Source organism: Hemitrygon akajei, unplaced genomic scaffold, assembly GCF_048418815.1.
Source record: "Hemitrygon akajei unplaced genomic scaffold, sHemAka1.3 Scf000038, whole genome shotgun sequence".
In the NCBI taxonomy this organism is placed as follows: domain Eukaryota; kingdom Metazoa; phylum Chordata; class Chondrichthyes; order Myliobatiformes; family Dasyatidae; genus Hemitrygon; species Hemitrygon akajei.
The window spans coordinates 8327292-8615649 of NW_027331924.1; the positions used below are offsets into that span (position 1 = coordinate 8327292).

The 288358-nt window shown below is 44.5% G+C and overlaps 2 protein-coding genes across 3 annotated transcripts; both read left to right on the plus strand.

The window, feature by feature from the left end:
• The first annotated feature begins 16835 nt into the window (after positions 1–16835).
• Positions 16836–18368, plus strand: LOC140720214 (zinc finger protein RFP-like). Its single transcript, XM_073035101.1, has 2 exons — positions 16836–17547; positions 18246–18368. The coding sequence occupies exons 1-2, from the start codon at positions 17137–17139 to the stop codon at positions 18366–18368; spliced, it is 534 nt and encodes a 177-aa protein (XP_072891202.1). The 5' UTR covers positions 16836–17136.
• Positions 18369–18842: 474 nt separating this feature from the next.
• LOC140720224 (E3 ubiquitin-protein ligase TRIM39-like) lies at positions 18843–32631 on the plus strand. Of its 2 annotated transcripts, XM_073035109.1 has the most exons (4): positions 18843–18973; positions 23026–23048; positions 23123–23241; positions 31895–32631. In XM_073035109.1, exons 1-4 carry the CDS (start codon positions 18866–18868, stop codon positions 32446–32448), a joined length of 804 nt encoding a protein of 267 aa, XP_072891210.1. In that variant the 5' UTR covers positions 18843–18865; the 3' UTR covers positions 32449–32631. The 2 variants fall into 2 exon arrangements, with proteins under 2 accessions (XP_072891210.1, XP_072891211.1); XM_073035110.1 differs by lacking the exons at positions 18843–18973; positions 23026–23048; positions 23123–23241 and adding an exon at positions 30952–31338.
• The last annotated feature ends 255727 nt before the right edge of the window (positions 32632–288358 follow it).

Sequence of the window (288358 nt, forward strand, 5' to 3'; positions counted from 1 at the left end):
TGTCAATGTGGTCAGAATTTAAATGAGAACTGATTTCTGTGTCACAGATCCAAACCATTAAACTCCAGTCCCATTAAACGGGAACATTAGCTGAGGATACCTCCCACGCCCAGTGACCAGAGTGCAGAACTGGGTTTGATAAACAGCAGCAATAATTACCGAGTTCAGCACCAACAGTCACTTTTGAACTTGAATCAGTAACTGTGATGGTGAAATATCCAGCCTGTAGCCTGTCGCCTGTTTAAACAGTTTCCCCAGTGTGAACTCGGTAGTGTGTCACAAGGTGGGATGACTGAGAGAATCTCTTCCCACATTGGGAGCAGGAGAATGGCCTGTCCCCAGTGTGGACTCGTTGGTGTGTCTGTAAGTCGGATGACTGACTGAATCTCTTTCCACATTCAGAGCAGGTGTACGGCCTCTCCCCAGTGTGAATACGCTGATGTATCATCAGTTGAGATGACTGTGTAAATCCCCTTCCACAGTCTGAGCAGGGGAACGGTCTCTCCCCAGTGTGAACTCGTTGATGCACCTTCAGTTGATATGGCCGAATAAACCCTTTCCCACAGTCTGAGCAAGTGAACGGCCTCTCTCCAGTGTGAATTCGCTGATGTGTCTTCAGTTCAACTGACCGAGTAAAGGACTTCCCACAGTCTGAGCAGGTGAATGGCCTCTCTCCAGTGTGGACTCGCTGGTGCACCTGTAGGTCAGATAAATGAATGAATCTCTTCCCACATTCAGAGCAGATGAACAGCCTCTCCCCAGTGTGAATTCGCTGATGTACCATCAGTTGAGATGACCGAGTAAATGCCTTCCCACAGTCTGAACAGGTGAACGGCCTCTCTCCAGTATGAACTCGTCGGTGGGCCTGTAGCCTGGATGAGTCAGTGAATTTCTTCCCACAGTCTGAGCAGATGAACGGCTTCTCCCCAGTGTGAATTTGCTGATGCTCCTTCAGTACAGAAGACTGAGTGAATCCTTTCCCACAGACTGAGCAGGTGAACGGCCTCTCCCCAGTGTGCAGTCGCTGATATACTTTCAGCTGAGATGACCGAATAAACCCTTTCCCACAGTCTGAACAGGTGAACGGTCTCTCCCCAGTGTGAGTTCGCTGATGTATCTTCAGTTCAGAGGACCAAGTGAATCCCTTTCCACAGTCTGTGCAGGTGAATGGCTTCTCCCCAGTGTGAACTGACTGGTGTCTCTGCAGTTGCGATGACTGAGTGAATCCCTTCCCACAGTCTGAGCAGGTGAACGGCTTCTCACCAGTATGAAATCGCTGGTGTGTCAGTAGGCTGGATGACTGAGTGAATCCCTTCCCACAATCAGCGCAGGAGAATGACATCTTATCAGTGTGAACTCGCTGGTGTACATGCAGGTCAGATGAGTGAGTGAAGATTCGCACACTTCCCACACTTCTTTGTCAATTCATAAGTCAAATGTCAGATGTAGTAAACCCCTTGCACAATCAATGCAGTTGAAGAACTGATCTCCAGTGAACAAATGCTGGTGTGTTCTCAGCTCCCCGGTTCCAGTGGATTTCAGTGAGTTACAACAGAAAATTTCATTTCAGACACAAAGCACTTATCCAGCTGTGATGAAATAATTCTTCATCTCCAAGGATCAACAGTGATACATGGTTAAATATCTAGTAACTCCTCAAATATCTGGGCAGAGACAGCAAACTGACATGTTGTTCTGTTCAAAATTCCCGTACACAATTTTTGCCATTTATAACCTGTAAAAAAGATTTACAAAAGACATCAATGAATGAAAGCCATCATTCAGAGAAGCGTATGGTCATCCACTTTGTTAAAAGCAATGAGAGTGCAGACTATTTTCTCAATGGAGAGGAAATAATGTTGAAGAGTATGAGAATATAAAAGCAAGCATGTGTTGTTGAATATTTATAAAGTGTGGCCTCACTTGGACTGTTGAGAGCAGATTCAGGCCCCTTAAGCAGAACTCATGTACTTACATTGCTGAGCGTTCAAAGGAAGTTTACAAAAATATTTCTGTAATTATAAGGTTTGTCAGATGAAGAACATTTGATGGCTCGGGGCCTCTACTCACTGGAGTTCAGAATAATGAAGGGGCCCTCATTGAAATCTATCGAACATTGAAAAGTCTCGATAGAGTGGATGTGGAGAGTATGTTTACTAGAGTGGGGGAGTCTAAGACCAGAGGACACCGCCTCAAAATCGAGCTTTGTTCTTTCAGAATGGAGATGAGGAGGAATTTCTTTAACTGGAGTGCGGTGAATCTGTGGAATTTGTTGTTATGAGTTGCTCTGGAGGCCAAGTAATTGGGTATATTTTAGGGAAGAGGGTGATGGATTCTTGATTAGTCAAGGCAGGAAGGGATATGGGGAGAAGGCAGGAGAGTGGGGCTGAGAGGGAAATGGATCAGCTGTAATGAAATGGTGGAGCAGACTCGATGGGCCAAACGACCTCAATCTGCTCCTGTATCTGATTAATTTTCACAGCCGATATATTATGAGATAATTTTAGTCTCCTTTCTGAGCTCTGACATCACACTGTTACAGCGAGGATCAACCCAAGTTGGGGGAAAATCTCACCTTCTAACTGTTCATGGTGCCGGCAACTGGTCTGTCCATCTAATTCCCCGACAGTCTTCCTGTCTGTGTGAGAATGGGACATTCAATCTGTGACTTGGCCCAGTCTGATTCCTTCCATTAGTATTATTCTCTGTCCCATATCATTCTGAGCTGCGCAGTAACTGAAATGCTCCCACACAGAGAGCCTTTGTTGCTGCACAGCTGGTATTTTGTTTGTGCCGTGCTGTTTTCAGGCTGTTTAAACATTTAACTTTCAGACAAATAGTTGGTCCATACGATGTGAGAAAAATAAATTAGAGAACACATTGGTATTATTTCAAGTTCTGGTCATGTACGACAGCACTACAAAGAGCATGTGATGTTACACGGCAAACCCTGGAGAGTTTCAAATTACTCTGCCCCTCCGCACAGGTGATTGACTGTGGAGAGCCCATCAGAGGCAATGCCAATGAACATGATGGGGAGAGCAGTCCTCGTTCTCATTGTTGTGGGGCATATTTGTGATGAGAACGCTACAGGTCACTTGTTACCCAGGCCAAAGGTAATTGGTATCATTATGTACCGAAAGCGAATGGTACTAAACATGTTCTCACAGGTAGAAAGGTCCAGATTCAGATGGAACAAAGTTGATTTCCACAAGGACTAAAACTGATGTAAGGATTTTGTTTCCTTCTTTTCATACAGTAAAAATTGACATTTTCATGGACTGGAAGGTAAGCTCCTCAGTGTCCGGTGGTGCCTGAGTGATCCATCTACTCCCCTTCCCTTCCCTTGCGATTCCAAATACGGCCTACGGACTAACGGGGAAAACGCAGGTCCAGTCATCTATGGCTGCTTCTTTACCCAGAAACCACCACGAAAAAGAGACCCATCTATCCGCCGCGGCTCCAGCTCCCTCGTTCCTCAGCAGAAAGTTCCCTGGAGCCCTCGTAGAGAGAGAGGGAAAGGACTTCGACTGTCCCGGGGTGCGGACGAAAAGTGTGGCCGGTCGCGGTTCGGACGCCGGTACTGATAATAATCCGCCCAAATCCCCGCTCCTACCTTCCGGCGAATCTCCGAGCCTTTTGTCCACCGTGCGCACGCGCGAAAATCCCCGCGACCCTTACGCATGCGCATGTGATCACCTGGTCACGGACGGCGATTTCTGGAACTAACAGGAGAAAGTCTGCAAATGCTGGAAATCCAAAGCGACTCACACAAAACGCTGCAGGAACTCACCACCTCAGGCAGCATCCATAGAAAATTATAAACAGTCGGCGCTTTTTGGCCGAGAGCCTTCTGCAGGGCTGAGAAGCACGGGGGAAGATGCCAGAATAAATTGTGGTGGGGGAGGGGTAGAGGCCAGCTGGAAGCTGATTCCGGGTGGGTGGGAAAGGGTGGGCTGGAGAATAAAGAATCTGATAGGAGAGGAGAGTGGACCAGAGAGGGCAGCAGGAGGGTCCCGGGAGGAGTGTAGGCAGGTGAGAAGAAGTACAAGGTCAGAGTGGGGCATAGAGGAGGGTGACGGTAATTTGTTCTCCTGAGTGGAAATCGATGTTCATGTCATCAGATTGGAGGGTATATAATGTGACGGAATATAATGTGTTGCTCCTCCATCCTGGGGGGGGGGGGGTGGAGCTCATCTTGGCACAAGAGGAGTCCATGGATCGACACGGCGGAACAGGACTGGGAATGAAGAATTAAAATGCTTGCTGACTGGTAAGTCACACTTGTGGAGGATGGTGCGAAGTTGCTCCTAATTGATGACTGCACCCTCAGGGTGGCGGAGCAACAACTTATATTCTGCCGTGGTGCCTTCAAACGAGATGAACGAGTGCACCAGTCTTGTCTGTTTGAATCCAGAGCCCAAGAAAAGCTCTCTTTCGTGTCTCAGTCGTCTTTGACCCCCTGAAGAACTGTTTCTGAGTGACAGCTAAGATCCACCTGCAATTCCTCGGCCCACTTTCCCAACTGGTCTCGATCCCACTGTAACCTTAGACAACCCTCACTTTCTCCACACACCGGTTTTGGTGACATCCACAACCTCACTAATTGTTTGATCTGCATTCTCCAAATAATTAACACACATCATTGTCCAGTTGTAAGCGGGTGAATTTACTTTCTCTTTCATCTCCCCGGGGGACGAGACTGGCTGGAACCGGGGGGGGGGGGGCAGGTAAACACGGGCTTTCAGTGTCTGAGTCGGTGCGGAAGCCGTGAGTGGCCAGTCCACAAGACAAGACAGCAGATCCCTTCGGCAATCAAACCGATCCTCATCAGGCCTGTCCCTCTGTGTCCAATTCCCCTCTCAGTGCGAACTCAATCGCCACTGCCACTCCTTCAATGGGGCGACTGAGTCGTGCAGACGGTGTGAAACCACCTCATTTGCCTCGGGACCATTTCCATTCCACCCATCCTGATGTTTTTACATCGTGGTTTATTTCTGATTTTAAAAATTGTCATTTCTGTGTACTGATGTCTGTTTGTTATCCTGACCAGTTCTGCCTGAAGTTGTTTGGCCTGATTGTTTCTTGGTGAAATTTGATAATGGCTTCTCCCTGGGTTTGGATCTGAACAGGAACCGTCCATGCTCCCAGTCCAGGCTCACCTGAGAATGACTGTACTGGCACTGACAGGGCCCAGTCCCTGACCTCCCAGACTGCACAGTCGGGTAAACCCCGTTACAACTGGTACCAGGACCTCCCTGAATAAAGGACGAGCCCTTGTCTGACATCTACTGGCTCTGAGATATCTCTGCCCACCCGTACAAGGACAACACTGCCCCCCCCCAAGTGCCGACACCTACCGTCAGTGTGTCCATCACCAGGGGCACACATCATGTTCTCTGGTGGCACCAAACCAGCCCGAAGACCCCGGTCTCCAGTTGGCAGCAGCTCATTTGAGGGACCCGCCATTTGGGCTCCACCCCATTCGCGGGCAGAAGTTTTGTGGGTGGGTGAAGCTCATTTCACACTCCAGTGACCCTCTGAGTGAAGAGGTATCCCCTCATGTGCCCCATAAGCTCCCCACCTTTCACCCGTAACCCCCTGTCAAGTATCTCTCTGCTGAGACTCTCAGAACACAATCCCAACACTGAGTGTTTCTTCATCAAGCAGCTTTATTCTTTATTACCTGCAGGGGGTAAGTTCACCTCCATTCTCACCAGGGATGGGGGGGGGGGAGGTACTTCAAACACAGCGTTTACAAAATATTCCTTCTGTACATAAGAACGAGACGAGGTTACTGTTTCCAGCGAGCTCCATGTTCCCGATACATTAGTTGTTGCTGCCATCTCTGGTTGAGTCGTCTCCCCTACTTCCTCATTTCTGCACAACGTTCAGTGTTTGCAGTCACGAGTTCCTTTAGTAAGCACATTTCTTGTCGTTTCCTCCGGCGACTTTAGTCACCTACATATATTGCATTTACTAGCTCAGCACTCCGGGGTTTGTACAGCTCCATTTTGTCTCATCAGATACTCACAATAAAATGCAAAGTTCAGTACATATTTCCCATTCCCTCCTCTCTTCTCTCCTCATTTCTCCATGACAACAGACATCCAATATCATCAGGACTTACGAAGTGAATGATGTGTTTAAGGCGATAATGCTTCAGATCTCAGGGCTTTCTTTCCCCTTTTACCCCGTCCATTCCCCATGAGGACCCGGAATCCTGATATCCCCTCCTTTTCTGGAACACGACTGAGCACAAAAATCGTAATCATATTGTTGGTATTATTATTGCTCCAATGGTTATTCCATCATGTAAACCAGTATCCCACCATCCTCCCAGAGTCCCAAATGGCCACCAGCTTCCTGAGGGGTTATCATTGTGGAACTGTACAATGTAAACCAGTATCCCACCATCCTCCCAGAGTCCCAAATGGCCACGGAATTCCTGAGGGGTTATCATTGTGGAACTGTACAATGTAAACCAGTATCCCACCATCCTCCCAGAGTCTCAAATGGCCACCGGCTTCCTGACGGGTTATCATTGTGGAAATGTACAATGTAAACCAGTATCCCACCATCCTCCCAGAGTTCCAAATGGCCACCGGCTTCCTGAGGGGTTATCATTGTGGAACTGTACAATGTAAACCAGTATCCCACCACCCTCCCAGAGTCCCAAATGGCCACCGGCTTCCTGAGGGGTTATCATTGTGGAAATGTACAATGTAAACCAGTATCCCACCATCCTCCCAGAGTTCCAAATGGCCACCTGTTTCCTGAGGTGTTATCATTGTGGAACTGTACAATGTAAACCACTATCCCACCATCCTCCCAGAGTCCCAAATGGCCACGGGATTCCTGAGGGGGTTATCATTGTGGAACTGTACAATGTAAACCAGTATCCCACCATCCTCCCAGAGTCCCAAATGGCCACGGAATTCCTGAGGGGTTATCATTGTGGAACTGTACAATGTAAACCAGTATCCCACCATCCTCCTAGAGTCCCAAATGGCCACGGGATTCCTGAGGGGTTATCATTGTGGAACTGTACAATGTCAACCAGTATCCCACCATCCTCCCAGAGTCCCAAATGGCCACCGGCTTCCTGAGGGGTTATCACTGTGGAACTGTACAATGTAAACCAGTATCCCACCATCCTCCCAGAGTCCCAAATGGCCACGGGATTCCTGAGGGGTTTTCATTGTGGAACTGTACAATGTAAACCAGTATCCCACCATCCTCCCAGAGTCCCAAATGGCCACGGGATTCCTGAGGGGTTATCATTGTGGAACTGTTCAATGTAAACCAGTATCCCACCATCCTCCCAGAGACCCAAATGGCCACCAGCTTCTTAAGGGATAATAATGGTGGAACTGCTCCCCCCCCTTTTCTGATTCTATCTGCTGCCTCTCAAATATTATCCATCAGGTGAGTTATATTTTCAGATTTGTCTGGTACGTTGCTGCAACATTCTTGTCCAATTAAAGCATGCGTACCCCACTTTTTAGGTGATCTAAAGTCTAGGGCCATTTGGATCTGCAGAGGTACATTTTGAACTGCCAGTAACTCTGCCAATATTTCAGAAGTTGCCTGTTGTGCCTCATCAAGGAAGTCAGCCTTGCTGTTTGGCAGTTTCCCAAGGGCGAAGTCATGTTACTCAATTCCGAGTCACTTTTCCCATCCCATATTGGTGTGGATCTTTCAGATACATAAAGTGTACAAGAGAGGTGAGAGTGGATATCGGACAGCTGGAAAAAGATGCTGGAGAGGCAGTGACGGGAGACAAAGAAATGGCAGACAAACTGAATAAGTATGTTGTGTCTGTCTTCACTGAGGAAGACACCAGCATAATGGTGGAACTTCCAGGTGTCAGGAGTCAGAAGTTTGCAAAGTTACCAGAACCAGAGTGAAGGTTCTTGAGAACCTGAAAGTTCAAGTTAGATAAGTCACGTGACCCAGATGGTGTACACCCCAGCGTTCTGAAAGAGGTGGCTAAAAAGATTGTGGACCCATTAGTAAGGAACATTCACGAATCACAAGATTCTGGAATGGTTCAGCAAGAATGGAAAATTGCAAATGTCACTCCACTCTTCAAGAAGGGAGAGAGGCAGAAGAAAGGAAACTATAGGCCAGTTAATCTGTCCTCAGTGATTGGAAAGATGTTACAGATGATTATTAATGATGAGGTCTGCGAGTACCGTGTCACAAGATAAAATAGGCCATAGTCAGCATGGTTTCCTGAAGGGAAAATCTTGCCTGACAAACCTGTTGAAATTATTTTAAGAAATAATAAGCAGGACAGACAAAGTAGAATCGATTGATGTTGTTCCCCTGGATTTTGAGAGGGCTTCTGACATGATGCCACACATGAAGCTGCTTCAACAACCCACGAGCCCATGGTATTACCGGAAAGATTCCAGTATGGACAAAGCCGTGGCTGATTGAGAGGAAGCAAAGAGTGGGTATAAAGGGAGCCTCTTGACGAGTGGGTTCCACAGTCGTCTGTGTTGGGACTGATACTCTTTATGTTAAATGTCAGTGATGTGCATGATGAAATTGATTACCTTGCTGCAATGTTTTCAGACAATTTGAAGATGGTTGACGGTCAGGTCGTTTGAGGAAATAGAGAGGCTATGGAAGGTCTTCAACAGATGTGGAGAATTGACAAAGAAGTAGGAGATCGAATATAGTGCCAGCAGAGGGTATCAGCATGCACTTTGGCAGAAGAAATGAAAGGGCTGACTATTTTCTAAATAGTCCCTAAAGGTCAATTTGCAGATTGAGTCTGTGGTGAAGAAGGCAAATGTAATGTCAGCAATCATTTCAAGAGGAATAGAATATAAACGCAGGGATGTAATGTTGAAAATTTTGTAAGCACTGGTGAGGCCTCACTGGGAGTACTGTGAGTAGTTTTGGAGCCCTTATCTTAGAAAAAGATGTGCTGAAACTGGAGAGTATCCAAAAGAGGTTCATGTAAATGATTCCCAAATTCAATATGTTGTCATATGAAGAGTATTTGATGGCTCTGGGTCTGTATTGAGTGGAATTCAAAAGAATGAGAGGAGACCTAATTGAAATATATCAAATGGTGAAAGGATTAATAGAGTGGATACGGAGAGGATGTTTCCTATTTTGGGAGAGTCTAAGACCAAAGGACACAGCCTCAGAATAGAGAGGTGTCTTTAGAATGGAGATGAGGAGGGATTTCTTTAGCCAGAGAGTAATGAATCTATGGACTCTATGGACAGTGAATCATTGGCAGCTGTGGAGGCCAAATCTTCATGTACATTTAAGGCAAAGGTTGATAGTTTCTTGATTGGTCAGGGCATGATGGGCTACCAGGAGAATGCAGGGGATTGGGGCCAAGAGGAAAATTGGATCAGCTAAAATGAAATGGCGGAGCAGACTCGATGGGCCAAATGGCCTAATTCTGCTCCTATATCTTATGGTCTTATGGCAACCTCTCATTTAACGTCAGCAAGAGCCAGGAGCTGATTATTGACTTCAGGAGGAGGAAACAGGAGATCTGTGAGCCAGTCCTCATCAGAGATCAAAGGCGGAGAGGGTCAGCAACCTTAAATTCCTCAATGTCATCACTTTCCAGGATCTGTCTTGAGCCCAGCATGGAAGCGCAATTACGAAGAAAGCACAGCAACATCTCCATTTCCTTAGAAGCCTGCAAAGATTCAGCATGACATCTAAAACCTTGACAAACTTCTATAGATGTGTGTGGAGAATATGTTCAGTGGTTACATCATGGCCTGGTATGGAAACACCAAAGCCCTTGAAAGGAAAATCCTACAGAAAGTAGTGGATATGGCCCAGTACATCACGGGTAAAACCCTCCCCACCACTGCGCACATTTCTCTGGTGCGCTGTCATAGGAAAGCTACATCTATCATCAAGGAGCCCACCAAGTGGCACATGATCTCTTCTCACTGATGCCATCAGGAAGAAAGAGCAGGAGTCTCAGGACCCACACCACCAGGTTCAGGAACTGTTATCACCCTTCAAACATCAAGTTCTTCAAACAGAGGGGATAATCTTACTCAAATTCAATTGCCCCATCACTGAGCTGTTCCGATAACCCATGGACACATTCACGGATTCTTCATCTCCTGTTCATGATAATTATCTCTTACTTATTGTTTTCTATTTAATACTTGCACATATTTACAAAGTCTGTTGTCTTTTGCTCATTGTATTTTATCTACGATGTTGGGTTCGGGCTTTCATTGATTCAATCATGATTCTTGGATTTACAGAGTTTGTCCAAAAAAAACAATCTCAGGATTGAACATGATGACATGCGTGTACTTCGAGAATAAATTTACTTGGTATATTTTGAATTCTACAATTAAATCTGTAGATACTCTCTCAAACACACATGCGATTTGTAATTTCTAAAGGTTCAGCATTTACTGGCTAAGTTATTTGGCTCTGATCAGAATGACCGTCCCATCACTATGACCCCTCTTCTGAGGTACCCCAGCTACAGGAAAGATTCCTGAATCAAACTGGGATCACTGTTTCAAGCGTGCACGCACACACACAGACACACAGCTGTGATAAAGTGCTTTGAGGGTTTGGTCATGTATAGAATCAACTGCCTGTGCATGGACCTGGACCCACTGCAATTTGCCGATTGCTGCAATATGCCTACAGCAGATGCAATCTCACTGGCTCTCCACTCAGCATTAGATCACCTGGACAATAGCAATATACAAGTCAGGCTGCTGATTACAGCTCAGCATTCAACACAATCAGACCCTCAATTGTAATCAACAAGCTCCAAAACCTGGGCCTCTGTACCTCCTTCTGCAACTGGATCCTCACCAGGAGACCACAGTCTGTGTGGATCAGAAATAACATCTCCTCCTTGCTGACAATTAACACTGGCACACCTCAACGATGGGTGCTCAGCTCACTGCTCTACTCTCTCTACACCACGTCTGTGTGTCTAGGCTCATCTATAAACTTGCCGATGACACAACTACTGTTGGTGGAATTTCAGACGGTGACGAGGAGGAGTACAGGAGTGAGATAGATCAGCAAGTTGAGTGGTGTCACAGCAACAACCTTGCCCTCAACTTCATTAAGACAAAGGAATTGATTGTGGATTCAGGAAGGGGAAGTCGAGGGAACACACACCAGTCCTCACCGTGGGATCAGAAGTGAAAAGGGTGAGCAGTTTCCATTTCCTGCCTGTCAACATCTCTGAGGATCTACCCTGGGCCCAACATATTGATGCAGTTGCAGTGAAGGCACAACATCGGCTACATTTCATTCGGAGATTGAGGGGAATCGGTCTGTCACTGAAGACACTTGCAAATTTCTACAGATGTACTGTGGAGAGCATTCTAACTGGTTGCATCACTGCCTGGTGTGGAGAGGCCACTGCACAGGATCGGAAAATGCTGCAGAAAGTTGTAAACTCAGCCAGCTCCTTCATGGGCACTGGACACCACAGCATCCAGGACACATTCAAAAGATGATGCCACAAAAAGGTGGCATCCATCATTAAGGACCCCCATCACCCAGGGCATGCCTTCGTCTCATTGCTACCATCAAGGAGGATGTACAGGACCCTGGAGTTCACTGGTTCAGGAACAGCTTCTTCCCCACCATCAGATTTCTGAATGGACAATGAACCCATGAACACCCCCTCAGGATTTTCCCTCTCGTTTTGCACTATATTTCAAATTTAATTTTATAAATACTTATTGTAATTTATACTATGCATTACCGTCACAAAACAACAAATTTCACCACATATGCCGGTGATATTAAACCTGATTTTGATACACAAACACACACAGCTGGGCTCAGACATACAACACTCCCACATTCCTCCCTTTGTGACACCCTGCTTGCTCCGTGGCCCCCGGTATGAAGCTCAAACTGTTGCAACACCCGTCCTTTAAATTCATGGCTGAGGCTGTGTTGTGTCTGTGCACTGTTTGAGTTCTATACTAAATGAAGAGCATTGAATGGGAAGGAAGGTTTGAATACAAGAATAAAGATCTCCTCTGAAGGTATATGGGGTCCTGGTGAGAGCGTACATGGAACACTGTGCACAGGTCTGGTCTCCCTCCCAGAGTCAGCCTGCGGGATGAAGGGATGAAGAGAGGTGATTTGGTGTCCTCAGAGAGATTATACTGACTGGGCCTGTCTCAAAATTAGAGAAATAACAAGTGGTCTGACTGAGACAGACACAGTCTCACAGGGTATTGACAGGGTGGGGGCAGCAATGACGTGTTTCCTCACTGGGTGTTGAATAAGGGGTCACAGACTCAGAATCCGATGTCAGCTGACAGGCCTCAGATGAGGAGTGCGGAGAACCTTTGGATTTGTTCCCCACAAGTTTTCTAAATTCACAAGGAATATTGAAGGGCTGAGCGAAGATGGGAACGTTGCAGGAAAGTGACGCTGAGGTCAAAGATCAGCCATGTTCTGAGTGAGGGGCAGAACAGCGCAACGGTCCGAATGGCAGCGCCCGCTCCTGTTTCCTATTTTCCAAAGCACGAACTTACCTTTGCGCCTTGTTCTCCCTTGGCCTTCAGCCTGTCCGATTGCACCGGAGATCCATCAGCAGCGGCTGCGGGTCAGATCCGGGCTCCCAGCATCAGGAGACAGGTCTGGGAGGTAACTCCAGACAACAGGCCCCGATCCTCGGCGGGGAAAGGCCGGGCACCCTCCGTGCTGCTGAAACATCTCACGGAATCTCTGCCACGGAAAGGATTCACCCGGCCGGTGTTGCAACCTTTACCCGAAGTGTAGCTCCCAATCTCCGGCCTCTCCCCCGGTCCACTCGCTCTCAGCTCCAAACCTCGGACCGCGCCGAACATTCAGCATCCCGCCCACTGGCACTCCTCAGCCAATAGGAGAAAGATTCTCCCAACGGTACCGCTGATTGGCTGTGAGTGTGTCCGAGGGCGGGCTGCTAACGGGAGCTGGAGATGTCAGTCACAGTTTGTTCTCGGAATCGAAGGAATTTCCCGAAACTCAAACTTCAAAGTAAATTTTATTATCAGAGTACGGATAACTCACCACATACATACAACACCGAGAAGCATTTTGCTGCAGACACAGAGAAGATCTACAGAACAGTAACTTTAACTGGATCAATGAAAGATCAGCCAGAGTGCGGACGACAACAAATTGTGCAAATGCAAACATAAATAAATAGCAACAAATAACAGGAACATGAAATAACCGCAGGGGCTGCCGACGGATCTCCGGAGCTCTCACCGCTCCCCTGTGCATTCTGACAGGCTGAAGACCAGGGCAGAACAAGGCGCAAAGGTAAACTCGTGGTTTAGAAAATAATAAACAGGAGGTGGTATGGCTATTCGGCCCCTTGAGCCTGCTCTGCCCTTCACTCGGAAAATAAGACTATAAGACCATAAGACATAGGGGCAGAATTAGGCCATCTGGCCCATCGAGTCTGCTCCGCCGTTCAATCATGGCTGATCCTTTTTTTCCCTCCTCACTCGCAGTTCCTGGCCTTCTCCCCGTAACCTTTGATGTCATGTCCACTCAAGAACCTATCAATCTCTGCCTTAAATACACCCAACGACCCGGCTTCCATAGCTGCATATGGCAACGAATTCCACAAATTCACCACGCTTTATCTAAAGACATTTCTCCGATTCTCTGTTTTGAAAGGGCGCCCCTTTATCCTGAGGCTGTGCCCTCTTGTCCTAGACTCTCGCACCATGGGAGACATCCTTGCCACATCTTCTCTGTCTACCTGTTAATATTCAAAATTTTTCAGTCAGATTCCCCTCACCCTTTTGAATACAATCGAATACAGACCCAGAGCCATCAAACGTCCCTTTCATTCCTGGAATCATCCTTGTGAAATTCATCCGAACCCTCTCTATGTCTGACCTATGACCTCAACACCACTTCCCTGCAATGTCCCCTTCAGAGCTGAGCCCCAGAATATGTCTATTGAATGTAGAAACCCTGTGGAGGAAATTCCAAAGATTCGCTGCACTGGTGAGGAAATTTCTCCTCATCTCAGTCCATAAGACAAGACATAAGACAAAGGAGCTGAAGTCGGCCATTCGGCCCATCGAGTCTGCTCCGCCATTTTATCATGAACTGATCCAATCTCCCCTTTGGTCCCATTCCCCAGCCCTCTCACCATAACCTTTGATGTCCTGGCTACTCAGATGCCCATCAATCTCTGCCTCAAATACACCCAATGACTTGGCCTCCACTGCCGCCCGTGGCAACAAATTCCACAAAGATTCACCAACCTCTGGCTACAAAGAAAAATTCTTTGCATCTCTGATCTGAATGGGTGCCCTTCAATCTTCAAGTCATGTCCTCTCGTACTAGACTCCCCCACCATGGGAAACAACTTTGCCACATCCACTCTGTCCATGCTTTCAACATTCGAAATGATTCCGTGAGGTCCCCCCTCATTCTTCTAATCTCCAAGGAGTACAGTCCAAGAGCGGTCAAATTCTCATTCCCGGAATCATTCTAGTGAATCTTCTCTGAACCCTCTCCAATGTCAGAACATACTTTCTTAAATAAGGAGCCCAAAACAACACAGTATTCCAAGTGAGGTCTTACCAGTGTCTTACAGAGCCTCAACATCACATCCCTGCTCCTATACTCTATTCCTCTAGAAATGAATGCCAACATTGCATTCACCTTCTTCACCACCGACTCAACCTGGAGGTTAACCTTAAGGATATCCTGCAGGAGCACTCCCAAATCCCGTTGCATTTCAGAACTTTGAATTCTCTCTCCATTTAAATAATAGTCAGCCCGTTTATTTCTTCAACCAAAGTGCATTATTTTATACTTTCCGACATTGTAATTCATTTGCAACTTCTTTCCCCTTTCTCCCAATCTATCCAAGTCTCTCTGCGGACTCTCTGTTTCCTCAGCACTACCGTTCCCTCCACTTATGTTTGTATCATCAGCAAACTTTGCCACATAGCCATCTATTCCATAATCTAAATCGTTGATATACAACGTAAAAAGATGTGGCTCCAACACGGACCACTGTGGAACACCACAGCCAACCAGAATGGAATCCCTTTATTCCCACTCTCTGTTTCCTGCCAATCAACCACTGCTCTATCCACATATGTAACTTTCCCGTAATTCCATGGGCTCTTATCTTGTTAAGCAGCCTCATATGCGGCACCTTGTCAAAGGCCTTCTGAAAATCCAAATACACAACATCCACTGCATCTCCCTTGTCTCGCCTACTTGTAATTTCCTCAAATGATTGCACTAGGTTTGTCAGGCAGGATTTTCCTTTAAGGAAACCATGCTGAGTTTTGCCTATCTTGTCATATGCCTCCAGATACTCCGTAACCTCATCCTTGACAATCGACTCCAACAACTTCCCAAACACCGATGTCAACCTAACAAGTCTATGATTTTCTTTTTGCTTCCTTGCCCCCTTCTTAAATAGCAGAGTGACATTTGCAATCTTCCAGACCTCCGGAACCATACCAGAATCTATCGACTTTTGAAAGATCATTGCTAATGCCTCCGCGATCTCCACAGCTACTTCCATCAAAACACAAGGGTGCATTCCATCTGGTCCTGGAGATTTATCTACCTTTAGACTATTCAGCTTCCTGAGTACTTTTTCTGTCGTACTTGTGACTGCGCACACTTCTCTTCCCTGACACCCTTGAGTGTCCGGTATACTGCTGATATCTTCCTCAGTGAGAACTGATGCAAATACTCGTTCAGCTCCACAGCCATCTCCTTATCTCCCATTACAATTTCTCCAGCATCATCTTCTATCAGTAGATGTCCCTTTTACTTCTCTAATTCTGAGACAGGCCCAATGCGATCAGTCTCAGTCAAACCGCCTCCGATTTCACTCATTTTGTTACGATGATTGGTTCTGGGAGCATCTCAATGGACGGTAAGTGAGTGTAGTCATCCTGTGTTGTTCCCGAGCCTGATGGTTGAGGGGTAGTAACTGTTCCTGAACCTGGTGCTGCGAGTCCAGAGGCTCTTGTACCTTCTACCTGATTGCAGCAGCGAGAAAAGAGCCTGGCCTGGGTGGTGAGCATCTCTAATGATGGATGCTGCTCTACTCCGACAGCGTTTCATGTCGATGTGCTCAGTGGTTGGGAGGGATCCACCCGGGATGTACCGGGCCGAATCCAACACCTTGTGTCGGTTCATCAGGAGGGCGATGAAATACTTTGATCATCGTGCCAAACCTTACCTGGGGAGAGGGAAATTGCTAATGCCTCCGCAATCTCCACAGCTACTTCCTTCAGAACACGAGGGTGCATTCCATCTGGTCCGGGAGAATTATCTACCCTTAGACTGAGGGAAATGGCAATCGAGATTTCGAGTTGAGACAGTCCAGCTGAAGGATCTCGACCTGAAAGTCGATTTTACATTTCTCTCCACAGATGCTGCCTGATTCGCTCCGTCCCTCGAGTTTGTTACTCGAGATTCCAGCATGTGCAGTCACTTGTGCCTCTCTTTTCAGAACTTGTCCCCTTCAGTCCTGCCTCAGACTGAACCAGGCTCTTCTCTCCGGCTTCATTTCTGTTCTGCTTCTTCTTTAGCCCATCACGCCTACCGGGACACAGGCTGCCAACAGCAGCTCGTCAGTGTCCCCTGTCCAGGGCGAAGGTTACCGGCCCTGTGGCTTCTCCTTTCACCACACGACTTCAATCGTGTTCCAGGGGAAGGTCCTTCCGATCCCAGGGATGAGGCCTTTGGAGGTTCATTTGACATTTCTGTGCACTGCCACTTTTCGGGACGAGGTTGCAAACCCCAGGCCCAACGCCGCTCCTTTCGGAGCCGGGCTCAGACAGTCCACGGCCGAATTTTCATTTCTGTTCTGATCTGTTTAATGTGTTGCTGATCCCACCCTGCGATGGAAATTACCACTATTACTTCCCATTGAACACATCCAGCAGCAGAATGTTCATTCCCTGAGACTGTTCCGACATGCTTAATCTGTTTCTGATCCCTCCCTGATATAGATACAATTCCTTCCCTCAGACAGCAACATAATGTTCACTCCCTGACACTGCAGCGCGCGTAGTGGACAATCGCGGTACTGCAGGGGATCAGCAGCTCCCCGAAAGTGAAAGCATTCTGAATCAGGAAGTGCTGGGAGTTAACATGGCTTCGAAAGGACAGGCCGAGAGCTTAACCGAGGAGGTAATTTGTTCCATCTGCCTGGATTTCTTCACCGATCCGGTATACCTGGAGTGTGGACACAACTTCTGTCGCTCTTGTATCACACGGTGTTGGGAAAGGGAGGAGAGAAACTCCTGCCCGGAATGTAGAGAGGTGTTTGCCGACCGCACCCTCAGGGCCAGTCGGGCCTTAGCAAATCTAACACAAAAAGTTCGGAATCTAAACCTGAATCGGGAAGGGAAGGAAAGTAAACGTCACTGCGAGGAACATGAGGAAGAACTGAAGCTGTTTTGCGAAACGGACAAGACACTGATCTGTGTGGTCTGTGCAGTGGCGGAGGAACACAGAGAGCACCGTTTCAGGCCGATTGAAGAAGCTGTTAACAACTACAAGGTAAAACTAACCCGAATTTGATACTCACCCCATCGTCCACTGTCCACGACACGGACCTCCATAAACAACACATCATCCCCCCACCGTTCGCCATCTCCAATGGGATTCTGCCACGAAGCACATCTTTCCCTCCAGAAGCCCACTCCCACGCTCCACCACTACAACTCTCCGCTCTCTATAGGGATAGCTCTCTACTTAACTCCCTTTTATCCACTCGCTCCTCCCCACTGATCTCCCTCCTGACACCGATACCTGCAAACGGGACAAGTGCTACACCTGACTCCTACCAACCCCGCCCTCGTCACGATTCATGGCCCCAAACAGCCCCAAATCACTCCGTTTCCTCCATGGCCGATTGTCCTCTCGTATTAGATTCCATTTTCTCCAGCTCTTTACCTTTTCCACCTGTCTCCTCTCAGCTTCTCACTTTATCACCCTCCCCCACGTTCCCCCTCACGTTGTCTCACCCGTCACTTGTCAGCTGGTTCTCGTCCCCAACCTTTTTATTCTGGTTTCTGTTCCATTCCTTCACAGTCCTAATGAAGGGTCTCATCCCGAAACACCGACTGTTTATTTCCCCTGAATAGATGCTGCCTGACTCACTGAGTTCCTCCGGCATTTTGTGTGATAATCGGGTTTGATCACCTGTTTCTTTTGATGCATCTTTGTTTCTATTTCCTTCACTCTCTGACTTCCAGGATCAGACAAAATCTTCCTTAGACTCTCTCACAAAAAAGAAATCAGACTTCCAGGAAAAGGAGCAGCAACAGAAAGAGAAGATTTCCGGAGTTCGGGTGAGGCTTCCTGAGCAGAATTTCTGATATTACTGTTGAGTTTTGCTCCTTTTAATGCAGAATAGTCGAGTATCCCAGCTCCAGTGACCTGGGTTCGATCCTGACCTCTGCTGCTGTCTCTGTGGAGTTTTCATGCTCTCCCTGTGCCCATGACAGTTTCATACACATTCCAAGAACCTGATGGATGAATGGTTAATTACAATTAACCCTGTGAATGTGGAGGAGGATGTATGTGAATCAGGTGGGACTTAAAGGGGAGAATAGGTTTCAGGAAAACGTGATTGAATGGGAATGTTTCAGAGCTAGCATGGACATTAATGGACCAAATGGTCTCCTTAATGTCATCAGGAAATACAACACAGCAATACAGTATCTAATCTTCACCTTTCATTCGACAGGAACAGTCACACAGCCTTCAGTCCCACGTCACATCCCAGTTTGCTGAACTGCGCCAGATTATCACTGAGAAAGAGCAGAGCTTACTCTGGGATCTCAGGGAAGAAGAGAAGAGGATTCTCGAGACAATGGAGAAAAATCTTCAGGAGATTCAAGAGAATATAAGGATTATTCAGGTGGAAATCTCTAAGTTAAAGGAACAGATGGATCAAAAAGACAGTGTGATGTTTCTCAAGGTGAGGGATTACATTTGAATTCGTTTCTGTCAAAGGGCACTAAATGAACAGCGGTATATTTGAAATAAACACAGCAAAGCAGCCAAATCTAACAAATCAATTGCCGCTGCTTGTGACCTCACACAGAGTGTTAGACTTGTATGACGAGCCTCCAATCACACGAATAATGACCTTCCAAAATGTCAAAGATTTGTATTCGATCCTTTATCTGCAACAGACAATCAGGAAGCAATTAAACTTCAGCGTAATTAATTGTAAATTAATCAGCAACAAAGTGGTTAACAAACAATATGATATCCGTCCGTCCTCCGCACAAAACTGCCCAGAACAAAGCACGAATATGTAACTTATTCCCTTCACTATTACCACACTCCCACATACGTGACTAGTTACCATAACAATCACGTGACACAGAATACAATGCAGACAGGACTATCAAAGACAGAAAACAGATGCGTTGCTCCTGGACACAGCATTTACAAAATGGCAGTAAACTGTTTTTCACCTGACCATTGACACAACTATTCAGGGTTGTTGTTGTCCTAAAATTGGACTTAAAACAACTCCTGTACATCCCAGGACAGAATGCAATCTTTTCTGAAATGATTTACTCTGATTATAATACAGGGCTGCTGATTGTGCCCATAATTATCTCATTCAATATCCTCTAAAACTGCCATTAACACCCAGTTCCAGTCACAGACTGTGAGTGTGTCTGGTGCGGTGGGTGTGAGGGTCTCTCTGTCAATTAGTGAGAACAAAGAATATGACCCACACATCAGACTTATCCTCTTTGTCCGGTTTCAGTCAGATTAGGGAAACTTTCACTGTTTCTTTAATTTTTCAGGTAAATTTCACATTAGAAACGTAGAAATATAAAAATTGTAAACAATACTGGCCCTTCAGACCACAATGCTGTGCTGAAGATGTCCTTAATTTAGAAATTACCTGGGGTTACCCATAGCCTCTATCTCTCTGGGCTCCATGTACCTCTCCAGGAGTCTCGTAAAAGTCCCCATTGTATCCACATCCACTGCCGTTTCCGGCAGCCCATTCCACGCACTCAGCACTCTCTGCGTAAAAATATTACCCTGACATCTTCTCTGTACATTCTTCCAAGCACATTAAAACTGTGTCCTCTCGTGTTAGCCGTTTCAGCCCTGGGAAAAAGCCTCTGACTCTGATCAATGCCTCTCACCATCTTATACATCCCAATCAGGTCACCTCTCATCCTCCGTCGTTCCAAGGAGGAAAGGCCAAGTTCACTCAACTTACTCTCATAAGGAACTCTCCCCAATCCAGGAAACATTCTTGTAAATCTCCTCTGCACCCTTTCTATTGCTTCCACATCCTTCCTGTAGTGAGGTGACCAGAACTGACCACAGTACTCCAAGTGGAGTCTGACCAGGGTCCGATATAGCTGTAACATTACCTCTCGGCTACATAACTCAGTACCATGGTTGATGAAGGCCAATGCCTTCTTAACCACAGATTCAATTTGTGTAGCAGATTTGAGTGTCCTATTGACTCGGACCTCAAGATCCCTCTGATCCACCACACTGCCAAGAGTCTTACTATTAATACCATAGTCTGCTATCATATTTGACCTACCAGAGTGAACCACCTCACACTTATCTGGGTTAAACTCCATCTGCCACTTCTCAGCCCAGTTTTGCATCTTATCAATGTCCTGCTGTAAACTCTGACAGCCCTCCACACTATCCACAACACCACCAACATTTATGTCATCGGCAAATTTACTAACGTATTCCTCCATTTCCTCATCCAGGTCATTTATAAAAATCACCAAGAGAAGGGGTCCCAGAACAGAGCCCTGAGGCACACCAGTGGTCACCAACCTCCATGCAGAATATGACTCGTCTACAACCACACTTTGTCTTCTGTGGGCAAGCCAGTTAGAACCATAGAACACTACAGCACAGTACAGGCCCTTCAACCCTCCATGTTGTGCCGACCCATATAATCCTTTACAAAAAGTTCTAAACCCACACTACCCCATAACCCTCCATTTTCTTTCATCCATGTGCCTGTCCAAGAGGCTCTCAAATACCCGTGTTTTAGCCTCCACCACTATCCCTTAAAAGTCATTCCAGGCACTCACAACCCTCTGTGTAAAAAACTTACCCCTGATGTCTCCCCTAAACATTCCTCCCTTAATTTTGTACCTATGCCCTCTGGTGTTTGCTATTCGTTCCCTGTGAAATAGGTACTGACTATACACCCCATCTATGCCTCTCATAAACTTGTAGACCTCTATCAAGTCCCCTCTCATTCTTTACGCTCCAAAGTGAAAACTCCCAGCTCTGCTAACCTTGCTTCATATGACTTGTTCTCCAAACCAGGCAACATTTTGATAAATCTCCTCTGCACCCTCTCCATAGCTTCCACATCTTTGCTATAATGAGGTGACCAGAATTGAACACAATACTCTAAGTGCAGTCTCACCAGAGATTTGTAGAGTTGCAACATGACCTCTCTACTCTTGAACTTAATCGCCCTGTTAATGAAGCCTAGCAACCCATAGGCCTCCTTAACTACCCTATCAACCTGTGCAGTGACCTTGAGGGATGTATGGATTTGAACCCCAAGGTCCCTTTATTCATCCACACTCTTAAGTAACTGACCATTAATCCTGTACTCAGTCTTCTGGTTTGTCCTTCCAAAATGCATCACCTCACACTTGTCCAGATTGAACTTCATCAGCCATTTTTCTGCCCAACTCTGCAGCCTGTCTATATCCTCTTGTAACCTTTCAGCACCTACAGCTCCATCAACAACTCCTCCAATCTTTGCGTCATCCGTAAACTCATTCACCCATCCTTCCGCCTGTACACCCAAGTCATTTATAAAAATCACAAATAGCAGGGGTCCCAGGACAGATCCCTGTGACAGGTGTGGTTGAACAAATCAATGTTCCCTTGGATCCCTTGCTGAAATCCATATACACTACATCTACTGCTCTACCTTCATCAATGTGTTTTCTCACGTCCTGAAAAATTCAATCAGGGTCAAAGCATTACTGACTATTTCTAATCATGTTATGCCTCTCCAAATGTTCATAACTCCTGCCTCTCAGGATCTTCTCCATCAACTTACCAACGACTGAAGTAACACACACTGGTCTATAATATCCTGGGTTATCTCGACTCCCTTTCTTGAATAAGGGAATGACATTTGCATCCCTCCAATCCTCTGGAAGCTCTCCTGTCCCCATTGATGATGCAAAGATCAGAGCCAGAGGCTCAGCAATCTCCTGCCTCACGTCCCACAGTGGCCTGGGGTACATCTCGTCCGGTCTCCATCAGAAACAATCTCCTCCCACAGTGGCCTGGGGTACATCTCGTCCGGTCTCCATCAGAAACAATGTCCTCCCACAGTGGCCTCGGGTACATCTCGTCCGGTCTCCATCAAAACAATCTCCTCCCACAGTGGCCTGGGGTACATCGCGTCCGGTCTCCATCAGAAGCAGGCCATTCGGTCCATCATCTTCTATCAATTTCCCTGCTTCAGAATTCTCCTCCCAACTACTCACCACACCCAGCAACAGAGCCCCGAATTCGAACGTTCCTCGCGTGTTTATCCAGTTTTCCCATTACATTCAATCTCTGTTGTTCCGCTTTAACCACTCCTGTGGCAGCGAGTTCCTCTTCACTAAATTTCTTAATGGGATTTATTAGTATCCATCTGGAATTTCATCTCCCACAATTCTTCCCGTAAAGAGAGGTACATCCCCTTCCCACCCGCTCACAAATAAAGCCATCACTGATCTTAAATTCCTACATCTTATCACCCTGATATCGTATCCAGATAAAAATGCACAACCTGTCCTGTCTTCCCTGTAAGTTTCATCCTCTCAGTAATGGTCTGACATTCAGAAACTTTCCCTGTAATTTAACCCGTGGTTCTGTATTGTCCGTGTGTGCGAGTGACTGTGGGATTGGGAATTTTCAACACCTTGTAATGATTTGGATGAAATTCAGGATGTGTACAATAAGTCAATTCTAATCAGATTTTTTTTAAATTTATTTCAGGAGGAAGCTCATTGGAACAGGAGGTAGGACATGCTCTTTATTCAAAACCTGTATAGTTCAAAGTTTCAGTTTATAACCAGCAGTTTAATATTTACAGGATTAATGATGATGTCCAGGAATTGTCAGTGACAGATGAGGCCCTACAGTTTGAAAAATTCGATCACCCGTATTTGTTGAACACAGTGCTGAGAGAAACAGTTGATGCCATTAATCAAGGTAAAACTTACAAAGGCTCATTTCTCCTTGTTCAATTAAGTTCCAACTTGAAGCAAGGATTGTCTGTGATAATGGACTGAAGGGGAACTGAAGTTTATTCCACATCAACACCACTGACTGGGAGGCATCGCTGTCACATGGTCAGCTGGAGATCTCAGACCTCTGGACACACCAGCACAGGGTCACAATACAACCAATACACGGGACTGTCAAATGAACCACAGTGTTCCAATCCCAGGCAAATGCACTAACACACCAGGACATGAGTTTGGATCTACCAGAGGAACTGGGAATTTAATACTGATGATAATATTGTAGGGAATAAAAGCAGGTATCAGTGTGGTGACAGGGATTGTCAGGAAAATACACAAGTCCTTCATGTGCCCTGTGAGTGCAGACTCTGACTGACACAGGTCTTCACCCCACCCCCACCTGAACCCGCAACTCTCACTGATGTTAGATGGAGAATTGGGGAGCTGTAGTGACAGGGGCTCAATCGTCAGGGGAGCAGACAGGAGAATATGTGGACATGAACGGGACACGCGAATGGTATGTTGCCTCCCAGGTGTCAGGGTCAGGGATGCCTCGGATCGTGTCCGTAGCATTTCAGAGAGGAAGAGAAAACAGCCAGATATCTTGGTACGTATCAGAATCAGAATCAGACTTTAATCGCCAAGTACCTGTGCACATACAAGGAATTTACTTCCGGCAGATGTTGTCTCTCTGCTCATAACAATAATAATGATAAATATAAATGAAAATATAAATTGTACATACAGGTAGTGCAATCCAAGTAATAGTTAGCCGACAGTTAACCGGCAGTTAACTGTTCAGCAAAGTGACCGCAGTAGGGAAAAAACTTCTCCAGTGCCTATTAGTCTTAGTCTGGAGGGATCTGAAGCGCCTACCAGACGGAAGCAGATCGAACAGTCCGTGCGCAGGATGGGAGGAGTCCTTTATGATGTTCCCCGCCCTCTTCTTCAACCTGGAAGAGTACAGGTCCACAATAGAGGGCAGGGAGGCTCCAATAATGCGCTCGGCAGTCCTCACTGTGCGCTGTAGTCTGGTTCTATCCTGCTTGGTGGCGGCTCCAAACCACACAATGATGGAGGTGCACAGGACAGACTCAATGACTGCAGTGTAGAATTGTAGTAGCAATTCCTGAGGCAGACCGTATTTCCTCAAGAGCCGCAGGAAATACATCCGCTGCTGGGCCTTCTTCAGGATGGAGCTGATGTTCTGCTCCCACTTCAGATCCTGAGAGATGGTGGTACCCAGGAACCTGAAGTTCTCCACGGTGGACACAGGGCTGCTGAGGACTGTGAGGGGAGACATAGCGGGGGGATGCCTCCTGAAATCCATTATCATCTCCTTTGTCTTGAGCGTGTTCAGCTCCAGATTGTTCCGACTACACCAGAGCGCCAGTTGGTCCACCTGCTGTCGATATGCAGACTCATCACTATTCTGGATGAGTCCGATGACGGTAGTCTCGTCACAGGTACCAATGACACAGGAAGTAAAAGCAAATTGGTCCTGAAGATAGAATTTAGAGAGCTCAGTAGAAAGCTGAGAAGCAGTACCTCCAGGGTTGTAATTTCTGGAATGTTGTCTGCCCCACGTGCCGGTGTGGGTAGGAACAGGACGTTTCGGCAGATAAATGTGTGGCTGAGAAGCTGGTGCAGGGGGCAAGCTTCAGCTTCTTGGATCATTGGGATCTCTTCTGGGGGAAGTATGACCTGTTCAAAAGTGACGGGTTGCACCTGAACCCGGGGGGGGGGGGGGGGGGAGAACAATATTCTCTCAGAGAGGTTCGATAGAGCTGTTAGGGAGGGTTTCAACTAATTTGGCAGTGGGGGGGGAACGAGAGTGAAGGGAATCTGGATAGGACTGATGGTAAGAATACAAAGATAGCGTGCAGTTAGACTGTCAGATAGGGCGGACTGATGCGAGTACAGAATTGCAGCCAGCCGGGTGAGTATCAGTGCATTAGGGTCACAGAATCAAAAAGGATGGCAAATACAGGACTCAAAGTGTTAGATCTCAATGCATGGAGTATAAAAAATAAGGTTACAGATTGTCGGGTGTGATGTTGTAGCCATCGCTGAATCGTGACTGAAGGATGGTTGCAGTTGGGAGCTGAATGACCAAGGTTACACAATGTATCGGTGGTATAGGAAAGTAGGCAGAGGGGGGTGACATGGCTCTGCTGGTAAATCAGTAGAAAGTTGTGACATAAGATACGAAGATGTTGAATCCTTGTGGGTTGAGGTATGAAACTACAGATGTAAAAGGACCCTGATGGCAGTTATATACAGTCACCCCAACAGTAGCTGGGCTGTGCACCACAGGATACAACTGGAAGTAGAAAAGGCATGTCAAAGAGACAAATGTTATGTTAGTCATGGGAGATTTGAACATGCAGGTGAATTGGGAAAATCAGGTTGGTAATGGATCTCAGGAGAGTGAATTTGTTCAATGACTAAGAGATGGCTTTTTAGAGCAGTTTGTCCCTGAGCCGACTAGGAAATCAGCTATGCTGGATTGGGTGTTATGTATTGAACCGGAGGTGATTAGGAAACTTAAGGTAAAATAACCATTAGGAGGCAGTGCTCACAACATGACAGAGTTCAATTTGAAATTTGATAAGGAGAAAGTAAAGTCTATGACGTTGTAGTATTTCACTGGAGTAAAGGAAATTACAGTGGTCTGAGTGAGGAGTAAGCTAAAGTAAATTGGAAGGAGAAGCTGGTAGTGATGAGAGCAGAGCAGAAATGGTGTCAGTTTCTAGGAAACTGGGTGAAGGATAGGTGTATTCCAAAAATAAATAAAGACTCAAATGGCAAAATAGTACAACCGTGGCTGACAAGGGAAGACAAGCTGATGTAAAAGCAAAAGAGAGGGTATTCAACAAAGGAAAAATTAGTAGGAAGACAGAGGATTGGGAAGCTTTTAAATATATACAGAGAGGAACTAAACAAAATATTGGAAGGGAAAAAATGAAACATGAAAGTGAATTGAATTGAATTGACTTTATTACATTCATCCTTCATATACATGGAGTAAAAATCTTTAGGTTACGTCTCTAATTGTGCAAAGTGCAAATTATAGTAATTTATGATAAATAATATGTATAACATACTAGACAATATAACATAGGAATACAGTTGTGTCAGCATGAGTTAATCAGTCTGATGGCCTGGTTGAAGAAGCTGTCCTGGAGCCTGTTGCTCCTGGGTTTTACACTGCGGTACCGTATCCCGGATGGCGGTAAATGGTACAGTTTGTGGTTGGGGTGACGCAGGTCTCCAATGATCCTTCAGGCCCTTTTTACACATCTGCCTTTGTAAAACAAGCTAGCAAACCGAATCAAATTGTGTTTCGTATTGTAAAAAATAGAGAAGAGAATGGATATAGGATCTCTTGGAAATGAGGCTGGATATATACTAACGGGGGACAAAGAGATGGCAGATAAACTAAATGAGTACTTTGCATCAGTCTTCACTGTGGAAGACACTAACACTGTGCCAAGTGTTGAAGGGTGTGAGGGAAGAGAAGTGAGTGCAGTTCCTGTTACAAGGGAGAAGGTGCTCAAAAAGCTGAAAGACCTAAAGGTACATCAGTCACCCAGACCACATGAACTGCACCCTAGTGTTCTGAAAGAAGTAGCGGTGGACATTGTGGAAACATTTGAAATGATCTTTCAAAAATCATTGTTGCCAGAGGACTGGAAAATTGCAAATGTCACTCTACTCTTTAGGAAGGAGGAAGGCAGCAGAAAGGAAGTTATAGACCAGTTAGCCTCACCTCTGTGGTTGGGAAGAAGTTAGCGTCAATTGTTAAGTATGAGGTTATGGAATACTTGGTGACACTGGACATGATAGGACAAGTCAGCCTGGATTTCTTAAGGGAACATCTTGCCTGACAAACCTGTTGGAATTCTTTGAGGAGATTACAAGTAGGATAGATAAAGGGGATGCAGTTGTATATTCGGAATCGCAGAAGGACGTTGACAAGGTGCCACACATGAAGCTGCTTACCAAGATAAGAGCTCATGGTGTTATAGGAAGTTATTGGGTTAGTTAGAGTACTGGCTGACTGGTAGGAATCAGCAAATGAGAGTAAAGCGATCCTTTTCAGGTTGGCTGCCAGTGACTAATGGCATTCTACAGGGGTCATCATTTTATGCTGTATATCCGTATACCCACCTCTCTCTCTGTGGGAATGTTACCCCATAGATCCCTCATAAAAAAATTCTGTCTCACTTTCAATCTGAGCTCTCTGGTTATGTACTCCCATTTCTCGGAAAAAGGCTCACTTTATCTAAGGCCTTTATGAATGTGTTCAGGGGTCATCGCTCAATATCCTACACTCCAACTAAATAGCCCGAGCTTATACACGCTCTGCTTTTAACCCAAGTCCCTAGTCCTGGTAACATCCTCCTGAAGCCTCCTGTCCAGTGTAATGACATCCTTCCCATATTTGGGGAACCAGAAATGCAGACAATACTCCAAGTGTGGTCTATCATCGACATCAAAGACCTTACTTCAGTTCATGTGGACAGTGTGGAATAGGCTGATGAATACAGGACTGAAGGTGTTGTATTTGAATGCACCAGTATACGGAATAAGGTAGATGATGTTGTAGCACAGGTCGAGATTGGCAGGTACAACGTTGTTGGCATCACTGAGTTGTGGTGGAAAGGAGATCCTGGCTTGAAGCTCAACATTCAAGGATACACCTTGTATTCAAAGGACAGGCAGGTAGGCAGAGAGGCTGGGGAGGCTCGGTTGGTAAAATATGAAATGAAATCCTTAGAGAGAGGTGACATAGGATTGGATGATGCAGAATCATTATGGGTAAAGTTAAAAAACTGCAAAGGTAAAAAGACCCTGATGAGAGTGATGTACAGGCCTCCAAACAGTAGCCATGAATAGAAATGGGATACAAATTACACCAGGAGATAGAGAAAAGGACAAGGAGTTTAATTGGGAAAATCATGAAGATGCTGCATTCCAAGAGAAAGAATTTGTACAATGCCTCCATGATGGCTTTTTAGAACTGCTTGTGGTTGAGCCCAATGGGAGAAAGGCAATTCCAGAGTGGGATTTGTATAATGAATCAGATATGATTTGGGATATTATGGTAAAAGAACCTTTAGGAAGCAGTGATCATAAAATGATAGAATTCACCCCAGAGTTTGAGAGGGAGATAACGTCAGATGTATCAGTATCAGAGTGGAGTAAAGTTAGTTATGGAGGCATGAGGGAGGAGCTGACCGAAGTATATTGGAAGGGGACACGAGCAGGGATGATTGCAGAACAACAAAGACTGGAGCTCCAGGGGCAATTTGGATAGATAAAACCCAAAGATGAAGAAGTATTATACAGGGAGGATGAGGTAACCGTGTTTGACAAGGGAAGTCAAAGACAGCATAAAAGCAGAAGAGAGAGCATACAATAGAACAAGAATCAGCCGGATGTTGGAGTATCAAGAAGATTCTGTTCATTAACAGAAAGGAATTACAAAGCCATAAGGAGTGAAAATGAGATATGAGGGAAAGCTCGCCAACAATACTCAAGAGGACAGAAAATGTAAAGAGTAAAAGAGAGGTGAGAGTGGATATTGGATCCCTAGAAAATGACACTGGAGAGGAGAAATGTGAGATAAAGACATGGCAGAGGTACCTATTTAGTATTATGTGTCACTTTTGAAGATACCAACTATATGTCAGAAATGTGAGAGTGTCAGGGGACAGAAATGAGTATTGCTGCAGTTACTGAGGAGGAAGTACGTGGGACGATTGAAGATCTGAAGGTACCTGGACCAGGTGGACTACACCCCAGTGTTTTGAAAGAGTTAGCTGAAGAGAATATGGGGACATTAGTAATGATCTTTCAAGAATCACTAGATATTTGGTCATTCAAGATGACTGGAAATTGCAAAGGTCACTTCACTCTTTAAGAAGGGAGAGCAGTTGGGGAAAGAAAATTATAGGTGGGTTATCTGGATGTGGTGTGCTTGGGAAGACGTTGGAGTCCAGTATTAAGGACAAGCTTTTGGGTACATGGAGGCACATGATAAAATAGGGCAAAGACAGCATGCCTTCCCTTAAGGGGAAATCTTGCCTGACAAATCTGTTGGAATTCTTCGAGGAACACAAAGCCAAGATAGACAAAGAATGATTTGGATGACAGAATTGCTGCCTTTGTGGCCAAGCTTGCAGATGATATGAAGATAGGTGAAGGGGCAGTAGTGCTGCAGAAGCTCGGAATCTGGGGAAGGACAGAGACCTCAGGAAATGGGCAAATAAGTGATAGATGGATTATTGTTTAGGGAAATCGTGCATGCACTTTGATAGAAGGAATAAAGGCATAGACAATTCTGTAAACAGGGCGAAATTCAAAAATCTGAGTGCAAAGGGACTTGGGTGTCCTTGTGTAGGATTTCCGTAAGGTTAATTTGCAATTTGTGTCAGTGATCGGCAAACTCAATGTTTGCTTTCATTTCGAGAGGATTAGAATACAAGTAGAAGGATTTAATTCTGAGGTTTTATAAGGCATTGGTCAGACAACACGGAGTATTGTGAGCAGTTTCTGGTCGCGTGTATCGGAAAAGATGTGCTGGCATTGGAGAGGGTCCGGGAGGTTCACAAGAATGATTCCGGGAATGAAAAAGTTAACATATGATGAGTTAATATGATGTTTCTGATGGTAATATGATGGTTCTGGGCCTGTACTCATGGGAGTTTAGAAGAATGGTTGATTTATTAACCCCCTCAACCCATTCTCCCGCCTCCTCCCCATAAATTTTGAGACTCTGACTGATCAAGAAGTTTACTTACCAACTTCTGCTTTAAAAATCAAACAGGAGAAAATCTGCAGATGCTGGTAATCCAAGCTACACAGGTCCTGATGAAGGGTCTCGCCAGATCTCTCTGACACCTGTCTGGAGAGAGTTGATGTTGGGATGTGGGTGGGTCCAGAACGGTAAACACAGACTATAGGGATGTCCATTTTGGACAGAGATGAAGAGGAATTCCTTTATCCACAGGATAGTGAATCTGCCACAGGCAGCTGTGGAGGCCAAATAACTGAGTATATTTAAAGCAGAGTAACACACACAAATTGTTGGAACAGCAGGCCGGGAAGTTTCTATGGAAAAGAGTAAACAGTCCACGGTTCAGACTGAAACACTTTATCAGGACCTGTGTTGCTTAAGGGTTCTGCAAATTCATCCCCTGTCCTAATGAGGGGCTGCGGGGCATGGGGTTGTGGGAAAGGGGACAAAGTCATCCTCATCTGCCATCTTTGCCCCCTCTATTTTCTCATTACGTCTACACACACAGTTCCCCCACAGGCTTTCCACCCCTCCCCCATCTGGTTCTGGTTCAATCTGCCATTCATCTCTCCCCTACTGGTTCCCATTATCACCTCCTTTACTGTCTCAAACCATCACACTCCCCCACTTCACACTCACAAATGAATGTTAACATTGAATGAAGGGCCTGTCCCTGTGCTGTACTGTTCTATGTTCTCTGTTCCCTGTTTAGAAGGAGAGGAGATCTCAGGGAAACACAAAATTCTTTCAGGGGTCAACAGGCAGGAGTGAGGGAGGATGTTTCCCCTATCTGAGGAGTCAAGGGTCAGGGGTCACTGTGTTTGGAATTCACAGCACCCGTGGGGGTGGAGGGCGGTTCTTAGTCATTCAGTTCACAGAGCCATCTCCGTACAGCATAGAAATGTGCCGTTCGACCCATCACCTCTGTGCTGACCTATTTCCCATCCACATTCATCCCATTGGCCGGCATTAGGTCAGTCTCCATCTGTGCCTTGCCTATTGAAGTGTCTGTCCAAGTGTCTCTTAAACAGCGAGGACTGGAGGCCTGTGACCTGCAGAGGTCGGTGCTGGGGCCGGGTTGTTTGTCATTCATATTAATGAATTGTATGAGAATGTAAGTGACAAAGTTTGTGGGTTTGTGAGAGACACTAAAATTCATGGTATACTGGACAGGGAAGAGGATTATCTCTGTTTACACGATGCCGTTGATCAACTGTAGAAATGGGCACAGGGAGAATGTTTTAAAAGACATCTTGCCAGGTACGAGGAATAAGAAAGGTCGAGTCAAAGGTTCGTGTCGGCCACCCGACTGCGCCTGAGGCCCAGCGGCCTTTCCCTCGGTCCCGGGGTCGCGCTGCCCGACTCTTTCCCCCCCCCCCCCCCGATCCCCGGGGCCGCGCTGCCCGAGTCTCCCCCCCGATCCCCGGGGCCGCGCTGCCCGAGTCACACCCCCCCCCCCCCGATCCCCGGGGCCGCGCTGTCCGAGTCTCCCCCCGATCCCCGGGGCCGCGCTGTCCGACTCTCCCCCCGATCCCCGGGGCCGCGCTGTCCGAGTCTCCCCCCGATCCCCGGGGCCGCGCTGTCCGACTCTCCCCCCGATCCCCGGGGCCGCGCTGTCCGACTCTCCCCCCGATCCCCGGGGCCGCGCTGTCCGAGTCTCCCCCCGATCCCCGGGGCCGCGCTGCCCGAGTCTCACCCCCCCCCCCCCGATCCCCGGGGCCGCGCTGTCCGAGTCTCCCCCCGATCCCCGGGGCCGCGCTGCCCGAGTCTCCCCCCGATCCCCGGGGTCTCTCTAATTCTCTGCTTCTCCCCGCAGTCTCTGTCACCCTGGATGTGAAAACGGCGTATCCGTATCTCGAGGTGTCTGAGGATCGGAAGAGTGTGAGATGGACCTGGATCCAGAGGAATCTCCCTGACACCGGGAAGAGATTCACAGACTGGGCTTGTGTGCTGGGATCGGAGGGATTCACATCGGGGAGACATTACTGGGAAGTGGAGGTGACGGGGAATCGGCTCTGGTGTCTGGGAGTTGCCGCAGAGTCTGTGAAGAGGAAGGGACGGGTCAGTCTGAGTCCGGAGACCGGATTCTGGGTCATCGGGCGGCGTGGTGGCGTGTTATATCGGGATTATGACGTGTTCGGTGGTCTCCCCTCCCCCAAGTCCCGTCTCGCTGCCGGTCCCATCCCCGGGAGGGTGGGAGTTTATCTCAGTTACGAGTCCGGGACAGTTTCATTTTACAACGCGGAGACCAAGTCCCATTTCCACACCTTCACTGGGAATAAATTCACGGGGAAACTTTATCCTTTCTTCGCGACCTGGGATGAAAACCAGTGGCTGAGAATCTGCTCTGGTTCCGCTCCGGGTCTGTAAACGGGTCGGGTCCCGGGACCGGCATCAGGAGTAAAGTCCCTGTAAATATAAATGTGCGGAGAGTGCAGCTAAATACGTGGCTAAGGAGATGGTGCAGGAGGGAGGGCTTCATGTTTCTGGACAATTGGGCTTTGTTCCCGGGAAGGTGGGGCCTATTCCGACGGGACGGTTTGCCCCTGAACTGGAGGGGGACTAACATCCTTGCGGGTAGATTTGCCAGTGCTGCTCGGGGGGTGGGGGGGGGTGTTAAAAAGATTTGCAGAGGGAGGGGAACCAGAGTGTTAGAGCAGATAGTGAGGTGGAGGAGGATAAAGGTCATGTAAGGACTGCATGTATAGACAGAAATCAAAGGTTTGTACATTAAGTTGTAAATTAATTTTCAGAGCTTTAGAAATTGTAGAAAATAAATATTTCCAAAAAGATTTTGATGAAGAACATATGTGAAAAAGTGGCTACTTCAGTTTTACACCTATCGCAATAATTGTCTATGTTAGGAAATATTTTGGATAGTCTCTCCTTTGTTAAATAGTAACAGTGAACAATTTTAAATTGAATTAAACACTGATTGGCACACATCTAAGAGGAATTGACCATCTTCATTAACAAAGGTCACATTAAGTTCTCTCTCCCAAACTTGTTTAATCTTTGGTGATTAAGGGGATCTGTTTTTTTTTGCAGATTTATTTATTTTTATTATCATTTATTTTGTGATGGTCGATTTATGACTTTTGAAGAGTTAATTAGCAAATAATCTTTCTCTCATACACACGTATAATTATCTAAGTTTCCAGATATGAATACATTAATACAAAAAGATAACCTCTCACCTAAGGTTTATACATGATAGAAATATTTGTTGTTTCAGACATGATAGAGGGGGAGTTATGAAAGGGGGAGGAGTGGCATTACTAGTCAGGGAAAATATCACAGCTGTGCGTAGACAGGACAGACCGGAAGGCTTGTCTACAGAGGCCATATGAGTGGAGCTGAGGAACGGGAAAGGTGTGACCACACTAATAGGGGTGTATTATAGACCGCCCAATAGTCAGAGAGAATTGGAGGAGTAAATCTGTATAAAGATAGTAGACCGATGTAAGAAACAGGAAGTTGAAATAGTAGGAGATTTTAACTTTCCACATATTGACTGGGACTCCCTAACTGTAATAGGACTAGATGGCTTGGAGTTTGTGAAATGTTTTCAGGAAAGTTTTCTAAATCAATAGAGGTACCTACGAGAGAAGATGCAATGCTTGATCTCCTATTAAGAAACCAGACAGTCAGGTGACAGAAGTATGTGTCGGCGAACATTTTGGGTCCAGTGACCATAATGTCATCAGTTTCAAGTTAATTACGGATAAGGATGGGTCTGGTCCTCGAATTGAGGTTCTAAATAGCAGAAGGGCTAATTTTGTGGAAATGAAAAAAGATCTAGGAAGAGTGGATTGGGATAAGTTTTTTTTTCCTGACAAGGATGTGTTCAGTTAGTGGAATGCCTCCAAATGTGAACTTCTGAGAGTGCAGAGTTTGCATGTTCATGCCAGGATTAAAGGCAAAGTTAACAGGCAAAGGGAACCTTGGTTTTCAAGGGATATTGGCAATCTGGTTAAGAAAAAGAGTGAAGTGTATAGCAGGTAGAGGCAACAAAGAGCAAATGAGTTACTTAAAGAGTATAGAAAACATAAGAAAATACTAAAGAAGGAAATCAGGAAGGAAAAAAAGACATGAGGTGGCTTTGGCAGATGATCTGAAGGAAAACCTGAAGGGTTTCTACAAGTATATTAAGAGTAAAAGGATAGTAAGGGACAAAATTGGTCCCCTAGAAGATCAGAGTGGTCGTCTATGTGTGGAGCCTCACGAGATAGGGGAGATCTTAAACAGTTTTTTGCATCAGTATTTACTCAGGAAACTGGCATAGTGTATATGGAAGGAAGGGAAACAAGCAGTAGTGTCATGGAACATTTGTAGATTAAAGAGGAGGAGGTGCTTGCTGCCTTACAGAGCATAAAGGTAGATAAATCCCCCGGGCCTAACTTGATATTTCCTCGGACCTTGAGAGAGACTAGAGTAGAAATTGCAGGGGCCCTGACAGAAATATTTAAAATGTCCTCAGCCACGGGTGCAGTGCCGGAGGATTGGAGGATTGGAGGGCAGCTCTTGTTATTCCAGGTAATTGTTTAAACCAGGTAATTACAGGCCAGTGAGCCTGACATCAGTAGTATGTAAATAATTGTAAGATGTTAAGAGAGATCGGATTAACAAATATTTGGACAGCCGAGTGCTGATTAAGGATAGTCAGTATGACTTTGTGCATGGTAGATCGTGTTTAATGAATCTTAAAGAATTTTTCGAGGAGCTTACCAGCAAAGTAGGTGAAGGTAAGGCTGTAGATGTTGTCTACATGAACTTTAGTAAGGCCTTTGACAAGGTCCCACATGGGAGGTTAGTTCAGAAAGTTCAGACATGGTGAGGTTGGAGAGATTGAAAGAGTGCAGAGATTTACTAGGATGTTGCCAGGTCTTCAGGAGTTGAGTTACAGGGAAAGATTGAACAGGTTAGGACTTTATTCCTTGAAGCGTAGAAGAATGAGGGGAGATTTGATAGAGGTTTACAAAATTATGTGGGATATAGACAGTAAATGCGAGTAGGTTCTTTCCACTTAGATAAGGAAAGATAAAAACGGGAGGACATGGTTTTAGGGTGAAAGGGGAAAGGTTCAGGGGGAAAATGAGGAGGAACTTCTTCACTCAGAGAGTGGTGGGAGTGTGGAACGAGCTGCCATCTGATGTGGTAAATGCGGGCTCACTCTTAAGTTTTAAGAATAAATTGGATAGGTACATGGATGGGAGAGGTTTGGAGGGTTACGGACTGGGTGCAGGTCAATGGGACGAGCGGAATAAAGTTTCCGCACAGGCTAGAAGCACCAAATGGCCTGTTTTCTGTGCTGTAGTGTTCTATGGAGTGAAATAAACACAACATGAGAATTATCGATCGATTAATTTTAACTCGTTCACCGCATCCGTTAACCGAACAGAAACACCGGGGATTCAGCAGCAGCTGTGGGCGGCGGGTCCTGAGCTCCCCCGGGTCCTAAAGTCCACCCGTAATGAGACAGGTTAAATGGGACAAGTGGGGGCGGTGCTGACCGGAAAAGACAGTGAAGATTGTTCATTAAGTTCATCTGCCATTTCTTTGTCCCCCATTACTACTTCACCAGCATCATTTTCCAGTGGTCCAGTATGAACTCTCATCTCCCTTTCACTCTTCATGTAACTGAAAACTAAACTTTTAGTATCCTGATTTATATTATTGGCCGGTTTGACCTCATATTTCGTCTTGACCATTCTTATGGCTTTTTTCGTTGCCTTTTGTTGGATTTTAAGAGCATCCCAATAATCTAACATCCCACTCACCTTTGCTACCCTGTATGTCATTTCCTTATGTTTAACACAATTATTACATGCCTTTTCCAGCTCAAACTGTGAATTGATTTAAAGTCAGTCCCATAATGTAATAGTTTTTTTCTGAAAACTATCTACCCTCGCAAAGATTGTACTGAATACTGCATTTGATTTTTCTTCAGCCTTGTACGCTTCACATTGAAATAGAATGTGTTTCGACAGTTTTATAATGACAAAATGTACACGACACAGAATGAAGATTTCCAATTAGTTACAATGCATAATTAAGCTTCGTGTGGACATTTCTATGTCATGTCAATATCATCCCTTCCCTTGTTTTAAGCCCTTCTTCTATAAACCCAACAGGTTTATGTATTCTGTAAAGGTGTCTGTCCTTATGTCCATTATCCTACGTCTTGCCATAAGCCCGTAATTCTTAACACTACCAACCCTTTAGCTTCTAATTTGCTAAGTGGAAGGTCTATGTCCACAGCTTAACATTTAACAGCTTTTGTGCTAAACAGTCAACATCATCATTTCCCTCAACAGTGTGATGTGCAGGGCCCATAATGTGCAGACATATAAATCAAACTTTACATATGAAATACCGTTTGACAAGTTTCCAGCAGTCAATCTGACCTACTGACAGAATGACCTGTTTAAGACTCATCAAAACCGAAATGTATTCTGAGCAAATTATGAGGACCAATCTCCTCCACCCACTGTAAGCCTAAACTGTTGGGAAAGAATTCTGCTTCCTATGCTGATAAATGGCTATAAGTCATTTCTTTATCATTGCCTGCAATTCAGGCACACAAAAAGAGCCACACCAACATCCCCAGTTAACTTATCTTTTGATTCATCTGTAAAAATGGTTACTGTATGATAATAACTTTCATTAATATTATAATGAACCAACAGACTCTCAGGCAGAACCGAATCCGATTGTGTATTCTAAAATCAACTGAAGTCATTGGAAAAAACAAGGTGGGGTAACAGAGAAAGCTACAGTGGGACAGGTTGTATCATCAAATACACCCATATTCCCAGTGTGATAAGAACCCAGCCACCAAAAACAAAAAACACTCTTCTTGTGATGTCCCCAACCGTCCTCCAGCACACCTTTAACAGGATGATCATTTCCTTGCCCCCGCAAATTAATCCAGTATGTTGACATCAACTTGAACCTCTGTTACTTTGAGGGCAATTGCCCCATTGCAATCAGTAAAGCCAAAACAGGAGACAACATTACCGCACCAGAACACAATCTTAAAGTCTGTAATTGTATCACATACAAACATTTTTAATTTGAAGATGAAGCTGATCCATAAGCCACACAGACATAATCAAGAACAGATGAAATTAAACAAATATAATTGATCAACAAAGATCTTCATGTTGCACCCAAGAATACCCACATAGGTGTCTGAGGAGATTTAAAGCTCCTTTACATTCATCAATTATTTTACTGATAGGTGCTTCCACGTCAGCTTATTATCCATCTACATACTGAGAAATCTTACCACTGACACTTCCTCAAGATATTAATCATATAATTTAAAATCAAGTGCAAGTCTATTAATGCTGTTTGTAAACCACGTAATGTGTTTTAACGACTGAAAGCTTAAAATCCTCATCAATCTGCCCACTGTTTGACCTATTAATTGTAAATTGCAATTAATACCTCTAATCTATAAAGCTACGTCATCTGTATATTGTGATTTACCCAGAGTATCCCATTTTCCCATCTCAGAGAAAATATCATTAATCATAATATTAAATAATGAAGGGCTGCAAATACTGCCCTGCGGGATCCCATTCTCTATCTCATAGAAACACAAACATAACATGCCGACCGGTACTTGGACAGTCCATCCAAAAAAAACTCAGAAAAACTATACAATGTCCCCCTCACTCCTAATTTAATCAAAATTCCTTTCTGCCATATCATTTCCCTTTCCAGTATCAAGAAATACTGCTATTACAACATCTTTATTTAATTGTGCTTTCCGAATATCATCTTCAAAACCTAAAACTGAATCTAATGTCATTTCACCCTTTCAAAATTCACTCTAATAAAACACTTTATCACCACTCTTTCCAAAATAAAACTCAAGCGCTTGATTACCATACATTCCATAAGTTTACATAAATGAGACATTCACGATATAGGCCCTTAACTAGAAGGATCAAATGGGGATCTGCCAGGTTTTAGAATAGGCACTACTATTTCCATTTTCCATGAGGAAAGTAGATTCACGATACAAACATTTAATATTTTCACAAAAGAGAATTATGAACAATTACAATTTCAAATATCACTCTTTCCTGTGGACACCCGATGTGCATTATTAATAGACTTCTTAAATTCATACAAATAAATCTCTCCATCAGTGATACCATCATTGTTACAGCTGACTTCCAGCACATCAGGGTATTCACTGAAAAACATATCCCCACATTGTTTAACTTCTTCACTTAAATTATTTTGATTATGAATCTCAGTAAATGACCCAGCCAGTAACACAACCTTCCCAGTTTCAGTAACAATCATTTTGACCTCATTAATCAACACTGGAATATTATGATCCCCACAAATCCCCCCATTTTCTAAATCATATCCCAAACAATTCCAAGTTTGATATCCCATCCAATATTATCTCCATATAACCTCCAGTAAATCACCTACTTCCTCACCACGGCCTTTGCCCTTTTATTGTTAATAATGTAACTCGGAGACTGATGCACCATCACATAAAAAATTACATTTCTCCCAATTTGCTTCCTGTACAGTTAAAAATCCAAATCCAAACTCATGAAGACAGGAAGGCTGACTGACGTTCACATAAACTAATCACCCTCCGAGTTCCCATTTGAGCGACATGCACCACAGCCAATGACAGCAGGGGTCAGTGTTAGGCCTGAGCTACGATAGGCTGGAGGAAATCGGCCCATGATCAGCCCCTCCTCTTCCGCTCCATCGCCATGGCGGTGGTCAGCGCGTCGCTTCTGTCGGTGTCGCCGGCCTCGGCGCCCACAAGGACGGGTGTGATTCCCCTTCGCGCCTCGGTGGGTCTGTTTCGGTGACGTCTGTGGTGGCTGACGAAACATGCTTTGACAGGTAGCGAGCGAGGAACAATGACTACAACTCCCAGAAGGCCCCACTGATGACGTTGTGGTGTTGTTCAGCAATAAGGTATAAAAGCAAAGTGGAGGAAAATGTAATGCATTACGTTTTCTGTACTGTGTCGTGCCTTCAATAAAAAATTAAATTAAAAGAGAGATTCCAGCGAGAAATAGATAGAACATAGAACAATACAGCACAGTACAGGCCCTTCGGCCCACAATGTTGTGCCGACCCTTAAACGCTGCCTCCCTGAGCTTAAATTCCTCCATATATCTGTCTAGTAGTCTCTTAAACTTCACTAGTGTATCTGCCTCCACCACTGACTCGGGCAGTGCATTCCACGCACCAACCACACTCTGAGTATAAAATCTTCCTCTAATATCCCCCTTGAACTTCCCTCGCCTTACCTTAAAGTCATGTCCTCTTGTATCGAGCAGTGGTGCCCTGGGGAAGAGGCGCTGGCTGTCCACTCTATCTATTCCCCTTAATATCAACTATACCGCTATCATTTCTCCTCTCATCCTCCTTCTCTCCAGAGAGTAAAGCCCTAGCTCCCTTAATCTCTGATCATAATCCACACTCTCTAAACCAGGCAGCATTCTGGTAAATCTCCTCTGTACCCTTTCCAATGCTTCCACATCCTTCTTATAGTGAGGTGACCAGAACTGGACAGAGTACTCCAAGTGTGGCCCAAGCAGAGTTTTCTAGAGCTGCATCATTACATCGCGACTCTTAAACTCTATCCCTCGACTTATGAAAGCTAACACCCCATAAGCTTTCTTAAATACTCTGTCTACCTGTGAGGCAACTTTCAGGGATCTGTGGACATGTAGCCCCAGATCCCTCTGCTTCTCCACACTTCCAAGTATCCTACCATTTACTTTGTACTCTGCCTTGGAGTTTGTCCTTCCAAAGTGTACCAACTCACCCTTCTCCAGGTTGAACTCTATCTGCCACTTCTCAGCCCACTCCTGCATCCTATCAATGTCTCTCTGCAATCTTTGACAATCCTCTGCACTATCCACAACACCACCAACCTTTGTGTCTTCTGCAATCTTGCCAACCCATCCTTCTACCCCCACATCCAGGTCGTTAATAAAAATCACGAAAAGTAGGGGTCCCAGAACAGATCCTTGTGGGACACCACTGGTCACAACCCGCCAATCCAAATGTACTCCCTCCAGCACAACTCTCTGCTTTCTGCATTCAAGCCAATTCTGAATCCACCTGTCAAGCATCCCTGGATCCCATGCCTTCTGACTTTCTGAATAAGCCTACCGTGTGGAACCTTATCAAATGCATTACTAAAATCCATGTAGATCACATCCACTGCACGACCCTCATCTATATGCCTGGTCACCTCTTAAAAGAACTCCATCACGATTGTTAGACATGATCTGCCCTTCAGAAAGCCATGCTGACTGTCACTGATCAGACCATGATTCTCTAAATGCCAAAAGATCCTATCTTTGTGAATCTTTTCCAACAGCTTTCCCACCACAGATGTAAGGCTCAATGGTCTATAATTATCCGGACTATCCCTGCTACCCTTTTTGAACAAGGGGACAACATTTGCCTCCTTCCAATCCTCCGAGACCATTCCCGTAGACAATGAGGACATAATGATCCTAGCCAGAGGCTCAACAATCTATTTCCTCGCCTCGGATGCAGAACTGGGAAGTGGCAGAGGGAGTTCAACACAGATGAAGAGATTCATTTCTGCAGGTCAAATCTGAACACAGAATATAATATTAATGGTAAGACTCTTGGCAGTGTGGAGGGTCAGAGAGATCTTGGGGTCCATGTCCATACGACTTTCAAAGCTGCTATGGAGGTTGGCAGTGTTGTTAGGAAGGCGTCTGGTGTGATGGCCTTCATCAATCGTGGGATTGAGTTCAAGACCTGTGAGGTGATGTTGAAGCTATATTTCTCCTAACCTGTACATAAGTAATTGTAATAAGATGATGAGATGCTTTGACCATGTGGATAGCCAGAGGCATTTTCCCAGGCTTGAAGTGACTAACACGAGGGGACGTAGTTTTAAGCTGCTGGGAAGTCGGTACCGAGGGAATGTCAGGGGTGAGTTTCTTACACAGAGAGTGGTGGGTGAATGGAATGCACTGCCTGCAGCGATGGTGGAGGTGGATACAATAGGATATTTTAAGAGACTCTTAGATAGGTTCATGGAGCTTAGAAACATAGAGGGATATACGATCAGGAAATCCGAGGCAGTCTCTAGAGTAGGTTACATGGTCGGTACAACATTGTGGGCCGAAGAGCCTGTAATGTGCTGCAGATTTCTGTGTTCTGTGTCAAAGACGGGCAGAGGGATTAGTTTAAATGGACAGGAGGACAGCATGGAATGGTTCGGCCAAAGGGCCTGCGTTAGTGCCATAAGGGAGAGGTTCTGTCCCAAACATCGACTCTATTCCCCTCAACAGATGCTGCCTGACTTGACAACGTTCTTGAAAAGTTGCATTCAGTTCCGCTTAGCATTCTGTACAAAGGATGTTTTGTGCTGGAAGTCAGCAGAGGAGATTCATCATGATTGAGGGGGCTTTTGTTCATAAGTCCATAAGGCATAGGAACAGGATGAGGCCATTCAGCCCATTGAGTCAGCCACCTTTCCATCATGGCTGATCCCAGATCGCACTCAATTCCAGATATCTGACCTCCTGTCATATCCTTTGATGCCCTGACTGATCAGGAAACGATCAACATCCGCCTTGAATATACCCACACACTCGGCCTCCACCGCAGTCTGTGGCAGAGCATTCCACAGATCCAATACTCTCTGGCTAATAAAAAAAATAACCTGCTTACCTCTGTTTGAAAAGGTGGCCCCTCGACTTTGTGGCTGTGCCCCACCACAGGAAATACCTTCTCCACATCCACCTTATCCAGTCCTTTCAACATTCGGTAGGTTTCAATGAGATGCCCCCGCATTTTTCTGAGTTCCAGTGAACACAGGGTCAAAGCTGCCAAGTGCTCCTCATATTTTAACCCCTTCATTCCCGAAATCATCTTTCTGAACCTCCTCTGAACTCTCTCCAATGACAACACATCCTGTCTGAGATGTGGGGCCCAACACTGTTGACAATACTCCAAGTGTGGCCTGACTCGTGTCTTATAAAGCCTCAGCATTATCTCTTTGCTGTTATATTCATGGGGCGAGATTGGACTGTGTTGATCTACAGGGGGACCTTGGAATCCGAGTTCATAACTCCCAGATAGTGGTTCCATTGTCAGGCAGGTATGTTGCAGTTGTATAAATCTCTAGGTTAACCACATCTGGAGAATTGCATTCGAAGACAGGAATAATACAGAGGCTTTGGATGGTGAGTGGAAGACGCTTAACAGGTTGCTGCCTGGATAAAGTGAGACTGGACAATCTCGGGGAATTTTCTCTGGAGTGGCAGAGGCTGAGGGAGGTCCGACAGACATTTACAGGAATGTGAGAGACACAGACAGAGTGGACAGCCGAGATTTTTTCTCCAAGGAGGAAATGTCCAATGCCAGTGGGCATGCACTTCAGGAGAAAGGGGGAACACATCCTCATTGGTCCTTTTTGCACTATTGAAGTATTTTGTAACTTAGTGCATTTTGTATCTTTTCTCTGCATAGTTGCTGTTGGAAAAAAAACAATTAGAAAAGACAATGATGTTAAAAACCTGACTCAGGATGTTTAAAGGAGATTTGCGTATCAAGTTTTGTTTTTCATTCCCATAGTGGTGGGTGTCTGGAGTGAACATCGGGTGGTGGTGGAGGCATATGCGAAAGAGGCTATTAGATACCACGTGAATGTGAGAAGAATGGAGGGATGTGTTCCTTGTGTAGTCAGAAGGGATTGGTTTAGTAAGGCATGAAATGACCAGTTCAATTGGTTCAGAACAACACAGTGGGCAGAAGGGCCTGTTCAAGGACAAGTACAGCAAGCAGAGCAGGTAAACTGGATAAAGTGATCCCACTCAGAGAACAGACTGTGACGTCAGTGGATATATGCTGGCATCAAAGATCTCTCACCAAAGATACTTCACTGCTGGATAAAATGAAGTTTGTGATGTTTATAACCAATGAGGTGAATTGTACTGCTCAGACATCTCATCCTACTGAGGAAATTAAAATTATTGTGAAAGCTGAAGAAAGGTATCTTGATGTAACTGGTGTTTTGTGGGAAGCTGTAAATGAAGCTCTGATTTGTGGGGGTTTCTGCATCCCAGTCTACTTGTGAAGATATGTAATGGGATTGAAATATTGAAGTGAAATGCAAGAAGTCTGATTTTACATGGTCAACACTTTAAGAAGTTTATTTCTGATTTGTCAGATTCTTCCGATGTTATATCTGTTCAGGAAACCTGCACATTTTGAGTTTTATTCCTGTGCAGGAGATATTGTCATTTGGCTTGACAGGTTAGTTGATAGAGGAGTGGTGTTGTCAGTTTTATAAGGAAAGGGGCAGAGTATAGTGTTGTGAATGGGAACAAAATGTATCATGAACTTGTAGTAGAAAATCTTGATTCAACAGGCATGTGTGTAATTTTCTTTTATGAAAATATTAACTTTCTGAATCGTATTTGGAGGTTTGGCCATCTACTTTTCTCATGGAAAATGGTTGTAGTAGTTCCCATTCTAAAACTTGGATCTCCCCGTCTGATCCTCCTTCTTGTAGGCCAATATCATTAGTGTCTCATTTATGTAAATTTGTGGACTATATGGTAATCGAGTGTTTGAATTATATTTTCGATAAAAGAGATAATTTCACGTTTTATCAGAGGGGAATTTGGAACTGTAGGATAAGACCATAAGACAAAGGAGCATAAGTCGGACATTCGGCCCATCGAGTCTGCTCTGCCATTTTATCATGAGCTGATCCATTCTCCCATTTAGTCCCACTCCCCCACCTTCTCACCATAACCTTTGATACCCTGGCTACTCAGATACGCAGCAATCTCTGCCTTAAATAACATTGGAATCAGTTTGGGTTTGGAAGATCATATTAGGAAAGTACAGTTAAATAAAGATGTTGTAATAGCAATATTTCTGATATTGAAAAGGCAAATAATATTTATTGAAAAATGGACTTTTGATTAATATTTGGAAATGCAATTGAGAGGGCTATTGTACAATTTTTTCTGATTGTTTCTATTTGTACGTCTTGTAAAGGTATGGATGGGCAAGTATGACATTGAATTCAGTTTTTATATTTGGAAGATGGTATTAGTAAAGCCAGTTAAATACAGATGTTGTAACAGCAGTATTTTTACTATTCAAAAGGCAGATGGTATTTATGGAAGAAAATAATTTTTATGAAATTGTGGAAATGAGGATGGAGGGACTATTATCTAACTTTGAGTTGTTTTAATTGAACGTTTTATGTCAGGTATGGGTGGGAAAGTTATATTCAGGTTGTTATGAGATTGAGACTGGGATCCCACAGGCAGTATTTATTATTTTATATTATAATTAATAATATTTTTCATAGGTTTTTCATTCTGTAAATCCCTATATGCAAATGATGGAGGTTTATGGATTAGAGGTAGAAATTTCACTTTTATTGTATATAGGATGTGTTAGCAATTAGTAAGGTCAAACAGTCGGCGAATAGATGGGATTTAAGCTTTCAGTAGCAAAAACACAAATTATGTGCTTTACAAACAGGATTAGCAGACCTGCACTTGATTGGAAATTATATGGTCAAACTCCTTAAAAGGTGTCAGTGGTGAGATTTCCAGGCATGTGGATGGATAATAAGCTGACATAGAAGCACCGGATCAGAAAATAATTGATAAATGTAAAGAAACTTTAAATACTCTTTGTTATCTCTGTGAGTATTCTGGGGTGTTACATGACCAATCTCGTTTGTTTAATTGGATCTGTTCTTGATTATGTTTGTGGTTTATAGATCACCTTCGTCTTCAACTTTATGATGTTTGGGTGTGATTCATTTCGTGCTTTAAGATTGTGTTGTGGTTAAGTCAGGTCGTCCCCTGTTTCGGCTTTACTGGTTGAAATGGGACAATTGCCCTTACAGGGACAGAGGTGGAAGTTGATGTTAACAAATTGGATTGAACATCCTGTGCTAAAGGGTGGTTGGGAACATCACAAGAAGAATGCTTTTAGTTTTGGGTGGCTGGGTTCTTATCACGCTGGGAATATGGGTGTATCGGATGATACAGTAAGTTCCACTGTAGCTTTCTCGGTAACCCCACTCTGTTGTTTTTTTCCAATGACTCGTTAATTTTAGGTTACACAACTGGATTCTGTTCTGCCTGAGAGTCTGTTGGTTCAGGAGTATATTCATGAAAGTTATTATCATACGGTCAGCATTTTACAGATGGATTAAAACATCATTTAACTGGGAATGTTGGTGTGTCTGTTTTCATTTTTTGAGTTGCAGGTAATGATAAAGAAATCACTTACCAGCCATTTGTGGGTCTATGGAGCAGAATTCTTTGCTTTGATTTTAGGGTTACAGTGTGTGGAGGAAATTGTTCCTTGCAAACTTGTAATTTGTTCAGATTCTCTTTCGGTTTTGATGAGCCTTAAAACAGGACATTCTAGCAGTAGGTCAGATTGACTGTTGGAAACTCATCAAGCATTATTTCATATACAGAGTTCGGTTCATATGTCTGCACCTTATGGGCCCTGCACATCGCACTGTTGAGGGAAATGATGGGGTTGACTGTTTAGCAACAAAACCTGTTAGAAGTTCAACTGTGGATATAGACATTGCACTTCGCAAATCAGAATCTAAGGGGATGGTAGGGTTAAGAATTAAGGACTTATGGCAAGATCTGTAGGAAAATTGACATAAGGACTGATGCCTTTACAGAATACATAAACAAGTTGGGTTTATGGAAGAAGGGCTTAAAACAGGAAGGGAAGGAATGATATTGACATGACTTAGAATTGCCAACACGATGCTTAATTATGACTTGTATCTAATTAGAAATCTTCATTCTGTGTCACAGGACCATAGAACCATAGAACACTACAGCACAGAACAGGCCCTTCAGCCCTCTATGTTGTGCCAACCCATATAATCCTTAAAAAACTACTAAACCCACACTACCCCATAACCCTCTAATTTTCTTTCATCCCTGGGCCTCTCCAAGAGGTTCTTAAATACCCCTAATGTTTTAGCCTCCACCACCATCCCTGGCAAGTCATTCCAGGTACTCACAACCCTCTGTGTAAAAAACTTACCCCTGATGTCTCCCCTAAACTTCCATCCCTTAATCTTGTACCTATGCCCTCTGGTGTTTGCTATTGGTGCCCTGGGAAACAGGTACTGACTATCCACCCTATCTATGCCTCTCATTATCTTGTAGACCTCTATCAAGTCCCCTCTCATTCTTCTACGCTCCAAAGACAAAAGTCCCAGCTCTGCTAACCTTGCTTCGTATGACTGTCGTGTACATTTTGTCATTATGGAACTTTTAAACACATACTATTTCAGTGTGAAGCAGATATGGGTGAAAAAAAATCAAATGCAGCCTTCAGTACAATCTTTGAGGGGTTGATAGTTTTCAGATCAAAATTTATTAAGTTATAGGACTGACTTTAAATTAATTCACAGTATTGAACAGGCAAAGGCATATAATAATGGAAACGTCCCAATTGTATCGGGACGTTACTCTAGGGATGATGGCTTAACAGAGGTGGCTGACGGATGTGGGAATAGCAGGAGAGACATGTCCCACCGAAGAAGTTCTCAAATGGCAGGGGTAGGAATCCGTGGCTGACAAGGGAAGTTAAGGACTGTGTTACGCCTAAGGAAATGGCATATAAGGTAGCAAAGGTGAGTGGGATGTTGGATTATTGGGATGCTCTTAAAATCCAACAAAAGGCAATCAAAAAAGCCATAAGAATGGTCAAGACGAAATATGAGGGCAAACTGGCCAATAATATAAATCAGGTTACTAAAAGTTTAGTTTTCAGTTACATGAAGAGTGAAAGGGAGATGAGAGTTGATACTGGACCACTGGAAAATGATGCTGGTGAAGTAGTAATGGGGGACAAAGAAATGGCAGATGAACTTAATGAACAATCTTCACTGTCTTTTCCAGTCAACACCACCCCCACTTGTCCCATTTAACCTGTCTCGTTACGGGTGGACTGCAGGACCCGGGGTAGCTCAGGACCTTATTCTATTCTGTTGTTGGACGCAGTGAATGAGTTAAAATTAATGGATCGACAATTCTCATCTCATGATTATTTCACTCTCCGCATATTTACATTTACAGTGATCTTACTCCTGACGCCAGTCCCAGGACCCGACCCCAGTCCCAGGACCCGACCCATTTACAGACCCGGAGCGGAACCGGAGCAGATTCTCAGCCACTGGTTTTCATCCCCAGTCACAAAGTAAGGATAAAGTTTCCCCGTGAATGTATTCCCAGTGAAGCTGTGGAGATGGGACTTGGTCTCCGCGTTGTAAAATGAAACTGTCCCGGACTCGTAACTGAGATAAACTCCCACCCTCCCAGGGATGGGACCGGCAGGGAGACGGGACTCAGGGGAGGTACGAACTTTCATCATGTCATAATTCCGAAGTAACACGTCATAATACCGCCCAATGACCTAGAATCCGATCTCCAGACTGAGTCCGACCCCTCTCTTCCTCTCCACAGACCCTGCGGCGACTCCTAGATACCAGTCCTGATTCCCCGCCACCTCCACCTCCCAGTAATGTCTCCCCGATGTGAATCCCTCCGATCCCAGCACACAAGCCCGATTTGTGAATCTCTTCCCGGTGTCAGGGAGATTCCTCCGGGTCCGGGTCCATCTCACACTTCCGATCCTCAGACACCTTGATCCATGGATTTGCCGTTTCCACATCCAGGGTGACAGAGACTGGGGGGAGAAGCAGAGAATTTGAGAGTCCCCGGTCATTGTGGGGAGACTCAGGCAGCGCTGCCCCAGAGATTGGGGGATCCTTCGGGTAAAGCGTCCCCAGGACCAGTGGAAAGCCCGTGGGCCTTAGGCGCAGTCGGGTTGCCGACAGGCAACCTTCCCAGGGAAGCGGGTGGGCAACTAATATCTCTCCAATATCTTTCCGCTGGACGAAGAGCAGAGATTTCCCGATCAAACAAACACAAAATGCTGGAGGAACCGAGTGGGTCAGGCAGCATGTGTGGAGAGAGTTGGACAGTCTACGTTTTAGATCGACATCTTCCCTCAAGAACAAAAATGAATAGGGGAGAGAGACAGCAGAAACGAGTGCAGGAAAGGGGTGGATTCAGATGGGAAGGGGGTGAGTGAATGGATTTAAACAGGAGGTCACAGAGGCTCTTTGGCCCAACTTTTTCGTGCCGACCAGCTTGCTTTAATGAGCTGGTCCCATTTGCCCATTATTCCTTTCCCCCTTTCTTATCCACGTCCCTGGCACGATGTATTTTAAAACATTATCACTGTACCCAACTCTACAGTTGATCAAGAGCCCAGTGTACTATACCATGAATTTTAGTGTCACCCACAAACCTACTAACTGTGTCATCCATGTTCTCATACAATTCATTAATATGAATGACAAACAACCGTGTCCCCAGCACCGACCTCTGCAGGTCACAGGCCTCCAGTCCTCTGTGTTTAAGAGACACTTGGACAGACACTTCAATAGGCAAGGCACAGAGGGAGACTGACCTAATGCCGGCCAATCGCTTGAATGTAGATGGGTAAATAGATCAGCACAGAGGTGATGGGACAAAGGGAACATTTCTGTGCTGTACGCACCCCCGTGCTGATCATTCCAAACGGACAGTGACCCCTGACCTTTGACTCCTCAGACAGGTGAAACATCCTCCCTGTATCCTTCCTGTTGATCCCTGAAAGACTTTCGTGTTTCCCTGAGATCTGCTCCCATTCTTCTAAACAGGGAACAGAGAACATAGAACAGTACAGCACAGGAACAGGCCCTTCATTCAATGTTCACAAGCATTGAGTGTGAAGTGGGAAGTTGAAGGTTCGAGATAGTAAAGAAGGTGATAATGGGAACCAGTAGGGGAGAGATGAACGGGCGATTGAACCAGAACCAGGTGGGGCAGGGGTGGAAAGCCTGTGGGTGAACTGTGTGTGTGGACATAATGAGAAGTTGGAGGGGAACAAAGATGGTGGATGAGTATTCCTTTGTCCCCTTTCCCACAACCCAATCGCCCACAACCCCTCATTAGGACACGGGATGGAAATGCACAGATCCTTAAGTAATACAGGTCCAGATGAAGGGTTTCAGCCCAAGCCGTCGACTGTCTACTCTTTTCCAGAGATGCTTCCTGGCCTGCTGAGTTCCTCCAGCATTTTGTGTGTGTTAATCTACTTTAAATATACTCAATTATTTGTCCTCCGCAGCTGCCTGCTGCAGATTCACTGTTCTCTGGCGAAAGGAATTCCTCCTTATCTCTGTTCTAAATGAGCATCCTCCAGTTGGAGGCTGTGCCATCTGGTCCTCGACCCACCCACATCCTCCAGACATCAACTCTCTCCAGACAGGAGACCAGGCAAGACCCTTCATCAGGGCCTGTGTAGCTTGGATTACCAGCATCCGCAGATTTTCTCGTGTGATCTTTAAAGCACAAGTTGATAGGTAAACTTCTTGATTAGTCAGAGTCTCAAAATTTATGGGGAGGAGGTGGGAGAATGGGGTTAAGGGGGATAATAAATCAGCCATTCTTCTAAACACCAGTGAGTACAGGCCCAGAACCAACAAATATGTCTCATATGTTAACTCTTTCATTCCCGGAATCATTCTTGTGAACCTCCTGGACCCTTTCCAATGCCAGCACATCTTTTCCGATATAAGGGTGCAAAAACTGCCCACAATACTACAAATATGGTCTGACTAATGCCTTATAAAACCTCAGCATTACAACCTTGCTCTTGTATTCTAATCCTCTCAAAATGAAAGCAAACATTGAGTTTGCCGATCTTACCACTGACACAAACAGCAAGTTAACCATGAGGGAATCCTGCACAACGACACCCAAGTCCCTTTGCACTTATGAGTTTTGAATTTTCTCCCTGTTTACAAAATTGTCTATGCCTTTATTCCTTCTACCAAAGTGCATGCACGACTTCCCTACCCGATAATCCATCTATCACTTATTTGCCCATTTCCTGATCTGTCTCTGTCCTTCCCCAGATTCCGAGCTTCTGCAGCACTACTTGCCCCTTCACCTATCTTCATATCGTCTGCAAGCTTGGCCACAAAGGCAACAATTCTGTCATCCAAATCATCCTTCTGTCTATCTTGGCTTTGTGTTCCTCAAAGAATTCCAACAGATTTGTCAGGCAAGATTTCCCCTTAAGGGAAGGCATGCTGTCTTTGCTCTATTTTATCATGTGTCTCCATGTACCCAAAAGCTCGTCCTTAATACTGGACTCTAACATCTTCCCAAGCACACCACATCCAGATTAACTCACCTATAATTTTCTTTCCCCAGCTGCTCTGCCTTCTTAAAGAGTGAAGTGACCTTTGCAATTTCAAGTCATCTTGAATGATCTAGTGATTCTTGAAAAATCCTTACTAATGCCCCCATATTCTCTTCAGCTAACTCTTTCCAAACACTGGGGTGTGGTCCACCTGGTCCAGGTACCTTCAGACCTTCGATCTTCCCACGCACTTTCTCCTCAGTAACAGCAACAACACTCATTTCTCTCCCCTGACACTCTCACATTTCTGATGCACAGCTGTTATCATTCACAGTGAGGATTGACACACAATATTGAATAAGTACCTCTGCCATGTCCTTTGTCACATCTCTCCTCTCCAGTGTCATTTTCTAGGGTAGTGGTCACCAACCTTTATAAGCCCAACATCTACTACCTCGGCCTCAGTCGACCGACTCCAAATTGATTAGTCACACGCATGCACACTGGGGCAGAAAAGACCGGAAGTAAAATCCCGCAACCTGGAAGTAGAAATAATGCATAAGCACCAGGGGTACCCACTCTGTTTTGTACCGTGGACCGGTTTAATATTGAGAATATTCTTGCGGACCGGCCGACGGGGGTGGGGGGTGTAAACACGACCTTCGCAGCTCTTGGCATGAAGAGTAATATTGGACACGGCCTACCCTACCACACTGAAGTCTACTGGTTGAGCAGAGGTGTTGTGCTCAAACATTTTCTTTCAATTACGTGCGGAAATTTGACTATTCATCAATGAGAAAGGGAAGCCAGTGGCAGAGTTCGATGACCCAGACTGGCTTCACGATCTTGCATTTTTGGTGGATATAACAGAGCTCTTAAATGTGCTTAATCTTAACATGCAAAGGCCGAAACAAACTTGTTACGGAATATTACGACAGCATTTGTGCCTTTCAAATTGAATTAGGCCTGTGGGAGATGCAACTATCCCGGAGCAACCCAGCTCATTTCCCCTCTTTGCAGTCTGTGTGTGTCGCTCATGGTAATAATGACAACATGGACAGCTATAAGGACAAAATATCACGGCTGGAAAGTAAGTTTCAGAATCATTTTCAAGTCTTCAGTCAGCTCGAGAAGGAATTCTCACTATTTTGCTTGGCGTTTGCGTTACCGCAGCATCAGATGTGCCGGAGGAACTCCAAAAGGAACTAATTGAAATTCAGTGTAACTCGGCTTTGAAATATAAATTTGAGACTGTGAGTCTGGACTCATTCTATCAATACCTCGGACCAATGTACCCCAAATGACAGACTTTGCCTCAAAGATCCTTTGCATCGTCGGGACAAGATATCTCTGTGAGCAGGCGTTCTCCATAATGAACATTAACAAATCCAAACTGCGCTCGCAGCTGACACACAAACATCTAAATGACATTATGAAAATCGGAACTGCCCAGAAACTGGTGCCTGATGTTGACAGGCTGGTTAAGACCAACAGATGTCAGGTGTCTGGAAGCAGCAAGTGAAAAATGAGTGACACTGTTTGATGCTCTGCGACATGTAAGCAAAATGCATTATGAAATATTGAGTGTCACAATCTCAGCCAACGTAGCATCGTTTCTTCTCTCCCTCAGCACAACTTTCTTGTAGCCTACGACTGTAAGTTAATACCAATCATAAAAATAGTGCTTGCTCGGCGATCTTCTTCATAAGAAACGGAATTTGTGAAGTCAAACACTTTGTAGTTATAGCAGAGACAGAACGGAGGCAACGAAAGCTGCGTTCGCACGCGCCCGACTGATCCGGCCCGCATGAAGCTGCATTTTGCCCAATCCGGCCCGTGACCTAAAATGACACCCCTGATCTACTACATCCCCTTTATCCTAGTTGTAACTCCTCAAGGAATTCCAACGGGTTTGTCAGGCAAGATTTTCCCTTGAGGAAACCATACTGACTTTGTCCTATCTTGTCCTGTGTCACGAAGTATTCCAAATGGGCATACTTAACAATTGACCCCAACATCTTCGAAACCACAGAGGTGAAGCTAAGTGGTCTATAATTTCCTTTCTGCTGCCTTCCTCCTTACCAAAAGACTGCAGCGACAGTTGAAATTTTCAGGTCCTCTAACAAGATGCCAGAGACAAATGATTTTTGAAAGATCATTTCAAATGCCTCCAGAATGCCTATTGCTACCTCTTTCAGAACACTAGGGTGCAGTTCATCTGGTCCGGGTGACTTATGTACCTTTAGGGCTTTCAGCTTTTTGAGCACCTTCTCCCTTGTAACAGTAACTGCACTCACTTCTCTTCCCTCACACCCTTCAACACTTGGCACAGTGCTAGTGTCTTCCACGGTGAAGACTGGTGCAAAATATTTAGTTCATCTGCCATCTCTTTGTCCCCCGTTAATGTATATCCAGCCTCATTTTCTTGTGATCCTATTACCACTCTCATCTCTTTTATTTACCTACTTGGAAAAAAAACTTCTACTATCCACTTTGATACTGTTTGCTAACTTGGTTTCAAATTTCATTCTTCTCCTCCCAATGATTATTTTATTTCCTCTCTGTAGGTATTTAAAGCTTCTGAATCCTCTGTCTTCCTACTAATTTTTGATTTGTTGTAGCCCCTCTTGTTTGCCTTTACAATAGCTTGTCTTCCCTTGTCTGCCACAGTTGTACTATTTTACCATTTGAGTATTTATTTATTTTTGGAATACATCGATCCTGCACCTTCCTCATTTTCCCAGAAACTGACACTTCCAGTTTGATAGATAGATAGATAGATACTTTATTCATCCCCATGGGGAAATTCAACTTTTTTCCAATGTCCCATACACTTGTTGTAGCAAAACTAATTACATACAATACTTAACTCAGTAAAAAATATGATATGCATCTAAATCACTATCTCAAAAAGCATTAATAATAGCTTTTAAAAAGTTCTTAAGTCCTGGCGGTAGAATTGTAAAGCCTAATGGCATTGGGGAGTATTGACCTCTTCATCCTGTCTGAGGAGCATTGCATCGATAGTAACCTGTCGCTGAAACTGCTTCTCTGTCTCTGGATGGTGCTATGTAGAGGATGTTCAGAGTTATCCATAATTGACCGTAGCCTACTCAGCGCCCTTCGCTCAGCTACCGATGTTAAACCCTCCAGTACTTTGCCCATGACAGAGCCCGCCTTCCTTACCAGCTTATTAAGACGTGAGGCGTCCCTCTTCTTAATACTTCCTCCCCAACGCCCCACCACAAAGAAGAGGGCGCTCTCCACAACTGACCTATAGAACATCTTCAGCATCTCACTACAGACATTGAATGACGCCAACCTTCTTAGGAAGTACAGTCGACTCTGTGCCTTCCTGCACAAGGCATCTGTGTTGGCAGTCCAGTCTAGCTTCTCGTCTAACTGTACTCCCAGATACTTGTAGGTCTTAACCTGCTCCACACATTCTCCATTAATGATCACTGGCTCCATATGAGGCCTAGATCTCCTAAAGTCCACCACCATCTCCTTGGTCTTGGTGATATTGAGACGCAGGTAGTTTGAGTTGCACCATATCACAAAGTCCTGTATCAGTTTCCTATACTCCTCCTCCTGTCCATTCCTGACACACTCCACTATGGCCGTGTCATCAGCGAACTTCTGCACATGGCAGGACTCCGAGTTATATTGGAAGTCTGATGTGTACAGGGTGAACAGGACCGGAGAGAGTATGGTTCCCTGCGGCGCCCCTGTGCTGCTGACCACCGTGTCAGATCTACAGTCTCCCAACCGCACATACTGAGGTCTATCTGTCAAGTAGTCCACTATCCAATCCACCATGTGAGAGTCTACTCCCATCTCTATCCCATCAATTGGCTTTGGCCAATTCCTCTTTCAGACCACTGTAATTTCCTTTACAACATCAGACTTTACTTTCTCCTTATCAAATTTCAAGTTGAGCTCAGTCATGTTGTGAGCACTGTCTCCTAAGGGTTATTTTACCTAATCACCTCTGGTTCAATACATAACAGCAGCAGGAGACAGGTAGGAGACAGGTGTAGCACTTGTCCCGCTTGCAGGTGTCAGTGCCAGGAGGGAGAGGAGCGAGTGGATAAAGGAGTGACGTAGACAGTGATTCTGAGTGGGCTGGGTGTAGGGAGAGATGTGTTTGGTGGTAGAATCCGGCTGGAGATGGTGAAAGATATCAGGATAAGTTGGATATAGAGGCTCGTGTTGCGGTAGGTCGGACTTTGGAGATACACTTGACCATGGGGTCGGTATCGAATTCAGGTTGATTTTACCTTGTAGATTTTAACAGCTTCTTTAATCGGCATGAAGCGGTGCTCTCTGTGTTCCTGCGCATCTCTACAGATCACAAAGATCTTGTCCGTTTTACAGAACAGCTTCAGTTCTTCCTCATGTTCGTCACAGTGACGTTTACTTTCCTTCCCTTTCGGATTCAGGTTTTGATTTGGAGCTTTTTCAGCCAGATTTGCTAAGGCCCGATTCACCCTGAGGGTGCGGTCAGCAAACTCCTCTCTACATTCCGGGCAGGAGTTTCTCTCCTCCCTTTCCCAACACCGTATGATACAAGAGCGACAGAAGTTGTGTCCACACTCCAGTGACACCAGATCGGTGAAGAAATCCAGACAGACGGGACAAATTTCCTCCTTGTTCCAACTGTTGACCTGTCCTTTTGAAGCCATGTTAACTCCAGCACTTTCCTGATTCAGAATGCTTTCACTTTCGGGGAGCTGCTGATCCCCTGCACGCTGCAGTGTCGGGCACTGACCGTGGTTTTGCTGGATGTGTTCATTGGGGAAAAACGTGGCTATTTCCATATCAGGGTGGGATCAGAAAAATGTTTAACAGGTGGGAACAGTAAAGAAAACGTAGCCCTGGACTGCCTAATCCCGGCTGTGAAAAGAGGAGGGTTGGGCTTGTGAAAAAAAATCAGTGCGACAGAAGCATCAACTGAATCTCCAATGGCCTCATCCCTGGGATCAGAAGGACCATCCCTGGGATCAGAAGGACCATTCCTGGGATCGGAAGGACCATCCCCTGGAAGGCAACTGAAGTCATGTGCTGAAAAAAGAAGCCACAGGGCCGATCAACCCAGGCCCTGGATTGGGGTCTCTGGCGAGCTGCTGTTGGCGACCCGTAGGCGTGATGGGCTAAAGAAGAAGCAGAACAGAAATGAAGCTGGAGAGAAGAGCCTGGTTCAGTCTGAGGCCGGACTGAAAGGGACAAGTTCTGAAAAGAGAGGCCCAAGAGACTGCACATGCTGGAACCTGCAGTAAGAAACATGATCCTAGAAGAATTGTGGTGAGAAATGTACAGTCGCCCTTCCTGGTCGAGAACCTTCATCTGGAATGTCTCAACCCAAAATGTCGATTGTCCACTTCCCTCCACAGATCGCTGCAGTTGCTGCCTGACCCGTTGAGTTCCTCCAGCGGTTTGTTTGTTTTTATTTTTCTCGGGAAATAAATAACGAGACCATGAAATAACTGCAACGGCTGCTGATGGATCTGAGGCGCTCTCACTGCAAAGGCAAACTTGTGCTTTAAAAATAAGAAACAGGAGGATGCATCGCCATTCGGAACATGCCTGACCTTTCACCTCAGCGCCACTTTCATGCAAAGTTCCCAACATCGCTGAGACACCAAATTTGCCTTTTCAATTCAGAAACCTTGTGGGGAAAATTCAAAAATATTTACCGCACTCTGGGTGAGAAACTTTCTCCTCATCTCTGTCCTGCTGAGCTGACCTCTGATTTTGAGTCTGGATCCCTGGTTCCAAACCACAGCCAGGAAACATCATGCCTACTGCTACCCTGTCCATATAATCTCTCTAACGACACCTCCTCATCCTTCCCTCCCCCAAAATCGATCTGGGAAACATTCTCTTCATTCCCTTCATTCCACAGACTGACTCTCTGGGAGAGAGACCAGACCTGTACACAGTGTTCCATTGTACGCTCTCACTAGGACCCTATATACCTTCAGAGGAGATCTTTATTCGTGTATTCAAACCTTCCTTCCCATTCAATGCTCTTCATTTAATATCGAACTCAAACCGTGAACAGACACAACACAGCCTCAGCCATGAATTTAAAGGACGGATGTTGCAACAGTTTGAGCTTCATACCGGGGGCCACGGAGCAAGCAGGGTGTCACAAAGGGAGGAATGTGAGAGTGTTGTATGTCTGAGCCCAGCTGTGTGTGTTTGTGTATCAGAATCATGTTTAATATCATCAGCATATGTGTGAAATTTGTTGTTTTGTGACAGCAGTACATTGCAATACATAGTAATTAAAAGTATAAATTACAAGAAGAATGTACTACATTATATTTAAAAAGTACTGCAAAAGAGAGGGAAAATACTGAGCAAGTGTTCATGGGCTCGTTGTCCATTCAGAAATCTTATAGCAGACGGAAAAAAAGCTCCTCCTTGATGGTAGCAATGAGAAGAGGTCATGTCCTGGGTGTTGGGGATCCTTAATGACGGATGCCACCTTTTTGTGGCATCATCTTTTGAATGTGTCCTGGATGCTGTGAAGTCCAGTGCCCATGAAGGAGCTGGCTGAGTTTACAACTTTCTGCAACATTTTCCAATCCTGTGCAGTGGCCTCTCCATACCGATATATCACCTTTCTCACTTTTCATTGCTTAAGGATGAGCACATTACACATGTGCTACATTTACTGAAATTATGCAGCGTATTAATTTAAAATAAAGGACCCAGTGCTTTCCCGGCGTAGATGACGTTTAAACTCTTCTCAGGCTTCCAACCGGGTACAGGTGTCTATTTCAATCAACATGTCATTACCAAACTCTGCATCTTTGTCAGGGACGACACCTGGGCATGTCTAATCGGGCGGCTGACGGAAATATATATACCACTGGAATAGACATGCCCAGGCATCATCCCCGATGAAGATGGCAGAGTTTGTAATGGAAACATCGGTTAAAGTTGACACCTGTACCCGGCTGGAAGCAGGAGAATTTATTATCCTGTTAAAAAATTCATCATCATCGAAGTAAGTTCCTTTACCTTATTATAGAAGTGATAGATTTTTCAGAAACGCTGACTTTTTTGCCTTACGCTTCTTGCCATCGTTCTCAGCTCTTCGTTTAGTTTGCTGAGGATTTGTATGTTTGTTTGTACTCTAAGATAACCCGAAATTTTGAAATTAATGTCACTCGTTATTTTTAACTCCCGGGAGAACTCTAAGGATCAGAAATTAAACAGAGTTTCCACAGGAGAAGAAATCAGTCATGATGGGATGGCAGGCAGACTGGAAGGGCCTAATGTTCTAATTTTGCTCCTTTATCTCATGGCCCTTCGGTCTATCAACACGTGCAGCCGCATTTGAGGCTCCACGACGATGGGAGACCATAAGGTGCAGGAGCAGGATTCGGCCATTCAGCTTGTGACGGGCAGCGCTCGATAAACACACTCCTTCAAAAGGAAATATTGTCTTGTCGTTCTGTTGTCGTTTGGCAGAATGTGTATGTTGTTTGTATACTGGATAATTATGTTTATTTTGTAACATTATTATAACTAAATTGTGGGGTGCCTCATAGTCTAATTTAGGGGCAGTCTAGAATAAACTTTCTAGGTAATCAAAGATGGTCTGTCCTGCTGCCGAATAAATGGGGCTGGTCGCTCTTGCAAAAATGTGAGAGGCTATTTCAGACATTTTTTTCATTGAAGTGCCGAAGGGGAAGGTGAGGTGGGAACATTCACTCAGGGGGTGAGAGTGTGGAACGGGCTGCCAGCGCAAGTGGTGGATGCGGCTTCGGTTTCCACATTTCAGAGTGATCTGCACAGGTAATGAGAGCTGGGATTTGGGGAGCGACGCATCCGGTCGATGGCTCGAGGCAGCACGGTAGTTTGGCGTCTGATAGGTGGGATGAATGGCCTGTTTTTGGTTCTATAATTCTATGTTCACGGTCAGAAGCGACTCTTTAATGGTGTGTCCCACATTTCTCTCCCCTCACACTGCTTTGCCCAGGGTAAAGCGGGTAGGAATCAGTGACCACCGATTCGGTCTGATTCGGCTATTTTTATTTGTTGTTTTTTAAATGTGTTTTTGTCATTTAAATATGACTCGTGGTTCCTACATCACGATGGGAGGGTGTCTGCTGATGATCAGTCCTCCCCCCTGAGTGTGGCCTGTCTCACAGGTAACAACAATCGAGCTCATCATTCCAGAAGCTTCTGCCCACTGCGTCACTATACGCCCTGAGGATCAGAAATCAAACAGAATTTGCACAGAAGAAGAAATCAGTCATGGTGGGATGACAGGCAGACTCGATGGGCCTAATGTTCCCATTGTGATCCTTTCTACCATGGCCTTTCGGTCTATCAACTTGTGCAGCTGCTTTGAGGGAATCCTCCAACGTCCTCACATTCAGAAGTGTTGGAATCTGCCAAGGGAGATGGAGGGTTAATGTAGAACTGGCTCGTCGACAGTGAGGGATGTTTACAGCCTTTCCCCAACCGTTTCAAGTTCACGTTCCAGTTTGCCGTGATTCAGCCGTACACCCGCATACTGGCTGAAACAAAACAATGCCCTGGGTAAATTTCCGACTCTCCCTCTCTAAAACCTCCACGACTTTCCTATCAGGAGGAGACCAGAAATGACCCAATATTCTCAGTGTCGTCTAGACTTTCAGAGACATGGCCCTTGAGATTAATGTCCTGACTAATGAAGTCCAGCACACCATACGCTTTCTTAAACACCCGACCAGCTTCATTGTGAGGATGTGATGATGTGGGCAGCAGGGAAAATTTCCCTCTAGGTTTGTCAACCTCCTCGTGGATACACCGTATCCCTTCACTATCCCAACTTTGAGATGGCCCACGTCTTCATTATCCAGGTCCCCCAAGTGTCTTTCTCCTCATTAACCTCATTTTAATGTTTGAAGTTACCTGTATGCTCAGCTGGTGGGGTTATTACTCATCGACTGGGAGAGACAACACAGTTTTGCCCTGACTTGAGGCTTTCTCAAGGGAATCTGCTTTTCGGTCCTCAGCCGGGCTCCATTTAAAGTTGGGATTCTGAGCCTCCCCCTCCCGGAGTGTTCTGCCCAACCCCCAACAGTCCTCGGCATTGTTTTACCAAACCTGTTTGTCTGCTTCGGCTGCGAGTCCTCACTGTTGCTGGGATACCGGCCTGTGTGTTTGCATAGTCTGCTCGAGGTCTGTAACATAGAAACACAGACAACCTACAGCTCAATACAAGCCCTACAAACCCTAATGCGAACATGTCCCTCCCTTAGAACAACCTAGGCTTACGCTCTGTAAGCTCCAGGAGTCTCTTAAAATACCCTGTTGTTTCCGCCTCCACCACTGTCGACGGCAGCCCATTCCAAGCACTCATCACAATCTGCGTAAAAAAACTTACTCCTGACATCTCCTCTGTACCTACTTCCAAGCAACTTAAAACAATACTCTCTCGTGATAGCCATTTCAGCCTAAAACACCTCTATCAGATCACCTGTCATCCTCCGTCGCTCCAAGGAAAAAGGCCTTTGCATGAAAGAATCTGCAGATGCTGGAAGTCCAAGCAACACACACAAAATGCTGGAGGCGCTCATCAGGCCAGGCAGCATCTATTGAAAAGAGTCCAGTCGACATTTTAGACTTCAAGTCCAGTAACACATTCAGTAACACAAAGAGAAACAGGAATGACCCAACATTGTCGGAAGTCTATGAAATCACCATGCAAGGATGGCCAGCTCATAGGCAGCCCTATATTTCCAGAGCTCTCAGTGAGATGAGACCAACTGTTGGTACGTCAAAGAACGCTGATGTGTTGACCTCGTGATGTATTTCCCTGTAAACTGTGCATCAGGGCGTTAGAAAGTCTGCAGGAAAGACACCTGGAAACAGTGAAGATGAAAGTTAAGTGTGCTGGCCGGGAATATATAGATAGATTGCAGACTTGGACAAAAGCTGTTTGGGATGCCACGAAGTTCAAAATGCACCCTTATAGGCATCGTTACAATCATGGGAATGGCCGTCTTCATTGTGGATAGATGTGCATATTGACTTTGCTGGGCTTTTCATGGATTCCGTGTTTCTGGCTGCTGTGGATGTTCATTCGAGGTGGCAGAAGGTCATACCAGTGAAGTCGATCACTCTGCTCTTCCTCCACTCTGACAACTTCCTTCTCCACAAGTTGCTGATGGTGAACAAATTATGTGTGAAAATGGACCAGAATAGACGTCAGGGGAGTTTAGACTATTCATGCAGGGAAATGGCATCAAATATTTCAAATCAGATGACCACCACACAGAAACTAATGGGTTAGTTGAAAGTTTTATCCAAACTTTCCACAATGGACAAGGAGGACATTTCTCTGAAGCACAAGGTGAAAAGCTTTTTTCTTTTTGGTGCATTGGAACTCAGTCCATGCGACGACAAATCAAACACCTGCAATGATGTTCATGAACAGGAGTCTGAGATCTTGCCGAGACATCCTGAAACCGGATCAATGGAGGAAGAGCAGTTGAGCCGGTTTCCAGCAGATCGGCACGGAACTTCGAGGAGGGAGAAAAAGCCATTTATCCCGTCTAGACCTTGCCGAGCTATTACTCTGCCTGCTCGCACCGATCTGTACTGAACTCTTCCACACATGTAGTCATCCAAAACTCTCGTCAATGTTGAACTTCTGCTGGCAGCTCGTTCCCTTAAAATTTTCACCTTTCGCCCTTAACCGATCATCTCCGCATGTAGTTTGCCCAAGCTAACTGGAAAATTTTAGCCACCCAATCTATACCCTCGTAAACTATACACACCTATCAAATCACCTCTCTTTCGAACTGAAATTAACCCATTCAATTTTTCCCTGTAACCAAGAGCTTCTGGAGTCAGTAACATCTTTGTAAACATCTGGATTTAATTCTTTCAGGATATGACAGAGTGTATTGATGAAGTTAGAGCAGTGGATGTGGTGTATATGGATATTGGCGAGGCATCGGTTCCTCATGGTAAGCTCATTCAGAGAGTCAGGAGGCACAGGATGTGCGGATACAGAATTGTCTTCTCCACAGTAGGTAGAGGGTGGTTCAGATACAGGGTATTCTGCCTGGAGGTTAGTGCCATGTGGTGTTCTGCAGGGATCCGCTCTGGGCACATTGATCTTTGCGATTTTTATAACAGCATAATAAAAACAAAATCCTGGAGGAACTCAGCAGATCAGGCAGCATCTATGGAGATGAATAATGAGTTGACGGATCAGGCTGAGACCCTTCATGGAAAGGAAGGGAGCAGAAGGGAGAATAATAATGGCGTGAGAGGGGAAGGAGAACAAGTGGGCAGGTGATGGGTGATGGGAAAGGTGAGTAGGTGGGGGAAGGAACATGAAGTATGAAGCTGGGAGGTGACAGGGAAAAAAGATAAATGGCTGAAGAAGGAATCTGATAGGAGTGTGGACCATGGGGGAACGGTAAGGAGGAGGTGTACCCCAGGAAGGGATGTGAGGAGAAAAGGGGATGTGAGAGTGGAGCCAGAATGGAGAATGGGAGAAAGGGGAGGGGGGATAAATACCGGAACGTGGAGCAATCAGTGTTCATGCCATCAGGTTAGAGGCTCGGCAGCCAGACGACCACTCAGAGCAGAGTTAAGGAGGAATACTTTAGCTGGAGAGTAGGGACTCTGTGGAATGTGGTGGAGGCCGAGTACGTGGTGTTACTCCTCCAAGCGGGGAGTCGTATAATAGAGGCAGTGGGGAGGCCTTGGAGAGGCATGTTGGAATGAGACAGGGAAGTAGAATTACAATCAGTGGCAAAAAAGGAGATTCTGTCCATAAGATCATAAGACATAGGAGCAGAATTAGGGCATTCAGCCGATGCGGTCAGCTCCACCATTTCAGCTTGGCCGACCCAGACTCCACTCAATCCCCATGCTCCTTTCTCGATATATCCTTTGATGTCTTAACCAATCAGGAACCTATCAATTTCTGCTTCAAAAATACCCTCGTACTTGGTCGCCAGCACAGTCCACAGATTCACTAATCTCTGGCTAAAATATTCCTCTTTAACTCTGCTGTAGGTGGTCGTGCCTTAGTTTTGTTGCTATGCTTCCCCCTTCATAGGAAACATCATTTTCACATACAAGTTATCTGGTCCTTTCAACATGCTGGAGGTTACAATCAGATCTCCCCCGCATTCTTCTAAATTCCAGTAAGCTCAGATCAAAAGCTGCCAAACTCTCCTCATATATAAACCCCATCATCCCTGAAATCATACTTGTGAAACCAGAATCATCCGTTGTTTTCGATAGAGCAAAAGTACTGAACTAAACAATAGGTGTCAGGTTTCGATAGAGCAAAAGTACTGAACTAAACAATAGGTGTCAGGTTTCGCGACTGAAAAGCGGACTGATGCCATCGGTGACCCTGACAAACTCACAGGCGAAGTGTCACTTCATCGGGTGGGGTCTGTTAGGATTCTTTAATGTTGGAGATTGAGGAGATGAACGGGAAAGTGTAGCAATTGCTGAGACACAATGGAGGTTAGAAGCAGAGATTGGAAAAACCTGTGTCCAACCTGAAGGGGCAATTAACAATTAGTGTCCAGGCTGAAGGGAGATTTAACAAGTGTTTGTAAGAATTACAGAGTCACAGATAGAATAGACAATGGGTTTTGTTGTTCAGTGATTGAAATATCACTGACTAGGTGGCATGTTTTTATGCTGAGAGGGGCTATGTTGAAAGGAGATTTGCGGGGCAAGATTTATTGACGTATAGTGATGGGTGAATGAAATTCCCTTCCAGAGGTGCCCAAAATGGAAGGAGTCTACCCCTCCTAAACATCTTCAATGGCTTTGTGATATTATGACATATTTAAATTTAGAAAAAGATCCGCTGATCAGTCTAATTCGAAACAATCTTTTTATGATATCTGGGGACCTTTCCTAAATTACTTTTTCAATTTATAAAGTTTAACAGTTTTTTCCTTTGGTATTTGGTCGGGGGTTGACATTTTTTTACAAAAAATATTTCTTTTATGATGTATGGCCTATCTTTAAATTTTTGATTACAGAGTGGTATACCTTTATGTGTTATGCTATAAGATTTTGATCAATTTTATTACAATATATGAATGTACACACTTTATGTTGAGATGCATCTATATGTTGCACTCTGTAAATCTTGTTTTTTTCTCTTCTGAATAAAAATATTGTAAAAAGAAAGGAATGTTGTTCCATCCTTTGACTGGATAGAGCAAATCCAGCTGATTATATCAGTTCTTGTGAAATCTTCATCACCATCCATACCCTTATAGCAATAAATCAAACCTACATTCCTTTCAATTCCGGGTAAATTTAGTATCAAAGCATGCCTGCATTACCACATACTTCGCTGAGATTCAAAACTTTTCAGCCGTTCAGAAGAAAAAACACAACAGAATTTACTTAAAAATATGCAGGAAGAGACAAAGACGGAAAAACAACCAATGGTCTGGGAAAATAAAGTTGGCAAATAAAAATAATGTGACGAGGTGTAGGTTGTGGAATCAGTTGCGATTTGTTGCTGATTGAAATTATCCACACTGGTGCAGGAGCCTGGTGGTTGTCGGATTACAACTGTTTCTGATAACAACTGTCAGACTGAAAGAGTCCAGTATCCCTCTCACCGATGTAGTGGTGAGAAGAGGGCATATCCTGAATGGTCGTCGTCCTTGGTGAAGGATGCTGCTTCCTTGTGCCTCTGGTCCATGTCAATGTATTCAATGGTGTGGAGAGGTTTGCCTGTGATGGACTGGGCTGTATCCACCACTATCTCCACACTTCCTCTTCACTAGGTTATTTAAGTAACAATTACAGCAGGTCGTCCAGGAATATCATAAAGTGGAGCAAATTGATCAATAGGATTTGCAAATGGATTTGGGAGTTGGTTAAATGTCTGAAAGGCTAAAATTGCAATTGTCACTCCACTCTTCAGGAAGGGAAGGAATCAACAGCTTGAGCTCAGTGTTGATGTTGGAGTCGATTAGTCAGGATGAGGCTTCGGTCGGTTTGGAGACTCATGAGAAAATAGGCCAATGTCTGGACAGTTTCTCTCAGGGAAAATCTTGCCTGACAGATCTGTTGGAATTCGTTGAGGAAATAGCAAGCAAGAGCACATGTCGAAAGCTGCCAAATGTTTATCATATGTTAACCCTTTCATTCCCACAATCATCCTCGTGAACCCGGAATCACCCAGAAAGGACAAAAGTACTCAACAAAGCAGTGCCCCAATAGCTGTCAGGTCTGGTCACTGCAGAAGAGACTGGATACAGTCGGTAACCCCGACAAACTCACAGGCGAATTGTCATCTCCTCTGGGGGGACTCTTTGGGACCTTGAATATTGGTAGGTAAGGAGGTCAATTGGCAGGTGTAACACTTGTTGAGACACGAGGTAGATAACAAGCAGAGATTGGACAAATGTGTTATTTCCTCTGGAGCTGCGGAGGCTGAAGGATAACTTAACGAACTTTTGTAAGATTACAGAGTCACAGATAGAATAAGCAATTGGTTTTGTTGTCCCAAGAGTGCAATATCACAGACTAGGTGGTATGCATGTGCGCCAAGAGTGGTTAAGTTAAAAGGAGGTGTGCTGAATAATTTTTGTTGACACATTGTGGTGCCCTTCCTCGAGACAAATACAATGATACTCGATACTTGAGACAAATACAACAAAGAATACTGGAGAACAAATACAAAGAGACGCTTAAGTATGTACATGAATGTGAAGAAAATGGACAAGTGGGGGCTTTGTGCTCACCAACTAAGTTTTCCTGACCTATGAATGGTCAAGGAACAGGAAATATAAGACCAGTGAAAAAGGAATTTCTTCTGCAGGCCGCATATTCCTCGTAGTCCCGTTTCCAACCTCACATCTGCGATAGTTGGTCTCCTACAGAGTTACACCCACCTGCACACTTGAAGCGTCTGCTTTTATGCTCCTTTCTTACAATTCAATTCTTGTATTCCAGTGTTATTGGCTGTAGGTCATGTAGGCCAGTCCCACACGGCACGTGGTTTTTCAGGGTCCATAAGAAGATTTCCTTGGGAGATGACAAATCCCAACTGGGGATGTGGAACCCACTCTTCTCGATTTTCACAGACAGGCGATTCCTGAACAGGGACTGAAGAACCGGACTTACATCTGTTACCTGCTCCCCATAAGAGTTTCAAAAGATCAGAATGTCTTCGAGGTGCACAAACACGAACTTGTCAAGCATTCCCCTCAGAATGCCATTAATAAATGTCTGAAAGACAACTGGATATTATCAATCAGCATTCATAATGATCTGTCGGGGTATTAAAAGCTGTCTTCCACTCGCCCCTTTAATGAATACGAATTAAGTTATAGAGGCATTCCTCAGGTTCCTCAACTACGAGAATAGTTGCCCCTTGCAGTGATTCAAACACTGTTAATTATTGACAAATGGGCGTGATTCACACTGTTATTTTTGTTAAAGCCGCTATATTCGATGCAAGGTGTCAGACGTCCATCTTTCTGATCACACAAAGAACCCTGCTCCCGCTGGGGAAGTGCAGGATCTGAAAAACCCTGCAGAAAGAGCCTCTTGAATATACTTGTCCTTGACCGGCATTTCGGGTCCTGAGGGAGAGAAGGAGTCGTTCATGCGCTGGGCAGGTCCCTAAAATAACTTCATGACACAAACATAGCGCCGATGTGTGTGCGTTTGCAATCTATGTACTGGAAACCACGAGGAGGTCGGAATTCACCTGGGAAACATCTTGGGATCGTCGTAGGTCGAAAACTTGGGAATGTCAGAGGCAGGAACGGAAACAGGGGTTACTGTCTCGGAAACTCCGTGAGCTTCTGGGAATCGGCCTAGGATAGAGCCATTCCCATGTTTCTGACCTATGATGATCCCAGGAAGTTTCCCAGGACCATAACGGGGCCATGCTCTGAAAACCACAGAAACCCTCAGCAGAAGCGGACCCCAAGGGAATAGATAAAGTGAAATCTGTCAGGAAGCACAGGACCTCTGAGACGTGACAAACATTTCCTGGCTCAAGTGGTCTCCCGTCAAGAGCGCTGGTACTCAGGTGATGGTCTAACTCAGACACTGGTACTCCCACTGGTCGGTCAACCGCAGATCGTAAAAAAATATCTGTCGGTCTGGAGTCTATAAATGGCCAGGGACCCCAGTGGTTGTGGGATTGGGAGGTATTTTAGGGAGTCGTCACGGAAATCCATCCAACATCCAGCAGGTCTTTGGACTGTGGGAGGAAGCCAGAGCCACCGAAGGAAACTCACATGATCTCGGGGAGAAAGTACAAACTGTTTACAGGCAGTGTCCTATACGGCACCCTGTACTCTATGGCCACCTGTACTGTGATGCACTGTGTCAGATTACAATTATGCTTCAAAATGAATTTGAGGATTATTGACAATACCCGCTATAAATCGGACCGGGGGGTATTTCCACGTTGTCTCTTTTTGCCTGATTCACTCTGTCTAGTTACACTAACGTCCCAGTGGGATTTTGTACCGCTCGGTAAAATCGACAACCATTCTTCAAAATGGCACAGAAAATATGAAGCTAATTATTTCGGTTGTTTTTGTTTGTGAAGAACTAATCTCTGTCGGATCGTTTCCAGTGTTAATGTACCGTTCACCTTCTTACACAGGGCGTCCTGAAACAAAATCGATATTAAAATTCCGCCTCACCCACATCCTGTCCAATTGTATTTCTAAACCAGGACCCCTTACATACTTCGAGCGGACTAAGCAAACACACAGGCCGGTATCCTAGCAACAGTCAGGACTTGCAGCCGAAGCAGACAGACAGGTTTGGTAAAACAATGCCGAGGACTGTTGGGGGTTGGGCAGAACACTCCGGGAGGGGAAGGCACAGAATCCCAACTTTAAACGGAGCCCGTCTGAGGGGCGAACAGCAGATTCCCTTGAGAAAGCGACAGGACAGGGCGAAACAGTGCAGTCTCTCCCAGTCCATTACTAATAACCCCACCACTGATAATTTTAAACTTTAAAATGGATTTAACGAGGAGGAAGAATCCAATAAAGACAAGTGGCGGATCTGGACAATAAAGAGGTGACCAAATCAAAGTGGCAGGGTCAAGGGAGGCGGTATGTCCACTAGGAGATCGGCAAACCTAGAGTGGTATTTTCCCCCTGCACGCATCAGCACATTCTTATAACGAAGCTGGTAGGGGGTTGAAGAAAGCGTATGGCATTCTGGCCTTCTTTAGTCGGGGCATTTATCTGCAGAACAATGTCGCAAGTCTCTAAAAGTCTAGGTAGGCAACACTGTAAATTTTCTGTCAGTCCGGGTCGCCTCTTGATAGGACAGACGTGGCAGTTGTTCGAGAGGGTGCATATAAAATTGTTGTTTACTTTTAGCTGTGTGCTGAATCACAATAAACTGGAATTGGAGCATGAAGCGGTCGGGGAAAGGCTGCTGGAATGTAAACATCCCTCACTGTAGACGAGCCAGCTCTACATTAACCCTTCATCTCCCTCGGCAGATTCCTACACTTCTGAATGTGAAGATATTGGAGGATTCTGTACAAAACAAATCATAGCACAACGGAATGTATTAAAAACGATGCAGGAAAAGACAGAGACAGACAAAACAATCAATGTGCAGGGAAACTAAAAGATGCAAATAAAAATAAGAAGACTACATTGTGTTGTAGACTCTGTGAAAGTGAGTCTGTCGGTTGTGGAATCAGTTGTAGACTGTGAAAGTGAGTCTGTCAGTTGTGGAATCAGTTGTAGACTCTGTGAAAGTGAGTCTGTCGGTTGTGGAATCAGATATAGACTGTGAAAGTGAGTCTGTCGGTTGTGGAATCAGATATAGACTCTGTGAAAGTGAGTCTGTCCGTTGTGGAATCAGTTGTAGACTCTGTGAAAGTGAGTCTGTAGGTTGTGGAATCAGTTGTAGACTCTGAAAGTGAGTCTGTCGGTTGTGGAATCAGTTGTAGAGTCTGTGAAAGTGAGTCTGTCGGTTGTGGAATCAGTTGTAGACTGTGAAAGTTAGTCTGTCGGTTGTGGAATCAGTTGTAGACTCTGTGAAAGTGAGTCTGTCAGTTGTGGAATCAGTTGTAGACTGTGAAAGTGAGTCTGTCAGTTGTGGAATCAGTTGTAGACTCTGTGAAAGTGAGTCTGTCGGTTGTGGAATCAGATATAGACTCTGTGAAAGTGAGTCTGTCCGTTGTGGAATCAGTTGTAGACTCTGTGAAAGTGAGTCTGTAGGTTGTGGAATCAGTTGTAGACTCTGAAAGTGAGTCTGTCGGTTGTGGAATCAGTTGTAGAGTCTGTGAAAGTGAGTCTGTCGGTTGTGGAATCAGTTGTAGACTGTGAAAGTGAGTCTGTCGGTTGTGGAATCAGTTGTAGACTCTGTGAAAGTGAGTCTGTCGGTTGTGGAATCAGTTGTAGACTCTATGAAAGTGAGTCTGTTGGTTGTGGAATCAGTTGTAAACTCTGTGAAAGTGAGTCTGTCGGTTGTAGAATCGGTTGTAGACTCTGTGAAACTGAGTCTGTCGGTTGTGGAATCAGTTGTAGACTCTGTGAAAGTGAGTCTGTTGGTTGTGGAATCAGTTGTAGACTCTGTGAAAGTGAGTCTGTCGGTTGTAGAATCGGTTGTAGACTCTGTGAAACTGAGTCTGTCGGTTGTGGAATCAGTTGTAGACTCTGTGAAAGTGAGTCTGTCGGTCGTAGAATCAGTTGTAGACTCTGTGAAAGTGAGTCTGTAGGTTGTGGAATCAGTTGTAGACTCTGTGAAAGTGAGTCTGTTGGTTGTGGAATCAGTTGTAGAGTCTGTGAAAGTGAATCTGTCGGTTGTGGAATCAGTTGTAGACTCTGTGAAAGTTAGTCTGTCGGTTGTGGAATCAGTTGTAGACTCTGTGAAAGTGAGTCTGTTGGTTGTGGAATCAGTTGTAGACTCTGTGAAAGTGAATCTGTCGGTTGTGGAATCAGTTGTAGACTCTGTGAAAGTGAATCTGTCGGTTGTGGAATCAGTTGTAGACTCTGTGAAAGTGAGTCTGTCGGTTGTGGAATCAGTTGTAGACTCTGTGAAAGTGAGTCTGTAGGTTGTGCAATCTGTTGTAGACTGAAAGTGAGTCTGTCGGTTGTGGAATCAGTTGTAGACTCTGGGAAAGTGAATCTGTAAGTTGTGGAATCAGTTGTAGACTCTGTGAAAGTGAATCTGTCGGTTGTGGAATCAGTTGTAGACTCTGTGAAAGTGAGTCTGTAGGTTGTGCAATCTGTTGTAGACTGAAAGTGAGTCTGTCGGTTGTGGAATCAGTTGTAGACTCTGTGAAAATGAATCTGTAGGTTGTGGAATCAGTTGTAGACTCTGTGAAAGTGAGTCTGTCGGTTGTGGAATCAGTTGCAGACTCTGTGAAAGTGAGTCTGTCGGTTGTGGAATCAGTTGTAGACTGTGAAAGTGGGTCTGTCGGTTGTGGAATCAGTTGTAGACTCTGTGAAAGTGAGTCTGTAGGTTGTGGAATCAGTTGCAGAGGAGGCCATGGATAGACATATCAGAATGGGAATGAGACGTGGAATTAAAATGTGTGGCCACTGGGAGATCCTGCCATGGATAGACATATCAGAATGATCTGTCTCCTCTACTGTCAAAATGAATCCAAACTCAGGTTGGAGGAACAACACCTTATATACCGGTTGGGTAGCCTCCAACCTGATGGCATAAACATTGACTTCTCTAACTTCCGTTAATGCCCCTCCTCCCCTTCTTACCCCATCGTTGACATATTTAGTTGTTTCCCTGTTCTCCATCTACCTCTGGTGTTCCCCCCCCCCTTCTTTCTCCCGAAGCCTCTCGTCCCATGATACTTTCCCTTCTCCAGCTCTGAATCACTTTCACCAATCACCTTTCCAGCTCATAGCTTCATCCCACCCCTTCCGGTCTTCTCCTATCATTTCACATTTCCCCCTCCCCCCACTACTTTCAAATCTCTTACTATCTTTCCTTTCGATTAGTCCTGATGAAGGGTCTCACCCCGAAACGTCGGCAGCGCTTCTCCCTATAGACGTTGCTTGGCCTGCTGTGTTCCACCAGCATTTTGTGTGTGTTGTTGTTTGAATTTCCAGCATCTGCAGATTTCCTTGTGTTTGCTGTATAGAATAGACAATTGGCTTAGTTGTCCCAGGACTGAAATATCACAGACTAGCAGGCATGCATTTACACTGAGGGGAGTTAATCTGAATGGAAATATGCCGGGCAAGTTTTTGTTCACATATTTTGGTGGGTGCATGAAATGCCCTTCCAGGGCTGATACTCGAGGCAAGTATGACAGAGGCGATAAAGTCCCTTTTAAATAGGTGTTTGAATGAGCAGGGAATGGACAAGTGAGGGTATTATATCAGCCGATGGCATTAGTTTAGTGGGGCATTAAATGATACTTTAATGATATGTTTCTGGACTGCATTGCTCAGTGTTCAATGTTGATCGGAATGTTGTTCCACCCTGGGACTGGATACAGCAAATCCGGCTGATTATATCAGTTCTTGTGAAATCTTCATCACCATCCACACCCTCATAGCAATAAATCAAACCTACATACTTTCTTGACAGTTCCACGCAAATTCATTATCAAAACCCGCATACATTACCACATACCTCATGGGCAGATTCCATTTCTTGTAGCTGCTTAGAAGAAAAATAAACACAACAGAATTTAATAAACACTATGCAGGGAGAGTCAAAGATGAAGAAACAACCAACGTACATAGAAATAAATTTGCAAATAAAAATATATATGATGATGAAATTGAGTTGTAAACTCCTTGAATATGAGTCTGTAGGTTGTGGAACGAGTTGAGATTTGTTTGTGATTTATGTTAGCCACAGTGGTTCAGGAACCTGATGGCGTCGGACCATACTGGTCCATTATCCCTCTCCCAGATGCAGTGACGAGAAGAGGGCATGTCCTGAATAGTGGACTTTTGTCAGTGTTCCATGGGAATGTATACAATGGTGTGGACGGGTTTGTCTGTGATGGACTGGGCTGTATCCACCCCTTTCTCTTCACTAGATTGCTTAAACGTGACAGGAGGTCATGCAGGAATACAATACCTCACATCTGCGATAGTTAGTCATAAATATTCATTCTGACCTGTCGGGGTATTAAAAGCTGCCTTCCACTCATCCCCTTTATGAATACGAATTCAGTCAGAAGGGTTCCTCAGGTTCAGTTTTGTGACAATAGTTGGAATAGTCCTGGGAAATTTCCTGGGATCATCATAGGTCAAAAACTTGGGAATGTCAGAGGCAGACTCGGAAACAGGGATTACAGTCTCGGGAACTCCGTAAGCTTCTGGGAGTCAGCCCAGGATACTGCCATTTGACCATAACGGGACCATGCTATGAAAACCACGGATACCGTCAGGTAAGATTGTCCTCAGGGGAAGAGATAAGGAGAGGTCTATCGGTAACCTCAGGGTCCATCAAACATGACACACGTTTCCTGGCTCAAGATGTTGCTTGTCAGGAGCAGAGGCTCTCAAAGGGTAACCGAACTTATAGGTTGGTACTCCTACTGGTCGGGTCACCCGCAGATCTAAAAAAATACCTGTGGAAACAAAGTCTATAAACGGCCGGAAGGGCCAGTTCCTTGGTTTCCAAGGTCAGGTTCCCCAAAGACTGAGGGATGAGGAGGTATCTTCGAAACTGTCACAGAACTCCCTCTACCAACCAGTACACCTTTGGACTGTGGGAGGAGATCGGAGCAACCGGGGGAATCCACACGGACACAGGGAGAATGTACAAACCCATTAAAGGCAGCGTCCTATCTGAAACCCTGTACTGTATGGACCCTGTACTGTAAAGCATTGTCACCACTACGCTACCGTGCTGTCTCGTAAACCGGAGTACGGTCGAATGGCAATTATACTTCAAAATGAACTTGAGGATCATCGACTGCAGCGCTATCACTTGGAAGGGGGTGTGCTTCCACTGTGTGATGCACCATCAATAACTCTCCAAGACGTGAGGCGAGATATTGGCTTTTATTGACTAGAAGAAAGAAGAAGCAGTAACTGACCACCATACTACATCCAGGAGACTGAGGGCCGGGCTCAGGCCTCAATCGCCTTTATACCGGGGTCTGTGGGAGGAGCCACAGGAGCAGTCAGCAGGGGGGCGTGTCCAGACAGGTATATGTAGTTCACCACACTGTGTCTATTCTGCCCCTGAATCTCTCCGTCTACTCACACTCACGTCCCAGTGAGATTTTGTAACGCTCGGTAAAATCAGAAAATATTCTTCTAAACGACCAACGAATCTGGAGCAGATTGTTTTACTTTTTTTTGTTTGTAAAGAATGAATCTCTGTTGGAGCGTGTTTAATGTACTGTTCATTTTCTGACACAGGGGGTCCTGAAACAAAATCAATATTAAGATTCCGCCTCACCAACACCCGATCCAATTGTATTTCTAAACCAGAACCCCGTACATACCTTGAGCGGAATAAACAAACACACAGGCCGGTATCCCAGCAACAGTCAGGACTTGCAGCCGAAGCAGACAAACAGGTTTGGTAAAACAATGCCGAGGACTGTTAGGGGTTGGGCAGAACACTCCGGGAGTGGGGGGGGGGGGGGGGGGGGGGGGAGGCACAGAATCTCATGTTTACACGGAGCCCACCTGAGGGGGGGATTGGGCAGAACACTCCGGGGGGGGGAGGGGAGGCACAGAATCATGTGTACACAGAGCCCGTCTGAAGGGCGAAAAGCAGATTTCCTTGACAGTGTGTAATTGTGGGGGCTCTCCCAGTCCGCGAGTAATAACCCCATACTGAGCATACACGTAACTTTAAACATTAAACGAGGTTTAACGAGGTGGAAGATCCCACCTGGGATGCCTGGATAATGAAGACGTGAGCCTATTCAAAGTGGCAGGGTGAAGGGATACGGGTTATCCACCAGGAGGTCACAAACAAGGGGGATATTTCCCCGCTGCCGCATCGTCACATCCTTACCATGAAGCTGGTGGTGTGTTTCAGAATGCGTATGGTGTGTTGGACACCAGTCGTGGCATTTATCTCAAGAACCATGTTGCAGCTCTCCAAAAGTCTGGTTAGACAACACTGAGAATTTTGTGTCGGGTCTCGTCTCCTCCTGATAGGAAAGACGTGGATGTCTTTCGAGAGGCATAGGGATTTTACCAGGGCATGTTTAGTTTTCGCTGTGTGCTGGTGTACGGCTGAATCACGATAAGCTGGAATTGAACCTGAAGCGGTCGGGGAAAGGCTGCTGGAATGTAAACATCCCTTACTGTAGACGAGCCAGCTCTACATTAACCCTCCTTCTCCCGCGGCAGATTCCTACACTTCTGAATGTGAAGACATTTGAGGATTCTATACAAAACCGGGTCCCAAATGGTTACGCTGTGGATAAAATCTTCTGGAATGATGAGCTGGACTGTTGTTACCTGTGAGACTGGCCACACTCAGGGTGGAGGACTGATCATCAGCAGACATCCTACCGTCGTGATGTAGGAGCCACACAGCATGTTTAAATGACAAAAACACAAAGTAAAAAGCAAATTAAAATATATCTGAATCGCTGCTGCATGTCGGTTACTGGTTCATATCCGCTTTACCTTGGGAAAATCACTGTGAGAGGGCAGAAATGCGGGATCCACTGTCAGAGAGCCGCTGCTGACCGTGGTGAACATAGAATCATAGAACCGAAACAGACCATTCGTCCCATTTAACTGGTGCCGAACTACCCATTGTCCTGGTACTAACTCTCCAAACCCCTCTTATCCATGTACCAATGCAAATTAATCTTAAATGTTCAAATCAAATCCGTTTCCACCACTTGCGCTGGCAGCTCGTACCACACTCTTACTACCTGAGTGAAGTTTCCCCATCTCACCTTCACGTTGAGCATTTCGACAAAAAATGGCTGAAATCGCTTCTCACTTTTATGCAAGAGCTCTTGTATAAACAGAATTATCTGTCTGTATCCAGTATACAAACGACATTTACACATTTACCCATCCCCATCACCAGAGACATTAAATATTCCACCGTGTATTTTGGGAAACTCCACAAAGCCAACCCGAGCGTGTCCCCTCTGTTTAAAACCCTTTTATGAACACATTGAATTGAGTACATTCAGCCGAACGACAATAGAACGGCAAGTGTGTAAGGAGTGTGTTTCCCGAACACTCTCTGTCACTAACCGAGTGGCCAAGTTCTGCTCCTATATATTATGGTCTATGGTCAGAGATCCTTTAAAGTAGCTGGTGAAGTTGGTAGACAAAAGATCATGTTACAAAGGATCAGGCCATTCGGTCCTACGAATCTGTCCTGTCGTTCTGTCATGATTGATTTCTTCTCCTGTTGGATCTCTCTTCAGTTTCTCATCCTACTGTTCTATAGGGAGTCAAACATAACGTGTGACCTTATTTTCAAGATTTTAGCTTATCTAAGAGGACAAGCTCAGAAATATTAAGGAAACCATATACAGAGCTGAGAAACGATGCTAATGCTAAGAACTGTAAGGCAAAGAAATAAAAGCTGGTGCTTCTTAGGTCTATTATTTTGATAATAAAAGACTATTCACAAGATACCAATTAATTAACTAATAGGCTACTAAACTCTTCCCGGGCTTCCAGCCGGGTGCAGCTATCGATTCAAACGATATTCCGATGACAACCTCTGCCATCTTCATCAGGGATGATGCAGGGACATATCTAGTCCAATGATGCCCAGGCATCATCATCCGGAGTCATTTCAACTCGCCTGCAGTGGCTGGCGTCTATCCACATACTTTTAACTTCTACCTGAACTGCTGTATTGGTAATCAACCGTACTTGGTCAGGAGCTTCCCGCGGATCTTCCAGGGGTTCCTTATGCGGTTTCCTGACCAGGACCCAGTCGCCATGGATCAAGCTATGTCCTCCTGCTATTGGGCCACTTCAAGCAGCAGAAACCTGTTGGGAATCAGACTGAACAGATTTGTCAATTTTGCAAAATTATCTACTAAACTATCTGACATAACATGTCTATCAGCCTCTCTGAGATCGAGAGCTTCCTAGAGGTCGTCCCGTCACCACTTCTAATTGCCTACATTTCGTTCTCATTGTTGGGGCTGTCCTGATGCTCCATTTCATCAAACAGGGGCCATGGTACGTCTTCCTTGTGAGAGTTGGTCAGCCGTTGTTTGATGATGCCCATTTATTCCATCAACTTGTCTTGATCACTCTGGTGGATGTGTACAATGAAAAACCATTCAATATCCATCATTCAACATAATTATTGATAAACATTTCCAGTGAGATGTGGTTCTGGCTTCTACCCATCCTGCAAATGTGTCCACTGCTGATAGATATGAATATCCTTGGCTCGTTGGTGAAGTGACGTCATCCACTTGCAGATGTAAAAATGCATCAGGTGGGCAGCAGAGCTTGGTTGAGGTAGCTTCCCCAGTGATCCAGGTCTGTTTTCTGTTTCATACATCTCTCGGCTGTCAGTTGGGCTTGCATCATGATCTATGGATTTCACCTCCACTGGAAAAATCTGTCAATTACCTTTTGCACTCGAGTGTGTCCTCAGGAGTGGATTAGCCGTGCGAGATAAGGAAGCAGTTCAGCTGGCGCTACCAGACTATGAATATTCACCCAGTCAGTGTCAGAAAAGTTTCTGTTATTCCCACTCTCTGTCTGCTGCCAATCAGCCAATGCTTTATCCATGCTACTATCATTCCTGAAATACCCTTCACTCTTATTTTCTTTAGCAGCCTCACCTTGTCAAAGGTTCTGAGAATCCAAGTGCACAATACCGACCACTTTTCCTGTCATGCTTTTTAAAGTCCTCAACGAAGTCAAACTGATTCGTCAGGCAAGGGTTTCTCTTCAGGGAACTCTGCAGACTCCGGCCTGTTTTCTTATTTGGCTCCAAGTACCCCGAACCCTCATCCTTACTAATCGACTCCGACATCTTCCCAACCTCTGAGCTCAGCTACTCACTCCTTCCCTTCTTGAAGCATGGAGTGACATTTGCAATTTTAGACTTTCAGACATTTAATCCTAACTCCCTTTGCACATCACCATCAAATCTCAACTGATTCCTCAAATGACAGCCTCTACAACTCAATGTTATCATCATTTTTGTTTTATTTGCACCCTTTATTTTCACTGCACATCAGTTGTTTCTCTATCTTCGTCTTGTGTAGTTTTAATAAATTTGGTTGTGTTTTTTTCATACAGTATAAGCAGCAACAAGAAATTGATTCTCCATGAAGTATGTGATTTGATAATAAATTTACCTAGAACTGCTAAGAAAGGATTTTTGGCTTGATTTATTGCTAAAAGCGTTTGAATCATGATCACGGTTTCAAAAGAACAGATGCAATCAGCCAACTTTGCTATCTGCCTATATAATGTCCCCAATTGTCCATTCCCTGCACATTCATCTACCTATTTAAGAGCCTCTTGATCCCGCCTGCCATATTTGCCTCCAGTATCACTCCTGGAAGGATATTTCGTGCAACAAAAAATTGCCCCGCACACCTCCTTTCAACTTAAACCATCTCAGCTAAATGCTTGCCGCCCAGTCTGTGATATTTCAATCTTGGGACAACAAAACCAATTGTCTATTCTGTCTGTGACTCTGTAATCTTACAAACATTTGTTAAATCTTCCTTCAACCTCCACAGCTCCAGAGAATACAAGTTTGTCCAGTGTCTGCTTATAACCTACGTTGCGTCTCAACAATTGCTACACCTGCCCATTAACCTCCTCACATACCAATATTCTAGGTCCTAAACAGTGCCCCCAGATGAAGTAACACTTCGCTTGTCCCCTCTGCAGTGACCAGATCTGACCACTAGAGGGAACTACTTTTCTTCTTTCCGGGTGATTCCGTGTTCACGAGGATAATTCCGGGAACGAAGAAGTTACACGTATGAGGAGCGTTTGGCATTTGGGCCTGTACTCCCTGGAATTTAGGTGAATGCGGGGGGAGGGGGGGGCGGTCATTGAAAACTACCGAGTGTTTGAAAAACTAAATAAGGTCGATGTTGAAAGAATTTTTCCTGTGTTGGGGGAACTACATGACAGAGCCTCAAAACTGAGGGTATTTTTTAGCCAGAGAATAATGGATCTGTGGAATGTGCTGGAGGTCAAGTCCGTGGGTAGATTTAAAGTGGAAGTTGACAATTTCCTGTCTGCTCTGGACGTCAAAGCATATGGCGAAAAGATATGGAGTTGTTTGGGATCCGGAGTCAGCCATGCAGTGATAGTGGAACAGACTCGATGGGTTGAATGGCCTAATTCTTCTCCTACGTCATATGATCTTATGAAAAGCACCTCCTGTTGGCTGCTCATTGTAATTCCTCTTCCATTCCCATTCCAACATGCCTGTCCATAGCCTTTCCTACCGCCACAATGAGATTACTCTCAGGTTGGAGGAGTAACATCATACCCTGGCTGCCTACCGACCTTACAGCATGGACACAGATTTCCCAACTTCCAAGAATTTCTCACCCCCCCCCCCCATTCTCCATGTTGGCTCCCCTCTCATCTCACCACATCTCTGGCAACTTTATCTGGTACCTCTCCTCCTTATCATTTTCCCATGGTCCACACTCCTCTTCCATCAGGTTCCTTCTTCAGCTGTTTATCTCTTCTCCCTATCACCTCCCAGTTTCCAACTTCACATCCTTTCCCCCAACCACTCACCTTTCCCCTCATCTATCACCTGCCCCCTTGAACTCCTTCCACTCCCACACCACCCTTATTCTCCCTTCTGCCCCTTTCCTTTCTACTCTGCAAGAAGGGTCCCGACCTGAACCAGTAACTCATTATTCATCTCCAGACATGCTGCCTGATCTGATGAGTTCCTCTAGCATTTTGTGTGTATTACACTGTTATATAAATAGGAAAGAGAAAATCCCTGCAGAGCACCACCTCCAGGCAGAATACTCTCTATCTGCAACCACACTCTACCTTCAATGGAGAAGACAATTCTGTATCTGCACAGTCCAGCGCAGATCCCTGCAGAACACCACATGTCACTGACCTCCAGGCAGAATACCCTCTATCTGAACCACCCTCTACCTTCTATGGAGAAGACAATTCCGTATCCATACATCCCAGTGCAGATCCTTGCAGAACACCGCATGTCACTGACCTCCAGGCAGAATCCCCTCTATCTGAACCACCCTCTACCTTCTATGGAGAAGACAATTCCGTATCCACACATCCCGTGCCTCCTGACTCTGAATGAGCTTACCATAAGGAACTGATGCCTTGTTAATATCCATATACACCACATCCACTGCTCTAACTTCATCAATACACTTTGTCATATCCTGAAAGAATTAAATCCAGATGTTTACAAAGATGTTACTGACACCAGAAGCTCTTGATTATAGGGAAAAATTGAATGGGTTAATTTCAGTTCGAAGGAGAGGTGATTTGATAGGTGTGTATATTTTACGAGGGTATAGATAGGGTGGCTAAAATTTTCCAGTTAGCTTGGGTGAACTACATGCAGAGATGATCGGTTAAGGGTGAAAGGTGAAAATTTTAAGGGAACATTCTCACTGAGAGTGTGGTGGGTGTGTGGAACGAGCTGCCAGCAGAAGTTCAACATTGACTAGAGTTTTGGATGACTACATGTGTGGGAGAGTTCAGTACAGATCGGTGGGAGCAGGCAGAGTAATAGCTCGGCAAGGTCCAGACCGGCTAAATGGCCTGTTCTGCGTTGCAGTGTTTAAAAAAAAAGATGCTAATGTGAAGGGAAACTGCTGGCAAGGTCTAGAAGTAGAGACATGGATTGGAGCAGTGGCGACACCCAAGTTTCAGGAACTTCACTGATGATATTATAGTGTGTATCACTTGTTGTCATAGAGAACTGGCTTTGCTGTTAGACCTGTGCATCAGCATTTTATTCAGCCAACAGGACCTAGGCTGTTACTTCGTTAAGTCTTTCTGTAACCACCAACATTCTCGGTTGCCGGTGTCAAATTGCTGTTAGTGACATGATCATCATTGTGAGGTAAGTCTAGTGTCTGTAGTGTGTCCGTCTTGTTGGATGCAATTGACCCAGATTTGTTTTTCAGCTGAGCATCCAATATCTGGTCCACGTGCCGTCTCCATACAGGGTCTCCAGCATCCACTGGTCCTCTCGGTAATCACCTGCTAGGACCTTTTCTCCAATCTCGAAGTTCCGTGCTGATCTGCTGGAAACTGGCTCAACTGCACTTCCTCCATAGATCCGGTTTCAGGATGTCTCGGCAAGATCTCAGACTCCTGTGCATGAACATCATTGCAGGTGTTTGATTTGTCGTCGCATGGACTGAGTTCCAATGCACTAAAAAGAAAAAAGCTGTTCACCTTGTGCTTCAGACAAATGTCCTCCTTGTCCATAGTTTTGTTCGAATGCTTGGAGGTTTGGATAAAACTTTCAACAAACCCATTCATTTCTGTGTGGTGGTGAGCTGATTTGAAATATCTGATGCCATTTTCCTGCATGAATAGTCTAAACTCTTCTGACATCTCTTCTGGTCCATTGTCACACATAATTTGTTCACCATCAGCAACTTGTGGAGAAGGCAGTTGTCAGAGTGGAGGAAGAGCGGAGTGATCGAGTTCACTGGTATGACCTTCTGCCACTTTGAATGAGCATCCACAGCAGCCAGAAACACGGAATCCATGAAAAGCCCAGCAAAGTCAATATGCACATCCATCCACAATGAAGACGGCCATTCCCACAGGCATAACGGTGCCTGTAGGGGTTCATTTTGAACTTCGTGGCATCCCAAACAGCTTTTGTCCAAGTCTGCAATCTATCTCCTATTCCTGGCCAACACACGTAACTCCGGACGAGACTCTTCATCTTCACTGTATCCAGCTGTCTTTCGTGCAGAGTTTCTAACACCCTGGTGCACAGTTTAGAGGGAAACACGGCACGAGGCACATCAGCGTTCTTTGACTTACCAACAGTTGGTCTCATCTCACTGAGAGCGCTGGAAACATAGGGCTGCCTGTGAGCTGGCCATTCTCGCATGGTGATTTCATAAACTTCCCACAATGTTGGGTCATTGCTTGTTTCTCTTTCTGTTACTGGATGTGTTACTGGAGTTGATCCACCAATGAAGTCCCAAAACGTCGACTGCACTCTTTTCCATAGATGCTGCCTGGCCTGATGAGTTCCCCCAGCATTTTGTGTGTGTCGCTTGGACTTCCAGCATCTGCAGATTCTCTCGTTTTCCTTTAAAAAGGGAGCATGCCTTATGAAAAGGGAGCTTTGCATATGAGAATAGGGTTGAGTGAACACGGCTTTTCCTCCTTGGAGCGACGGAGGATGAGAGGTAACCTGATGGAGGTTGTTGGGGTTAATTCGGGACTGCCATTACAGGTCAGGAGTGGCTCACGTAACACACATAGTTAGGAGGCTGGAATGCGAGGGAGGGGGAGCGAAACTGGGGACCCCGCTACATCGAAACTACTAGTGTCACGCGATTCAGTAAACAAAAGAAACAGGTAACTCGTGAGCATATGGCTGCGGGCCAATAAGATGGACACAAGTGCCCGATATTACCTAATATGTAACGGGGGGTTGTGCTGGGGGGAAAAGGGGTATAAATAAGAGCAGATTGTAAGGGGAAGCCAGAACGCCTTCTCCAGCGACTCCGTGGATTCGCTGTGCCAGTTACGAATTCTGCAATAAAGCCACGTTTTGTAATATTCCGGTGTAAGTTGTCTCTCTTCCTAAACGAACACAGGGCAGAATTTCAAGCCCAACATTTGGTGACCCCGACGTGGGGAGGGAGAGACAACACAGGCTGGCGGGTCCGACGGCAGACAACTTGCGGCCGCAAGCTCGACTAAGGTCAGGAAGTGCCTGTTATATCAAAGACTTCCACTAGATAGTTAAATCACTGAGTTAGATCTTGTCTGCTGACGGATCCTCACCAACCCCAAATTACCCTGGGAGAGATCATTCCCGGTGCAGAATCGTGACTGGTAAGTACTAACTCTTTATCTGTTTTTAGGAAGATTCTCCGCCCGTGGAAAAGTCTTCTGAGTGAGGGTACCCGCCGCCCACGATGGGCATAAAAGTCTCAGGAGTGAGGAGAATTAAGTCGCGGGACACCGTAGTACACAGGGATACTGACGGCGCCTACCTTAGACTGGTTGTTAAGAGGAGAAATCTCCCACGCGAAGGTCAGGTTTTGAAAGGCGACCGTCCCACATTTGATCCTCTCTGTGTACTAGGGAGCCATGGAGCACTTCAATTTCGAGTTACCAAAACTCAGACATTGGTGTGTTGAGTAACAGTATATGAGAGTTTTTAGAAATATGGTAAAATTGATAACTGTGCGAGTTCAATAATCTTAACAGTGAGCAGCCGCAGGGGTCGGACACCATCAAGGTAGGAGTGGAAGTGTTCCTCCGAGGCCCAGGGAAGCTCACCTGGAACGGAAAACGGTGGCATGGTCCATACCCTGTCACTGAGGTCTCCAACAGGGCATTAAAAGGTAAGAAGGGAGGGGGACAATAACTGGCATCATTTTCTACTGGCTAAATAAGATCTCTGGCAAGTGGGGAGCGTTTCTGGGACAGTCGGCTCTAGGACTGTCTATTTAAATTGCTATCTTTATCACGTGTGGTTGTTGTTGCATACCCTGTATTAGGACCCTAGTCATCCGGACTATAGATCGAGCCTTGACTGGAAAGAATGGACCTCCACCGGCGTACCAGGCACCCTTGTTCCCGGTGGAAGGGGAGGACACGGCCCTCCCGGAAAGCGGACGCGCTATGGGAGGACACGGACTGAAATGGACCATGGCAAGGGGGGGATTGTGAATTTGTTATTGAATAAGTTTTCTGAAATGTTGCATGCTACTTGTAAAAATTGCGGATGTTTAGGGAACCCCTACCCATATTTTGTGACCCTAGGTCGGACAAATCAGGATAAGCAAATAGGGAGGACACGCCAAAGAGTGCCGGGGGACGCTCACCTCTCTGCCTGATCCCGGCAGCCGCGGAAAAGATTGTAAGGGATGTGGGGATGTGGCCTCTGGGAGGCCAAGGGAGGGAGTGTTGGGGTTAATTCGGGACTGCCATTACAGGTCAGGAGTGGCTCACGTAACACACATAGTTAGGAGGCTGGAATGCGAGGGAGGGGGAGCGAAACTGGGGACCCCGCTACATCGAAACTACTAGTGTCACGCGATTCAGTAAACAAAAGAAACAGGTAACTCGTGAGCATATGGCTGCGGGCCAATAAGATGGACACAAGTGCCCGATATTACCTAATATGTAACGGGGGGTTGTGCTGGGGGGAAAAGGGGTATAAATAAGAGCAGATTGTAAGGGGAAGCCAGAACGCCTTCTCCAGCGACTCCGTGGATTCGCTGTGCCAGTTACGAATTCTGCAATAAAGCCACGTTTTGTAATATTCCGGTGTAAGTTGTCTCTCTTCCTAAACGAACACAGGGCAGAATTTCAAGCCCAACAAGGTGTACAAGATTGTTATGGCTGATGAACAGACCTGATGGACAATGGGGTGAAGAGTTAACCATCCCCCCCCCCCGAGAAACAGGAACTATTACTGTTGCTATGCTGACCATGAGAAAGAGAGATGGAAAAACAAGCAAGAACATCAGCGACAGGTAAGAGAGACGGGGAAATTGCTGATTAACTGTATTGTGACTCCTTTTTGAATTATTTACTGTTTCGCTGCAAGGACAATAGTTTGCTCATAAACATTCCTCAGCGGACTGAAGGAGTGGCCTTATTTGATGGACACAGTCATTCAGGAGTGATGGATAGCTGAGTCCCCGTGAGTAGGGATAAAAGACAGGTCTGGAGAGACACCCTCCAGACACGCCAGTGGACACTGATTGAGTGTTGTAACCCACAAGAAAGGTGGGGGCTTCGGAGACCGAACCAGGAGGTCAGTCAGTAAAGCTCACAGTGTTAAAACAGGGCCGGTGGGGACTTGTGTGTGTGTCCACTCATGCCAGAGTGACGAGTCCACCACAGAAGAACGGTCTAGCAGAAGGACGGAGAGGTCATAACTGAATGACCCCACCGATACGACGGATTAAGAAAGCAAAGGAAGGTTTGCCTGACTGTAGCTGTTAAATCTCGCTCTCTCTCTCTCTCTCTCTCTCGCTCTCTCTCTCTCTCTCTCTCTCCGATTACAATACAACAACCATAATACATCAGCACTCGTGAACTGAACTGAACTTTATACTTTTCTATGACAATTTATTTACCCCTAGACATCGATAGAGCTTGTTTATTATTGATTATTATTATTCCTACACTTTTAGGTTTGTTACTGCTAACTTGTTTTATATGTATATTTGCATTATTGATATGGTCTTTGCTTATTTTTATTAATAAATACCTTTAGTTTGTTACCACCAGACTCCAACGAATTCTTCTTTCTCTGCTGGTTAGACACCCAGTTACGGGGTAGGTAAGAAGATAATGAGAGTCATTTATCGTGTGGATAGTCAGAGGCTTTTTCCCCAGGGCTGAAATGGCTAGCACGAGAGGGCATAGTTTTAAGATGCATGGAAGTAGGTACAGAGGAGATGTCAGGGGTAAATTTGTTTACGCAGATTGTGGTGAGTGCTTGGAATGGGCTGCCGGCGGCAGTGATGGAGGCGGAAACAATAGGGTATTTTAAGAGACTCCTGGATGGGTATATGTAGCTTAGAAAAATAGAGGGCTATGGGTAAGCCTAGGTTGTTCTAAGGTAGGGACATGTTCAGAACAGCTTTGTGGGCCGAAGCGCTTGCATGGAGCTGTAGGTTTTCTGTGTTTCTATGTTACATACCTCGAGCAGACTAAGCAAACACACAGGCCGGTATCCTAGCAACAGTAAGGACTTGCAGCGGAAGCAGACAGACAGGTTTGGTAAAACAATGCCGAGCACTGTTGGGGGTTGGGCAGAACACTCCGGGAGGGGGAGTCACAGAATCCCAACATTGAACAGAGCCCGTCTGAGGATCAAACAGCAGATTTCCTTCAGAAAGCCTCAGGACAGGGCGGCACTGTGTTGTCTCTCCCAGTCCATCAGTAATAACCCCACCAGCTGAACGTACAGGTAACTTCAAACATTAAAATGGGGTTAATGAGGAGAAAGATCCCAATAAACACACTTGGGGGACCTGGATAATGAAGACGTGTATCCACGAGGAGTTTGACAAACCTAGAGGGATATTCTCCCCGCTGCCCACATCATCACATCCTTACAATGTAGCTGGTCGGGTGTTTAAGAATGTGTATGGAGTTTTGGACTTCATTAGTCGGGACATTAATCTCAAGGGCCATGTGACTGTACTTCCTTAGAAGGTTGGCGTCATTCAATGTTTGTAGTGAGATGCTGAAGATGTTCTATAGGTCAGTTGTGGAGAGTGCCCTCTTCTTTGTGGTGGCGTGTTGGGGAGGCAGCATTAAGAAGAGGGACGCCTCACGTCTTAATAAGCTGGTAAGGAAGGTGGGCTCTGTCGTGGGCAAAGTACTGGAGAGTTTAACATCGGTAGCAGAGCGAAGGGCACTGAGTAGGCTACTGTCAATTATGGAAAACCCTGAACATCCTCTACATAGCACCATCCAGAGACAGAGAAGCAGTTTCAGCGACAGGTTGCTATCGATGCAATGCTCCTCAGACAGGATGAAGAGATCAATACTCCCCAATGCCATTCGGCTTTACAATTCAACTGCCAGGAGTAAGATAGGTTAAAGTGCCGGGGTTAGGACTCAATGTATTTAAGTAAACTACTTAAGAACTTTTTAAAAGCTATTATTAATGCTTTTTGAGAGGGTGATTTTAGATGCATATCATATTTTTACTGAGTTCTATCTATCTATCTATCTATCTATCTAGTTAGACAACACTGAGAGTTTTGTGTCAGTTCTGGTCTCCTCCTGATAGGAAAGTCGTGGAGGTTTTAGAGAGGGAGAGTAGGAAATTTACCCAGGGCATTGTTTTGTTTCAGCCAGTATGCGGGTGTACGGCTGAATCACGGCAAACTGGAACTTGAACTTGAAACGGTCGGGGAAAGGCTGCTGGAATGTAAACATCCCTCACTGTAGACGAGCCAGTTCTACATTAACCCTCCATCTCCCTCGGCAGAGTCCAACACTTCTGAATGTGAGGACGTTGGAGGATTCCCTCAAAGCAGCTGCACAGGTTGATAGAGCGAAAAGCCATGATAGAAAGGATCACAATGGGAACATTAGGCCCATCGAGTCTGCCTGCCATCCCACCATGACTGATTTCTTCTTCTGTGCACATTCTGTTTGTTTTCTGATCCTCAGGGTTCTTCCGGGCCTGTGTCCATATGTTGACGCAGTGGACAGAAGCTTCTGGAATGATGAGCTCGATTGTTGTTACCTGTGAGACTGGCCACACTCAGGGGGGAGGACTGATCATCAGCAGACACCCTCCCCTCGTGATGTAGGAGTCACGAGCCATATTTAAATGAAAAAAACACAAATTTTATACAAACAAATAAAAATAGCCGAATCAGACCGAATCGGTGGTCACTGATTCCTACCCGCTTTACCCTGGCCAAAGCAGCGTGAGGGAGAGAAATGTGGGACACACCGTTAAAGAGTCGCTACTGACCGTGAACATAGAATTATAGAACCAAAAACAGGCCACTCATCCCACCTATCAGACGCCAAACTACGGTGCTGCCTCGAGCCATCGACCGGATGCGTCGCTCCCCAAATCCCAGCCCTCATTACCTGTGCAGATCACTCTGAAATGTGGAAACCGAAGCCGCATCCACCACTTGCGCTGGCAGCCCGTTCCACACTCTCACCCCCTGAGTGAATGTTCCCACCTCACCTTCCCCTTCGGCACTTCAATGAAAAAACGTCTGAAATAGCCTCTCACATTTTTGCAAGAGCGACCAGCCCCATTTATTTGGCAGCAGGACAGACCATCTTTGATTACCTAGAACATATATGTCAAACTCAAGGCCCGCGGGCCGGATGGAATTATCTTTGGCCCGTGAGATAATATCTAATTACTATTAAAGCTGGCCCCAGTAATCGAAGCGCCTATGGCGTATTATATGGCTAATGCTAAGTTTATTCAGGTACCAGGTTTATGACACTATGAAATGAAACACCACAACAAATACAAGCATCTGGACAAGAAACAGAAGCTCCAGGAGGTAGAAGAGTTGAAAAGAAGTCTGGCGTCACAGCAGGCTATGTTCACAAAAGCCAAAACACAAAGTGAGGCTGCTGTAAAGGGTAGTTTTATTGTGGCAGCAGAGATGGCTAAATCAGCCCGGCCCTTTACCGAGGGAGAGTTTGAGCTGCATGATGAAGGTGTGTGCCGTCGTGTGTCCAGACAAAAAGCAGATGTTGGCTAATGTAAGCCTGAGTAGAAATACGGTTGCTGATCGCGTTTGTGAGATAGCCACTGATTTACGAACACAGTTGATTGAAAGAAGCAAAGACTTTATTGCATACTCGCTTGCTGTGGATGAAAGTGCTGATATGACGGACACTGCACAGCTGGCTATCTTCATCCGAGGAGTGGACTCCAATTTGTGCATTACAGAGGAAATATTGAACATTAAATCGATGCACGGGACAACGTTAGGTCTACATTTGTGTTTGCTAATGCTTGATTTCAAACGGTTTATTAATGGAAAAGGTATGGCTCCCAAAACAATCTTAGCCGAAATAGCATCTTTTCTTTCTCGTTGCCTACTTTCTTGTAATCTACGACTGTAAGTTAATACCAATCATAAAAAGAATGCTTGCTAGGCAATCTGCTTCACAAAAAACGAAATTCGTAAAGCGAAACAATTTTAGATATAGCAGAGACTGAGACACATGAGAGCAGGTTGAAAAAATGAAGGCAACGAAAGCTGTGGGAGCACGCGCGCGTGCACAACTGATCCGGCCCGCATGAAGTTGCATTTTTCTCAATCCGGCCCGTGACCTAAAATGAGTTTGACACCCCTGACCTAGAAAGTTTATTCTAGACTGCACCTAAATTAGACTATGAGGCACCCCACAATTTAGTTACAATAATGTTACAAAATAAACATAATTATCCAGTATACAAACAACATACAGATTCTGCCAAATGACAACAGAACGACAAGACAATATTTGCGTGTGTAAGGAGTGTGTTGATCGAGCGCTGCCCGTCACAAGCCGAATGGCCGAATCCTGCTCCTGCACCTTATGGTCTCCCATCGTCGTGGAGCCTCAAATGCAGCTGCACGTGTTGATAGACCGAAGGGCCATGAGATAAAGGAGCAAAATTAGAACATTAGGCCCTTCCAGTCTGCCTGCCATTCCATCATGACTGATTTCTTCCCCTGTGGAAACTCTGTTTAATTTCTGATCCTTAGAGTTCTCCCGGGAGTTAAAAATAACGAGTGACCTTAATTCCAAAATTTTAGTTTATCTTAGAGTACAAACAAACATACAAATTCTCAGCAAACTAAACAAAGAGCTGAGAACGATGGCAAGAAGTGTAAGGCAAAAAAGTCAGCGCTTCCGAAAAATCTATCCCTTCTATAATAAGATAAAGGAACTTACTTTAATGATGATGAATTAATTAATTAAATTCTTCTCCTGCTTCCAGCCGGGTACAGGTGTCAACTTTAACCGATGTTTCCATTACAAACTCTGCCATCTTCATCGGGGATGATGCCTGGGCATGTCTAGTCCAGTGGTATATATATTTCCATCAGCCGCCCCGATTAGACATGCCCAGGCGTCGTCCCTGACGAAGATGCAGAGTTTGGTATTGGCATGTTGATTGAAATAGACACCTGTACCCGGTTGGAAGCCTGAGAAGAGTTTAAACGTCATCTACGCCGGGAAAGCACTGGGTCCTTTATTTTAAATTAATACGCTGCATAATTTCAGTAAATGTAGCACATGTGTAATGTGCTCATCCTTAAACAATGAAAAGTGAGAAAGGTGATATATCGGTATGGAGAGGCCACTGCACAGGATTGGAAAATGCTGCAGAAAGTTGTAAACTCAGCCAGCTCCTTCATGGGCACTGGACTCCACAGCATCCAGGACAAATTCAAAAGATGATGACACAAAAAGGTGGCATCCATCATTAAGGACCCCCATCACACAGGACGTCTTCCTCTAATTGCTACCATCAAGGAGGACGTACAGGGTCCTAAAGAGCCACTCACTATTTCAGGTACAGCATTTTTTCCCTCTGCTATAAGATTTCTGAATGGACAATGAGCCCATGAACAGTTGCTCAGTATTTTCCCTCTCTTTTGCACTACTTTTTAAATATAATGTTCCGATTTTCATAATGTCATTTAGATGTTTGTGTGTCAGCTGCGAGCACAGTTTGGATTTGTTAATGTTCATTATGGAGAACGCCTGCTCACAGAGATATCTTGTCCTGACCATGCAAAGGATCTTTGAGGTAAAGTCTGTTATCTTGGGGTACATCGGTCCGAGGTATTGATAGAATGAGTCCAGACTCACAGTCTCAAATTTATATTTCAAAGCCGAGTTACACTGAATGTCAATTAGTTCCATTTGGAGTTCCTCTGGCACATCCGATGCTGCGGTGACGGCAAACGCCGAGCAAAATAGTGAGAATTCCTTCTCGAGCTGACTGAAGACTTGAAAATGATTCTGAAACTTACTTTCCAGCCGTGATATTTTGTCCTTATAGCTGTCCGTGTTGTCATTATAACCATGAGCGACACACACAGACTGCAAAGAGGGGAAATGAGCTGGGTTGCTCCGGGATAGTTGCATCTCCCACAGGCCTAATTCAATTTGAAAGGCACAAATGCTGTCGTAATATTCCGTAACAAGTTTGTTTCGGCCTTGCATGTTAACATTAAACACATTTAAGTGCTCTGTTATATCCACCAAAAATGCAAGATCGTGAAGCCAGTCTGGGTCATCGAAATCTGCCACTGGCTTCCCTTTCTCATTGATGAATAGTCAAATTTCTGCACGTAATTGAAAGAAAATGTTTGAGCACAACACCTCTGCTCAACCAGTAGACTTCAGTGTGGTAGGGTAGGCCGTGTCCAATATTACTTTTGGTGCCAAGAGCCGCGAAGGTCGTGTTTAACAAAACCCCCACCCCCCCCCCTTCCGTCAGCCGGTCCGCAAGAATATTCTCAACATTAAACCGGTTCACGGTACAAAACAGAGTGGGTACCCCTGGCACTTATGCGTTATTTCTACTTCCGGGTTGAGGGATTTTACTTCTGGTCTTTTCTGCCCCGGTGTGCATACGTGTGACTAATCAATTTGGAGTCGATCTCACCTTTTACTGCGGCCGAGGTAGTAGATGTTGGGCTTATAAAGGTTGGTGACCACTACCCTAGAAAATGACACTGGAGAGGAGAAATGTGACAAAGGACATGGCAGAGGTTGTGTGTCAATCCTCACTGTGAATGATAACAGCTGTGCGTCAGAAATGTGAGGGTGTCAGGGGAGAGAAATGAGTGCTGTTGCTAATACTAAGGAGAGAGTGCGTGGGACGATCGAAGGTCTGAAGGTACCTGGACCAGGTGGACCACACCCCAGTGTTTGGAAAGAGTTAGCTGAAGGGAATATGGGGACATTAGTAATGATCTTTCAAGAATCAATAGATCATTCAAGATGACTGGAAATTGCAAAGGTCACTTCACTCTTTAAGAAGGCAGAGCAGCTGGGGAAAGAAAATTATAGGTGAGTTAGTCTGGATGTGGTATGCTTGGGAAGATGTTGGAGTCCAGTGTTAAGGACGAGCTTTCGGGTACATGGAGGCAAATGATAAAATAGAGCCTTCCCTTAAGGGGAAATCTTGCCTGACAAATCTGTTGGAATTCTTCGAGGAACACAAAGCCAAGATAGACAGAAGGATGATTTGGATGACAGAATTGTTGCCTTTGTGGCCAAGCTTGCAGACGATATGAAGATAGGTGAAGGGGCAAGTAGTGCTGCAGAAGCTCGGAATCTGGGGAAGGACAGAGACAGATCAGGAAATGGGCAAATAAGTGATAGATGGATTATCGAGTAGGGAAGTCGTGCATGCACTTTGGTAGAAGGAATAAAGGCATAGACAATTTTGTAAACAGGGAGAAAATTCAAAACTCAGAAGTGCAAAGGGACTTGGGTGTCATTGTGCAGGATTCCCTGAAGGTTAACTTGCAGTTTGTGTCAGTGGTAAGATCAGCAAACTCAATGTTTGCTTTCATTTTGCGAGGATTAGAATACAAGAGCAAGGATGTAATGCTGAGGTTTTATAAAGTATTAGTCAGACCATATTTGCAGTATTGTGGGCAGTTTTTGGACCCTTATATCGGAAAAGATGTGCTGGCATTGGAAAGGGTCCAGGAGGTTCACAAGAATGATTCCGGGAATGAAAGAGATAACATATGAGACATATTTGATGGTTCTGTGCCTGTACTCACCGGAGTTTAGAAGAATGGCTGATTTATTATCTCCCTCAACCCTATTCTCCCGCTTCCTCCCCTGAGAGTCTGACTAATCAAGAAGTTTACCTATCAACTTGTGCTTTAAAGATCACACATGAGAAAATCTGCGGATGCTGGTAATCCAAGCGACACAGGTCCTGATGAAGGTCTTGCCTGTTCTCCTGTCTGGAGAGAGTTGATGTCTGGAGGATGTGGGTGGGTCGAGGACCAGATGGCACAGCCTCCGACTGGAGGATGAAAATCTGCGGATGCTGGTAATCCAAGCTACACAGGTCCTGATGAAGGTCTTGCCTGGTCTCCTGTCTGGAGAGAGTTGATGTCTGGAGGATGTGGGTGGGTCGAGGACCAGATGGCACAGCCTCCGACTGGAGGATGAAAATCTGCGGATGCTGGTAATCCAAGCTACACAGGTCCTGATGAAGGTCTTGCCTGGTCTCCTGTCTGGAGAGAGTTGATGTCCGGAGGACGTGGGTGGGTCGAGGACCAGATGGCACAGCCTCCGACTGGAGGATGAAAATCTGCGGATGCTGGTAATCCAAGCTACACAGGTCCTGATGAAGGTCTTGCCTGGTCTCCTGTCTGGAGAGAGTTGATGTCTGGAGGATGTGGGTGGGTTGAGGACCAGATGGCACAGCCTCCGACTGGAGGATGAAAATCTGCGGATGCTGGTAATCCAAGCTACACAGGTCCTGATGAAGGTCTTGCCTGGTCTCCTGTCTGGAGAGAGTTGATGTCTGGAGGATGTGGGTGGGTCGAGGAACAGATGACACAGCCTCCGACTGGAGGATGCTCATTTAGAACCGAGACAAGGAGGAATTCCTTTCACCAGAGAATAGTGAATCTGCAGCAGGCAGCTGCGGAGGACAAATAATTGAGTATATTTAAAGTAGATTAACACACACAAAATGCTGGAGGAACTCCGCAGGCCAGGAAGCATCTCTGGAAAAGAGTAGACAGTTGACGGCTTGGGCAGAAACCCTTCATCAGGACCTGAATTGCTTAAGGATCTGTGCATTTCCATCCCATGTCCTAATGAGGGGTTGTGGGCGATTGGGTTGTGGGAAAGGGGACAAAGGAATACTCATCCCCCATCTTTGTTCCCCTCCAACTTCTCATTATGTCCACACACACAGTTCACCCACAGGCTTTCCACCCCTCCCCCACCTGGTTCTGGTTCAATCACCCGTTCATCTCTCCCCTACTGGTTCCCATTATCACCTTCTTTACTATCTCGAACCTTCAACTTCCCACTTCACACTCAATGAATGTGAACATTGTATGAAGGGCCTGTTCCTGTGCTGTACTGTTCTATGTTCTCTGTTCCCAGTTTCGAAGAATGGGCGCAGATCTCAGGGAAACACAAAATTCTTTCAGGAATCAACAGGCAGGATACAGGGAGGATGTTTCCCCTGTCTGAGGAGTCAAAGGTCAGGGGTCACTGTCCGTTTGGAATTATCAGCACGGGGGTGCATACAGCATAGAAATGTTCCCTTTGCCCCATCGCCTCTGTGCTGATCTATTTATCCATATACATTCATCCCATTGGCCGGCATTAGGTCAGTCTCCCTCTGTGTCTTGCCTGTTGAAGTGTCTGTCCAAGTGTCTCTTAAACACAGAGGACTGGAGGCCTGTGACCTGCAGAGGTCGGTGCTGGGGCCGGGTTGTTTGTCATTCATATTAATGATTTGTATGAGAATGTAGATGACACAGTTAGTAGGTTTGTGGGTGACACTAAAATTCATGGTATAGTACACCGGGCTCTTGATCAACTGTAGAGTTGGGTACAGTGACAATGTTTTAAAATACATCTTGTCAGGGACGTGGATAACAAAGGGGGAAAGGAATAATGGGCAAATGGGACCAGCTCATTAAAGCAAGCTGGTCGGCATGAACAAGTTGGGACAAAGAGCCTTTGTGACCTCATGATTAAATCCATTCACTCAACCCCTTCACATCTTAATCCACCCCTTTCCCGCACTCGTTTCTGCTGTCTCTCTCTCCCCTATTCATTTTTGTTCTTGTGGGAAGATGTCGATCTGAAACGTAGACTGTCCATCTCTCTCCACACATGCTGCCTGACCCGCTCGGTTCCTCCAGCATTTTGTGTCTGTTTGATCGGGAAATCTCTGCTCTCCGTCCAGCGGAAAGATATTGGAGAGATATTAGTTGCCCACCCTCTTCCCTGGGAAAGGTTGCCTGTCAGCAACCCGACTGCGCCTAGGGCCCACGGGGTTTCCACTGGTCCTGGGGACGCTTTGCCCGAGTGTTCCCCCAATCTCTGGGGCAGTGCTGCCTGAGTCTCCCCACGATCCCTGGGGACTCTCTAATTCCCTGCTTCTCCCCCCAGTCTCTGTCACCCTGGATGTGGAAACGGCGAATCCATGGATCGAGGTGTTTGAGGATCGGAAGAATGTGAGATGGACCCGGACACGGAGGAATCTCCCTGACACCGGGAAGAGATTCACAAATTGGGCTTGTGTGCTGGGATCGGAGGGATTCACATCGGGGAGACATTACTGGGAGGTGGAGGTGACGGGGATTCGGATTTGGGGTCTGTGAAGAGGAAGAGAGGGGTCGGATTGAGTCCGGAGACCGGATTCTGGGTCATTGGGCAGTATTGTGACGTGTTATATCGGGATTATGACATGATGAAAGTTCGTAATTCCCCAGAGACCCGTCTCGCTGCCGGTCCCATCCCCGGGAGGGTGGGAGTTTATCTCAGTTACGAGTCCGGGACAGTTTCATTTTACAACGCGGAGACCAAGTCCCATCTCCACAGCTTCACTGGGAATAAATTCACGGGGAAACTTTATCCTTACTTTGTGACTGGGGATGAAAACCAGTGGCTGAGAATCTGGTCCGGTTCCGCAAATGGGTTGGGTCCTGGGACTGGCGTCAGAAGTAAGATCACTGTAAATGTAAATGTGCGGAGAGTGAAATAATCATGAGATGAGAGTTGTCGATCCATTAATTTTAACTCGTTCACCGCGTCCAGCAACAGACTAGAATAGTGTCCTGAGCTCCCCCGGGTCCTACAGTCCACCCGTAATAAGACAGGTTAAATGGGACAAGTGGGGGCGGTGCTGACCGGAAAAGACAGTGAAGATTGTTCATTAAGTTCATCTGCCATTTCCTTGTCCCCCATTACTACTTCACCAGCATCATTTTCCAGTGGTCCAGTATCAACTCTCATCTCCTTTTCACTCTTCATGCAACTGAAAACTAAACTTTCAGTAACCTGATTTATATTACTGGCCAGTTTGCCCTCATATTTCGTCTTGACCATTCTTATGGCTTTTTTCATTGCCTTTTGTTGGATTTTAAGAGCATCCCAATAATCCAACATCCCACTCACCTTTGCTACCTTATATGCCATTTCCTTAGGCTTAACACAGTCGGTAACTTCCCTTGTCAGCGACAGATTCCTACCCCTGCCATTTGAGAACTTCTTCGGTGGGACATGTCTCTCCTGCTATTCCCACATACGTCAGCCACCTCTGTTAAGCCTTCATCCCTAGGGTAACGTCCCGATACAATTGGGGCGTCACCATTATTATATGCCTTTGCCTGTTCAATACTGTGAATTAAATTAAAGTCAGTCCTATAACTTAATAAAGTTTTTATCTGAAAACTATCAACCCCTCAAAGATTATACTGAAGATTGCATTTGATTTTTTTCACCCATATCTGCTTCACACTGAAATAGTATGTGTTTAAAAGTTTCATAATGACAAAATGTACACGAAAGTCATATGAAGCAAGGTTAGTAGAGCTGGGACGTTTCTCTTTGGAGCGTAGAAGAATGAGAGGGGACTTGATAGAGGTCTACAAGATTATGAGAGGCATAGATAGGGTGGATAGTCAGTACCTGTTTCCCAGGGCACCAATAGCAAACACCAGAGGGCATAGGTACAAAATTAAGGGATGGAAGTTTATGGGAGACATCAGGGGTAAGTTTTTTTACACAGAGGGTTGTGACTGCCTGGAATGACTTGCCATCCATGAAGGGCTGAAGGGCCTGTTCTGTGCTGTCATGTTCTATGGTTCTATGGTCCTGTGACACAGAATGAAGTTTTCTAATTAGATACAAGGCATAATTAAGCATAGTGTTGGCAATTCTAAGTCGTGTCAATATCATCTCTTCCCTTCCTGTTTTAAGCCCTTCTTCCATAAACCCAACTTGTTTATGTATCCTGTAAAGGCATCAGTCCTTATGTCAATTTTCCTACAGATCTTGCCATAAGTCCTGAATTCTTAACCCTACCATCCCCTTAGCTTCTGATTTGCGAAGTGGAATGTCTATATCCACAGTTGAACTTCGATCAGGTTTTGTTGCTAAACAGTCAACCCCATCATTTCCCTCAACAGTGCGATGTGCAGGGCCCATAAGCTGCAGACATATGAACCGAACTTTGTATATGAAATAATGCTTGATGAGTTTCCAACAGTCAATCTGACCTACTGCTAGAATGTCCTGTTTTAAGGCTCATCAAAACCGAAAGAGAATCTGAACAAATTACAAGTTTGCAAAGACCAATTTCCTCCACACACTGTAACCCTAAAATCAAAGCAAAGAATTCTGCTCCATAGACCCACAAATGGCTGGTAAGTGATTTCTTTATCATTACCTGCAACTCAGGCACACACAAAAAATGAAAACAGACACACCAACATTCCCAGTTAAATTATGTTTTAATCCATCTGTAAAAATGCTGACCGTATGATAATAACTTTCATTAATATACTCGTGAACCAACAGACACTCAGGCAGAACAGAATCCAGTTGTGTAACCTAAAATTAACTACAGTGATTGGAAAAAACAACAAAGTGGGGTTACCTAGAAAGCTACAGTGGGACATATTGTATCATCCAATACACCCATATTCCCAGCGTGATAAGAACCCATGTAGCGGGGTGCTACGCGCAGCACTGAAATTATGACACGGAGTCGATAAACTGCAACCACAGAAGAAGTTTATTTCAAAAACACAGTCTTGCTTTAAAGCCTGTCTCCCCCACTCGATACTTCGAGAGGCACATAACTGAAACTCCTTGAGGCTATCTACCTTTGTCTCTGGCTCTGGCTAATTGTCAGCCGGTTCGAGTGTGCTAGTGATTGGGTCGCCACACCCAGCCACCCAAAACTAAAAGCATTCTTCTTGTGATGTTCCAAATCACCCTTTAGCACAGGATGTTCAATCCAATTTGTTAACATCAACTTCCACCTCTGTCCCTGTAAGGGCAATTGTCCCATTTCAACCAGTAAAGCCGAAACAGGGGACGACCTGACTTAACTACAACACAATCTTAAAGCACGAAATGTAACACACCCAAACATCATGAAGTTGAAGAGGAAGGTGATCTATAAACCACAAACATAATCAAGAACAGATCCAATTAAACAAACGAGATTGGTCAACGAATATTTTCATGTAACACCCCAGAATACTCACAGAGATAACAAAGAGTATTTAAAGTTTCTTTACATTTATGAAATTATTTTCTGATCCGGTGCTTTCATGTCAGCTTATTATCCGTCCACATGCCTGGAAATCTTACCACTGACACCTTTTAAGGAGTTTGACCATATCATTTCCAATCAAGTGCAGGTCTGCTAATCCTGTTTGTAAAACACATAACTTGTGTTTTTGCTACTGAAAGCTTAAATCCCATCTATTCGCTGACTATTCGACCTTACTAATTGTTAACACATCCTATATACAATAAAAGTGAAATTTCTACCTCTAATCCATAAAACTCCATCATCTGCATATAGTGATTTACACACTCCAAACCCTATCTCAGAGAAAAATATTATTAATTATAATATAAAATAATAAATACTGCCTGTGGGATCCCAGTCTCTATCTCATAACAACCTGAATATAACTTTCCCACCCATACCTGACACAAAACGTTCAATTAAAACAACTCAAAGTTAGATACTAGCCCCTCCATCCTCATTTCCACAATTTCATAAAAATTCTTTCCTTCCATAAATACCATCTGCCTTTTGAATAGTAAAAATACTGCTGTTACAACATCTATATTTAACTGGCTTTACTAATACCATCTTCCAAATATAAAAATGAATTCAATGTCATACTTGCCCATCCATACCTTTACAAGACATACAAATAGAAACAATCAGAAAAAATTGTACAATAGCCCTCTCAATTGCATTTCCAAAAATTAATCAAAAGTCCATCCTTCAATAAATATTATTTGCCTTTTCAATATCAAAAATATTGCTATTACAACATCTTTATTTAACTGTACTTTCCTAATATGATCATCCAAACCCAAACTGATTCCAATGTTACTAAGGCAGAGATTGCTAGGTATCTGAGTAGCCAGGGTATCAAAGGTTATGGTGAGAAGGCGGGGGAGTGGGACTAAATGGGAGAATGGATCAGCTCATGATAAAATGGCAGAGCAGACTCGATGGGCCGAATGACCGACTTCTGCTCCTTTGTCTTATGGTCTTATTCTACCGTTCCAAATTACCCTCTGATAAAACATGAAATTACCTCTTTTATCGAAAATATAATTCAAACACTCGATTCCACAAGTTTACATAAATGAGACTTTAATGATATTGGCCTACAAGAAGGAGGATCAGACGGGGAGATCCAGTTTTTAGAATGGGAACTACTACAACCATTTTCCATGAGAAAAGTAGATGGCCAAACCTCCAAATACGATTCAGAAAGTTAATATTTTCACAAAAGAAAATTACACATACCTGTTGAATCAAGATTTTCTACAAGTTCATGATACATTTTATTCCCATTCACAACACTATACTCTGCCCCTTTCCTTATACAACTGACAACACCACCGCTCTACCAACTAACCTGTCAAGCCAAACAACAATATAATCCTGCACAGGAATAAAACTTAAAATGTGCAGGTTTCCTGAACAGATATAACATTGGAAGAATCTGACAAATCAGAAATAAACTGCTAAAAGTGTTGCCCATGTCAAATCAGGCTTCTTGCATTTCACTTCAATATTTCAATCCCATTACATATCTTCACAAGTAGACTGGGATGCAGAAACCCCCACAAATCAGAGCTTCATTTACAGCTTCCCACATAACACCAGTTACACCAAGATACCTTTCTGCAGCTTTCACAATAATTTTAATTTCCTCAGTAGGATGAGATGTCTGAGCAGTACAATTCACCACATCGGTTATAAACATCACAAACTTCATTTTATCCAGCAGTGAAGTATCTTTGGTGAGAGAACTGTGATGCCGGCATATATCCACTGACGTCACAGTCTGTTCTCTGAGTGGGATCACTTTATCCAGTTTACCTGCTCTGCTTGCTGTACTTGTCCTTGAACAGGCCCTTCTGCTCACTCTGTTGTTCTGAACCAATTGAGCTGGTCACTTCATGTCTTACTAAACCAATCCCTTCTGCCTACACAAGGAACACATCCCTCCATTCTCCTCACATTCACGTGGTATCTAATAGCCTCTATCACATCTGCCTCCACCACCACCCGATATTCACTCCAGACACCCACCACTATGGGAATGAAAAACAAAACTTGAAACACAAATCTCCTTTAAACATTCTGAGTCAGGTTTTTAACATCATTGTCTTTTCTAATTGTTTTTTTTTAACAGCAGCTATGCAGAGAAAAGATACAAAATTACACTAAATTACAAAATACTTCAATAGTGCAAAAAGGACCAATGAGGATGTGTTCCCCCTTTCTCCTGAAGTGCATGCCCACTGGCATTGGACATTTCCTCCTTACAGAAAAAATCCCGGCTGTCCACTCTGTCTGTGCCTCTCAAATTCCAGTAAACGTCTGTCAGACCTCCCTCAGCCTCTGCCACTCCGGAGAAAATTCCCCGAGATTGTCCAGTCTCACTTTACCCAGGCAGCATCCTGTTAAGCCTCTTCCACTCACCATCCAAAACCTCCACATTATTCCTGCATTCGAATGCAATTCTCCAGATGTGATTAAACGAGAGATTTATACAACTGCAACATAACTGCCTGACAATGGAACCACTATCAGGGAGTTATGAACTCGGATTCCAAGTTCCCCCTGTAGATCATCACAGTCCAATCTCACCCCATGAATATAACAGCAAAAAGATAATGCTGAGGCTTTATAAGACACTAGTCAGGCCGCACTTGGAGTATTGTCAACAGTGTTGGGCCCCACATCTCAGACAGGATGTGTTGTCATTGGAGAGAGTCCAGAGGAAGTTCAGAAAGATGATTTTGGGAATGAAGGGGTTAAAATATGAGGAGCACTTGGCAGCTTTGACCCTGTGCTCACTGGAACTCAGAAAAATGCGGGGGCATCTCATTGAAACCTACCGAATGTTGAAAGGACTGGATAAGGTGGATGTGGAGCAGGTATTTCCTGTGGTGGGGCACAGCCACAAAGTCGAGGGGCCACCTTTTCAAACAGAGTTAAGCAGCTTATTTTTTTTATCAGCCAAGGTGTATTGGATCTGTGGAATGCTCTGCCACAGACTGCGGTGGAGGCCGAGTGTGTGGGTATATTCAAGGCGGAAGTTGATCGTTTCCTGATCAGTCAGGGTATCAAAGGATATGGCGGGAGGTCAGATATCTGGAATTGAGTGCGATCTGGGATCAGCCATGATGGAAAGATGGCTGACTCAATGGGCTGAATGGCCTCATTCTGTTCCTATGCCTTATGGACTTATGAACACAAGCCCCCTCAATCATGATGAATCTCCTCTGCACTCTTCCAGCACAAAACATCCTTTGTACAGAATGCTAAGCGGAACTGAATGCAACTTTTCAAGATCGTTGTCAAGTCAGGCAGCATCTGTTGAGGGGAATAGAGTCGATGGTTGGGACAGAACCGCTCACTTACGGCACTAACACAGGCCCTTCGGCCCAACCTTTCCATGCTGTCCTCCTGTCCATTTAAACTAATCCCTCTGCCTGTCTTTGACACAGAACACAGAAATCTACAGCACATTACAGTCTCTTCAGCCCACAATGTTGTACCGACCATGTAACCTACTCTAGAGACTGCCTAGGATTTCCTGATCGTATATCCCTCTATGTTTCTAAGCTCCATGAACCTATCTAAGAGCCTCTTAAAATATCCTATTGTATCCACCTCCACCACCGTTGCCAGCAGCCCATTCCATGCACCCACCACTCTCTGTGTAAGAAACTTACACCTGACATTCCCTCGGTACCGACTTCCAAGCAGCTTAAAACTACGTCCCCTCGTGTTAGTCACTTCAAGCCTGGGAAAATGCCTCTGGTTATCCACATGGTCAAAGCCTCTCATCATCTTATTACAATTACTTATGTACAGGTTAGGAGAAATATAGCTTCAACATCACCTCACAGCTCTTGAACTCAATCCCACGGTTGATGAAGGCCATCACACCAGACATTTTCCTAACAACACTGACAACTTCCACAGCAGCTTTGAGTATCGTATGGACATGGACCCCAAGATCTCTCTGACCCTCCACACTGCCAAGAGTCTTACCATTAATATTATATTCTGCGTTTAAATTTGACCTGCAGAAATGAACCTCTTCATCTGTGTTGAACTCCATCTGCCACTTCCCAGTTCTGCATCCGAGGCGAGAAATAGATTGCTCAGCCTCTGGCCAGGATCATTATGTCCTCATTGTCCACAGGAATGGTACCGGAGGATTGGAGGGAGGCAAATGTTGTCCCCTTGTTCAAAAAGGGTAGTAGGGATAGTCTGGATAATTATAGACCATTGAGCCTTACATCTGTGGTGGGAAAGCTGATGGAAAAGATTCACAAAGATAGGATCTATTGGCATTTAGAGAATCATGGTCTGATCAGTGACAGTCAGCGTGGCTTTCTGAAGGGCAGATCATGTCTAACAAGCCTGATGGAGTTCTTTTAGGAGGTGACCAGGCATATAGATGAGGGTAGTGCAGTGGATGTAATCTACATGGATTTTAGTAATGCATTTGATAAGGTTCCACACGGTAGGCTTAATCAGAAAGTCAGAAGGCATGGGATCCAGGGATGTTTGACCAGGTGGATTCAGAATTGGCTTGCCTGCTGAAAGCAGAGATTTGTGGTGGAGGGAGTACATTTGGATTGGAGGGTTGTGACTAGTGGTGTCCCACAAGGATCAGTTCTGGGACCCCTACTTTTCGAGATTTTTATTAACGACCTGGATGTGGGGATAGAAGGATGGGTTGGCAAGATTGCAGAAGGCACAAAGGTTGGTGGTGTTGTGGATAGTGCAGAGGATTTTCAAAGATTGCAGAGAGACATTGATAGGATGCAGGAGTGGGCTGAGAAGTGGCAGATAGAGTTCAACCTGGAGAAGTGTGAGGTGGTACACTTTGGAAGGACAAACTCCAAGGCAGAGTACAAAGTAAATGGCAGGATACTTCGAAGTGTGGAGGAGCAGAGGGATCTGGGGCTACATGACCACAGATCCCTGAAATTTGCCTCACAGGTAGACAGATTATTTAAGAAAGCTTATGGGGTGTTAGCTTTCATAAGTCGAGGGATAGAGTTTAAGAGTCGCGATGTAATGATGCAGCTCTATAAAACTCTGGTTGGGCCACACAAGGAGTACTCTGTCCAGTTCTGGTCGCCTCACTATAGGAAGGATGTGGAAGCATTGGAAAGGGTACAGAGGAGATTTACCAGAATGATGCCTGGTTTAGAGGGTATGGATTATGATCAGAGATTATGGGAGCTAGGGCTTTACTCTCTGGAGAGAAGGAGGATGAGAGGAGAAATGATAGAGATATAGTTGATATTAAGGGGAATAGATAAATAGCCAGCGCCTCTTCCCCAGGGCACCACTGCTCAATACAACAGGACATGGCTTTAAGGTAAGGGGAGGGAAGTTCAAGGGGGATATTAGAGGAAGATTTTATACTCAGAGAGTGGTTGGTGCCTGGAATGCACTGCCCGAGTCAGTGGTGGAGGCAGATACACTAGTGAAGTTTAAGAGTCTACCAGACAGGTATATGGAGGAATTTAAGCTTAGGGAGGCAGAGTTTAAGGATCGGTACAACATTGTGGGCCGAAGGGCCTGTACTGTGCTGTATTGCTCTATGTTCTATCTATTTCTCGCTGGAATCTCTCTTTTAATTTAATTTTTTTATTGAAGGCACGACACAGTACAGAAAAAGTAATGCATTACATTTTCCTCCATTTTGCTTTTATACCTTACCCGTCAACACCACCACAACGTCATCAGTGGGGCCTTCTGGGAGTTGTAGTCATTTTTCCTCGCTCGCTCCCTGTCAAAGCATGTTCCGTCAGCCACCACAGACGTCACCGAAACAGACCCACCGAGAGGCGAAGGGGAATCACACCCGTCCTTGTGGGCGCCGAGGCCGGCGACACCGACAGAAGCGAATCGCTGATTTCCGCCATGGCGATGGAGCGGAAGAGGAGGGGCTGATCATGGGCCGATTTCCTCCAGCCTATCGTAGCTCAGACTTAACACTGACCCCTGCTGTCATTGGCTGTAGTGCATACCGCTCAAATGGGAACTCAGAGGGTGATTCGTTTATGTGAACGTCAGTCAGCCTTCCTGTCTTTATGATTTGGATTTGGATTTATAACGGGACAGGAAGCAAATTGGGAGAAATGTGAGTTTTTATGTGATGGTGCATCAGTCTCCGAGTTACATTATTAACAATAAAAGGGCAAAGGCCGTGGTGAGGAAGGAGGTGATTTACTGGAGGTTATATGGAGATAATATTGGAAGGGATATCAAACTTGGAATTGTTTGGGATATGATTTAGAAAATGGGGGGATTTGTGGGTATCATAATATTCCAGTGTTCATTAATGAGGGCAAAATGATTGTTACTGAAACAGGGAAGGTTGTGTTACTGGCTGGGTCATTTGCTGAGATTCATAATCAGGATAATTTAAGTGAAGAAGTTAAACAATGTAGGGATCTGTTTTTCACTGCTGGAATGATGTGCTGGAAGTCAGCTGTAGCAATGATAGTATCACTGATGGAGAGATTTCTTTGTATGAATTTAAGACGTCTATTAATAATGCAGGTCAGGTGTTCCCAGGAAAGAGTGATATTTGAAATTGTAATTGTTTCTAATTCGCTTTTGTGAAAATATTAAATGTTTGAATTGTGCATCTACTTTCCTCATGGAAAATGGAAATAGTAGTGCCAATTCTAAAATCTGGCAGATCCCCATCTGATCCTTCTAGTTATAGGCCTATATCGTGAATGTCTCATTTATGTAAACTTATGGAATGTATGGTAATCAAGCGCTTGAGTTATATTTTGGAAAGAATGGTGATAATGTGTTTTATTAGAGTGGATTTTGGAAGGGTGAAATGACATTAGATTCAGTTTTAGGTTTGGAAGATGATATTCGGAAAGCACAATTAAATAAAGATGTTGTAATAGCAGTATTTGTTGATACTGAAAATTGAAATGTTATGGAAGGAAGGACTTTTGATTAAATGACGGAAATTAGGAGTGAGTGGAGATTGTATAATATTCTGAGTTTTTTTAATCTGGATTGACTGTGCAATTATGGGTCGGCATGTTATGTTTGTGTTTCTATGAGATAGAGAATGGGATCCCACAAGGCAGTATTTGTAGCCCTTCATTATTTAATATTATGATTAATGATATTTTCTCTGAGATGGGAAAATGGGATACCCTGGGTAAATCACAATATACAGATGATGTAGCTTTATATATTAGAGGTTTTAATTGCAATTTACAATTAATAGGTCAAACAGTGGGCAGATTGATGAGGATTTTAAGCTTTCAGTCATTAAAACACATTATGTGTTTTACAAACAGCATTAATAGACTTGCTCTTGATTTTAAATTATGTCATTAATATCTTGTGGAAGTGTTAGTGGTAAGATTTCTCAGTATGTGGATGGATAATAAGCTGACGTGGAAGCACCTATCAGTAAAATAATTGATAAATGTAAAGGAGCTTTAAATCTCCTCAGACATCTATGTGGGTATTCTTGGGTGCAACATGAAAATCTTTGTTGACCAATTATATTTGTTTAATTTGATCTGTTCTTGATTATGTCTGTGTGGCTAATGGATCAGCTTCATCTTCAAATTAAAAATGTTTGTATGTGATACAATTACAGACTTTAAAATTGTGTTCAGGTGCAGTAATGTCGTCTCCTGTTTTGGCTTTACTGATTGCAATGGGACAATTGCCCTCAAAGTAACAGAGGTTCAAGTTGATGTCAACATACTGGATTAATTTGCGGGGGCAAGGAAATGATCATCCTGTTAAAGGTGTGCTGGAGGACGGTTGGGGACATCACAAGAAGAGGGTTTTTTGTTTTGGGTGGCTGGGTTCTTACCACGCTGGGAATATGGGTGTATTTGATGATACAATATGCCCCACTGTAGCTTTCTCCGTAACCCCACCTTGTTTTTTCCAATGACTTCAGTTGATTTTAGGTTACACGATCGGATTCGGTTCTGCCTGAGTGTCTGTTGGTTCATCAGTATATTAATGAAAGTTGTTATCATACAGTAACCATTTTTACAGATGAATCAAAAGATAAGTTTACTGGGGATGTTGGTGTGGCTGTTTTTGTGTGCCTGAATTGCAGGTAATGATAAAGAGATGACTTATAGCCATTTATCAGCATAGGAAGCAGAATTCTTTCCCAACAGTTTAGTCTTACAGTGGGTGGAGGAAATTGGTCCTTATAATTTGCTCAGAATACATTTCGGTTTTGATGAGTCTTAAACAGGTCATTCTGACAGTAGGTCAGATTGACTGTTGGAAACTTGTCAAACGGTATTTCATAGATAAAGTTTGATTTATATGTCTGCACATTATGGGCCCTGCACATCACACTGTTGAGGGAAATGATGATGTTGACTGTTTAGCACCAAAAGCTGTTAAATGTTAAGCTGTGGATATAGACCTTCCACTTAGCAAATTAGAAGCTAAAGGGTTGGTAGTGTTAAGAATTGGGGGCTTATGGCAAGACGTAGGATAATGGACATAAGGACAGACACCTTTACAGAATACATAAACCTGTTGGGTTTATAGAAGAAGGGCTTAAAACAAGGGAAGGAATGATATTGACATGACATAGAAATGCCCACACTATGCTTAATTATGCCTTGTACTAATTGGAAAACTTCATTCTGTGTCGTGTACATTTTGTCATTGTGAAACTGTCAAAACACATACTATTTCAATGTGAAGCGTATAAGGCTGAAGAAAAATCAAATGCAGTCTGCAGTACAATCTTTGCGAGGGTAGATAGTTTTCAGATAAAAACTATTAAATTATGGAACTGCCTTTAAATCAATTCACAGTTTGAGCTGGAAAAGGCATGTAATAATTGTGTTAAACCTAAGGAAATGACATATAGGGTAGCAAAGGTGAGTGGGATGTTGGATTATTGGGATGCTCTTAAAATCCAACAAAAGGCAACGAGAAAAGCCATAAGAATGGTCAAGACGAAATATGAGGGCAAACTGGCCAATAATATAAATCAGGATACTAAAAGTTTAGTTTTCAGTTACATGAACAGTGAAAGGGAGATGAGAGTTGATACTGGACCACTGGAAAATGATGCTGGTAAAGTAGTAATGGGGCACAAAGAAATGGCAGATGAACTTAATGAACAATCTTCACTGTCTTTTCCGCTCAGCACCACCCCCACTTGTCCCATTTAACCTGTCTCATTACGGGTGGACTTTAGAACCCGGGGGAGCTCAGGGCCCGCCGCCCGCAGCTGCTGCTGAATCCCCGGCGTTTCTGTTCGGTTGACGGATGCGGTGAACGAGTTAAAATTAATCGATCGACAATTCTCATGTCGTGTTTATTTCACTCCATAGAACACTACAGCACAGAAAACAGGCCATTTGGTGCTTCTAGTCTGTGCGGAAACTTTATTCCGCTCGTCCCTTTGACATGTACCCAGTCCGTAGCCCTCCAGACCTCTCCCATCCATGTACCTATCCAATTTATTCTTAAAACTTAAGAGTGAGCCTACATTTACCATGTCAGATGGCAGCTCGTTCCACACTCCCACCACTCTCTGAGTGAAGTAGTTCCTCCTCATGTTCCCCCTAAACCTTTCCCCTTTCACCCTAAAACCATGTCCTCCCGTTTTTATCTTTCCTATTCTAAGTGGAAAGAACCTACTCGCATTTACGGTCTATACCCCTCATAATTTTGTAAACCTCTATCAAATCTCCCCTCATTCTTCTACGCTTCAAGGAATAAAGTCCTAACCTGTTCAATCTTTCCCTGTAACTCAACTCCTGAAGACCTGGCAACATCCTAGTAAATCTCTGCACTCTTTCAATCTCTCCAACCTCTCCATGGATACCTCATGTCTGAACTTTCTGAACTAACCTCCCATGTGGGACCTTGTCAAAGGCCTTACTAAAGTTCATGTAGACAACATCCACAGCTTTTCCTTCACCTACTTTGTTGGTAACCTCCTCGAAAACTCTTCAAGATTCATTAAACATGATCTACCATGCACAAAGCCATACTGACTATCCTTAATCAGCCCTTGGCTGTCCAAATACTTGTAAATCCGATTTCTCAGAACATCCTCCAATAATTTACATACTACTGATGTCAGGCTCACTGGCCTGTAATTACCTGGTTTACTATTGGAGCCTTTTTTAAACAATGGAATAACATGAGCTACCCTCCAATCCTCCGGCACTGCACCCGTGGCTGAGGACATTTTAAATATTTCTGTCAGGCCCCTGCAATTTCTACTCTAGTCTCTCTCAAGGTCCGAGAAGTCTCAAGGTCAAGTCAGGCCCGGGGGATTTATCTACCTTTATGCGCTGTAAGGCAACAAGCACCTCCTCCTCTTTAATCTACAAATGTTCCATGACACTACTGCTTGTTTCCCTTCCTTCCATATACACTATGCCAGTTTCCTGAGTAAATACCGATGCAAAAAAACTGTTTAAGATCTCCCCCATCTCGTGAGGCTCCACACATAGACGACCACTCTGATCTTCTAGGGGACCAATTTTGTCCCTTACTATCCTTTTACGCTTAATATACTTGTAGAAACCCTTCAGGTTTTCCTTCACATTATCTGCCAAAGCCACCTCATGTCTTTTTTTTCCTTCCTGATTTACTTCTTTAGTATTTTCTTACATTTTCTATACTCTTCAAGTAACTCATTTGCTCTTTGTTGCCTATACCTGCTGTACACTTCTCTCTTTTTCTTAACCAGATCGCCAATATCCCTTGAAAACCAAGGTTCCCTATGCCTGTTAACTTTGTCTTTAATCCTGGCAGGAAAATGCAAACTCTGCACCCTCAAAATTTCACATTTGGAGGCCTTCCACTTACTGAACACATCCTTGTCAGGAAAAAATTTTTTACCCCAATCCACTCTTCCTAGATCTTTTTTCATTTCCACAAAATTAGCCCTTCTGCTATTTAGAACCTCAACTCGAGGACCAGACCCATCCTTATCCAGAATTAACTTGAAACTGATGACATTATGGTCACTGGACCCAAAATGTTCGCCTACACATACTTCTGTCACCTGACTGTCTGGTTTCCTAATAGGAGATCGAGTATTGCATCCTCTCTCGTAGGTACCTCTAAATATTGATTTAGAAAAAAATCCTGAAAACATTTGACAAACTCCAAGCCATCTAGCCCTATTACAGTTTGGGAGTCCCAGTCAATATGTGGAAAGTTAAAATCCCCTATTACAACTTCCTGTTTCTTACAACGGTCTACTATCTTTATACAGATTTGCTCCTCCAATTCTCTCTGACTATTGGGTGGTCTATAATACAATCCTATTAGTGTGGTCACTCCTTTCCTGTTCCTCAGCTCCACCCATATGGCCTCTGTAGACAAGCCCTCCGGGCTGTCCTGTCTACACACAGCTGTGATATTTTCCCTGACTAGTAATGCCACTCCACCCCTTTCATCCCTCCCCCTCTATCACGTCTGAAACAATGAATATTTCTATCATGTATAAACCTTATGTGGGAGGTTATCTTTTTGTATCAATGTATTAAAAATAAATGATAAATTCTGCCAATGAGAATTACAAATTCTCTTACTAAATGATTCATATTCAAAATGGTAACAAAAAATCAGATTCTTGCATATATGGAAACTTAGATAATTATGTTTCTAAAAAATGTCAAACCTGAATATATTGCAGTAAGTGTGTATGAGAGAGAGAATATTTGCTAATTAACTCTTCAAAAGTCATCAATCGACCATCACAAAATAAAGGAAAATAAAAATAAATAAAAGCAAAAAACAGATCCTCTTAATCACTAAAATTTAAACAACATTGGGAGAGAGAACTTAATATGACCTTTGTTAATGAAGATGGTCAATTCTGCTTTAATATGTGCCAATCAGTGTTTAATTCAATTTAAAATTGTTCACTGTTACTATTTAACAAAGGAGAGACTATCCAAAATATGTCCTAACATAGACAATTATTGCGATAGGTGTAAAACTGAAGTAGCCACTTTTTCACATATGTTCTGGTCATGTTCTTCATCAAAATCTTTTTGGAAATCTTTATTTTCTACAATTTCTAAAGCTCTGAAAATTAATTTACAACCTAATGTACAAACCTTTGATTTCTGTCTATACATGCAGTCCTCGCATGACCTTTATCCTCCTCCACCTCACTATCTGCTCTAACACTCTGGTTCCCCTCCCACTGCAAATCTTTTTTACCCCTCCCCCCGAGCAGCACTTGCAAATCTACCCGCAAGAATGTTGGTGTTTAGGGGCAAACCATCCCGTCGGAACAGGCCCCACCTTCCCGGGAACAAAGCCCAATTGTCCAGAAACATGAAGCCCTCCCTCCTGCACCATCTCCTTAGCCGCGTATTTAGCTGCACTCTCCGCACATTTATATTTACAGGGACTTTACTCCTGACGCCGGTCCCGGGACCCGACCCGTTTACAGACCCGGAGCGGAACCGGAGCAGATTCTCAGCCACTGGTTTACATTCACAGTCCGGAAGAAAGGATAAAGTTTCCCCGTGAATTTATTCCCAGTGAATGTGTGGAGACGGGACTTGGTCTCCGCGTTGTAAAATGAAACTGTCCCGGACTCGTAACTGAGATAAACTCCCACCCTCCCGGGGATGGGACCGGCAGCGAGACGGGACTCGGGGGAGATGAGACCGGACACGTCATAATCCCGATATAACACGTCACCACGCTGCCCGATGACCCAGAATCCGGTCTCCGGACTCAGACTGACCCATCCCTTCCTCTCCACAGACTCTGCGGCGACTCCCAGCCACCAGATCTGATTCCCCGTCACCTCCACCTCCCAGTAATGTCTCCCCGATGTGAATCCCTCCGATCCCAGCACACAATCCCAGAATGTGAATCTCTTCCCGGTGTCAGGGAGATTCCTCCGGGTCCGGGTCCGTCTCACACTCTTCCGATCCTCAGACACCTCGAGCCACGGATTCGCCGTTTCCACATCCAGGGTGACAGAGACTGGGGGGAGAAGCAGAGAATTAGAGAGTCCCCGGGGATCGGGAGCGGGGGGAGACTCGGACAGCGCGGCCCCGGGGATCGGGTGGGGAGACTCGGGCAGCGCGGCCCCGGGGATCGGGGGGAGACTCGGGCAGCGCGGCCCCGGGGATCGGGGGGGAGACTCGGGCAGCGCGGTCTCGGGGATCGGGGGGAGACTCGGGCAGCGCGGCCCCGGGGATCGGGGGGGGGAGACTCGGGCAGCGCGGTCCCGGGGATCGGGGGGAGACTCGGGCAGCGCGGCCCCGGGGATCGGGGGGAGACTCGGACAGCGCGGCCCCGGGGATCGGGGGGAGACTCGGACAGCGCGGCCCCGGGGATCGGGGGGGTGGGGGGGAAGACTCGGGCAGCGCGGCCCCGGGGATCGGGGGGGGAGACTCGGGCAGCGCGGTCCCGGGGATCGGGGGGAGACGCGGGCAGCGCGGCCCCGGGGATCGGGGGGGAGACTCGGGCAGCGCGGTCCCGGGGATCGGGGGGAGACGCGGGCAGCGCGGCCCCGGGGATCGGGGGGGAGACTCGGGCAGCGCGGTCCCGGGGATCGGGGGGAGACTCGGGCAGCGCGACCCCGGGGATCGGGGGGAGACTCGGACAGCGCGGCCCCGGGGATCGGGGGGGGGGGGGTGGAGACTCGGACAGCGCGGCCCCGGGGATCGGGGGGAGACTCGGACAGCGCGGCCCCGGGGATCGGGGGGAGTCTCGGGCAGCGCGGCCCCGGGGATCGGGGGGAGACTCGGGCAGCGCGGCCCCGGGGATCGGGGGGGAGACTCGGGCAGCGCGGCCCCGGGGATCGGGGGGAGGTTTGACCCGACGAAAGCGGGTGGACAACTAATGTCTCCCCAAGGGTTTTCCACTGAACAGGGGAAACATCCTCCCTCACTCCTGCCTGTTGACCCCTGAAAGAATTTTGTGTTTCCATGAGATCTCATCTCATTCTTCGAAACTGGGAACAGAGAACATAGAGCAGTACAGCACAGGAACAGACCCGTCATACAATGTTCACATTCATTTGTGAGTGGTTTGTGACAGTAAAGGAGGTGATAATGGGAACCAGTAGGGGAGAGATGAATGGCAGATTGAACCAGGTGGGGTGAGGGGTGGAAACCCCGTGGGTGAACTGTGTGTGTAGAGGTAATGAGAAGCTGGAGGGGGCAAAGATGGCAGATGAGGATGACTTTGTCCCCTTTCACACAACCCCATCCCCCGCAGCCCCTCATTAGGACGGGATGAATTTGCAGTGACCCTTAAGCAACACAGGTCCTGATGAAGTGTTTCAGTCTGAACCGTGGACTGTTTACTCTTTTCCATAGAAACTTCCCGGCCTGCTGTTCCCCAAACAATTTGTGTGTGTTACTCTGCTTTAAATATACGCAATTATTTGGCCTCCACAGTTGCCTGTGGCAGATTCACTATCCTGTGGATAAAGGAGTTCCTCCTCATCTCTGTCCTAAATGGACATCCCTATAGTCAGAGGCTGTGCTTACCATTCTCGACCCACCCACATCCTCCCAACATCAACTCTCTCCAGACAGGTGTCAGAGAGATCTGGCGAGACCCTTCATCAGGACCTGTGTAGCTTGGATTACCAGCATCTGCAGATTTTCTCCTGTTTGATTTTTAAAGCAGAAGTTAATAAGTAAACTTCTTGATTAGTCAGAGTCTCAAAAATTATGGGGAGGAGGTGGGAGAATAGGGTTGAGGTGGATAATAAATCAGCCATTCTTCTAAACACCCATGAGTACAGGCCCAGAACCATCAAACACTCCTCATATGTTAACTCTTTCATTCCTGGAATCATTCTTGTGAATCTTCTGGACCCCCTCCAATGCCAGTACATGTTTTCCGATAGAAGGGACCCAGAACTGCTCACAATACTCCAAGTGTGGTCTGACCAATGCCTTATAAAACCTCAGAATTACATCCTTGCTCTTGTATTCTAATCCTCTCGAAATGAAAGCAAACATTGAGTTTGCCAATCTTACCACTGACACAAACTGCAAGTTAACCTTCAGGCAATCCTGCACAACGACACCCGTGTCCCTTTGCACCTCTGATTTTTGAATTTCGCCCTGTTTACAGGATTGTCTCTGTGTTTAATTCCTTCGACCAAAGTCATACCTGCCTAAGTTTGTACCTGTCAAACTCTACCTGTGCTACAAGATCCTTATTCCATATACTGGTGCATTCAAATAAGACCATAAGACAAAGCAGCAGAAGCCGGCCATTCGGCCCATCGAATCTGCTCCGCCATTTTATCATGAGCTGATCCATTCTCCCATTTAGTCCCACTCCCCCACCTTCTCACCATGACCTTTGATGCCCTGGCTACTCACATACCTATCAATCTCTGTCTTAAATACACCCAATGACTTGGCTTCCACTGCCGCAAGAAATTCACAGATTCACCACCCTCTGGCTAAAAAAATTTCTTCGCATCTCCATTCTGAATGGGCGCCCTTCAATCCTTAAGTAATGCTCTCTCGTACTAGACTCCCCCACCATGGGAAACAACTTTGCCACATCCACTCTGTCCATGCCTTTTAACATTCGACATGTTTCTGTGAGGTTCCCCCTCATTCTTTAAAGTCCAAGGAGTACAGTCCAAGAGTGGTCAAATGTTCCACATATCTTAACCCTCTCATTCCCGGAATCATTCTAGTGAATCTTCTCTGAACCCTCTCCAATGTCAGAACATCCTTTCTTAAATAAGGAGCCCAAAACATCACACAGTATTCCAAGTGAAGTCTTACCAGTGCCTTATCGAGCATCAACATCACATCCCTGCTCCTCTACTCTATTCATCTAGAAATGAATGCCAACATTGCATTCGCCTTCTTCACCACCGACTCAACCTGGAGGATAACCTTAAGGGTATCCTGCACGAGCACTCCCAAGTCCCATTGCATCTCAGAACTTTGAATTCTCTCTCCATTTAAATAATAGTATGCCCATTTATTTCTTCTACCAACGTGCATGACCATACACTTTTCAGCATTGTATTTCATTTGCCACTTCTTTGACCATTCTCATAATCTATCCAAGTCTCCCTGCAAACTCTCTGTTTCCTCAGCACTACCGTCCCCTCCACCTATCTTTGTATCATCAGCAAACTTAGCCACAAAGCCATCTATTCCATAATCCAAATCATTGATATACAACGTAAAAAGAAGCGGCCCCAACACGGACCCCTGTGAAACACCACTGGTAACTGGCAGCCAACCAGAATGGAATCCCTTTATTCCCACTCTCTGTTTCCTGTCAATCAGCCAACACTCTATCCACATATGTAACTTTCCCGTAATTCCATGGGCTCTTATCTTGTTTAGCGACCTCATGTGAGGCACCTTGTCAAAGGCCATCTTCAAATCCAAATACACAACATCCACTGCATCTCCCTTGTCTAGCCTACTTGTAATCTCCTCAAATAATTTCAATGGGTTTGTCAGGCAGGATTTTCCTTTAAGGAAACCATGCTGAGTTTGTCCTATCTTGTCATATGCCTCCAGGTACTCGGTAACCTCATCCTTGACAATTGACTCCAGCAACTTCCCAACCATTTCTGAAGCTAACAGGTCTATAATTTACTTTTTGCTTCCTTGCCCCTTTCTTTAATACCAGAGTGGCATTTACAATCTTCCACTAATCCAGAACCATGCCAGAATCTATTGACTTTTGAAAGATCATTGCTAGTGCCTCCGCGATCTCCACAGCTACTTCCTTCAAAACACAAGGGTGCATTCCATCTGGTCCTGGAGATTTATCTACCCTGAGACTATTCAGCTTCCTGAGTACTTTCTCTGTCATAATTGTGACTGCGCACACTTCTCTTCCCTGACACCCTTGAGTGTCCGGTATACTGCTGATATCTTCCTCAGTGAGGACTGATGCAAATACTCGTTCAGTTCCTCAGCCATCTCCTTATCTCCCATTACAATTTCTCCAGCATCATTTTCTATCGGTCCTATATCCACTCTCACCCATTTTTTTACTCTTTATATACTTGAAAATGCTTTTAGTATCTTCTTTGATATTATTTGCTAGCTTTCTTTCATAGTTCATCTTTTCCCTCTTAATGGCCTTCTTAGTTTCCTTTTGTAAGCTTTTAAAAACTTCCCAATCCTCTGTCTTCACACTAATTTTTGTTTCCTTGAATGCCCTCTCCTTTGCTTTTACTTTGGCTTTCACTTTTCTTGTCAGCCACGGTTGCATCTTTTTCCATTCGAAAATTTATTCTTTTTTGGAATATATCTGTCTTGCACCTTCCTCACTTCTCGCATAAACTCCAGCCACTGCTGCTCTGCCGTCCTTCCCGCTAGTGTCCCTTTCCAGTCAAATTTGGCCAGTTCCTCTCTCATGCCACTTTAATTTCCTTTACTCCACTGCAATACCGACACATCGGATTTCGGCTTTTCTTTCTCAAATTTCACAGTGAACTCAATCATGTTACGATCACTGCCTCCTAACGGTTCCTTCACCTCAATCTCTCTAATCACCTCTGGGTCATTACACAATATCCAATCCAGTACCTCTGATCCCCTAGTGGGCTCAACAACAAGCTGTTCTGAAAAGCCATCTCGTAGACATTCTACAAATTCTCTGTCTTGAGATCCAGTGTCGACCTGATTTTCACAATCCACTCGCATATTAAAATCCCCCACAATTATCATAACACTGCCCTTCTAGCAAACCTTTTCTATTTCCTGTTGTAATTTGTAGTCCACCTCACTGCAGCTGTTAGGAGGCCTGTATATAACTGCCATCAGGGTCCTTTTACCCCTGCGATTTCTTAGCTCAACCCATAAAGATTCTGCACCTTCTGATCCTATGTCACCTCTTTCTAATGATTTAATATCATTTCTTACCAATAAAGCCACGCCACCCCCTCTGCCTACCTGCCTGTCCTTCTGATACACCGTGTATCCTTGGACGTTCTGCTCTCAGAGACATGCATCCTTTAGCCACATCTCAGTGATGGCCACAAAATTATACCTGCCAATCTGCAGTTGTATGACAAGATCATCCACCTTATTCCTTATGCTGTGTGTATTTAAGTATAACACCTTAAGTCCAGTATTTGGTACTTTTTGTTTTGATTGCACTGCAACTCATCCCATTGGCTACAAATTTGCTCCATCACCTGCCTGTCCTTCCTGACATCTTGACTGCTCACTATCTGAGATTTATTTCTGTTTTCCCCCTCCTCCGCTCTATCATTCCAGTTTCCCATCCCCCTGCCAAATTAGTTTAAACCCTCCCTAACAGCTCTATTAAACATTCCCGCTATGATATTGATCCCCTTCGGGTTCAGGTGTAACCCGTACTCTGGCACATGGAAGGCAACACACCATGCGGATATCTCTACCAGGCTCACAGAATCTCCTCTTTGTTCCCCTGACTATAGAATCCCCTATGACTACCGCATTCCTCTTCTCCCTCCTTCCCTCCTGCACAACAGCGCCAGGCTCAGTGCCAGAGACCCGGTCACCGTGGCCGTCCCCTGTCAGGTCATCCCCCTCAACAGCATCCGAAACGATATACTTGTTGCTGAGGGGGGCAGCCACAGGGGTGCTCTCCACTATCCGGACATTTCCCTTCCCTCTCCTGACAGTCACCCAGTTTTCTGACCCCTGTAGCCTAGGGATGACTACCTCCCTGTAGCTCCTGTCTATCACCTCTTCATTTTCTCTAATAAGCAGTAGGTCATCAAGCTGCAGCTCCAGATCCCTAACACGGTCTCCGAGGAGCTGAATCTCGGTTCACCTGGTGCAGATGTGGCTATCAGGGAGGCTGGAGGTCTCCCAGGATTCCCACATCTGACACCCTGAACAAAGCACTAACTCTGCAGACATGCTACCTAATTCTACAGGAATGAAACAAAGAAAGATAGGTCTACTCACCCACTTACTTCGCCAAACACACGAACTTTTTTAACCGTTAGCTAATGTGCCCCTCTGTTCCCCCGTCCGTCCGGGCCGATTTGCCAAGGGGAGAAAAAGAGTCGGTGCCTCGCTCTCGCCTCTTCCCGTTACCGCCTAAGCCCGTTGAGCCAAGGCCCTACACTCTGCTGCCACCCACTCCGCTGCCCGCTGTATAGGGTGGTCATCTTTTTAAACTCCTGCGCAGTCTCGCCGTTCTTGTACCCGAAGTTTTTTTAAAAAACTGCCTTCCTTCAGAATTTAGCTCCCACGCCGCCCTTCTTGTCCCAATCTAAAAAAACACTTTCAGTCCTGTATTCATCAGCCTATTCCACACTGTCCATATGAAATTCAGCAAGGCCTTTGATGTCGATGATAGACCACACTTGGAGTATTGTCTGCATTTCCGGTTCCCGAATATGGGCAGGATGTCATTACACTGGACAGGAGGCTTCAGGAGGATGTTACCAGGACTGGGGGCTTCGGTTAAAAGCAGAGAGTGGATAAGCTTGGGCTATTCAGTTGTAGTGTAGGATGTTCAGGTATGACCCCTTATTGAGGTAAATAATTGATAAGGAGCTTAAATAAAGGTTTTTTTTTTCAAGAAATGGGAGTACAGAACCAGAGACCTCAGATTGAAAGTGAGACGGGAAATTTTTCTGAGTGGTCTATCGGGTAACATTCTCATAGAGAGGGAGGTTGGTAAATGGAATTTGCCCTCAGATGCTGTAGAAACAGGTAAAAATAAAATATTTTAAAATAAATTTGGGCAGGTACACAGATGGGAAATGGTTAGAGGGATGGGGGGGGGGGGCAAACACACACAAATGGGCCATGCTCAAGAAGACATCTTAGTCTTGCAGATTGATGAAGTGGGCCGTGAGTTCAACATCCGTCAAACCCTCCCAGATCATCCTCCTGAGGAATCTCACCCCGGAGTCTGTCTGTGAAGTGTTGATGTGACGTCACGTCAGAGGGCAGCTGAGTGCCACAGAACAGACAGACTGGGTAAGGACGGCAGATTTCAATCCTAAATGGGAATTTGTGCCTATTTCTGTGGCCGTGTGTCACACTCTGATAGTATATTGTCTGTGTGTGTGTGTGTGTGTGTGTGTGTGTGTGTGTGTGTGTGTGTGTGTGTGTGTGTGTGTGTGTGTGTGTGTGTGTGTGTTGATTGTGGTAAATATCCGTGTAGTGTGTATACACATTGAAGGAGAGTGTACACATTTAAGAATTTGTATGTTACAGTGTGTCATCACATGTCTGGTGTGTTGAGTTGTTTAAATGAATAAATGACTGTCTCTGAAGAGACTGGTTTCCAGGTTACTGAGGGAAATAACAACGTACATTGCTGAGGCTCTGACTACAATCTGCCAATCCTTCCTGTGTATGTGTGTGAGGGAGCTTTGCCAGGCCGGTTATGCTGTCTGTGCTTCTCCCGAGATGAAATCTTGACCCATGTCAATGCGTGTTGGTGTGTCCGAGCTCATTCTCACAATGCTTCAATGTAGTGATCTGATCACCATAAGACATAGGAGCAGAATTAGGCCATTTGCCTATCGAGTCTGCTCCGCCATTCAATCATGGCTGATCCTTTTTTTTCCTCCTCAGCCCCACTACCTGGTCTTCTCCGCGTAACCTTTGATACTGTGTCCAATCTAGAACCTATCAAGCTCTGCCTTAAATACACACAACAAGTTCCACAAATTCACCAGCCGCTGGCTCAAATTTCTCTGCATCTGTTTTAAATAGACACCCCTCTGTCTTGAGGCTGTGCCCTCTTTTCCTAAACTCCACCATGGGAAACATCCTTTCCACATCTACTCTGTCTAGGACTTTCAACATTCGAAAAGTTTCAATGAGATTCCCCCTCATCTTTCTAAATTCCAGCGAGCACAGACACAGAGCTATCAAACGTTCCTCATATGAGAACCCTTTCATTCCTGGAATCATCCTTATGAAATGAACCTTCTGCAATGCCAGCACATCTTCTCTTAGATGAGGAGCCCAAAACTGTTCACAATACTCAAGGTGAGGCTTCACCAGTGCCTTATAAAGCCTCAGCATCACATCCCTGCTCTTGGATTGAATGTTATCTAAACCCCTTGGATTGAATGCTAACATTGGATTCTAAACCACAGATTAAAATCCAGGAGCAACAGTCTCCGGGACAGCTTCTTCAACCAGGCCATCAGACTGATTAACTCATGTGGACACAACTGAATTTCTATGTTATATTAACCAGCCTGTTGTACATATTATTCATCATAAATTACTATCAATTGCAAATTGCACATTTAGACGGAGATGTAACATAAAGAATTTTAATCCTCAGGTATATGAAGGATGTAAGTAATAAAGTCAATTCAAATCTATTTCTTGTTTATTTTTTTCATCCCAATCATTCTTTCAGTTCCTCTCTGTAGATATTTAAAAGCTTCCCAATCCTCCGTCTTCCTGCTAATTTCGTGTTTAGTTGTATTCCCTCTCTTTTGCCTTTACGTTAACTTGTCTTCCCTTGTCAGCCGCGGTTTTACTATTTTGCCATTTGAGTATTTATTTATTTTTGGAATACATCTATCCTTCACCTTCCTCATTTTCCCAGAAACTGACACCATTTCTGTTCTGCTCTCATCCCTGCCAGCATCTCCTTCCAATTTGCTTTGGCCAACGCCTCGCTCAGACCACTGTAATTTCTTTCTCTTCTCTGAAATACTACAATGTCGGACTTTACTTTCTCCTCATCAAATTTCAAGTTGAACTCAGTCATGTTGTGAGCACTGCTTCATAAGGTTTCTTTTAACTGCTTATCTCTGGTTCAATACATAACACCCAATCCAGTAGAGCTGTTCCCCGAGTAGGCTCAACGACAAACTGCTCTAGAAAGCCATCACATTGCATTCAACAAACTCACTCTCTTGAGATCCTTTACCAACCTGATTTTCCCAATTGCCCTGCATGTTGAAATCTCCCATGATGATCATAACATTGTCCTTTTCATCAGCCTTTTCTATTTCCAGTTGTAATCTGTGGGCCACAACCCACTGACTGTTGGGAGGCCTGTATATGACTGGTGTCAGTGTCATTTTTACTTTTGCAGTTCCTTACCTCAACCCACAAGGATTCAACATTTTCCAATCCTATGTCACATCTTGCTGCTGATTTACCTGCAGAGCCACGACACCCCCTCACCCGACCTTCCTATACCACCGATACATTGTGTAACCTTGGACATTCAGCTCCCAACTACAACCATCCTTCAGCCACGATTCCGTGATGGCCACAACATCATACCTGACAATCGGTAATAGTGCAACAAGATCATCCACCTTATTTCTCATACTCCATGCAGTGAGATATAACACTTTATGTACTGTATCTGCTCCCCTTTTTAATTCTGCATCTCTAATGCACTGATACTCACCCTGCTGGCTGCAATTTTCTCCTCTCATCTGTCCGCCCTATCTGACAGTCTGACTGCACGCTATCTTTGCATTTTTACCAGCAGTCCTATCCCTTCATTCCACTTCCAACCCCCCACCCCACCAAATTAGTTTAAACCCTCTCCGACAGCTCTATCAAACCTCTCTGTGAGAATATTGTTCTCCCTCAGGTTGAGGTGCGACCCATCCCTTCTGAGCAGGTCATTCCTCCACCAGATGAGATCCCAATGATCCAAGAACCTGAATCCCTGTCCCCAGCACCATCTTCTCAGCCATGTTTATCTGCCAAATTATCCTGTTTCTACCCTCACCAGCACGTGGCACAGGCAGCAATCCAGAAATTACAACCCTGGGGGTGCTGCTTCTGAGCTTTCTACCAAGCTAGCCAGATTCTTTTCAGGACCTCTTTGCTTTTACTTCCAATGTCATTGTCACAAATTTACCAAAATATCTGGCTCTTTTCCCTCCCTCTCTAAAATGCTGTGGACACGATTCGAGGCATCCCTGACCCTGGCACCCAGGAGGCAACATACCATTCGGGTGTCCCGTTCACATCAATAGATTCTCCTGTCTGTTCCCCTGATGATTCAGTCCCCGATCACGACCACTCCCCTCTTCTGCCTCTAACAACAGTGAGAGATGCTGATCCGGAAGGGGGAAGACCTGTGTCAGTCAGAGTCTGCACTCACAGGGCACATGAAGGACTTGTGTATTTTCCTGACAATCTCGGTCACCACACTGCTTTTATTCCCTACAATATTATCGTCAGTATTAAATTCCCAGTTCCGTTGGTAGATCCAAACTCATGTCCTGGTGTGTTAGTGCATTTGCCTGGGATTGGAACATAGTGGTTCATTTGACAGTCCCGTGTATTGGTTGTATTGTGACCCTGTGCTGGTGTGTTCAGGGGTCTGACATCTCCAGCTAACCATGTGACAGTGATGCTTCCCAGTCGGTGGGGTTGATGTGAAATAAACTTCAGTTCCCCTTCAGCCCAGTATTACAGACAATCTTTGCCTCAAATTGGAACTAAATTGAGCTTCATAAACAAGGAGAAATGAATCTTTGTAAGTTTTACCTCGATTAATAGCATCAAGCGTTTCTCTCAGCACTGTGTTCAACAAATAGAGGTGATCAAATTTTTTAACCGGTAGGGTCTCATCTGTCACTGACAATTCCTGGATATCATCATTAATCCTGTAAATATTAAACTGCTGGTTATAAATTGCTATTCTGAACTATTTTACAAATCCATTCAGGGTTTCAGTAAAGAGCCTGTCCTACCTTCTGTTCCGACGAGCTTCCTGCTGAAATAAATAAAACACAAATCCAATTAGACCTGGACTTACTGTCCACATCCTGAATTTCATCCAAATCATTACAAGGTGTTGAAAATTCCCAATCTCGCAGTTACTCACACACACGGACAATACAGAACCACGGGGTAACTTACAAGGAAAGTTTCTGAATGTCAGATCATTACTGAGACGATGAAACTTACAGGGAAGACAGGACAGGCTGTGCATTATCATCTGGATATGACGTCAGGCTGATAGGATGGAGGAATTTAAGATCAGTGATGTATGTGATTGTGTGCAGGTGGAGGAAGTACCTCTATTTATGGGGAGACTTGTGGGGAGATGTAATTCCAGATGGATTTTAACAAATTCCACAAGAAATTTAGTGACGAGGGTGTGGAACTCGCTGCCACAGGAGTGGTTGAAATGGAACAGCAGAGATTGAATGTAATGGGGAGGCTGGATAAACACGTGAGGGACCAGGGAGTTCGGGGCACTGTTGCTGGTTGTGGTGAGTAGGTGGGTGGAGGATTGTGAAGCAGGGAAATTGAGAGGAGAAAATGGGCCGAATGACCTGGTTATGTTTTGAACAGTTGAACGTTTATTTGAATGTTATCTGTAAAAGTAAAAAGACAATAATAGTTTCCCTAATCTGATGGAAACCGGATACAGAAGATAAGTCTGATGTGTGGGTCAAATTCTTTGTTCTCACTGATTGACAGAGAGACCCTCACACCAACCGCACCAGACACACTCACAGCCTGTGACTGGAACTGGGAGTTAACGAGAGTTTTAGAGGGTATTTAATGTAGAATTAAGGACACAGTCAGGAGCTCTGTGTTATGATCAGAGTAAATAATTTCAGAGAAATTTGCATTCTGTCCTGGGATATACAGAAGTTGTGGAAGTCCAGTTTTGGGACAATAGACAATAGGTGCAGGTGTAGGCCATTCGGCCCTTCTAGCCAACACCGCCGTTCAATGTGATCATGGCTGATCATCCACCATCAGTATCCCGTTCCTGCCCTCTCCCCATATCCCTTGACCCAGCTATCTATAAGAGCTCTATCTAACTCTCTTGAAAACATCCAGAGACTTGGCCTCCACTGCCTTCTGGAGCAGAGCATTCCACATATCCACCACTCTAGAGAGAGCTGGGCGGAGAGAGATTTGTGACGGACTGTAGTCTGGTTTGGGGTCTTTTGGCAGGAGTAGCAGAGCGGGACAAGGGAAGTGACTCAGGATGCCGTTGGAAGAAGAGTCCTTGTTACTTTGTTGAAACAGTTTTTCCGCATCACTGTTCTAAATGGCCTACCCTTATTCTTAAACTGTGGCCTCTAGTTCTGGACTCACCCATCAGCGGGAACATGCTTCCTGCCTCCAGCGTGTCCAATCCCTTAGTAATCTTATTATTATAGGACAACAACAACCCAGGCATGGTAAAAGCGAAGGGAAAAAGTTACCTATCTGTACTTTGTTCTGGGCAGTTTTGAGCTGGGGACGGGCGGATGTCATTCTGTTCTTGACCGCTGTGTTGCAGCTTACTTTACAATTAATTACCCTGAAGTTTCATTGCTTCAAGATTGTATTTTGCTAATGAAGGACTGAAAGCGTATCTTGGACATTTTGAAATGTCATTATTGGAGTGATGGGAGGGAGCATCATGCAAGTATAACAACTTGTGTGAGGTCGCCAGCAGCGGCAATTGATTTGTTAGAATTGGCCGCTGTGCTGTGTTTATTTCAAATATACCACTGTTCATTTAGTGCCCTTTGACAGAAACAAATTGAAATAGAATCCCTCACCTTGAGAAACATCACACTGTCTTTTTGATCCATCTGTTCCTTTAACTTTGTGATTTGCTCCTGAATAATCCTTATATTCTCTTGAAGAGCTAGAATATTTTTCTCCATTGGATTGAGAATCCTCTTCTCTTCTTCCCTGAGATCCCTGAGTAAGCTCTGTTCTTTCTCAGTGATAATCTGGCGCAGTTCAGCAAACTGTGATGTGACGTGGGACTGAAGGCTGTGTGACTGTTCCTGTCGAATGAAAGGTGAAGATTAATATACTGCATTGCTGTGCTCTGTTTCCTTTTGTCGCTCAGTTCGGTCTGTTAGAGTCCATGCTACTTCTGAGTGCATTCCCGTCAACACCATTCCCTCACGTTTTCCTGAAACCTATTCTCACTTATTGACCCATAAACTCCCATCCGATTCACGCACACCCACCCCACCTTCACAGGGTTAACGGTAATTAGCCATTCATCCGTCATGTCCTTGGGATGTGCCGGAATCTCTCGTGGTCACAGGGGGAACATGCAAACTCCACACAGACAGCAGCAGAGGTCAGGATCGAACCCAGGTCACTGGAGCTGCGATACTCGGCTATTCTGCATTAAATGGAGCAAAACTCGGCAGTAATATCAGAAATTCCGCTCAGGAAGCCTCACCCGAACTCCGGAAATCTTCTCTTTCTGTTGCTGCTCCTTTTTCTGGAAGTCTGATTTCTTTTTTGTGAGAGAGTCTAAGGAAGATTTTAGCTGATCCTGGAAGTCAGAGAGTGAAAGAAATAGAAACAAAGATGCATCAAAAGCAACAGGTGATCAAACCCGATTATCACACAAAATGCCGGAGGAACTCAGTGAGTCAGGCAGCATCTATTCAGGGGAAATAAACAGTCGGTGTTTCGGAATGAGACCCTTCATTCGGACTGGGAAGGAATGGGACAGAAGCCAGAATAAAAAGGTTGGGTATGAGAACCAGCTGATAGGTGACGGGTGAGACAACGTGAGGGGGAACTTGGGGGAGGGTGATGAAGTGAGAAGCTGAGAGGGGACAGGTGGAAGAGGTAAAGGGCTGGAGAAGAAGGAATCTAATACGAGAGGACAATCGACCATGGAAGAAACGGGAGGAACTGGGCTGTTTGCGGCCCTGAATGGTGACGAGGGAGGAGGTTAGGAGTCAGGTGTAGCACTTGTCCCGCTTGCAGGTGTCAGTGCCAGGAGGGAGATCAGTGGGTAGGAGTGAGTGGATAATGGAGTTACAGTACGTAGAGAACGATCCTTACAGAGCGCGGAGAGTTGTGTGGAGGGGTGGGTCAGGGCTGTTGGAGGGAGAGATGTGTTTGGTGGTAGAATCCCGTTGGAGTTGGTGAAAGTTGCGGGGAATGATGTGTTCGATGTGAAGGCTCCTGTGGTCCCAGGCAGAAGAATGGAAGATAGAGTGAAGATCAAATTCGGGTTAGTTTTACCTTGTAGATTTTAACAGCTTCTTTAATCGGCATGAAGCGGTGCTCTCTGTGTTCCTGCGCATCTCTGCAGACCAGACAGATCAGTGTCTTGTCCGTTTCACAAAACAGCTTCAGTTCTTCCTCATGTTCCTCGCAGTGAAGTTTACTTTCCTTCCCTTTCGGGCTCAGGCTCAGATTCCGAACTTTTTGTGTCAGATTTGCTAAGGCCCGATTCACCCTGAGGGTGCGGTCAGCAAACACCGCTCTACATTCCGGGCAGGAGTTTCTCTGCTCCCTTTCCCAACACCGTGTGATACAAGAGCGACAGAAGTTGTGTCCGCACTCCAGTATAACCGGATCGGTGAAGAAATCCAGGCAGACGGAACAAATCACCTCCTCGCTCAAACTCTCGGCCGGTCCTTTCGAAGCCATGTTAACTCCCAGCACTTCCTGATTCAGAATGCTTTCACTTTCGGGGAGCTGCTGATCCCCTGCAGTACCGCGATTGTCCACTACGCGCGCTGCAGTGTCAGGGAGTGAACATTATGTTGCTGTCTGAGGGAGGAATTGTATCTATATCAGGGAGAGATCAGAAACAGATTAAGCATGTCGGAACAGTCTCAGGGAATGAACATTCTGCTGCTGGATGTGTTCAATGGGAAGTAATAGTGGTAATTTCCATCGCAGGGTGAGATCAGCAATACATTAAACAGATCAAAACAGAAATGAAAACTCGGCCACGGACTGCCTGAGCCCGGCTCCGAAAGGGGCGGCGTTGGGCCTGGGGTTTGCAATCTCGTCCCGAAAAATGGCAGTGCACAGAAATGTCAAATGAACCTTCAAAGGCCTCATCCCTGGGATCGGAAGGACCTTCCCCTGGAAGACGATTGAAGTCGTGCGGAGAAAGGAGAAGCCACAGGGCCGGTAACCTTCGCCCTGGACAGGGGACTCTGACGAGCTGCTGTTGACAGCCTGTGTCCCGGTAGGCGTGATGGGCTAAAGAAGAAGCAGAACAGAAGTGAAGCCAGCGAGAAGAGCCTGGTTCAGTCTGAGGCAGGACTGAAAGGGACAAGTTCTGAAAAGAGAGGCACAAGAGACTGCAGATGCTGGAATCTCGAGTAAGAAACTCGAGGGACTGAGCGGGTCAGGCAGCATCTGTGGAGAGAAATGTAAAATCGACTTTCAGGTCGAGATCCTTCAGCTGGACTGTCTCAACTCGAAATCTCGATTGCCATGTCCCTCAGTCTAAGGGTAGATAAATCTCCCAGACCAGATGGAATGCACCCTCGTGTTCTGAAAGAAGTAGCTGTGGAGATTGCCGAGGCATTAGCAATTTCCCTCTCCCCAGGTAAGGTTTGGCACGATGATCAAAGTAGTTCATCGCCCCGTTGATGAACAGACACAAGGTATTGGTTTCGGCCCGGTGCATCACGGGTGGATCCCTCCCAACCACTGAGCACATCGACATGAAACGCTGTCGGAGTAGAGCAGCGTCCATCATCAGAGATGCTCACCACCCAGGCCAGGCTCTTTTCTCGCTGCTGAAATCAGGTAGAAGGTACAAGAGCCTCGGGACTCGCACCACCAGGTTCAGAAACAGTTACTACCCCTCAACCATCAGGCTCGGGAACAACACAGGATGACTACACTCACTTACCGTCCATTGAGATGCTCCCACAACCAATCATCGGAACAAAATGAGTGAAATCGGAGGTGGTTTGACTGAGACTGATCGCATTGGGCCTGTCTCAGAATTAGAGAAGTAAAACGGACAGGCTCAATCTCACAGGATATTGACAGGGTTGGGCAGGAACAGCAGGACTTGTTCAAATATATAGAAATACAGGTGAGAGCAGATAAAGGACAGATAGAAAATGATGCTGGAGAAATTGTAATGGGAGATAAGGAGATGGCTGAGGAACTGAATGAGTATTTGCATCAGTCCTCACTGAGGAAGATAACAGCAGTATACCGGATACTCAAGGGTGTCAGGGAAGAGAAGTGTGCACAGTCACAATTACGACAGAGAAAGTACTTAGGAAGCTGAATAGTCTAAGGGTAGATAAATCTCCAGGACCAGATGGAATGCACTCTCGTGTTCTGAAGAAAGTATCTGTGGAAATCGCGGAGGCATTAGCAATGATCTTTCAAAAGTCACTAGATTCTGGCCAGGTTCCGGAGGACTCCGCTATTTAAGAAAGGGGCAAGGAAGCAAAAAGAAAATCATAGACTTGTTAGGTTGACATCGGTGGTTGGGAAGTTGTTGGAGTCGATTGTCAAGGACGAGGTTACCGAGTACCTGGAGGCATATGACAAGATAAGCAGAACTCAGCATGGTTTCCTTGAAGGAAAATCCTGCCTGACAAACCCACTGAAATTTTTTGACGAGATTACAAGTAGGCTAGACAAGGGAGATGCGGTGGATGTTGTGTATTTGGATTTTCAGAAGGCCTTTGACAAGGTGGCGCATATGAGGCTGCTAAACAAGATAAGAGCCCATGGAATTACGGGAAAGTTACATATGTGGATAGAGCGTTGGCTGATTGGCAGGAAACAGAGAGTGGGAATAAAGGGATCCCATTCTGGTTGGCAGCCAGTTACCAGTGGTGTTCCACAGGGGTCCGTGTTGGGGCCGCATCTTTTTACATTGTATATCAATGATTTGGATTATGGAATAGATGGCTTTGTAGCTAAGTTTGCTGATGATACAAAGATAAGTGGAGGGGACGGTAGTGCTGAGGAAACAGAGAGTTTGCAGAGAGACTTGGATAGATTGGGAGAATGGTCAAAGAAGTGGCAAATGAAATACAATGTTGAAAAGTGTATGGTCATGCACGTTGGTAGAAGAAATAAACGGGCAGACTATTATTTAAATGGAGAGAGAATTCAAAGTTCTGAGGTGCAATGGGACTTGGGAGTTCTCATGCAGGATACCCTTAAGGTTAACCTCCAGGTTGAGTCGGTGGTGAAGAAGGCGAATGCAATGTTGGCATTCATTTCTAGAGGAATAGAGTATAGGAGCAGGGATGTGATGTTGAGGCTCTATAAGGAACTGGTAAGACCTCACTTGGAATACTGTGTGCAGTTTTGGGCTCCTTATTTAAGAAAGGATGTTCTGACATTGGAGAGGGTTCAGAGAAGATTCACTAGAATGATTCCGGGAATGAGAGGGTTAACATATGAGGAACGTTTGACCGCTCTTGGACTGTACTCCGTGGAGTTTAGAAGAATGAGGGGGAACCTCACAGAAACATGTCGAATGTTGAAAGGCATGGACAGAGTGGATATGGCAAAGTTGTTTTCCATGATGGGGGAGTCTAGTACGAGAGGACATGACTTGAGGATTGCAGGGCGCCCATTCAGAACTGAGATGCGAAGAATTTTTATTAGCCAGAGGGTGGTGAATCTGTGGAATTTGTTGCACAGCCTCAGGGTAGGGGGACCCCTTTCAAAACAGAGACGCGGAGAAATGTCTAGATAAGGCATGGTGAATTTGTGGAATTTGTAGCCAAATGCAGCTGTGGAGGCCGGGTCGTTGGGTGTCATTAAGGCGGAGATTGATAGGTTCTTGATTGGACATGACAGCAAAGGCTACGGGGAGAAGCCGGGAACTGGGGTTGAGGAGGGAAAAAGAATCATCCATGATCGAATGGCGGAGCAGACTCGATGGGCTAGGCGGCTTAATTCTGCTCCTGTGTCTTATGGTTTTATGTTCTAAGTGAAGGGCAGAACAGGCTCAATGGGCCGAATAGCCACGCCTCCTCCTGTTTCTTATTTTATAAAACACAAGTTCCGCTTTGCGCCTTGTTCTCTCTTGGCCTTCAGCCGGTGGATTGAGCAGGGGAGCGGTGAGAGCTCCGGAGATCCATCAGCAGGCGCTGCGCTTATTTCATGTTCCTGTTATTTATTGATAATTATTTATATTTGTATTTGCACAGTTTATTGTCTTCCGCACTCTGGCTGATCTTTCACTGATCCAGTTATAGTTACTATTCTGTCGATCTTCTCTGTGTCCGCAGGAAAATGCTTCTCGGGGTTGTATGTGGTGAGTTATCCGTACACTGATAATAAAATTTACTCTGAAGTTTGAGTTTCGGGGAAATTCCTTCGATTCCGAGAATAAACTGTGACTGACAGTCACAGCTCCCAGCTCCCGGTAGCAGTCCGTCCGTCACACTTACAGCCAATCAACGGCACTGCTGGGAGAGTCTTGCTTCTATTGGTTGAGGAGTGTCAGTGGGCATCCCGTTGAATGTTCAGAGCGGTCCGAGGTTTGGAACTGAGAGCGAGTGGACCCGGGGAGAGGCCGGAGATTGGGAGCTAAATTTCGGGTAAAGGCTGCAACACCGGCCGGGTGAATCCTTCCCATGGCGGAGGTGAAGAGACTGGCGGAGATTCTGTGAGATGTTTCACCTGCACGGATGGTGCCCGGTCTTTTCCTGCCGAGGATCGGGGCCTGTTGTCGGGAGTTATCTCCCAGACCTGCTTCCTGCTGCTGGGAGCCCGGATCTGACCCGCAGCGGCTGCCGATGGATCTCCGGTGCTCTCACCGCTCCCCTGTGCAATTGGACGGGCTGAAGGCCAAGGCAGAACAAGGTGCAAAGGTAAGTTCGTGCTTTGGAAAAAATAAGAAACAGCCGCAGGTGTGGCCATTCGGCCCTTTGCGCCAGTTCGGCCTTTCACTCCGATAATGGCTGATCTTTGACTTCAGCGACACTTTCCTGCAACGTTCACATCTTCGCTCAGCCCTTCAATATTCCTTTTGAATTTAGAAACCTTCTGGGGAAAAAATCCAAAGATTTGCCGCACTCCTCATCTAAGTCCTGTCAGATGACATCGGATTCTGAGTCTGTGACCTTATTCAACACCCAGTGAAGAAAAACGCCATTCCTGCCCAACCCTGTCACTACCCTGTGAGACTGTGTCTGTCTCAGTCAGATCAGTTGTTATTTCTCTAATTTTGAGACAGGCCCAGTCAGTGTTATATCTCTGAGGACAGCAAATAACCTCTCTTCATTCCCTTCATCCCACACGCTGACTCCGGGAGGGAGACCAGACCTGTGCACAGTGATCTATTGTACGCTCTCACCAGGACCCCATATACCTTCAGAGGAGATCTTTATTCTTGTATTCAAACCTTCCTTCCCATTCAATGCTCTTCATTTAATATCGAACTCAAACAGTGAACAGACACAACACAGCCTCAGCCATGAATTTAAATGGCAGATGTTGCAACAGTTTGAGCTTCATACCGGGGGCCACGGAGCAAGCAGGCTGTCACAAAGGGAGGAATGTGGGAGTGTTGTATGTCTGAGCCCAGCTGTGTGTGTTTATGTATCAGAATCAGGTTTAATATCACCAGCGTATGTGGTGAAGTTTGTTGTTTTGTGGCGGCAATGCATAGTAATAAAAAGTATAAATTATAATAAGTATTTATAAAATTAAATTTGAAGTATAGTGCAAAACGAGAGGGAAAATCCTGAGGGGGTGTTCATGGGTTCATTGTCTATTCAGAAATCTGATGGTAGAGGGAAGAAGCTGTTCCTGAACTGGTGAGAGTGTCCTCAGGGTCCTGTACGTCCTCCTTGATGGTAGCAATGAGAAGAGGTCATGTCCTGGGTGATGGGGGTCCTTAATGATGGATGCCACCTTTTTGTGGCATCATCTTTTGAATGTGTCCTGGATGCTGTGGAGTCCAGTGCCCATGAAGTTGCTGGCTGAGTTTACAACTTTCTGCAGCATTTTCCGATCCTGTGCAGTGGCCTCTCCACACCAGGCAGTGATGCAACCAGTTAGAATGCTCTCCACAGTACATCTGTAGAAATTTGCAAGTGTCTTTAGTGACGGACCGATTCCCCTCAATCTCCGAATGAAATATAGCCGATGTTGTGCCTTCATTGTAATGGCATCAATATGTTGGGCCCAGGATAGTTCCTCAGAGATGTTGACAGGCAGGAAATGGAAACTGCTCACCCTTTTCACTTCTGATCCCACGATGAGGACTGGTGTGTGTTCCCTCGACTTCCCCTTCCTGAATCCACAATCAATTCCTTTGTCTTCATGATGTTGAGTGCAAGGTTGTTGCTGTGACACCACTCAACTTGCTGATCTATCTCACTCCTGTACTCCTCCTCGTCACCATCTGAAATTCCAGCAACAATAGTTGTGTCATCGGCAAGTTTATAGATGAGCCTAGCCACACAGACGTGGGTGTAGAGAGAGTAGAGCAGTGGGCTGAGCACGCATCGTTGAGGTGTGCCGGTGTTGATTGTCAGTAAGGAGGAGATGTTATTTCTGATCCACACAGACTGGAGTCTCCTGGTGAGGATCCAGTTGCAGAAGGAGGTACAGAGGCCCAGGTTTTGGAGCTTGTTGATTACAATTGAGGGTCTGATTGTGTTGAACGCTGAGCTGTAATCATCAGCCTGACTTGTGTATTGCTATTGTCCAGGTGATCTAAGCCTGAGTGGAAAGCCAGTGAGATTGCATTTGCTGTAGGTATATTGTGGCGATCGGCAAATTGCAGTGGGTCCAGGTCCATGCACAGACAGGAGGTGATTCTAGTCATGACCAGACCCTCAAAGCACTTCATCACAGTAGATGTGAGCACCACTGGGTGATAGTCATGGAGGCAGTTCACCCTGTTCTTTTGTGTGTGTGTGTGTGTGTGTGTGTGTGTGTGTGTGTGTGTGTGTGTGTGTGTGTGTGTGTGTGTGTGCGTGCGTGCGTGCGTGTGCACTGGGGGATACTCATTGAGGCAGTTCACCCTATTGTTCGTGTGTGTGCGTGCGTGCATCTTTCCAAATGTTTCAAACAGTGAAACTGAGAATCCGAGGCTTCCCAGCTCCATTCAGGAATGTTTCCAGTAACTGGGGTCAGAGTGATGGGACGACCATTCAGATCAGAACAAAACAATTCACCCAGCAGGTGGTGAACACTTAGAGCTCACAACCCACTCTCCACCGCACATCTGTAGAAGTTTGTCAAAGTTTTCAATGTCATGCTGCAGCTTTGCAAACTTCAAAGGAAGGAGGGGCACTGCCGTGCTTTCTTCATAATTGCACTTGCAGTGCTTATAAAAAGTATGCGGCCACCTTGGAAGTTTTCATCTTTTATTGTTTTACAACATTGAGACAGAGTGGATTTAGATGTGTTTTATTCACACTGATCAGTAGAAATAAAAACTCTCTTGTGTCAATGTGAAAATAGATCACCAAAAACTGAAAAAAAAGTAATTACAATTATAAAATAGAAAATCTTTGAGTGCATCAGTATTCACCCCCTATATGTCAGTATTCTAAACCTTGCAATCCCATTTCACCAGTTAGAAGATTTGATTTCATTTTTACATACAGAACCTCCCCACCCCTCTGCCTACCTGCCTGTCCAGTCAGTACAATCTGTATCCTTGGACATGAAGCTCCCAGCTGTAATCTTCCTTCACCCACCATTCAGTGATGCCCACAATGCCAATCTGTAACTGTGACACAAGATCATCTCCCTTACTCCATGTATTGCTCACATTCAAATATAAAACCTTCAGTTCTGTATTCATCACCTTTTTCATTTTCTCACCCTTTTGCATTGCAACTCATCCCGCCCACTGAAATGTTGCCCTATCGTCAGCCTCTCAATGGTGGCAATCTCACTACACACTGCCGCTGTTTGAAAACTAACAACATTCTCCTCAGCCCATCACTCCAGTTCAGATCTGCTGCCGAATTAGTTTAAAACCTCTCGGACAGCTGCAGCAATCCTACCCGCATGGATATCAGCAGACACTGACCCTCCCCCCACCCCCACCCCACAAGTTCAGGTGTAAACAGTCCCTGTTGTACAGGTCCTATGTTCACTAATGATCCCGGACCCTGCCCCTCCGCACCAGTTTCACAGCCACACTGTCATCTGTCAATCATCCTGTTCTTACCTTCACTGGCACGTGGCTCAGGCAGAATCGAGGCATCACAACGCTTAAGGTCTCTTTTCAGTGTTCTACGTAACTCCCGAATACGTTTGTGTATCTATTGAGGACCGCACCTTTCCTACCTATGCTATTGGTCCAATATGCACCAATATTTCTGGTGGCCACAGTTGCCGGCTCCTTCTGCTCCCCTCCCCAGTGTGATCAATTGGAGACCCCTCAGAGGTCATTGAAGTAGCTGCAGTCGTCCAACAGCGGCCTCGATAACCACCTGCCGAGGCTCCCTCTGCATCGGCTGTTGTTTCCACGCCCGGAGGGCCCGGGACGGAACGGCTCCCCGAATTAACACCTGTTAGCCGGGGACAGACAAGGCAGATAACCAAATCAAAGGGAATAAGATCTGAGCCAGCAGATAGATCTATCGGGGAAATTTCAGACAGTTTCCCCGAATAATGGTGGGAGATATTCCAATTTCAAAGCCCTGGACCCCAATGAGATGTGGAGTATGATTAGTGATGTTTCTGACCAGCTAGAAAAACCAATGATGTTCCATAATTGGCTCACACAGACTTGCCAAACTCTCCAGACCCTGCCTGGGGACTTGTATGCACTCCTCAGGGTTATATATGGAACCTCTCGGGCAGGGACAGGGAGTGGGTTCACCTTTCCAGACCCAGCCCGGGGACGTGCCACTCCTCAGGGTTATATATGGAACCTCTCGGACAGGGACAGGGAGTGGGTTCCCCTTTCCAGACCCTGACCGGGGACTTGTGCCACTCCTCAGGGTTATATATGGAACCTCTCGGACAGGGACAGGGAGTGGGTTCCCCTTTCCAGACCCTGACCGGGGACTTGTGCCACTCCTCAGGGTTATATATGGAACCTCTCGGACAGGAAGAGGGAGTGGGTTCCCCTTTCCAGACCCTGCCCGGGGACTTGAGCCACTCCTCAGGGTTATATATGGAACCTCTCCGGCGGGGACAGGGAGTGGGTTCCCCTTTCCAGACCCTGCCCGGGGACTTGTGCCACTCCTCAGGGTTATATATGGAACCTCTCCGGCGGGGACAGGGAGTAGGTTCCCCTTTCCAGAACCTGCCCAGGGACTTGTGCCACTCCTCAGGGTTATATATGGAACCTGTCGGGCAGGGACAGGGAGTGGGTTCCCCTTTCCAGACCCTGACCAGGGACTTGTGCCACTCCTCAGGGTTATAAATGCAACCTCTCGGACAGGGGCAGGGAGTGGGTTCCCCTTTCCCAGGCAGATACCCAAAGGTGACCGGGAACCACCAGAGGTAATACAAGCCATGTAATACAAGCCATGGCACGGTGGGTCACTGAGGTAAGGGAACCCATTTGAATGACAGCCCGACTGCATGCGGATTTTGCTGAATTTACCCGATAACTACAGAAAAAAGGAGAATCCCTTGCGTACTTTATAGCTCGTTTTAAGGATACGTGAGAGTCCAATGCCGGCAAACCCCTGGACAGATCAGTATGTCCAGATGGCAGTGCAGACTTTTCTAAACTGTCTCAGACCCAAGCCTGCCCACTCCTTTAAGTTAACTGATTTCAATTTGCTGTGTCAGACCTGGCCCCAGGGTGACATAAATTCTGATGAATAGGGAGCGCAATTGACTCTTTAAAGGAACTGGGGAAAAGCGAGAGTGTGCACAGAGAACAGGTAGTGAGGAGATGGAGTTCGGGTCCCGACGAAGAACCCAGAACGGGTGGCTGAATCGTGCGGACGGTGCAGATAAAGAGGACACTTGGCTAAGGACAGAAACGGGGTTTGTAGAAAGAGGGGACATTGGAACAGAGATTATCGCACTGAATCACAGAGAAGAACAATAAAGGGCAGGAATGGAGCCCAGATCACAGTAATATTCGACAGAGAACCACATTTACTCTCCACAATCCCTTTGGTCACGGATAGGGCAGGACAGAGGGGACGGATCACAGTAATAATCGACAGAGTACCACATTTACTGTCCTCAATCACTTTGGTCCCGGATAGGGCAGGCCAGAGGGGACGGATTACAGTGATACTCGACAGAGTACCACATTTACTATCCTCAATCCCTTTGGTCCCGGATAGGGCAGGCCAGAGGGGACGGATCACAGTGATACTCGACAGAGTACCACATTTACTCTCAACAATCCCTTTGGTCCCGGATAGGGCAGGCCAGAGGGGACGGATAACAGTGATACTCGACAGAGTACCACATTTACTCTCCACAATCCCTTTGGTCCCGGATTGGGCAGGCCAGAGGGGACGGATCACAGTGATACTCGACAGAGTACCACATTTACTCTCCACAATCCCTTTGGTCCCGGATAGGGCAGGCCAGATGGGACGGATCACAGTGATACTCGACAGAGTACCACATTTACTCTCCACAATCCCTTTGGTCCCGGATAGGGCAGGCCAGAGGGGATGGATCACATTGATACTGGACAGAGTACCACATTTACTCTCCACAATCCCTTCGGTCCCGGATAGGGCAGGTCAGAGCGGACGGATCACAGTGATACTCGACAGAGTACCACATTTACTCTCCACAATCCCTTTGGTCCCGAATTGGGCAGGCCAGAGGGGACGGATCACAGTGATACTCGACAGAGTACCACATTTACTCTCCACAATCCCTTTGGTCCGGGATTGGGCAGGCCAGAGGGGACGGATCACAGTGATACTCGATAGAGTACCACATTTACTCTCCTCAATCCCTTTGGTCCCGGATTGGGCAGGGCAGAGGGGACGGATCACAGTGATACTCGACAGAGTACCACATTTACTCTCCACAATCCCTTTGGTCCCGGATTGGGCAGGCCAGAGGGGACGGATCACAGTGATACTCGACAGAGTACCACATTTACTCTCCTCAATCCCTTTGGTACCGGATAGGGCTGGCCAGAGGGGACGGATCACAGTGATACTCGACAGAGTACCACATTTACTCTCCTCAATACCTTTGGTCCCGGATAGGGCAGGCCTGAGGGGACGGAACACAGTGATACTCGACAAAGTACCACATTTACTCTCCACAATCCCTTTGGTCCCGGATAGGGCCGGCCAGAGGGGACGGATCACAGTGATACTCGACAGAGTAACACATTTACTCTCCACAATCCATTTGGTCCCGGATAGGGCAGGCCAGAGGGGACGGATAACAGTGATACTCGACAGAGTACCACATTTACTCTCCTCAATCCCTTTGGTCCCGGATTGGACAGGCCAGAGGGGACGGATCACAGTGATACTCGACAGAGTACCACATTTACTCTCCACAATCCCTTTGGTCCCGGATTTGGCAGGCCAGAGGGGACGGATCACAGTGATACTCGACAGAGTACCACATTTACTCTCCTCAATCCCTTTGGTCCCGGATAGGGCTGGCCAGAGGGGACGGATCACAGTGATACTCGACAGAGTACCACATTTACTCTCCTCAATCCCTTTGGTCCCGGATAGGGCAGGTCTGAGGGGACGGATCACAGTGATACTCCACAAAGTTCCACATTTACTCTCCTCAATCCCTTTGGTCCCGGATTGGGCAGGCCAGAGGGGACGGATCAGAGTGATACTCGACAGAGTACCACATTTACTCTCCTCAATCCCTTTGGTCCCGGATAGGGCTGGCCAGAGGGGACGAATCACAGTGATACTCGACAGAGTACCACATTTACTCTCCATAATCCCTTTGGTCCCGGATTGGGCAGGCCAGAGGGGACGGATAACAGTGATACTCGACGGAGTACCACATTTACTCTCCTCAATCCCTTTGGTCCCGGATAGGGCAGGCCAGAGGGGACGGATCACAGTGATACTCGACAGAGTACCACATTTACTCTCCACAATCCCTTTGGTCCCGGAAATGGGAAGGCCAGATGGGATGGATCACAGTGATACTCGACAGAGTACCACATTTACTCTCCACAATCCCTTTGGTCCCGGATAGGGCAGGCCAGAGGGGATGGATCACAGTGATACTGGACAGAGTACCACATTTACTCTCCACAATCCCTTCGGTCCCGGATAGGGCAGGTCAGAGCGGACGGATCACAGTGATACTCGACAGAGTACCACATTTACTCTCCACAATCCCTTTGGTCCCGGATTGGGCAGGCCAGAGGGGACGGATCACAGTGATACTCGACGGAGTACCACATTTACTCTCCACAATCCCTTTGGTCCCGGATTGGGCAGGCCAGAGGGGACGGATCACAGTGATACTCGACAGAGTACCACATTTACTCTCCTCAATCCCTTTGGTCCCGGATTGGGCAGGCCAGAGGGGACGGATCACAGTGATACTCGACAGAGTACCACATTTACTCTCCACAATCCCTTTGGTCCCGGATTGGGCAGGCCAGAGGGGACGGATCACAGTGATACTCGGCAGAGTACCACATTTACTCTACTCAATCCCTTTGGTCCCGGATAGGGCAGGCCAGAGGGGACGGATCACAGTGATACTCGACAGAGTACCACATTTAATCCCTTTGGTACCGGATAGGGCAGGTCTGAGGGGACGGATCACAGTGATACTCGACAAAGTACCACATTTACTCTCCACAATCCCTTTGGTCCCGGATAGGGCAGGCCAGAGGGGACGGTTCACAGTGATACTCGACGGAGTACCACATTTACTCTCCACAATCCCTTTGGTCCCGGATTGGGCAGGCCAGAGGGGACGGATCACAGTGATACTCGACAGAGTACCACATTTACTCTCCTCAATCCCTTTGGTCCCGGATTGGGCAGGCCAGAGTGGACGGATCACAGTGATACTCGACAGAGTACCACATTTACTCTCCACAATCCCTTTGGTCCCGGATTGAGCAGGCCAGAGGGGACGGATCACAGTGATACTCGACAGAGTACCACATTTACTCTCCTCAATCCCTTTGGTCCCGGATAGGGCTGGCCAGAGGGGACGAATCACAGTGATACTCGACAGAGTACCACATTTACTCTCCACAATCCCTTTGGTCCCGGATTGGGCAGGCCAGAGGGGATGGATCACAGTGATACTCGACGGAGTACCACATTTACTCTCCTCAATCCCTTTGGTCCCGGATAGGGCAGGCCAGAGGGGACGGATCAGAGTGATACTCGACAGAGTACCACATTTACTCTCTTCAATCCCTTTGGTCCCGGATAGGGCTGGCCAGAGGGGACGAATCACAGTGATACTCGACAGAGTACCACATTTACTCTCCATAATCCCTTTGGTCCCGGATTGGGCAGGCCAGAGGGGACGGATCACAGTGATACTCGACAGAGTACCACATTTACTCTCCATATTCCCTTTGGTCCCGGATTGGGCAGGCCAGAGGGGACGGATCACAGTGATACTCGACGGAGTACCACATTTACTCTCCACAATCCCTTTGGTCCCGGATAGGGCAGGCCAGAGGGGATGGATCACAGTGATACTGGACAGAGTACCACATTTACTCTCCACAATCCCTTCGGTCCCGGATAGGGCAGGCCAGAGGGGATGGATCACAGTGATACTGGACAGAGTACCACATTTACTCTCCACAATCCCTTCGGTCCCGGATAGGGCAGGTCAGAGCGGACGGATCACAGTGATACTCGACAGAGTACCACATTTACTCTCCACAATCCCTTTGGTCCCGGATAGGGCAGGCCAGAGGGGATGGATCACAGTGATACTGGACAGAGTACCACATTTACTCTCCACAATCCCTTCGGTCCCGGATAGGGCAGGTCAGAGCGGACGGATCACAGTGATACTCGACAGAGTACCACATTTACTCTCCACAATCCCTTTGGTCCCGGATAGGGCAGGCCAGAGGGGACGGATCACAGTGATACTCGACGGAGTACCACATTTGCTCTCCACAATCCCTTTGGTCCCGGATTGGGCAGGCCAGAGGGGACGGATCACAGTGATACTCGACAGAGTACCACATTTACTCTCCTCAATCCCTTTGGTCCCGGATTGGGCAGGCCAGAGGGGACGGATCACAGTGATACTCGACAGGGTACCACATTTACTCTCCACAATCCCTTTGGTCCCGGATTGGGCAGGCCAGAGGGGACGGATCACAGTGATACTCGACAGAGTACCACATTTACTCTACTCAATCCCTTTGGTCCCGGATAGGGCAGGCCAGAGGGGACGGATCGCAGTGATACTCGACAGAGTACCACATTTACTCTCCTCAATCCCTTTGGTACCGGATAGGGCAGGTCTGAGGGGACGGATCACAGTGATACTCGACAAAGTACCACATTTACTCTCCACAATCCCTTTGGTCCCGGATTGGGCAGGCCAGAGGGGACGGATCAGATTGATACTCGACAGAGTACCACATTTACTCTCCTCAATCCCTTTGGTCCCGGATAGGGCTGGCCAGAGGGGACGAATCACAGTGATACTCGACAGAGTACCACATTTACTCTCCACAATCCCTTTGGTCCCGGATTGGGCAGGCCAGAATGGACGGATCACAGTGATACTCGACAGAGTACCACATTTACTCTCCTCAATCCCTTTGGTCCCGGATAGGGCAGGCCAGAGGGGACGGATCACAGTGATACTCGACAGAGTACCACATTTACTCTCCTCAATCCCTTTGGTCCCGGATAGGGCAGGCCAGAGGGGACGAATCACAGTGATACTCGACAGAGTACCACATTTACTCTCCTCAATCCCTTTGGTCCCGGATAGGGCTGGCCAGAGGGGACGAATCACAGTGATACTCGACAGAGTACCACATTTACTCTCCTCAATCCCTTTGGTCCCGGATAGGGCTGGCCAGAGGGGACGAATCACAGTGATACTCGACAGAGTACCACATTTACTCTCCACAATCCCTTTGGTCCCGGATTGGGCAGGCCAGAGGGGACGGATCACAGTGATACTCGACAGAGTACCACATTTACTCTCCACAATCCCTTTGGTCCCGGATAGGGCAGGCCAGATGGGACGGATCACAGTGATACTCGACAGAGTACCACATTTCCTCTCCACAATCCCTTTGGTCCCGGATAGGGCAGGCCAGAGGGGATGGATCACAGTGATACTGGACAGAGTACCACATTTACTCTCCACAATCCCTTCGGTCCCGGATAGGGCAGGTCAGAGCGGACGGATCACAGTGATACTCGACAGAGTACCACATTTACTCTCCACAATCCCTTTGGTCCCGGATTGGGCAGGCCAGAGGGGACGGATCACAGTGATACTCGACAGAGTACCACATTTACTCTCCACAATCCCTTTGGTCCCGGATTGGGCAGGCCAGAGGGGACGGATCACAGTGATACTCGACAGAGTACCACATTTACTCTCCTCAATCCCTTTGGTCCCGGATTGGGCAGGCCAGAGGGGACGGATCACAGTGATACTCGACAGAGTACCACATTTACTCTCCACAATCCCTTTGGTCCCGGATTGGGCAGGCCAGAGGGGACGGATCACAGTGATACTCGACAGAGTACCACATTTACTCTCCTCAATCCCTTTGGTACCGGATAGGGCTGGCCAGAGGGGACGGATCACAGTGATACTCGACAGAGTACCACATTTACTCTCCTCAATTCCTTTGGTCCCGGATAGGGCAGGCCTGAGGGGACGGATCACAGTGATACTCGACAAAGTACCACATTTACTCTCCACAATCCCTTTGGTCCCGGATAGTGCCGGCCAGAGGGGACGGATCACAGTGATACTCGACAGAGTAACACATTTACTCTCCACAATCCCTTTGGTCCCGGATAGGGCAGGCCAGAGGGGACGGATCACAGTGATACTCGACAGAGTACCACATTTACTCTCCACAATCCCTTTGGTCCCGGATTGGGCAGGCTAGAGGGGACGGATCACAGTGATACTCGACAGAGTACCACATTTACTCTCCTCAATCCCTTTGGTCCCGGATTGGGCAGGCCAGAGGGGACGGATCACAGTGATACTCGACAGAGTACCACATTTACTCTCCACAATCCCTTTGGTCCCGGATTTGGCAGGCCAGAGGGGACGGATCACAGTGATACTCGACAGAGTACCACATTTACTCTCCTCAATCCCTTTGGTCCCGGATAGGGCTGGCCATAGGGTACGGATCACAGTGATACTCGACAGAGTACCACATTTACTCTCCTCAATCCCTTTGGTCCCGGATAGGGCAGGTCTGAGGGGACGGATCACAGTGATACTCGACAAAGTACCACATTTACTCTCCACAATCCCTTTGGTCCCGGATTGGGCAGGCCAGAGGGGACGGATCAGAGTGATACTCGACAGAGTACCACATTTACTCTCCTCAATCCCTTTGGTCCCGGATTGGGCAGGCCAGAGGGGACGGATCACAGTGATACTCGACAGAGTACCACATTTACTCTCCTCAATCCCTTTGGTCCCGGATAGGGCAGGCCTGAGGGGACGGATCACAGTGATACTCGACAAAGTACCACATTTACTCTCCACAATCCCTTTGGTCCCGGATAGGGCAGGCCAGAGGGGACGGATCACAGTGATACTCGACAGAGTACCACATTTACTCTCCACAATCCCTTTGTCCCGGATAGGGCAGGCCAGAGGGGACGGATCACAGTGATACTCGACAGAGTACCACATTTCCTCTCCACAATCCCTTTGGTCCCGTCTAGGGCAGCCCAGAAGGGACGGTGATACAGACGGCTGTGATCAGGCTCACCACACAGGCAGGCTCTTTTCTCACAGCTGTAATCAGGTATAAGGTACGAGAGCCTCAGGACTCGCCGCACAAGGGTCAGGAACAGTTACTACCCCTCAACCATCAGGCTGTGGAACAACATAGGATAACTTCACTCACTTGTCCATAGGGATGCTCCCACAACAAATCATCCTACTGGGACTGTCTCAAAATGAGTGAAATAACAGGTGGTTTGACTGAGACAGATCATATTCCTGTCTCAGAATTAGAGAAATACAATGTCACAGGATATTTACAGCGGAAGGGCTGGAATGATGTTTCCCATAAGGTGTGGAACCACCTTGAGTCACGGACTCAAAACTCTGCACGACTGAGATGAGGAGAAATGTCCTCACCCAGAGTGCAGTGAATCATTGCAATTATCTCCACACGGTTTCTAAATTGAATGGACATATCCTGGGGCTCAGCGGTGATGGAAAGTTGCAGGAAAGTGGTGCTGAGGTCAAAAGTCAAGCATGTTCTGATTGAAGGGCAGAAGAGGTGCAAGGGGCCGAATGGCCACGCCTGCTCATTTCTTATTTTCTGAAACACGAGTTTACCTTTGTGCCTCACTGTTTCTTGTCCTGTCAGATTGAACAGGGAGCGCTGAGTGTACCGGACATTTATCGGCAGCCGCTGCGGTTATTTCATCTTCTCGTTGTTTATTTGCATTGGCGAAGTGTGTTGTCTTCTGCACTGTGGCTGATCTTTCAGTGATCCAGATATAGTTACCATTCTGTAGCTTTTCTCTGTATGTTTGTAGGAGTTGTATGTGGTGACTTATACCTACTCTGTTGGTTTTTGGAATAGTCGCTTGGGGAATCTGAGGTGGAGGAGTACTTGGGGCTTATTTAAAATTATAGATAGATATTATCCAACCAATGTTTATTTGGCAAGGGTTAATTGAGATATTGAAACTAACTGTTCTTTTTGTGGTTTATATCCAGAGGATTTATTTCATCTGTTTTGGGATTGTGAATAATTTAAAACATTTTGGGTTAATGTTTGGCAATTTATAGATCAATATATTAATGTGGATTTTACTTTTTGTTTTCAAAATGTCTTATTTGGGTTTACTAATAACACCAAATCTCATAGGGATCATTTCTTTATCATAAATCTTTTGTTAATTTACAGCAAATTTTATATCCATAAATGCAATCACAGCAATAAGAAACCTTCATTTATATTTTAACATCAGTCTTCAAACTATACGTTTATACTCTGAAAAATTCCCATAACCGGAAAGCTGTAAAGACTGTACAAATCTGTGAATGTTTTGGGTTATCTCTGTAAATGTTCCTGTTTTGTGACTCCTCTTAGATACAGTTCCTTCTGTCCAACAATATTTATAGCGGAGTTCCTTGTTTATTTGTATATTTAAAGGTAATAGCTATATATTTGTTGCTGCTTTTGTGTGATTCCCTGGCTTTGTTAGCATATGCTTAGTGTTTCTGTTTTTGTTTGTGCTTAATAGAAATAAAAAAATAAAAAAATAATAATAAAATTTACTTTGAACTTTGAGCCTCAGGGAACTTGCTTTGATTCTGAGAACAAACTGTGACTGACATCTCCAGTTCCCGGCAGCAGCCCGCCCTCGGATAAACTCACAGCCAATCAGAGAACATCGCTGGAAGACTCTTGCCTCCATTGGCTGAGGAGTGTCAGTGGGCGGGACGCTGAGCGGACCGAAGTTTGGAATCGGGAACGAGTGGACCCGGTGAGAGACCCGAGATTGGGAGCAGCTCCCCGCGTAAAGGCTGCAACAGATTCGGGCGGAGATCCCGTGAGATGTTTCAGCCACACAGGGGGTGCCCGGTCTTTCCCCGCTGTGGATCGGGGCCTATTGTCCGGAGTTTCCTCCCAGTCCTGTCTCCTGCTGCTGGGATACGGGAGCTGGCCCGCAGCGGCTGCCGATGGAACTCCGGTGCTGTGAGCGCTCCCCTGTGCCAAAGGACAGGCTGAAGGTCAAGGGAGAACCATGCGCTAAGGTAAACTCGGACTTTAGAAAAAAAAGAAACGGAGCAGGCCATTCGGGCTCTTGCGGCTGTTCTGCCTTTCACTCAGAATATGCCTGATCTTTGACCTGAGCGCCACTTTCGCGCAAAGTTCCCAGCACCGCAGAGCCCCAAAAGTTCTCCTTCGAATTCAGAAACCTTGTGGAGATAATTCCAAAGATTCACTGCCCTCTGGGTGAGGAAATTTCTCCTCATCTCAGTCCTGCTGAGGTGAACTCGGATTCGGTAACCCCCATTCCTCACCACAGCCAAAGGAAACATCATTCCAGCCTCTACCCTGTCAATACCCTGTGAGACTGTGTCTGTCTCAGTCAGACGACATTTTATTTCACTAATTTTGAGACAAGCCCGGTCAGTATAATCTCTCCGAGGACACTACCTCACCTCCTAAATCAATCTGCGAAATCTCCTCATTCCCTTCATCCCACAGGCTGACTCCGGGAGGGAGAACAGACCTGTGCACAGTGTTCCATGTACGCTCTCACCAGGACCCCATATACCTTCAGAGGAGATCTTTATTCTTCTATTCAAACCTTCCTTCCCATTCAATGCTCTTCATTTAATATCGAACTCAAACAGTGAGCAGACACAACACAGCCTCAGCCATGAATTTAAAGGGCAGGTGTTGCAACAGTTTGAGCTTCATACCGGGGGCCACGGAGCAAGCAGGGTGTCACAAAGGGAGGAATGTGGGAGTGTTGTATGTCTGAGCCCAGCTGTGTGTGTTTGTGTATCAGAATCAGGTTTAATATCACCGGCATATGTGGTGAAATTTGTTCTTTTGTGTCTGCAGTACACTGCAATATTTAGTAATAAAAACAACAGATTACCATTAGAATGTGTAAAATCATATTTAAAATGTAGTGGAATAAGAGAGGGAAAAATACTGAGGAAATGTTCTTGAGTTCATTGCCCATTCAGAAATCTGATGGTGGAGGGAAGCAGCTGTTCCTGAACCGGTGAGTGTGTCTTCAGGTTCCTGTACATCCTCCCTGATGGTAGCAATGAGACGAAGGCAGGTCCCGGGTGATGGGAGTCCTTAATGATGGATGCCACCTTTTTGTGGCATCATCTTTTGAATGTGTCCTGGATGCTGTGGAGTCCAGTGCCCATGAAAGAGCTCGCTGAGTTTACAACTTTCTGCAGCATTTTCCAATCCTGTGCAGTGGCCTCTCCACACCAGGCAGTGATGCAACCAGTTAGAATGCTCTCTACAGTACATCCGTAGAAATTTGCAAGTGTCTTTAGTGACAGACCGATTCCCCTCAATCTCCGAATGAAATATAGCCGATGTTGTGCGTTCATTGTAACTGCATCAATATGTTGGGCCCGGGATAGTTCCTCAGAGATGTTGACAGGCAGGAAATGGAAACTGCTCACCCTTTTCACTTCTGATCCCACGATGAGATCTGGTGTGTGTTCCCTCGACTTCCCCTTCCTGAATCCACAATCAATTCCTTTGTCTTCATGATGTTGAGTGCAATGTTGTTGCTGCGACACCACTCAACTTGCTGATCTATCTCACTCCTGTACTCCTCCTCGTCACCATCTGAAATTCCAGCAACAATAGTTGTGTCATCAGCAAGTTTATAGATGAGCCTAGGCACACAGACGTGAGTGTAGAGAGAGTAGAGCAGTGGGCTGAGCACACATCGTTGAGGTGTGCCAGTGTTGATTGTCAGCAAGGAGGAGGTGTTATTTCTGATCCACACAGACTGGGATCTCCTGGTGAGGATCCAGTTGCAGAAGGAGGAACAGAGGCCCAGGTTTTGCAGCTTGATGATTAGAATTGAGGGTCTGATTGTGTTGAACGCTGAGCTGTAATCAGCAGCCTGATTTGTGTATTGCTATTGTCCAGGTGATCTAAGCCTGAGTGGAGAGCCAGTGAGATTGCATTTGCTGTAGACATATTGTGGCGATCGGCAAATTGCAGTGGGTCCAGGTCCATGCACAGACTGGAGTTGATTCTAGTCATGACCAACCCCTCAAAGCTCTTCATCACAGTAGATGTGAGCGCCACTGGGGGGTACTCATTGAGGCAGCTCACCCTGCTCTTTTTGGGTTCTGCTATGATTGTCATGTGTGTGTGTGTGTGTGTTTGTAACAGTGAGAGATTCTCACTGATCATTTCGTGTTCGATTGAGGAATGTTTCCAGTACCTGCGGTGCCTCTAAAGAGGGCTCACAGTGACAGGACTACCATTCAGATCAGAACAAAATTATTTACCCAGCCAGTGGTGAACCTTTAGAGCTGACAACCCAATCTGGTGTTTGAGATAAATCCTCACAAATTCACACGTCAGTTTAAAATGTACAAAGTAAACGTATTATCAAAGTACATGCATGTCCCCATGTACAATCCTGAGATTCGTTTTTCTGTGGGCAAACTCAGTAAATAAAAGATCCACAACAGAATCCGTAAAAGACTGAACCCAACAGAACGGACAAAAAAAAAACAAAACAATATGCAAAAAACGGACAAAAGAAAGAGGAAACAGCATACAAACAAACAACAAACTATGCAAATGCAAAATTAAAAAAAAGATAAATAAATAATAAATATTAAAAACATGAGATGAAGAGCCTCGAATGTGTTTCCAAAGGTTTGAGGTTGGTGACCCTCTTCACCTTTAATCCCCGATGAGGACTGGCTCATGAGCCTCCTGTTTCCGCCCTCTGGGGTTAATAATCAGCTCCTTGCTCTTGCTGACATTGAATGAGAGTTTGCTATAAGACCACAAGTTACAGGAGCTTAATTAGGCCATTCGGCTCATGGAATCCGCACCGAAATTTCATCATGGCTGATTCATTATCCCTCTCAGCTCCAATCTCCTTGCTTCTCCCCGTATCCCGTCATGCCCTGACAAGTCAAGGATCTATCAACCGCTTCCTTAAATATTAATAATGACAACCTCCACAGCTGGCTGTAGCAAAGAATTCCACATCATCAATTCACTCATCCCTGGTTTAAGAAATTCATCGCCATTCCAAAAGGACACTCCCACAGCCTCTGCACAGGCCTTCCAACACTCGATATTTTTCAATTATGTCACTCTCGTTCTTCTGAATTCCAGTGAATCCCGGCCCAGAGCCGTCAGAAGCCCTTCAAATGACAAGCCGTCAAATCCCGGAATCATTTTCGTGACTTTCATTTGAACTCTCTTCAGTTTCAACACATGCTCTTTAAGATAAAGGACTCAAAATGCTCCCATTCCTCCAGGTGAGGCCTCGCCAGTGAGTTACAAAACCTCAGAATTGCATCCTTGCTTTTGTATGCTAGTTCTCCTGAAATTAAATGCTGACATCGCACTTGCCTTCCCCACTATAGACTCAGACTGCAAGTTGGCTTTGGGGGATGCTGCATAATTAATTCAAATCCCTTTAATCCTCAAATGGTTGTGTCTTCATTTGGGGAAAATACCAACGCGTTCATGTCTTCTACCAAAGTCATGACCATACATTTCCTGACATTGTATTTCATCTGTCACTTCTTCGTCCATTCTCTTAATCTGTCTAAACACTTCTGTGGCCTCTCTATTTCCTCAAAATTATCTGTCCCTCCACCTATTTTCGTATTGGCTGCAAACTGTGCTCAAAACAATCAATTCATCCAAATTATCGACATAACACAAATCCCTGTGGAACACCACTAGTCACCGGCATCCAAGCAGTAAAGGTTCCCTTTATTCCCACTGTTTGCCTCTTACCAATCAACCACTGCTTTATCGATGCCAGTATAATCTCTGTAATACCACGGGTAAGTATCCGCTTCTGTGGCACCTTGTCAAAGGTCTTCAGAAAATCCAGATACACAGCATCAACCGATTCTCCTTTGTCGATCCTGATTGTTATTACTTCAAAGAATTCCAACAGATTTGCCAGATCTAAGATTGTCCCTTGAGACGAAACGAGCAGCTGATTTGTGCAGCGGACCAACAGTCCTCGAGGTTCTTGTAGTCTTGTGATGATATAGAACACATTAACCAGAGAGAGAGAAACAAAACACCTTTAGTATGCCCCAAGAGGACGCAGCGTTCAAACGCTTTGCCAACTTAATGATGGCTCCAGGCCTGGACTTGCAGAGTTCAGAAGAATGAAACATATCAATCATTGAAAGCACAGAAAACACAGTGGAGAGCTGGAGAGGGAGATGTGAGAGTTGTTTGTGTGTGCATGTGTGTGTGGTGCATGCGGTTGTGTCTCCTTTTGTGTCTGTGTGTGCCTGTGTCTGTGTGTGCATGCGTGTGTTTCTGTCTCTATGTGTTGTCTCTGCGTGCTAGTATGCGTGTGAGTGTCTGTGTGTGTATTTGAGTCTGTGTGCGTGTTTGTTTCTATTAATGTGTGTCAGTGTGTATGTGCTGTATATGTGTTTGTGCGTGCACGTGTGTGTATCTCCATGTGTGTGTGTCTGTGTTTCCTGTGAGTCTCAGGGCCTGTGTGCACATTTATGTCAATGTGAGCCTCACTGCGCGAGAATGTGTGGCTTGGTGTGTGAGTGTGTTTTTGTGAGAGAGTGTATGAGTGTGTGAATGTGTGTGTGTGTGTGTGAGTGTGTCTGTGAATGTGTGTGTGTGTGTGTGTGTGTGTGTGTGTGTGTGTGTGTGTGTGTGTGTGTGTGTGTGTGTGTGTGTTTGTGTGTGAGTGCGTGTCTCACTCTTCCTCTGGATGGGTGTCTGTGAGTTTTTGTGCCTTTGCTCACATTTGAAATTAAACTTATTCTGACAGTACAGATACGTAACCACATACAGACATGATATTCATTTTCTTGCTGGCATCCACAGTAGAACAGAAAAATCCAATAGAATCAATAAAAAACTCCACACAAAGACTGACAAACTGATCATTTTGAGACGATGAGTTGCAGAGGCCTGGAAAATGTGTCCACACGTGTGGGAACTGCTTCCCCAGGGCAGCAGCGAGAAGAGAGCGTGGTCTGAGTGGGTGGGGGATGGTTATCATTGATGCTGCTTTCCTGTGGCCGCGCTCCTTGTAGATGTGCTGAATTTCTCTTTGCTGGGCTGGAAGTGTCCAACACTTTCTGTAGATCTTTCCGTTCTTGGGAACTGGTTTCTGTCCCGGGCTGTGATGCAACCAGTCAGGATATTGTCTATCATGCGTTTACTGAAGTTTGACAAAGTTTTGGACAACAAGCTGAATTTGTGCAACTTCTCAAGCAGTGGAAGTGCTGTGCCTTCTTTGTGACAGCACTTACGTGTCAGCTCTCTGAACTGGTAGCACCAAGGCATTTAAAGTCACCGGCCCTGTGGAAGAACATTTGAAATATAAAGTCAGAAGTGCTGTGTGTTGTTAAAGTTTTGTGGCCTTGTGGATTGTTCCCAGATATAAACACAAGCGGATTTCCCTGTAACTCAGAGGGTGGGGAGTGGAGAGAGGGGGAGGGGGCAGAGAGGGTTAAGAGTTGTTTTCTGTTAAAAAATATGACTTTGTCGATATCCTGTATTTTTCCCAATTCAGTTGCAAGCCTGCAGAACTAAGATTATTGTCTGACCACATCCCCTCAGTAGAGCGATAATACAGCTGTACAGATGAGATAAGTGTAGACGGGTGGGAAAGAACATTTTGAACTGACTCCTCTGTTCTGACAAGGTCACACACACTTGTCCGCTGCTGGATCCAAACACGAGCTGATTTCCCTCTAACTCAGAGGGTGGAGAGTGGGGGAGGGTGAGGGAGAGCTGGGGTAGAGATGTAGAGAGAAGGTGAGGGTGGCACAGAGAGAAGGGGATGGGGAAGAGAGGGTTAACAGTTGTGTGCTGTGAAAGCTCTGTGACTTGACAGCCTGTATTTATCCAGTTCAGTTGCAAGCCTGCAGAACTAAGATCACTGTGCTGACCACGACCCCTCAGTAGGGCGATAATACAGCTGTACAGATGAGATAAGTGCAGATGGTTGGGAAAGAACATTCTGAACTAACACCTCTGTTCTGCTAAGGACACACACACTTCTCTGCTGCTGGATCCAAACACAAGCTGATTTTCCTCTCACCCAGAGTTCCACAAATGTGGAATCTCAATGATCTTGTGGTAAAATAAATGATTTTCCACAATGACTGTGTGTTTCCTTTGTTATTGCTGCATCGGATCCGGAGTAACAATTATTGTCTTTTCCTTTACGGTTGTGTACGGAAAATGGCATCAAAGGCAGGTGCGCTGAGAAACAGACTTGCAGCAGCGTCACAGACACAGGGCAAAGCCGCGGTCACAACAACATCAACACAAGTTATTCAAACATTTTACAGGAAAGAACACAAATAGAACAAATACATTTAGAGCACAGTGGTCACAGTGTTCACAGTACAACATCGCACTCATAGTCTTCAAAACTAAAGTGTCCAGTTCCAGGTAAAATGGTAAACCAGCTTCCTGTCCGGAAAAATGAATGCAACTGATTGTCACAGACAGGAGAATATCTGCAGATGCTGGAAATCCAAGCAACACACACAGAATGCTGGAGGAACTCAGCAGACCAGGCAGTATCTATGCGAAAGAATACATTCGACGTTTCGGGCCGAGGCCATTCACAAGACTTGACTTTAAACCATCCAATAGATTCAGCACTTCTGATATCAGTCTCACCGGCCTATAATTGCCTGGCTGAGAACAGTAGGTGGTGAATCTGTTGAATTCGTTGCCACAGGTGGATGTGTTGGCAGGTGATGGAGTGTAAATATGGCGGAGGCTGATAGGTTCTCGATCACTCAGGGCATGAATTGTTCCGTTAGGAGGCAGAAGAATGGATTCGGGAGGGAAATTGGTCAGCCATGATGAAATAGCAGAGCATACTCGATGGAACGAATGGCCTGATTCTGTTCCTATGTCTTGTGGTCTAAACACAGATTTACCTTCCCCCCACTTTCCGGTTTCTGCAGAAATCGCTCCCATCTTTTCTCCTTTTCCACATATTCTTCCTGGCCCTTATCCCTGAAAGTGAGAGAAATACTACACCTGCCCATTCATCTCCTCCCTTATTCCATTCATTGCCCAACGAGGTTCTTCCAGGTGAGACAACGCTTCCTCTATTGCATCCGCTGCTCCTGATGCAGCCTTCTGTATATTTGTGAGACTCGGTGTAAATTGGGGGATCGTTTTGTCCAGCACTTCCTTTTCAGCTGCCAAAAGTGGAACTTCCCCGTGCCCAAACAATTTTATTCCTATCCTCATTCCCGTTCCAACATGTCGGTCCATGGCTTCCTCTTATGTCATGATGAAGCCCCCGCCCCCCTCCGGCTGGAAAAACAACACCTTATATTTTCTTTATATAACCCCCAACCAGATGGCATGAGTAGCGATTTCTCCTTCCAGTCAACTTCATCCTTCCCCCTCCCTTCATCTTCTCTCCCCCAATCTGGCACTTACCTCTTCTTCTCACCTGCATATCACCTCCCACTGTTGCCACTCTTCCTTCCCTTTATTTCATGAACTACCCTCTCCTCTCCAATCAGATGCCTTACTCTCCAGCACTTTATCGTTCCCACCCAACGGACATCATCAATCACATCACATCTATCCTCCTTCCTCCGCCCGGCATTTTTATTCTGGCCTTCCCCCTTCCATTCCAGTCCTGGAAAAGTGTCTCAGCTCGAAAGGTCAGCTGCTGATTTATTCCCATAGACGCTGCCTGACCCGCTGAGTTCCTCCAGCAATTTCTGTGTGTAACTTTCCCACCCGGTGGTGTCCTGCCGGAATGGCAGGTCCTCTGTGCGGAGCACTCTCACCCGGAGGTTTTCTGCCGCAATGGCCGCTCCCTTGTTGACAATGCTCCCACCTGGTGGTGTCCTGCCGGAATGGCAGGTCCTCTGTGCGGAGCACTCTCATCTGGAGGTTTTCTGCCGCAATGGCCGCTCCCTTGTTGACAACACTCCCACCTGGTGGTGTCCTGCCGCAATGACCGGTCCACTGTGGACAACACTCAACAGTTAACAGCAGACAGTCAACATTTTGTAAAATGACACTTCAGCAGGACCGGAAAGGACGGGGATAGGTGCTAGAATGATACATTTCGGAAAGTGGTAGAAGTACAAGCTGGCAGATGGTAGATGAGGGACAAGGTGGGGGGAGGGGATGGATCTGAACTGAGAAGCTGGGAGATGAGAGCGTGAAAAGTTATAGAGCTGCAGAAGAACGAATCTAATGGAGGGGTAGAGAGGAACACTGACGAAAGGAAGGATGAGTGCAACCAGAGTAAGGTGGTATGCAGGCGAGAAGAGAAGGGGTGAAAGGGTGAATAGTAACACACACAAAATTGCTGGAGTAACTCAGCAGGCCCTGCAGCATCTATGTAAGGGAGTACGGACAGTCGATGTTTCCAGCTGAGACACCAGCAGGACTGGTGGAATAACGATGAGGAGTCAGGCTGAGAGGCTGTGGGGATAATGGGGAGAAATGCAAGGTGATAGGTGCAACCGGAAGGAGGGGGTAGAGGTGAAGTAAAGAAGGCAATGGAAGAAAGAAAAAGGGGCTGGAGCACCAGACGGAGGCGATACCCATCTGTCCTCTCTCAGATTCCCCTTTTCCAGTCCTGTATCTCTCACCAATCAACTTCCCAACTCTTCACCATTCTGACATGGATACAATGCCTGAATACAATTTTGATTTTATCGCTCCCTCAGCGACTGCAAGCTGTCTAGGCCCTGACTCAGCAAAGCAGTCCCAAACCACAATGCTCCTTCCATCCGGCTCCACAGTTAGGATGAGGTTTTGGTGTTGGTGGGCAGTGCGCTTTTCCCTCCAAACAGAGCAATGTGAATTTCTGCCAAAACCTTCAACATTTGTCTCACCTGTCCTCGGAACATTGTCCCAGAAGCCTTGTAGAGCCCCCAGCTGGTCTTCTGTCAAGTTGAGACGTGCAGCAAAGTGTTTTTTGTAGAGCTGTCGTTTCCTCCGTGGTGTCCTTCCATGAAAACCATTCTTGTCACTGTTTTTCTCACAGTGGACACATGAGACTTTAGAGATTTCTGCATGTTTCCTGCTGATACCCTTGGGCTAGTTTTCATCTCGTTCAGGATTCTCCTGATGAGATCTTTGCAGGATGTCCAGTCCTAGGGAGAGTGACAACAGTACTGCATTTCCTCCGGTGCAGATAATTTCCGTTACTGTGGACTGAAGAACACTCGGGACTTTAGAAATGCTTTTGTAGCATTTTTCATCTTCATGCAGCTCTACTGAACTTCTAAGGTTCTCGGAAAGTTTTCTTTTGTTCGAGGCATGGTCTATATAAACAGTTACAGGCTCTGTCGGTAACCTGACTTCGTGAATCTTTTTTAATTGTAGTGCATCTCTACAACCAGCAATTCCAATCTCATCTCATTGAACACGTGACTCCAAATAGTTTTTTTTTATAGACGGCATTATCCCTGAGGTTCACATACTTTTCCCACATAATCTATGTATTATTGCATCATTTTTCCTCATTAAATAAATGAACAACTATAATGTTTCTCTTTTGTTTATTTAGTTGTTTTCTCTGTCTAGTGCTATGACATTAATGAAGATCTGATCGTATTTATGCAGAAATAGAGAAAACTTTCCAGCACCACTGTAAATTTGGCCCTCACAGCCACAGAAACCCTGGCCCACACACCGTCACAACACCTGACCTACTCACCCCCCAAACGTTGCCGAGACACCAATGATAAGCACCACATTGGCATAGTTGTAAACATACGCTTCAATTTGCGTATAAGGAGAAGGTGGGAGTGGAGGATGCTATCACGTATTTGCTGCACAAATCACTCTCTCACCTAGATGGGGTCAGTTGTGCTGTGAGGATTACATTCCTTGACTTCTCTAGTGCCTTTAACACCATCCAGCCCAAGATCTTAAGGCACAAACTAACGGAGATGGGAGTAGACTCTCACATGGTGGATTGGATAGTGGACTACTTGACAGATAGACCTCAATATGTGCGGTTGGGAGACTGTAGGTCTGACACTGTGGTCAGCAGCACAGGAGCGCCGCAGGGAACCGTACTCTCTCCGGTCCTGTTCACCCTGTACACATCAGACTTCCAATATAACTTGGAGTCCTGCCATGTGCAGAAGTTCGCTGATGACACGGCCATAGTGGGGTGTGTCAGGAATGGACAGGAGGAGGAGTATAGGAAACTGATACAGGACTTTGTGATATGGTGCAACTCAAACTACCTGCGTCTCAATATCACCAAGACCAAGGAGATGGTGGTGGACTTTAGGAGATCTAGGCCTCATATGGAGCCAGTGATCATTAATGGAGAATGTGTGGAGCAGGTTAAGACCTACAAGTATCTGGGAGTACAGTTAGACGAGAAGCTAGACGGGACTGCCAACACAGATGCCTTGTGCAGGAAGGCACAGAGTCGACTGTACTTCCTTAGAAGGTTGGCGTCATTCAATGTCTGTAGTGAGATGCTGAAGATGTTCTATAGGTCAGTTGTGGAGAGCGCCCTCTTCATTGTGGTGGCGTGTTGGGGAGGAAGCATTAAGAAGAGGGACGCCTCACGTCTTAATAAGCTGGTAAGGAAGGCGGGCTCTGTCGTGGGCAAAGTACTGGAGAGTTTAACATCGGTAGCTGAGCGAAGGGCGCTGAGTAGGCTACGGTCAATTATGGAAAACCCTGAACATCCTCTACATAGCACCATCCAGAGACAGAGAAGCAGTTTCAGCAACAGGTTACTATCGATGCAATGCTCCTCAGACAGGATGAAGAGGTCAATACTCGCCAATGCCATTAGGCTTTACAATTCAACCGCCAGGACTTAAGAACTATTTTTTAAAGCTATTATTAATGCTTTTTGAGTTAGTGATTTAGATGCATATCATATTTTTACTGAGTCAAGTATAGTATGTAATTAATTTTTGCTACAACAAGTGTATGGGACATTGGAAAAAAAGGTTGAATTTCCCCATGGGGATGAATAAAGTATCTATCTATCTATCTATCTATCTATCTATCTATCTATCTATCTATCTATCTATCTATCTATCTATCTATCTATCTATCTATCTATCTATCTATCTATCTATCTATCTATCTATCTATCTATCTAAACATTCAAATCTGTGCACGGACGAGGAGGATCCCAGTAAAGGTAAGTGTTGACTTTGGTGATGATGACGTGGAGCGGAGCAATATGGCAGGTTTGTGTGATGACGATGAGCGATCAACTAGGAGATTAGGAAACACAAGGTAATTTCCAACTGCCCGCATAATTAAAATTGCACAAGGCATTGATGAGGCCAAATTTGCAGTATTGTGTACAGTTCTGGTCACTGAATTATAGGAAAGATGTCAACAAAATAGAGAGAGTACAGAGGTGATTTACTAGAATGTTACCTGGGTTTCAGCACCTAAATTACAGAAACAAGGTTGAACAAGTTAGGTCTTTATTCTTTGGAGCGCAGAAGGTTGAGGCGGGACTTGATAGAGGTATTTAAAATTATGATGGGATAGATAGAGTTGACGTGGATAGGCTTTTTCCACTGAGAGCAAGGGAGATTCAAACAAGGGGACATGAGTTGAGAGTTAAGGGGCAAAATTTTAGGGGTGACACGAGAGGGAACCTCTTTACTCAGGGAGTGGTAGCTGTGTGGAACGAGCGACCAGTAGAAGTGGTAGAGGCAGGTTCGATATTGCCATTTTTAAAAAAATGGATAGGTATATGGACAGGAAAGGAATGGAGGGTTATGGGCTGAGTGCAGGTAGCACTAGAAGGGCAGAGATGGCCTGTTTCCGTGCTGTAATTGTTATATGGTTATAAGGTTATATAATTGCACCTCATCAATGTGACAGGCTTTTCATTATCCTTTTCCACGCCATGGCAATAAAAAAACAAGGAATCACAGAAAATATGTCACCTCTGAACCCCAGGTTGCGGGTTAAGTGACACTGAATATCCAGTAAATTCTGTTAATTTACTCTCGGGTACACACGCCCCCGACATACACAGATTTAACATAAAGCTCAGAGAAAAACAAATGCAGGGAGGTTACATCTTACTGCGAGGTGAAGCCAAATAACTAGACCTCAAAACATAATGTACTCCCCAAATGGTCAAAATAAAAACTAACAGCGGGTTCTTACATACCCTTAATGCTCAAAGTGGCAAACCTTTCATTACCCTGGGCCATGGAGGAAATACAACCTCCATAGATGCCCACTCACCACCACACACTGTGGTCCCCACGCCACCAGAAACGGTGGCCCACACACGCCTACACATTGCAAGCATTTCCTGTAATCAACATCCACGCCAACACCAGCGATAAGTAACAGACCCGTCACTTAACCATATTAATAACCCTACACCCTGAAAAAGATGTTCGGTAGATCACAATAAAGGCAGGCGTGGGACCTGGTTAATCAATGCGTCGGCCAGATCAAAGTTTCAGGGTTGTGTGATACTAAATCCCCAGTAACAAGATCAAGAAATCCAAGAGATATAATTTTCCTAATGTCCGCGCAATTACACCCTCACCCTGTCTCTAACCCCGGCCACACATAACCGGAAACCCTCTGATAACCTCACATGCGCAGTCTATTGTCCGAAAGCAAGAATCATTTTAATGAGTTTACAAATTAGCTGCTTTCAACTTCAGAGAATTCAAAGTTCACTGTCGATTTATGATCAAAGTATTTAGTAATGAAGTCAGCTTTATATTCGTCACACACCCAAGTCGGGACGGAATCTTAATGCCCCGTTCATCCATATTTGCTGATAGAATCCTAAATCTGTGCACACCACCAAATCCGTAGGCAACCCCAATTCCGCCGACACTTCCACATGTACATTAGATTATCCCAGGGTAAGAATCATTTCAACCGTTCACAAAGTAGCTGGCGTAAATTATTGAACAAATTCACCATTCAGTGTGCATTTATTGAAAAGGTTTCCATAGATGAGGAAACTTGATTTGTCACAGCCTTTTATATTCGTCATACCTCGACATAAAAAAACTGCCTCCACTGTAAATTAGCAAGAAGACTGTTGAAGGTTCATAGTTGTTGTTGTTGTTGTTGTTGTTCGTCCTTCGGAGTCGAAGACGACCACGACTTCTGTCAGGTGGAGGGTTTGTGACTGTGGGTCCGGAGGTGACTGGTGAGGCCAATCCGGGCCCTGAGAGCTCGCCCACATGTGGGACACATGAGGGTAGGTGCTGCAGTGGAAGTAGAGGTAGGTCGAGCCTCTGAGCCTCTGCGGTGCGTCTGATTCCTGCTGCATACTCTCCTTTCGTGGTCCTGCTCCACCAGGTTGGGCGGTCCAGAGCAAGCAATTCCCAGCTACTGGGATTGATGCTGAGGTCTTTGAGGGTCACTTTGAGGCAGTCTTTGAAACGTTTCTTCTGCCCTCCAACTGAGCGCTTGCCCTGGCTCAGCTCTCCATACAGCAGCTGTTTTGGTAGTCGACTGTCAGACATCCTGACGACATGGCCGGCCCATCTGGTGTAGGAGGGTGTAGATGCTGTGGGTGCTAGCCCGCTCCAGGACCTCCGTGTCTGGGAGTTTGTTCTGCCATCGTACGTGGAGAAGTCTGCCGAGGCAGCTCAAGTGGAAGTGGTTGAGCTGTTTAGCGTGTCTGCTGTAGACAGTCCAGGTCTCGCTGGCATAGAGGAGGGTGGTGAGAGCCACTGCTCAGTAGACCTTCAGCTTGGTGGTAAGGCTGAGTCCTCTCCGCTCCCATTCATTCTCAGGGAGTCTCCCAAAGGCTCATTTTAAAAGAATCATTTTAAACAGTTCACAATATTGCTTCCTCCACCGTCAAAAAGTTCTATCTATGTACATTTACTCTCAACGTATTTACTAATGAAACACGCTTTAGATTCGTCACAAACATCCACATCTACCGACACCCCTAAAACGGATACACTCATACTCGCCATGCACATCCCCAAATCTGTGTGCACCCCCAAAGACGAGCGACCCAGTACATGCTCAATAGGTTACCCCAGTAAAAGAAACATTGCAAACAGTTCACAATATAGCTTACACCACATTAAAAGTAGCAAGAACATTTTTTCAACTTTCAAAGTTATTATTTAAGTATCCATACACGGAACAATCTTGATGTTTGTCATTACCCCAAAAATTCACCAACACCCAGAAATCGGTGTACACCCCCAAATCAGTACTCGCCCCCAATCCGTGGGCATTTCCAACCCGCCAACATGTCCCACATACACATTAGATTATCCCAGAGAGGAAAAAAAATCAAATAGTTTACAAAATAGCAGCAACCAACTTAAATTCAGAGTCAAAACAAACACAAATTTAAAGTGCTTTTATTGATGGAGCCAGTTTGCGGTAGTCCACTGTGGGCCGCTGAATATGATTTGTGAATGATTTGAGCCCCAACTTGTGCACAGAATTGGCGCGACTGTAGTATGCATACACCGGACGTACGAGGTAATTGAAAGATTTATGGGACTGCCAGCAAGGGCAGCCCAGGCAAAAAGGGGGTTTCATTGTTGGGGCTCGTCCGGGATGGAGTGTCTGAGCTGCTGTGTGATTGCCCTGAACATTGAACAAGTGGGGTTGTGTGTTTAAACCTGCGTTAAACAATTGTCCGTAAAGTGATTGAGAGACGGGATTATGAAGGCTACAGGGATTGAATGTTGTTGCGAATCAAAGAAATTACCTGCAGCTAATGCTTGTGTTTGGAATGGAATGGATATTCGTAGCCTATATTAAATGTTACTTATGATTATAAGTACCGTTAGAGCATTAGCAACAGTTGCGATCATGGAGCGGAGATTTGACAAAATGGCAGGCAAAGATTTCGCTTGAGTTTATACTAGCGCTTTCGTTAGGGCAGTAGATCTGTCCGGTGCTCTTGCGGCCCCGGGAGCGGGGGTGGGTCATCTTTCGAGAAGAGGGGGGTGTAGGCGAGGCTGCCGAATTGGAAGCCGAGATTCCTGTAGCTGTGCGCGGAGACTTTAAAGAAAAGCTGCTGTGGTTTCGGCGGAGTGAGGGGAAGGTGTGGTCCGATGTGGAAGAGCGAATGGGACCTCCAGCGAAGGGTGACAGTTCTGCGTTGTATCTGGCCTCAGCTGCCGAATAAATGTCTGTACGCACCGGCGGAGAGTCCCGGTTATCGGAGAGTGAGGATGTTCTCGGGAAGGAAGCGCACCTCAGAGACTGAGGAGGAATATGAGACTTGGGCCGAGCAACTTCTCAGACGAGAATGAATTGCCGCGCTTTTGATGTGAGAAGACAGCGACTGTAGAGAGCCTGAGAAGTCCGACCGCTGAGGTTGTGAGCTCCTGAAAGACGGAGCCTTTGACCACTGCCGCGGGTACATGCGAGCGCTGAAAGACGGAGCCTTTGACCACTGCCGCGGGTACATGCAAGCGCTGAAAGACGGAGCCTTTGACCACTGCCGCGGGTACATGCAAGCGCTGAAAGACGGATCCTTTGACCACTGTCGCGGGTACATGCAAGCGCTGAAAGACGGAGCCTTTGACCACTGCCGCGGGTACAGGCAAGCGCTGAAAGACGGAGCCTTTGACCACTGCCGCGGGTACATGCAAGCGCTGAAAGACGGAGCCTTTGACCACTGCCGCGGGTACATGCAAGCGCTGAAAGACGGATCCTTTGACCATTGCCGCGGGTACATGCGAGCGCTGAAAGACGGAGCCTTTGACCACTGCCGCGGGTACAGGCAAGCGCTGAAAGACGGAGCCTTTGACCACTGCCGCGGGTACAGGCAAGCGCTGAAAGACGGAGCCTTTGACCACTGTCGCGGGTACATGCAAGCGCTGAAAGACGGAGCCTTTGACCACTGCCGCGGGTACAGGCAAGCGCTGAAAGACGGAGCCTTTGACCACTGCCGCGGGTACATGCCAGCGCTGAAAGACGGAGCCTTAGACCACTGCCGCGGGTACATGCGAGCGCTGAAAGACAGAGCCTTTGACCACTGCCGCGGGTACATGCAAGCGCTGAAAGACGGAGCCTTAGACCACTGCCGCGGGTACATGCGAGCGCTGAAAGAGGGAGTCTTTGACCACTGCCGCGGGTACATGCGAGCGCTGAAAGACAGAGCCTTTGACCACTGCCGCGGGTACATGCCAACGCTGAAAGACGGAGCCTTTGACCACTGCCGCGGGTACATGCGAGCGCTGAAAGACGGAGCCTTTGACCACTGCCGCGGGTACATGCGAGCGCTGAAAGACAGAGCCTTTGACCACTGCCGCGGGTACATGCAAGCGCTGAAAGACGGAGCCTTAGACCACTGCCGCGGGTACATGCGAGCGCTGAAAGAGGGAGTCTTTGACCACTGCCGCGGGTACATGCGAGCGCTGAAAGACGGAGCCTTTGACCACTGCCGCGGGTACATGTGAGCTCCTGAAAGACGGAGCCTTTGACCGCTGCCGCGGGTACATGCAAGCGCTGAAAGACGGAGCCTTTGACCGCTGCCGCGGGTACATGCAAGCGCTGAAAGACGGAGCCTTTGACCACTGCCGCGGGTACATGCGAGCGCTGAAAGAGGGAGTCTTTGACCACTGCCGCGGGTACATGCCAGCGCTGAAAGAGGGAGCCTTTGACCACTGCCGCGGGTACATGCCAGCGCTGAAAGACGGAGCCTTTGACCACTGCCGCGGGTACATGCAGGCGCTGAAAGACGGAGCCTTTGACCGCTGCCGCGGGTACATGCGAGCGCTGAAAGACGGAGCCTTTGACCACTGCCGCGGGTACATGCGAGCGCTGAAAGAGGGAGACTTTGACCACTGCCGCGGGTAAATGCGAGCGCTGAAAGACGGAGCCTTTGACCACTGCCGCGGGTACATGCCAGCGCTGAAAGACGGAGCCTTTGAGCACTGCCGCGGGTACATGCCAGCGGTGAAAGACGGAGCCTTTGACCACTGCCGCGGGTACGTGCGAGCGCTGAAAGACGGAGCCTTTGACCACTGCCGCGGGTACGTGCGAGCGCTGAAAGACGGAGCCTTTGACCACTGCCGCGGGTACATGCGAGCGCTGAAAGACGGAGCCTTTGACCACTGCCGCGGGTACATGCGAGCGCTGAAAGACGGAGCCTTTGACCACTGCCGCGGGTACATGCGAGCGCTGAAAGACGGAGCCTTTGACCACTGCCGCGTGTACATGCGAGCGCTGAAAGACGGAGCCTTTGACCACTGCCGCGTGTACATGCCAGCGCTGAAAGACGGAGCCTTTGACCACTGCCGCGGGTACATGCGAGCGCTGAAAGACGGAGCCTTTGATCACTGCCGCGGGTACATGCGAGCGCTGAAAGACGGAGCCTTTGACCACTGCCGCGGGTACATGCGAGCGCTGAAAGACGGAGCCTTTGACCACTGCCGCGGGTACATGCGAGCGCTGAAAGACGGAGCCTTTGACCACTGCCGCGGGTACATGCGAGCGCTGAAAGCCGGAGCCTTTGACCACTGCTGCGGGTACATGCGAGCGCTGAAAGACGGAGCCTTTGACCACTGCCGCGGGTACATGCCAGCGCTGAAAGACGGAGCCTTTGACCACTGCCGCGGGTACATGCGAGCGCTGAAAGACGGAGCCTTTGACCACTGCCGCGGGTACATGCGAGCGCTGAAAGCCGGAGCCTTTGACCACTGCTGCGGGTACATGCGAGCGCTGAAAGACGGAGCCTTTGACCACTGCCGCGGGTACATGCGAGCGCTGAAAGACGGAGCCTTTGACCACTGCCGCGGGTACATGCGAGCGCTGAAAGACGGAGCCTTTGACCACTGCCGCGGATACAAGCCAGCGCTGAAAGACGGAGCCTTTGACCACTGCCGCGGGTACATGCCAGCGCTGAAAGACGGAGCCTTTGACCACTGCCGCGGGTAAATGCGAGCCCTGAAAGACGGAGCCTTTGACCACTGCCGCGGGTACATGCCAGCGCTGAAAGACGGAGCCTTTGACCATTGCCGCGGGTACATGCAAGCGCTGAAAGACGGAGCCTTTGATCACTGCTGCGGGTACAAGCGAGCGCTGAAAGACGGAGCCTTTGACCACTGCCGCGGGTACATGCGAGCGCTGAAAGACGGAGCCTTTGACCACTGCCGCGGGTACATGCGAGCGCTGAAAGACGGAGCCTTTGACCACTGCCGCGGGTACATGCCAGCGCTGAAAGACGGAGCCTTTGACCACGGCCGCGGGTACATGCGAGCGCTGAAAGACGGAGCCATTGACCACTGCCGCGGGTACATGCCAGCGCTGAAAGACGGAGCCTTTGACCACTGCCGCGGGTACATGCCAGCGCTGAAAGACGGAGCCTTTGACCACGGCCGCGGGTACATGCGAGCGCTGAAATACGGAGCCTTTGACCACTGCCGCGGGTACATGCGAGCGCTGAAAGACGGAGCCTTTGACCACTGCCGCGGGTACATGCGAGCGCTGAAATACGGAGCCTTTGACCACTGCCCCGGGTACATGCGAGCGCTGAAAGACGGAGCCTTTGACCACTGCCCCGGGTACATGCGAGCGCTGAAAGACGGAGGCTTTGACCAGTGCCGCGGGTACATGCGAGCGCTGAAAGACGGAGCCTTTGTCCACTGCCGCGGGTACATGCGAGCGCTGAAAGACGTCGTTGGCGCGGTCGGAAGCCCGATGGAGTTTATGACGGAGTGAAGGAACATGTTTCAGGAGAAGGGAGAGAAACTTTCTGCCTGCAGCTTTCGGCCAGAGAGACGGCTGAGTTGCTTGCGGCGGAGATGGCCCACACAAATCGCTGAGTCGAATAAGTTAAGGATGGATCAAGTGACAAAAAGGCACACAGTCACAGGCGATATTGCCTCCGAATGTCCGTTAGACGCGTACCCCTCCCTGCCGCGTTGGTTGAGCTGATCAGAGAAGTAAGAGGGGAAGAAAATGCGACGGGAGTTCAGCGGGAGACGCTCATGGAGTGAGTACTGTTTCCGATCCGCTCCATAACCTTTACCTTTTTTAACCTTTGATCACCCTTATTCAACTTATTGTTACCTACACCAAAAGTTTTTTACTACTTTCTTGGGCTTATCGTTAAGATTTTATTGTGAATTTTTGAAGATATGCAAACAGAAATGGCTCTTAGATCCAAAGGACGAGAACCGGGGCGTAACCCGAGCGGCAATGGAAAGAAGCAAGCTCAACAGCAACGCACTGAATTAACTTATTCACTGCTTATGGAGGTTTTCGATAGAAAATTTGATGAACAACATCAGGCTTTTCAACAAGATATAAAGGCTTTTCAAGATTATATGGTTAAGACGGATTCAGTAATTAACCAGCAGCAAATGCTTATCGTGTCTTTGCAAGATGAAGCGCGGAAACGAGATTTGACAATTGAAAAATTGCAACAGGATTTAATTTCGACCATTAAACTGGTGGAGACACTTAAAGCCAAGAGTGTCGATTTGGAGAATCGGTCCAGAAGACAGAACTTACGCATACTTGGTCTCCCAGACGGCATAGAAAAAGGCGATCCTTCGAAATACTTTGCTCAATTTTTAAAAGATGCGTTTCCGTCGGTTTTTCCAGAAAACCCCCCGGTACTTGACCGAGCACATAGAATTTGGAGTCGTTCACCGAGTGTGTCAGATAAACCCCCGGTGGTAATCGTCAGATTTCACTATGTTCACGACAAAGAACAACTCATTCGTGAAGCTCGAAGGGCTGGGATGATTAAATTTCATGATTATTGCTTTCGTTTGGTGGAAGATTTTAGTCCAGAAATTATGAAGAAAAGGCTTCTCTTTAAACCTCTGATGTCTGAATGTTATGAGAAAAATCTAAAACCTGCGCTCTTATACCCGGCGAAGCTCAGGATCTCCCCGCCGAACGCTCCGCGTAGAGTATTCTTTTCTACTTTCGAGGCGAAAAAGTATTTGGAAGAGAACTTCCCTACTGATACAGTCGCTACTTTCTAATAAATGAGTGATTCTGATCGTGAAAGACGGTTTTCGATTCCTTAAACCAGGGTTAGTCTCTGGTTATTGGTGTAGGTTTATCCTATACATATTTAAGTTAAAGTGTGCTTTCGTTATATTAATCGCTTTCTCTTATACACTTTAACTACTATACTATATTTTTGTCTATTATTTTTGTTCCCTTGAAGGTATATTTTTAACCTTTCGTAGGGAATTTTTTTTTTAATATCAAGATAGTGGTTTTTTGTAAAGTATTCTTGGCTTAGTTTAAGATGGCGTTATTGTTTCTTTTTTCGTCTTCTTCCTATAATGCATCGCTTATCATATTTTAAACACTTCTTGATTTGTTTGGGTTATAACCCGATTTATAAACTTTTAGTGATTATATTTTCTTTTTCTTACAACCCAGCATATTAAGAAGCGTAGATTTTAGTACTGCGATCATAATTCTTAAAGTTGGGGTGTTTTTTTTTATATATCCTTTAAACACGGAGTTGTCTGCCGCTGATATGGGGGTAGAGTTAGTCTCATTTTTTCCTTTTTCTAGCCATATTTTGGCTTTTTTTCTTTTTCATGTGGGGGTGGGGGTTGGTCTGTTTTCCTTTTTAATTTTTCTCTTATTAATTCGTTTTAGTTTTTTTACTTGGGCTGTTCATGAACTACAAATATGTCTACGATTTCGTCACTTCCGGGCCCGCTCCTTATTTTTGTCCCTCTTCCGGGTGCATGAGTTTATAACATGGTTAACCCTTTATATACCAAAGGGATGACTTTAGAAACATGGCTCAAACCATTAACTTTGTGTCTTGGAATACTAATGGATTAAACCATCCGATTAAACGAAAGAAGATTTTCAAAGTATTCCAAAGACTTAATGCACATATCATTTTTGTACAAGAAACTCATGTGAGGAAGGAGGACAAATATCGCTTTTTTAGGTCTTGGCGGGGTCAACAGTATCATTCGAATTCGAATGCCAAAGTTAAGGGAGTTTCAATTTTTATTGACTCCTCTATTGCATTTGTTCAACATGATATCCTTTCGGATCCGAATGGTAGATTTTTGTTAATTACGGGTTTACTCGGTAATAAAAAGGTTGCGGTAATAAAAACATGGTTAATGTTTATGCCCCGAATGTGGATTGTCCTGACTTTTTTAAGTCCTTATTTACTTCTTTACCTAATTTAAATGAATATAAGTTAATAATGGGTGGTGACTTTAATTGTTGTTTAATTCCTTTGATGGACAAATCTACACCTATTCAGACTCTACCCAATAAGTCGGCCACTTGTATTAACTCCTTTTTGACTGATAATGGAGTTTTTGATATTTGGAGATTTCGTCATCCTAATGACAAAGAGTTTTCTTTTTTCTCACATGTTTATCACTCCTATTCGAGAATTGATTATTTTTTTATTGACTCTTGTATTATTCCATCGGTAATTGGTTGTAATTATGATATTATAGCTATTTCCGACCATGCTCCATTAAAACTTTCTATTAATGTTACGGATACAGCTTTAAGTGCTAGACAATGGCGATTTGACTCTACCTTATTGCAAGAGCCGGACTTTATTAAATTTATGAAGGAACAGATCGATTTCTTCTTTTCAACTAATTCCACGGAGGATATCTCTTGCGGAACACTTTGGGACACTTTTAAAGCGTATATACGTGGACAGATTATCTCTTATTCTGCTGGTCTGAGAAAACGCATTAAGAAGGAAACTCTTTTATTGGTTGATAAAATTAAAGAGATTGACAAGAAATATTCGACTACTCCTAGCATGGAACTTTATAAACAAAGGGTTGAACTTCAAATGGAACATAGTATATTACTTACATCTCCGATTGAAAATCAATTAATGAAAACCAGATCTGATTTCTATATACATAGTGATAAATCGGGAAAACTGTTAGCTAATCAGCTGAAGAATGTTTCAGTTAAACGCCAAATCACTAAGGTTCGACAGCAGAATGGGGATTTGACAATTAACCATGATGAAATAAATAAGTCTTTTCAAGACTTTTATACCTCCCTGTATCAATCTGAATTCCCTCAGGATCATAATACCATGTGTGATTTTCTCGGGAAATTGAATTTTCCAAAACTATCATCTGATGATCTTTCAGTAATAGATACTCCGTTTACGGATGCGGAAATTAAAGGGGTTATTTCCTCAATGAATTCTGGGAAAGCACCAGGTCCAGATGGGTACACAGTAGAATTTTTAAAATGTTTTTCTGCTACTCTATCTCCTTGGCTATGCAAGGTTTTTGAAGAAGCAATTAGATTGGGGAATTTGCCACAATCTTTTTATAGAGCTTCCATTTCTTTAATACTGAAGAAAGATAAAGACCCTACTGATTGTGCATCCTATAGACCAATATCTTTATTGAATGTGGATTCTAAGATTTTTTCCAAGTTGCTGGCTTCCAGGCTGGAGAAGGTATTACCCCAAATTATTTCGGAAGACCAAACCGGTTTTATTAAAAATCGCTATTCTTTTTTCAATGTTAGGAGATTATTGAATATTGTTTATACTCCTTCACATAATAATTCAGAATGTGTTATTTCATTAGATGCGGAGAAAGCATTTGATAGAGTTGAATGGCCTTACTTATTTTATGTGCTGGAGAAGTTTAATTTCAGTCCGACCTTCATTTCTTGGATTAAGCTGATATATTAAACTCCAGTAGCCTCGGTGTTTACTAATAATCAAAGATCTCCATTTTTTCGTTTATTTCGGGGCACTAGACAAGGTTGTCCTCTTAGTCCATTACTATTTAACATCGCTTTAGAACCTTTGGCAATTGCCATCAGAGAATCACAGGATATTTTGGGTATTAATTGTGGAACAGATATTCATAAGGTATCTTTATATGCAGACGATTTATTATTATTCATCTCTAACCCTGAGAAATCTATTCCAGCAGTCTTATTATTGTTGGCTCAATTTAGTGAGTTTTCTGGGTATAAGTTAAATCTTAATAAGAGTGAATTGTTTCCTTTGAATAGACAGGTCCCAAATTATGGTATTTTACCTTTTAAATTAGCTAATGACTCTTTTACTTATTTAGGGATTAAAATTACCAAAAACCATAAAGAATTATTTAGGTTTAATTTTCTACCCTTAATTGATCAGATTAAAGGTTTGTTTACTAAGTGGTCACCATTATCTTTATCTCTGATAGGTAGGATTAATGCTATTAAGATGGTTATTTTAACTAAATTTTTATATGTTTTTCAAGCGGTACCAATTTTTATTCCGAAATCCTTTTTTACTAATGTTGATTCAAAAATTTCTTCATATATATGGCAGAATAAAAATCCCAGGTTAGGTAAAATATACTTACAGAAGACAAAGAAGGATGGTGGGTTGGCATTACCCAATTTCAGATTTTACTATTGGGCAGTTAATATTAGATATTTGATATGTTGGTTGAAAGAATGGGATGGTCCTTTTGGCCCTCATTGGGTGAGTTCGGAAACCAAATCGGTATCTGCTTATGCTCTGGGTTCTATTTTAGGGACATCTCTCCCTTTTGCTCTTTCTAAATTGCCGAAGCGAATCGACAACCCGATAGTTAAATATACCTTACGTATATGGTTTCAATTTCGGAAATCTTTCGGGTTGACTCAATTCGTGTTAAATAGTCCTATTGTATCTAATTGTTTTTTCCACCCCTCAATTATAGATCAAGCTTTTTTGGCTTGGAAAACTAAGGGATTATTAAGATTTTCCGACTTATTTTTGGACAACTGTTTTATGTCTTTTGAGCAATTAGCTAATAAATATAATTTGCCTAGATTTCATTTTTTTTAGATACTTACAGGTTAGGCATTTTTTAAGTACGGTACTTCCTTCGTTCCCAAATTTTCTGTCTTCAGATATTTTGGAGAGTTTGTTTGAATTAAACCCTTTTCAAAAAGGGCTTATATCAAAACTTTATAATATAATTATGAAGATACGTTCAGTGCCCTTTGATAAGACCAAAAATGATTGGGAAAGAGAACTTAATCTTATTATTCCTATTGAGAATTGGGATAGAATTCTTCAATTAGTTAATACATCATCTATATGTGCCAAACATTCATTAATACAATTTAAGGTTGTACATAGGGCCCATATGTCCAAGGATAAATTAGCTCATTTTTATTCTCATATAAACCCTATTTGTGACAGATGTCAATTAGAAATCGCATCTTTAACTCATATGTTTTGGTCATGTCCGCTTTTGAAAAAAATATTGGAAAGATATTTTTGATATTATTTCGGCGGTACTGAACATTGATTTACAACCCCATCCTATTACCGCAATTTTTGGTTTACCGATGATGGACTTACTTCACTTATCTCCTTCCGCCTGTCGATTGATTGCTTTTCTCACTTTGATGGCTAGAAGATCTATTTTGTTGAATTGGAAGGAAATTAATCCTCCCACGGTATTTCATTGGCTTTCTCAAACTATGTTATGTCTAAATTTAGAAAAAAATTAGAAGTGCTGTATTTGATACTTCTATTAAATTTGAAAAGATATGGAGACCATTTATTCAATATTTTCATATGATGTAATGGCCCTGTGCCAGGCTTATCGGTTTTTTCAGCTTTAATCGTATGTATGTTGAGAGGATCGGAGTTGACGTCATTGATGTTTATGTATGCTTGTGAGATACTATGAACAGCCCTTTTTTTCTCTCTTTTTAAGTTTTTTTAAAGTTTTTTTTTCCTTCTTTGTTTTTTTTCTTGATATTAGATTAGTAGATTAGTTAACTTTCTTAGATAGATTTATTATTTTTTTTCTCTCTTTTTTATACTATATATTATGGCATATCTAAACTTACCTTGTTCATATATACACTATCTGGTTTATGTTTTGGGAAACTTACTTATACTGTATTCATTGCTTATGTATTCCTTCATGTGTAATGGGAGTCTATATGTTTGTAATCCCTTATCAATATTTGAATTGTATTTCATTCATAATATTTTCAATATTAATAAAAAGATTGAAAGAGAAAATGCGACGGGTGAGCGGGAGCCTCCGTCAGCAGGGTGGCGACCTCGGTAGTAGCCTCCGTTGCTGAAGAGAACAATGATATATCACAACCGGGGATGTTACAGGAGTTTGTGGCAGATTTGTGAACTGAGATGTCCAGGCTACAATGGGTAGCTGCCGCCACCAGGCATGACAAAGCCGACACGGAGCCGGACCCACTGATGGGATACACTGAGCAGAGGGACGCTGTTGAACGGGGACTCTGGAAAAAGCGACCGCTTTAGGAGGGAGTGTAAAGAACGTGAAAACCCTCAGAGAGTGAGCCCGCGGTCACTCCGGCAGGAAGGGAAGTCTTCAGAGAGACCCAATGAGGGAACGGCATGGCTTCTCGATAGGGACACATTCCAATCAATACATCAAGAAAAACACTGAAGTGTAAAGTCCTCTTCCTGAAGGCTTAGTGAGGCAAATCTGCAGCTTATCGCTAGGTATCGCGGGTATTTGTGCTATAGACATACTTGACACAGGTTCCCAGGTTACCCCCCTGTGCAGATCGCTCTACAACCGGTATGTGACGTATTGGTGCCACACAGTGTGCAAGAGCCCCAGGGGCCTCAGTACCGATGACCACCCGTACGGTGGATAACATCATTAAAGGTGTCTGCGGACCTGGGGTTATGACAAAACCCAAGGTTGTTTCAGTTTTGATACTTTAATAAAAATGCTCTTTGAACTTTGTTCTTGACATTAGTTTAAGGTGCAGGCAGTATTTTGGATATGATTCTTGCTCTGGGATGATCTAATATGCATGTGGGGTGTCCGTGGGTTTAGGAGTTCGCACAGATCTGAGGGTGCGCGCAAGTTTAGGGGTGTGTCGGCGGGTATGGGAGATTAAGGGGCGCAGGTCAATTTGAGGCGTGATGACGCTCAAGGTACTTTACTGATAAATACAGTTTGAACTTTGAACATCGTTTCCGTTATTTTGTGAACTGTTTGAAATGATTCCTGATCTGGGATAATCTAATGTGCATTTGGGGGTGTCACTCCTCACTATGATGTGCTGAGGAAGCGTACCCGACCAGGGTCACCAGTTGAAAAGCAACCGATGCCGTGCCGCAACAGCACGTCCGTGCAAAGGGTTTCATTCATAGCCAGGCGGAAATAGTGCAAAAGCGCTTCAAAAGTTGTGAAGGAGGCAAATGAAAACAAATATATATCCGCAAAAAATACAAATATCCAAAGCTTTCTTCATAACAAACTTTGTTCTTTTTTAACCTTCCCATATAACTATCCCCCAAACGTCAAATCCAACCGCCACATCTCCCAGTAAAGGCAGACTGAGGGTTTAAATCTGCCTCCGCCTGGCCGAGAAGGACTGTTGGTCTGGGCGGGGGGAGGTAGGGGTGAGTGTGGATTACGTGACCAGATCATAATAATTATCGTAGATGAAGAAAATGACCTTTTTAAACAGCGTTCTAACATGCTACAGTTTGATTCCACAACAAGTGTCCCACTGATCAGTGTCCACATGCTCAGGAGAATATAAAACAATAATGCCCTCCCACCAGTGGTGTTACCTCTACAAGGTGTGGGGCGCCTGACCCCACTAACCCGGGTATTGTCTCAGGACACCCCAAAAGGTCTCTCCGGTCTCTTGGGGTCGTTCTGCTGTCTGGAAACCGAAGTAACGGTGTGAGTGAAAATAAATCAAACCGTTTGGAATGACTGTGTCCAGAATCGTTATTTTTATCAGTTATCTCTACACGGTCTATTCCCCGGTCTCTGTTTCTCCGAAACTTTATCGTCTCCTTCACTCCTATACTGCATATTCTGCTGTCCTTGTCTCCCTTAGACACCATTCTCTGACACCTATACTGTATAGTTCCCTGTCTTTGTCACACCGACACTGCATCTTCTCCAGTCTCTGTCTCCGCTAAAATGTACAGTCTGTCCTCTCTATCACCCAACACTGTCAAGTCTCCAGACTCTGTAATCCTACAGTGAATTATCCCTGGATTCTGTCACACATAGAGTGTACAGTCTCTCGTTTCTTCACCCCTATACTGTAGTCTCCAGCCGCTGTCACCACTATACCCTATATTCTCCATTCTCTATCACTCCTGTACTCTGTAGTCTTCAGCCTCTATTACCTCTGTACTCTATAGTCTCCAGGCTTTTTCACCCCTATACTGTATCGTTCCTAGTCTCTGTCACCCCTATACTCTATAATCTCCAGTCTCTGTCACCCCTATACTCTATAATCTCCAGTCTCTGTCACACCTGTAGTGTATCGTCTCCGGTCTCTGTCATCCCTATACTCTATAGTCTCCAGTCTTTGTCACCCCTATAGTGTATAGTCCCTAGTCTCTGTCACCCCTGTAGTGTATTGTCTCCAGTCGCTGTCACCCCTATACTGTCCTGTCCCTAGTATCTGTCACCCCTATTCTCTGTTATCTCTAGTTTCTCATCCCTATACTCTATAGTCTCCACTCTCTGACTCCCCTATACTGTATACTTCCTAGTCTCTGTCACCCCTATACTCTATCATCTCCAGTCTCTGTCACCCCTGTAGTGTATCGTCTCAGGTCTCTGTCACCCCTATACTATAGTCTCCACTCTCTGACTCCCCTATACTGTATACTTCCTTGTCTCTGTCACTCCAGTACTCTATAGACTCCAGTCTCTGTCACCCCTATACTGTACAGTCCCTAGTCTCTGTCAACCCCATAGTGTATCGTCTCCAGTCTGTCACCCCAATACTCTATAGTCTCCAGTCTCTGACACCCCTATACTGTATACTCTCCAATCTCTGACTCCCCTATTCTCTATAGTCTCCAGTCTCAGTCACCCCTATTCTCTATAGTCTCCCGTCTCTGTCACCCCTTTTCTCTATAATCTCCAGTCTCTGTCACCCCTATACGGTACAGTCCCTAATCTCTGTCAACCCCATAGTGTATCGTCTCCAGTCGCTGACACCCCTATACTCTATAGTCTCTATTCTCTGACTCCCAGATACTGTATAGTCTCTAGTATCAGTCACCCCTATACTCTATAATCTCCAGTCTCTGTCACCCCTGTAGTGTATAGTCTCCAGTCTCTGTCACCACTATACTGTACAGTCCCTAGTCTCTGTCAACCCCACAGTGTATCGTTCCCAGTCTCTGGGGTTATGGACCTATGTAATGGACCAAAGGCAATGTTGGTGAGGGTTCAGCAGAGGGTTGTCAGGGTGAACTGCTGAACCGTTACGTTAGTAATTTTTGTGAGGGAACGGGCAAATAGGATTGCAGATCCTTGGAGAGCCCATTTGTTGTTTCTTCCCCGTATTGTTGAAGTAATTTTGCTGGATTTACTGGAACCAGCAAACTACTAACATTTGCTCCCCTGGCTGCTGGAATATAGACACATTGACCCGACATGTAAATCACATTGAAATGCATTTGAACTCATTCGAAGTTTAGAATCGAACAGCGTTTCAGCTACAGATTCGATCATATAACGTAACCAGATGTTTGACTACTGCCTTCAGCTCCTCCCTGAATTTTCTCTGTGCCAGAGTGTAGATACACGTGTTGGTGCAGACGGAGAGAAACTGCAACATGAACCCAAACTGTTGCAGGATATACGTCGGGGTGTTCAAATATCTGTCAGTGTAAGAGTAATTTTCAACTTGCCAGTTCATAGTATATACAATAAAGGGGATCAACAACAATATGAAATTGGCTGACAGAGCGAACAACAAAATTATTGACTTTCTCCGGTTCTCCATCTCTGGATCATTCTTTTTCTCTCTGCTGTTCCTGAGCCCCCGGCGAACTCTGTTTGCCGCGATAATATGACTGACTGTGAAAGCGTTAAAAAGTAGAATCAAACCGATCGGCAATAAAGGTGTATTGATCGTGCTAAACAACTGGAAAGCTTTCCACGCTGGTAAAGTAAGGAAATCCATTCGGAAAATGCATCGCCAGGGTATGTTGTCAATGATAAGGTAAGGTTCTACCGCAAAGTAGAATGGAGCACTTTTCGCACAACATCCTAAACACACAACTACAATCACAATAGTCGCCGTCCTCTCGGTGCAGTATCGTTCCCGCAGCTTTTGACTGCAGATTGCAATAAAGCGATCGAACGTGAAAGCCACCGTGAGCCAAACAGAACAGTCCATGGTTGTGACACTCAGGACAAGCGTCACGGCGCAAACCGGCGTAATGAGCAAAGGAAGGGCATAAACATAAATATTATTGATCTGATCGATTACAACAGAAATAATAACAACCAGTAAGTCAGCTGCTGCCATTCCCACCAGATAACGGGAGATGCATTTAGAGAGTCCGCAGTTTCCCAGAGACAGGATCACAATCGCCATTAAATTAACTGCAAGGAAGCAAAGAAGAGTTAGGTTCATGCGCAAACACCCAGATCACGTTAACTTGGATTACACGCATAGAAATGTGTTAAATCGGATTGTGAATCTCAGACATCTGATCATATCCCGGGTGTGACAGACTTCAACTCCGAGAGCGGAAATGTTCTTCGTACGGGCTCCGTCACTGTCCTTCGGTTGGATGATAACGACGGACCCGAGTAACAGTTGAGCCGCAACTTTCCAGTTGTCGGCAAGTTATCGGTGAACGGCTTATCGACTCACTCATCCAGACAGCTGAGAATGCTGAAGGTTTTATGTATTGCAGGAATAAAATTGACTCAGGGAGATGACATTTGGAGTGGAGGGGTAGGACGGCTAAATGCGTTTCGATGTACAGGTGGCAAATAAACTTCAATCTTGTACATTGCGACTGAGAAGCAATATAAGGATTTTTGCTCCCTCATGTTGTACGCTGGATGGAAGAAATGAAATAAATTTTTATTTAAATTAAAACTGAGCTTAAGAAGACACGGTAAAAAAAAAGAGCTTTTCAGCTTATCGTGGCAATTTCAGAGACATGTCAATAAATAAATAGACAAGAAGTCTTTCTAGTGACATTGAGACGGAGAAAAAAGGAACTGGGTGTTGCCGAAAAACCGGGGTGCTGGCAAAGAGAGCTGCGGCGATGCTGTAGGATTTGTTTTCATTTTAGTAAACATTTGGGATTCTGTCTCGATGTAGAATCAGATTTAGAACAACACATGATGGTAAAGCTGCAAAGACGAGAAAGGTAAAATGCTGGAACAATATCAATATTAACACTCAATCAATTGTTAATATTGACAAAGTGATCAGACCTGAGAAAGGAGCAACAATTCCAGGGTAAAATTAAAGAATAAAATAAAATATAGCTTTAAATCTGAACCGGAGAAGACACCATCTGTAACAAATGCAACAAGAGCAAAACACACGCATACAGTCGGAGCCAATTCCAGTTACTTACCAGGGATACCAATCGCTGCCAGTACAGGATAGTAAATTCTCGCGATGTAGTAAATTGCTGGGTATCCCATTTTCTGTGTGAGTTGGTGATCAGTTGAAAGCAGTCCAGCTACTGATCGCTACTGTTGATTGCTTTTGCAAGCTCTTATACAGGTGAGGAAAGTGTCCTCTGACAATTAATCATACCACGTGGTCAGTCACATCAGTGACAGTCCACTAAACAAACACTTGAGGTAAGCTATTTATATGAATTGCGTCATCGTGCAATGAAAATCGCTCTCTTGGAAGAATTACAAAATAACAATTATGTTCAATTCTGTTTATTCACACCTTCAAACGAGAACGTTGTACATTATATGTATTCTATGACAATTCTATGACACAGAGTTGGTGCGTTTCACATGAAATAATCCTCAGTCTCAATTTCGTTACAAGATGGACTATCACCGTCAAATAATCAACAATAGTTACAATAGGCGAAGCGCATTAAGATTCTGAGGTTACGGAAGGCATTTCGTTTGATTGTTCAATTCAATAATCTTTCCCCGATGCTCACACTTCCTTCTTGCTTTCAGATTGGTTTGGTGCCACAAAAGTGGTCAAACTGGAGGATAAATAACTCAGTAAACAATAGACAATAGACAGTAGGTGCCCGGGTAGTCCATCCGACCCTCCTAGCCAGCACCGCCATTCACTGTGACCATGGCTGATCATACACAATCAGTACCCCGTTCCTGCCCTCTCCCCACAGCCCTTGACCTCGCTATCTATGAGTTCTATCTAACTCTCTCTTGAAAGCATCCAGAGACTTGGCCTCCACTGCCTTCTGGGGCAGAGCATTCCACATACCCACCACTCTCTGGGTAAAAAAGATTTTCCGCTTCTCTATTCTAAATGGCCTACCCCTTATTCTTAAACTGTAGCCTCTAGTTCTGGACTCACCCATCAGAGGGAACATGCTTCCTGCCTCCAGCGTGCCAAATCCCTTAATAATCTTATATGTTTCAATCAGATCCCCTCTCATTCTTCTAAATTCCAGTGTATACCAGCCCAGTCGCTCCAATCTTTCAACATATGACAGTCCCGCCATTCCGGTAATTAACCTTGTGAACCTACGCTGCACTCCCTCAATAGCAAGAACGTCCTTCCTCAAATTTGGAGACCTAAACTGCACACAATACTCCAGGTGGGGTCTCACCAGGGCCCTGTACAGCTGCAGAAGGACCTCTCTACTCCTATACTCAATTCCTCTTGTTATAAAGGCCGGCATGCCATTAGCTTTCTTCATTGCCTGCTGTACCTGCATGCTTGTTTTCATTGACTGATGTACAAGAACACCTAGATCTCGTTGTACTTGCCCTTTTCCTAACTTGACTCCATTTAGATAGTAATCTGTCTTCCTGTTCTTGCCACCAAAGTGGATAACCTCACATTTATCCACATTAAACTGCATCTGCCATACATTCACCCACTCACCTCGCCTGTCCAAGTCACCATGCATTCTCATAACATCCTCCTGACAATTCACACTGCCACCCAGCTTTGTGTCATCGGCAAATTTGCTAATGGTACTTTTAATCCCTTCATCTATATCATGACTGTATATTGTAAACAGCTGCGGTCCTACCATCGAACCTTGCGGTACCTACCTGGTCACAGCCTGCCATTCCGAAAGGGACCCGTTAATCGCTACTCTTTGTTTCCTGTCAGCCAGCCAATTTTCAATCCACGTCAGTACTCTGCCCCAAATACCATGTGTTCTAATTTTCCCCACTATCTCCTATGTGGGATTTTATCAAAGGCTTTCTGAAAGTCCAAGTACACTACATCCACTGGCTGTCCCTTGTCCATTTTCATAGTTACATCCTCAAAAAATTCCAGAAGATTTATCAAGTATGATCTCCCCTTCATAAATCCATGCTGACTCGGACTGATCCTTCTACTGTTATCCAAATGTGTCGTAATTTCCTCTTTTATAATTGATTCCAACATCTTTCCCACAACTGACATCAATAAACGATTAGATTAGTTATGCATCTTGAAGTCCACCTCCACATAGAAACATAGAAAAAAAACATATAGCACAATACAGGTCCGTGTTCACTCAACCTATTCTCATAAGCCACGCTCCCCAGCACAGGAAACATCCTTGGAAATCTCCTCTGCACCTTTTCTATTGTTTCCACGTCCTTCCTGTAGTGAGGCGCCCAGAATTTAGCACAGTACTCCAAGTGGGGTCTGACCAGAGTCCTAAATAGCTGCAACATTACCTCTCGGCTCTTAAACTCAATCCCACGATTGATGAAGGTCAATGCTCCGAATGCCTTCTTAACCACAGAGTCAACCTGCATAACAGCTTTGAGTGTCCTATGGACTCGGACCCCAAGATTCTTCTGATCCTCTATACTGCCAAGAGTCTTACCATTAATGATATATTCTGCCAACATATTTGTCCTACCAAATTGAACCGCCTTACACTTATCTAGGTTGAAATCCATCTGCCAATTCTCAGACCATTTTTGCATCCTATCTATGTTCCGTTGTAACCTCTGATCGTCCTCCACATTATCCACAACATTGTGTCATCAGCATATTTACTAACCCGTCCCTCCACTTCCTCATCCAAGTCATTTATAAAAATCACAAATAGTCGGGTTCCCCGAACAGTTTCCTGAGGCACAGCACTGGTCACCGGCCTCCATGCAGAATATACCCGACTACAACCCCATTTGCCTTCAGTGGGCATGCCCGTTCTGGATCCACAAGGCAATGCCTCATTACTTTCTCCATAAGCCTTGCATGGGGTACTTTATCAATTGCCTTGCGAAAATCCATATACTCTACATCTACGGCACTACCTTCATCAATGTGTTTAGTCACATCAACAAAAAAATCCAATCTGGCTCGTAAGGAATGACTTGCCTTTGATAAAGCCATGCTGACTATAATCATATTATGCCTCTCCAAATATTCATAAATCCTGCCTCTCGGGATCTTCTCCATCAACTTACCAACCACTGAAGTAAGGCTCACAGGCCTGTGATTTCCTGGGCCATCCCTACTCCCTTTCATGAATAAGGGAATACCATCCGCAACCCTCCAATCCTCCGGAACCTCTGCCGTCCTCTTTGATGATGCAAAGATCATTGCCAGAGGGTCAGCAATCTCCTCCCTCTCTTCCCACAGTAGCCTGGGTCACAGCCCGTCCCGGCCCGGTCACTTATCCAACTTGATGCTTTCCAGAAGCGACAGCACATCCTCTTCCTTAATATCTACATTGTCAAGCTTTTCAGTCCACTGCAAGGCATCTCTATAATCGCCAAGATCCTTTTCCGTGGTGAATACTGAAGCAAAGTATTCATTAAGTACCTCTTCTATTTCCTCCGGTTCCATACACACTTATCCACTTTCACAGTTGATAGGTCCTATTCTCTCACGTCTGATCCTCTTGCTCTTCACATACTTGTAGAATGCCTTCGGATTTTCCTTAATCCTGTCCGCCAATGCCTTCTCATGGCCCCTTATAGCTCTCCTAATTTCATTTTTGAGCTCCTTCCTGCTGGCCTTATAATCTTCTGGATTCCTATCATTACCTAGTTTTTTGAATCTTTCGTAAGTCCTTCTTTTCGTCTGGACTAGATTTCCAGCAGCCTTTGTACACCACGGATCTTGTACCCCACCATCCGTTCCACGTCTCATTGGAACATACCTACTCAGAACCCCACGCAAATATCCCCTGAACATTTGTCACATTTCCTCCGTACGTTTCCCTGAGAACATCTGTTTCCAGTTTATGCTTCCAAGGTCTAATTAAATTCCAATTTATGATTCCAAACTGATATGGGGGTTGCGGAGTCATCTCTAATTAATGTACGGAGTTTGTTTCACAAAACTATCTTTTTCAAAATATATTTTTATTAATTTTTAAGAGAATTACATAAAATGAATAGAGTAATAGAACAGCGAAAAATTAATATTAGCCCTCACCCTCCCCTTAACCCTTTCCCTCTTAATATCCCTATCTTTAAAAAAAAGAAAAAAAGAAAGAAAGAAGAAAGAAAGAATGATTGCCTGGATATCGGAGGATCCCCGCATGCTCCATGGAGTTCAAAATAACTTTAGTATATGTCTTTATTTTTTCCCAAATAACTAATAATTTTATCTTCAAAGGACCTACATATTTAATCCTATCTTTTGTAGATTGGGGTGCCAAATTTACAAAAATATATACAGCTATATATTTCATTATTCCGACGGTCCATAGTTAAGTATGAATCTGATTTCCAAGTAACTGCAATAGCTTTTTTGGCTACTGCCAATGCAATTTTTATAATTTTTTTCTGATATTTATTCAATTTAGGTTTCGGTATTATCCCTTCAATATCGCCTAATAAAAATAATATTGGGCTATTTGGGAGTTGTATTCCAATAATTTGTTCCAGTAAAAGTCTTAAATTTATCCAAAAAAGTTGAATTTTAAAACAAGACCAAGTACAGAGTAAAAAAGTACCGATTTCTTGATTACATCGGAAACATTGGTCATATAAATTTGGGCTTAATCTATTTATTTTTTGTGGTGTAATATATAATTGATGTAAAAAATTGTATTGTAGTAATCTAAGTCGGACATTTATTGTATTTGCCATACGATCAAGACATAATCTTGAACAATTTTTTTCATTAATTTTAATATTCAAATCAGTTGCCCATTTTTGTCTTGACTTATGAATTCCTGGTTTAATTATCTGTTTTTGAATCAAATTATACATACAAGACGTAATTTTTTTAATTTTTCCTTTTTGAATTAAAGTTTCTATTTCATTAGGTTTTGGCATTAACATTGGTTGACCCAGTTTATCTCTTAAATAGGCCTTTAATTGAAAATAGCAGAAAAGAGTGTTATTTGATATTTTATATTTATTCTTTAATTGATCAAACGACATCAATATACCTCCTTCAAAACAGCCACCTATATATCTGATCCCTTTTTGAAACCAGTTGTATAAAAGTTGATTATCCATTGTAAAAGGAATAAGTCTATTTTGAATTAGGGTTCTCTTTGCTAATAATGATTTCTTTATCTCATCATCCACATCTACCTTATTCCATAAATCAATCAAATGTTTTAATATAAGAGATGCTTTCTTTCCCCGTATCCATTTGGATTCCCATTTATATATAAAATCTTCTGGTAAATATCCTCCTATCTTATCTAATTCTATTCTAATCCATGCCGGTTTTTCTTCATCAAAAAAAGATGCAATAAATCTAAGTTGATTTGCTTTATAATAATTCTTAAAATTAGGGAGATGTAACCCTCCGAGGTCAAATTTACATGTTAATTTTTCCAACGATATTCTTGACATCTTACCTTTCCAAAGAAACTTCCTCACACATTTATTCAACTCTGGAAAATACTTCTGGGGCAGTTGTATTGGTAATGTTTGGAATAAATATTGTAATCTAGGAAATATATTCATTTTTACAGCATTAACTCTACCTACTAATGTTATTGGTAACATCATCCATTTATCAAGATCGTCTTGTTTTTTTTTTCAATAATGGCAAATAATTTAATTTATATAAATTCTTTATATCATTATCGACTCTTATAGCTAAATATTTTATACCATTTGTCGGCCATCTAAATTGAGTTACTAATCGACATTGACTATAATCTCCTTTAGTAAGGGGTAAAATTTCACTTTTATCCCAGTTTACTTTATACCCTGACATTTTCCCATATTATTCCAATCTAAAAGATAATTTATGCAACGAATGCAATGGATTTGTTAAATAAATCAGAACATCATCAGCAAATAAATTAATCTTATATTCCTCCTGGTTAACTCTGAAGCCCACAATATCTGGATCCATTCTAATTAATTCAGCTAATGGTTGTATCGCCAATACAAATAGGGCAGGTGATAATGGACAGCATTGTCTAGTTGATCTTGTTAAGTGGAATGATGTTGAAATTTGAACATTTGTCACTACTTTAGCTTTGGGACTAGTATTTAAGGTTTTAATCCATTTTATAAAAGATTTTCCTAACCCATATTTTTCCAATACCTTAAATAAAAAGTCTCATTCCAATCTATCAAATGCTTTTTCTGCATCCAAAGCAACTGCCACACTCATTTCCTCCTTCTTTTGTGCCAGATGAGTTATGCTAAGTAACCGAGTTACATTATCCACCGATCGTCTATTTTTAATAAAGCCTGTTTGATCCGTATGTATTAATTTTGGTAAATATTTAGATAATCTATTAGATATTTTTTTGCTATTATCTTATAATCCGTATTCAACAAAGCCTATATGATCTATGACGTTGGTTTTAAAGGATCTTTATCTTTTTTTGGCAATACTATTAGGATCGCTGTCGAAAAAGATTGTGGAAGTTTATGTGTTCTTTCCGCTTGATATATTAACTCCATAAAAGGAGGGATTTTTTAATAAAATTCTTTAATTTTTTAATAAAATTCAGGCGGAAAACCGTCTTCTGCTGGAGATTTATTACTCTGGAGTGATCCTAAAGCTTCAACCTCTTTTAATGTAAAGGGCATATCTATTTCTGTTCTTCCGAATTCAATTTTGGAAGAGTTATTTGTGATAAAATGTTTTCTATCTCAGCAACCTCATTTTGTTATTCTGATTGATATAAATCGGAGTAAAATTTTTCAAAAGTTTCATTAATTTCTAAAGGTTTATAAGTAATTTTATTTGCACTTGTTCTAATTGCATTTATTGTTTTGGAAGCCTGCTCTGTTTTCAACTGCCAAGCAAGAATCTTGTGTGATCTTTCACCTAATTCATAATTTTTCCGTTTAGTTCTCATAATTACTTTTTCTGTTTGATATGTCTGGAGTGTATTATATTGTAGCTTCTTATTGACAAGTTGTCCTCGTTTTTTTTCTGTCACATATCTTTGGGATTCTTTTTCTAATTTTGTAATCTCTTTTTCTAATTGATCTATTTCTACCATAAATTCCTTCTTAATTTTAGAAGAATAACTTATTATCTGACCCCTCAAATATGCTTTCATCGCTTCCCATAATATAAATTTATCATCAACTGAATATGAATTTGTATCCAAAAAAATTGGATCTGTTTTTTTCATTAAATCACAAAAATCTTGACGTTTTAATAAAATTGAATTAAATCTCTATCTGTAAATCAATTCCTCCTTATCCATCATTATCATTGTCATTATCAAGGGGGAATGATCTGACAGTATTCTCGCTTTATATTCCACACTTTTCACTCTATCCTGAATATTCATCCATAATGGGAAAAAATCAATCCTTGAAGAAGTTTTATGTCCATATGAATAAAATGAATAATCTTTTTCTCTTGGATTATTTCTTCTCCATATATCAATCAAATTTAAGTCTTTCATCAATGATAAAGTTAACTTTATTACTTTTGATTTTGTAACAGCTTTAGTTGACCTATGTAGAACTGGGTCTGAACAAAAGTTAAAATCTCCACCGATTAATATTTTATCATGTGCGTCGGCCAAATTCAAAAAAACTTCTTGTATGAATTTTGCATCATTTTCATTTGGTGCATAAATGTTCACAACAGTCCATAATTCCGAAAAGATTTGACAATATATAATCACATATCTCCCCACAGAATCAATTAGTACATTTTGTACTTTAATTGGTAAGGTTTTATTAACCAAAATTGCAACTCCCCTCGACTTTGAATTAAACGAAGCTGCAATAACGTTTCCAACCCAATCTCTCGTTAATTTCTGATGTTCTGTCTCTGTTAAATGTGTTTCCTGCAAAAAAGCTATATCTCCTTTCATTTTCTTAATATATGTTAAAACTCTTTTTCTTTTCACAGGTCAATTAAGCCCATTAACATTAAAACTTTAAAAAATTAAGTAAATTAGTCATTCATAATACCTTGGGGAATCTCTTTAAAATTCTCCATGTTGCTATGTGTCGTCCCCCCTCCAATCATCCAGGCAAAAAAAGAAAAATAGAAGAAAGATAGATAGTAAAGAAAAAAAAGTAAAAAAATACCCCCCCACTAATGTCGTGCATGAATAGAAACACAACAGTACCCCCCTCCGTTTTACGGGTCATGGCAATCGCCATGATTACACACATGAATCCCGCAGCAATCGATCAGAAACTCTTCCAGCTCCCCCGTAACAAAAAAAGTTATATATCAGTGAAGAAGAAAAAAATTAATATCTCCACTCCCAATTAATATTCCTCAATTACTTTTTCTTGGTTCACTTCTATCATATACTTAAAGTATATTTGTATATTCTTTTACTCATAAATGTCCATCAGATCCGATCCCTATCTCAATCTTCATCTTCAATCCATTTCATTTCCATAATTCTTTACCGCATCTCGCGAATATTAGGAAGTTCTCGTAGAAACTCCTCCGACTGGAAGTTAAAACATTGCAACCCTGTTACGCCCAGAACGTTTGGATTTGGACCCCCGGGACCCTGACGCAGCTCTTGCCTTTGAACACTGGCTCGTGTGCTTCCACTCATACTTGGAGGAGGTTCGGGCAACCGACCCCGCTGTTAGGCACAGACTTCTGCTCTCGAGAGTCGCCCCAAAAGTTTATTCATTCATCAGAGACCTCTCGACTTACGAAGGGGCGCTTGACGCCCTCAAAAGACAGTACCTGCGCCCGGTGAACGCTGTCTATGCCAGGCATCGGTTGGCAACCCGAAGACAGCGGCCTACGGAGTCGACTGCTGAATTTCTCCGAGCTCTACAGGCACTCGTGCGGACTTGTGACTGCAAGACGCTCACAGCGGAACAGCATGCGGAACTCTTGGTCCGAGACGCCTTTGTGACCGGGGTCAAGTCAGTGTATTTGCGCCAGCGGCTGCTGGAAAAAGCTGATCTGACCTTACGCTCAGCGATAGAGACGGCGGATACGCTGGAGGCTGCACAGCTGTACGCCGAGGCCGTACAGCCGCGCGATTCCCAGCCGCCACCGGTTCCTGCGGGCGAATTCGCCAACGCCGCTGCCAGTCGCGGTGTCCCGAACTCCCCGACCTCGCCAAGCACTAACCTTTGTTACTTTTGTGGGTTTCGGAAACATTCCAGAAAAAGCTGTCCGGCCCGCGAAGCGACCTGTTCCAGCTGCGGGAAGAAGGGCCATTTCGCCAAGGTCTGTAAATCTAAACCGCGCCCGGGGTCGAGCAGCGCTGCGTCTGAGACCTGGGGGCCGCCATCTTGCATGCCCGAATGTGAGCGGCCATCTTTGCCGGCGTCACCAGGCCCCGCCCCTACCTACCCGTGTGCGACCTGGGAGCCGCCATCTTGCATGCCCGGATGTGAGCGGCCATCTTTGCCGGCGTCACCAGGCCCCGCCCCTACCTACCCGCGTGCGACCTGGGAGCCGCCATCTTGCATGCCCGGATGTGAGCGGCCATCTTTGCCGGCGTCAACAGGCCCCGCCCCCGACTCGCCCCGTTCAACGCTGGCTACGGTGACCCTCGACCAAAGCGCTCCGCACCAGCTCGCAAGGTCGATGATGGACATCCTTGTGCAGGGACACAGGACTAGCTGCCTGTTTGACACGGGCAGCACTGAGAGTTTTATTGACCCGGCCACAGTGCAACGCTGTGGACTCGTGACGCGGCCAGTACGTCAGAAGATCACCTTGGCTTCTGTGTCGCATTCCACAGACATCCGGGTGGGTTGTGTAGCGACATTGGTGGTGCAGGGCACAGAATATCGGAACTTTGCGCTACTGGTCATGCCTCGACTGTGCGCACCTGTGCTGTCAGTCAATAAAAGGTTGAATTTCCCCATGGGGATGAATAAAGTATCTATCTATCTATCTATCTATCTTTCTGATGATCAGTAAAAAATCTTCTTTCTTCGTCATCCAAAAAAATTATCAGTGTTGCTGGGTAGCTCAATATAAATTTATAACCCTTTTCCCATAAGATTTTTTTTTTCACAGAATTAAATTCCTTCCGCCTCTTCAATAGGTCGTAACTTATATCAGGATAGAAAATAACTCTTTTCCCTTCTATCATCAATGGCCCATTTCTCTTTCTGGCACCTTGAGCAGCCGCCCTCAAGATATTTTCTTTATCTTGATATCTTAAACATTTTATCAAGATTGATAGTGGATTCTGATCTTGTTGGGACTTTGGTTTTAAAGCTCTATGATCCCTTTCGATTTCAATTAACTGACTTCCCTCTTCCCATTTCCAAGATTTCCGAACCCCATTTTTGAAAGAATTGTATTGAATCTTCTCCCTCTATACCTTCTTTAAGACCAACAATCTTAACATTGTTTCGTCTGCTAAAATTTTCGAGCACATCTACTTTTTCCAACTACAGTTTTCTGTCTGACGTCCAGGCAAGGATATTATCTTCCATCTTGTCCATTCTTTAAGTGTTGTCTCCCATTTTTCTCTCCCAACTTTTTAACTTTCTTGTCCATCTTCATTTGTTTTTTCCACCACCTTATCAAGCGTAATCTTCACATTTCACATATCTGTTTTTATTACTTTTAATTCATGCATTATTTGTATCAGGGCTTTACTTATGTATCCAGAAAGTTTTCCACCTTTAATTTTCTCCTGTTCTTCTTCTTCTTCATCATCTATTTCCTGATCTGTGTTTTCCAGAGAGTCTGATTCTACTTCCGATTCACTTTCATTTTCACTTCCATTCGCAGTTGGAACTTGTAGTTTTGTTTGCACCAATTTGTGCATAGTCGTTTCTTCACGCATGCGCAGCTCCCGATGTTTCTTCTTAGAGACCGTTGATATTGCCGCAGCCTCCTGCCCTACACCATCGGAAGCGACAGGTACTTCACCGGGAAGAGATCCAACTTGAGTACGAGGCTCCGCCAAAACGGCAGGGCCTCTTTCCCCGCCAACTCGCGCTGTCTTCAAAGTAGCAATTCTCTTCTGTTTCTGTTTAGGAGGCATATCTAAAGATAATCCTGAATTGTTTATAAGTAGTTTCTAGAAGGTATTTATTAACTCTTCTTCACTTAAACTTTGTTTTATTGGTTTTTACGGGAGAGCTGGATTTCCACGTCTCGATCCTACGTCATCACGTGACGTCCCCCCATGCGAAATTGTTTAGATAGATAGATACTTTATTCATCCCCATGGGGAAATTCAACATTTTTTCCAATGTCCCATACACTTGTTGTAGCAAAAAACCTAATTACATACATACTTCACTCAGTAATAATATGATATGTATCTAAATCACTAACTCAAAAAGCATTAATAAAAAGTTCTTAATTCCTGGCAGTTGAATTGTAAAGCCTAATGGCATTGGGGAGTATTGACCTCTTCATCCTGTCTGAGGAGCATTGCATCGATAGTAACCTGTCGCTGAAACTGCTTCTCTGTCTCTGGATGGTGCTATGTAGAGGATGTTCAGGGTTTTCCATAATTGACCGTAGCCTACTCAGCGCCCTTCGCTCAGCTACCGATGTTAAACTCTCCAGTACTTTGCCCACGACAGAGCCCGCCTTCTTAACCAGCTTATTAAGACGTGAGGCGTCCTTCTTCTTAATGCTTCCTCCCCAACACGCCACCACAAAGAAGAGGGCGCTCTCAACAACTGACCTATAGAACATCTTCAGCATCTCACTGCAGACATTGAATGACGCCAACCTTCTAAGGAAGTACAGTCGACTCTGTGCCTTCCTGCACAAGGCATCTGTGTTGGCAGTCCAGTCTAGCTTTTCGTCTAACTGTAGGTCTTAACCTGCTCCATACATTCTCCATTAATGATCACTGGCTCCATATGAGGCCTAGATCTCCTAAAGTCCACCACCATCTCCTTGGTCTGCTTTTGCTCCTTCTGTGAAACCTGTTTATCAAACGAAGCTTTTTCCATCATAGAAATTGTTGATAGGCTGTAGTTAAGTTTGAACATCTAGAACATTTTTTGCAGTATTTAAATGAATCAGTTGTTTTTTTTTATTCTGTATGCTGTATTGAAGATTTTTTTTTAAGTAATTATTTGGATTTCCTTGTGTTTTAAAGACAGATTGGACAATTTAAGGATGGCGATTGTTTTTCTTTTGTGCAAATATTCCACGAATTGTTTTGGATGTGTTTTTCTTTCCTTATCTAATATTATGAAGGTTACTTTCAAATTGAAGGTCGTTTGGTTTCACAAGAAAAACACTATCCTTCCAAGTTAATTATACTGAGATATATGTTGACTGTAATGAGATTTATATTCGGTAGAGGGAGATAGAAATTACTTTATTATTATTATTTGTTATTACTCAGCTAGGCGGAGTTGTATTCGGGTCAATGCATTTCTTGGGGCTTGCATCGATTGATATCGACTTGCTTCTGGGCTTTGCAGCTTGGGTGTTTTTTTTTCTTTTTCTATCCCAATTATGGAATCCCGGAGCATATGCTAATTATTTTTATTGCTGTTCATCTCGGCCATTTTCGATCACTTTATCCTGACATGCGTCAAACTACTTTTTTTACATACAAAGTTTCATGATGACATCTAAACAGTTAAGTGTTTTAACTTGGAACGTCTTTAGGAGATCTAGGCCTCATATGGAGCCAGTGATCATTAATGGAGAATGTGTGGAGCAGGTTAAGACCTACAAGTATCTGGGAGTACAGTTAGACGAGAAGCTAGACTGGACTGCCAACACAGATGCATTGTGCAGGAAGGCACAGAGTCGACTGTACTTCCTTAGAAGGTTGGCGTCATTCAATGTCTGTAGTGAGATGCTGAAGATGTTCTATAGGTCAGTTGTGGAGAGCGCCCTCTTCTTTGTGGTGGCGTGTTGGGGAGGAAGCATTAAGAAGAGGGACGCCTCACGTCTTAATAAGCTGGTAAGGAAGGCGGGCTCTGTCGTGGGCAAAGTACTGGAGAGTTTAACATCGGTAGCTGAACGACGGGCCCTGAGTAGGCTACGGTCAATTATGGAAAACCCTGAACATCCTCTACATAACACCATCCAGAGACAGAGAAGCAGTTTCAGCGACAGGTTACTATCGATGCAATGCTCCTCAGACAGGACGAAGAGGTCAATACTCCCCAATGCCTTTAGGCTTTACAATTCAACCGCCAGGACTTAAGAACATTTTTTTAAAGCTATTATTAATGCTTTTTGAGTTAGTGATTTAGATGCATATCATATTTTTACTGAGTTAAGTATTGTATGTAATTAGTTTTTGCTACAACAAGTGTATGGGACATTGGAAAAAAGGTTGAATTTCCCCATGGGGATGAATAAAGTATCTATCTATCTATCTATCTATCTATCAGTTGGAATCACCCTATTAAGCGTAAGAAAACATTTAAAGTTATAAATCGATTCCAGCCTGATATAATTTTTGCTCAAGAGACGCATATCAGGTTATGTGATAAAAATCGATTTTTTAAATTTGGGAAGGGTCCTCTATTTCATGCAAATTCCCAGAGTAAAACTAGACGCTTCTCTATTTTTATCGACTCTAATATTCCTTTTAATCAGGAGGATATTATAGCCGATAGTAATGGTAGATTTTTATTTGTTAAAGGAATATTGTGTAATTAGAAAATAGTTTTGGTTAATATTTATGGACCAAATGTTGATTATCCCTCATTTTCTAAAGCAGTTTTTGCTCTATTACCTGATTTAAATGAATATATGTTATTAATGGGTGGTGATTTTAATACTTGCTTAAATGCTTTAATGGATAAGTCATCATCCAAAACATCAACTTCCAAACCGTTCTGCATCACTTATTAATTCCTTTTTAATTGATTAATGTGTATTTGAGATCTGGAGGCATATGCATCCTACTGATAGAGAATATTCCTTGTTCTCACATGTTCATAATAAATATTCGAGAATTGACTATTTTATAATGTTCAGAAATGTGAGTAAGATGCGATTGCTATCTCTGATCATACTCGTTTAAATTTAATATTTGAATTGAAAGATGTTGTTTCTACCAGACCATTTTGTCGTTTTCCAGAACATTTATTACAAAGTGCAGTATTTGATGAGTTTATTGAAACTCAGCTAAAAGAGTCTTTAGTATTATAGGAAAGTCTCCAAGTTAGTAATTTGGGAGACATTAAAAGCTTATCTACGTGGTCAAATTATATCGTATATACCTAAATTGAAGAAACAAACAAGAATGGAATTCGATAAAATTTCTAAACAAATTAAAGTATTAGATAACATTAATGCAATCTCTCCAAATGTTGTTTCGTATAAAAGAAAGTAGAACTACAATCACAGTATAACTTATTACTAACATATCCTATTGAAGGATATTTGCTTAAATTGAAAAGTCAATTTTATATTTCTGGGGATAAAAATAATAAGTTCTTAGCTTCCCAACTAAGAGCAGTTAGAGCTAAAAGGCAAATTTTAATGATTCGTAAAAACAATGGAGATATAGTAAGTAACTATGATGATGTTAATAAGACCTTTCAAGATTTTTACTCTGATCTTTATAGATCTCAATTTTCAGCAAATTCCTCCAAAATGGAAACTTTTTTACATAAGATTAAATTTCCACAAATTTCTGATGAAGATCAACAGAGGCTTGATGCTACAATTATCGAACATGAAATTCAGAAAGCTATTTTATCAATGCAATCAGGTAAACCTCCCAGACTTGATGGTTATTCGGTGGGATTTTTCAAAAAAATTTGAAAGATTAGTTTCTCCGAATATTTTGGAAATATTTTATGAATCCTTTGAGAAGGGTAATTTACCTTCTTCTTTTTATGAGGCATCTATTTCCTTAATATTTTAAAAAAGATAAAGACCCTGTTGAATGCTTCTCATATAGACCAATTTCGCTATTAAATGTGAATGCAAAAATTCTTTCTAAAATAATGGCTAACCGCTTGGAATTCTATTTTTTTAATCATCTCCATGGACCAAACGGGCTTTATTAAAGGCCGTTACTCTTTCTCTAATGTTCGGAGATTTGTGGACATTATTTTTTCACCATTATCTAAGCAACCTCAATGTGTTATCGCTCTTGGTGCAGAAAAGGCATTCGATAGAATTGAGTGGCCATACTTGTTCAAAGTATTAGAAAATTTGGTTTTGGTATTAATTTTAATCGATGGATTCAATAATCTATAAGAACCCTATTGCCACCGTCATTACTAACAATTACAGGTCTTCTTTGTCGTGGTACTAGACAGGTATGTCCATTAAGCCCTTTATTATTTAATCTTGTACTGGAGCCTTTAGCTATAACATTACCAAAAACATTTATGTTATTTCTATAAATGGAACGATACATAAGATTTCTCTTCATGCAGATGATCTTTTGATTTATATTTCGAATCTTGATGACTCAATTCCTAATATTTTGGAAACACTTAAAGATTTTGGAAAATTTTCAGGACATAAACTTAATTTGAATAAAATTGAATTGTTTCCATTAAATACTCCTGTTAGTACATATAATGATATTTCTTTTAGAATTGTTAATACAGTTAGATATTTAGGTATTATAATTACGAAAACATATAAAGATCTTTATAAAGCTAATATAGTTCCTTTAGTAGACTCCATGAAATTACTATTTTCTAGATGGAATCCACTTATTCTTTCTTTAATAGGTCGTATCCATGCTGTCAAAATGAAGATTTTACCTAGTTTTGTATATATTTTCCAAAATATTTTAAAAATCAAATTGATTCTCTTATTTCTTCCTTTATTTGGAACAATAAGAGATCAAGAATTAACAAGCACCATTTACAAAATCCCAAAAAAGATGGTGGATTTACACCTCCTAATTTAAGACTGTATTATTGGGCTGCAAATATTAGACAATTATGTTTTTGGTTATACTGGCTCAATAAGAGGCAAAAACCACTTTGGGTTGATTTGGAATTAAAAGCTGTTAAACAATTTCATTTAACTTCAATATTAGGAGCTTCATTACCTTTACAGCTCTCTATAATTCCAAATTTAAATTTTTACCCGGTTATTAAAAAATCTTTACGGATTTCGATTCAGTTTCGTAATTTTTAAAATTTTAAACAATTTAATTTGTCTAGTTTTTTATATCGAAACTTTTCATTTAAACATTCAATAACCTACCCCATTTTTCTCCTATGGTAAAGGGATCCTTTTTTTTACAGATTTATTTTGTAATGGTCGATTGATGACTTTTGAAGAGTTAATTAACAAATACTCTCTCTCACACACATTTTTTGCAATATTTTCAGGTTAGACATTTTTACAACAATATTTACCTAAATTTCTATATTTACAAGAATCTGATTTGTTGGATACCATTTTGAAATTGAATCCCTTAGTGAAAGGTTCCATTAGTTAAATTTATAATTTATTCTTGTTACTAAAAGATAACCTATCACTAAAGATTAAACAAGATTGAGAGAGAGAACTTAATATGACCTTTGTGAATGAAGATTGGGTTCGAATTTTGAAAAATGGAAATTCTTCATCTATATGTGCCAATCACTGTTTAAATCAATTTAAAATTGTCTATCGTTATCATTTAACAAATGAGAGACAATCTAAACTATTTCCTAGTGCAGATAATTACTGTGATAGATGTAAAACTGAAGTAGCTACTTTGTCATATATGTTCTGGTCATGTTCTTCATTGAAGCTATTTTGGAAATCTTTATTTTCTACAATCTCTAAAGCTTTGAAAATTAATTTACAACCTAATAGACTCACTGTTCTATTTGGAATAGTTCCGCATAATAATCAGGGTATTTCATCTTCAGATCAAAATGTAATTGCATTTGTTACATTGTTGGCAAGAAGGGCTATTTTATTAAAATGGAAAGATATCTCTTCTCCTACCTTAGTTGAATGGTTTTCTCAAGTAACTGTTATGTCTCATCTTGGAAAATAATTAGAAGTAGAACTTTTGAACCTCGATTTGATTTTGAGAGAAGATGGGGTTCTTTTGCCAGACATCACCATTTAATTTGAATTATTCTATATGGTTTCCTTCCAATTTTATTATCTTTTTTAAAAAAATGTGAATTGGCGGTTGATGACTTTTTTCTATATATCTAGATGATGGTTAAACGTATTGCTTCCGGGGGTTGATTCCTAATGTTGTTTTGTTTTTAAGTTAATATTTTTTTTCTTAGTTAGATGGGGTTCTTTCTTTTTCCTTCTTTTTTCTATATATAATTTTTTTCATTTTTATATATTACGATTAGTTTTTTTCTTCAGCTCTATTAGTTGTATACATATTGATATGTTGAAGTTTTGTATTATTCTAAAGTTGTTGAAGATTATGTATTAATAAAAAGATTCTAAACATGAAAATGAAATGGAAATGAACCCAGCAAGATGATTGGAGTTTAATTGTGAAAGGTTTATGCCACATGATTTAAAACTCTCCCAGGCGCTGCCAGCGAAACAACGTTATGCTAGGTGTAGCCTGTTGCCATGACACCGGTCTTTCCTGCCAGTGAAGAGAGCTCAATGATCCCGACATCTGAAACTACCCCGCTGCACCAACTCTTCGCTGCAAGTTTAACTGTACTGGCTTCCCAGTTCTTAGCCCGGTTGCATGTGGCACAGGAAGTAAGCCTGAAATCAACATAATAATGGACCTTCCACTGACTGTTTCATTATTAAATGCGGATGCTAAAATTCTTTGAAAAATAATGGCTAATCAGCTGGACAATTTTCTAGATAAAAATTATCTCTCAAGACCAAACACGTTGTGTTAATGGCCGTTATCCCTTCTCTAATGGTAGGAGACTGTTAAATGTTATATATTCATACTTTTCTAAGACACCCCACCACCCAAACCACCCCACCGCACCCACCCCACCCCCCAGATACACACTCTAGCCATGGGTAACAAAGGACATTAAGGATATCCTGAACGCTAAAAAGTGGGCGTTTAGAGATGGAAATTGGGAGGAGCTGAGGACAATACAAAGGGACCTTAAAGACAAGATCAGGGAGGCTAAAGACAGTTATAGGAGGAAGATTGAGTGGAAACTCCAACAGAACAACATGAAAAAGGTCTGGAGCGGGATGAGGACCATCACTGGGTTCCGGCAAACTAGCAACGGAGGAGCTGAAGGCAGTACGGACAGGGCCAACGAACTTAACCTGTTCTACAACAAATTTGACACTGTGGCCCCTGCCCATCCCCCACATGATCCATCTGTTGTCGGCCCCCAACCAACACATACTCCACTCTCCCCTCCTAACCCTCCCCACAGCCACCACTCTGCTCTCATGACGGCACACCTCCGTCACCTGAAGCCACTACGGCGGGTTTCACAGCTGAACAGGTGAGAAGACAGCTGAAAAGTTTCCACCCAAGCAAGGTTGCAGGCCCGGATAGTGTCAGCCCCAGGGCAGCATGGAGTAAATGAGGTGCCCGAGGAATATAAAGAATGTAAGAAGAATCTTAAGAAAGAAATTAGAAAAGCTGACAGAAGATACGAGGTTGCCTTGGCAAGTAAGGTTAAAATTAATCCGAAGGGTTTCTACAGTTATAGTAATAGCAAAAGGATAGTGAGGGATAAAATTGGTCCCTTAGAGAATCAGAGTGGACTGCTATGTGTGGAGCCGAAAGAGATGCGTGAGATTTTGAGCAATTTCTTTTCTTTGGTATTCACTAAAGAGAAGGATATTGAATTGTGTAAGGTAAGGGAAACAAGTAGGGAAGTTATGATGATTAAAGAGGAGGAAGTACTGGCACTTTTAAGGAAAATAAAAGTTGATAAATCTCCGGGTCCTGACAGGATATTCCCTAGGACCTTGAGGGAAGTTGGTGTAGAAATAGCAGGGGCTCTGACAGAAATATTTTAAATGTCATTAGAAACGGGGATGGTGCCGGAAGATTGGCGTATTGCTCATGTGGTTCCATTGTTTAAAAAGGGTTCTAAGAGTAAACCTAGCAATTACTGGCCTGTCAGTTTGACGTCAGTGGTGGGTAAATTAATGGATTCTTAGAGATGGTATATATAATTATCTGGATAGACAGGGTCTGATTCGGAATAGTCAGCATGGATTTGTCCGTGGAAGGTCATGTTTGACAAATCTTATTGAAATTTTTGAAGAGGTTCCGAGGAAAGTGAACGAGGGCAGAGCAGTTGATGTTGTCTATATGTACTTCAGTAAGGCATTTGACAAGGTTCAGCACGGAAGGTTATTTAGAAAGGTTCAATCGTTAGGTATTAATATTGAAGTAGTAAAATGGATTCAACAGTGGCTGGATGGGAGATGCCAGAGAGTAGTGGTGGATAACTGTATGTCAGGTTGGAGGCCGGTGACTAGTGGTGTGCCTCAGAGATCTGTATTGAGTCCAATGTTGTTTGTTATATACATTAATGATCTGGATGATGGGGTGGTAAATTGGATTAGTAATTATGCAGATGATATTAAGGTAGGTGGCGTTGTGGATAATGAAGTAGGTTTTCAAAGCTTGCAGAGAGATTTAGGCCAGTTAGAAGAGTGGGCTGAACGATGGCAGATGGAGTTTAATGCTGATAAATGTGAGGTGCTACATTTTGGTAGGAATAATCCAAAAAGGACATACATCGTAAATGGTAGGGCGTTGAAGAATGCAATAGAACAGAGTGATCTAGGAATAATGGTGCATAGTTCCCTGAAGGTGGAATCTCATGTGGATAGGGTGGTGAAGAAAGCTTTTGTTTTGGGGCCTTTATAAATCAGAGCATTGAGTACAGGAGTTGGGATGTAATGTTAAAATTGTACAAGGCATTGGGAAGGCCGAATTTGGAGTATTGTGTACAGTTCTGGTCACCGAATTATAGGGAAGATGTCAACAAAATAGAGAGAGTACAGAGAAGATTTACTAGAATGTTACCTGGGTTTCACCACCTTAGTTACAGGGAAAGGCTGAACAAGTTAGGTCTTTATTCTTTGGAGCGTAGAAGGTTGTGCGGGGACGATTTAAGAGTTAAGGGGCAAAAGTTTAAGGGTAAAACGAGGGGAAATTTCTTTACTCAGAGAGTGGTAGCTGTGTGGAATGAGCTTCCAGTAGAAGTGGTAAAGGCAGGTTCGGTATTGTCATTTAAAGTAAAATTGGATAGGTATATGGACAGGAAAGGAATGGAGGGTTATTGGCAGTGAGTGTAAGCATCGGCATGGACTAGAAGGGCCGAGATGGCCTGTTTCCGTGCTGTATTTGTTATATGGTTACATATGGTTATAGGATTGTTTTGAGGCGACAGGCTGGCAGGCCCTCTGTGAGCCACATGGAGAAGAATGGTTGCATCAACTTCTGTGTGGACTGCAATGTTCTGGCGATACCTGTCCTTCGTTATTCAAATAACAAGACATGGGTAACAAAGGACATTAAGGACACCCTGAACGCTAAAAAGAGGGCATCTAGAGATGGAAATAGGGAGGAGTTGAGGACAATACAGAGGGACCTGAAAGCCATGATCAGGGAGGCTAAAGACAGGTATAGGAGGAAGCTTGAGTGGAAACTCCAGCAGAACAACATGAGAGAGATCTGCAGTGGGATGAGGACCATCACTGGGTTCCGGCAAACCGGCAACAGAGGAGCTGAAGGTAGTGTGGACAGGGCCAAGGAACTTAACCTGTTCTTCAACAGATTTGACACTGTGGCCCCTGCCCATCCCCCACATGATTCATCTGTTGTCGGCCCCAACCAACACATACTCAACTCTCGCCTCCTACCCCTCCTCACAGCCTCCCACCCTGCTCTCGTGACTACACCCCTCCCTCACCTGAAACCACCACAGTAGGCTTCACAGCTGAGCAGGTGAGAGGACAGCTGAAACGTCTCCACCCACAAGCAAGGCTGCAAGCCCGGATGGTGTCAGCCCCAGGGTGCTCAAAGCCTGTGCCCCCCCCCCCCAGCTATGTGGGGTACTTCACCGTGTCTTCAACCTGAGCCTGAGGCTCCAGAAGGTTCCTGTGCTGTGGAAGACGTCCTGCCTCGTTCCTGTACCGAAGACGCCGCGCCCCAGTGGCTCCAATGACTACATTGAGATTGGCATTGACCTCCCACGTCATGAAGACCCTAGAGAGACTTGTTCTAGAGCAGCTCCGGCCTATGTTTAGGGCACACTTAAACACCCTCCAGTACGCCTAACAGCCCCGACTAGGAGTTGAGGATGCCATCGTCTACCTGCTGAACGGTGTCTACGCCCACCTGGACAAGCCGGCGAGCACTGTGAGGGTCATGTTTTTTGACTTCTCCAGTGCGTTCAACACCATCCGCCCTGCTCTGCTGGGTGGGAAGCTGACAGTGATGCAGGTGGATGCTTCCCTGGTGTCATGGATTATTGATTACCTGACTGGCAGACCACAGTACGTGCGCTTGCAACACTGTGTGTCAGACAGAGTGGTCAGCAGCACTGGGGCTCCACAAGGGACTGTCCTGTCTCCCTTTCTCTTCACCATCTACACCTCGGACTTCAACTACTGCACAGAGTCTTGCCATCTTCAGAAGTTTTCTGATGACTCTGCTATAGTTGGATGCATCAGCAAGGGAGATCAGGCTGAGTACAAGGCTACGGTGGGAAGCTTTGTCACATGGTGCGAGCAGAATCATCTGCAGCTTAATGTGAAAAAGACTAAGGAGCTGGTGGTGGACCTGAGGAGGGCGAAGGCACCGGTGACCCTTGTTTCCATCAAAAGGGTCAGTGTGGACATGGTGGAGGATTACAAGTACCTGGGGATACGAATTGTCAATAAGCTGGACTGGTCAAAGAACACTGAGGCTGTCTACAAGAAGGGTCAGAGCCGTCTCTATTTCCTGAGGAGACTGAGGTCCTTTAACATCTGTTGGACGATGCTGAGGATGTTCTACGAGTCTGTAGTGGCCAGTGCTATTATGTTTGCTGTTGTGTGCTGGGGCAGCAGGCTGAGGGTAGCAGACACCAACAGAATCAACAAACTCATTCGTAAGGCCAGTGATGTTGTGGGGGTGGAACTGGACTCTCTGACGGTGGTGTCCGAAAAGAGGATGCTGTCCAAGTTGCATGCCATCTTGGACAATGACTCCCATCCACTCCATAATGTACTGGTTAGGCAGAGGAGCACATTCAGCCAGAGACGCATTTCACCGAGATGCATAAGAAGTCATTCCTGCCTGTAGCCATCAAACTTTACAACTCCTCCCTCGGAGTGTCAGACACCCTGATCCAGTAGGCTGGTCCTGGACTTATTTCCACTTGGCATAACTTACTTAGTATTATTTCATTACTTCTGGTTTTATTTTGCTATATTTCTACTCTATTCTTGTTGGTGCAACTGTAACGAAAACCAGAGGACTGGTGGGCAGGTTTTTGGAATGGTCAGGGAGGAATCACCTGCTCCTGAATGTGGCCGAAACCGGGGAGATGGTGATTGATTTTAGGACGAAGAGGACAGTGACGAGTCCTGTATACCTTCTGGGAGAAGACGTCGCGGTGGTGGAGGAGGACAAATACTCGGGGTTCACCTCGGCAGTAGACGTGACTGATAAACCAACACCAAGGCTGTTCACAGGAAGGGGATGCGCGGACTCTGTTTTCTAAGGAAGCCGAGATCCGTCAATGTGTGAGGCGGGATGTTGCAGGTCTTGTTCCAGTCTGTTGTAGAGACTGCAGTCTTCTTTGCTGCTCCATGTTGGGGGGGGGGGGCAGCGTCGGTGCTGGTGATGCAAAATAAACTCATCAGAAAGGCTGGATCCATCCTTGGCAACAACACGGAGTCTTCTGAATCAGTGATGGAGAGGAGGTCGCTCAACAAACTGTTATCCGTTATTGTCAGTCTGTCACATCCTCTCCATGACCGACTGAGTAGGCAGAGGAGCCCCACCCCCATTTCGAACGGACTCACTCAGCTCCGCTGTCACAAGGATTGTTACAGAAACTCTTTCCTACCAAATGCGATCAGAATACAACCGTTCATTCGCTTCAACAGGAGAACACACATCGTAGTTCAAAAGTCTCTGCGTTATTATTTAATATATAATTATTGTGTAGATTGTTAATCTTTATTTTTAGTAAAGTCTGCACAGTGCTAAGTATGTTTTTAAATGTCGCTGCTGTAAAGAAAGAATTCCCCACTCGGGATTAATAGTATTTAATAATAATAATTCTCCACCCCTTTATCACTCTCACCAATCAACCTCTCAGTTCTTAACTCCTCCCCGTCTCCCTGTTTACCCTATCACCTCACCTTCCCCCGGATTCGTACTCCCTCCCTTCCCTCCCAGTCCTGAAGAAGGGTCTCGGTTTGAAACGCCGACTGTTCTCTCCTCTCCATAGTTGCTGCCGGCCCCTCGGATTTTCCTCCAGCATTTCCCGTGTGTTGCTTTGGATTTCCGCATCTGCAGATTTCTCTTGTTTGCTCAAATGCGCATGCGCAGAGGTCTGAAGCGTTTCCGACCTATCGCGCATGCGCTCAGTAGAGGAGCGGCAGGACAGGCAGCAGGTAGGAGGGGTCTCCGGGAGGGAATTAATCTCCGGCGTTTGAAACGCGATTGAAGGGTTATTACTGTGAGCTCCTGCCGCACTGGTCCTGCACCCCAGGACAGCCCCGGTCGGTTCCTTCTTCCTCAGCCCCACGATCCGCACCCGGGCCCCGGGGAGCTTTCAGCTGACGAGCGCTGGAGCCGCCGCCATCTCTGCGGCGCATGCGCATCGCTAGATTGTTCGGTGGCTGATAGACAGCTTTCTCGCTCGTGCGGCCTTTTGGGTAAAGAGGCAGCCATGCGCGACTCTGCCAGCGTTGTCTCGGTACAGTCGGAGGAAATGTGAGCGAATGTATCTCTCAAACACTGCCGAGATCCAGCTGTATACATGCAAGGATTAGTAATTCGGAACAAAAATAAATTACCTCGTTAATTTTGGATGAAAAGTCTACCTTCCAATCAATTAAATTGTCAATTAGTGCTATATGGCAAAAAAAAATCCTTCCGTCAGATTTAGTTCCCGCTGGGTAAATAACTCCTTTGTCCTCCAGGACAAGTGACTTGTGGCTTTCACATCACAAAACTGCCACACTCCAATGAGAATAACTGCTGCCCTCCCATTCAAGATTGCTGGCATTGACATTAATGGATTCATCACTGTCAATCAGCTGGGGTGGGGATCCGAGTAATTAGAAAATCTCCGGGATTCTATATGTTGTGACAATTGCTCTTTGTAGTGTTGTGGAGCATGGCCAGAACTTGAAATAATCCCAAAGGACAGAGACAAATTGAGCCAAGTCATAGGTTGATTGAACGCAGAAACATCCTCATACAGACAGGAATACAGTCAGAGAATTTGATGGTCAGCCAGGATATCTGATCCGTGCCTTGTTAGAAGATGAGGAGTTCATATAGAGACAGAAATCCACAGTGTAATTACAGGCCCTTCGGCCCACATTGTTGCACCGAATGTGTAACCTATTTGAAAAGCTGCCTATAATTTCCCTACCACATAGCCCTCTATTTTCTAAGCTCCATGTACCTATCTAAAAGTCTCTGAAAAGGTTCTATTGTATCCACCTCTCTGTGTGAAAAACATACCTCTGACATCACCCTTGTACCTACTTCCAAGCACCTTAAAACTATACCCCCTCATGTTAGCCATTTCACTCTTGGGAAAAAGCCTCTTGCTATCCTCACGATCAATGCCCCTCATCATCTTATTCACCTCTATCAGGTCACCTCTCATCTTCCTTCGCTCCGAAGTTCACTCAACCTATTCTTATGAGGCATGCTCTCCAATCCATACAACATCCTTGTAAATCTCCTCTGCCCTCTGTCTATAGTATCCACGTCCTTCCTGTATTGAGGGGACCAGAACTGAACACAGTACCAAAAGTGAGGTCTAACTAAGGCCTTATATCTGGAAATCTCCTCTGCCCTCTGTCTGTAGTATCCACATCCTTCCTGTATTGAGGGACCAGAACTGAACACAGTACCAAAACTGAGGTCTAACTAAGTCCTTATATCTGTGAATCTCCTCTGCCCTGTGTCTATAGTATCCACATCCTTCCTGTATTGAGGGACCAGAACTGAACACAGTACCAAAAGTGAGGTCTAACTAAGGCCTTATATCTGTAAATCTCCTCTGCCCTCTGTCTATAGTATCCAAGTCCTTCCTGTATTGAGGGACCAGAACTGAACACAGTACCAAAAGTGAGGTCTAACTAAAGCCTTATCTGTAAAGTTAACTCAGGGCATTTGAACTAGGTCCCATTGTTGATGAAGGCCTTCTTAACAACTCTGTCAACCTGCCCGGCAGCTTTGTGTGCACGATTGACACGGACCCCAAGATCTCGCTGATCCTCCACCCTGCCAAGAGTCCTAACATTAATATTGTATTCTGTCTTCAAAAGTGACCCACTGAAAGGAACCACTGGGTTGAACTCCATCTGTCACTTCTCAGCCCAGTTCTGCATCCTATTGATGTCCGGCTGTAACCTCCAGACTATCCACAACAACCCCAACATTTGTGTCATCGACAAACTTACAAACCCACCCTTCTAGAAACATAGGAAACCTACAGCACGATACAGGCCCTTCGGCCCACTTAGCCCTCTATTTTACTAAGCTCCTTGTACCTATCCAAAAGTCTCTTCAAAGACCCTATCATATCTGCCTCCACCACCGTTGCCAGCAACCCATTCTGCGCAGTCACCACTCTCTGAGTAAAAGATTTACCCCTGACATCTCCTCTGTACCTACTCCCCGGCACATGAAACCTGTGTCCTCTTGTGGCAACCATTTCCGACCTGGGAAAAAGCCTCTGACTTTCCACATGATCATGCCTCTTATCATCTTAAACACTACTTCCTCATCAAGGTCATTTGTAAAAGTTACAAAGAGGAAGGGTCCCAGAAAAGATCCCTGCTGAACTGCACTGGTCACCATCCTTCATACAACATCTACATGCACCCTTTGCCTTCTGTGGGCAAGCCAATTCTGGATCCACAAAGCAAGGTCACCTTGGATCCTTGCCTCATTAATTTCTCAATGTGCTTTGCTTGAGGAACCTTATCAAAAGTCTTACTGAAAGCCATGCCCACTACATCCAATGCTCTACCTTCATCACTGTGCTTTGTTGCATCTTCAAAGAATTCAATCCGGTTCGTAAGGCATGACCTGCCCTTAACAAAGCCATGCTGACTATCCCTGATCAGATTATGTCTCTCCAATTGTCTCAAGTCCTGCCTCCCAGGATCTTCTCCAACCACTTGCCCACCACTGAAGCAAGACTCCATAACATACAGGAGCAGAAGTAGGCCATTTGGCCCATTGAGACTGCACCGCCATTCAATCATGGGCTGATCCAATTCTTCCAGTCATCCACATTCCCCTGCTTTCACCCAATACCCTTCGATGCCCCGGCTAATCAAGAAACTATCTATCTCTGCCTTAAATACACCCAATGACTTGGCCTCCACAGCCGCTCGTGGCAACAAATTCCACAGATTTACAACCCTCAGACTAAAGTAATTTCTCCGCATCTCAGTTCCGAAAGGTCATCCTTCAATGCTGAAGTCGTGCCCTCTTGTCCTAGACTCCCCTACCATGGGAAATAACTTCCATGTCTAATCTGTTCAGGCCTTTCAATGTTGAGAGTGTTTCTGTGAGAACTCCCTCATTCTCCTGAACTCCAGGGAATACAGCTCAAGAGCTGCCGGACGTTCCTCATGCGGTAACTGTGACGAACACAAAAGTCTCAGCAGCAATGGAACGCCTGGAGTCTGGTTTTGCTGTTAACTTAACAGTGTTTTATTAGTAACCACATCATTTAGTAACTTAAACCAGGTAAATCAAGAGTTAATGCAGTTATGCGTATACAGGTGTAAATGTATAAATCCCCGAACTTCTTTAAGCTTAGGTGGTAAATGATACAGTCTTACGATGGTGTGGTAAGGAAATTCAATTCGGTCCACGGGATTGAAGTGTGAGAGAGAGAGAGATTTGTAATCCAAGTGAACAGATGTTGTCAATCCTCCTCGATGTCCCCCAAATCTTCCAAGTTAGCCACACATGACCAGCTTAAGAGCACCATTTCCAAGTGATAATCTACCAACCCAAGCAGGGGTTAGACACACCGGTAGATTCCACAGGGTTGCCCTCAAACGCACTAATAGTCATGGATCGATACAGTGGCAATTCCGCCACCAGCCTTTGTGCATCTGCGTGTCCCACAAAAGAGACAGTTACGCTTGTTTAAATGCCGGTGCGCTGAACAGCAGCTGTCCATCATGTAGTGTTCTCGTTCTTTCTCTCTCTCTCTCCCTCTCCCCCCTTCTCCCTCTCCCCTATCTCTCCCCCCTCCCTCCTCCCACCCTCCCTCTCCCTCCTCCCTCCCTCCCTCTCCCTGCGCTGTACGTCTCTCTCTCTCTTACAGGCATGATTCTTAAAGGCACAGTCCATAATGAATAAAACTTAAGATTTCATCGCAGTAACCATTTCATACCTGGAATCATTCTCGTGAATCTTCTCTGAGCCATCACCAATGTCAATATATCCTTTCCAAAATGAGGAGCCCAATCCTGTACACAATACTCCAAGTGTGGTCTCCCGAGTGCCTTATAAAGCCACAACATCACATCACTGCACTTATATTCTATACCTCTAGAATTTTGCCTTATTCACAACCGGCTCAACCTGGAGGTTCACCTTTAGTGTATCTAGCACAAGGACTCTCAAGTCTCTTTGCATCTCTGCATTTTGAATTCTCTCCCCATCATAGTCTGCCCATTTATTTCTTCCACCAAATTGCATCACCACACACTTTCCAACATTGTATTTCATTTACCACTTCTTTGCTATTCCCCTAAACTATCTAAGTCTCTTTGCAGGCTCGCTGTTTCCTCAACACTACCCGCTCCTCCACCTGTCTTTTTATCATCGGCAAATGTAGCCATAAATCCTTTAATATCATAGTCAAAATCATTGACATGTATCGTAAAAAGCAGTGGTCCCAACTCTGACCCCTGTGGAACTCCACTGGTAACAGGAAGCCAGCCAGAATAGGATCCTTTATTCCCACTCTCTGTTTTCTGCTGACCAGCCAATGCACCACCCACTTTAATAACTTCCCTGTCATACCATGGGCTTTTATCTTGCTAAGCAGCCTCATGCAGCACATTGTCAAAGGCCTTCTGAACATCCAAGTACACCACATCTACTGCATCTCCTTTGTCTACCCTGCTTGTAATTTCCTCAAAGAATTGAAGTAGGTTTGTCAGGCAGGATTTTCCTTTCAGGAAACCATGCTGGCTTTGGCCTATCTTGTCATATGCCTCCAGGTACTCCATAATCTCATCCCTAAGAATCGATTCCATCAACTGCCAGCCATTGATGTCATGCTAACAGGTCTATAGTTCCCTTTCTGTTGCCTCTGACCCTTCTTAAATAGCGGAGTAACATTTGCTATTTTCCAGTCATCTAGTACAATGCCAGAATTTATCGATTCTTGAAAGATTATTGTTAATGCCTCCACTATCTCTCCAGCTATTTTCTTCAGAACCCGAGGGTGCATTGCATCAGGTCCTGGAGATTTATCCACCCTCAGACCATTAAACTTCCAGAGCACCTTCTGAGTCATAATTGTCACTGCACAAACTTCACTTCCCTGATACTCTTGAATGTCTGGTACGCATTCAGTTCCTCTTACTTCTCAGCAACTCTCATTACAGTAATTCCAGCGATATTTTGTATTGGTCCTATAATCTACCCTCGACTCTTTTTACCCTTTATATATATTTAAAAAAGCTTTCAGTATCTTCTTTGATATTAGTCACCAGCTTCCTCTCATAATTCATCTTTTCCTTCCGAATGACCTTCTGAGTTTTCCTCTGCAAGTTTTTAAAAGCTTCCCAATCCTCTATCTTCCCACTCGCTCCAACTTCCTCGTATGCCCTCTCTTTTGCTTTTACTTTGGCTCTGACTTCACTTGTCAGCCACAGTAGTGTCCTTCTTCCCTTTGAAAGTTTCTTCTTATTTGGAATATATCTGTCTTGCATTTCCCTCATTATTTGCAGAAAATCCACCCATTTCTGCTGTGCTGCCCTTCCTGCAAATGTCCCTTTTCAGTCAACTGCAGCCAGTTCCCCTCTCATCCATTGCAATTTCCTTTATTCCACTGAAATACTGACACATTGGTTTTATTTTTTCTCCTCTCAAATTTCAATGTGAATTTGATCATATTGGGATCACCCAGTCCAGCATAGCCGATCCCCTAGTGGGCTCAACAACCGCTGTTCTAAAAAGCCATCCCTCAGACATTCTACAAATTCTTTCTCTCGAGGTCCTCCCAATTCACTTTCATGTTAAAATTGCCAATGATTATCATAACATTGCCTTTCTGACAGGCCTTTTCTATCTCCTGCTGTAATTTGTAATCCACATCCCGACTGCTGTTTGGAGATCTGTATACAACTGCCATTAGGGTCCTTTTTACCCTTGCCATTTCTTAACTCAACCCATAGAGACTCATGACCCTATCATGTGGATAAGATGGTGAGGAAAGTTTTTGGTATGCTAGCCTTTATAAATCAGAGCATTGAGTATAGGAGTTGGGATGTAATGTTAAAACTGTACAAGACATAGGTAAGGCCGAATTTGGAGTATTGTGTACAGTTCTGGTCACTGAATTATAGGAAATATCAACAAAATAGAGAGTACAGAGAAGACTTACTAGAATGTTACCTGGGTTTCAGCACCTAAGTTACAGGGAAAGGCTGAACAAGTTAGGTCTTTATTCTTTGGAGCATAGAAGGTTGAGGGGGACTTGATAGAGGTATTTAAAATAATGAGGGGGATAGATTGAGTTGAGGTGGATAGGCTTTTTCCATTGTGAATCGGGGAGATTCAAACAAGAGGACATGATTTGAGAGTCAGCAGGCAAAAGTTTAAGGGTAACACAAGAGGAAATTTCTTTACTCAGAGAATGGTAGCTGTGTGGAATGAGCTTCCAGTAGAAGTGGTAGAGGCAGGTTCGGTATTGTCATTTAAAGTAAAACTGGATAGGTACATGGACAGGAAAGGAATGGAGGGTTATGGGCTGAGTGCGGGTCGGTGGGACTAGGTGAGTGTAAGCGTCCGCGTGGACTAGAAGGGCCGAGATGGCCTGTTTCCGTTCTGTAGTTGTTATATGGTTATACGGTTACAGTTTACAATCCTATGTCATCTGTTTCCAATGATTTAATATTATTTTTATCCATAGAGCCACACCACCCTCTCTGCCCAGTAACCTATCATTCTGATACACCGTGTATTCTTGGACATTCAACTCCCAACGGCAGCCACCTTTTATCCAAGTTTCAGAGATTGTCCAATTTGCCAATCTGCAGCTGGATTTCCAGATCGTCCATTTTAATCCTCATGCTCTGTACATTCAAATAACACTCTCAGCCCAGGATTTGTTGCTTTCTGTTTTAACTGCCCCACATCTCTGTTGCCCTGTTCCTCATGCCACTGGCTTTGATTAAACCTCATCTCCTGACCGTTCTTTCTACAATCTCTTTTGCACGCTATCTTCGATTTATTTCTGTTTCCCTTTTCCTCAGCCCCATCACTCCGATTCCCATCCCCACGCCAAATCAGTTTAAACCCTCCCTAACAGCTCTATTAAATGTGCTGGCTAGGATATTGGACCCCTTTGGGTTCAGGTGTAACCCGTCCTCTTTGTACAGGTCGTACCTCCCCCAGAAGAGGCCCCAGTGATCCAGGAATCTGAAGCCCTGCCCCTTACACCAGTCTCTCAGCCACACATTAATACCCCTGATCATGCTATTCTTGCTCTCGCTAGCACGTGGCACAGGCAGCAATCCCGAGGTTACTACCCTAGAGGTCCTGCCTTTCAGCTTCCTACCGAACTCCCTGAATTCTCTCCTGACGCCCTCCTCCCTTTGTCATTTATACCAACGTGTACCGAGACTTCTGGCTGGTCACCCTCTCCCTTCAGAATACTCTGCACCCGATCTGAGAGATCCCGTACCCTGGCACCTGGGAGGCAACACACCGTGCGCGTATCTCTGTCAGGCCTGCAGAACCTCCTGTCCGTTCCCCTCACTATTGAATCCTATGACTACTGAATTCCTCATCTTCCTCTTTCCCTTCTGCACCACGGAACCAGGCTCAGTGCCAGAGACCCGATCGTCATGGTCGTCCTCTGTCAGGTCATCCCCTCAACCACATCCAAAGTGAGGTAACGATTACTGAGGGAGATGGCCACTGGGGCACTCTCCACTCACTGGTCTATAATTTCTGGGTTCCCTCTACTCCATTCCCTTAACAAGGGGACAATGTCTTCCAATCCTCTGGTACATCTCCCTTCCTGAGTGGTAATACAAAGGTCATCGCCAGAGGCTCAGCAATCTCCTACCTCGCTTCCCACAGTAGCCCGGGGTATATCTCAGGTTGAGTTGCTCCAGCTTGAGTTGATCTGGGTAAAATTCTGATGCCACAGCTCACATTGACAGGAGATCTTACAGAAACATGTAAAATTATGAAAGGGGTAGATAAGCCAGAGGCAGGGAAGTTGAGGCTGGTACGAGAGGACATTGCCTCAAGATTGGGGGATGTGGGATGGAGATGAGGAGGAACTGTTTTTCCCAGAGAGTGGTGAGTCTGTGGATTTCTCTGCCTAATGAAGCAGTGGAGGCGACCTCAGTAAATGTATTTGAGACAACGTTTTATAGGTTTTTGCATCGTAGGGGAATTAAGGGTTATGGTGAAACGGCAGGTCGATGGAGATGAGTCCATGGCCAGATCTGACATGATCTAATTAAATGTCTGAGCAGGCTGGACCGGCTGTGTTTTCACCACAGACTAAAATCCCACCTGAAATATTCTCCTTCACCCATTGATGTAATTTGCGTTGTTGTTGATCCTAGGAGATAAAGATGAACCTCATTCCAGTTGGAATTGTATCTGTGTCTGAAATGAAGTTTTCTGTTGTAACTCCGTGTTATCCACAGGAACTGGGGTGCTGAGAACACACCAGCATTTGTTCACTGGAGATCAGTTCTTCAACTGCATTGAGTGTACAAGGGATTCAAATGTCTGACTGTCTGAATAGCCAGATGATTGATCGCAGTGGGATATCATTCTCCTTCTCTCAGTGTGGGAAGGGATTCATTCACAGCCTACCCACAGACACGCCAGTGAGTTCACCGTGGGGAGAGACCATCCACCTGCTCTGTTTGAGGGAGGGGAACTACTCAGTCATCCAGCCTGAAGATACATCAGCAAGTTCACACCACAGTGAGATGCTCCGCCTGTTCTGACTGTGGGAAGCAATTCATTCTGTCATCGATGCTGAAGATATATCCAAAAATTCACCAGTGAGGAGACGTTTCTCAGACTGTGGGAAGGCACTGACACAATCAACCACACTACAGAGACACCAGCAAGTTCACACGGTGCCATGGCCTTTCCCCACCTCTGAATGGCGAAACGGATTCATTTAGTCATCTCAACTGAACAAACGTCACCAGTTCACACTGAGAAGATGCCGCTCACCTCCTCAGACTGTGGGAAGGAGTTCACTTTGTCATCTCAACTGAAGGTACACAGGCGAGTTCACACTGGGGAGAGGCCGTTCACCTGCTTTGAATGTGGGAAGCGATTCACTCGGTCATCTCACCTACTGAGACACCAGCTGGTTCACACTGGGGAGAAACCGTTCATCTGCTCAGAATGTGGGAAGGGATTCACTCGGTCATCTCAACTACAGGAACACCAGCTGGTTCACATTGGGGAGAAACCGTTCAGCTGCTCAGAATGTGGGAAGGGATTCACTCGGTCATCTGACCTGAAGGTACATCAGCGAGTTCATACTGGGGTGAGTCCGTTCACCTGCTCTGAATGTGGGAAAGGATTCACTCACTCATCCAAACTACAGAGACACTTGCTGGTTCACACTGGGGAGAGGCCATTCACCTGCTCTGAATGTGGGAAGGGATTCACTCAGTCATCCAAACTACAGACACACTGGCTGGTTCACACCGGGGAGAAACCGTTTGCCTGCTCCGTATGTGAGAAAGGATTCACACGTTCATCTCAACTGAAGGAACATCAGCGAATTCACACTGGGGAGAAACCGTTCACTTGCTCAGACTGTGGAAAGGAGTTCGCTCGTGCAGCTCAGCTGAGCGTACATCAACGATTTCACACTGGGGAGAAACCGTTCAGCTGCTCTGAATGTGGGAAGAGATTCACTCTATCATCTGACATGAAAATACATCAGCGAGTTCATACTGGGGAGAGGCCGTTCACCTGCTCGGACTGTGGGAAGCGATTCATTCGGTCATCTGAACTGAACACACATCAGTGCTTTCACACTGGGGAGAAACCATTCATTTGCTCAGACTGTGGGAAAAGATTCACTCTGTCATTTCGTCTACTGAAGCACCAGTTAGTTCACACTGGGGAGAAACCGTACATCTGCTCAGACTGTGGAAAGGAGTTCGCTCGATCATCTGGCTTGAAAGTGCATCAGCGAGTTCACACTGGGGAGAGGCCGTTCACCTGCTCAGACTGTGGGAAGGAGTTTGCTGGGTCTTCGGACTTGAAAATACATCTGCGAGTTCACATTGGGGAGAGGCCGTTCACCTGCTCTGTGTGTGGGAAGGGATTCACTCACTCATCCACCCTGCAGAGACACCAGCTGGTTCACACTGGGGAGAGGCCGTTCACCTGCTCTGTGTGTGGGAAGGGATTCACGCAGTCATCCAACCTTTTGTCACACCAGCGAATCCACACTGGGGAGAGGCCGTTCACCTGCTCAGATTGTGGGAAGGGATTCACTCACTCATCCACCCTTTTGTCACACCAGCGAATCCACACTGGGGAGAGGCCATTCACCTGCCCTGAATGTGGGAAGGGATTCACTCGGTCATCCAAGCTACAGAGACACCAGTTAGTTCATTCTGGGGAGAAACCATTCGCTTTCTCAGATTGTGGGAAGGGATTCACTTAGTCATCTGACTTGAAGCTACATCAGTGAGTTCACACTGGGGACAGACCGTCAGACTATAAGATATAAGACCAGAATGACGCTGTTTACCCCATCGAGTCTGTTCTGTCATTTTATCGTGGCTGATCCAAATTTCCTCTCTGCTCCAATCTCCTGTCTTGTCCCCGTATCCCTTCATTCCCGGATCAATCAAGATTCTATCCACCTCTGCCCTAAATGTACCTAAAGAATTGGCCTCCACAGCTGCCTGTGGCACGGAATTCCGCAGATTCACCACTCTCTGTCCGTTCTCTGTCATCTCCGTTCTGAAAGGACACCCCTCTATTCTGATGCTCTGTTCCCTGGTGGTAGACTCTTCCACCACAGGAAACATCCTTTCCACATCCACTCTATCAAGCCCTTCCACAGTTTGATAAGTTTCAATGAGAGCAGCCCTAATTCCTCTGCTGATACAGGCTCAGGCCCATTAAATACTCTTCATATGACAATCCATTCAATCCTGGAATCTGTTTTTGGGAACATACTTTGAACCTTCTCCAGTTTCAGCACATCCTTTCTAAGATAAGCGGCCCAAATCTGTACTCCAAGTGAGGCCTCACCAGTGATTACCAACTTCCCAAATTACATCCTTGCTTATATATTGTAGATCTCTGGAAATGAATGCTAACGTTGCATTTGCCTTCCACACCACAGACTCAACCTGCAAATTAGCTGTTAGGGAATCCTGAACATGGACTCCCCGTGTCCCTTTGCACCTCAGTTGTTTGGTATTTTCTGTCCATTTCGAAGAAGTTAACACTTTCATTTCTTCTACCAAAATGCATGAACATACACTTCCCAGCACTGCATTCCATCTGCTGTTTTTTCCCCATTCTCTAAATCTGTCTCAGTCCTTCTGTACCCTCTCTACCGAAAACTACCTGCCCCTCCTCATGTCTTCATATCGCCTGCAAACCTTGTAACAAAGCCAGCAATTCCGTCTTCCAAACTATTGGAATATAACACAAATCACCAGTCCGAACACAGAGCCCTGAGGAACACCACTAGTAACTGGCAGCCAACCAGAGATGGCTCCCTTTATTCCCAGTCTTTGCCTCCTACCATTCAGCTTGTCACTGTCCGGTCCGTGGACTCTGGACTCCGGGTCTTCTGGCTGTCCATTGTTTCAGTTGGGCTTAATCACAGGCACCTGATTCTCAAATTGGGGCTGGAATATAAGTGGCCCTGGGTTCAAGTGTGGTTGCTGGTTCATCTTGTCAGTATCCTGTTCTTGCCTCTGTGGGGTTTGTCTTGACAGTATCCTCTCCTTGCCTCCGTTGGGTAAGACAGGCCTGAGGCTGGACTGTTCCCTTCCCTTCCCCTACTATCAGCAACCCACGCCTGAAGCCTTGCCTGCAACCTCACCTGCGTCCTTCCCTGTTATCACTGTCAAGTTTAACCGCTGGAGTGAGACTGGAGCCTTGCCCCGCCACCAGAAGAAACTATCTATCTAGGAGCTTGGAACTGTCTCTTTGTGTCCCCGTGTTTAGTGTCCGTGTATGAGTCCCGGCCCTACGTCCTGTCCCCAAGGAGGGGTCCTGACTCTATGTAAAGCCCCGGCCCTACGTCCTGTCCCCAAGGAGGGGTCCTGATTCTATGTAAAGCCCCGGCCCTACGTCCTGTCTCCAAGGAGGGGTCCTGACTCTATGTAAAGCCCCGGCCCTACGTCCTGTCCCCAAGGAGGGGTCCTGACTCTGTGTAAAGCCTCGGCCCTACATCCTGTCCCCAAGCAGGGGTCCTGACTCTATGTAAAGCCCCGGCCCTACGTCCTGTCTCCAAGGAGGGGTCCTGGCTCTGTGTTCTGTGTTCCTGTGCTCGGGTCCAAGGCTCAGTAGGAAGACTGTTTGCCGCTACTCGAGTGGACTGTCATTGTTTGTCGTTCCGTGTACAAGTCCAGTCCAAGTCTCAGGCTCAGTGTCAAGTCCAGTCCGGGTCAAAGTCTCCGAGGAGGTTTCCAGTCCATGTTCAAGGCTCCGAGGAGGTTCCCAGTCCTGTTATCTTGCCACGTCCAGTCCTCGTCTGGATCCGGAGTCCGAGCCCGAGTCAAGACCCAGGTTCCGGGTAACCGTCCAGTCTCTGGCTCGGAATCCTTGTCCAGGTTCCTAGTTCCCAGTTCTTAGTTCCTCATCTAGGTCTCACCTTCCTACTCTGGTCCTAGCCCATGCCCTGTCACCTAGTCTTGTCCAGGGCCTGTGTCATGTCCAGTGTCGTTTCATCCCCACTTCTTTCCTGATACACCTAGTCCTCTCCCTAGTACTTCAGTGTCTGTGTCTTGCATTTGGGTCCGTTCCCAACGCCCACCTTATGGCACAGCCACTGTTTAATCCATGCTAGAGTCTCCACTGTAATACCGTGGGTTTATTCAGCAGCCTAGTGTGTTGCACCTTGTCAAAGGCCTTCTGAAAACCCAAGTATACAACATCTATTTCTTCATTCTGGTTGCTTTTCCAGCACGAGTTTCACTTGAGGAAACCAATTCTCCTTTGTCGATCCTGCTTGTTGCTTCTTCCAAGAATGCCAACAGATTTGTCAGGCAAGATTTCCCCTTGAGGAAACTTTGCTGACGTTAGAGCAATAGAAGGCTCGAAGACAAATAGAGGGCTATGGGTAACCCTAGGTAATTTCTGAGGTAAGGGCATGTTCGGCACAGCCTGTATTGTGCTGTAGGTTTTCTATGTTTCTATGGCATATGGTCTTCAGTCGAAGATTAAAGGCAGAGCCTTGCAGCAGTTTTTTCCGTTGGACCTTTGAGCAGCGGCCAGTCAGCATTTGGGTTTGCTCAGCAAGAACTGAAAGTTGTGCAGGAGCGAGTGGAGCGGTCAGTGTCAGAGTGAATGGAGTCCGAGTGGAGATTCCGAGGCTTTAGCTGTCAGTGATGGGAGCCTTCAGTCAGAGAAGGTGTAATTAAGCTGAAGGCAGAGATTTTTTGCCCCCTTCTTTTCAGTTGATCAATGAGAACAGTAGAGATTACAGACGGGGTAGTGGAAAGCTTCTCTTGTGGGATGTGGGAAACCAGGGACACCTCCAGTGCCCCCGATCAGTACACCTTCGAGAAGTGGATCCGGCTGCAGCTTCTAACAACCTGCATTAAGAGGCTGGAACCGGATGAACACCAGATCATTCTGGAGGCTTCAGGGGTGATAGATGGGATGTTTAGAGAGGTGGTTACACCCAAAGTGCAGGACACAGGAAACTGGGTGACAGCCAGGGAAAGGAAAGTGGTTATACAGAGTACCCCTGTGGTCATCCCCTCAACAACTGGGGTATCGTTCTGGATACCGTTGCGGGGTGTGGGGGTGATCCAGCCAGGGAAAGGAAAGGGGTGAAACAGCCATACAGAGTACCCCTGTGGTCATCCCCTCAACAACTGGGGTATCGTTCTGGATACGGTTGCGGGGTGTGGGGGTGATCCAGCCAGGGAAAGTCACAGCCACTGGGTCTCTGTCTCTGTGACTCAGAAGGGAAGAGGGGAGAAGAGTCGAGCTGTGTGATAGCTGATGCATCCATTAAGGAAACGGACTGGATTCTGTGGGTGAGAACGAGATTTCAGGATGGTCCTGTGTGCCGTGGGTCCGGGACATCTCTGGTCGAGTGTTCAGCATTCTTACGGAAGGGGAATAGTGAATGTCGTGGTCCATGTGGGTACCAATGATATGGGCAGGTGGAGTATTGAGGTTCAACAAAAGGGGTTCAGGGAGTGTGGTGCTAAGTTCAACGGTTGTAATCTTAGGATTGCCACTGTGCCACGTGCCAGAAACAGGAAGGCTCAGGAATCGGTGCAGGAGGGAAGGTATAAGATTTTCAGATTATTTGAGCCAGCGAGGATTGCGGTGTTGCGTTGAGGGAGAGGATGGCATCGTTGATGGAGGGTGGAGCAGGCCGTTCTCTCCCTCTCTCACACAATCATATGCAGTGTGGGTATGGAGCGTAAGGAAGAGCGGGTTGAGTGGGAGAAGAGTGAGAAGGGGAATGAGGAGGATGAGGTTAGGGCTCCTTCTCAAAGACCCAGACTCACCCACCCCTCCCCCTCTGGAATTGGTCCCATTCCGTACCCCAGGCTGGGGGTGAGCATTGAATTGCCTTGCCAACCAGAAAATGAATGGTTCAACAAACATCTGGTTAACACACTTTGATAATAGATTTACGTTGAGCTTGATCATTGAAATGTACTGATGAGAAATCGTTTCAGTGAAGGTCCGAGAGTGGAAAACAAACCAGTGTTCTGCCCCACTGCTCCATGCCAGACAAGAACCCTATCTGAGTCTGTCTCATCTCTCTGTGCTTGAGACATCTCCCTCTAATGTTTCCTCTCTCTGTACCTGTCCCAGAGTATTTTATTTCCCTTTTCAACCCCTTTCTCCTGTCTTCTCCCCATAACCTTTGACATCCTTAATAATCAAGCACTGATTAACTTATGTTTTAAATAAAACCTGTGATGAGCAAACCAAGCTGAAATGGGGTCGAGAGTTGACCCCCCTGTGAACTATGCTGCTAATGAGAGAGAGAGAGCGAGAAGAGGGGGGGAGGCGCCCGCCACAGATGAGAGGCAGATAGACAGGATTTAATATTATGGCTCCTTGGCTGATTGTTTACCTTTGATCCAAGGACACTTTTGCCTGCTTGTAAGATTCTTGCAGAGACAGCAAGGCGGAGCCGGTTTGATGCACAGCCGGTGTCCAGCAAGTGATGATAAAAAGCAGCTCTGCTGAGACACAGGCAGACACACCACGGGACACTGAAAGAGCATTGTGCACCCATGTGAAGGTGCGGGTTTGGAGGATCGATCAGGGGCTCACAGTGTGTGAAAGGTGCGACCGGTGGGGGCTTGTTTGTGTGTCCACCCTTGCCTGGGTGACAGGTCCACCACTGAAGAACGGTCGTACATGGTCATTGTCGATGACCACAACAGGACAGGAAGCCAACGGACAGTTCGATGGTAACGTCTCTCTCTCTCTCTCTCTCCCTCCACCTAAACTGAACTGATCTCTTCACCATTGTAAGACTATCTATTTACCCCCTTGACTTTGAAAGAGCTTGGTTTTGATTCCTATTTCCACACTTCTGTACATACCATTGTTAACCTGTTTCACATATTTGCATTTGTATAGGACTGTATTGCTTAGTTTACTAATTAACACTATTAGCTACTCTTGGCAGTGTGGAGGATCTGTGCCCAATAGGAGCTCAAAGCTGCTCCGCAGGTTGACCGTGTTGTTAGAAAGGCATATAGTGTGTTGGACTTCATCAACTGTGGGATTGAATTCAAGAGCCATGAGGCAATGTTACAGGGATATAAAACCTTAGTTCCACACCACTTGGAGCACTCTGTTCATTTCTGGACACCTCACTACAGGAAGGATGTGGATACTATAGAGAGAGTGCAGAGCAGCGTTACAAAGATCATGCCTGCATTGGAGAGCATGTCTTATGAGAATAGATTGAGTGAACTTGGCCTTTCCTTCTTGGAGTGACGGAGGACGAGAGGTGACCTGACAGAGGTGTATAAAAGTATGAGGGGTTTGATAGTGTGGATAGCCAGAGGCTTTTTCCCAGTGTTGAAATGGGTAACACGAGGGGGCATCGTTTTAAGGTGCTTGGAAATAGGTACAAGGGGAGATGTCAGAGGTACGTTTTACACACAGAAGGGAGCATGGGACGCATTTCCAGTGAAGGTGGTAGAGGCGGATACAACAGGGTCTGTTAAGAGACTCTTATATAGGTACCGTACACGGAGCTTAAAAATAGAGGGCTGTACGGCAGGGAAATTCTGAATTAGGATCCATGGTCGACACAACATTGTGGGCAGAAGCGCCTGTAATGTGCTGTGGATTACTATGTTCTATGGTCACTCTCCGCTGCTATCAGATTTTTCTTCTCCAGCCCTTGACCTTTCCCACCCGCCTGGCTTCAACGATCACATTCTAGCTAATCCCTTTCCCCTCTGATTATACTGCACACCTTTTGATTCTGGCATTTCCCCCGTCCTTCTCAGTGCTGAAGAAGGGACTCGTCCCGAACCGCCGGCAGTTTATTCTTTTGCACAGATGCTGCCTGAGCTGCTGAGTTCCTTCAGCGTTTTGAGTGAGTGGCTTTGGATTTCCAACATTCACAGACTCTCCCGTGTTCGCTCCAGGATTCGCCGCCCGTGACCAGGCTCCTGTACCTCCTACCTGATAGTAACAGTAAGAAAAGGACATGCCCTGGGTGCTGGATGTACCCAGAAGAAGCCAGAATAAAAATATGGGGAGGGGAAAGAGGCTAGCTGGAAGGTGGCAGGTGGGTGGGAAAGGTCAAGGGTTGGAGAAGAAATAATCTGGTCGGTGAGGAGAGTGCACCAGAGGGGAGAGAGAGAGGGAGGAGGAGGGGACCCGGCGGATGTAATAGGCAGGTGAGAAGTAAGAGTGTGGAATAGAGGAAGACGGGGGTGGGGGTGGGTTTGGTCTATCAGGCGAGATCAATATTCACGCATCAGGTTGGAGTACTCAGACCGAATATAAAATGTTGCACCTCCACCCTGACGGGGGATTTCATCCCGGCACAAGAGGAGGCCATCGATCGACATGTCAGAACAGGGATGGGAATCAGTATGGAAATGTTTGGCACTGGGAGGTTCTGCTTGGGACGGATGGTGCGAAGCTGCTCCACGAATTGTTCCCCTAATTGATGAGCTGATGCTCAGGAGGGAGGAGCAACACCTTATATTCCTGGTTCCCTCCAACCTGATGAACTGAACCACAGCACCAGTCTTGTCTGCTGAATCCAGAGCCCCAAGGGAAGCTGTCTCTCCATCTGAATGATGGTCTTTTTGACCTCCTGAAGACCTGTTTTTGAGTAACAGTAATGATCCGCTGCTCTCCTATGCCCACTTCCCCAGCTGGTCTCCATCCCACTGTAACCTCAGACAACCCTCACTTCCCCAGCTGGTCTCCATCCCACTGTAACCTCAGACAACCCTCACTTCCCCCACACACCAGTTCCGGTGCCATCCACAATCTCTCTAATTGTTCGATCTGCATTCCCCTCCAAATCATTCACACACGTGACCAGCACCAGTTCACTGCAAGGTGACAGTAGAGCTCAGCTCAAACAAAGAAGACAAGCGAAACAAAGAGCGGGAGAGTGATGGTGGAGGGGAACTCGTTGGGTCTGGTGTCCAGAAGGAAACGGAGAGCTCTGTGACTTTCCTGGTGGGAGGGGGAGGTGTACATGAATGGGGTATCCACAGTGACAGTAAGATGATCGTGGCCAGGGAACATGAAATCGTTGAAAAAATTTCTCGTGTGTTGCTTGGATTTCCGGCATCTGCAGATTTTCACCTGTTTGTGACCGGGAAATTCCGATTGTTGTGGACAGAGCAAAGGTATTTGACAAAGTGGACTCCCGATCTACATTGGGCCTCACTGACGTAGCGGAGGCTGAACCAGCAGCATCAGGTAGAGTAGATCAACCTGACAGACTCACAGGTGAAGTGTTGCCTCACCTGGAAGGACGAATGGAGCTGAGAGGGAAAGAAAATGGGAGCGTGTAGAACTTCCCTCGCTTGCAAGGATATGTTCCAGGAGGGAGAATAGTGGGAAGAGACGAATGGAATCCTTGTGGAAAGCAGAAAGTGGAGGGGGAAAGTAAAGATGGGAAGGTAGGAAGAGGTTTAGTGAAGATCACCATGCAAATCGATAGGTTTACTAAATCAGCCAGTGTGAATGTGTTTTGTGATCCCCGCCACCTGCCACGGTCGGTTTCTTTCTCGGGTCAGCTGTCACCTGAATGCGCCGGGGTGGACGGTGGAGGGTTTTACAGAGATGGCGAGTGGCGTAGGGGTGAGGCGGGTTTACAGAATGGTGATGGGTGTAGGGTCAGAAGGGTTTTCACAGATGGTGGGGGCTGCAAGGATCGGAGGTGTTAACAGAAATGGGGAGTGGTGTAGGGGTTGGAAGGGTTTTCACAGAGGGTGTTAACAGAAATGGGGAGTGATGTAGGGGTTGGAAGGGTTTTCACAGAGGGTGTTAACAGAAATGGGGGTGGTGTAGGGGTTGTAAGGGTTTTCACAGAGGGTGTTAACAGAAATGGGGAGTGGTGTGAGGGTTAGAAGAGTTTTCACGGGGGTGTTAACAGAAATGGGGAGTGGTGTAGGGGTTGGAAGGGTTTTCACAGGGGGTGTTAACAGAAATGGGGAGTGGTGTAGGGGTTGGAAGGGTTTTCACAGAGGGTATTAACAGATATGGGGAGTGGTGTAGGGGTTGGAAGGGTTTCACAGGGGTTGTTAACAGAAATGGGGAGTGGTGTGAGGGTTGGAAGGGTTTTCACAGAGGGTGTTAACAGAAATGGGGGGTGGTGTGAGGGTTGGAAGGGTTTTCACAGAGGGTATTAACAGATATGGGGAGTGGTGTAGGGGTTGGAAGGGTTTCACAGGGGGTGTTAACAGAAATGGGGAGTGGTGTGAGGGTTGGAAGGGTTTTCACAGGGGGTGTTAACAGAAATGGGGAGTGGTGTAGGGGTTGGAAGGGTTTTCACAGAGGGTATTAACAGATATGGGGAGTGGTGTAGGGGTTGGAAGGGTTTCACAGGGGGTGTTAACAGAAATGGGGAGTGGTGTGAGGGTTGGAAGGGTTTTCACAGGGGGTGTTAACAGAAATGGGGAGTGGTGTAGGGGTTGGAAGGGTTTTCACAGAGGGTGTTAACAGAAATGCGGAGTGGTGTAGGGGTTGGAAGGGTTTTTACAGGGGGTGTTAACAGAAATGGGGGGTGGTGTAGGGGTTGGAAGGGTTTCACAGGGGGTGAGGGGTGCAGGAATGCTTCTCCACCACTGTGGAAATGTAGTTCACTTGTCGCACCAAAATGGCCTGTAACCAGCTGGAACCTGTGTTGTATCAGAGAGCTTTGCTAATAATGTTCGTGCAACATGGTACATGAGCACTTGAGTGCAGACCCGCAGCTGTGATTCAGCAGACAACGGAGTGCACCCTGTCCGTGAACTTGTGTCCATCGGAGTGACCGCACTGTCTGTGTTTTGTTTTCGGACAAAGCTATTACCCGCTCTTGTGCATTGCTCATCGTCCCTTCTGCAAGTAAATATAAAAGCACTTATGATCGATCCACTCGGTGTTAGTTGTTGTTGGTTTGGAAGACGTAGTGAAAAGCTGCTGAACACCATCTCCTACCTGGACACTCACTCTTACCTGCACCCGCAGCTTCCTCCGCATCGCTTCGCCATCTCACCACTACACCGCTCGTCGTAGGATCTGAAATACTCATTCCGTCCATTGAGTCTTCAACATTCGGATTTCCCGCTGAACTCCAGATTGCTGCTTACTCCACGTCAGCTTTGACACCTTTATTAATCAACAACCCACCATGTACTACTCAAAGCCCGTTACGCCGCTGGTGTTCAGGGCAGCAACGAAGAGGTTCACCGGGATGTTGTCTGAGCTACTGTGTAAGGAGAGTTCAGACAAACTTGGGCTGTTTTCCCTGGAGTGGAGGAGGCTCAGTGTGACCGGAAAGAGCTGGATCAGATTACAAGAGGGATAGAGAGAGTAGACAGGTGCCATTTTTAACCTTCTGCGTCACAATGTCTAATCCCGGACAGCATGCATTTGGAGAGATGAGGGAACTATGGAATTCATTGCCACGGACGGCTCAGAGGCCAAGTCATCGGGTTTATTTAAAACAGAGGCTGATCAGTGCTTGATCAGTAAAGGTGTCAAAGGTCATGGGGATAAGGCAGGGAATGGGGTTGAGAAGGAAGATAAAAGACACTGGGACAGGTACAGAAAGAGGAAACTTTAGAGGGAGTATGGAGAAGCACAGAGAGATGGGATAGATTCTAATAGGGGTTCTTGTCTGGCACGGAGCAGTGGGGCTGAACACCGGTTCGTTTTCCACTCTCGGACCTTCACTGAGACCATTTCTCATCAGTACACGTTTTACAAACAGTACATTTCAATGTTCAAGTTCAAAGTTAACTTATTATCAAAGTGTGTTAACCAGATGTTATCGGACAATTCCTTTTCTTGTTGGCAAGGCAACTTAACGCTCACCCCCAGCCTGGGGGAGGGAATGGGACCAATTCCAGAGGGGGAAGGTTAGGTGAGTCTGGGACTTTGTGAAGGAGTCCTAACTCCATCCTCCTCATTCCGCTTTTCCCTTCTCACTCCCGTCCCTCCCACTCCACTGATGTGTTTGTGTGTGTGTGAGAGAGACAGAGAAAAAGAGAGAGAGAGACAGCGCGAGAGAGAGACCTGTGTGCCCAGACACACTGCATCAACGATGTGCTCTCCCCACCAACACACTCACACTCCTCTGTACACAGCAATCCTCACCAGCTCGAATGATCCAAAAATCTTAACCCCTCCCTCCTGCACCCTCCTTAGCCACGTGTTAAACTGTATAATCTTCTGATCCCTGCCACATCACACAGATGGCAGTCCTGAGATCACAGGCCTGGAGGAGCTGCCCTTTCAATTAGCACCTCACTCCCTGAACTCCCTTTACAGAACCTCGTTACTCTACCAGCCCATCTCATTGTTACCCACATGGACCACGACTTTCACTGTCCACCCTCCTGAGGAATGCTGAGCACTCGACCTGAGATGACCCAGATGCCAGCATGCAGGAGGGAACACACCATCCTGGAATTTCATTCTCATCTACAGAACATCCTGTCAGTTCCCTGAGCTAACAAGCCACGTATCACCACAGCTCACCTCGTCTCCTCCCTTCCCTTCTCAGTCTCAGAGCCAGACTAAGTGCCAGAGACCCTGTTGCTGAATCACCTCTGACCACAGCTCACCTCGTCTCCTCCCTTCCCTTCTCAGTCTCAGAGCCAGACTAAGTGCCAGAGACCCTGTTGCTGAATCACCTCTGACCACAGCTCACCTCGTCTCCTCCCTTCCCTTCTCAGTCTCAGAGCCAGACTAAGTGCCAGAGACCCTGTTGCTGAATCACCTCTGACCACAGCTCACCTCGTCTCCTCCCTTCCCTTCTCAGTCTCAGAGCCAGACTAAGTGCCAGAGACCCTGTTGCTGTGACTTTCCTTTGCCAGGTCATCCCACCATCCCCGACTGTACCTGAAGCGATACCTGTGTTGTTCAGAGGGATGGACACAGGGGTAAACTGCACTCTCTGTTTCCCCCTTCCCCTTCCTCACTGTCACCCAGTTTCCTGTGCCGTGCACCTTGGGTGCAACTACCTCTCAAATGTCCTACCTATCACCCCTTCAGCCTCCCGAATGATCTGGAGTTCATCCAGTTCCAGCTCCAACTTCGTAATGTGGATTGTTCGGAGCTGAAGCTGGATGCCCTTCTCACAGGTGTAGTTATCAGGTACACAGGAGGGTCCCCTGCCTTCCCACATCCCGCAAAGGAGCTTTCCACTATCCTGCCTGGCATCTCCACTGTTCCAACTGAGAAAATGTAAAGGGGCAAAAAAATTCTACCTCCATCATGATTTTGATTTCTCTGACTGACTGCTCTCCCCACTGAAACCTCAAAGAATTAAAGCCTCAAAGTCTCCGCTCCAACTCTGTCCACTCCAACAATGACCGCTCCACTTGCTCCTGCTAATGAAGGTTTTCTTGATAATCCATCCTGACTGTTGAGTGGCCACTGCTGAAAGCTCAAAAATAACCTGCCCTGAACCACTGCCTTTAATACTCCATTGGTGAACCTGAGTGAATTACGTCATCTCAAGCTTCTGATCTCTCCGATTCACGATGGGTCAAAACTTGATATGGCGACACAAGGATGAATTACTGATTGAAACCCATCCCTTTATTCAGTGACCCCCAGTAAAGAACTTTATAAAAAGAGGGTTGAACTTCAAATGGAGCACAGTTTGTTATTATCCTCCTTGATTGAAAATCAGTTAATTAAATCCAGAACCCAGTTTTATGTACTTATTGGCTAATCAATTGAAAACTGCTTTGGTTAAACGACAAATCATTAAGATTCGTAAATGAGATGGCACTTTGACGATTGATCATAAAGAGATAAATAAAGCCTTTCAAGATTTTTATAACTCTTTATATCAATCTGAATTTGTTGAGGATTCTTCCATAATGGATGAATTTTTAAGAAAATTGAATATCCCGAAATTAACAGCAGAAGATTGTGTATTTCTAGACTCACCTATTATGGAAACCGAAATAAAAGAGGCTATTTTTCAATGAATTCGGCTAAAGCCCCTGGTCTGGACAGTTATAAGGCTGAATTTTTTAACTCCTTTTCTTCTATATTCACTCCTTGGCTTTGTGAAATTTTTATAGATGCGTTAACTGTAGGTAAATAACCACAATCTTTTTATGATGCCTCCATTTCTCCAATTCATAAAAAAGATAAAGACCCCCACTGAATGTGCATCCTATCGGCCAATATCCTTGCTGAATACGGATTCTAAGATTTTTACCAAAATTCTGGCCACTAGATTAGAAAATATATTACCTCAAATTATCTCTGAGTATCAGACCGGATTTATTAAAAACTATTATTCATTTTTAACATTAGAAAATTAAATAATATAATTTATTCTTCTTCATCTAAAATACCAAAAAAGCGTTCGATAGAGTTGAATGGCCATATTTATTTAAGATGTTGCAGAATTTTAATTTTAGCTTGAAATTTATATCATGGATTAAATTAATATATTATAAACCTTTGGCTTCGGTTCTTACCAATAATCAAAGATCTCCCTTTTTTCAGTTGTCCCGTGGTACGAGGCAAGGCTGCCCTTTAAGTCCTCTATTATTTGACATTGCTTTGGAATCTTTAGCCGTTGCCATTCGTGAATCACCTAATACTTTTGGAATTACCTGTAGGGAAGGGACTTATAAGTTATCATTATATGCTGATGATTTGTTACTATACATATCTGACCCTGAGAGATCGATTCCTGCTATTTCATCCTTGCTTGCTCAGTTTAGTGGCTTTTCTGGCTACAAACTGAATTTTAATAAGAGTGAATTATTTCCATTAAATATGCAAGTTTCAATATATAAACACTTACCATTTAAAGTTGTCACAGATCATTTTACTTATTTGGTATTAAAATTACTTAGAAACATAAGGGTTTATTTAAAGTTAATTTTTTACCTTTAATTGAACAAATCAAGCAACTTGTTACCAGGTGGTCCCCATTATCTCTGTCATTGGTTGGTCGAATTAATACTATCAAGATGATAGTATTACCCAAATTTTTATATTTATTCCAAGCATTACCAATTTTTATTCCTAAATATTTTTTTGATATTATTGATTCCAAAATATCCTCGTATGTGTGGCTGAATAAAAATTCTAGATTAAGTAAGAAATATTTGCAGAAGCCTAAGAAGGAAAGTGGTTTGGCTTTGCCAAACCTAAGATTTTACTACTGGGCAGTTAACATCCGATAGTTATTATTTTGGACACGAGAATCAGTCATAGTACCTTGCCCACAATGGGTAAATTTGGAGTGTAAGTCTGTACAAGACTTCTCATTGTTTTCTATTTTAGGATCTTTGCCTCCTTTTGCTTTATCTAAACTGAATAAATAAATAACTAATCCTATAGTTAAACATATATTAAGAATATGATTTCAATTTCAAAAATACTTCCGCTTGAATAAGTTTATCTTATCAAGCCCTATTATATCGAACTTTTTTTTCCAGGCCTTTTTTATGGGCCAAGCCTTTGTGTTATGGAAAACAGAAGGTATAACATGTTTTCGTGATCTATCTTTAGATAACAGTTTTATGTCCTTTGAACAGCTATCCAACCTAAAACTCATTTTTTTTTAGATACTTGCAAGTTAGAAAATTCTTGAATGTTAGTCTTTTCTGAATTTAGGTCCAATGGACATTACAGAAAAAATTCTGGCTCTGAATCCTTGCCATCATTTATGCTATCATAAATGTAGCCGTCATTTATAATACAATCATGAAAATACAGCCAGGAGTATCAGAAAAAATTAAGAAGGAATGGGAAAAAGAATTTCATTGTGTTATACCCACAGAGCAGTGGGAGAAAATTTTACAATTAGTCAATTCTTCTTCAATTTGTGCTAAACATGCCTAATACAATTTAAGGTTGTTCATAGGGCTCACATGCCCAAGGATAAACTTGATTGATTTTATTCTTATGTTAATCCAACCTGTGACAGATGTCATTCTGAAGTTGCTTCATTGGTCTGGTCTTGTCTTGCCCCGGTTTGTAAAATTATTGGAAAGATGTTTTTGGTATTATTTCAACAGTTCTGAATATCAAATTGCAACCGCATCCTATTACTGCAATTTTCGGTTTACCAATGGTGGATAATAGTCGTTTATCCCCCCTCAGCGCGGCGGATGATTGCATTTGTTACATTAATGGCTAGAAGATCTATCCTATTGAACTGGAAAGAAATTAATTCTCCAACTATATTTCAGTGGTTTTATTTCTTGTTTGAGTTTAGAAAAAATTACAAGTGTTGTCTTTGACCCTTCAGTTAAATATGAAGAAACTTGGAGACCATTTATTCAACATTTTCATAGTGTTACGTACCCGTGACACGTGACAGTGGTACCCTTGTCACGTGACAGGGGTTGAAGTTATACTGGACATGAGGTAATGGTGGAGTGATGTCATTTTCCCGCCAGTTGAGGTCATGTGACAGGTTTTTTCTACAGGGTATAAAAGGGAGACCCACCCTGTCAGGTGGGGCAGTTCGTGGCTGGATTTGCCAAGATGACTTCATATCACTGTGTGATTTAATGTGATGACGCAGTTTAGTTAAAAATGAAGTTTTATATAATGCCTAAAGTTTAAAAGGTCAGAGCCAACGGTTTCTTTGCTAAGGGAGAGTGAAGTTTGGAAAATGGAGATCGAGGAAAATCGATTTTCGATGGATTGACTTCGACCTTGTGTGATCCTCATTCGGAAGGATTTCGTTTACTATTCTCATGATAGTCTCCGCTGGAAAAAGCGGGAGATTGAGAATATTGTGGAAGGAAGGTCAGTCACTTTAAGTTGTTATATTTAATAAAATTCGACGTGGGAGTTCGACGCTGGGAATCGAAGGACATCGACGTGGAAGAGAATTTACCTCGCTTTAAAAAGTCTCTCCTTTTAAAAGTACCGTGAGCTTTTGAACTGTCGGCATATCGCTCTAAAGTACTGTTTTCTTTCGGCATATCGCTTTAAAGAACTGAGTTCTTTTCAATACCGCTTTGAAGACTGTTTGGGACTGCAACGCTATTAAGGACTGTTTGAGCAGCTGAGCTCGGATCATTGTTTGGGTTTGTTTACTTTTGAAGGGGGTTTGTTATCAATGTTTAATAAACGTGTTATTTGTTATAAAAACCCTTCGTCTAACTCATCTATAATTATTGTTGCCTGAATACGTAACATAAATATGGGGTCTACGTCCGGAATTGAATTGTTTGAGTTTAATAAGCTTTTTGAATTTTGAATCGGTGTTTTGGTAACGGGGATTGCTCGATTTTTTTTTGTTTGATTGGCTTGTGAGTGGTATTCGGCAACGATGAATATTGATGAGTTTCTGGATTCGCCAGTCGCGGATTTGTTAGCGAAGGTGAAAAAAACTGAAGTCTCTGAAATTGCTAATCGGTTGCATCTTAAAGGGATTTTGTCGACTACATCAAAAGCTGTAATACAGAGAAAAATCGCGTCTCACTATGTGGCTTCGGGTGTTTTTGAAGAATCGATTTTAGAATCGTTTCCAATAAGTAATCTGGAGATGCAGTTGCAAATTGAACAAATGATGTTAGAAAGGTGTAAATTGGAAGCTGAGCAAAAGCAAAGAGATTTTGAATATGCAATGGCGAAATTAAGGTCTGTAGAACAGTCTGCTGATTCTAAAAAACCGTTTGTTGCTAGCCAAGAAATTAAATTGGTCCCTCCATTTAGTGAAACAGAAGTGGAAAGATATTTTCAACATTTTGAAACTATTGCTCGGATGTCAGACTGGCCGAAAGATAAATGGTCAGTGTTATTACAGAGTGTAATCAAAGGCAAGGCACAGCAAGTTTACACAGCTTTAACTGCTGCGCAAGCATTAGATTATGATATTGTGAAAGAAAATATTCTCAAAGCGTACGAGTTGGTCCCAGAAGCGTACAGGGAAAGATTCAGGAGTTTGAAAAAGTCCGTGGAAAAGACTTATGTGGAATTTGCCTATGATAAAGCTATGTGTTTTGAGAGATAGGTTTCTTCTAAAAATGTAAATGAGGACTATGAGACTTTGAAAGAGCTGATTTTAATGGAGGAATTTAAAAGAAGCATTCCTGTTGAAGTAAGGACCTACTTAAATGAGAGGGATACTGATAAATTGCAGGACTGTGCTAGATTAGCTGATGAGTATGTTTTAATCCATAAGAATAAATTTCCTCAGGGTAGAATTTTTAAGAGGAAAAATAATATGGAGACTCAAGGTAAATCAGAAATTAAATTAGAGGTTAATGAGAGAGGTAAGGAGGAAGGAAAACCTGTGAAGGAAAGACAGTTTGGTCTTATTTGTAACTATTGTAAGAAGCCTGGCCATGTAATAGCTAACTGTTTCAAATTGAAAAAGAAAGAGAAGGAAGCAGTTCCAGATGCTTGTGTGCAACATACTGAAGCACCTGTAAAGTTACAGGGTTTGGTAAACACAAATGAGGATTTGTTAGAGTCTGACCAAGTTAGAAAGGGATATGATCATTTTATAACTGAAGGGTTTGTATCCTTGAAAGAAGGATCTACTCTGGTGCCAATAAAAATTCTTAGGGATACTGGAGCTTCTCAATCACTGATGTTAGATAGTGTGTTGAAGTTTAATGAAGAGAGTGATACTGGTGAGGTAAATTACATAAGAGGTGTTGGAAGTGATTTTATGCCTGTACATTTACATGAAGTAAATTTAAAGTCAGGGTTAGTTACAGGATTTGTTAAGGTAGGATTACAGCATAGCTTACCCGTGAAGGGTATTTCTTTATTGTTAGGTAATGACTTGGCAGGTGGACAAGTTTTTCCTGAAGTGCATTTGACAATGGAGTCAGAGGAACCAGAGGTGAATTCTAACACAGATTTTTCTTGTGTTGTGACTAGAGCTATGGCTAAAAAAATTGATGTGCAGAATGAGGTTGTTACTCATGACTGTTCGACTCGGGATTTGAGTTTTGAGGATGTGTCAGAGACTTTCTTACCTTCGTTGTTTGAACAAGATTCTGGGAGTAAGTCTGACTATGAAGATTTATCTCTGTCTCGGAAGGAGATGATAGCAGAGCAGAATAGAGATCCTGAGATTATAAAATTAAGGGAACAAGCTTTACTAGGTAGTGAAATTGAGAAGGTGTCAGTAGGATATTACTTGGAAAAAGGAGTGTTGATGAGGAAGTGGAGGTCGCCTACAATTCCTGCAAGTGAGGAATGGAATGTTGTTTACAAGGTGGTTGTTCCTAAAGTTTATCGGAATGAGATTTTGACTTTAGCTCATAGTGTGCCTTTAGGTGGACATCAAGGGGTAAGGAAAACTGTGGACAAGATTTTAAAACATTTTTACTGGCCTGGTCTAAGAAAAGATGTGGCGATGTTTTGTAAGACGTGCCATACTTGTCAAATTGTGGGTAAACCAAATCAGGTTACACCAGTAGCTCCATTACAACCTATTCCAGCATTCGGTGAACCGTTTTCTAAAGTTATTGTAGATTGTGTTGGTCCATTACCAAAGACAAAAACTGGTTATCAGTATTTGTTGACTATCATGTGTACTTCGTCTAGGTTTCCAGAGGCAGTACCACTTAGGAATATAAAAGCTAAAACTGTGACGAAGGCTCTTATAAAATTCTTTACTTATTTTGGATTGCCTAAGGAAATACAAACTGATCAAGGTAGTAATTTTATGTCTGGATTGTTTCAACAGATAGTTTATAAATTGGGAGCTAAGCAAATTACTTCGTCTGCATACCATCCAGAATCGCAAGGTGCCTTGGAGAGGTTTCATTCTACTCTCAAGTATATGATTAGGACATATTGTGTGGAGAATGAAAGTGACTGGGATGAGAGTATAAGCTTACTTTTATTTGCAGTAAGGGAATCGGTACAGGAATCTTTAGGTTTTAGTCCATTTGGACTTGTGTTTGGACATAGAGTTAGAGGACCTTTAGCTTTATTGAAGGAACAATGGATTAGTAAGGAAGTGCATACTAATTTGTTGGACTATGTTTTGAAATTTAAGGACAGGTTACATAGAGCTTGTAGTTTAGCCAAGGAAAATTTAAAGTTGGCTCAGGAGAAAATGAAAACTTGGTATGATAAGGAAGCTAGGATGAGGATGTTTAAGCCTGGAGATAAGGTGTTGGTTCTTTTCCCAGTGCAGACAAATCCTTTACAAGCTAGATTTCATGGACCTTATGAAATTGTGTCTAGAGTTAATGATGTGGATTACGTAATAAAAACTCCAGATCGTAGAAGGTCAACACAACTTTGCCACATAAATATGATTAAACCATATTTTGAGAAACAATCTGATACTGTGACTGTTGTGGTTAGTGAGAATGAGTTGGATTTAACTGGGAACATGATAGATGATTCATCTGACTTTCATTCTAAATCTAACATTGTTTCTGTTAGGTTACCTAATTCGATCATTTTGGAAAATATGGATGAGAAATTAGCACATTTACAGCTAGAGCAGAAACAACAGATGAAGGAATTGATTTTTAAGTATAAGGATTTGTTTCCAGATGTTCCGAGAAGGACTACTATAGCTTCACATGATGTAGATGTTGGAGATGCCAAACCTATTAAACAACATCCATATAGGATGAACATGGAAAAATGTGAACTTGCTGAGAAAGAAATTGAATACATGTTAGAGAATGATATTATTAGACATTCTAACTCGAATTGGAGTTCGCCATGTGTTATGGTGCCAAAACCTGATGGTAGTATTAGGTTTTGTACGGACTATAGAAAGGTGAATGCTGTAACGAAAACAGATGCATATCCAAATCCTAGAGTAGATGATTGTGTAGCTAAAGTTGGAAAAGCAAAGTTCCTTACAAAGATTGATTTATTGAAAGGGTATTGGTGTGTTCCATTAACGGACAGAGGTAGAGAGATTTCTGCATTTGTAACTCCATCTGGGTTATATGAGTATAATGTTCTTCCATTTGGGATGAAGAATGCCCCAGGTACTTTTCAGAGGATGATTAATTCTGTGATTCAGGGTTTGAAAGATACTGATGCTTATATTGATGATTTAGTGACAGGAAATGATACTTGGGAAGCACACATAATTGCGGTGGAGAAATTGTTTGAAAAGCTTTCAAAAGCTAACTTGACTATTAATTTAGCCAAGAGTGAATTTGGACATGCTACTGTGACTTACCTTGGTTATGTTGTAGGTCAAGGTAAGGTAGCTCCTGTTCAGGCAAAAGTTCGGGCAATTTTGGAAATTCCCACTCCGACGGGGAAAAAAACTCTCAGAAGGTATTTGGGAATGGTAGGATATTATCGAAAATTTTGTAAGAATTTTGCTAATGTTGCCCTTCCATTAACTAACCTTCTGCAGAAGAATGTGAAGTATGTTTGGACAGTGTTTTGTCAGGAAGCATTTGAGAAATTGAAAACAATGATATGTGAACAACCTGTGCTTAAGGCACCTGACTTTGAAAAACCTTTTTCATTAGCTGTGGATGCTAGTGATGAAGCTGCGGGAGCAGTATTGTTGCAAAGGAATGAGGGTGATGAGGTTGATCATCCGGTAGCATACTTTTCTAAGAAATTTAATAAGCATCAAATAAACTATTCAACAATAGAGAAAGAATTGTTATCTCTTGTTTTGGCTTTGGAATATTTTGAGGTATATGTTGGTACAACTCAAAAACCACTTATTGTTTACACTGATCATAATCCGTTAGTTTTTCTGAGTAAGATGAAAAACAAAAACAGAAGATTGTTAAATTGGAGTTTGATGTTACAAGAGTACAATATTGTGATAACTCATATTAAAGGTAAAGATAATGTGGTTGCTGATTGTCTATCTCGATGTTGAATGTACAATGTTTTTTTTTGGAGTGGTTTTTTTTTATTGTAACACTCCTACTGTATTGTATATTGTGTATGTTATATAATTTATACCTTTGTTTTTTTGGGGGTTTTTTTTGTAAGTAATTGTTAAAATTTTTGTTCTTGACAGACCAAAAATGTTTTTTTTGGAGGGAGGTGTTACGTACCCGTGACACGTGACAGTGGTACCCTTGTCACGTGACTGGGGTTGAAGTTATACTGGACATGAGGTAATGGTGGAGTGATGTCATTTTCCCGCCAGTAGAGGTCATGTGACAGGTTTTTTCTACAGGGTATAAAAGGGAGACCCACCCTGTCAGGTGGGGCAGTTCGTGGCTGGATTTGCCAAGATGACTTCATATCACTGTGTGATTTAATGTGATGACGCAGTTTAGTTAAAAATGAAGTTTTATATAATGCCTAAAGTTTAAAAGGTCAGAGCCAACGGTTTCTTTGCTAAGGGAGAGTGAAGTTTGGAAAATGGAGATCGAGGAAAATCGATTTTCGATGGATTGACTTCGACCTTGTGTGATCCTCATTCGGAAGGATTTCGTTTACTATTCTCATGATAGTCTCCGCTGGAAAAAGCGGGAGATTGAGAATATTGTGGAAGGAAGGTCAGTCACTTTAAGTTGTTATATTTAATAAAATTCGACGTGGGAGTTCGACGCTGGGAATCGAAGGACATCGACGTGGAAGAGAATTTACCTCGCTTTAAAAAGTCTCTCCTTTTAAAAGTACCGTGAGCTTTTGAACTGTCGGCATATCGCTCTAAAGTACTGTTTTCTTTCGGCATATCGCTTTAAAGAACTGAGTTCTTTTCAATACCGCTTTGAAGACTGTTTGGGACTGCAACGCTATTAAGGACTGTTTGAGCAGCTGAGCTCGGATCATTATTTGGGTTTGTTTACTTTTGAAGGGGGTTTGTTATCAGTGTTTAATAAACGTGTTATTTGTTATAAAAACCCTTCGTCTAACTCATCTATAACTATTGTTGCCTGAATACGTAACAATAGAAGCTAAACTGACTTTTCCTAAACCTTACTTTTATTGTCCTTAATTATTTGGATGGAGGTGCGGAGTTATTGACGCTACTGTGTATAATTGATATAATGCAATGGCCCATGTTGGTTAGGATTTTTTTTCACTTTTTTTGGGGGGTGGGTTTCTTATTTTCTCCATTTTTTGTAATCACTATGAGTTTGGGATGTTACTATCATCTATTTGTATTTATACCTTAATCTATTAATTATGTACTCTCAAGCTCTTTGTATTCATGTTTCATTTGTGTTTGTTTAAAATCAATAAAAAGATTTAAAAAGGACTATTCTGAGGAAAGGGTGGAATAGGCGCAACGGGCCGAGTGGCCAGGCATGCTCCTGTTACTTATTTTCTAAAGCATAAGTTTACCTTTACGCCTTGTTCTCCCTTGGTTTTCAGCCATTCGGATTGCACAGGGGAGCGGTGAGAGCTCCGGAGATCCACCGGCAGCCGCTGCGGGGCAGCTCCCGTCTCCCAGCAGGAAGGGACGGGTCTGGGAGACAACTCCAGACAACAGGCCCTGATCCTCGGCGGGGAAAGGCTGGGTGCCCTCCGTGTAGCTGAAACATCTCACGGAATCTCCGCCAGTCTCTTCAGCTCTGCCTTCGAAAGGATTCACGACCCGCCGGTGGTGCAGCCGAAACCCGAGGCGCAGCTCCCGGTCTCCGGCCTCACTCGGTCCCGGTTCCAAACCCCGGCCCGGCCCCAAACCCCGGCCCGGCCGGGCGCTCAGCGTCCCGCCCACTGACACCCCTCAGCCAATGAGAGCATCCGTCTCCCAGCACCGGTCGCTGATTGGCTGTGTGTGTGAGAGGACGGGCTGCTGCTGGGAGCTGGAGATGTCAGTCACAGTTTGTTCTCAGAATTAAAGCAAGTTTCCCGAAACTCCAATTTCAAAGTAAATTTTATTATCAGAGTCCAGATAAGTCACCACATACAACTCCGAGAAGCATTTTCCTGCGGACATACTTAGAAAAAGTATAGAATAGTAACCATAACAGAAGCAGGCAGTGAAAGATCAGCCAGAGTGCTGAAGGTAACAAACTGTGCAAATGCAAATACGGGGAAAAAGCGATAAATAACAAGAGCATGAAATAACCGCAGCGGCTGCTGATGGATCTCCGGAGCTCTCACCGCTCCCCTGTGCAATCCGACAGGATGAAGGCCAAGGGAGAACAAGGCGCAAAGGTAAACTCGTGATTTAGAAAATAAGAAACAGTAGCAGGCGTTGTCATTCGGCCCGTTGCGCTGTTCTGCCCCTCACTCAGAAGATGGCTGATCTTTGAATTCAGCGCCACTTTCCTGCAACGTTTCCAACATCGCCAAGCCCCTGAATATGTCGTCAGTGATCCCTGGTTCCACTGCCCAGCCAGGAGAAACATCATTCCTGCCCCTACCCTGTAAATACCCTGTGAGACTGCGTCTGTCTCAATCAGGAAGCTTCTCCATGTGAACCTTGTGTTAATGAAATTGGTGACAGTTCTTTCAGACCAGCAGCTTTGACCACAAGAACACCAGACAATGGTCAGCACGGAATGTCCTGCAGTTACTGTAGGAGAAGGACTGGATGGACACAGTGGAGTGGTTCCCTGAGCAGACAGTCCAGACCATCTGGCAGAATGCCTCATCACCAGATCTCACCAACAGGCAGCAAGACCTCGCCTGTCTGGCGGCGAGAGGGCCCCTCCCAGTCTGATCCTTGCTGCATGCCCGGAGACCACTCCCACAGCACGCTGCCCCGAGATTACTGCAGTGGAGACGAGAGGGCCCCTCCCAGTCTGATCCTTGCTGCATGCCCGGAGATCACTCCCACAGCGCGCTGCCCAGAGATTACTGCAGTGGAGACGAGACGGTCACTCACCTCTTTGCGGACTGTGGGCTGGCGAAGATCTGTGGAGAAAGATGCAAGGGCCTGTGCCACAGCAGCTGCGTGACAGAAGGCTCACTGATCCTCGGCCTGTTCCCAGGACGCGCAGGGAAACGGACAGCGAGTGCTGCTGGAAGATCATCAACTCGGGGAAAGAGGCTCGAAACTTGTTGGCCTGCCATCACATCGAGATGGCCGGAGAGCAGGGGTTCCCAACCTGGGGTCCACGGTTACTGGTATTGGTCTTTGGCATAAAAATGTTTGGGAACCCCTGTCGTACAGGAATGCTGCCGGCTGGCACATTCTAGACTACAGGGACACCATTGGAATTACAGGGATCCTCTACACTGGACAGGGAGTGGCCGGGTTGGCTGAGGAAGCCTCACAGTTATTGTAGTAGTGAACCACCCCAGGGGGACACATGGCTTCTCCTTTCAGCGCAGGACTTCAATCGTCTTCCAGGGGAAGGTCCTTCCGACCGCAGGGATGAGGCCTTTGGAGATTCAGCTGACGTTTTTGTCGCTCTGGGTTTTTACGGGATGGGGTGGCTAGACCAACCCTCCTCCGCTCGTAGCCGGCTTAGACAGTCCATTGGGCGTTTACTTATCTGTTGCCTGTTTAATGTGTTTTTTATCCCACAGTAAACATAGAAATGTCCAGTATTTCCACTGAACACATCCAGTAAAACCATGTTCATTCCCGGAGACTGCAGCGCGTGTAGTGGACAATCGCGGTACTGCAGGGGATCAGCAACTCCCCCGAAAGTGAAAGCATTTTGAATCAGGAAGTGCTGGGAGTTAACATGGCTTCGAAAGGAGAGACCGAGAGTTTGAGCGAGGAGGCAATTTGTCCCGTCTGCCTGGATTTCTTCATCGATCCAGTATCACTGGAGTGCGGTCACAACTTCTGTCGCTCTTGTATCACACGGTATTGGGAAAGGGAGGAGAGAAACTCCTGCCCGGAATGTAGAGCGGTGTTTGCTGACCGCACCCTCAGGGCCAGTCGGGCCTTAGCAAATCTGGCTGAAAAACTTCGAAATCTAAACCTGAATCCGAAAGGGAAGGAAAGTAAACGTCACTGCGAGGAACATGAGGAAGAACTGAAGCTGTTTTGTGAAACGGACAAGACACTGATCTGTGTGATCTGTGCAGCTGCCCAGGAACACAGAGAGCACCGCTTCATGCCGATTAAAGAAGCTGTTAAAATCTACAAGGTAAAAACTAACGTTAGTTTAATACTTAACACATTTCCTTTCTCCTACATACCATTACACGAGCCTCCATAACCAACACATCATTCTCTGCAACTTCCGCCATCTCCAGCGGGATTCTAGCATCTCTCCGTCCCACAGCCCACCTCCGCACCCCGCAACTCACCGGTCTCTATACGGATCGCGGTCCACGTCCTGTATCGCCCTGATCCACTCGCTCCTCCACACTGATCTCCCTCCTGGCACCGACACCTGCAAGCGGGACAAGTGCTACACCTGACTCCTAACCTCCTCCCTCGTCACCATTCAGGGCCGCAAACAGCCCAGTTCCTCCCGTTTCTTCCATGGTCGATTGTCCTCTCGTATTAGATTCCTTCTTCTCCAGCCCTTTACCTCTTCCACCTGTCCCCTCTCAGCTTCTCACTTCATCACCCTCCCCCACGTTCCCCCTCACGTTGTCTCACCCGTCAGCTGGTTCTCATCCCCAACCTTTTTATTCTGGCTTCTGTCCCATTCCTTCCCAGTCCTAATGAAGGGTCTCATTCCGAAACACCGACTGTTTATTTCCCCTGAATAGATGCTGCCTGACTCATTGAGTTCCTCCGGCATTTTGTGTGATGATCGAGTTAGATCACCTGTTTCTTTTGATGCATCTTTGTTTCAATTTCCTTCACTCTCTGACTTCCAGGATCAGCTAAAATCTTCCTTAGATTCTCTCACAAAAAAGAAATCAGACTTCCAGGAAAAGGAGCAGCAACAGAAAGAGAAGATTTCTGGAGTTCGGGTGAGGCTTCCTGAGCGGAATTTCTGATATTACTGTCGAGTTTTGCTCCATTTAATGCAGAATAGCAGAGTATCGCAGCTCCAGTGACCTGGGTTCGATCCTGACCTCTGCTGCTGTCTGTGTGGAGTTTGCATGCTCTCCCTGTGACCATGACAGATTCAGACATATTGCAAGGACATGCCGGATGAATGGTTAATTACCGTTAATCCTGTAAAGGTGGGGAGGGTGTGTGTGAATCAGATGGGAGTTTATGGGTCAATAAGTGAGAATAGGTTTCAGGAAAACGTAAGGGAATGGTGTTGTCGGGAATGCTCTCAGAAGTAGCATGGACTCCAATAGACCGAACTTAACGACAAAAGGAAACAGAGCACAGCAATGCAGTATATTAATCTTCACCTTTCCTTCGACAGGAACAGTCACACAGCCTTCAGTCCCAGATCACATCCCAGTTTGCTGAACTGCGCCAGATTATCACTGAGAAAGAGCAGAGCTTACTCAGGGATCTCAGGGAAGAAGAGAAGAGGATTCTCAGCCTAATGGAGAAAAATCTTCTAGCTGTTCAAGAGAATATAAGGATTATTCAGGAGGAAATCACTAAGTTAAAGGAACAGATGGATCAAAAAGACAGTGTGATATTTCTGAAGGTGAGGAATTCTATTTCAATTTGTTTCTGTTAAAGGGCACTAAATGAACAGTGGTATATTTGAAATAAACACAGCACAGCGGCCAATTCTAACAAATCAATTGTCGCTCTGGTGACCTCACACAGAAGGCAGTGAAGACCAAGTCTCTGGATGCTTTCAAGAGAGAGTTAGATAGAGCTCTTATAGATAGCGGGGTCAAGGGAAATGGGGAGAGCGCAGGTACGGGGTACTGATTGTATATGATCAGCCATGATCACAGTGAATGGCGGTGCTGGCTAGAAGGGCCGAATGGCCTACTCCTGCACCTATTGTCTATTGTCCCAAAATTGGGCTTCCACAACTTTTGTACATCCAAGGACAGAATGCAAATCTCTCTGAAATTATTTACTCTGATCATAACAGAGAGCTGCTGACTGTTTCCTTAATTACCGCATTAAATATCCTCTAAAACTCCCATTAACACCCAGTTCCAGTCACAGGCTGTGAGTGTGTCTGGTGCGGTGGGTGTGAGGGTCTCTCTGTCAATCAGTGAGAACAAAGATTGTGGCCCACACACCAGACTTATCCTCCATATCCGGTTTCCATCAAATGGGAATCTTTCACTGTCTCTTTATTTTTTGGATACATTTCACATGGGATTATATCCCATTCTCTATCATAAACAGGCCATTAGGTCCATCTTCTATCAATTTCCCTGCTTCACAAACCTCCTGCCACCTACTCACCGCACCCAGCAACAGTGCCCCGAACTCCCTAGTCCCTCATGTGTTTATCCAGCCTCCCCATTACATTCAATCTCTGCTGTTCCATTTCAACCACTCCTGTGGCACTGAGTTCCACATCCTCTTCACTAAATTTCTTGTGGAATTTGTTAAAATCCATCTGGAATTACATCTCCCCACAAGTCTTCCCGTAAATAGAGGTACTTCCTCCACCCGCACACAATCACATACATCACTGATCTTAAATTCCTCCATCCTATCACACTGATGTCATATCCAGATGATAATGCACAGCCTGTCCTGTCTTCCCTGTAAGTTTCATCCTCTCAGTAATGGTCTGACATTCAGAAACTTTCCCTGTAATTTACCCCGTGGTTCTGTATTGTCCGTGTGTGTGAGTGACTGTGGGATTGGGAATTTTCAACACCTTGTAATGATTTGGATGAAATTCAGGATGTGGACAGTAAGTCCAAGTCTAATCAGATTTGTGTTTTATTTATTTCAGGAGGAAGCTCATCGGAACAGGAGGTAGGACATGCTCTTTACTGAAACCCTTAATGGATTTGTAAAATAGTACAGAATAGCAATTTATAACCAGCAGTTTAATATTTACAGGATTAATGACGATGTTCAGCAATTGGCAGTGACAGATGAGACCCTACCGGTTGAAAAATTCGATCACCCCTATTTGTTGAACACAGTGCTGAGAGAAACGCTTGATGCTATTAATCGAGGTAAAACTTATATAAAGTTTCATTTCTCCTTGTTTATGAAGCTCAATTTAGTTCCAATTTGATGCAAAGATTGTCTGTAATACTGGGCTGAAGGGGAACTGAAGTTTATTCCACATCAACCCCACCGACTGGGAGGCATCACTGTCACATGGTCAGCTGGAGATGTCAGACCCCTGGACACACCAGCACAGGGTCACAACACAACCAATACACGGGACTGGCAGATGAACCACTGTGTCCTGATCCCAGGCACACTGCACTAACACACCAGGACATGAGTTTGGATCTACCAGAGGAACTGGGAATTTAATACTGACGATAATATTGTAGGGAATAAAAGCAGGTATCAGTGTGGTGACCGGGATTGTCAGGAAAATACACAAGTCCTTCATGTGCACTGTGAGTGCAGACTCTGACTGACACAGGTCTTCCCCCTTCCGGATCAGCATCTCTCACTGTTGTTAGAGGCAGAAGAGGGGAGTATTCGTGATCGGGGACTGAATCGTCAGGGGAACAGACAGGAGAATCTATTGATGTGAACGGGACACCCGAATGGTATGTTGCCTCTTAGGTGCCAGGGTCAGGGATGCCTCGAATCGTGTCCGCAGCATTTTAGAGAGGGAGGGAAAAAAGCCAGATATATTGGTAAATTTTGGGACAATTACATTGGAAGTAAAAGCAAAGAGGTCCTGAAAATAGAATCTGGAGAGCTTGGTAGAAAGCTCAGAAGCAGCACCCCCAGGGTTGTAATTTCTGGATTGCTGCCTGTGCCACGTGCTGGTGAGGGTAGAAACAGGATAATTTGACAGATAAACATGGCTGAGAAGATGGTGCTGGGGACAGGGCCTCAGGTTCTTGGATCATTGGGATCTGTTCTGGTGGAGGAATGACCTGCTCAAAAGGGATGGGTCGCACCTGGACCCAGGGGAGAACAATATTCTCACAGAGAGGTTTGATAGAGCTGTTGGGGAGGGTTTAAACTAATTTGGTGTGGTGGGGGGTTGGAAGTGGAGTGAAGGGACTCTGGATAGGACTGATGATAAAAATACAAAGATAGCGTGCAGTCAGACTGTCAGATAGGGCGGACAGATGCGAGGACACAATTACAGCCAGCAGGGTGATTATCAGTGCATTAGGGATGCAGAATTAAAAAGGGTAGCAGATACAGTACACAAAGTGCTATATCTCAATGCATGGAGTATGAGAAATAAGGTGGATGATCTTGTTGCTCGATTACAGATTGTCAGGTATGATGTTGTGGCCATCACGGAAACGTGGCTGAAGGATGGTTGTAGTTGGGAGCTGAATGTTCAAGGTTACACAATGTATCGGAGGAAGGAAGGAAGGAAGGCCGATGGGGTGGTGTGGCTCTGCTGGTAAATCAGCAGCAAGATGTGACATAGGATTGGAAGATGTTGAATCCTTGTGGGTTGAGGTAAGGAACTGCAAAAGTAAAAATGACACTGACAGCAGTCATATACAGGTCTCCCAACAGTCAGTGGGTTGAGGCCCACAGATTAGAACTGGAAATAGAAAAGGCTGATGAAAAGGACAATGTTATGATAATCATGGGAGATTTCAACATGCAGGTCAATTGGGAAAATCAGGTTGGTAAAGGATCTCAAGAGAGTGAGTTTGTTGAATGCAATGTGATGGCTTTCTAGAGCAGTTTGTCATTGAGCCTACTCGGGGAACAGCTCTACTGGATTGGGTGTTATGTATTGAACCAGAGGTGAGTAGTTAAAAGAAAACTTAGGAAGCAGTGCTCACAACATGACTGAGTTCAACTTGAAATCTAATAAGGAGACAGTGAAGTCTGACATTGTAGTATTTCAGAGGAGTAAAAGAAATTACAGTGTTCTGAGAGAGGAGTTGGCCAAAGCAAATTGGAAGGAGATGCTGGCAGGGATGAGAGCAGAGCAGAAATGGTGTCAGTTTCTGGGAAAATGAGGAAGGTGAAGGATAGATGTATTCCAAAAATAAATAAATACTCAAATGGCAAAATAGTAAAACCGTGGCTGACAAGGGAAGACAAGTTAATGTAAAGGCAAAAGAGAGGGGATACAACTAAACAAAAATTAGTAGGAAGACAGAGGATTGGGAAGCTTTTAAATATCTACAGAGAGGAACTGAAAGAATGATTGGGATGAAAAAAATAAACAAGAAATTGATTTGAATTCAATTGACTATTACTTACATCATATACATGAGGATTAAAAATCTTTATGTTACATCTCCATCTAAATGTGTAATGTGCAATTTATAGTAATTTATGATGAATTATATGTATAACAGGCTGGTCAATATAACATAGAAATACAATTGTGTCAGCATGAGTTAATCAGTCTGATGGCCTGGCTGAAGAAGCTGTCCCGGAGCCTGTTGCTCCTGGCTTTTAATCTGTGGTTCAGAATCCAACGTTAGCATTCAATTCAAGAGCAGGGATGTGATGCTGAGGATTTATAAGGCACTGGTGAAGCCTCACCTTGAGTATTGTGAACAGTTTTGGGCTCCTCATCTAAGAGAAGATGTGCTGGCATTGCAGAAGGTTCATTTCATAAGGATGATTCCAGGAATGAAAGGGTTATCATACAAGGAACGTTTGATACCTCTGTGTCTGTACTCACTGGAATTTAGAAAGATGAGGGGGGATCTCATTGAAACCTTTCGAATGTTGAAAGTCCTAGACAGAATAGATGTGGAAAGGATGTTTCCCATGGTGGTGGAGTTTAGGACAAGAGGGCACAGCCTCAAGATAGAGGGGGGTCTATTTAAAACAGATGCAGAGAAATTTGTGCCAGCGGCTGTTGAATTTGTGGAACGTGTAGTGTGTATTTAAGGCAGAGCTTGATAGGTTCTAGATTGGACACAGTATCAAAGGTTACGGGGAGAAGACCAGGGAGTGGGGCTGAGGAGGGGAAAAAAGGTTCAGACATGATTGAATGGCGGAGCAGACTCGATAGGCAAATGGCCTAACTCTGCTCCTATGTCTTATGGTGATCAGACCACTACATTGAAGCATTGTGAGAATGAGCTCGGACACACCAACAAGCATTGACATGGGTCAAGATTTCATCTCGGGAGAAGCACACACAGCATAACCGGCCTGGCAAAGCTCCCTCACACACATACACAGGAAGGATTGGCAGATTGTAGTCAGAGCCTCAGCAATGTACGTTGTTATTTCCCTCAGTAACCTGGAAACCAATCTCTTCAGAGAGAGTCATTTATTCATTTAAACAACTCAATCACGTGTGACACATTGTCAACATACACCAGACATGTGACGACACACTGTAACATACAAATTCTTCAATGTGCACACTGTCCTTCAATGTGTATACACACCACACGGATATTTACCACAATCAACACACACACACACACACACACACACACACACACACACACACACACACACACACACACACTCTCTCACGGATATACTATCAGAATGTGACACATGTCCACAGAAATAGGCACAAATTCCCATTTAGGATTGAAATATGCCGTCCTTACCCAGTCTGTCTGTTCTGTGGCACTGAGCTGCCCTCTGACGTGACGTCACATCAACACTTCACAGACAGACTCCGGGGTGAGATTATGATCTGGGAGGGTTTGAAGGATGTTGAACCCACGGCCCACTTCATCAATCTGCAAGACTAAGATGTCTTCTTGAGCATGTCCCATCTGTGTGTGTTTGCCCTCCCCCCCATCCCTCTAACCATTTCCCATCTGTGTACCTTACCAAATTTATTTTAAAATATTTTATTTTTACCTGTTTCTACAGCGTCTGAGGGCAAATTCCATTTACCAACCTCCCTCTCTATGAGAATGTTACCCGATAGACCACTCAGAAAAATTTCCCGTCTCACTTTCAATCTGAGGCCTCTGGTTCTGTACTCCCATTTCTTGGAAAAAGAAACGTTATTTAAGCTCCTTATGAATTATTTACCTCGATAAGGGGTCATAGCTGAACATCCTACACTACAGCTGAATAGCCCAAGCATACCCACTCTCTGCTTTTAACCCAAGCCCCCAGTCCTGGTAACATCCTCCTGAAGCCTCCTGTCCAGTGTAATGACATCCTCCCCATATTCGGGAGCCGGAAATGCAGACAATACTCCAAGTGTGGTCTATCATCGACATCAAAGGCATTGCTGAATTTCTTGTGGACAGTGTGGAATAGGCTGATGAATACAGGACTGAAGGTGTTTTTTAGATTGGGACAAGAAGGGCGGCGTGGGAGCTAAATTCTGAAGGAAGGCAGTTTTTTTAAAAAAAAACTTTGCGTACAAGAACGGCGAGACTGCGCAGGACAGCGTGGAGAGTTTAAAAAGATGACCACCCTATACAGCGGGCAGCGGAGTGGGTGGCAGCAGAGTGTAGGGCTTTGGCTCAACGGGCTTAGGCGGTAACGGGAAGAGGCGAGAGCGAGGCACCGACTCTTTTTCTCCCCTTGGCAAATCGGCCTGGACGGACGGGGGAACAGCAGGGCACATTAGCTGACGGTTTAAAAAGTTTGTGTGTTTGGCGAAGTAAGTGGGTGAGTAGACCTATCTTTCTTTGTTTCATTCCTGTAGAATTAGGTAGCATGTCTGCAGGGTTAGTGCTTTGTTCAGGGTGTCAGATGTGGGAATCCTGGGAGACCTCCAGCCTCCCTGATAGCCACATCTGCACCAGGTGAACCGAGATGCAGCTCCTCGGAGACCGTGTTAGGGATCTGGAGCTGCAGCTTGATGACCTACTGCTTATTAGAGAAAATGAAGAGGTGATAGACAGGAGCTACAGGGAGGTAGTCATCCCTAGGCTACAGGGGTCAGAAAACTGGGTGACTGTCAGGAGAGGGAAGGAAAATTCCCGGATAGTGGAGAGCACCCCTGTGGCTGCCCCCCTCAGCAACAAGTATATCGTTTCGGATGCTGTTGAGGGGGATGACCTGAGAGGTCAGCGGGAGACGCTCATGGAGTGAGTACTGTTTCAGATCCGCTCCATAACCTTTACTTTTTCTAACCTTTGATCACCCTTATTCAACTTATTGTTACCTACACCAAAAGATTTTTGCTACTTTCTCGGACTTATCGTTAAGATTTTATTGTGAATTTTTGAAGATATGCAAACAGAAATGGCTCTTAGATCCAAAGGAAGAGAACCGGGGCGTAACCCGAACGGCAATGGAAAGAAGCAAGCTCAACCGCAACGCACTGAATTAACTTACGAACTGTTTATGGAGGTTTTGGATAGAAAATTTGATGAACAACATCAAGCTTTTAAACAAGATATAAAGGCTTTTCAAGATTATATGGTTAAGACGGATTCAGTAATTAACCAGCAGCAAGTGCTTATCGCGTCTTTGCAAGAAGCTCGGAAACGAGATTTGACAATTGAAAAATTGCAAAAGGATTTAATTTCGACCATTAAACTGGTGGAGACACTTAAAGCCAAGAGTGTCGATTTGGAGAATCGGTCCAGAAGACAGAACCTACGCATACTTGGTCTCCCAGACGGCATAGAAAAAGGCGATCCTTCGAAATACTTTGCTCAATTTTTAAAAGATGCGTTTCCGTCGGTTTTTTCAGAGAACCCCCCGGTACTTGACCGAGCAGATAGAATTTGGTGTCGTTCGTCGAGTGCTTCAGCTAAACCCCCGGTGGTAATTGTCCGATTTCACTACGTACACGACAAAGAACAACTCATTCGTGAAGCTCGAAGGGCTGGGATGATTAAATTTCATGATTACTATTTTTGCTTGGTGGAAGATTTTAGTCCAGAAATTATGAAGAAAAGGCTTCTTTTTAAACCTCTGATGTCCGAATGTTATAAGAAAAATCTAAAACCTGCGCTCTTATACCCGGCGAAGCTCAGGATCTCCCCCCCGAACGCTCCGCGCAGAGTATTTCTTTCCACTTTCGAGGCGAAAAAGTATTTGGAGGAGAACTTCCCTACTGATATAGTCACTACTCTCCAATAAATGAGTGATTCTGATCGTGAAAGATGGTTTTTGTTTCCTTAAACCAGGGTTAGTCTCTGGCTATTGGTGTAGGTTTATCCTATACTTCATATTTAAGTTAAAGTGTGCTTTCGTTATATTAATCGCTTTGTCTTATACACTTTAACTACTATACTATATTTTTGACTATTATTTTTGACCCCTTGAAGGTATATTTCTAACCTTTCGAAGGGATTTTTTTTTAATTATTAAGATAGTGGTTTTTTGCAAAATATTCTTGGTTTTGTTTAAGATGGCGTTATTGTTTCTCTTTTCGTCTTCTTCCTATAATGCATCGCTTATCATAGTTTAAATACTTCTTGATTTGTTTGGGTTATAACCCGATTTATAAACTTTTAGTGATTATATTCTTTTTTTTTACAACTAAGCATATTAAGAAGCGTAGTTTTTAGTATTGCGATCATAATTCTTAAAGTTGGGGTGTTTTTTTTTTATATATCCTTTAAACACGGAGTGGTCTGCCGCTGATATGGGGTAGAGTTAGTCTCATTTTTTCCTTTTTCTAGCCATATTTTGGCTTTTTTTCTTTTTCGTGAGGGGGTGCGGGTTGGTCTGTCCTCCTTTTTAATTTTTCTCTTACCAATTTGTTTTAGTTTTTTTACTTGGTCTGTTCTTGAACTACAAATATGTCTACGATGTCGTCACTTCCGGGTCCGCTCTTTATTTTTGTTCCTCTTCCGGGTGCATGAGTTTATAACATGGTTAACCCCTTCTATACCAAAGGGATGACTTTAGAAACATGGCTCAAACCATTAACTTTGTGTCTTGGAATACTAATGGTTTAAACCATCCGATTAAACGAAAGAAGATTTTCAAAGTATTCCAAAGACTTAATGCTCATATCATTTTTGTACAAGAAACTCATGTGAGGAAGGAGGACAAATATCGTTTTTTTAGGTCTTGGCGGGGTCAACAGTATCATTCAAATTCAAATGCCAAAGTTAAGGGAGTTTCAATTTTTATTGACTCCTCTATTGCATTTGTTCAACATGATATCCTTTCGGATCCGAATGGTAGATTTTTGTTAATTACGGGTTTACTCGGTAATAAAAAGGTTGCTATGGTTAATGTTTATGCTCCAAATGTGGATTGTCCTGACTTTTTTAAGTCCTTATTTACTTATTTACCTAATTTAAATGAATATAAGTTAATAATGGGTGGTGACTTTAATTGTTGTCTAAATCCTTTGATGGACAAATCTATATCTATCCAGACTTTACCCAATAAGTCGGCCACTTGTTGACTGATAATGGAGTTTTTGATATTTGGAGATTTCGTCATCCTAATGACAAAGAGTTTTCTTTTTTCTCACATGTTTATCACTCCTATTCGAGAATTGATTATTTTTTTTATTGACTCTTGTTTTATTCCATCGGTAATTGGTTGTAATTATGATATTATAGCTATTTCCGACCATGCTCCATTAAAACTTTCTATTAATTTTACGGATACAGCTTTAAGTGCTAGACAATGGCGATTTGACTCTACCTTATTGCAAGAGCCGGACTTTATTAAATTTATGAAGGAGCAGATCGATTTCTTCTTTTCAACTAATTCCACGGATGATATCTCTTGCGGAATACTTTGGGACACCTTTAAAGCGTATATACGTGGACAGATTATCTCTTGTTCTGCTGGTCTGAGAAAACGCCTTAAGAAGGAAACTCTTTTATTGGTTGATAAAATTAAAGAGATTGTCAAGAAATGTTCGACTACTCCCAGCAGGGAGCTTTACAAACAAAGGGTTGAACTTCAAATGGAACATAGTTTATTACTTACATCTCCGATTGAAAATCAATTAATGAAAACCAGATCTGATTTCTATATACATAGTGATAAATCGGGAAAACTGTTAGCTAGTCAGCTGAAGAATGTTTCAGTTAAACGTCAAATCACTAAGGTTCGTCAGCAGAATGGGGATTTGACAGTTAACCATGATGAGATAAATAAGTCTTTTCAAGACTTTTATACCTCCCTGTATCAATCTGAATTCCCTCAGGATCATAATACCATGTGTGATTTTCTCGGGAAATTGAATTTTCCAAAACTATCATCTGATGATCTTTCAGTACTAGATACTCCGTTTACGGATGCGGAAATTAAAGGGGTTATTTCCTCAATGAATTCTGGGAAAGCACCAGGTCCAGATGGGTACACAGTAGAATTTTTTAAATGTTTTTCTGCTACTCTCTCTCCTTGGCTATGCAAGGTTTTTGAAGAAGCAATTAGATTGGGGAATTTGCCACAATCTTTTTATAGAGCTTCCATTTCCTTAATACTGAAGAAAGATAAAGACCCTACTGATTGTGCATCTTATAGACCAATATCTCTATTGAATGTGGATTCTAAGATTTTTTCCAAGTTACTGGCTTCCAGGCTGGAGAAGGTATAACCCCAAATTATTTCGGAAGATCAAACCGGTTTTATTAAAAATCGCTATTCTTTTTTCAATGTTAGGAGATTACTGAATATTGTTTATACTCCTTCACATAACACTTCAGAATGTGTTATTTCATTAGATGCGGAGAAAGCATTTGATAGTGTTGAATGGCCTTACTTATTTTATGTGCTGGAGAAGTTTAATTTCAGTCCGACCTTTATTTCTTGCATTAAACTGATTTATCAAACTCCAGTAGCCTCGGTGTTTACTAATAATCAAAGATCTCCATTTTTTCGTTTATTTCGGGGCACTAGACAAGGTTGTCCTCTTAGTCCATTACTACTTAACATCGCTTTAGAACCTTTGGCAATTGCCATCAGAGAATCACAGGATATTTTGGGTATTAATCGTGGAACAGATATTCATAAGGTATCTTTGTACGCAGATGATTTATTATTATTCATCTCTAACCCTGAGAAATCTATTCCAGCAGTCTTATCATTGTTGGCTCAATTTAGTGAGGTTTCTGGGTATAAGTTAAATCTTAATAAGAGTGAATTGTTTCCTTTGAATAGACACGTCCCAAGCTATGGTATTTTACCTTTTAAATTAGTTAATGACTCTTTTACTTACTTAGGGATTAAAATTACAAAAAACCATGAAGAATTATTTAGGTTTAATTTTCTACCCTTAATTGATCAGATTAAAGGCTTATTTACTAAGTGGTCACCATTATCTTTATCTCTGATAGGTAGGATTAATGCTATTAAGATGGTTATTTTACCTACATTTTTATATATTTTTCAAGCGGTACCAATTTTTATTCCGAAATCCTTTTTTACTAATGTTGATTCAAAAATTTCCTCATATATATGGCAGAATAAAAATCCCAGGTTAGGTAAAATATACTTACAGAAGACAAAGAAGGATGGTGGGTTGGCATTACCCAATTTCAGATTTTATTATTGGGCAGTTAATATTAGATATTTGATATGTTGGTTGAAAGAATGGGATGGTCCTTTTTGCCCTCATTGGGTGAGGTTGGAAACTAAATCAGTATCTGGCTATGCTCTGGGTTCTATTTTAGGGACATCTCTCCCTTTTGCTCTTTCTAAATTGCCGAATCGAATTGACAACCCGATAGTTAAATATACCTTACGTATATGGTTTCAATTTTGGAAATTTTTCGGGTTGACTCAATTCGTGTTAAATTGTCCTATTGTATCTAATTGTTTTTTCCACCCCTCAATTATAGATCAAGCTTTTTTGGCTTGGAAAACTAAGGGATTATTAAGATTTTCTGACTTATTTTTGGACAACTGTTTTATGTCTTTTGAGCAATTATCCAATAAATATAATTTGCCTAGATTTCATTTTTTCAGATACTTACAGGTTAGGCATTTTTTAAGTACGGTACTTCCTACGTTCCCAAATTTTGTGTCTTCAGATATTTTGGAGAGTTTGTTTGAATTAAACCCTTTTCAAAAAGGGCTTATATCAAAACTTTATAATATAATTATGAAGATACGTTCAGCGCCCTTTGATAAGACCAAAAATGATTGGGAAAGAGAGCTTAATCTTATTATTCCTATTGAGAATTGGGATAGAATTCTTCAATTAGTTAATACATCATCTATATGTGCCAAACATTCATTAATACAATTTAAGGTTGTACATAGGGCCCATATGTCCAAGGATAAATTAGCTCATTTTTATTCTTATATAAACCCTATTTGTGACAGATGTCAATTAGAAATCGCGTCTTGGTAACTCATATCTTTTGGTCATGTCCACTTTTGAAAAAATATTGGAAAGATATTTTTGATATTATCTCGGCAGTACTGAATATCGATTTACAACCCCATCCTATTACCGCAATTTTTGGTTTACCGATGATGGACTCACTCCATTTATCTCCTTCCGCCTGTCGAATGATTGCTTTTCTCACTTTGATGGCTAGAAGATCTATATTGTTGAATTGGAAGGAAATTAATCCTCCCACGGTATTTCATTGGCTTTCTCAAACTATGTTATGTCTAAATTTAGAAAATTTAGAAGTGCTGTATTTGATACTTCTATTAAATTTGAAAAGATATGGAGACCATTTATTCAATATTTTCATATGATGTAATATGGCCCTATGCCAAGCTTATTGGTTTTTTCAGCTTTAATCGTATGTATGTTGAGAGGATCGGAGTTGACGACATTGATGTTTATGTATGCTTGTGAGATACTATAAACAGCCCTTTTTTTTCTCTTTTCTTTTAGTTCTTTTTTAGTTTTTTTTTCTTTCTTTGCTTTTTTTCCTTAGATATTAGATTAGTAGATTAGTTAACTTTTCATATATAGATTTTTTTTCTCTTTTTTTATATTATATATTATGAAATATCTAGATTTACCTTGTTCATATATATACTATATGGTTTATGTTTTGGGAAAACTTATTTATATTGTATTCATTGCTTATGTATTCCTTCATGTGTAATGGGAGTTTGTATGTTTGTAATCCCTTATTAATATTTTAATTGTATTCTGTTCATAATATTTTTAATACTAATAAAAAGATTGAAAGAGAGAGGGGGATGACCTGACAGGGGACGGCCACGGTGACCGGGTCTCTGGCACTGAGCCTGGCGCTGTTGTGCAGGAAGGAAGGAGGGAGAAGAAGAATGCGGTAGTCATAGGGGATGCCATAGTCAGGGGAACAGACAGGAGATTCTGTGAGCCTGGTAGAGATACCTGCATGATGTTTTGCCGCCCGGGTGCCAGGGTACGGGGTGTCTCGGTTCGGGTCCAGAATGTTCTGAAGGGAGAGGGCGAGCAGCCAGCTGTCTTGGTACATGCTGGTACCAATGACATAGAGAGGAAAGGGAGGAGGTCCTGAAGAGAGATTTCCGGGAGTTAGGAAGGGAGCTGAGAAGCAGGACCTCCTGGGTAGTAATCTCAGGATTACTGCCTGTGCCACGTGCTAGCGAGGGCAAGAATAGTAGGATGAGGCAGATGAATGCGTGGCTGAGAGACTGGTGCAGGGGGCATGGCTTCAGATTCTTGGATCATTGGTATCTCTTCAGGGGGAAGTATTACCTGTTCAAACAGGACGGGTTACACCTGAACCATAGCGGGAATGTTTAATAGAGCTGTTAGGGAGGGTTTAAACTGATTTGGTAGGGGGATAGTAAACCGGAATGATAGAGTAGAGGAAGGGTGAAACAGAAATAAATCTAAGATAGTGAGCAGTAAAGATGTCAGGAAGGACAGGCAGGTGATGGGGCAAATTTGCAGCCAGTGGGATGAGTTGCAGTGCAATCAAAACAAAAAGTACCAAATACTGGACTTAAGGTGTTATACTTAAATACACACAGCATAAGGAATAAGGTGGATGATCTTGTCGTGCAGCTACAGATTGGCAGGTATAATTTTGTGGCCATCACTGAGACGTGGCTAAAGGATGCATGTCTCTGAGAGCTGAACATCCAAGGATACACGGTGTATCGGAAGGATAGGCAGGTAGGCAGAGGGGGTGGCGTGGCTTTATTGGTAAGAAATGAGATTAAATCATTAGAAAGAGGTGACATAGGATCGGAAGAATCTTTCTGGGTTGAGCTAAGAAATCGCAGGGATAAAAGGACCCTGATGGCAGTTATCTACAGGCCTCCTAACAGCTGCAGTGAGGTGGACTACAAATTACAACAGGAAATAGAAAAGGTTTGCCAGAAGGGCAGTGTTATGATAATTGTGGGGGGATTTTAACATGCGAGTGGATTGGGAAAATCAGGTCGACACTGGATCTCAACAGAGAGAATCTGTGGAATGTCTACGAGATGGCTTTTCAGAACAGCTTGTTGTTGAGCCCACTAGGGGATCAGAGGTACTGGATTGGATATTGTGTAATGACCCAGAGGTGATTAGAGAGATTGAGGTGAAGGATCCGTTAGGAGCCAGTGATCGTAACATGATTGAGTTCACTGTGAAATTTGAGAAAGAGAAGCCGAAATCCGATGTGTCGGTATTGCAGTGGAGTAAAGGAAATTACAGTGGCATGAGAGAGGAACTGGCCAAAGTTGTCTGGAAAGGGACACTAGCGGGAGGACAGCAGAGCAGCAGTGGCTGGAGTTTATGCGAGAAGTGAGGAAGGTGCAAGACAGATATATTCCAAAAAAGAAGAAATTTTCGAATGGAAAAAGGATGCGACCGTGGCTGACAAGAGAAGTCAAAGCCAAAGTAAAAGCAAAGGAGAGGGCATTCAAGGAAGCAAAAATTAGTGGGAAAACAGAGGATTGGGAAGTTTTTAAAAGCTTACAAAAGGAAACTAAGAAGGCGATTAAGAGGGAAAAGATGAACTATGACAGGAAGCTAGCAAATAACATCAAAGAAGATACTAAAAGCTTTTTCAAGTATATAAAGAGTTAAAAAACAGGTGAGAGTGGATATAGGACCGATAGAAAATGATGCTGGAGAAATTGTAATGGGAGATAAGAAGATGGCTGAGGAACTGAACGAGTATTTGCATCAGTCCTCACTGAGGAAGATATCAGCAGTATACCGGACACTCAAGGGTGTCAGGGAAGAGAAGTGTGCGCAGTAACAATTACGACAGAGAAAGTACTCAGGAAGCTGAATAGTCTAAGGGTAGATAAATCTCCAGGACCAGATGGAATGCACCCTTGTGTTTTGAAGGAAGTAGCTGTGGATATTGCGGAGGCATTAGCAATAATCTTTCAAAAGTCAATAGACCCTGGCATGGTTCCGGAGGAGTGGAAGATTGTAAATGCCACTCTGGTATTTAAGAAGGGGGCAAGGAAGCAAAAAGTAAATTATAGACCAGTTAGCTTGACATTGGTGTTTGGGAAGTTGTTGGAGTCAATTGTCAAGGATGAGGTTACCGAGTATCTGGAGGCATGTGACAAGATAGGCCAAACTCAGCATGGTTTCCTTAAAGGAAAATCCTGTCTGACAAACCCATTGAAATTTTTTGAGGAGATTACAAGTAGGCTAGACAAGGGAGATGCAGTGGATGTTGTGTATTTGGATTTTCAGAAGGCCTTTGACAAGGTGCCGGACATGAGGCCGCTAAACAAGATAAGAGCCCATGGAATTACTGGAAATTTACATATGTGGATAGAGCGTTGGCTGATTGGCCAGGGATTCCATTCTGGTTGACTGCCAGTTACAAGTGGTGTTCCACAGGGGTCCATGTTGGGGCCACTTCTTTTTACGTTGTATATCAACGATTTGGATTATGGAATAGATGGCTTTGTGGCTAAGTTTGCTGATGATACAAAGATCGGTGGAGGGGACGGTAGTGCTGAGGAAACAGAGAGTCTGCAGAGAGACTTGGATAGATTGGGAGAATGGTCAAAAAAGTGACAAATGAAATACAATGTCGAAAAGTGTATGGTCATGCACGTTGGTAGAAGAAATAAACGAGCAGCCTATTATTTAAATGGAGAGAGAATTCAAAGTTCTGAGATGCAATGGGACTTGGGAGTGCTCGTGCAGGATACCCTTAAGGTTAACCTCCAGGTTGAGTTGGTGGTGAAGAAGGCGAATGCAATGTTGGCATTCATTTCTAGAGGGCTAGAGTATAGGAGCAGGGATGTGATGTTGAGGCTCTATAAGGAACTGGTAAGACCTCACTTGGAATACTGTGTGCAGTTTTGGGCTCGTTATTTAAGAAAGGATGTTCTGACATTGGAGAGGGTTCAGAGAAGATTCACTGGAATGATTCCTGGAATGAGAGGGTTAACATATGTGGAACATTTGACCGCTCTTGGACTGTACTCCGTGGAGTTTAGAAGAATGAGGGGGAACCTCACAGAAACATGTCGAATGTTAAAAGGCAAAGTTGTTTCCCATGATAGGGGAGTCTAGTACGAGAGAGCATGACTTAAAGATTGAAGGGCGCCCATTCAGAAGGGAGATGCGAAGATTTTTTTTTAGCCAGAGGGTGGTGAATCTGTGAATTTCTTGTGGCAGTGCAAGCCAAGTCATTGGGTGTATTTAAGACAGATTGCTAGGTATGTGAGTAGTCAGGGCATCAAAGGTCATGGTGAGAAGGTGGGGGAGTAGGAATAAATGGGAGAATAGATCAGTTCATGATTAAAAGGCGGAGCAGATTCAAACGACCGAATGGCCGGCTTCTGCTGCTTTGTCGTATGGTCTTATTTGAATGCACCAGTATACGTAATAAGGATCTTGTAGCACAGGTAGAGTTTGACAGGTACAAACTTAGGCAGGTACGACTTTGGTCAAAGGAATAAAGGCAGAGACAATTCTGTAAACAGGGCGAAATTCAAAAATCGGAGGTGCAAAGGGACATGGGTGTCCTTGTGCAGGATTCCCTGAAGGTTAACTTGCAGTTTGTGTCAGTGGTAAGATTGGCAAACTCAATGTTTGCTTTCATTTCGAGAGGATTAGAGTACAAGAGCAAGGATGTAATTCTGAGGTTTTAATAAGGCATTGCTCAGACCACACTTGGAGTATTGTGAGCAGTTTTGGGTCCCTTCTATCGGAAAACATGTATTGGCATTGGAGGGGGTCCTGAAGATTCACAAGAATAATTCCGGGAATGAAAGAGTTAATATATGAGGAGTGTTTGATGGTTCTGGGCCTGTACTCACCGGAGTTTAGAAGAATGGCTGATTTATTATCCCTCTCAACCCTATTCTCCTGCTTCCTCCCCATAACTTTTGAGACTCTGACTAATCAAGAAGTTTACTTATTAACTTCGCTTTAAAAATCAAACAAGAGCACAGCCTCCAACTGTAGGGATGTCCATTTAGGACAGAGATGAGGAGGAATTCCTTTATCCACAGGATAGTGAATCTGCCACAGGCAATTGTGGAGGCCAAATAATTGAGTATATTTAAAGCAGAGTAACACACACAAATTGTTTGGGGGGGGGGGGGACGTCACGTGATGACGTGGGATCGAGACGCGGATATCCAGCTCTCCCGTAAAAAAAACTAATAAATTAATGTTTAAGTGAAGAAAAGTTAGTAAATATTTCCTAAAAACTACGTCTAAGCTACTCAGGATTTCCCTTAGAGATGCCTCCTAAACAGACAAAGAAGAAAACTATTACTTTGAAGATAGTACAAGTTGAGCCGGCCACCATGAAGATGCCTCGGACTCAAGTGCATCTCAATCCGGCGATACAGAACAGAAATCGCCCACAGCATCAATAGTCTCCAAGAAGGAACAACAGTAACTGCGCGTGCGCGCAGGAAAGGGCATACGCAAACATGAGCACATTGAACTACAAATCCCAGCTACCATTGGAAGCGGAAGTGACAATTAACCCGCGGTGGATTCGGATTCTCTGGGACATACAGATGAAGATGAGGAGGTAAAAGAAGAACAACAGGAAGAGATTGGAGGTGGAAGATATTCTGGACACATAAGAGTTCCTTCTTTGGTGCAAATAATGCATGAATTAAAAAATTAAAAATAATACAAGAAGATATTAAAAATACGAAGGCTATGTTTGATAAAGTGGTGAAAAAACAGGAGAAAATGGACAAGAAAGTAAAAAACCTGGAAGAAATAACGGGAGACACTATTGAGAGAGTGAAGAAAATGGAAGATAATACTCTTGCCTGGACATCAGAAAGAAAACGACAGTTGGAAAAAATAGACGTGCTTGAAAATTTTAGAGGACGAAATAAAATTAAAATTGTTGGTCTTAAAGAAGGAATAGAGGGAGAGGATCCAATAAATTTTTTGAAAAATGGATCCCGGAAAATTTGGAAATGGAAGAGGGAACCCAGTTGATTAAAATCGAAAGGGTCCACAGAGCTTTAAGATCAAAACCCACGACCAATCTTGATAAAATGCTTAAGATATCAAGATAAAGAAAAGATCCTGAAGGCGGCTGCCCAATATGCCAGAAAGAAAAATGAGCCATTGATGATAGAAGGGAAAGCAGTTCTTTTCTATCCTGATATAAGTTATGACCTTTTGAAGAGAAAGAAGAAATTTAAGCCAGCGAAAAATGTTTTATGGGAAAAGGGTTAGAAATTTATATTGCGCCACCCAGCAACACTGATAATTTTTTTGGATGACGGAAAAAAAAGATTTTTTACTGATCATCGGGATGCAGAGGAGTTTGCACAAGAACTCCCAAATATACGCTAGTCACAGTGAAGATTTAAAAATGAAACAGATTAAAGATGAAGACAGGGACACTGAAGTGAGTTGATGGACATTAAGGACAGAAGAATATTTAAATATACTTTTAATTATATGATACGGGTAAAAATTTGAGAAATATTAATCGAGAGTAGTGATATTATTTTTTCTTATATATACTTTTTCATGTTACGGGGGAGCTGGGGGAACTTTGGATCCATCGCTATGGGATTCACGTGTGTAATCATGGCGTTTGCCATGACCGGCACAACGGAGGGGGGTAATGTTGTGTTTTTTTTTATTCACAAAATTAGCAGGGGTTTTATTTTTCTTTTATCTTTCTTTCTTTGCCTGGATGATCGGAGGGGAGACACATAGCAACATGGAGAATATTAAAATAATTCCCCAAGGTACTATGAGAGTTGAAATATTATGTATTATTATAGACTGGAGTAACCACGTTAAACATAATGACTAATTTACTGATTTTTTAAAGTTTTAATGTTAATGGGCTTAATGGACTGGTGAAAAGAAAAAGAATTTTAACATACATTAAGAAAATGAAAATAGATATAGCTTTTATACAAGAAACACATTTAACAGAGATAGAACATCAGAAATTAAAGAGAGATTGGGTCGGAAATGTTATAGCAGCTTCATTTAATTCAAAAGCGAGGGGAGTTGCAATTTTGGTCAACAAAACTTTACCAATTAAAATACAAAATTTATTAATTGATTCTGCGGGAAGATCTTTTCCGAACTGTGGACTCTTATGAATATTTATGCACCAAATGAAAATGATGTAAAATTTATACAGGAGGCTTTTTTGAATTTGGCTGACGCACACGATAAAATATTAATAGGTGGAGAATTTAACTTTTGTCTGGACCCAGTTTTAGTTAGGTCAACAAAGGTTGTTACAAAACCAAAAGTAGCAAAATTAACCTTATCATTGATGAAAGATTTAAATTTGATTGATAAATGGAGAAGAATTAACCCAAGAGAAAGAGATTATTCATTTTATTCAAATAGACATAAAACTTATTCAAGGATAGATTTTTTCTTACTATCAGCGAATATTCAAGACAGAGTGAAAAATATGGAATATAAAGCAAGAATATTGTCAGATCATTCCCTCTTGATAATGACAATGATAATGATGGATAAGGAGGAATCGATTTACAGATGGAGATTTAATTCAATATTATTAAAACGTCAAGATTTTTGTGATTTTATGAAAAAACAGATTCAAGTTTTTTTAGATACAAACTCACATTCAGTTGATGATAAATTTATATTATGGGAAACGATGAAGGCATATTTGAGAGGCCAGTTATACTTCTAAAATTAAGAAGGAATATATGGTAGAAATAGATCAATTGGAAAAAGAGATAACAAAATTAGAAAAATAATCTCAAAGATATATGACAGAAGAAAAACAAAGACAACTTGTTAATAAGAAACTACAATATAATACACTTCAGACATACCGAACAGAAAAAAGCAATTATGAGAACTAAACAGAGATATTATGAACTAGGTGAAAGATCACACAAGATTCTTGCTTGGCAGTTAAAAACAGACCAGGCTTCCGAAACAATAAATGCAATTAGAACAAGTGTAATTAAAATTATTTATAAACCTTTATAAACTTTTAAATTTTTTTATTCTGAATTGTATCAATCAGAATCACAAAATGATATTGTTGAGATAGAAAGGTTTTTAACACAAATAACTCTCCCAAAATTGAATTTGGAAGAATAGAAGGGATTAGATGCGCCTTTTACATTAAAAGAGGTCGAAGAAGCTCTAGGATCACTTCAGAGTAAATAAATCTCCAGGAGAAGATGGTTTTCCGCCTGAATTTTACAAAAAGTTTAAAGATTTATTAATTCCTCCTTTTATGGAGCGAATACACCAAGCGGAAAGATCGCATAAACTTCCAGAATCTTTTTCGACAACTATTTTAATAGTAGTGCCAAAAAAAGACAGAGATCTTTTAAAACCAACATCATATAGACCTATTTCTTTGTTGAACACGGATTATAAAATAATAGCAAAGATTTTATCTAACAGATTATCTAAATACTTACCAAAATTAATACACATGGACCAAACAGGATTTATTAAAAATAGACAATCGGCAGACAATGTAACTCGGTTACTTAGCATAATTCATTTGGCACAAAAGAGGGAAGAAATGAGTGTAGCAGTTTCTTTGGATGCAGAAAAAGCATTTGATAGATTGGAATGGGATTTTTTATCTAAGGTATTGGAAAAATATGGATTAGGAGTATCTTTTATAAAATGGATTAAAACCTTAAATACTAACCCCAAAGCTAAAGTGGTGACAAATGGCCAAATTTCAACATAATTTCAGTTAACAAGGTCAACTAGTCAAGGTTGTCCATTATCACCTGCTTTACTTGTGTTGGCGATAGAACCATTAGCTGAATTAATTAGAACTGACTCAGATATTGCGGGTTTCAGAGTTAATCTGGAGGAATATAAGATTAGCTTATTTGCTGATGATGTTCTGATTTATCTAACTAACCAATTAAATTCGTTGCGTAAATTATCTTCTGGATTTGAAGAATATGGGAAAATATCAGGGTACAAAATAAATTGGGATAAAAGTGGAATTCTACCACTTACGAAAGGAGATTATAGTCAATGTCGATTAATAACTCTATTTAGATGGCCAATAAATGGTATAAAGTATTTAGGTATAAGAGTTGATAATGATATAAAGAATTTATATAAATTAAATTATTTGCCATTATTGAAAAAAATTCAAGAAGATCTTGATAAATGGATGATGTTACCAATAACATTAGTAGGTAGAGCCAATGCTGTAAAAATGAATATATTCCCTAGATTACAATATTTATTCCAAACATTACCAATACAATTATCACAGAAATTTTTTCAAGAGTTAAATAAATGTGTGAGGAAATTCCTTTGGAAAGGTAAGATGTCAAGAATATCGTTGGAAAAATTGACATGGAAATTTGACCTAGGAGGATTACAATTACCAAATTTTAAGAATTATTACAAAGCAAATCAACTTAGATTTATTGCATCTTTTCTTGATGAAGATAAACCAGCATGGATTAGAATAGAATTAGACAAAATAGGAAAAATATACCAGAAGATTTTATATATAAATGGGAATCTAAATGGATACGAGAAAAGAAAGAAACTCCTATACTAAAACATTTAATTGATTTATGGAATAAGATAAATGTTGATGATGAGATAAAGAAATCTTTATTAGCAAAGAGACCTTTAATTCAAAATAAACTTATCCCTTTTACAATGGATAATCAACTTTCATATAACTGGTTTCACAAAGGGATTAGATATATAGGAGACTGTTTTGAAGGAGGTATATTAATGTCATTTGACCAATTAAAGAATAAATATAAAATATCAAATAACACTCTTTTCTGTTATTTCCAATTAAGGACTTATTTAAGAGGTAAACTGGGTCAAACAATGTTATTGTTGAAACCTAATGAAATAGTAACTTTATTTCATAAAGGAAAAATTTAAAAACATATTTCTGGTATGTATAATTTGATTCAAAAACTGGCAATTAAAAAAGGAATTCATAAGTTAAGACAAAAATGGGAAACTGATTTGAATATTAAAATTGATGAAACAAGTTGGTCAAGATTATGTCTTGCCAGTATGACAAATGCAATAAATGTTCGACAATATAACTTTTTACATCAAATATATATTACACCACAAAAAATAAATAGATTAAACTCAAATTTATCTGATCAATGTTTTCGATGTAATCAAGAAATTGGTAATTTTTTACACTCTGCTTGGTCTTGTTCTAAAATTCAACCTTTTTGGACAAATTTAAGAGTTTTACTGGAACAAATTATTGGAATACAACTTCCACACAATGCAATATTGTTTTTACTAGGCGATATTGAAGGGATAAAATCCAAATCCAAATTGAATAAACATCAGAAAGAATTCATAAAAATTGCATTGGCAGTAGCCAAAAAGGCTATTGCAGTTACTTGGAAATCGGATTCATATTTAAGAATGAAATTTTTAGCTGCATTCCACTTGAAAAAAATACTTATAAATTAAGAGATAAATATGAAATATTTCTGAAAATTTGGCGCCCTTATTTACAAAAAAATAGGATTAAATATATAGGTGCTCCGAAGATAAAATTACTGGTTATCTGGGGAAAGAAATAAATATACATATTAAAGCTATTATGAACTCCATGGAGCATGTGGGGATCTTCCGATATCCAGGCATTCTTTCTTTCTTTATTTATTTTTTCTTCTTTTTTTCTATCGGGATGTTGGGGGGAGGGGGAAGGGTTTTTTTTTCTTTCTGTAACCTATTTGAAAATTAAAGTAACACACACAAATTGTTGGGGAAACAGCAGGCCGGGAAGTTTCTATGGAAAAGAGTAAACAGTCCACGGTTCAGACTGAAACACTTCATCAAGACCTGTGTTGCTTAAGGGTCCCTGCAAATTCATCCCCTGTCCAAATGAGGGAGGGGCTGCGGGGGATGGGGTTCTGGGAAAGGGGACAAAGTCATCCTCATCTGCCATCTTTGCCCCCTCTAGCTTCTCATTACGTCTACACACACAGTTCACCCACGGGGTTTCCACCCCTCCCCCTACTGGTTCAATCTGCCATTCATCTCTCCCCTACTGGTTCCCATTATCTCCTCCTTTACTGTCTCAAACCATCACACTCACGAATGAATGTGAACATTGTATGACAGGCCTGTTCCTGTGCTGTACTGCTCTATGTTCTCTGTTCCCAGTTTCGAAGAATGAGAGGAGATCTCATGGAAACACAAAATTCTTTCAGGGGTCAACAGGCAGGAGTGAGGGAGGATGTTTCCCCTGTCTGAGGAGTCAAGGGCCAGGGGTCTCTCTGCTCTCCGTCCAGCGGAAAATCCATGGGGAGACATGGGGCCGCGCTGCCCGAGTCTCCCCCCGATCCCCGGGGCCCCGCTGTCCGAGTCTCCCCCCCGATCCCCGGGGCCGCGCTGTCCGAGTCTCCCCCCGATCCCCGGGGCCGCGCTGCCCGAGTCTCCCCCCGATCCCCGGGGCCGCGCTGCCCGAGTCTCCCCCCGATCCCCGGGGTCGCGTTGCACGAATCTCCCCAAGGTCCCCGGGGCCGCGCTTTCCGAGTCTCCCCCCGATCCCCGGGGCCGCGCTGCCCGAGTCTCCCCCCGATCCCCGGGGCCGCGCTGTCCGAGTCTCGCCCCGATCCCCGGGGCCGCGCTGCCCGAGTCTCCCCCCGATCCCCGGGGCCGCGCTGTCCGAGTCTCCCCCCGATCCCCGGGGCCGCGCTGCCCGAGTCTCCCCCCGATCCCCGGGGCCGCGCTGCCCGAGTCTCCCCCCGATCCCCGGGGCCGCGCTGCCCGAGTCCCCCCCCCCCCCCCCGAGGCCGCGCTGCCCGAGTCTGCCCCCGAACCCCGGCGCCGCGCTGCCCGAGTCTCCCCCCGATCCCCGGGGCCGCGATGCCCGAGTCTCCCCCCGATCCCCGGGGCCGCGATGCCCGAGTCTCCCCCCGATCCCCGGGGTCGCGCTGCCCGAGTCTCCCCCCGATCCCCGGGGCCGCGGTGCCCGAGTCTCCCCCGATCCCCGGGGCCGCGCCGCCCGAGTCTCCCCCAGATCACCGGGGCCGCGCCGCCCGAGTCTCCCCCCCGATCCCCGGGGCCGCGCTGCCCGAGTCTCCCCCAGATCACCGGGGCCGCACTGCCCGAGTCTCCCCCCCGATCCCCGGGGACTCTCTAATTCTCTGCTTCTCCCCCCAGTCTCTGTCACCCTGGATGTGGAAACGGCGAGTCGGTATCTCGAGGTGTCTGAGGATCGGAAGAGTGTGAGATGGACCCGGACCTGGAGGAAACTCCCTGACACCGGGAAGAGATTCACATCCTGGGCTTGTGTGCTGGGATCGGAGGGATTCACATCGGGGAGACATTACTGGGAGGTGGAGGTGACGGGGAATCGGGTCTGGTGTCTGGGAGTCGCCGCAGAGTCTGTGGAGAGGAAGAGAGGGGTCAGTCTGAGTCCGGAGACCGGATTCTGGGTCATCGGGCGGGATGATGACGTGTTACATCGGGATTGTGACGTATACAGTGATCTCCCCTCCCCCGAGTCCCGTCTCCCTGCCGGTCCCATCCCCGGGAGGGTGGGAGTTTATCTCAGTTACGAGTCCGGGACAGTTTCATTTTACAACGCGGAGACCAAGTCCCATCTCCACACCTTCACTGGGAATAAATTCACGGGGAAACTTTATCCTTTCTTCATGAACTGGGATGAAAACCAGTGGCTGAGAATCTGCTCCGGTTCCGCTCCTGGTCCGTAAACGGGTCGGGTCCCGGGACCGGCGTCAGGAGTAAAGTCCCTGTAAATATAAATGCGCGGAGAGTGCAGCTAAATACGTGGCTAAGGAGATGGTGCAGGAGGGAGGGCTTCATGTTTCTGGACAATTGGGCTTTTTTCCCGGGAAGGTGGGGCCTGTTCCGACGGGACGGTTTGCCCCTGAACTGGAGGGGGACTAACATCCTTGCGGGTAGATTTGCCAGTGCTGCTCGGGGGGGGGGGGGGAGTGGCTAAAAAAGCGTTGCAGAGGGAGGGGAACCAGAGTGTTAGAGCAGATAGTGAGGTGGAGGAGGATAAAGGCCATGCGAGGACTGCATGTATAGACAGAAATCAAAGGTTTGTACATTAGGTTGTAAATTAATTTTCAGAGCTTTAGAAATTGTAGAAAATAAAGATTTCCAAAAAGATTTGATGAAGAAAATGACCAGAACATATGTGAAAAAGTGGCTACTTCAGTTTTACACCTATCGCAATAATTGTCTATGTTAGGAAATATTTTGGATAGTTTCTCCTTTGTTACACAGTAACAGTGAACAATTTTAAATTGAATTAAACACTGATTGGCACATATCAAAGAAGAATTGACCATCTTCATTAACAAAGGTCATAGGGGATGAATAAAGTATCTATCTATCTATCTATCTATCTATCTATCTATCTATCTTAAGTTCTCTCTCCCAATGTTGTTAATCTTTAGTGATTAATGGGATCTGTTTTTCTTTTTGCAGATTTATTTAATTTTATTATCATTTATTTTGTGATTGTCGATTGATGACTTTTCAAGAGTTAATTAGCAAATACTCTCTCTCTCTCATACACACTTACTGCCATATCTTCACGTTAGACATTTTTTACAAAAATAATTATCTAAGTTCCCATATATGCATGAATCTGATTTGTTGGATACTATTTTGAATATGAATCCTTTAGTAAGAGAATTTGTAATTCTCATTGGTAGAATTTATAATTTATTTTTAATACATTAATACAAAAAGATAACCTCCCACCTAAGGTTTATACATGAAAGAAATATTTGTTGTTTCAGACGTGATAGAGGGGGAGGGATGAAAGGGGGAGGAGTGGCATTACTAGTCAGGGAAAATATCACAGCTGTGCGTAGACAGGACAGACCGGAGGGCTTGTCTACAGAGGCCATATGGGTGGAGCTGAGGAACGGGAAAGGTGTGACCACACTAATAGGGGTGTATTATAGACCGCCCAATAGTCAGAGAGAATTGGAGGAGCAAATCTGTATAAAGATAGCAGACCGATGTAAGAAACTGAAAATTGTAATAGTAGGGGATTTTAACTTTCCACATATTGACTGGGACTCCCAAACTGTAATAGGGCTAGATGGCTTGGAGTTTGTCAAATGTGTTCAGAAAGTTTTCTAAATCAATATATAGAGGTACCTACGAGAGAGGATGCAATACTTGATCTCCTATTAGGAAACCAGACAGGTCAGGTGACAGAAGTATGTGTAGGCGACCATTTTGGGTCCAGTGACCATAATGTCATCAGTTTCAAGTTAATTACAGATAAGGATAGGCCTGGTCCTCGAGTTGAGGTTCTAAATAGCAGAAGGGCTAATTTTGTGGAAATGAAAAAAGATCTAGGAAGAGTGGATTGGGATAAGTTTTTTTTTCCCCTGACAAGGATGTGTTCAGTAAGTGGAAGGCCTCCAAATGTGAAATTTTGAGAGTGCAGAGTTTGCATTTTCCTGCCAGGATTAAAGACAAAGTTAACAGGCAAAGGGAACCTTGGTTTTCAAGGGATATTGGCGATCTGGTTAAGAAAAAGAGAGAAGTGTATAGCAGGTAGAGGCAACAAAGAGCAAATGAGTTACTTAAAGTGTATCAAAAACGTAAGAAAATACTAAAGAAGGAAATCAGGAAGGAAAAAAAGACATGAGGTGGCTTTGGCAGATAATGTGAAGGGAAACCTGATGGGTTTCTACAAGTATATTAAGAGTAAAAGGATAGTAAGGGACAAAATTGGTCCCCTAGAAGATCAGAGTGGTCGTCAATGTGTGGAGCCTCACGAGATGGCGGAGATCTTAAACAGTTTTTTTGCATCAGTATTTACTCAGGAAACTGGCATAGTGTATATGGAAGGAAGGGAAACAAGCAGTAGTGTCATGGAACATTTGTAGATTGAAGAGGAGGAGGTGCTTGCTGCCTTACAGCGAATAAAGGTAGATAAATCCACCGGGCCTGACTTGATATTTCTTCGGACCTTGAGAGAGACTAGAGTAGAAATTACAGGGGCCCTGACAGAAATATTTAAAATGTCCTCAGCCACGGGTGCAGTGCCAGAGGATTGGAGGGTAGCTCTTGTTATTCCATTGTTTAAAAAAGGCTCCAATAGTAAACCAGGTAATTACAGGCCAGTGAGCCTGACATCAGTAGTATGTAAGTTATTGTAAGATGTTCAGAGAGATCGGATTTATAAGTATTTGGACAGCCAAGGGCTGATTAAGGATAGTCAGTATGACTTTGTGCGTGGTAGATCATGTTTAATGAATGTTGTAGAGTTTTTTGAGGAGGTGACCAAGAAAGTAGGTGAATGAAAGGCTGTGGATGTTGTCTACATGAACTGTAGTAAGGCCTTTGTCAAGGTCCCACATGGGAGGTTAATTCAGAAAGTTGAGACATGAGGTATCCATGGAGAGGTTGGAGAGATTGAACGAGTTCAGAGATTTACTAGGATGTTGCCAGGTCTTCAGGAGTTCAGTTACAGGGAAAGATTGAACAGGTTAGGACTTTATTCCTTGAAGCGTAGAAGAATGAGGGGAGATTTGACAGAGGTTTACAAAATTATGTGGGGTATAGACAGTAAATGCGAGTAAGTTCTTTCCATTTAGATTAGGAACGATAAATACGAGAGGACATGGTTTTAGGGTGAAAGGGGAAAGCTTTAGGGGGAACATTAGGAGGATCTTCTTCACTCAGAGAGTGGTGGGAGTGTGGAACGAGCTGCCATCTGACGTGGTAAATGCGGGCTCAATCTTAAGTTTTAAGAATAAATTGGATAGATACCTGGATGGGAGAGGTCTGGAGGGTTACGGACTGGGTGCAGGTCAATGGGACGAGCGGAATAATGTTTCCGCACAGACTAGAAGCGCCAAATGGCCTGTTTTCTGTGCTGTAGTGTTCTGTGGTTCTATGGAGTGAAATAAACACGACATGAGAATTGTTGATCGATTAATTTTAACTCGTTCACCGCATCCGTCAACCGAACAGAAACACCGGGGATTCAGCAGCAGCTGCGGGCGGCTGGTCCTGAGCTCCCCCGGGTCCTAAAGTCCACCCGTAATCAGACAGGGTAAATGGAACAAGTGGGGGCGGTGCTGACCGGAAAAGACAGTGAAGATTGTTCATTAAATTCATCTGCCATTTCTTTGTCCCCCATTACTACAACACCAGCATCATTTTCCAGTGGTCCAGTATCAACTCTCATCTCCCTTTCACTCTTCATGTAACTGAAAACTAAACTTTTAGTATCCTGATTTATATTATTGGCCAGTTTACCCTCATATTTCGTCTTGACCATTTTTATGGCTTTTTCCTTTGCCTTTTGTTGGATTTTAAGAGCATCCCAATAATCCAACATCCCACTCACCTTTGCTACCCTATATGTCATTTCCTTAGTTTTAAAACAATTATTTTCCAGCTCAAACTGTGAATTGATTTAAAGTCAGTCTCATAATTTAATAGTTTTTCTGAAAACTATCTACCCTCGCAAAGATTGTACTGAAGACTGCATTTGATTTTTCTTCAGCCTTATACGCTTCACATTGAAATACTATGTGTTTCGACAGTTTCATAATGTCAAAATGTACACGACACAGAATGAAGTTTTCCAATTAGTTACAAGGCATAATTAAGCATAGTGTGGGCATTTCTAAGTCGAGTCAATATCATTCCTTCCCTTGTTTTAAGCCCTTTTTCTATAAACCCAACAGGTTTATGTATTCTGTAAAGGTGTCTGTCCTTATGTCCATTATCCTACGTCTTGCCATAAGCCCCCAATTCTTAACATTACCAACCCTTTAGCTTCTAATTTGCTAAGTGGAAGGTCTATATCCACAGCTTAACATTTAACAGCTTTTGGTGCTAAACAGTCAACATCATCATTTCCCTCAACAGTGTGATGTGCAGGGCCCAGAATGTGCAGAGATATAAATCAAACTTTATATATGAAATACCGTTTGACAAGTTTCCAACAGTCAATCTGACCTACTGCCAGAATGACCTGTTTAAGACTCATAAAACCGAAATGTATTCTGAGCAAATTATCAGGACCAATTTCCTCCACCCACTGTAAGCCTAAACTGTCGGCAAAGAATTCTGCTTCCTATACTGATAAATGGCTATAAGTCATTTCTTTATCATTACCTGCAATTCAGGCACACAAAAACAGCCACACCAACATCCCCAGTTAACTTATCTTTGGATTCATCTGTAAAAATGGTTAATGTATGATAATAACTTTCATTAATATACTAATGAACCAACAGAATCTCAGGCAGAACAGAATCTGATCGTGTAACATAAAATCAAATCAAATAAAATAAAATTGGAAAAAACAAGGTGTGGTTACAGAGAAAGCTACAGTGAGACATATTGTATCATCAAATACACCCATATTCCCAGCATGGTAAGAACCCAGCCACCCAATACAAAAAACACTCTTCTTGTGATGTCCCCAACCGTCCTACAGCACACCTTTAACAGGATGATCATTTCCTTGCCCCCGCAAATTAATCCAGTATGTTGACATCAACTTGAACCTCTGTTACTTTGAGGGCAATTCTCCCATTGCAATCAGTAAAGCCAAAACGGGAGACAACATTACTGCACCAGAACATAATCTTAAAGTCTGTAATTGTACCACATACAAACATTTTTAATTTAAAGATGAAGCTGATCCATAAGCCACACAGACATTATCAAGAACAGATCAAATTAAACAAATATAATTGGTCATCAAAGATTTTCATGTTGCACCCAAGAATACCCACATAGATGTCTGAGGAGATTTAAACCTCCTTTACATATATCAATTATTTTACTGATAGGTGCTTCCATGTCAGCTTATTATCCATCCACATACTGAGAAATCTTACCACTGACACTTCCTCAAGATATTAATCATATAATTTAAAATCAAGTGCAAGTCTATTAATGCTGTTTGTAAACCACGTAATGTGTTTTAACGACTGAAAGATTAAAATCCTCATCAATCTGCCTACTGTTTGACCTATTAATTGTAAATTACAATTAATACCTCTAATCTATAAAGCTACATCATCTGTATATTGTGATTTATCCAGGGTAACCCATTTTCCCATCTCAGAGAAAATATCATTAATCATAATATTAAATAGCGAAAGGCTACAAATACTGCCCTGGGGGATCCCATTCTCTATCTCATAGAACCACAAACATAACAGTCCATCCAAAAAAACTCAGAAAAATTATACAATGTCCCCCTCACTCCTAATTTAATCAAAAGTCCTTTCTTCCATATCATTTCCCTTTTCAGTATCAAGAAATACTGCTATTACAACATCTTTACTTAAATGTGCTTTCCGAATATCATCTTCCAAACCTCAAACTGAATCTAATGTCATTTCACCCTTCCAAAATCCACTCTAATAAAACACTTCATCACCAGTCTTTCCAAAATATAACTCAAGCGCTTGATTACCATACATTCCATAAGTTTACATAAATGATTACAAAAATACATTCACGATATAGACCCTTAACTAGAAGGATCAAATGGGGATCTGCCAGGTTTTAGAATTGGCACTACTATTTCCATTTTCCATGAGGAAAGTAGATGCACAATTCAAACATTTAATATTTTCACAAAAGCGAATTATATACAATTTCAAATATCACTCTTTCCTGGGAACACCTGACCTGCATTATTAATAGACTTCTTAAATTCATACAAAGAAATCTCTCCATTAGTGATACTATCATTACTACAGCTGACTTCCAGCGCACATCATTCCAGCACTGGAAAACATATCCCTTCATTGTTTAATGTCTTCACTTAAATTATCCTGATTATGAATCTCAACAAATGACCCAGCCAGTAACACAACCTTCCATGTTTCAGTAACAATCATTTTGCCCTCATTAATAACCACTGTAATATTATGATCCCCACAAATCCCCCCATTTTCTAAATCATATCCCAAACAATTCCAAGTTTGATTGATATCCCTTCCAATATTATCTCCATATAACCTCCAGTAAATCACCTACTTCCTCACCACGGCCTTTGCCCTTTTAATGTTAATAATGTAACTCGGAGACTGATGCACCATCACATAAAAACTCACAATTCTCCCAATTTGCTTCCTGTCCCGTTATAAATCCAAATCCAAACTCATAAAGACAGGAAGGCTGACTGACGTTTACATAAACTAATCACCCTCCGAGTTCCCATTTGAGCGACAGGCACTGCAGCCAATGACAGCAGGGGTCAGTGTAAAGTCTGAGCTACGATAGGCTGCAGGAAATCGGACGATGATCAGCCCCTCCTCTTCCGCTCCATCGCCATGGCGGTGATCAGCGATTCGCTTTTGTCGGTGCGCCGGCCTCGGCGCCCACAAGGACGGGTGTGATTCCCCTTCGCGCCTCGGTGGGTCTGTTTCGGTGACGTCTGTGGTGGCTGACGAAACATGCTTTGACAGGGAGCGAGCGAGGAAAATGACTACAACTCCCAGAAGGCCCCACTGATGACGTTGTGGTGTTTAGGGGTAAGGTATCAAAGCAAAATGGAGGAAAATGCAATGCATTACGTTTTCTGTACTGTGTCGTGCCTTCAATAAAAAATTAAATTAAAGGAGCGATTCCAGCGAGAAATAGATAGAACATAGGACCATACAGCACAGTACAGGCCCTTCGGCCCACAATGTTGTGCCGAACCTTAAACTCTGCCTCCCTAAACTTAAATTCCTCCATGGACCTGTCTAGTAGTCTCTTAAACTTCACTAGTGTATCTGCCTCCACCACTGACTCGGGCAGTGCATTCCACGCACCAACCACTCTCTTGAGTATAAAATCTTGCTCTAATATCTCCCTTGAACTTCCCTCCCCTTACCTTAAAACCATGTCCTCTTGTATTGAGCAGTGGTGCCCTGGGGAAGAGACGCTGGCTGTCCACTCTATCTATTCCCCTTAATATCAACTATACCGCTATCATTTCTCCTCTCATCCTCCTTCTCTCCAGAGAGTAAAGCCCTAGCTCCCTTAATCTCTGATCATAATCCATAATCTAAACCAGGCAGCATTCTAGTGAATCTCCTCTGTACCCTTTCCAATGCTTCCACATCCTTCCTATAGTGAGGTGACCAGAACTGGACAGAGTACTCCTTGTGTGGCCCAACCAGAGATAAAGCTGCAACATTACATCGCGACTCTTAAACTCTATCCCTCGACTTATGAAAGCTAACAACCCATAAGCTTTCTTAACTACTCTGTCTACCTGTGAGGCAACTTTCAGGGATCTGTGGACATGTAGCCCCTCTGCTCCTCCACACTTCCAAGTATCCTGCCATTTACTTTGTACTCTGCCTTGGAGTTTGTCCTTCCAAAGTGTACCACCTCACACTTCTGCAAGTTGAACTCTATCTGCCACTTCTCAGCACTCTCCTGCATCCTATCAATGTCTCTCTGCATTCTTTGACAATCCTTTTCACTATCCACAACACCACCAACCTTTGTGTCTTCTGCAAACTTGCCAACCCATCCTTCTACCCCCACATCCAGGTCATTAATAAAAATCACGAAAGGTAGTGGTCCCAGAACTGATCCTTGTAGGACACCACTACTCACAACCCTCCAATCCGAATGTACTCCCTCCACCACAACTCTCTGCTTTCTGCAGGCAAGCCAATTCTGAATCCACCTGGTCAAACATCCCTGGATCCCATGCCTTCTGACTTTCTGAATATTCCTACCGTGTGGAACCTTATCAAATGCATTACTAAAATCCATGTAGATCACATCCACTGCACTACCCTCATCTATATGCCTGGTCACCTCCTAAAAGAACTCCGTCAGGCTTGTTAGACACGATCTGTCCTTCAGAAAGCCATGCTGACTATCCCTGATCAGGCCATGATTCTCTAAATGCCAATAAATCCTATCTTTGTGAATCTTTTCCAACAGCTTTCCCACCACAGATGTAAGGCTCAATGGTCTATAATTATCCGGACTATCCCTACTACCCTTTTTGAACAAGGGGACAACATTAGCCTCCCTCCAATCCTCCGGGACCATTCCCGTGGACAATGAGGACATAATGATCATAGCCAGAGGCTCAGCAATCTATTTCCTCGCCTCGGATGCAGAACTGGGAAGTGGCAGAGGGAGTTCAACACAGATGAAGAGGTTCATTTCTGCAGGTCAAATTTGAACACGGAATATAATATTAATGGTAAGACTCTTGGCAGTGTGGAGGGTCAGGGAGATCTTGGCGTCCATGTCCATACGACATTCAAAGCTGCTGTGGAGGTTGGCAGTGTTGTTAGGAAGGGGTCTGGTGTGATGGCCTTCATCAACCGTGGGATTGAGTTCAAGAGCTTTGAGGTGATGTTGAAGCTATATGTCTCCTAACCTGTACATAAGTAATTGTACCCCAACACGGCAGGGCTGTGGGGTTAGTTGGACCCCATTTGGGAGTCCTGTGTTCAGTTCTGGTGACCTCACTACAGGAAGGATGTGGATACTATAGAGAGTGTAGAGTAGATTTACAAGGATGTTGCTCTTGGATTGGAGAGCATGCCTTATGAGAATAAACTGAGTGAACTTGGCCTTTCCCTCTTGGAGCGACAGAGGATGAGACGTGACCTGATAGAGGTGTATAAGATGATGAGAGGCTTTGACCATGTGGATAACCAGAGGCATTTTCCCAGGCTTGAAGAGACTAACACGAGGGGATGTAGTTTTAAGCAGCTTGGAAGTCGATGCAGAGGGAATGTCAGGGGTAAATTTCTTACGCAGAGAGTGGTGGGTGCATGGAATGGGCTGCTGGCAATGGTGGTGGAGGTGGATAGAATAGAATATTTTAAGAGATTCTCAGATAGGTTCATGGAGCTTAGAAACATAGAGGGATATACGATCAGGAAATCCTAGGCAGTCTCTAGAGTAGGTTACATGGTCGGTACAACATTGTGGGCTGAAGAGCCTGTAATGTGCTGTAGATTTCTGTGTTCTGTGTCAAAGACAGGCAGAGGGATTAGTTTAAATGGACACTGGGACAGCATGGAAAGGTTGGGCCGAAGGGCCTGTGTTAGTGCCGTAAGGGAGGGGTTCTGCCCAACCATCGACTCTATTCCCCTCAATAAATGCTGCGTGACTTGACAACGTTCTTGAAAAGTTGCATTCACTTCCGCTTAGCATTCTGTACAAAGGATGTTTTGTGCTGGAAGAGTGCAGAGGAGATTCATCATGATTGAGCGGGCTTGTGTTCATAAGTCCATAAGGCATAGGAACAGAATTAGGCCATTCAGCCCATTGAGTCAGCCACCTTTCCAGCATGGCTGATCCCAGATCACACTCAATTCCAGATATGTGACCTCCCGCCATATCCTTTGATACCCTGACTGATCAGGAAACGATCAACTGCCACCTTGACTATACCCACACACTCGGCCTCCACCACAGTCTGTGGCAGAGCATTCCACAGATCCAGTACACCGTGGCTAATAAAAAAAATAAGCTGCTTAACTCTGTTTGAAAAGGTGGCCCCTCAACTTTGTGGCTGTGCCCCACCACAGGAAATACCTTCTCCACATCCACCTTATCCAGTCCTTTCAACATTCGGTAGGTTTCAATGAGATGCCCCGCATTTTTCTGAGTTCCAGTGAGCACAGGGTCAAAGCTGCCAAGTGCTCCTCATATTTTAACCCCTTCATTCCCGAAATCATCCCAGTGAACGTCCTCTGGACTCTCTCCAATGACAACACATCCTGTCTGAGATGTGGGGCCCAACACTGTTGACAATACTCCAAGTGTGGCCTGACTCGTGTCTTATAAAGCCTCAGCATTATCTCGTTGCTGTTGTATTCATGGGGCGAGATTGGACTGTGTTGATCTACAGGGGGATCTTGGAATCCGAGTTCATAACTCCCAGATAGTGGTTCCATTGTCAGGCAGTTATGTTACAGTTGTATAAATCTCTAGTTTAACCACATCTGGAGAATTGCATTCGAATGCAGGAATAATTTGGAGGTTTTGGGTGGTGAGTGGAAGAGGCTTAACAGGATGCTGCCTGGATAAAGTGAGACCAGACAATCTCGGGGAATTTTCTCCGGAGTGGCAGAGGCTGAGGGAGGTCTGACAGACGTTTACAGGAATGTGAGAGGCACAGACAGAGTGGACAGCCGGGATTTTTTCTCTAAGGAGGAAATGTCCAATGCCAGTGGGCATGCACTTCAGGAGAAAGGGGGAACACATCCTCATTGGTCCTTTTTGCACTATTGAAGTATTTTGTAATTTAGTGCATTTTGTATCTTTTCTCTGCATAGCTGCTGTTGAAAAACAAAACAATTATTAAAAGACAATGATTTTAAAAACCTGACTCAGAATGTTTAAAGGAGATTTGCGTTTCAAGTTTTGTTTTTCATTCCCATAGTGGTGGGTGTCTGGAGTGAATATCGGGTGGTGGTGGAGGCAGATGTGAAAGAGGCTATTAGATACCACGTGAATGTGAGGAGAATGGAGGGATGTGTTCCTTGTGTAGGCAGAAGGGATTGGTTTAGTAAGGCATGAAATGACCAGTTGAATTGGTTCAGAACAACACAGTGAGCAGAAGGGCCTGTTCAAGGACAAGTACAGCAAGCAGAGCAGGTAAACTGGATAAAGTGATCCCACTCAGAGAACAGACTGTGACGTCAGTGTATATATGCCGGCATCACAGTTCTCTCACCAAAGATACTTCACTGCTGGATAAAATGAAGTTTGTGATGTTTATATCCGATGTGGTGAATTGTACTGCTCAGACATCTCATCCTGCTGAGGAAATTAAAATTATTGTGAAAGCTGCAGAAAGGTATCTTGGTATAACTGGTGTTATGTGGGAAGCTGTAAATGAAGCTCTGATTTGTGGGGGTTTCTGCATCCCAGTCTACTTGTGAAGATATGTAATGGGATTGAAATATTGAAGTGAAATGCAAGAAGCCTGATTTTACATGGGCAACACTTTAAGCATTTTATTTCTGATTTGTCAGATTCTTCCGATGTTATATCTGCTCAGGAAACCTGCACATTTTAAGTTTTATTCCTGTGCAGGATTATATTGTCGTTTGGCTTGACAGGTTAGTTGGTAGAGGCATGGTGTTGTCAGTTTTATAAGGAAAGGGGCAGAGTATAGTGTTGTGAATGGGAATAAAATGTAGCATGAACTTGTAGAAAATCTCGATTGAACAGGTATGTGTGTAATTTTCTTTTGTGAAAGTATTAATTTTCTGAATCGTATTTGGAGGTTTGGCCATCTACTTTTCTCATGGAAAATGGTTGTAGTAGTTCCCATTCTAAAACCTGTATCTCCCCGTCTGATCCTCCTTCTTGTAGGCCAATATCATTAAAGTCTCATTTATGTAAACTTGTGGAATGTATGGTAATCGAGTGTTTGAATTATATTTTCGATAAAAGAGGTAATTTCACGTTTTATCAGAGGGGAATTTGGAACGGTAGAATAAGACCATCAGACAAAGGAGCAGAAGTCGGTCATTCGGCCCATCGAGTCTGCTCTGCCATTTTATCATGAGCTGATCCATTCTCCCATTTAGTCCCACTCCCCCGCCTTCTCACCATAACCTTTGATACCCTGGCTACTCAGATACCTAGCAATCTCTGCCTTAAATAACATTGGAATCAGTTTGGGTTTGGAAGATCATATTAGGAAAGTACAGTTAAATAAAGATGTTGTAATAGCAATATTTTTGATATTGAAAAGGCAAATAATATTTATTGAAGGATGGACTTTTGATTAATTTTTGGAAATGCAATTGAGAGGGCTATTGTACAATTTTTTCTGATTGTTTCTATTTGTACGTCTTGTAAAGGTACGGATGGGCAAGTATGACATTGAATTCATTTTTATATTTGGAAGATGGTATTAGTAAAGCCAGTTAAATATAGATGTTGTAACAGCGGTATTTTTACTATTCAAAAGGCAAATGGTATTTATGGAAGGAAAGAATTTTTATGAAATTGTGGAAATGGGGATGGAGGGGCTATTATCTACCTTTGAGTTGTTTTAATTGAACGCTTTGTGTCAGGTATGGGTGGGAAAGTTATATTCAGGTTGTTATGAGATAGAGATTGGGATCCCACAGGCAGTATTTAATATTTTATATTATAATTATTAATATTTTTCTCAGAGATAGCTTTTTCGTTGTGTAAATCCCTATATGCAGATAATGGTTTATGGATTAGAGCCAGAAATTTCAATTTTACTGTATATAGGATGCTTTAGCAATTAGTGAGGTTGAACAGTCGGCGAATAGATGGGATTTGAGCTTTCAGTAGCAAAAACACAAGTTATGTGCTTTACAAACAGGATTAGCAGACCTGCACTTGATTGGAAATTATATGGTCAAACTCCTTAAAAGGTGTCAGTGGTAAGATTTCCAGGCATGTGGACGGATAATAAGCTGACATGGAAGCACCGGATCAGAAAATAATTGATAAATGTAAAGAAACTTTAAATACTCTTTGTTATCTCTGTGAGTATTCTGGGGTGTTACATGAAAATATTTGTTGACCAATCTTGTTTGTTTAATTGGATCTGTTCTTGATTATGTTCGTGGTTTATAGATCATCTTCCTCTTCAACTTTATGATGTTTGGGTGTGATACATTTTGTGCTTTAAGATTGTGTTGTGGTTAAGTCAGGTCGTCCCCTGTTTCGGCTTTACTGGTTGAAATGGGACAATTGCCCTTACAGGGACAGAGGTGGAAGTTGATGTTAACAAATTGGATTGAACATCCTGTGCTAAAGGGTGGTTGGGAACATCACAAGAAGAATGCTTTTAGTTTTGGGTGGCTGGGTTCTTATCTCGCTGGGAATATGGGTGTATTGGATGATACAATATGTAGCTTTCTCGGTAACCCCACTTTGTTATTTTTTCCAATGACTGTAGTTAATTTTAGGTTACACAACTGGATTGTGTTCTGCCTGAGAGTCTGTTGGTTCACGAGTATATCAATGAAAGTTATTATCATACGGTCAGCATTTTTACAGATGGATTAAAACATAATTTAACTGCGAATGTTGGTGTGTCTGTTTTCATTTTTTGTGTGTGCCTGAGTTGCAGGTAATGATAAAGAAATCACTTACCAGCCATTTGTGGGTCTATGGAGCAGAATTCTTTGCTTTGATTTTAGGGTTACAGTGTGTGGAGGAAATTGGTCCTTGCAAACTTGTAATTTGTTCAGATTCTCTTTCGGTTTTGATGAGCCTTAAAACAGGACATTCTAGCAGTAGGTCAGATTGACTGTTGGAAACTCATCAAGCATTATTTCATATACAGAGTTCGGTTCATATGTCTGCACCTTATGGGCCCTGCACATCGCACTGTTGAGGGAAATGATGGGGTTGACTGTTTAGCAACAAAACCTGTTAGAAGTTCAACTGTGGATATAGACATTCCACTTCGCATATCAGAAGCTAAGGGGACGGTAGGGTTAAGAATTCAGGACTTATGGCAAGATCTGTAGGAAAATTGACATAAGGACTGACACCTTTACAGAATACATAAACAAGTTGGGTTTATGGAAGAAGGGCTTAAAACAGGAAGGGAAGGAATGATATTGACACGACTTAGAATTGCCAACACTATGCTGAATTATGCCTTGTATCTAATTAGAAAACTTCATTCTGTGTCATAGGACCATAGAACCATAGAACATTACAGCACAGAACAGGCCCTTCAGCGCTCCATGTTGTGCCGACCCATATAATCCTTAAAAAAAGTACTAAACCCTCACTACCCCATAATCCTCTAATTTTCTTTCATCCATGTGCCTGTCCAAGAGGTTCTTAAATACCCCTAATGTTTTAGCCTCCACCACCAACCCTGGCAAGTCATTCCAGGCACTCAGAACCCTCTGTGTAAAAAACTTACCCCTGAAGTCTCCCCTAAACTTCCATCCCTTAATTTTGTACCTATGCCCTCTGGTGTTTGCTATTGGTGCCCTGGGAAATGGGTACTGACTATCCACCCTATCTATGCCTCTCATACTCTTGTAGACCTCTATCAAGTCCCCTCTCATTCTTATACGCTCCAAAGAGAAAAGTCCCAGCTCTGCTAACCTTGCTTCATATAACTGTCGTGTACATTTTGTCATTATGAAACTTTTAAACACATACTATTTCAGTGTGAAGCAGATATGGGTGAAAAAAATTAAATGCAGTCTTCAGTACAATCTTTGAGGGGTTGGTAGTTTTCAGATAAAAACTTTATTAAGTTATAGGACTGACTTTAAATTAATTCACAGTATTGAACCGGCAAAGGCATATAATAATGGTAACGTCCCAATTGTATAGGGACGTTACTCTAGGGATGATGGCTTAACAGAGGTGGCTGACAGATGTGGGAATAGCAGGAGAGACATGTCCCACCGAAGAAGTTCTCAAATGGCAGGGGTAGGAATCCGTCGCTGACAAGGGAAGTTAAGGACTGTGTTAAACCTAAGGAAATGGCATATAAGGTAGCAAAGGTGAGTGGGATGTTGGATTATTGGGATGCTCTTAAAATCCAACAAAAAGCAATGAAAAAAGCCATAAGAATGGTAAAGACGAAATATGAGAGCAAGCTGGCCAATAATATAAATCAGGATACTAAAAGCTTAGTTTTCAGTTACATGAAGAGTGAAAGGGAGATGAGAGTTGATACTGGACCACTGGAAAATGATGCTGGTGAAGTAGTAATGGTTGACAAAGAAATGGCAGATGAACTTAATGAACAATCTTCACTGTCTTTTCCGGTCAGCACCGGCCCCACTTGTCCCATTTAACCTGTCTCAGTTCGGGTGGACTGTAGGACCCGGGGGAGCTCAGGACCCTATTCTATTCTGTTGTTGGACGCGATGAACGAGTTAAAATTAATGGATCGATAATTCTCATCTCATGATTATTTCACTCTCCGCATATTTACATTTACAGTGATCTTACTCCTGACGCCAGTCCCAGGACCCGACCCGTTTACAGACCCGGAGCGGAACCGGAGCAGATTCTCAGCCACTGGTTTTCATCCCCAGTCGCAAAGTAAGGATAAAGTTTCCCAGTGAAGCTGTGGAGATGGGACTTGGTCTCCGCGTTGTAAAATGAAACTGTCCCGGACTCATAACTGAGATAAACTCCCACCCTCCTGGGGATGGGACCGGCAGCGAGACGGGACTCAGGGGAGGTACGAACTTTCATCATGTCATAATTCCGAAGTAACATGTCATAATACCGCCCAATGACCCAGAATCTGGTCTCCGGACTCAGTCCGACCCCTCTCTTCCTCTCCACAGACCCTGCAGCGACTCAAAGATCCCAGTCCCGATTCCCCGCCACCTCCACCTCCCAGTAATGTCTCCCCGATGTGAATCCCTCCGATCCCAGCACACAAGCCCTATTTGTGAATCTCTTCCCGGTCTCAGGGAGCTCTCTCCGGGTCCGGGTACATCTCACAATCTTCCGATCCTCAGACACCTCGATCCATGGATTCGCCGTTTCCACATCCAGGGTGACAGAGACTGGGGGGAGAAGCAGAGAATTAGAGAGTCCCCGGGGATCGGGGGGAGACTCAGGCAGCGCTGCCCCAGAGATTGGGGGAACACTCGGGCAAAGCATCCCCAGGACCAGTGGAAAGCCCGTGGGCCTTCAGCGCAGTCGGGTTGCCAACAGGCAACCTTCCCAGGGAAGCGGATGGGCCACGAATATCTCTCCAATATCTTTCCGCTGGACGGAGAGCAGAGATTTCCCGATCAAACAGACACAAAATGCTGGAGGAACCGAGCGGGTCAGGCAGCATGTGTGGAGAGAGATGGACAGTCTACGTTTCAGATGGGAAGGGGGTGAGTGAATGGATTTAAACAGGAGGTCACAAAGGCTCTTTGGCCCAACTTGTTCGTGCCGACCAACTTGCTTTAATGAGCTGGTCCCATTTGCCCATTATACCTTTACACCTTCTGATCCACGTCCCTGGCAAGATGTATTTTAAAACATTGTCACTGTACCCAACTCTACAGTTGATCAAGAGCCCGGTGTACTATACCATGAATTTTAGTGTCACCCACAAACCTACTAACTGTGTCATCTACATTCTCATACAATTCATTAATATGAATGACAAACAACCCGGCCCCAGCACCGACCTCTGCAGGTCACAGGCCTCCAGTCCTCTGTGTTTAAGAGACACTTGGACAGACTCTTCAATAGGCAAGGCACAGAGGGAGACTGACCTAATGCCGGCCAATGGGATGAATGTAGATGAGTAAATAGGTCAGCACAGAGGCGATGGGTCAAAGGGAACATTTCTATGCTGTATGCACCCCCATGCTGATAATTCCAAACGGACAGTGACCCCTGACCTTTGACTCTTCAGACAGGGGAAACATCCTCCCTGTATCCTGCCTGTTGATCCCTGAAAGACTTTCGTGTTTCCCTGAGATCTGCTCCCATTCTTCTAAACAGGGAACAGAGAACATAGAACAGTACAGCACAGGAACAGGCCCTTCATTCAATGTTCACATTCATTGAGTGTGAAGTGGGAAGTTGAAGGTTCAAGATAGTAAAGAAGGTGATAATGGGAACCAGTAGGGGAGAGATGAACGGGTGATTGAACCAGAACCAGGTGGGGCAGGGGTGGAAAGCCTGTGGGTGAACTGTGTGTGTAGACGTAACAAGAAGTTGGAGGGGAACAAAGATGGGGGATGAGTATTCCTTTGTCCCCTTTCCCACAACCCAATCGCCCACAACCCCTCATTAGGACACGGGATGGAAATGCACAGATCCTTAAGCAACACAGGTCCTGATGAAGGGTTTCAGCCCAAGCCGTCGACTGTCTACTCTTTTCCAGAGATGTTTCCTGGCCTGCTGAGTTCCTCCAGCATTTTGTGTGTGTTAATCTACTTTAAATATATTCAATTATTTGTCCTCCGCAGCTGCTGCAGATTCACTATTCTCTGGCGAAAGGAATTCCTCCTCGTCTCCGTTCTAAATGAGCATCCTCCAGTCGGAGGCTGTGCCATCTGGTCCTCCACCCACCCACATCCTCCAGACATCAACTCTCTCCAGACAGGAGACCAGGCAAGACCCTTCATCAGGACCTGTGTAGCTTGGATTACCAGCATCCGCAGATTTTCTCATGTGTGATCTTTAAAGCACAAGGTGATAGGTAAACTTCTTGATTAGTCAGAGTCTCAAAAATTATGTGGAGGAGGCGGGAAAATAGGGTTAAGGGGGATAATAAATCAGCCATTCTTCTAAACTCCAGTGAGTACAGGCCCAGAACCATCAAATATGTCTCATATGTTAACTCTTTCATTCCCGGAATCATTCTTGTGAACCTCCCGGACCCTTTCCAATGCTAGCACATCTTTTCCGATATAAGGGTCCACAAACTGCCCACAATACTGCAAATATGGTCTGACTAATACTTTATAAAACCTCAGCATTACAACCTTGCTCTTGTATTCTAATCCTCGCAAAATGAAAGCAAACATTGAGTTTGCTGATCTTACCACTGACACAAACTGCAAGTTAACCTTCAGGGGATCCTGCACAACGACACCCAAGTCCCTTTGCACTTCTGATTTTTGAATTTTCTCCCTGTTTACAAAATTGTCTATGCCTTTATTCCTTCTACCAAAGTGCATGCACGACTTCCCTACTCGATAATCCATCTATCACGTATTTGCCCATTTCCTGATCTGTCTCTGACCTTCCCCAGATTCCGAGCTTCTGCAGCACTACTTGCCCCTTCACCTATCTTCATATCATCTGCAAGCTCGGCCACAAAGGCAACAATTCTGTCATCCAAATCATTCTTTGTCTATCTTGGCTTTGTGTTCCTCAAAGAATTCCAACAGATTTTTCAGGCAAGATTTCCCCTTAAGGGAAGGCATGCTGTCTTTGCTCTATTTTATCATGTGTCTCCATTTACCCGAAAGCTCGTCCTTAACACTGGACTCCAACATCTTCCCAAGCACACCACATCCAGACTAACTCACCTATAATTTTCTTTCCCCAGCTGCTCTGCCTTCTTAAAGAGTGAAGTGACCTTTGTAATTTCAAGTCATCTTGAATGATCTAGTGATTCTTGAAAGATCATTACTAATGTCCCCATATTCACTTCAGCTAACTCTTTCCGAACACTGGGGTGTGGTCCACCTGGTCCAGGTACCTTCAGACCTTCGATCTTCCCACGCACCTCTCCTTAGTATTAGCAACAGCACTCATTTCTCTCCCCTGACACTCTCACATTTCTGACGTACAGCTGTTATCATTCACAGTGAGGATTGACACACAATATTGAATAAGTACCTCTGCCATGTCCTTTGTCACATCTCTCCTCTCCAGTGTCATTTTCTAGGGTAGTGGTCACCAACCTTTATAAGCCCAACATCTACTACCTCGGCCTCAGTCGACCGACTCCAAATTGATTAGTCACACACATGCACACTGGGGCAGAAAAGACCGGAAGTAAAATCCCGCAACCCGGAAGTAGAAATAATGCATAAGCACCAGGGGTACCCACTCTGTTTTGTACCGTGGACTTGTTTAATATTGAGAATATTCTTGCGGACCGGCCTACGGGGGTGGGGGGTGTTAAACACGACCTTCGCGACTCTTGGCACCAAAAGTAATATTGGGCACGGCCTACCCTACCACACTGAAGTCTACTGGTTGAGCAGAGGTGTTGTGCTCAAACATTTTCTTTCAATTACGTGCGGAAATTTCACTATTCATCAATGAGAAAGGGAAGCCAGTGGCAGAGTTCGATGACCCAGACTGGCTTCACGATCTTGCATTTTTGGTGGATATAACAGAGCACTTAAATATGCTTAATGTTAACATGCAAGGCCCAAACAAACTTGTTACGGAATATTACAACAGCATTTGTGCCTTTCAAATTGAATTAGGCCTGTGGGAGATGCAACTATCCCAGAGCAACCCAGCTCATTTCCCCTCTTTGCAGTCTGTGTGTGTCGCTCATGGTAATAATGACAACATGGACAGCTATAAGGACAAAATATCACGGCTGGAAAGTAAGTTTCAGAATCATTTTCAAGTCTTCAGTCAGCTCGAGAAGGAATTCTCACTATTTTGCTCGGCGTTTGCCGTCACCGCAGCATCAGATGTGCCGGAGGAACTCCAAAAGGAACTAATTGAAATTCAGTGTAACTCGGCTTTGAAATATAAATTTGAGACTGTGAGTCTGGACTCATTCTATCAATACCTCGGACCAATGTACCCCAAGATGACAGACTTTGCCTCAAAGATCCTTTGCATCGTCGGGACAAGATATCTCTGTGAGCAGGCGTTCTCCATAATGAACATTAACAAATCCAAACTGCGCTCGCAGCTGACACACAAACATCTAAATGACATTATGAAAATCGGAACTGCCCAGAAACTGGTGCCTGATGTTGACAGGCTGGTTAAGACCAACAGATGTCAGGTGTCTGGAAGCAGCAAGTGAAAAATGAGTGATACTGTTTGATGCTCTGCGACATGTAAGCAAAATGCATTATGAAATATTGAGTGTCACAATCTCAGCCAACGTAGCATCGTTTCTTCTCTCCCTCAGCACAACTTTCTTGTACAACTGTAAGTTAATACCAATCATAAAAATAGTGCTTGCTCGGCGATCTTCTTCATAAGAAACGGAATTTGTGAAGTGAAACACTTTGTAGTTATAGCAGAGACAGAACGGAGGCAACGAAAGCTGCGTTCGCATGCGCCCGACTGATCCGGCCCGCATGAAGCTGCATTTTGCCCAATCCGGCCCGTGACCTAAAATGACACCCCTGATCTACTACATCCCCTTTATCCTACTTGTAACTCCTCAAGGAATTCCAACGGGTTTGTCAGGCAAGATTTTCCCTTGAGGAAACCATACTGACTTTGTCCTATCTTGTCCTGTGTCACGAAGTATTCCATATGGGCATACTTAACAATTGACCCCAACATCTTCGAAACCACAGAGGTGAAGCTAAGTGGTCTATAATTTCCTTTCTGCTGCCTTCCTCCTTACTAAAAGAGTGCAGCGACAGTTGAAATTTTCAGGTCCTCTGACAAGATGCCAGAGACAAATGATTTTTGAAAGATCATTTCAAATGCCTCCAGAATGCCTATTGCTACCTCTTTCAGAACACTAGGGTGCAGTTCATCTGGTCCGGGTGACTTATGTACCTTTAGGGCTTTCAGCCTTTTGAGCACCTTCTCCCTTGTAACAGTAACTGCACTCACTTCCCTTCCCTCCCACCCTTCAACACTTGGCACAGTGCTAGTGTCTTCCACGGTGAAGACTGGTGCAAAATATTTAGTTCATCTGCCATCTCTTTGTCCCCCGTTAATGTATATCCAGCCTCATTTTCTTGTGATCCTATTACCACTCTCATCTCTGTTATTTACCTACTTGGAAAAAAAAACTTCTACTATCCACTTTGATACTGTTTGCTAACTTGGTTTCAAATTTCATTCTTCTCCTCCCAATGATTATTTTATTTCCTCTCTGTAGGTATTTAAAGCTTCTGAATCCTCTGTCTTCCTACTAATTTTTGATTTGTTGTAGCCCCTCTTGTTTGCCTTTACAATAGCTTGTCTTCCCTTGTCTGCCACAGTTGTACTATTTTACCATTTGAGTATTTATTTATTTTTGGAATACATCGATCCTGCACCTTCCTCATTTTCCCAGAAACTGACACCATTTCTGCTCTGTTGTCATCATTGCCAGCATCTTCTTCCAGTTTGCTTTGGCCAACTCCTCTTTCAGACCATTGTAATTTCCTTTACTCCAGTGAAATACTACAACATCAGACTTTACTTTCTCCTATCAAATTTCAAGTTGAGCTCAGTCATGTTGTGAGCACTGTCTCCTAACGGTTATTTTACCTAATCACCTCTGGTTCAATACATAACAGCAGCAGGAGACAGGTGTAGCACTTGTCCCGCTTGCAGGTGTCAGTGCCAGGAGGGAGAGGAGCGAGTGGATAAAGGAGTGACGTAGACAGCGATTCTGAGTGGGCTGGGTGTAGGGAGAGATGTGTTTGGTGGTAGAATCCGGCTGGAGATGGTGAAAGATGTCAGGATAAGTTGGATATAGAGGCTCGTGTTGCGGTAGGTCGGACTTTGGAGATTCACTTGACCATGGGGTCAGTATTGAATTCAGGTTGATTTTACCTTGTAGATTTTAACAGCTTCTTTAATCGGCATGAAGCGGTGCTCTCTGTGTTCCTGCGCATCTCTACGGATCACACAGATAAGTGTCCTGTCCGTTTTACAAAATAGCTTCAGTTCTTCCTCATGTTCCTCGCAATGAAGTTTTATTTCCTTCCCTTTCGGATTCAGGTTTTGATTTGGAGCTTTTTCAGCCAGATTTGCTAAGGCCCGATTCACCCTGAGGGTACAGTCAGCAAACACCTCTCTACAATCCGGGCAGGAGTTTCTCTCCTCCCTTTCCCAACACCGTATGATACAAGAGCGACAGAAGTTGTGTCCACACTCCAGTGACACCGGATCGGTGAAGAAATCCAGACAGACGGGACAAATTTCCTCCTTGTTCCAACTGTTGGCCTGTCCTTTTGAAGCCATGTTAACTCCAGCACTTTCCTGATTCAGAATGCTTTCACTTTCGGGGAGCTGCTGATCCCCTGCACGCTGCAGTGTCGGGCACTGACCGTGGTTTTGCTGGATGTGTTCATTGGGGAAAAACGTGGCTATTTCCGTATCAGGGTGGGATCAGAAAAATGTTTAACAGGTGGGAACAGTAAAGAAAACGTAGCCCTGGACTGCCTAATCCGGGCTGTGAAAAGAGGAGGGTTGGGCTTGTGAAAAAAAATCAGTGCGACAGAAGCATCAACTGAATCTCCAAAGACCTCACCCCTGGGATCAGAAGGACCATCCCTGGGATCAGACGGACCACCCCTGGGATCAGAAGGACCATCCCTGGGATCAGAAGGACCATCCCCGGGATCAGAAGGACCACCCCTGGGATCAGAAGGACCATCCCCGTGATCAGAAGGACCACCCCTGGGATCAGACGGACCACCCCTGGGATCAGAAGGACCACCCCTGGGATCAGAAGGACCATCCCCGGGATCAGAACGACCATCCCCGGGATCGGAAGGACCATCCCCTGGGATCAGAAGGACCATTCCTGGGATCGGAAGGACCATCCCCTGGAAGACAACTGAAGTCATGTGCTGAAAAAAGAAGCCACAGGTCCGATCAACCCAGGCCCTGGATTGGGGTCTCTGGCGAGCTGCTGTTGGCGACCCGTAGGCGTGATGGGCTGAAGAAGAAGCAGAACAGAAATGAAGCCGGAGAGAAGAGCCTGGTTCAGTCTGAGGCAGGACTGAAAGGGACAAGTTCTGAAAAGAGAGGCCCAAGAGACTGCACATGCTGGAACCTGCAGTAAGAAACATCATCCTGGAAGAATTGTGGTGAGAAATGTACAGTCGCCCTTCCTGGTCGAGATCCTTCATCTGGAATGTCTCAACCCAAAATGTCTATTGTCCACTTCCCCCCACAGATCGCTGCAGTTGCTGCCTGACCCGTTGAGTTCCTCCAGCGGTTTTTTTTTTATCTTTCTCGGGAAATAAACAACGAGAACATGAAATAACTGCAGCGGCTGCTGATGGTTCTGAGGTGCTCTGACCGCAAAGGCAAACATGTGCTTTAGAAAATAAGAAACAGGAGGATGCATCGCCATTCGGAACATGCCTGACCTTTCACCTCAGCGCCACTTTCATGCAAAGTTCCCAACATCGCTGAGACACCAAATTTGCCTTTTCAATTCAGAAACCTTGTGGGGAAAATTCAAAAATATTTACCGCACTCTGGGTGAGAAACTTTCTCCTCATCTCTGTCCTGCTGAGCTGACCTCTGATTTTGAGTCTGGATCCCTGGTTCCAAACCACAACCCGGAAACATCATTCTTACCGCTATCCTGTCCATATAATCTCTCCAAGGACACCTCCTCATCTTCCTCTTCCCCCAAATCAATCTGGGAAACCTTCTCTTCATTCCCTTCATCCCACAGACTGACTCTCTGGGAGAGAGACCAGACCTGTACACAGTGTTCCATGTACGCTCTCACCAGGACCCCATATACCTTCAGAGGAGATCTTTATTCGTGTATTCAACCCTTTCTTCCCATTCAATGCTCTTCATTTAATATCAAACTCAAACAGCGAACAGACACAACACAGCCTCAGCCATGAATTTAAAGGGCAGGTGTTGCAACAGTTTGAGCTTCATACCGGGGGCCACGGAGCAAGCAGGGTGTCACAAAAGGAGGAATGTGGGAGTGTTGTATGTCTGAGCCCAGCTGTGTGTGTCTGTGTATCAGAATCAGGTTTAATATCAGCAGCATATGTGTGAAATTTGTTGTTTTGTGACAGCAGTACATTGCAATACATAGTAATAAAAAGTATAAATTACAACTATGTACAACATTATATTTAAGAAGTAGTGCAAAAGAGAGGGAAAATACTGAGCAACTGTTCATGGGCTCATTGTCCATTCAGAAATCTTATAGTAGAGGGAAAAAATGCTGTACCTGAAACAGTGAGTGGCTCTTTAGGAGCCTGTACGTCCTCCTTGATGGTAGCAATTAGAGGAAGACGTCCTGGTGATGGGGGTCCTTAATGATGGATGCCACCTTTTTGTGGCATCATCTTTTGAATTTGTCCTGGATGCTGTGGAGTCCAGTGCCCATGAAGGAGCTGGCTGAGTTTACAACTTTCTGCAGCATTTTCCAATCCTGTGCAGTGGCCTCTCCATACCGATATATCACCTTTCTCACTTTTCGTTGTTTAAGGATGAGCACATTACACATGTGCTGCATTTACTGAAATTATGCAGCGTATTAATTTAAAATAAAGGACCCAGTGCTTTCCCGGCGTAGATGACGTTTAAACTCTTCTCAGGCTTCCAACCGGGTACAGGTGTCTATTTCAATCAACATGCCAATACCAAACTCTGCATCTTCGTCAGGGACGACACCTGGGCATGTCTAATCGGTGCGGCTGACGGAAATATATATACCACTGGACTAGACATGCACAGGCATCATCACCGATGATAGCAGAGTTTGTAATGAAAACATCGGTTAAAGTTGACACCTGTACCTGGCGGGAAGCAGGAGAAGAATTTATTAGCCTGTTAATTAATTTGTCATCATCAAAGTAAGTTCCTTTATCTTATTATAGAAGTGATAGATTTTTCGGAAGCGCTGACTTTTTTGCCTTACACTTCTTGCCATCATTCTCAGCTCTTTGTTTAGTTTGCTGAGGATTTGTATGTTTGTTTGTACACTAAGATAACCCAAAATTTTGAAATTAATGTCACTCGTTATTTTTAACTCCCGGGAGAACTCTAAGGATCAGAAATTAAACAGAGTTTCCACAGGAGAAGAAATTAGTCATGATAGGATGGCAGGCAGACTGGAAGGGCCTAATGTTCTAATTTTGCTAGTTTATCTCATCGCCCTTCGGTCTATGAAATTGTGCAGCTGCATTTGAGGCTCCATGATGATGGGAGACCATAAGATACAGGAGCAGGATTCAGCCATTCAGCTTGTGACGGGCAGTGCTCGATAAACACACTCCTTCAAAAGGAAATATTGTCTTGTCGTTCTGTTGTCGTTTGGCAGAATGTGTATGTTGTTTGTATACTGGATAATTATGTTTATTTTGTAACATTATTATAACTAAATTGTGGAGTGCCTCATAGTCTAATTTAGGGGCAGTCTAGAATAAACTTTCTAGGTAATCAAAGATGGTCTGTCCTGCTGCCGAATAAATGGGGCTGGTCGCTCTTGCAAAAATGTGAGAAGCTATTTCAGACATTTTTTCATTGAAGTGCTGAAGGGGAAGGTGAGGTGGGGAACATTCACTCAGGGGGTGAGAGTGTGGAACGGGCTGCCAGCGCAAGTGGTGGATGCGGCTTCGGTTTCCACATTTAAGAGTGATCTGCACAGGTAATGAGGGCTGGGATTTGGGGAGCGACGCATCCGGTCGATGGCTCGAGGCTGCACGGTAGTTTGGCGTCTGATAGGTGGGATGAATGGCCTGTTTTTGGTTCTATAATTCTATGTTCACGGTCAGTAGCGACTCTTTAACGGTGTGTCCCTCATTACTCTCTCCGCACGCTGCTCTGGCCAGGGTAAAGCGGGTAGGAATCAGTGACCAACGATTCGGTCTGATTCGGCTATTTTTATTTGTTGTTTTTTAAATGTGTTTTTGTCATTTAAATATGACTCGTGGTTCTTACATCATGATGGTAGGATGTCTGCTGATGATCAGTCCTCCCCCCTGAGTGTGGCCAGTCTCACAGGTAACAACAATCAAGCTCATCAGTCCAGAAGCTTCTTTCCACTGCGTCACTATACGGACACGGCCCCGGAAGAACCCTGAGGATCAGAAATCAAACAGAATTTGCACAGAAGAAGAAATCAGTCATGGTGGGATGGCAGGCAGACTCGATGGGCCTAACGTTCCCATTGTGATCCTTCCTATCATGGCCTTTCGGTCTATCAACTTGTGCAGCTGCTTTGAGGGAATCCTCCAACGTCTTCACATTCAGAAGTGTTGGACTCTGCCGAGGGAGATGGAGGGTTAATGTAGAACTGGCTCGTCTACGGTGAGGCATGTTTACATTCCAGCAGCCTTTCCCCAACTGTTTCAAGTTCACGTTCCAGTTTGCCGTGATTCAGCCGTACACCCGCATACTGGCTGAAACAAAACAATGCCCTGGGTAAATTTCCTACTCCCCCTCTCTAAAACCTCCACGACTTTCCTATCAGGAGGAGACCAGAAATGACACAGAACTCTCAGTGTCGTCTAACTAGACTTTCAGAGAGCTCAACATGGCCTTTGAGACTGGACTGCCAACACAGATGCCTTGTGCAGGAAGGCACAGAGTCGACTGTACTTCCTTAGAAGGTTGGCGTCATTCAATGTCTGTAGTGAGATGCTGAAGATATTCTATCGGTCAGTTGTGGAGAGCGCCCTCTTCTTTGTGGTGGCGTGTTGGGGAGGAAGCATTAAGAAGAGGGACGCCTCACGTCTTAATAAGCTGGTAAGGAAGGCGGGCTCAGTCGTGGGCAAAGTACTGGAGAGTTTAACATCGGTAGCTGAGCGAAGGGCGCTGAGTAGGCTATGGTTAATTATGGAAAACCCTGAACATCCTCTACATAGCACCATCCAGAGACAGAGAAGCAGTTTCAGCGACAGGTTACTATCGATGCAATGCTCCTCAGACAGGATGAAGAGGTCAATACTCCCCAATGCCATTAGGCTTTACAATTCAACCGCCAGGACTTAAGAACGTTTTAAAAGCTATTATTAATGCTTTTTGAGAGAGTGATTTAGATGCATATCATATTTTTACTGAGTTAAGTATTGTATGTAATTAGTTTTGCTACAACAAGTGTATGGGACATTGGAAAAAATGTTGAATTTCCCCATGGGGATGAATAAAGTATCTATCTATCTATCTATGTCCCGACTGATGAAGTCCAACACACCATACGCTTTCTTAAACACCCGACCAGCTTCATTGTAAGGATACGGGCAGCGGGGAAAATAGCCCTCTAGGTTTGTCAACCTCCTAGTGGATACACCGTATCCCTTCACTATCCCAACTTTGAGATGGCCCACGTCTTCATTATCCAGGTCCCCCAAGTGTCTTTCTCCTCATTAACCTCATTTTAATGTTTGAAGTTACCTGTATGCTCAGCTGGTGGTGTTATTACTCATCGACTGGGAGAGACAACACAGTTTTGCCCTGTCTTGAGGCTTTCTCAAGGGAATCTGCTTTTCGGCCCTCAGCCGGGCTCCATTTAAAGTTGGGATTCTGTGCCTCCCCCTCCCGGAGTGTTCTGCCCAACCCCCAACAGTCCTCGGCATTGTTTTACCAAACCTGTTTGTCTGCCTCGGCTGCGAGTCCTTACTGTTGCTAGGATACCGGCCTGTGTGTTTGCTTAGTCTGCTCGAGGTCTGTAACATAGAAACACAGACAACCTACAGCTCAATACAAGCCCTACAAACCCTAATGCGAACATGTCCCTCCCTTAGAACAACCTAGGCTTACCCATAGCGCTCTGTAAGCTCCAGGAGTCTCTTAAAATACCCTGTTGTTTCCGCCTCCACCACTGTCGACGGCAGCCCATTCCAAGCACTCATCACAATCTGCGTAAAAAAACTTACTCCTGACATCTCCTCTGTACCTACTTCCAAGCAACTTAAAACAATACTCTCTCGTGCTAGCCATTTCAGCCTAAAACACCTCTATCAGATCACCTGTCATCCTCCGTCGCTCCAAGGAAAAAGGCCTTTGCATGAAAGAATCTGCAGATGCTGGAAGTCCAAGCGACACACACAAAATGCTGGAGGAGCTCATCAGGCCAGGCAGCATCTATTGAAAAGAGACCAGTCGACATTTTAGACTTCAAGTCCAGTAACACATTCAGTAACACAAAGAGAAACAGGAATGACCCAACATTGTCGGAAGTCCATGAAATCACCATGCAAGGATGGCCAGCTCATAGGCAGCCCTATATTTCCAGAGCTCTCAGAGAGATGAGACCAACTGTTGGTACGTCAAAGAACGCTGATGTGTTGACCTCGTGATGTATTTCCCTGTAAACTGTGCATCAGGGCGTTAGAAAGTCTGCAGGAAAGACAGCTGGATACAGTGAAGATGAAAGTTAACTGTGCTGGCTGGGAGTATATAGATAGATTGCAGACTTGGACAAAAGCTGTTTGGGATGCCACGAAGTTCAAAATGCACCCCTACAGGCACCGTTACAATCGTGGGAATGGCCGTCTTCATTGTGGATGGATGTGCATATTGACTTTGCTGGGCTTTTCATGGATTCCGTGTTTCTGGCTGCTGTGGATGTTCATTCGAGGTGGCAGAAAGTCATACCAGTGAAGTCGATCACTCTGCTCTTCCTCCACTCTGACAACTTCCTTCTCCACAAGTTGCTGATGGTGAACAAATTATGTGTGAAAATGGACCAGAATAGATGTCAGGGGAGTTTAGACTATTCATGCAGGGAAATGGCATCAAATATTTCAAATCAGATGACCACCACACAGAAACTAATGGGTTAGTTGAAAGTTTTATCCAAACTTTCCACAATGGACAAGGAGGACATTTCTCTGAAGCACAAGGTGAAAAGCTTTTTTCTTTTTGGTGCATTGGAACTCAGTCCATGCGATGACAAATCAAACACCTGCAATGATGTTCATGAACAGGAGTCTGAGATCTTGCCGAGACATCCTGAAACCGGATCTATGGAGGAAGAGCAGTTGAGCCGGTTTCCAGCAGATCGGCACGGAACTTCGAGGAGGGAGAAAAAGCCATTTATCCCGTCTAGACCTTGCCGAGCTATTACTCTGCCTGCTCCCACCGATCTGTACTGAACTCTCCCACACATGTAGTCATCCAAAACTCTCGTCAATGTTGAACTTCTGCTGGCAGCTCATTCCACACACCCACCACACTCTCAGTGAGGATGTTCCCTTAAAATTTTCACCTTTCGCCCTTAACCGATCATCTCCGCATGTAGTTTGCCCAAGCTAACTGGACAATTTTAGCCACCCAATCTATACCCTCGTAAACTATACACACCTATCAAATCACCTCTCCTTCGAACTGAAATTAACCTGTTACGAAAACCCCGTAACCAGGTAACTTACCAGCAAAGATAGATGGATCAGCTGAGTCGGATGCTACTATTTTCAAACGTTTTATTCAATAAGGGCACAAACGTATGGTTAATACAAAACATTCAAATCGTCAAAACTCAATCTAAAACACCGGTGTAACCATAATCAATCAGAAATAAGCTCTTTCGTTGTCTAGGGTATATAATACTGAGTCCAATTGGAAATATAAAGAGTCACTCTGAAGTCTGCAGGCTTTCGGTTTCACGTGTTGGAGAGAGAGAGAGATAAAACGGAAAAACTTGCCGTTTACATCCGTGTAATCAGGGGAGCGATCTTCCCCGTTGTTAGTTAAAAGCGATCTTCCGTTGGTTCCAGCCACAAACCCCGCATTCGGAATTTAACGCACGTGGCTTATTTCAAAATGGCTTCCCGTTCCCACGGGAAGCGTTATCGTGCTTCTTGGTGTCTCCTTGGTGCGTCTGAGGGTCGTCCTCTTTCAGACCCTTCTTTATACTGCCTCACGGGATCTCAGGTGTCAATCAGGTTGCAGGTGATGCAATCTCTCTCTCAACCAGCCCACTTTGCCCGAGGGCTTTACAATGTCCCTGCGAGTTGGCACGTCTGCAGTTCCCAGGTGTCTCCTGAGAACAATGCCACAGTCACCAGCTTTTGTCCCAGTGGAATGTCTTTCCATTTCCTGTGTCCATTCAGCCTGTCTCTCTCTCTCTCTTTTGGGTCATTGACCCCCCTTTTCTAGGGCTCTTGCAATTCTCACAAAGGAGGGGGCTGGTATCATAACACCTCCCCTCTTAAAAAGGTTTTTACCAGCGGTTAAAACCCAGAGTGGTACAGTCTTACAGAAATTTTGAATCTAATACAGAGTAATACAGTTATACATTCAAGTCAGCATCTAAACAGTTAACAAGTACAGTGCCCCTTTCCTTTAATACCTTAACCTCATGTGCCCTACTAACGCCTGGTAGCATCAAACTTCAGCTCAATAACCACCTTATTTATTTGCTTTCTTCGGCAACATAACTAAGGAGGTGTGATCTTAGCTTACATACATCTACAAAGGTTCATGCAAAAGACAAATTTTTATGCTACTTTCAAACTTAACAGTCAAGCTTCCATGGGTGTTGTCTTTATTATTCACATACTTTGTCAAAATCCCTTAAAACCGGCTTCTGCTATTTTAAAAATCGCGCCCCCATTAACCCTCGCCTTTTTTTTCGGTTAATTCCCTCGTGGCGATCTTGGGCACCCTGGCGAAATAAGCTTTCGCCCGCTCCTTTCATAGGAGTTATTTTATCAACGTGTTCCAAACTTAGACCACCCAATTCCTTAATTTTAGGCCATTTGTCGTTTTTCTCTTCAGGACCCGTCATGCTATTAGTTTCCAATTTAAGATCCGCAAGCGATCTCGCTTTGTTCAGACAGCATTTCAAATTCTGCCTTTTCACAGCACCCTCTTGAATAACAATAGCGTGTGGGGCACCTTTACATTCCAAATCAACCTGTAATTGATTCGCAGGCACCGTGTTACCAAGCCATTGTCTCTGCAGCCTGGTTGCTGCTTCTGACATCAATCCAGACATTAAATTTTCTTCCTTTGATTTGGGAATTACAGATTTCCCGTCTCCCTCCACAACAACAGTTATCTCCCCATTCGTAAACTCCACATTAACTCTGAAGACCCCCTTCTGTACAACCCTCTGGGAACTCACACTTCCCAAGGTTAACCCCTTTTTCCCCGAACCAGGTCTATCTGACTCACGAGGACGGCCGCCCCGTCCCCCTGAATCAAACACCTCAGACTTCCCCTGAGCTCTGTTACCAGGTTCAGCACCACGTGCGCCCCCATCTTGGACACACTCAAACGGGACATTGGCCCCTTCCAGGCTTTCAATACCCGTACCTTTTTCAAATTCTAACGTCCCCCGATCCTTCCAGTTACTCTCTAGGCAGCCCCCCGTTGGGGAAGGCGCAACCCTGCGAGCTGAAACAACCTCCTCGGCCATTTCAGCTGACTTCTCCACAGCAAGGGTACCCTTCCTCTCTAAGACTGCCCTCATTTCACTCTCGGGACCATCGAGAACATCTTTAGGACTCTCAACTTCTCCAAACAATTCTGCCAAACCAGACAGATCAACCACGTCCAACTCTGGACGTTTTAACAGCTTTATCCGTTTCTCATCTTTATTTCCTACCTCTAGGACCTTTCTCTTCACTAAGGGGAGGGCTATCTCCTTACCCTTACCCCATTTTACTTTACTACCTTCCGTTTTACCACCCTCTGAACCCTCGTGGTGTAGGGTCGGTAAAAACGTCTGGGCCAATTTCAAACTGCGCGCGGTCCCAGTCGCCGCTCTCGACAGGCTGCGAGTGACCGCGCATGCGCGATAGCTCGGGGACTCCATGGGCGGGGCCTCAACTATCAGGGCGGTTCCCATCTTCCCACCCGCGAGGTCATTACCCAACAGGAGGTCCACGCCCTCCCCCGGTAACTCCGGCAGGACTCCTAGCTCCACAGGTCCCGACACCAACTCGCAATCGAGAAAGACCCTATGCAAAGGCACGACCGTGATCTGGTTCCCGATTCCTCTCAGGGCAACCTCCCCCTTCCGAGGGCCGAAATTTAACACATTACGGCTAATTAACGATAGTTCCGCCCCCGTGTCTCTCCAAATTCGTACAGGGATGGGGGGGTCCCCTTCCCTCAAAGACACGGTTCCTTCGGAACTAAATGTCTCCCGCCCCTCCGGTACTCCATCTACCTGGGGCCCTCTTGTCAACGTCCTGATTACCACTGAACGCCCGATAGGGATCGCTGCTCTCTCCCTCTCTGGCTCCTTTCTCAGAGCAAAGCACTTTGATGCAATATGTCCCACCTTTCCACAATTAAAACAGTTTAAACCAGGAGATCTCCAGGTTTCCTGTCTGTTATCCTCACTTTTTGTGCTAGCTCCCGGTGGAGTCTCTCCCTTAGCCGGCGGACTGTCCCTACCATTCCGACGGTCTCTCGGGTAACTTTGTGGCGAGGAAAACTTTGTCTTGTGGGTTAGGGCATATTCATCTGCGAGCCTAGCCATCTCTGAGATGGACTGATTCGTCCTCTCACTTAAATACATTCGGATCTCTTCCGGAACGCAACTTTTAAATTCCTCAATCAAAACTAGCTCCCTGAGACGCCCATAGTCCTCGGCCACCTTTTCAGCTGTGCACCAACGATTCAAGAGCACACCCTTCTCATGGGCTAGCTCGGTATACGTTTGATTCCACCCTCTTTTTAAATTTCGGAACCTTTGTCTATACGCCTCAGGTACTAACTCGTAACCTCGGAGAATGGCCTCCTTTACTTGATCATAATTCCCGTCCCTTTCTGTGGGCAGCGCGGCATATACCCGCTGTGCTTTTCCTCGTAACACACTTTGTAACAACGCCACCCATTGCTCTCTGGGCCACTGCTGATTCTCTGCCACCTTTTCAAAGAGCAAGAAATAACTATCAAC

Excerpts from the sequence above, each read along its gene's own strand:
- LOC140720214 (XM_073035101.1), top strand. The coding sequence starts at position 17,137 with ATGGCTTCGAAAGGACAGGCCGAGAGCTTAACCGAGGAGGTAATTTGT. Across the intron at positions 17,548-18,245 it reads AAGCTGTTAACAACTACAAG|GATCAGACAAAATCTTCCTT; the intron begins GTAAAACTAACC and ends TCTGACTTCCAG.
- LOC140720224 (XM_073035109.1), top strand. The coding sequence starts at position 18,866 with ATGGAGAAAAATCTTCAGGAGATTCAAGAGAATATAAGGATTATTCAG. Across the intron at positions 23,049-23,122 it reads GAAGCTCATTGGAACAGGAG|GATTAATGATGATGTCCAGG; the intron begins GTAGGACATGCT and ends TAATATTTACAG. Across the intron at positions 23,242-31,894 it reads AGTTGATGCCATTAATCAAG|TCTCTGTCACCCTGGATGTG; the intron begins GTAAAACTTACA and ends TTCTCCCCGCAG.